Source organism: Podarcis erhardii, assembly GCF_964252035.2.
Source record: "Podarcis erhardii genome assembly, chromosome: 17".
Taxonomy (NCBI): domain Eukaryota; kingdom Metazoa; phylum Chordata; class Lepidosauria; order Squamata; family Lacertidae; genus Podarcis; species Podarcis erhardii.
Genome location: NC_138515.1, coordinates 2,767,044 through 3,024,870, shown reverse-complemented (window position 1 = coordinate 3,024,870; position 257,827 = coordinate 2,767,044). Strand labels below are relative to the sequence as shown.

Genomic DNA, 257,827 nt, shown 5'->3' with positions numbered 1-257,827 from the left:
CTGAGGGTCACCAAAAAAAGGCCTCAAGGGCTACACGTGGCCCTCGGGCCACACACTGGATCACCCTAGTCTAAAATATCTGGAGATTGGCAAAGTCTTCTTTAAATGAGGCAAAAAACCCTCTTCACCTCAACTCTTTGTGCGTGCCCTCCCCCACAAATATCCCGTGCTGCAGACTCATATGTGTCAGGCGGGCTTGTAGTCACTCAGCGATACAAGGCCCTTTGCACATGAGAAGCAGCAGAGTCATGGGACACCTTAAACGACTTTGGCTGCCGTCCTAAATAGAGTTACTGGCTGGCCCAAGGCTGTCTAAGGTGAAAGAAAAAAAAATATTTCCCCTTCTCTACACCTCGCAATTCCACATACAGAAGTCGACTAGACTGGAAGTTGAATCTTAGAATTATAGAATTGTGTAGAGTTGGAAGGGACCCCCAAAGGTCATCTAGTCCAACCCCCTGCAATGCAGGAATCTCAACTGAAGCATCCATGACAGATGGCCATCCAAGCTCTGCTTAAAAACCTCCTAGGAAGGAGAGTCTAACAGCTCTTACTGTCAGAAAGTTTTTTCTGACTTTTAGTTGGAATCTCCATTCTTGTAACTTGAAGCCATTGGTTTGATTCCTAGTCTCCAGAGCAGGAGAAAACAAGCTTGTTCCCTCTTCCATGTGACAGGCCTCGAGACATTTGAAGATGGCTATCATATCTCTTCTCACTCTCCTCTTTCTCAGGTTTAACATACCAGCTCCTTCAACTATTCCTCATAAGGCTTAGTTTCCAGTCCCTTGATCATCTTGGTTGGCCTCCTCTGCACACATTCCAGCTTGCCAGCATCCCTCTTAAATTGTGGTACCCAGAACTGGACACAGTACTTCAGCAATTACAATAGATCAGTGCCCTCCATTATAAGCAATGGGAGTCAGCTACCTTAGCAGACACAGGCTGGTTCTGATGTAGCGCACACAACTCTTGCCTTCTAACACTTTGGCAACACTCCTCAGTCAACCTGCATCAATCTCCTGAGGTAGCTGCTTCAGTCTGCTAATGAACATGTTGCTTCTGTTTGTTGGGGCGTAGCCCCCGGTGAACACAGTGAAATTAACTTCTGAGTAAACATGTGGAGTAGAACGAGTGTGGAGTATCATTGTCCTTCCAGATGTTGTTGAACCACAATCCCTAACCACCACAGGCCACTCAGGGGCAGACTTTGGTCATCTTTGGTAGTACAGTATGGCACCCTGAACTAGGCCAAAAGTTGGTGCCCCCCCCCTGAATCTTCTCAAGGATGGATCTTCTCAATTTTGCACCCCCTCAACTCGGCACCCTGTGCAGGGGAACCACCCACACCACCCAAAATCCAGCACTGGCCATTCTTACTGGGGCTGATGGGAGTGGTTATTTAGCAACATCTGGAGGGCCAAAGGTTCACCACACCTGATGTAGGGAATTACGTGCTTCACAAGTTATTGTTTTATAATATTTTATAGGCTAGAGCCTCCGTCAGATGCTCCCTTGTGGACTATGGCCCATGAATGCTTATTTCACAACAAACGTGTTTAGGGCACCACAAGGCTGTTTTGTTGTTTTTGTTGCAACATGATTTTGCCTCTGGACTTTGTACTTTCCTTTTTTGCCAGTTTCACTCCACGTATTTTAGACCTAAACCCAAGCTTTGAAAAAGGCTCAAGAGCTCCCTGTGCCTGTGGAGCCATTACTTGTCGTTGGGGCCACTAGACTTAGGCTAACAAGCCTGAACCCCTAGAGTGCACCATCATCATGGTTTGGAACTTTTTGACTGCTGTGAGAATGCAAACAAATGGTCTGTCCTGCCCCAGGTCTCCAGCCTTCAAGCAGCAGCTAACCAAAATATGGAGAGCAGCCAAAATGGCAAAATAAACTAAATGCATGCATTTGCTCTTTGCATTGGCAAGAAGGAGACATGATGAGACTCCTTTACTGATTTTCATTAACACTTAAAATTGGGCGTTAGTTTATATGGAAGTTTCCCTATGCCTTAATGAATGGTATGCATATATTTGACATTAATGTTTTAGTTGTATTTGTACTGTATTGTAATGGAGGGAGGGGGACAGAATAATTTGGGTCCGGGGTAAGCACCAGTGAGCCCTATTTCTCCCTCCAAGCCATACAAGCCCTCCCTCCTCACCTGCTAGCTCTCCAGTGGCTCCATTATTTGCAGGGTTTCAGGACTCATGTGACCTCTGAAGGCTACATTCTACCCTCCAAGATCATAGAATCATAGAATTGTAGAGTTGGAAGGGACCCCAAGGGTCATCCAGTCCAACCTCCTGCAACGCAGGAATCTCAACTAAAGCATCTATGACAGATGGCCAAAAGATGAGATGCTTCTGAACAGCAGTCCCTGGGGAATGACAGTGGGAGAGGACTATTGCCCTCGTGTCCTGCTTCCGGACTTCTCATAGAAAAACAGGATGATGAGCAAGAGAAGCCATTCATCTGATCCAGCATAGGACTCTCTTATACTCCTGCATTCACCTCACCAATTTCCTTCAGCAGTCATGCCTGTTCTTTCATCATGTCTTGGATCATCTGCAAGCAACCATAACTTTGCTTGGCTACCACAAAGCCCCATGATAATTCCTAAACCAGCTCCCTTGTGGTCAAGAGAATATACTATCCTTTAATGCAGAGATGGCTAAACTGTGGCCTTGCAGATGTTGCTGGACTGCAACCCCCATTGATCCAACCACGTCTGGAAGGCCACAGGTTTTCCCCACCACTTCTTTAGTACAAGGGGACCTTGGATTCTTGGAAATTAGGGAGTGCTTAACTTCTAAAATGCCAGGCGCTGGGGCTTAACCCTTCCTCAAATGACTGACCTAGACCCCTCATTCCAGCTGTGCCAAGACTGCTTGTCATAATGAATGCCCTGTGCATGCGCTCAAAGGTGCTCTGTGCTCCAAGTCCGTGTTCTGGCACTGAAAGGAGGTTCTTGGACCTGGTTCAAACTGAGTCCTGCAACAGGACTGGTCAAGACTCCCCTTTAGGGCAGGGGAAGCCAACCAGAGCCAGGGCTTTTTCGGCTGTGGCTCCGATCTGGTGGAACGTTCTGCCACAAGAGATTAGGGCCCTGCGGGACTTGACATCTTTCCGCAGGGCCTGCAAGACAGAGCTGTTCTGCCAAGCCTTTGGCCAGGGCACAGCCTGACTCCCTCCTTTGGCAATCTTCACAGAACTCTACCCAATGGTTGCCATCAATTTGATTTGAAGTAATTTTTTAATGAAATGATTTTAAAATGTTGTCTTATTTTATTGTTGTTAGCTGCCCTGAGCCCAGCTTCGGCTGGGGAGGGCGGGATATAAATAAAAAAATATTATTATTATTATTTATTATGGTGCCATCCACATGTGTCAGATGTCAACTCTCACCCACTGCAGGCAGCGTGGTAGATGACAAGGGACAGTGGGAGTTGTAGTCCAAAATGTCTGGAAGGCACTACATCTCCTATCCCTGCTTTAGAGTTCATATTGCTGCCTCTTTTCTCTACTGCAGGCCCTGAGACCTGTTGGGTTTCATTTCCTGAAACAGGGGAAGAAAGAAATTTCTTTGGACTGGATTGGATTGCCAACAGAGCAAAACAACAAATTGACCAGGCTTTGTGGCTTCTGGGGCAGTTGCCTATTGTTATTTTAATACAAAAGCCAGAATTTTGGGCTCACAGCCCACATTTTGCAAGTAACACTGGAAAGGTTTGGGGGCAGGGGAGTGTAACATCAGCGGCAACATTCTCATGCAATCTTTGAATCCACAATCATATTTGCTGTTTATTGTTCAGCCTTGTAACACACACACACACACACACACACACACACGAGCTAGGCTGATGACCTCAGCACCCCAGAGCATTTTCAAAGGCCCTGACTCTCTTGTGCCTAAGGGAGCAGAGTGCATGGTGAGTGATAGCCACACAACACCTTAGCTGAGGAATCTTTTAGAGATTGCCTTCACACTCACATTCCCTTCTTCATCCCACACTCGGATCAAAGCATGGTATCTGCCAGCAAAAAGCTTTTACTATTAGCTGTGCCTCTGCTAGTGTCTGCCAGGCTCTGCCTGTCCCTGGGTCTGATCCAGCATCTTCTCCCTGGCCTTCCATGTACCAGAATGTAGCAGGGAATCGAAAGCTGGCAACCTAAGTAAGAGCAGAAGAAGCCAGCAGTCAGGATTCCTGTTCTCTCTGCCTCCATTTCCTGGTGCAAAATGGAATGGCATTGTGTGCATGTGCATTTTGCCACATACACAAATTCACAATTACTGATTTGATTACTAATCTTTGATGGACTAAGAGCCTGAGTCAGTAGAAGATAACTTCCTGTGTTTCTATATTCCTGATTGGCAAATCTGTTGAATGTGTCTAATCTTTTTGTTAAGCTATCTAAATTAGAGGTCAGCACACTACCATAACCTCCAACATTTCTCCGATTAAAATAGGGACGTCACATTCCATAATGATAATTTTACTATTTATACCCCACCCATCTGACTGGGTTGTCCCAGCCTCTCTGGGTGGCTTCCAACATATATAAAAACACCATAAAACATTAAATATTTTAAAAAACTTCCCTATAAAGGATTGCCTTCAGATGGCTTGGGGTTTGGATAACTCCATACCATCCAATGTTTCTCCAATGAAAATAGGGACATCCTAAGGAAAAGCAGGATGTCTCGGGATGAAATCAGAAACGAGGACAGCTTCTCTAAATCAGGGATGTCCCTGGAAAATAGGGACACTTGGAAGGTCTACACTACATCTTGCCAGGGATGCTGTTGTTGCATCCCACACTGCAGAGCCGGCAGTGAGCAAGGGGTTCCAAACTACAAGAAAGAAGATTCCACCTAAACATTAGGAAGAACTTCCTGACAGTGAGAGCCGTTCGACAGTGGAATTTGCTGCCCAGGAGTGTGGTGGAGTCTCCTTCTTTGGAGGTCTTTAAGCAGAGGCTTGACAACCATATGTCAGGAGTGCTCTGATGGTGTTTCCTGCTTGGCAGGGGGTTGGACTCGATGGCCCTTGGGGTCTCTTCCAACTCTATGATTCTATGATTCTATGATTCTAAGAAGACCCAATGACCCCAAAGTTCCCTTCTAAGATTCTAACTGCCCCTTCCTCTCATTTGGTGAACCTGAGAGACGGAGATAAATCTAGCACTCCCCACCCCCAACAGCATTCATGTTTTTACAAACCTCAATCATGCATCCCTCCCATTCTAAACTAAAAAATGTCTGATGCTTCAGGCTTTCCTTGAAGAAGGTGCTCCAGTCTCTCCTGGTCACTTTGGCTGCCCTCTTCTGTACTTCATGCAATGGGAGGCCTTTGGTTTAAATAGCCCATTCAGCATTTCATTTGTTCATAACATGAGAAAGCTTTTGATCATTGAGATATCTGAATGGAATTTAGTATATGTGCTCAGAACACATTTCTGTCCTTCAGGTTCAAATGCCACCTCAGAGCCTGTCTTTTTTCCTCAAAAGGGAGGCAGAACATATTGAATATCATGCACTGTGCTATATACCAGAAAGATTCAGGCAGCAATCCAAAATGCGCTTTTTAGTGTGTAAGCCCCATTGGACAAAATGAGACTTAATTTCTGTGGAAGCAGGCATAAGATTGTGCTCTGAACCAGTGCAAACATTTGGGACCCTGTTGCAGAACTGAAGTTTGCTGCAGCTGTTTCCAAAGGTGCCAGGAAAGATTTAGAACCCACCACAGAGTGATAAATACTTGGAAGAATGAGACATTGCACTGAAAGCAGGTGCTCAGGAACCTCCCCCCCCCCCATTTAAAGTTTGAACTACAGCCAGCTTAACGCCTTACTCATTTTCAGAGGAGCCAGGAAATATGTAAACCATACTCTCCCTTGAGCGTGAGGTATTTCAGTGAAATTTGGTATGCATGTTTATGACATAATTCTGTGAATCCTGATCCCTACCTCCAAGTGTGTGTTTGGGGGGCGAGAGCGGGGAGTGGAATGGGGAGGAAAGCTGAAAAACATTGCTGTTCTAACTAGTATTCAGAGGTGGCTAAATCCATGCAAAGTCATCTTGATCACTGTCATTTTTGTCCCTTCATAATGTTGCATCTGTTGAAAAGGTGGGCTAAATGATGGAGTGTTAGGTCTCTTGTGTGAGAACGAGACCCAGGCATAGACGGTTCCTCTGCTCCCTTGCCTGGCACTCCTGGCCCTCTTCAGCATAAGATAATTTATGTCTCTAATCACTTTGCGTCCCCAGCATGCTGCATAAGCCACCAACCTCCTGAAATAAACAGGATTTGCCTCTTAACGCTGCCTGGGAGAGATCGCTTTAAAAAAAGAATCCAAGCTCAGGCACATGATGCCAGGGAAGGTTGCCAGCCTGGCAAGATCTGTCCCTTCCTGTCTCTTCCTAAGGTGGGGAAGCTTCTCCTTCATGGGGGGGGGGGAGGAGGTGTCTTTCCCACCTCCTCACCTCCTACCCACCGGGGAACAGGACAGACTATTCATGTACTGGCCGGGTTTAAAAAACTCCAGCACACATAGCTTGGTGGTTTGTTTGCTTTGCCTTTGGTTGCCAGAAAAACAGGAGGAAGGCTAAAGTTGTACATCAACTTAAACAGACAGGTTTTGTGCTGGACTCTGTCCCCAGCCCCCCTGAAAAAACCCCAACTGGGCTCTGTCCCCAAATTTACAAAATAAAAATACCCTTGGCACCTTTCTGGGCTCCACCTCCTCCCCAGAGCATGGCCAGCCTGAGACATTTTGGCACCTGAATTGAACCCCAAAATGAGGCACCTCTCCTTCCCACCAGGGAAGAAGGGGTGGGGGAAGCTCAACATCAGGAACAAGAGGTGGTGGAGCAAGATCAGCATGGGGATCTGCCGCCCCTGGGGAACTTGCTGCCTGAGGCAGTAGCCCCATTTTTGCCTCATGTGTGGGCCAGCCCTGCTCCAGAAAGATCTGCCTCTGTGAATTCAATAGTTCGCATCCTTTTTTATTGTTCATATCTACATCTACAATATGGGATGTGGGTGGCACTGTGGGTTAAACCACAGAGCCTTGGACTTGCCGATCAGAAGGTAGGCGGTTCGAATCCCCGTGATGGGGTGAGCTCCCGTTGCTCGGTCCCAGCTCCTGCCAACCTAGCAGTTCGAAAGCACCTCAAAGTGCAAGTAGATAAATAGATACCGCTCCGGCGGTAAGGTAAACGGTGTTTCCGTGCGCTGCTCTGGTTTCACCAGAAGCGGCTTAGTCATGCTGGCCACATGACATGGAAGCTGTACGCCGGCTCCCTCGGCCAATAAAGCGAGATGAGTGCCGCAATCCCAGAGTCGGTCATGACTGGACCTAATGGTCAGGGATCCCTTTACCTTACACCTACAATATTACAAAACATGAATTTTGTAAAGCACAATTCTATATACATGGTGCTGTATAAACCCTTCGTCATTAATGCTGCCTTCGGGGCGGGGCCCCCACTGAAGGGGCAACACCGAAAGGTGTCATCCCTTTAGGGGCAGCACTTTGGGGGTGGAACAGGGCATGGGGCAGCCCCTTTGTGCCAGTGCTCCACTCCAATGAGCTTCTCTCTGCTGGAAGCCAAGCCCAAGAGGGGCTGCTGCTCCTGGCCCTGCAAATGGACTGCCATGCACACCTGTGCTGGCTGCAGCAAAGCCTATGCCAAGAGCTCCCACCTGAAGGCTCATATAGCGTGAAAGAGAAGTCAGGATTAGAAACCCTGACAGATCTTACCACCTGGACGTGTGTTGCCTCCTGCCCTGAGCAGAGGAGAAGCCCCTTCCTCAGAGAGGATGTCATCTGTCACAGGGCTGGTGCTCAGCAGCTTCAAATCAAGTCAAAAATACAGTGTCCTACCCCCTCTCCCCACCCACCTCTCTTTCCCATACACAAACACATGCTCAGGTCCTGTTTGTGGGCTTCCCTTGGGGGCCTCTAGCTGGCCACTGTGAGGGAGGATGCTAGGCTAGATGGTCATGGGTCTGATCCAGCAAGGTTCTTCTGAGGTTCTTATCTAATAATAGGACTCTTTTCTACATTTGCTTGCCTCCTCCTCCTCCTCACCACTCCCTCTGTTCTCCCCTGCATTATCTACATTAAATTGCCAGAGAGGAACCTGCTGAGCTCCTAATGCAATCCCATAGAGGCACGCCGTGCTTCAATTGTATTGTATAAATAAATAATAATCAGGCCACTCCTTAAAAGGGAGAAGTCCAATATGACCCCATTTCTTGTCCCACTGAGACAAAAAACCCCAAAAGCCTCCTGCCCTCAGGCCTTCACCTGAAACTCTTAATGTCCCTGCCTCTTCCAGGCCTCATATCCCATTCCATATTGGTTCCCTTTACATTATGGGAGGAAAGTCATGGCCTTTCTGAAAATGTGTGTGTGTGAAGACATGTGTTTTTCAGCTGACACATTCCTTGTCACCTTTCCCAGATGGAGGAAAAGTCACCAGATGGTGAGTCTCGTTTCTTCTGCTGAAATTAAATGGGATGAGCAATTTTGCGAAAGGTGGGTGATGAGGGAAGAGGGGATTTCCGTGTTGCCCCAGAAGGTGATGAGATTTCCACTGCAATTCACACACAAAGCCTTCTGGGGTTTGGCTTTGGCCCACAGACCATCTGGGTTTGGCATGGAAATCTGGCAATGACCCACAGACCAGCTGATTCTTATACAGAGCAGCACAGAAACACTCCAGGGCTTTTCAGTAAAGGAAATGAATGGGAGGAATTGTGGGGGTAAGAAAGGTAAAGGCAGACACTCCAACTCTGCCGTTATATATACCTCACATGACCTTGGGCATGTCACTTGATCTCTCGGGACTTTGCCACCTTGCATGAGGTTTTAATCCTGTGAGTCACTGGTGTAGTGCAATGTATTTCTGATCAAGTTGCAGCCTACAGCGTAATTTAATAAAACCTATTGCTTCCCCCCTTTGCATCCTTGCTCTATTCTATCGTCTAAATTCAAAGCCTTTTGCAATACCTGGAAGTTGTCAAATGTTTCAGTGAGTGTCAATTCTCCTCCCCCAAAAAGGAGAACAGGGGAAAAGGAGGAACATCTTTTGGAGCAATGCCCATTAATAGCAGTATTTCTTGGTATTTCTTGTGCATCAACAAAAGTTGATAACATTGCTTCCAGAGGAGTTCAGTTCCATTCATTCATTCATATTATATTTATCTATTGCCCTTCGCATGGTGCTTTACAGTATAAAAGTATTACTGGGAAGGTTGCATATTTTTAAAAACCAAATCGGTATTGAATTGCATCTTTAACTAATTCCTACTGCAGGATTCTAGTTCTGATTTTGTCCCGAGTTTCTCAGGTTCTGCCCTGCAAATATTTCCATTGCCATCCTGTGGCAACGCGATCTGTCTTTATGATGGTCTTTAAAGTCAAGGAAGTTCTGGCTGAGAAAGCATTGCTGCCTACATGTGGAATGGACGTGGAGCCCCCTACTGTAACCAGGTGGAATTTCATGACTGTCCCATAAATGGTGATAGGGCTGCTCAGAACTGGAGACTTGGATGGTATCTTCAGACATCCTTTTTATTATACATGCATGATTACTTGTTCTCATGATGGCATTTCTACAAGCCATCCTTATGTTCCTATAACAATAATCTAGGAACTTCCATCACTTTGGAACTAACCTAAGTTTTACTGCCTGTGTTTTCTGAATGCTAGTTTATGCAAAAGCACATGAATCTGATCTTTGAAGAGTTTGTAAATATACCATTTTTAGCTTACCAAATGTGTGGTCATTTTCTACTCTAGGGGGAGAGAGAAATTTTGGGAGGGACTTAGAAGGACATACCATATTTTTCGCCCTATAGGACGCACTTTTCCCCCTCCAAAAATGAAGGGGAAATGTGTGTGCGTCCTATGGGGCGAATACAGGCTTTTGCTGAAGCCTGGAGAGCAAGAGGGGTCGGTGCACACCGACCCCTCTCGCTCTCCAGGCTTCAGGAAGCTCTGTGCAACCCTTGGGAGCCTGGCAACTCTCGAGGGTTGCGCAGAGCTGCCTGTGCTCCCGGGCTCTGCGCAGCTCTGCGCAGCTCCGCGCAACCCTCCAGAGCCCAGCGCGGCTCCGGCATCGCTCTGGCTCCCGTTCTGGGGGCTGGGGTCCAGGGAAGCTTGGGCTTCCCCTGCCCCAGCCCCGTGCCTGTGGGGGGGGGGATAAATTTCCCCCCTTTATCCCCCCCCCAATCTAGGTGCATCCTATGGGCCGGTGCGTCCTATAGGGCGAAAAATACGGTATTTTAAAGGTCTAACAGTCTATATTTCCATGCTTTGCTTTGCTGCATGTTTTGTGGTTTTAAATCTCTGCTGGGGTTCTCTCACCAAAAGCACTTGCCCCAAACCTGGATCCTGGCATCCAGGGAATTCTCCTTTTTATAACTAATTCTTCTTTGCCAACCAACAGACCAGTGGTGGAGCATAATCTAAAGGTGCTCTGGGTGGACACCTGGGGCGCACCCCTGACATAGGTGAGGCCTGTTGTGGCCAGGTGCCTTGCAAGCTGCAGCCTCCCTCCACTGCTGGGTCAGGCTTAACCTGGGAGTGGAGCTGCGGCTGGTGGCATTGGGCCACACAAGGAAGCTGTCTCTGCAGCTCCCGCACATGCCAGAGTTAGGCTCCAATGAGGGAGGCTGCTGTGGGGGTGCCTGGTTGTGCCCCCTAAAGGAAATGTGCCTGGGGCCACAGCAGCCACAGCACATCCACGCTGTGCCGCTGCAACAGACCACACAACAGGTCAGATTATTTGCCTGCCTAATTTAGTGATGGCTACACTGACTGGCAGGGGCTTGCCAGGATCTTTCCCAATACCCATTAACTGATCCACCCTGGTGATTCACCCTGAAGTGAGCTGTCCTAGTTAGCTGCTTATGACCCATTTGTACATTTGGTGGGATCATGAAATATACTTGGAGTCGAGTGTGAATTTAATGCTCTATATTCACCTCATAGTAGCAATGAATGAAACTTTCCCCCAAAATGTCTAGCTATATATACACAATGGGCCCTGTGTGATTGGCTAATTCCGGGCTGCTCCTGTAGGCCAATCAGGTTGCGGATTCACTTCCACCTGGAGCTGGATTGGGTGGCTCCTGTAGACCAATCAGACCGCTGCATTCTGGATCTTATTGATCTAGGATTCAGCTCAGTACCTAACAGATCAACTGTTAAAGCTTTTCCTGGATTCTACCACTTTAGGCTGCCAGTTTGAGGTTATGTGTTGGAATGACCCCCTTACAAAATAAAACTTAGGGATAAGGAAAGGCTGAATGTTTCTCCCTCAGCTGTGTGTATGTGTGTGTGTGTGCATAGTCCTTTTAGCATTCAAATATGCGATCCTCTACCTCAGTGGAGGTTGGTCTGTGCCTCTTTACCACAAGTCCGGGGGTACATGGCACTGTCTGCCTTCCATACGATCATGAATCTTGATGGTCTCCCATTCACACACAAAAAAACCCCCATCCTTATCAGTCTTTCCCAGCTTTGTGCCCTCAGGTGGTGTTGGACTGCAACTTCCATCAGCACCAGCCATCATGGTTCAGGAATGGTGGGAATTGTAGTCCAATAACTTTTGGGGGCCCGAGGTTGGGAAAGGCTGGCTTAAATTGTCTATTGCCTCAAACACAATGCTTTTCAACATACATGTGTACTGCCCACAACCATATGCTTGAGTGTGTTGTTGCCTTACTGAAGCAAACATGCCATCTAGTGTCCACGTGTTGCAAAACAGCTGACCAACACTGATCTTTCCCTAACTGTCCTTGGAAAGGAGGATGGTCCATAACTTGTGCCTAGAAGTTATCAGTTGCCCTCCACTCCTAGGTTGCCAGTCCCCCCACTCCCTCCCCTTCTAGACCATTGTGGACATGAGAGGAGAGGCCTATCCCAGGCCGGCCCTACCATTCAGCGATGTGGGGTGGATGCCTAATGCAGCTGGTTTTGGGTGTCATAGAAGGGCAGCCCATTTTTAGTTTCTTGAATTTATTATTGTTATATTTTTTTACTGTCATAGAGGGGCAGAGACACATGTGCCTGGGACTTTCTGCCTCAGGAGCCAAGATAATTTGAGTGGTTTGTTAGAATTGTGGGTGCCATTTGCCTCAGGCAGCAAAATACCTTGTCTATCAATAGACACTGGCCATGGCAAGGCAAGCGGAGCCTCTAATTAAGGCAGGTTATTTCTTTCCGTGATTTTTATCCCGCCTTTCAGCATACAAATCCTTCCAAGACAGCTCACTAGTAGAAACATCAAACCACATTAAAACACACACACATATGCACCAGAATCCTTCCCACAAGACAGTTGGTGTGGGGAGAGAAGGGAATAGTCTAGATGGAACATGTGCGATTGATGGGTGCTGAGGAGCATTGCTTTTGCACTTTCCCTGTTGACTGTGTCAGCATCTTTTGCCATAGAGCAGGAATGGGAAACCAGTGGACCTCTGGATCTCATCGTACTCCTGACTCCCAACAGCTTGCATTGCCAGTGCTCAGGGCCAAAGGGCGCTGTAGTCCATCAGTGTCTGGAAGGGCCATAGATTAAGAACAGAAGAAGAGTGCTGCTGCATCAGGCCAAAGGTGTACCTCCTCCAGCATCTGGTTCTCAAAGGGGCCAACCAGAGGCCTACAGCACCTATGATCAGGACTGGGCAAGATTAACGCTTGCAGTGGTGCCAACTTCAGGGGGCCTGGGCTACCTGGGCACCCACAATTTTTTTGCTGTGGGTGCCTGGCCTCTACCCCTCCCCTCCCCTGCCAGTCGCCACCTTACCTCTGCTACTCCAGCGCCATGGTGGCGACTTAGACGGAGCCTGCGTCTCCACCCCATGGGCCTGCCGCAACCAGAGGCACAGGCTCCGGCCCAGTAGCCACTGTGGCACCAGAGTATGTGCACCCCACGCCATGCTGTCATGACATTACATGGTGTCATGAGGTCATGCCACACAATGTTACAACAGCGCTGCATGCGTGCCGGGCACCCACAGTCTGGGGTCCAAGTCGGCACTGCTGAACTGTGATTCAGTTCTTCTATCTGTGTCATCTATAAGAGCCTTGCTGCATCAGAATTTGGGTCAATCTAGCAGGGCAGGCTCAAGACATTTTGGCACCTGAAGCGAACCACTTCCTGCTGAGGAAGAAGGGGTGAGTGAACATCTACATCTGGAACAAGGGGGGTGGCGGAGATCTACATCAGGGACAAGGGTGGGAAGAGACCAGCAGCATATCCCATTTAATAATAATATAAATAAATAAATAAATAAATAAATAAATATTATTCGTATCCCACCCTCCTTGGCCAGAGCCGGGCTCAGAGCGACTAACATCATATAAATAAAACAGTATACATTTTAAAACAGGCATCAATTAATTAAAATGCATCTTAAAATTAATTCAGACAAATTAAAATCTGGACAAATGGCAGTTATCAGGTTAAGATTGAGAGCGGTCAATACTTGCCAGGACCAACTGTTTTCACTGATCATATAAGGACCTGTGAACAGGCTGGGATAGTGCTAGTTGAAAGTCTGCAGAACTTCACATACATTATCTCAGTAATCCTTCGGAGTACCCTTCTAAGCGGAGTAGCATTATTATTCCCATATTGAAAATGGGTTGGGGTCATAAAATACTATTTTCAAAAAACTATGTTAGGAAAAAATGTGTTAGAAATTTGCCAAGAGGTTGCTGGGGGGGCGGGGGGAGGCGTGGGAGGCTGCCAAGGAGGCGGCAGATCCAGCCTCTGGGAAGCGCACCAAAGCTATTGCTGCCACCACAGTAGCAGCAGTGTTGGAAGCAGGCAATGCCTCCCTTGGAGGCTGGGTCTGTCACCACACCTTGTCTCCTGGGCCCTGTCATCTGGCACAGGATGCTCTGAACACCAGCGGCTTTGCATGTGCTTGTGGAGTGGCTTACAAGCAGGGCAACACAGGAACAGCCCTGCCTTGTTCTTTGCCCCAGAATCTGTAATAATAAGAACCACCACCAGATGCTGTTAGGAGGATGTTAGAGGAGCGAACAATCTGCTTACATGTGTCAACAAATAACTGAGCCACAGGCTTGCAGGGCTATTCACATGTAACATTTTAAGAGGGTTCAGTTTGCATACATAATTGAATGTGCAAATCACCGAGTGTACACACACTTGGCCCTGTGTAGAGACATACAGTTGTTGTTGTTTAGTTGTTTAGTCATTTAGTCGTGTCCGACTCTTTGTGACCCCCTGGACCAGAGCACGCCAGGCCCTCCTGTCTTCCACTGCCTCCGGCAGTTTGGTCAGACTCATGTTTGGAGCTTCGAGAACACTGTCCAACCATCTCGTCCTCTGTCGTCCCCTTCTCCTTGTGCCCTCCATCTTTCCCAGCATCAGGGTATTTTCCAGGGAGTCTTCTCTTCTCATGAGGTGGCCAAAGTATTGGAGCCTCAGCTTCAGGATCTGTCCTTCCAGTGAGCACTCGGGGCTGATTTCCTTCGGAATGGATACGTTTGCTGTGCTCAATACAAGGTGCCACGCGAACAAGCCTGTATTCAGAGTGTTTCACGTGTATGATCTGGTGCTTTTGACAACAATCGCGCAAGGGCAATGAGAATTGTTCTATGATATCTCTGAATTGCAGCTGGGGGTGGGGGGTGGGAGGGTAGCGCTGCAGCACAGGGGGACTTAGTCCCTTCATGTCAGACGCGATCTTCCAACAGAGGACTTCAGCTCCCTCTGCCAAGAGATACACTGCCGCCGCACGTGGAGGCTCTGCTTCGGAGATCGTGCCCGACTCCTGGACCGATCGTATGTCCTCTGATGGTCCCTCCTTCTCAGACAGTAGCAGCTCCGGAGTGACCACTCGTGTCCCCCTCCGGCGATTTCCAGCCTCTCCGGAGAGACCACGGCGCCGGCCAGTTATTTCCTTACAAGGCCGGGCCCGAGCGCTGCTTTAAGGGAGAAGGCGAGGAGGAGGGCGGAGGGAGCCGGCGCGCCAGGCGTGGAGGCGGGAGGCGGGCCGCTCGGCGTGGCTCCGGGGGCCGGGAAGGGGCTGCCGGGCTCGGGCATGGGCGGACTCCGCACGGCGCTCCCGCCTGGCTGCCAGCAGGTAGGATGGAGGGCAGCCATCCGGGGGGGGGGCAGGCTTGGCGGGGGGCAGGGCAGGGCGAAGCGGGGCTGGGGAGGGAGTGGGTTTGCGCGGCGCGCGGGAGTGGGCTGGGGGGGGGCTGCTTGTGCGCGCGCGCGCATCCCACTCCCGCCGCCCCCGCGAGGCGCACGCAGCGCCAGTCTGGGAAGCGCGCAGGACGCGGACGCCGAAGGAATGCAAACGACGGCGGATTGCGGCGGGAGAAGCGCGCGCGCTGCTGGTGGTTCTGGCAGCGGAGGATCGGGCGCGGGAGTGAAAGGCGGAGAGGTAGGGCAGGGCGGCGGGAAGCCGCGCAGGGCTCGCGGGGCAGGCGGGGGGGGGGTTGCGCGCACAGCCCTGCGGGTTGCCTCGCTCGCGCCCTGGTCGGGTCCCTCGCCGGCAGGGCGCTCTCTCGCGGCGAGGCGGGAGCCCAGTCCGGGGTCCTGCGGGTGGGGAGGGGGCGGCGGGCGCCCAAGAAGCCCCGGGCGGCGGGGCGGGTGCGCAAGGGACAGGGATCTGCCTAGGTGGGCACAAGGAGAGCGCCAGCCAAGAAAGTTTTATGCACCTATGTAGGCATCGGATCTAACCTAGAAGTCTGGCAAATGATGGGCATCTTAAATTTGCTGCAGGCAGTCGAGGGATATCGAATTTGTCGGGTCTGTTTTGGTCGGGTGAAGCTCCCCAAATCGTTCTTCTTTGCTGTGTCCCCAAACAGGAGGATCCACCATTTGCAGAATTGTTTGTGTGTCTGTGAATATGTAAGGTTTCACTGAGCTGTTTTTGTTGTTGCTGAACACATGCGAGACTTGCCTGTTGTGCTTCTGTAGTAGAGCTCCTGCTATGCTGTTTCTCTGCTTGCTGCACCAAGCTGGCTAGTCGTCCAAGCTTGTATTAGTCCACCAACAGGTTCTTTTCTGTCTCCCCACCCCTCGTCTGAACCCTTTTAATCCATCCATCAGTTTGTCCAGCCATTTTCTGGATTCTTTCAGCCCCCATATGCTCCCCTTCCCATGGCATGCTCAAGCGCTGCCTCCATAAAAATGCCTTTCCTCTTCAGCTAATGCTTCATCATTTTCAGTCTTCATCAATATTGTGTACCAACTCTCATCCCTCCATTCACATCTATGCACCACATCCAGATCCACCCTTTGCACACACTCCCCTCCCATGCCTCCATCCTTATCCATTCATGCCTATTTATATCACTTCATATCCATCTATGCAGCCTCAGGTCTGACTGCCACAAAATGAGACGGTACACATGCACATCCACATTTCAGCTGTATGCAAACACATGTTATTTACACCACAGATTCAAGTGTACCTCCAATGTACGTACATGCAGATTTTCAAAATCTCGTGTACTGCCATACATACATGCAATGATATTCATGCAGTGTTTGATAATGCATCTGCATCTCCCTTGTGTTGCAGTCTTCACATGCGGCCCCCTAGTGCTTTTTCCTGGGGGGCCGCAGGGGTGCGCATACCCCTAAACATTTTGTGAATCTAAGTTTGGCCTCATTGAGGGGCAGTATTTCAATATGAGTAGGGAAATGAGAGTACCTCCTAAACATTTTTTTTTAAAGAAAAAAAGCACTGCAGCCCCTAGTTCCACACACATCATTTGGGACTTCACACGCGCGTTGCTAGCTCATTGTGATCGTAATATGATGCACGATTTATGCAAACATTATGCTTTCCACTCAAATTTCCCAGTATGTTGGCAACATTCATTGCATGCCAAACATTACACTCCCCCAGCATATATCTTCATCATTCATTTAAAAAACAAGAGCAGTTGAATACACAGTCATCCCCCATCACAATCAGACACATTGGTCCTCCCATGTAGATCCAATGCACATTCAGTCCCAGACAGCTATATAACCAAGATGTAACTGAGTGTTTTATAACGACTGCAATACTCAGGTAAACAAGGGGAGAATGTGGTATAATTATGGACAGAATATCAGATGGAGTGGAAAGACCTGCTGTTAATCTCAATGCCTTGGGCAATTTATTTTCAGCATTTACTGAAAGTTAATCCTCACAGGCTTGTTGTGCAGATAAAAGGGGGTAAAGATCCCAGCTATGCTGCCCTAAGATCCTTGAAGGAAGATACAAATGTGACAGCTAAATAAGAACAGTTTGCTAACACACACATATGGGCAGACACACCCGCCTCCTTAAACACCCTGGTTGGCAACGCAGTCCCTGATTTAAACATACATTCTCTTCTGTACACACACTTCAGCATAATTGGTGTGTATGCACATGGCACCTGAGGCACAAAATCCACATCCTAATTCTGCCCCCCACAATATATTGTGTGTGTGTGTGTGTGTGTGTGTGTGTGTGTATATATATATATATATGGTTTTAGTAAAAGGCACCCATGCGGATTTGGTGGCAGCAGCAGTAGATTTTTAAAATAATAGTTAAGAACACTCTGTCCATTCTGGCTGGTGATAGGTGAGGGGTTGTGGAGGGGTGAGGGACTTCTGTGCCACAAAGACCTCTGGCAGGGGGAGCAGTGGCCTGAGGTCTTTGTGCCACAGGCCACCTTGCAGGCCACCTCCACCCCCTCCCTGGTCAGCATTAAGTTCTGCGAGAGAACCAGGATACCCATGGTTACGGGTGGAAGGCTAGCTTTGCCCCCCCCCAAGTGTGACACTTCCCCTCACTTCTATCAGTGGTATACTTGGGGATGTTGAGTGTTCCTTGCCTCTTAGTGACTCCAACCATGGAAGACTAAAGTAGATGAAATAGCAGCAGATTTGTGATCGGTACAGGCACTGCCCAAATCCCATCAGATTTCCTTATTGAAAATGCCTTAAACTTAGATTTCCTTATTGAAATTGCCGTATCTGCAGCTACAATTTGCCCCCCCCCCGCAATAAAACACATCCGGGCACCCTTGTGGTGTGACAGCCCCAGTCTGATTTTTATCCCCACTTGCAGAACTGCTGTTTTAAACCCCGAACAATCTCTGCCTATTAATAAAGAAAACATCTGTGCTGGCCCTGAGAATCAAGCTTACCCTTTGTTGCCTTAGCCCATCTAATTGGTTCTGTTTTTTGGTCAGGACAATGCCAGGTCTGGGGTTGGCTTTTTTTAAGCCCCAATTGTAATGTCAGCCTCCACACTCCTACGTTTTTTATTTCTTCAGTAAATTTTTCTGCCACCACTCAGGGCAACACTCTCTCAAAGTGGCTTATAAGCATAACTAAAATAATATTAGTTTAATAACAACAACAACAACAACAATAATAATCCAGTTATAAAACTAAAAGGCCAGCAAAACACCTTTTGTAAAACTCAAGATGGAAACAGATAATTTTTAAAGGATATTTAAAAGTCACACGGGTGTAGTATTTTATGTTCCTTTTGTCTTACTTTTTCTTCTTACTTCTTTGGTTTATTTTGTGGTTAAGTGTGTGTATCTTATTGTTTTGTTTGTTTGTTTGTTTGTAAGTATGCCTAAATAAAACGTTTAATTAAAAAATAAAAATAAAAGTTAACAAATGCTTCCTCTGAGAGATAGTTTCAGAGATATGGGGCCACCACGGAAAAGGCCCTATCTGTAGGCTGGGAAGTGGGGCCTCTGAGGCTTATCTTAAGGCTTGAGCAGGTTCATATGGACTGCTGGGGAAGTTAATGCTACTTTCTGCCATCCGCAACTCCAGTTTGGATGTTTGTTGGTTCAGTCAGGAAGGAAGTGTAGGCACAGTTACACTCCCACCCGAAGCCTGTCCTACCACCAAGCAGCCACCATAGGCAGTTGGATGTTTGGAGGAACTGAGGTTGGCGGAGTGAGAGACAGGCAGCTCAGATCCATGGGCCTCTTCATCTCAGTGCAACTTGCGCAGGCAAACTTCCCGCTGGATTGCAAATGAAGGGGAGGGTGGGGGCCCCCTGTCTTTTCAGTTGCCATCTTCGAACACCCCAGGTGTGTTGGGTTGGCCCTGACCATGTGCCTCCAAAATGTGCAGTGATTGTCTTTGGCAGAGGAAAGCGGCAACCCACATATTCTTCTTGGGATTTTTCAATGTTTTTAACCACATCTATGCCCCATATCCTTTCTGTTCCCAGGCATTGGGACAGACTACACAAATTAGAAAGCATCCTGAGGCCTAGCAGAGATGACACTTTTTAAAAATAAAAAAGTAGTAAAGGCAAAGGGAAAAGAGATATCCTGGATGTATATTTTATACATTACTGTTAACCACCTTGACCAAATTCTATCTTCTTGATAGCTCTTCTGTTCCTTAGGCAGGGGTCTGGGTGCTGGAAGTATATTTTGCCAGTCTGTCCCCATAAAAGTGGCCAGATTCTGTAACAAAGTTGACACCCTCTAGCAGCAACTGTTTCACAGTTAAGGGGGGGGGTGCGCTCCAGCAGAGCATCACACGCATGCACACACACACGCGCGCACGCACACACACACACACACACACACGTGTATAACATGCAGAGTCCTAAAAGTGAGCAGTGGTCTACAAGTGTGGAGATGGAACTTTGTTCACGTAGTAACATTTTCTCTGTCTCTTATCACTTAAGCAAAAATAACCTCTTGAAACAACAGGCCAACCACACATCTGGATTTATTTATTTATAGTTGGTGAACCTTTTAGCTGGCTGTGGCACAGCTCCCATTCATTTCAAACTCAACTTCTCTCATTCTGGAAATTAATAAAAGGAAACCATATTTCCAAATACTTACTGTACATAATTTTTGTCTGCCATTTCCTGTACATAATCTGTCTTCATCTTTTTGCATAGCTATTATTTTATTGTCAATTATCTTTTGCTGTTGCTGCCACATACTGCAACTAGTTGCTGCTATAATGTATGGCATTAATTTCTCATTTTCAACTTCTGCATAACCCTACATATTTATTAGAGGAGGGGGAAGCAATGGTCCTATATTTACAAAATGCTTGGTTTTTCTTTGTTCAGGTCTTTAGCCTAGGGTTTCCAGCTAGCCCCTGGAAGAAACAACGCCCAGCAGCCTGGCCTTGCTCCTCTGCAATTTAGCAGTCATGAGATCTGCAGAAATGAGCAAGCAATGTTTTTCACAGCATATTACTTGTTGATGTCTGCAGGAACTAATAGCACAGGTGCAAGGGCAAATAAAGAAGTAGTCAACCCTGTCTTTATGTGGCCTGTTGCTACACAGTGATGGGGGAGAAGAGACTACAAACTCTTCAGGATGAAATGGCTATTCTCTGTCCCCCCCCACTTTTGCTTATGTGACCATAACAGCAGTTGAATGGTCTCCTAAATAGTCAGGAGATGAATCCTAAACACAATCAGCATTCTTTTTGTGTTGGACAGTTACTCATTACGAAAGAAAGAAAGAAAGAAAGAAAGAAAGAAAGAAAGAAAGAAAGAAAGAAAGAACTTTGCATAAAAATGTGCACACCCTAATTTATATAAAAGGTAAAGGGACCCCTGACCATTAGGTCCAGTTGCGAACAACTCTGGGGTTGTGGTGCTCATCTCACTTTACTGGCCGAGGGAGCCGGCATACAGTTTCCGGGTCATGTGGCTAGCATGACTAAGTCGCTTCTAGTGAACCAAAGCAACACACGGAAATGCCATTTACCTTCCCGCCGGAGCAGTACCTATTTATCTACTTGCACTTTGTGCTTTTGAACTGCTAGGTTGGCAGGAGCAGGGACTGAGCAACGGGAGCTCACACCGTCACAGGGATTCAAACTGCTGACCTTTTGATCAGCAAGCCCTAGGCTCTGTGGTTTAGACAACTAATTTATATATGTACATGCAAATTTGGAAATAATGATGACAATAGAAATGAAAATATAATAAATCTCACCATAGTGGGGAAGACTTGTGGGCCTGCTCCGTCTGCTTTCCAGGTGCTGCAGATGGACAACCTCAAGGCCCTCTCCCTCCACTCTCTTCTAAGGGCTCTTTATCTTTAAACCACTCGGACCAGAAAGCTGTTCAAGTGGAGGACACCTTCAAATACAGAGGCATGTTCTCTGAAAGCTTTTCAAATAGGGGATGGTCTTCTGTAAAGTAAGACACATGAGCACCCTATTTATATACTCTGGCCTCCTAAACCAGCCCTAACCCCAACTGTCAGGAGTGAAGGAATATCAGGGATTACTTACGCAGACCCCTTACTTACCCCATAGATGCATACTGTGCTGTTGCTCTTCCGCTTGGACCCAAAACTGCTTGCACTCTTGAGGAGTGGGGTGTGTGTGTGTGTGTGTGAAAGAGAGAGACTCCGCTTCTGACATTTCCAGAAATTCTTCCCCATGTATCAACCTAGAGGGCCCCTCAAGGGTTAGACTAGATGGCCCTCGGGATCCCTTCCAACCCTACAGTTCTATGATTCCCCTGGTGGATTCCATGCCTGGCACCAGGTCAGGGCTAGGCATGATGGGACCCAGAAACTGCTGCTAATCAGGTTGGACCAAAACGTTTTTGTGAATGAGGCAAGGCAGCAAATGGCACACACACACCCATAAGCCAAGATGCATATAGGACCCAAGCAGCGGCAGCAAATGGCACACACACACCCATAAGCCAAGATGCATATAGGACCCAAGCAGCGGCGGAGCTAGCCACTCGGGCACCTGGAGTGGTGCATATGCCATGCACCTGGGGGCAGGGTGATCCACCCAGGGGGGATTTTGTCACACACACCCTGGGATGACACCCGGGGCATACTGCCCCCACCGCCCCCCTTCCTACACCCCTGGACCCAAGGCAAACTATTTTTGCACCTGAGGGAGAAAATCTCACAAGTGCCTGTTTCTTCCCTCGACAGTAGAAATACGTGAATCAATTAAATTAATTAGAACAAAATAACAATTTGCTGCCCTTTCATGATACCCCAAACCAGCTGCTTGAGATGGCTGCTTTGCTTTGTCTAATGGTAGGGCCAGCAGCAGATTTTGGGGACCATTCAGGATGGCAGAGTGGGAGGCAGCTGGCTCTCTTCCATGGATCCCAAGTGCCCAATGTCGCCCTGGGAAACCTCCCATCTCGTTCATTTCAGAAAAGCTTGAACAGAGAACTTCTGAGTGGATCATAGCCAAATTAATACATCTGTATGCAGAGCAGGGGAGCTGTTTGGATTTTCTGCCACAGGCATCAAAGTGTCTTGACCTGGCTCTGCACTGGGCCCTACATTCGACAAATGTTTTATATCTCATGACAGAGGAATGATCTCTGAAGTTTCCGGCCGAAGAAGCCGTGGGAATGAGCTGACCCCATTTCAGTGATCTGTTTTGTGTGCGTGTTCCTTCCGACATCTCTGGGCCTAGCTATTCCTGTGCTGCCCGTCTGTAGCTGTCTGCAATGCCGCTCGGGAAAGGCTGGAAGAAAAAGGTCGAGGACATCACCAGTGTCTACGACATCAAAGAGAAGCTGGGCACGTGAGTGAACTAACAACGGCTAATGGAAGACCTGTGTGGGACACTCTGTGCCATGTGGGTCCTGCCAACGACACCCAATTGGGAACTGAGGCTTCCTGTTGCTCATCATTCCTTGATTTTAAAGCCCCCTTTTGCTCCCCATGTTCTGAGCTGCCCCTTCTCTGCTGCCACAGCAGACTTCCTTAACCTGGTGCCCTCCAGAACTTTTGGACCACAAATCCCATCAGCCCCAGATGGCAAAGTAACGTCCTCTCTTCCTCCCACCCACCTTAACATCATTTTCTCCCTCTGCTCCCAGCCGAATCCCTGGCCAACTGATCTGAACCTACAGGGCTTCTCTCATGGGGATAAACTTTGGTTTTGTTCTGCCATTCCTCAAAGCCCTTCTCAAATCAGTACTCATTTTAAACGTTGTCAACATAAGCAAAATTAGCCTTTCCCATGGGTAGTGGTGCCCTTAGGTAATTTTAGATTTCAGACCTCATGGTCTTAAGGGTGGAGCTATTGGGATGGGTAAGGCAGACCACGTATTTCAGAATTTTTAAAGGCAGCTCTGCTGTGTTTGGGCACCCTCCTGTCATTCTGCTGAGCAGAGCCCCAAAATCCTGTTCTGATGGCACCACTGGGCAGGGAATGGTGATAGGGGTGGCTGTGATAGGGGTGATAGTGCTGGCAGCTCACACCTTACCTTCCTAGTTCCAAGCCCAACATGATGCCTCCCTCAATCTGCCACTCTCAACCTGCCCTTCTCTTAGCCCCCTGGTCCTGCCCCATCTCCTCTGCTGCTCCAGCAGTTGGGCACCTGTCCCCCACTGCAGGGTGTCTCTTTCTGCAGAGACACCTCAGGAATGGCGCAGCTTGATGCACTTCATTTGCATGCTGTCATCCTATTGGCTGAACTGGGGGGGGCGGCTCTCACACATGTCTGACGTGTATGGGACAATAATAGACCAAGAGTCCAGGGAATCAGAAGTGGGGGAGTGAGAGCAGACACAAAGTTAACTCTTCCCTAACTGAGTGTACAAATCTCTCCCCCCCCTTTTTGGGTTTTCAGTGCAGTAGAATGTGGAGTAGAATGGGGTAGAAATAGGTGCCATTTGTTTTTGTTTTGTTTTGTTTAGGTCAATGTGTCAATGTTGTGTTTTGTATTGTTTATATATTGTATTGTATTGTTTTTTCCCTTTCTTGTTTTTTTTTCCTTTTTGTCTTTTTTCTTCTCTTTCTTTTTTGTAAGTTTTAAAAGTAATAAATATTATTTTTAGAAAAACAGAAGGGGCATGTAATCACCACCACTCCACAAAAAACCACTTATTCTGCCTGAGCAGGGGAAGCCGCAGGCCTGGGTCCACACATGCAAACTCGTCAGCTGTTTTCTCTGTAGCATCCAGTGATTGCGAGTGAACTGGGATGTTGCTAGATGTCGGTTTAGAAACCCTTTCGCTGGAGGCAGCTCACACATTTATCTAAGGACCATCAGACCATGAAATGTCAAGCAGTAAACAGAGCTGTGCAAATCTGTTTCCCATGTGATGAAGAAGCAGGATCCCGCTGTGAGCACTTGCAGTAACTCTCAAAAAGTTATTCCTCTTGTGCATTTTGGTAACACTTGGGTCATTTGCCCTACTAAAAGGAACCCACATCTGATTTAATTTAGTAGTGAAATTCTTAACTGTTTTTCCTGTTGTTTCCAGCACCAGTACGATGCAAGCTGAGCAGTTTTTTTGGACTGGGAACAAACAAATGCTAAGGGCTTCCTGTGAGAAAGTGAGAGAGACAATCTGTGACATTTAAAAGCTGATTCGCTATTTTACATCTTTTAGGCTGGAATCCTGTAACCACTTACCTGGGAATAAGTCTCGCTGAGCCAACTCAGTGAAACTCACTTCTGGGTAAACATGCATATAGGATTGGGTTGTCAAGGGCTACTGCAGCTGTTTTGATTATCCCACCATCCCTGGCCAGACCATAATGGCTGCCTGCATCTTTACTGAAAATATTATAGCCAGTGGTGCAGTTAGGTAAATTTAGACTCTGGATTTTATGTTTTTATGAGGAACACCTTTTTAGGGTAAAGCGTGCCACATGGGAAAACAGCTCTGTGGCATTGAGGGAGGTGCACGTGTGTGTGTGTGTGTGTGTGTGTGCGCGCGCGCGTGCAGACAGGTGGGTTTATTCTGCCTCTCTCTGATCCTCCTGCTGCCCTTTTCTGACAGAGGGGCCTTTTCAGAGGTGGTCTTGGCACAGGAGCATGGATCCCAACGCCTTGTAGCTCTCAAATGTATTCCCAAGAAAGCTCTGCGGGGCAAGGAAGCAGCAGTGGAGAATGAAATTGCTGTTCTCAAAAAGTAAGTAACTGTGTGTGTGTGTGTAGAGATAGATACCTAGATATATTCATGTTCCTTCTGGAATATAAAATGCATCCTCAGAATCTGCTTTCATTACTGGGGTTCAACTCTGTTCAACCAATGGTGATAATGTTAGTTTTATTATGTGCCTCAAAGCATGTACAGAGAACCTTTCCCTGAGTGACTAAAATCTAGTCCCTACAGATCTGGGATTGGGGATCTAGGATCTCCCACTTTTGGGTCAGAGAATGTGGCTTTCAGTTAGACTTTTAACCACCACCCCCAAGCATTTTCTATACACTGGGTCTCTTGGTTTTTGAGCAACTAACCGCAGGTTCAACATCTTGCAATATTGTTTATAAATTGCATTTATTTCTTAACTTTCCTCCAAGGAGCTCAGGTTCTTTTCCCCCTCCATCCCAGGTGGGTTAGGCTGAGAGGCAGTGACTGGCCAAGGTCACCTCGCTCACTTTGTGGCTGATTGGGGATTTGAACTAGCTTGTCATGCAAGCTAAATCTGTTGAAATTCCCTCTTCTACACCCATGTTAAAGATTCAGAGGGAGCCCTTTCCTCTTTGGCATCTGAGACACCCTAATTTGAATTTGGGTCTCCCCAGTCCAAGTCCAGCTGGACTCACCACGGCACTCTCAAGCCTTGCATGTAGACCCTTGACTGTATTATGTTCTAGACACAAGCCTGTCTCACAGCCAGGGGAGAAGCCAGGGTTTTCTGACTCATGCCTACTCCTCCATCTCTTAGTTTCTGTTTAATCTCACTGGCACTGCAGGATTCAGCATGAGAACATTGTGGCTCTGGAGGACATTCATGAGAGCCCCACTCACCTGTACCTGACCATGCAGCTGTGAGTAGAAGTCCCTTGTGCTATTCAGGGGTGTCCCCAGGGTGTCTTGGAGATGGCTAGTCCTTTCTGAATTGGCTGGGAGTGGCAGGTGTGACACTGGGTTAGGTAGTTCAAGGGCTGATGGAGCACATGCAGCTACAGGTATTTAGTACTGCTGCAGATGAGAGCCAAGGGGCTTCGGCCAGGGTTTAATGCAGAAGCCGGCCTTTGAAGAGAGACCTGACGACGGGAGAGAGGAAGTGCTGTGTTGGAGGATCTCGGCCCATTAGGATCGCTTAAGCCAGGCATGTCCAAAGTCCATTTCGGGGGCCTAATCCGGCCCGCTGGTCAATTTAATCTGGCCCCCATGGCAGTAATCCAAAAAATAGCTAAAAAACTTTGGGATAAAATCCTTAAAAAAGCTCAACAACATTGGTCGGCCCTCATGCATGTTCACTTCATCAAATCTGGCTCTCTTTGAAAAAAGTTTGGGCACCCCTGGCTTAAGCGTCTCAGAATATACCAGTCTTGACTCTTGTTATTGGGGAAGGGCAGGCAAAATCTGCAAAAGAAAGTATTGCAGAAGGTAATTTTTGTAGGGGGAGTTAGATGATAGAACACCTGGATCTGGGCTGGCCCAAGACATTCTGTTGCTTTATATAAAAGACAAGATCACTTATCTCCCTCCCAATCCGTGCATTTCATTTATGGGAGTTAACTGGACCTGCAGTTTAATATTTGGGCACCATCTGCACTGCACATTTAAAGCCATATCACTACTTTGAGCAGTCATGGCTTCCCCCAAAGAATGATGGGAATTGTAGTTTGTTAAGGGTGCCAGGTGTTGTTAGGAGGCCCCCCATTTCCCACACAGAGCTATAATTCCCCATATGGCTTAACAATCAATCCCTCTTCCCAAGAAACTCAGGGAATTGCAGCTTTGTGAGGCGAACAGGGGCCTCCTGCTTGAAATGTAGATGGGGCCTGGAGGTAAGCCACCTGTCTCTGGTTTGCAGCGTGACAGGAGGAGAGCTCTTTGACCGCATCATTGAGCGGGGCTACTACACTGAAAAGGATGCCAGCCAGCTCATCCGGCAGGTGCTGGAGGCAGTGAACTACCTGCACGATCTGGGCATTGTTCATCGGGATCTCAAGGTGAGAGCACAGAGGGCCCTGGGATGGTCTGGGGCAGGAGTGGGGGTGCTATGCATGATGTCAGGTGTGGGGTTGGTGAGCATGTGGTCTCTTGGGTGCCAGACGAAGACATTTTAATCTTCTCAGGCTTTGAAACTGAATTTTTTAAATCTACTTAGTTTTAAACCTGTTGTGTATAGCTAGTGATGTTGTGTATTTTCTGTGTTGTTTTATTCTCTGCTGCTGATTTGTTTTCTGTCCTTTTGCTGTGTTTTAAAGTGTTATTGTTTGCAACCAGCCCAGAGAGCTTGGCTGTTGGGTGGAATTCAAGTGCTACTAATAAATGAATAAAGCAGGGAGGGAGGAAAGGCTATAGTCGCTGCTCACACTTCCATAGGAATTCATTTTCACTCCTGGGGGGCTTCCAGAACTTGTGAGCCACCAAGCCGAATGCAGCACATGAGCCACATAGGCCTGCCGGCCAGGTCACATTCCTCCCCACCGTTTTCTGCACCTGCGGGTGAACTGCAAAAATGGGAGGTTCATTGGAGAACTTGGATGGACTGCACTCGGCTTGATAGGCCTGCGCAAGTTGTGCATTTGGTGGGTTAGAGTAGCAGGTGGTGCGAGGGGCCTCTGTTATTTCTCAAGCTGATGGAGAAAGAAGTTGTGTGGGGACAGTCCTTGGTTCACATGCTAGTTGGGTTTAGTGGCAAAAACCAGACTTTGATGGGGGAGGTTCAAATCCCTCCTCACCCATGAAGCCCACTGGCTGAACTCTTGGTACAACTGCCTCATGTTTTTGCTTGAGGAATCTAATATTTGTAGATAGAATTGTAGAGTTGGAAGGGATCCCGAGGGTCATCTAGTCCAACCCCCTGCAATGCAGGAATCTCAACTAAAGCATCCATGACAGATGGCCATCCAACCTCTGCTTGAAAACCTCCTAGGAAGGGGAGCCCGCAACCTTCTGTTCCACTGTCAAAGAACTTTTGCCATCAGAAAGTTCTTCCTGGAATCTCCTTTCCTATAACTTGCATCCATTGGTTTGTGTCCTACCTTCTGGAGCAGGAGAAAGAAACTTGCAAATAATAATAATAATAATAATAATAATAATAATAATAATAATAATAAATTATTTGTACCCCACCCATCTGGCTGGGTTTCCCCAGCCACTCTGGGCGGCTTCCAACAAAGATTAAAAATACATTAAAATGTCACACATTAAAAACTTCCCTGAACAGGGCTGCCTTCAGATGTCTTCTAAATGTCAGGGAGTTGTTTATCTCTTTGACATCTGGTGGGAGGGCGTTCCACAGAGCAGGCGCCACTACCATGAAGGCCCTCAGCCTGGTTCCCTGTAGCTTTGCTTCTCGCAGTGAGGGAACTGCCAGAAGGCCCTTGGCGCTGGACCTCAGCATCTGGGCAGAACGATGGGGGTGGAGACGCTCCTTCAGGAGGAGCAGGCAAAGAGCCCCTTCAGGGACTGGCTGGCTACAGAGTTCATGGGGGATTCAATAATGCAGTGCAGCCCAGTGAGCTTGAAGGAAGTGCCTGTCAGCTGATGATGGGCACTGACTTCAAGCTATGGCTTTCTTTTCTGGGTTGGGGCTGGCTAGGGAACTTTGTAGTGAAACTGATCCCAGCTGGTTTGCTCTCACCAGCTGACTGGTGGTCACAAGAAGCCTCTCGTACAATTGGAAGTGCACTTTAAGGCTCCCAGTTGTGCACTGGGAGCCATGTCTCCAGTTGCCCCTCACCTGGCATCAGATGTTATGCCAGGTGTGCAGCCAGCCGCTGGCCATGGTTTGGGGGGAAAGGGCTCAGGCCAAAGTAGGCCAGTGGGATGGACAGTCAGCCATGTTTTACTATTTTGTTTGTCACCTTGGGCTCCTTTGAAAGGAAGGCATGTCTGCTAGTCCATCAGTTGGGTTGCTTAGGAGAAAGGAGAAATGGAACTAATATGCAGGTAACCCAATTTTGTGCTACACCCCAAACAGCCTGAAAACCTTCTCTATGCTACTCCGTTTGAAGATGCCAAGATTATGATTACAGACTTTGGGCTGTCCAAGATTGAGGCTGATGGGATCATGTCCACAGCTTGTGGTACCCCTGGCTACGTGGGTGAGTGTGGCATGGGGGAGGTGGGCATTGTAAGCTGAGTGGGAGCAGTGAGATGGAGGGTGCCTCTGCAAGTAAAAGGCGAAATTCATCTGCTTTTGCCTTTCTTCATTTAATTATGGCAAGCTGCAAAAATGGTCTGGCTGGCTGCTCTTTCTAGGGCAGATAATATACAGATGGATGCCTGAAGTATGGATGTTGTGGGGTTTGTGGAGGGATTGAGGTAACAAAGTATACATAAGCAAAACACTGTTCCATTGGCAGAGCTTCCAAAAATACTGCCCATGTGTATAGACATAATCTTGAGGTGAAGAATTCTCTATGCTAAAAAAAAATTAAAAAAATGCCATGATAACCTGAATTCTACAATCTATATAAAATTATGTAACCTTTTTTCTGCTGCTACTATTCACTGAGGATATTGCAAGCAACAATTACAGGGCACGGAGGCTGTACCCATGACCCCTGGCTAGTGGCGTAGTGTGTGCCCCTACCCATGCCCCGTCCCTGCCTGGCACATGAGTACCTGCCCAGAGGCAGTGGGGGCCAAGGTGCCTTCACTCTCCATGCCCTGGTCCTACACTTGTCTGCCACGCGTGCGCACGCACCCACCCTAGGCGCTGGCAAACAGTGCTACGCCACTGCCCCTGGCAATCTTACACCCATGGCTTTTGAATCTTTGCCAGTCATTAGGTTTACACTTCCATGCATGTTTTTCATAAGTATTCATGCTGCTGCCTTTTAATTAATTACCAGACAAAAGCTGAGGTTTCCAGGTGGCAAATTTGGAGGTGTTTCTGTGCCCCTACGGAATGTCAGCATACACACAACCCTGTTTTGTAATCCCTCAGATTCTCCCAACTGGAGTGATTCAGAAGTGGGTGGGTTGGGGGTGACCTAGCTAAGGCCGCTGGCCCTTAATTGTGCAGGGTCACAGTGCTACGTGAGCACACAGGGGTGAATTGTGAACAGGTACAGTCGACAACAGAGGCCCAGTATGACACTTGGCAGCAGGCAGGCAATGTTCTTGGATATTGCCTACAGGGTGAAAGGCTGCTCTGAATTCTGGAGAGATGCCTGGGCTCAGATCTGGGTGGGGTGGCAGGGAGAGCCCTGCTGTCTGTCACGGAAGGAAGCTCTGCCCCTTAATTCTAACTGTGTGGCGGTCAGGTTGCGTTTGCTCAGAGACACTAATTCCGTATGCACTCAGGGGTAACGTTATTTGTACAAAAGAGGGAGCGTAGTCACAAATGGGAGGGTTCTACTAAGTTAGAGGAAGCGGGGGCTGCAATAATAATAATAATAATAATAATAATAATAATAATAATAATAATAATAATTTATTATTTGTACCCTGCCCATCTGGCTGGGTTTCCCCAGCCACTCTAGGCGGTTTCCAACAAAGATTAAAAATACATCAGTGTGTCACACATTTAAAACCTCCCTGAGCAGGGCTGCCTTCAAATGTTTTCTAAATGTCAGGTAGTTGTTTATCTCTTTGACATCTGATGGGAGGGCGTTCCACAGGGTGGGCGTCACTACCGAGAAGGCCCTCTGCCTGGTTCCCTGTAGCAAGAGCAACAGCACCTTTCAAGAAACATTTTGTGGGAGGGGGGGCCCTGTGTGTGCTGCTACACTGTCAGGCAGGGATGCACAACCTGTAGCCCTCCAGATGTTGTTGGACTACACCTCCCATCATCCCTGATTACTGGCTATGCTGGCTGGGGCTGATGGCAGTTGTAGTCCAGAAACATCTGGAGGGCTGCAGGTTGTGCCCCCCTGCTAAAAGAGGTGGAATTGAAGATGGGGCACACACCATAGCAGCACCATGCCCTCCCCTCACTCTTGCCCATTGTGTCCTCTACAGCCCCTGAGATCCTGGAGCAGAAACCGTACGGAAAAGCCGTGGACTCCTGGGCGCTTGGCGTCATCTCCTACATCTTGTGCGTATCTTTCTCTGCCTTCTCACCTGGACAACCTCTTGCATCTTACCACGGGTAGCGGCCTCTGTGCAGGCCTTTGATTCAGTGCCCTTTGCTGCTCCTTGCAGGCTCTGCGGTTATCCCCCTTTCTATGATGAGAACGACTCTGAGCTTTTCAACCAGATCCTGAAAGCTGAGTATGAGTTTGATTCTCCATACTGGGATGATATCTCTGAGTCAGGTGAGTGGAAGCGGGAGGAGGGCCTGGGGGGGGGCATAGGGAGGGCCACCTATAGAGTCACTACTAATACGTAAGCAAAAAGAGAGAGAAAACATATCCTCCAAAAAGAGGACAAACACTCATTTATGAAAACTGAGAAATAATTAGCATAACTTACATAGAAATACAACAGAGCCAACCTGATCAGTCCAGGGAGGTATTGCCCGAAACCAGATGTTTTAATAACCATATGTTAATAACACAACAATCTTATATTGTTGTGAGGTTTACCAAAATAAATCAGTCCTTCATGTTTTAACTTCAGTCTTTGTGGGAAATTAGATACAAGACAGACAGAGGGCCATCTTGTAGGATCTCTCATTGGCGACACCACGGAGATGTATCTGAGCTGTTACTTCAAAGCTGCAAGAGTCCTGTGGGTGTTTCAGTCCAGACTATTTATATATTATGACAACACAGCAGCTAGTCAAAAAGCAGCAGCGTAAATCTTGGTGCTATTAAACTTGGAACCCCCAGGAGGCTTCAAAGAGGGCAGTAAGAAAATGAGGAGGAGGAAGATAGCATTGCATTGGTGAAGGGGTTTCCATGCCAAGCAAAAAAGCAAAGCCTCGCCGTGGATTTTGGGTTCATTGCAAGGCAGTGGCGGCTGGCAGATCTGGCCGTGGTGTGACAACTAGGCAGCACCAGTAGACAGCTGCAAGATGCCACACGGAACTGCTGAGAAACATGGAAAAACGAAGGCAGGAAAGAAATGGTTATGAAGGAAAAATAAAAGCGTGAGAAGGGAGTGGGGCAGTATGAAAATACTTTAAGCTGAGCAGAAAGTCACAGGGAATGTACTGACTGTGAGTGAAGTAGTCTGAGCACCCCAAACATTTGAAAGCAGGATGAACTATGACCCTACCTGCCCGTAGCCTTATGAGCACAATAAAAGGGGCAGCTGGAGGTAGAATGGTCCATATAATGGTGATCTACATAAAGGAAATGTCTCAGTGGATAACTCTTTTAGAGGAAGGCTTTCCACTTCAGGCAAGATCATAGACCATGAAAACCATCTTACTTTGGCCAGCCTTCCTCTGCATCCAGTTTAGGGAGTGTGATAATTTTTACTTCAATGAGTTTATTTTGTTAGAAACTTATTAGGAGACCCCAAATGGAAGAATTTTGTTGATTAGAGAGACATTGGATAGGAAACAGTATACATTTGCCTCACTGTATGCCCCAAATAGTAAACAAAAACAATTCATAATCAAAATGCTTAAGAAATTGATTAAGTTTTCAAAAGCAGAGGTAATGTTGGCCAGAAGCCTAAATCGAAGTTTATTATATGGTTAGAACAAATAAAAACAGAAATATTGTAAACAAATGAAACACTGAAAAAACCCCACCCAATTACAGTAATATAACTTGTTGGAGAAAAAGAGGTGGGTGGAATCTTTCTTCCTTAAGTGGTGGATTTCTGTGTGGAGTGAGAGGTTTGTATGGAAGAGTATTACAATAACTGTCTGAGGTGGTAAAAATGTAGATGCAGAGCTACTATGTCACTGAGAACTAGGGATCCATCTTAACAGTAAGCTTTTCAGATAACTGGCAATTGTTGTCCATTGCCAACAACAAAAGGGAACAGCATCACTACTGCTCCCTGCACTTTTCCTCAGCCTACCACATTAACCTGTAGCACGTGAAAGTAAAGTAGGTACCCACTTAGAGTGAACAAGGATCAGGCAGACACAGCCTTTTGGAGAAAGAGAAGGTGAGGTTTTATTGCTGAGCAATAAGGACCCAGTTGGAATCTTTTCCAAAAGGACTGGGACCCCGAGAAACACAAATCCTGAGGTCTTTATACCTGAGCAAATCACAGCAAATCACAGATCATGAGACAATCATGAGACAGTCACGAACGCCAGCGAAAATTAGCCAATTAGCGTGCTTCTTGCCATGCTCCCAGCTCCTGGTCAAGCGCAGAGTTCTACTCCTAACTTCTGCTTTCCGTTGTCTGCACAAATGATGCGCAATGATGCACAATCTGACCTTTCCCCCAGTTCTGACAGAACAGGGAGTTTTGGAGTTTTTGTGGTTTGGTCCTTTCTGTTCTGTGGATTATTTTAGCCTGCATTTGAGGGGGATTTTGTACCTGTGTCTCTGATTCATGTCTTCCCCTTTGTTCAGGGTACAAGGATGTTTCTAGGGGAAAGGTCGGTTCTAAAGTTGCTGTTCCAAGCAGTTTGCAGTTAGCTAAGGCAAAAGCTTTCCTTTGATTCAAAATGGATTATAAAAATACTGTAAGCCCTGATTATGTGTGAGCATATGTGAATATATTGATTACTGATAACTGATTATATGAATAGCATAAGGGTAGCCCTCTTTTCCTTGCCTCAAACCGACAAAATGGTGGTTCAGCAACCAAGAAAGTGAGTGCAGCCATGCCAAGGGCATGTGCCCCTTGGGTTGCCAGGGCGACACTTCAGGCAACAACCTTCTGATTAAATTGTGAGGCTTGCCCCTTTGTTTCCACACAGCCAAAGATTTTATCCGACACCTTCTAGAACGGGACACTGAGAAGCGATTCACCTGTGAGCAGGCCCTGCAGCACCCCTGGTAAGTCCCACCTGAGGGGGGGGGCGGTCTGCAAAGGTCTTGGTGGGAAGGGGAAGGAAATAATTTTGCCCACTGCTGGCATTTCTGTTGTGTGGTGAAGAAGAGTTTGGGAGATACGGTGGTACCTCGGGTTACATACGCTTCAGGTTACAGACTCCGCTAACTCAGAAATAGTGCTTCAGGTTAAGAGCTTTGCTTCAGGATGAGAACAGAAGCAGCAGTAGGCCCCATTAGCTAAAGTGGTGCTTCAGGTTAAGAACAGTTTCAGGTTAAGAATGGATCTCCGGAACAAATTAAGTACTTAACCCGAGGTACTACTGTATGACAAAGATACATACATAATACTGCATTAGAACAATACGGTGTTTTGTTTCATGAGCCAAGCTGCCCCCATTTTTGGTGTTCCCATATTATCAGCAATGGCCCTTTAGTGTGTATGTATGTGTAACACACACACACACACACACACACACACACACACACCTCTTTGGGAAAGGGAAAGATGGTGTGGAGAGCAGCAGTGAGGAAGGGGGCACTCTAACCCTTCCATGCTTGCTCTTTCTTCTCCCTAAATTCTCCGTTCTCGTGGCTTTTCTGCCAATGGACTAAAAATGCACTTTGGGTTGGGGAGGGGCCAGCTGGTGAGGGAATTTAAAGTGAAGAGCAGCGGGAAGAAGGTTAAGCACTTCCTCGTCCACTCAGAATATTCTTTACCAAGCTTTGCTTTTCTTCAAAACAGTGGTGAGGCTCCACTAGATCAATGTGATTGTAACAGGAAGGAAAACAATAGATTGCACTTCTGTAGCACACATGCTGGGTTCCGCCCAACTTTTGGGGGGCCAGAGGCATATGTGACGTCATGTGGCGGAGGAGGCTCACTGGGGCCTGTTGCAGCCATGGGGAGGCCCACTGGGGCCTTGACATTTTTGGGGGGCCTCGGCCCCGGCCCCAGATGGCACCCCTGTTCTGTAGTGTATTGCTTTGATTCCACAACCTTCTGTATTCTGTTGGAGCTTAGTCCCGCCTGCAGGCCTAGTACTGAGTACTTTAATTCAGTACCTTAAGTGGTCTCTGAAAATTGTTCTGTCTGGAATGAATAGGTAGCAAGATTGCACACCAAAGCCTCATGATAAATCCTGCTTTTCTCCTCTGCTCCACGTCTTTCACAGTTTATACGTGTACAGTACCACGTTAAACCATAGACACCAGGGCACCAAGATTTTCACACATGCGAATATGAAGTGGCCAGAAAGTGAGATGTGCATCAGTTGAGCTAGACCAGTCCCAGACCAGTGATGACACCAAGGCAAAATTATCTAACGAAAGATAATTACCCTGCCTGTTATGTATTTCAGGATCTCTGGGGACACGGCTTTGGAGAAAGACATTCATGGCTCTGTGTGTGAGCAGATCCAGAAAAACTTTGCTCGCAGTCAATGGAAGGTAAAGAGGAATGTTTAACTTAAACCCAAGGTGGAGAAGGGTTTGCAGTCTTTCTGCATTGCTTAATTTAAAGGAAGTGGTTCTAGGGTCCCTGCAAACCTCTGCTCCACACCTGATAGCAGGTGTAGGATGGGTTTTTGTGACATGGCCAGAATGTACTTGTGGGCCTCATTAAAAGCATGACCTGCAATAATAATAATAATAATAATAATAATAATAATAATAATAATAATAGTAGTAGTAGTAGTAGTAGTATTGTTATAACAGAATAAAACTTCAAACATTAAAAACTCCTGAAGGGCTGCCTTCAGATGTCTTCTAAAAGTTGTATAGTTATTTATCTCCTTGGCATCTGACGGGAGGGCTTTCCCCACTACCAAGTTTCCCACCACTGCAGAAGAGTTTCCCCTGCTAATTTCTGCAGACCAAGCTGCTGCTTCAGGCTGGGCAGTTTTCTGTTAAGCTGGCAACCTTTTTCACACTTCCATTCTTACAGCGAGCATTCAATGCCACATCCTTCTTGCGCCACATCACCAAGCATGGACCTGGTGCGGAGGGCGAGGAAATTGGAGAGACCACTTCTGGAGCGCATCATGGGAAATGGTGACCAGAGAGGTGCGTGTGATAGAAGAGCATTTTGCCAGCTGGGGGCTGGGGGGGGGCAGATCTCTCACTTCTTTCTGCTCACTGCCCCATACTCCTTACCAGTCGCTGGATATGCAGAAATTAAGCAAAGGTGGCTTCTCTTAGCGTGGAAGCTAAGCAAGCAAGGCCTTTCCTTTTATTTCTGCTTGTCAGTGTTATTTTAAAAGCACCAGGGCAGGAATGTAATTAAAAGCTATGCAGTTGTGGGGAGGGACTAAGCCTGAGAGCCATACTCACAAGACCACCCTTGCCGCTCTCTGCCTGCTTGGCCTGCGTTTTGCAATGAAGCGTCAGGGGGAGATGAGTTGAAGGGCATCCTGCAGAAGGGGGTGGACTCTCCTTCCTTGGATTTTTTTAAGGTGATGGTCAACTGTCAGGGCTTCTTTAGCTGCAATTCCCGTATTGCAGGGGGTTGGACTAGATGACCCTTGTGGTCCCTTCCAACTCTACAATTCTGTGAAAAAGCAGCCTTTCTCAACCCTGGGTCCCCAGATGTTTTTGGCCTACATCTCCCATCATCCCTGACCACTGGTCCTGTGAGCTAGGGATCATGGGAGTTGTAGGCCAGAAACATCTGGGGACCCAAGGTTGAGAACCACTGTAAGGGGTACATTGCCCCCATAGGTAGGTTTTTCTGCTTCCTGCTCATTGGTTTTGTGGCATGATTAGAGCCCGGGAGGGAGGAATGAGGTGGGGGGATGGCCGTGGCAGTGATGTGCAGGAGGGATCCACTAGGGCACGGCTAACTCAGCTGAATTGTGCACAGAGAGCGAGAGAGAGAGCGCAATTTGGTTCACTCTACAGGCTGCTCTCTGAGAGTGACTGCTTCTAGGGACTGCTAGCAACCCAGCCTAGTCCTGGCTGCCATGTTTCATTATTGCAAGCACAGTGCACAAGGAAACCTAGTAGCTGGGACTAAGGCATGGGCAGCATACAGAAATAGGCTGCAGGGCAAATAGCAATGGGAAGGAGGGGCAGTCTCAGTGGGCGCAAGAAGGTCTTATCCAGGACCAGGGCTCCAGAAGATGGGGCTGCTTTGTCCTGGGAGTCCTGGAAGGGCAGGGACTTATTATCACAGAAATGGCCTGTCTTTAACCCATTTCTTGCCACCCGCAGGTGCCTGGAGAGCCTGGGCCGCTGCCCTTTGCATGAGCTACCCTCCTGCATGCAGCTTCACAGCCATGACGCTGCGCCAGTACCCTCACCCAAGAGGTGGGCGTGCCCTTTCATTTCCTGCTCCCCCTTCTGGGGACATCTCTGCCCTGAGGGGCCCAGGAGTCACGTCAAGTCAGCCACTGTCCAGCCTGCTTTTAGCAGGGTTTGAAGTTGCCCTGCTGCCTGGGACCAAAGCCCGCCTCCCCCTTAAGGCTGGTGAAGCCCTCACAACCCTGCTGTGTTACTCACCACACTTCCTTCCATGTTGGCTGTAGAGCCCAGCGAGAGCCCTGGATGGCTTTGGGCGGGGGAGAGGATGCTGTGTTGGTGGAGGGGCTGAAAAAGACACCCTTCCCTATAACCCGTTAGGGGGATTCCAAGATGGATTTGAGACTCTTTCTTCTCCCTGTGAGAGTAACAACGTGGTAGCTGCCGAGCAGAGAAGATCCGGTGGAGCAGAGGGACCCCACAGTAGCTGTGTGGGAATAGTGGAACGGGAAATCGTAAAAAAGCAGCCGCCAGGAATCCTGAGACAGGGAGGTGCCATTTGATAGACATTGGGGGGACCTTGGGAGTTGGGCTCCAGGCGGTGAAGACAGATGTAACATTTTAAAGACGGGTGCTGGTGTTTTGTAGCAGCCTCACTGTCTCCAAACTAACTTATACTTTTCTGTCACGGGGTGCACATTTTGGGGTGGGGGGTGGGGATTCTGTAGGGTTTTTCTTAGCATGGTTCAGTTTGAACCAGGGAGAAGTCAGCTGTGATGAGCACCAATTTGCAAGTACCCAGAATATCTCCAACTTACACCTCCACATTCTGAAGCAGTTTTGTAGCCATTAAAAAACAACAACCGTTGAGGTTGTGTTTCCTTTTTTTAAGATGAAGGAAGGACACATCTAATCCTCAGCACATGGGCAGTGCTGCCACAAGTAACAAAACCATAAGAGGCGGACAGGTCTGCTTCACGTACAAGGCATGGGGCAAGGATGTGGGGTTGACACATTGCCTTGCAGTAGGAAGCCACTGGCCAATCCAGCATTTGACTTGTTGGCATGAGTTGCTTAGCTGGGGCTGCCCGGTGGGGCAAGAGCCTGCTCTGAGAATGCTACGTCTGTCTTTACCTCTTGCTGATTAGTGTTTTGTTTTTCAGTTGGGCCAGTTAGACAAGGTGCTGGTAGATTCTAGGGAAAGAGAGAGTCAGCTGGGACCAGCCAGGAGCAGCCAAGGCCTCCTGGATTCATCAGGTGCTCTGCTTTATCTTCACAGATCCGTCGCTACTTGCCCCTTTCCCCAGGGAAAAACTGGGCTCCCTAGCACAGTTGCAGCACCCAGTCCGAAATAAAGTTGCTTCTTTGGGTGCAGCTCAGGGGTGCCCCACACGGCGGGGGGATGGGCTATCCCCTAATGTTCCCTAAAAGATATTGGTGGGGAAAGCAGGGGGGGTCAGCAAGGTCAGTTGCCCTCCTCCTCTATTCCACACCCTCTACCACCTGCCCTTGTATTCCTCTAAGACTGAACATTTGCTTTGCCGTGTTGCTCAGAGCTGGAGATTGTTCTTGTGGTTCTTGTGGGGACTGGTGGGGGGTTGTTTCCGTCATGCTTCCCCTCCCCACACGTGTCAATAAATGAAAACTGTAACACCGTATGGTAATGGTCGTCCTTTCTGTGTGAAGCCGGGCCTCTTCTCCCCCATCTACAGGTTATAACAAGCAGAGATGCCAACCTAGAATGTTGCCCTGCCACAGAATCTGTGGCACTGCTTCACAGATCATTTCCCTGACTTGTTTCTACCAAATAATGAGAACAGTTCTCTTTCACACATTCAAACTGAACGCTGTCTCTCTCACTTCTAGTGAATTATTGTTAGGCTAGAAGCCCCCGTCTTTCTGCTACTGCTTCCCATGTCAGGGACTACTTCTACTGGGCTGGACAGTCACTTTGAGGGTACAGCAGAGAGCGGGTCAACCCTGTTCCCCTCCTCGTGCCCTGCTGGCTGCTGTTGATTAGTCCTGTGTCCACACCCACTGTCACTGCCAGCTAGACCCACAGTTCTGCCTCTTCACTGGTAAATGGTGGGAGTGGATTTGGCCCTGCACCTGCCACTTGATAACCCTTAGAAAGAAAGTCTATCCACATTGTGCTGGTGGATAGAACCCAGGTGTTCTGTCCTTCAACTTCTGCTTGGAGGAGGCAGTCACACTACACTTTGCATTGCTGTAGCACATTTTGCAATGCGTTATGCAAGAAGTCTTTACAAGAGCTCTGAAAGAAAGGTCAGAGTTGCCATCTTCCATGTTACAGATGAGGGACAAGCTAAGACAAGGAAAGCAGCTTGGCTCAGCTGATCCAGGAAGTTCATGGCCCAGGTGAGATATGAAGTGGAGACTTCTCTGTTTGCTTTGTTTGGCACTCGGGTTACATCAGCTCTATAATACAGCAACCTGTTAAGGAGCAGACCATTTGGAGGAATGGCTGAAGAATGCCTGCAAATTAGCAGCAGTGAGTAATCCTACCTAACACTCCAGCAGCTTCCTCCTACATAACCAGAAGAAGAGGGAGGATGTCAGAGAGGAGCAGAAGAATGATTCACAGCCCAATCTTATGCATGTTTACATGGAACTAAGCCCCACTGTTTTCAATGGAGCTGACCATGGGCGTAGCCAGGATTTTTTTTTGGGGGGGGCAGACTTTATGTTGGTGGGGGTGCAAAACTGAGTTAACTATGATGCAATTGGTCAGTTAAGTATTTTTATTTATTTACTTAATTTAGGGGGGACAGCTGCACCCCCCTGGCTATGCCCATGGAGCTGACTAGCAAGGGATTTAGGACTGCAGCCTCAGAATAAGCCACTGACCAACGAGTCCCTTGCTTTAGGACTAGGAATAGGCAAATCTCAATGCTGGTTTCTCATTTTTCCATTCTTAAATTCAGTTCTCCACATTTCCACATCAGTTTGCAATTATTTTTTGTTAAGCCCTTTTAAAAAATCTGCATTTTAGTGTGAATTTCTCCTAATGCACACATTGTTTGTAACACACATTTTTGTTATTTTCATTAAATATATGCATTTTTAGGAACACTAGCAATTGCATTTTTGTACACATTGCTTAACTAGATAACTACATTTCAAAATTCAAAGAAGAGCAACTATGGAAAGAAGGCTCTCAGTCAACAATTTGCACATTGTTGTGGAAAGTGTGATTTTTGTAAGTTTGCCTTTAAATGCAAAACTGACAAACTTCTCCCCTCCGCCTACTCAAGACCCAGCAAACCTCAGCAAGCCAAGTACCCTATTGCATAAACCAGAAATAACTTCACCAGGAGAGGGGGGGGGGCTACGTTGAACCAAAATATATGTGACAAATTTGAGAGTCATGTGACTCTTCTAAAAGTGCTATTCTTTCTGCTTAAAGCAAAGTTTTAAAAAAATAAAATTCTGTGTATATTATTGGAGGGAATATTTATCTTATAATTGACTCCAAAAGCAAAGCTGAAGCCTGTGGTTTACTTCGAGCAGATTCTCTGCTTTCAGCACAGTCATTTAGCTTTGGCTGCTTTCGGAGTACAGGAGACCAAGGCAGTTATATGGTGTCATCTTCCTACCACTGAATTGCAGAAAATTCAGACCACCCCTCCACCTGCCCACTAAGCAGCAGTTGGAGCTGGCACTGGAAACACTTCTGTTCCTGTGCAGAACTGGTGAAGAAATTCTGAATACAAGTTTTGAATGTACATTGCAAACTGATTTTTGAGCAAAAACTGAGCAAGAGCCAAACTCTACATTAAAAGAGACTCAGTGCTGCCGATCCCCTCCCTGTCAGAGATGCTGATGCCTCGCAGAGGTGGTAGACCTGCCTCTGTGTTGTACTACTTCAGACACAGGTAGGTAAGCATTTGGTCGCATGACCTTGCAAACCAAAACCCCTCACATAGAAAATGAGCAAGGTGGGGAGAAGGCTAAGCTAGAACCATATTTTTTTTTCTGACACCTGGGCTGTGTAGACAGCATGCATTTAAAGCATGTGACTTCTCCCAAAGAATCCTGTAATAAAAAAATTAAGGTCTTATATATATAATAAATGTTCATAAATGTACCAACCAGACACGTACATAGATATGTGGACCACATGTCTGGAGCAGCACAGGAAGACTGCCCTGAAACCATTTTGACTCCCAAACTGACCAAATGTTTTCTCTGCAAGGAGGCAGGGGGTGAGGGAATCTTTCCATTGTCTCAGGAATTGGGTAATCACCATCTCAAAGGTATGGGCAGACTACCAGGAAAGGCAATCAGATAAGGCATGATCAGATAACCTGGCAGACAGGAAAAACAACAACTTTCAAATTTCTGTTGTAGGCCGCCTCTTCTGTGATCTATGAATGATGTATGGAGGGGTGGTCTTGAGCTCCAGGGCAGGGAATTTAAAATGTCCTCCTCCTCCTGCGTGTGAGGGGAGCACCCTGTTGCAACAGTTCAATAAAGATCAGGCTTACTAGCTGCTTTGCATCTCAGTATTCTCTGGTTGGCCTCTGTTATTTTCTCCTACTGATGGAGAACCTACAAAGGACTCGATAAGGGCTCTTGTGTCCCCCATAAGGGAATAAAGGCAGATTTTGTTTACAACATCCTATTTTAAGGGTCCTGGGAATTGTAGCTTTGTGAGGGGTAAACTACAGTTTCCAGGATTCTTTGTGGGGAAATGCATGCTGTGTATACCACCCTAGTTCTCTGCATGGAGTTTTCTTCCCTTCTAAAATGGAGGAGCGATTTATCCTACAGGCTCCCACCTGCAATATGAGGTGATACTGCCCAGATGCAGCCAAGCCTTTGTCTCTTTAATAGTTAAGCCCTACACCTTATATGTGAAAATGCCCAGTTGTTAATATATAATGCAAAGTCGAAGGGAGGCATTTGTAATCTGAATGAGCACTCCTGGCCCCTTGTGGACTACTGCCCTTGCTACTTGAAACCACATGTGTGAAAATGCATCTTCCTGCTTGGACGAGCTCGCTGGTTATGTAAGCTCTGTTTGTGCTGCCCGAGAGCCGTAGATGTCTCTCTCTATCTCTCTCTTGCTGCAAGCGCTCTTCCCCCTGCCTGTTCTTCTGCCTTTATAGTATGTGGTTGCCAGGTTGCAACCTGGAGGGTCTCTCTGTGCCTTTACGCCATTCCTGACACCCTTGTGTGCTCTCCTCCCTGCTGTGCTCTGCACCTGGTGCCTTGCTTGCTAGACCAAGGGGAGATGGATGGAGGGCAAAAGGACAAGGGAAGGAACAGGCAAGAGAAGCCATGGCTCACTTCGTTGGTTGTTTTAAAAGCATGTAGCAAATTGACCTGGCAAACACCCACCCCTTTCCATTTGTGTTCTCTCTGCACTTTAAATAAATGCGAGTTTTAGACTGACATTTGCTTGCACAAATGTGGTCTTCAGTAACAGTAGGACAAGCAGAAATCAAAAAGGCGATGCTTTCCCCATCATCACTTCTTCATGCCAGGAAAAGCGTCGCTTCCTAAACTGGTGCATGGTGGGCTGCTTCTGAATACGCAAGGGTTGTGGTCATTTCTAAATGCTGGCAACTGGTTCTTGTCTCTCTAAAAACTCCGAAGTTAGGCAGCATTCAGGAAGCGCAGCCCCAATAGAATTTCCTCTGAATTTTGAAAGGAGCTTCAGCAATAGTGTTGCCAGCACAAGGCAGAAGTGTGGGGCACCACTAGGCAGAACAGGGAAGGTCCACAGTTCATTGGTAGAGCATCTGCTTTCCATGAAGAAGGTCCTGGGTTCAAGGCCCACTGGCATATCCACGTATGGTTGGGAGAGACCCCTGCCTGAAATCCTGGAGAGCAGCTGCCAGTCAGTGTGGACAATACTGAGCTAGATGGGCCAAGGGTCTGACTCAGTGGAAGGCAACTTCCCTCCTACAAATGAGTATGAGCCGCCGCCACCCCAGGCAGCAGGGTTGGCTTACCACAATTTGAAGCAAGTGAAATAATGCACAAATCACCAACTAAAGAGGTGGGAATAGGAGGTTCTGTAAGACCATTAAGTCCAGAGTGCAAAATTACCCACTGCCCCACTGAACGTGAGTCCTTTTTATATGTAATAAATTTTTGTTAGTTTTCAGTTATAGGCCAGTATAACAATACCAATAATAGCCTCAGTATAACAATACCAATTTATAATACAATTATTAATACTAATCATTCAAATACTGAATTAAATAATTTCGTTAATGTTACCCCCCCCCATGTGCTAGGTTTGATGATTTCATAATCTTTAATTCTGTGTTCCAAAATCTTATTAGTTTCCTAATAATAATCTCTTATACAACAACTACAATATTAATAACTTCTATTTGTGTTGACACATTGAATGATTTATAAATAATAATAATAATAATAATAATAATAATAATAATTAATAATACTAATAATAATAATAATAATAATAATAATAATAATAATAATAATAATAAAATTTACTTATACTCCACCCATCTGGCCGGGTCTCCACAGCCACTCTGGGTGGCTTCCAATAGAATATTAAAAACATGATAAAACATCAAACATTAAAAACTTCCCTAAACAGGGCTGCCTTCAGATGTCTTCTAAATGTCAGGTAGTTGTTTATTTCCTTGACATCTGATGGGAGGGCGTTCCACAAGGCGGGCGCCACTACTGAGAAGGCCCTCTGCCTGTAACCTCACTTCTCACAGGGAGGGAACTGCCAGAAGGCCCTGGGAGCTGGACCTCAACTCAAACTATATTCTTTCTCATCCTGTGTGTGGCAATTATTCTGTCCATGGTATTTCTTCCTGTCCTTGTAAGGTGTTATGTCTTTCTCTCAGTTGCTGTTATTCATCATGCCTTGGATGGAGCTGATATCCAGAAATTTCTCCATTGCTCTGGCTCATGTTTCATTGTTTTGCACGAAGAGCTTTAACAAGAAATGCAAAAGTTGCTCTGCCCCAGTAAATAAACTGTTTTCACCATTTTCCCTCTCAGCCTGGGAAGAAGAGTGGTCTGTTGAATTGCAGATGACTCAATAAAGAACTTTATCAATTCCTTGGCAGCTCACAGACTCCTTTTATCCTTCCTTCCAGCTGAAGATATATGGCCAGTTATCCTTCCAATTAAATTAAATTCCAAGCCCTCTTAGCGTTATTCAGTTCATTTCATAGATAATAAAGTTTCTAAGTTTCTAAGTGAGCCAGTGTGGTTTAGTGGTTAAGAGTGGTAGACTCGTAATCTGGTGAACCGGGTTCGCTTCCCCGCTCCTTCACATGCAGCTGCTGGGTGACCTTGGGCCAGTCACACTTCTCTGAAGTCTCTCAGCCCCACTCACCTCACAGAGTGTTTGTTGTGGGGGAGGAAGGGAAAGCAGATTGTTAACCACTTTGAGATTCCTTAGGGTAGTGATAAAGCGGGATATCAAATCCAAACTCTTCTTCTTTTCTTCTTCCATCGTAAACCTTTTGCAAAATATAGCTTCCCTCCCTTTTCCCTTATTTTTACACACACAGTTCTGTTTGATGTTATATTCCATCAAACATATTCCAGCCCGGCTTCGGCTGGGGAGGGCGGGATATAAATAAAATTTATTATTATTATTATTATTATAATCCAATTTCTTCCATCCTCACTTGTACAAATATAATTTGAACTAGCATTCAGTGGAGGGTTGCCAAATCCTAATTGTAGAGAAGGAAACTTTAAATAAAGAAATCGTAGGCTCCCCTCCCCCCATCTTTTGCACCGAATGAAGTCTTATCTCAAATTCAAACCTTAAAGTCTGCACTTGGTTTGTTCTGCAGTTTGTGAACTCATCTCTTCTAGCATGCACCTGTAAGGTAAAGTAAAGGTAAAGGGACCCCTGACCATTAGGTCCAGTCGTGACCGACTCTGGGGTTGCAGCGCTCATCTCGCTTTATTGGCCGAGGGAGCTGGCGTATAGTTTCCGAGTCATGTGGCCAGCATGACTAAGCCGCTTCTGCCGAACCAGAGCAGCGCACGGAAACGCCATTTACCTTCCCGCTGGAGTGGTACCTATTTATCTACTTGCGCTTCAACGTGCTTTTGAACTGCTAGGTTGGCAGGAGCAGGGACCGAGCAACGGGAGCTCACCCCGTCGCGGGGATTCAAACCGCCGACCTTCTGATCGGCGAGTCCTAGGCTCTGTGGTTTAACCCACAGCGCCACCCACGTGCCTACATGCACCTGTACTTTAGTCCAATTAAGCTCTAATTAGCAGGAGTAGCTCTGCTTCTTAATGGCAGCGTTGGAGTGTTTTTGCCAGGCAAAGGGCTTTTGCACTCAGCGCCTCCTTGCCCCCCGCATTCCATACAGGAGTGAGTGCCAGGTACCAAGACAAAATGCAAGTGAAGCCAGTTCCCACTGTCCCTGGGGTGGGGGGGTGGGAGGGATTTACAAGGATGGCTTACCCTCAATCATACTTGTTTTTCCTTCGCCTACGATCTCCCGCTGTCATGGGGGCTGCCTCCATTAAGGCAGTGCTGAACCAGAAGCCCCACTAAACATGAGTCTTGTCCCTTTTGGAATGTGGTCACTCTTAACTAGATGGGATATTCATTCAGCTACACTACACCTTGCTTCAAAGTGTGACAATAGGGAGCATGAGAGGGAATTTTAGCAGATGCAGCTTTTCCTCAGCCCTGCATGATGTGCTGCTCTTGCCTCAGTTCTGTCTTCTACACTACTAAATCGGCAAGAGCCCTATTGCTTCCTAACACCAGAGCTCGCTTCCTGCATTTTTACATAGAAGGTAAAAATCCCTGCCTGCTTCTTACATTCCTGCAGTCCTGGACGGGAAACATACTGGGCAAACCTTTCCCTTCTCTAGAGAGACAACATGGCAAAACCTGGCTCCTTGAAGGAGGCTGGGGTATGTCAGGCCCAGGGGCCACCTGCCCTCCTCTGAGCCTTACTCTCTGGCCCTTGGCACCTTCTGCAGGCCACATGCTCTCGGCTCCCACTCCACGTCCTCCTGGGCTGCTTCTGCCTGACTAGACTTTGATGAGCCTAGATACACGAGAAGGGGGCTCTGCGTGTGGCCTTTTGTGCAAAGAAAAGCCACGTCCTTGTGCCGCACGTGCCTTTTCCCTCTTGGAGCGTGGCCCATGGAAGGTTGTCCACAAGGGAGCGGGGCTCTTGGGCTGAAAAATGTTCCCCACCCCAAGATGCAAGGATGGAGAAGAGGCTCTTTTGCCCATGCAGTTCCCTTGACTCGCAGCAGATGGCAGGCACACCCCACCTCAGAGTCAGTTTGCCTCTTGGCATCCCATGCGAACTTGGTGGGTGTTTTGAGGTTGCTGCCAGGATTATGCAACCACCAATGACGAATCCCTCCTGCCTCCTGGCTGAATCACACCTCCCCACACACATCAACGCAGCCTCTCAGAGCCCTCCTCCTCATCCAAGTGCACAGCTGATCTCGGTGGCCCTTTTGTGCTGTGTGAGCGGGGATTGGGGGTTCTTGCCCCTGAAGATGCTGCTGCAACCCAGAGAGAACTGAGAGGGATTATGTAGCACAGGAAGGAGGAGGAAGAGGAGGAAGACTTAGCGGGAGCCATCCAGGGCCTCTTGCCATGGCTCCTTCCCTCCTCACCAGTGCTGCCAGCAGGACAGGGCTTGCAGTTTGGGGAGGGGGGAGATTTCCAGGGATCGAATGAGCAGTAGGGCTCCCAAACACAGAGCAGGTCTAGCTCACCACACATAAGAAAATAAGGAGAGTCCTTCTGGATCAGGCCCATGGCCAATCTCCTAGCATCCTGTTCTCACAGGGTGCCAATGAGAAAGCCACAAACAGGACCCTGGCCACCTGCAATTCCTGGCCACTGGTATCTGTAGCTGCACCAGTGTTCCTCTCCCTCTGCAGCGTTTTCATGGCAGAGGGGAAGCTGGTGCCATGAGCAAATCTGGGGGCAGGGTTGGCAGTTAAGCAGAATGGGGGCAGGGACAAAACAGGTGGGCCTGCTCTGGTGCCTGTAACAGCAGCATGATGCGCAGCAATGAGCATGTGAAGCCTTTCCCTGCCCACAGCTTGAAGGGTGAAGCATCACCATCACCTGCCACTAGCAGGCATGGCCAAACTTGGCCCTCCAGCTGTTTTGGGACTACAACTCCCATCACCCCTAGTTAACAGGACCAGTGGTCAGGGATGATGGGAATTGTAGTTCCAAAACAGCTGGATGGCCAAGTTTGGAGGGACGCCTGTGCCTTTAACAGTCCTGGGTCTTCCCCATGCACAGAGTGCTTTTCTCCCTTGCATGAAAAGCTGCCTCTGCTGTGGTTTCCTTTTCTATGCCAACGTAGCCCTGTCCTCCTTTGAACCTGGCCATCCCACCTGTTCACACCTTCAGATAAAGTGGCCATTAAAGGAAAGGAGGGGGGGGGAGGGAGTTATAAAGCGGGCAACATTGCCTGTGCTGAAGTCCCTGTTATCATGAGTCTGTGGCACAGGCCCTATGCATTCTGACACATGAAAACCTTCCTTCCGACTCTCCAAAGCACGTGTCTGGTAAAGTAGCCAATGGAACCTCATGCCTCAGTAAAAATGGTCAAGTTTTTAAGGTGTCACATTGCGATGGTTGACTTTAGTCAGATATATTTTTCTCCTCCTTTGTGTGATTTCTGAAATGTCGAAGGTTCAAATTACGCACCTTTGTAAACAATGAAGTGTGTGTGTGTGTGTGTGTGTGTGTGTGTGTGTGTGTGTAGGAGTCCACCCTGCCTTATAAATATGAAACCCTGTCCAGCAGAACTTTCCTATGAGCCTGTTTCATGTTGCCCCACCCTGTTTTTTGCCAGAGCTGAGAATGGCTTTCTTTCTTAGGAAGGGCAAGCGCTTCAGCGGAAGCTGCACTTCCCCTTCTCTCAAAGAAGGAAGCCAGATCTGGCTCCAAGATCAGGCTGGCAGGAAGGCCTGTTGGTCTGGGGCAAAAGCCATCATGAAAACAGAAACAGCATTTTTAGTGCAAGCAGTGGCATGTTTTGAGGATGATAATAGGTGGCACCAGAGGTGGGGGCATGGGGCTGTGCGCTCCCCGAGAGAGGAGCCTACCCTCCATTTCTGAACTTTTGTCATTCACACATGCTGTTATTTTTCTTTTTCGCCCACTTAGAAATATACTTTGCGTCCACATAATTTTTTTAATGGTGCTGCCACTGAGAAGGATCCTTACTATGCTATGGTTTAGTACAGAGTTTTCTAAACTCTGTGTTGGCTGCAGTGAGTAGATGTGTCGCGTGAACACTCCCTGCTCTCCTCTCAGGGCTGGAAAAGGGTTAGTTTAACCTCTGGTTTGCTAGTAAAACTAAATTGCTGTGTTGAAAAATGATGCAAGTCTAAAAAGTGTGTCACCAACATGAAAAGTATGGTAAGCTTTGGTTTACTCTCTGCATGCCTTTCCTTTCAAGGGTTGAGCACAGGGCAGCAGTGTTGCATAAGCTCACGGTGCCTGCAGCAGGCTTGTGGGGTGGGGCATGGAGGGTGAAGAAGACCACTGGGGCACCCCAGCCCACACCGCCGACCCCACTGGAGCGACCCCACCCCAGAGCCAAGCAGGGCTGCGCTGTGCCACCTGCCCACCCTTGCAGGGGGGAGTCTGGCCAGATGATGTGGCACTTGGTGGGTGCCAACCAGGCATTTCCATGCTGGCACCCCCAGTGTGGCCCAGCCCAGTGCTCCTCTACATGAGCAAAATCAAAGCTTTTGTGATAAGGAAAGTGACCTCAGCCACACTGTGCATTTAGCACATTCTTATACCCATTGAGTAATCATAGTTTCTTCCAAAGAATCCTGTAGAACTGTAGTTTGTTGGAGTGCTGTTAGGAGACACCTCACAGAGCTACAGTTCCTAGTAACCTAAAAAAACTACAGTTCCCAGGATTCTTTGGGAGAAACAGTGACTGTTAAAGTGGTTGTAAGAGTGCTTGAAATGTATGGTCTGCATGTGACCAATGCAAAACCTCCAAGTGTCCCTATTTTCCAGGGACATCCCTGATTTAGAGAAGCTGTCCTGCTTTCTGATTTCATCCCGAGATGTCCTGCTTTTCCTTAGGATGTCTCAATTTTCATTGGAGAAATGTTGGAAGGTATGGAGTTACCTGACCCCCGAGCAGTCTGAAGGTAATCCTGTATAGGGAAGTTTTTTAATATTTAATGTTTTGTTATGTTTTCATATATGTTTCATATATGTTGGAACCCGCCCAGTCAGATGTGTGGGGTATAAATAGTAAAATTATCTTTATGGAATGGGATGTGCCTTTTTTCATTGGGGAAATGTTGGCGGGTATGCCAGTGATGTGAAAATGCATAGAAAAGTGTGGGATAGCACTTGCTTGATGATGTTGTATAACCTCCCCACAAGCCAATCAGAATGAGTGCCTAAGAAACAACTGACGTCACTTAATGTCCCCGCAAACTTCATGCAAACCATTCAGGATGAATCAGCTGCCCTGGTTTCAGTTTCTCTCTGAGTCATGAGACACATTGGGTGACCTTAGACCAGAGACAATAAAAGACACTATGCTGCCGCCCGGACTCCCACCCAGCCTACTTCACAAGGTTGTTGTGAGGATAAAAAGTGCAGAGGCATCTTATTCCACCCTCTGTTCCTTGGAGGAAGAGCAGGGTGGAAGAGGGTGGGATATGATTTGGTCCTTGGTTCGACCAAGTGGGCTCTCTAGTCCACAAAAACTTTTGCCACAATATGTTCTTTCATCGTTCTGGTGCCACAGATTATCTCTTGTCATTTTCCCACTGTAGCAGGAAACCCCCCCCCCAATCATTCTGTTTGTACAAACTTCACACACACTCACACTCACACACTACATACGCTATGCTTCTGTTATAAATTCATAGAAAATCAACCATACATTGGATTTGCACTGTTCCACTTTTATTTTACTCCATGAAGGAAAGACTACAAAATGGGGCAGGTTTGTTACAGGGCAGCCATAATCCCTTCAGCATCCCAGCACATACACAGGTGCCCTGCCCAGTTGCTATGCCAACCCTGATGGTCCCAGACAGAAGACAATCAAGATCACAAAGAACTTGCATATGGGAGTGGATTCAGCAGTGGACTGAAACAAAGGGCACTGATCAGATCTTCCCTCAGGGGGTAGGAAACTGCAAACTCCCCTTTGTCTCCTGGAAGTGACTCATGGGGAGGGGGGAAAGGAGGAACCAGCCAGGTGACAAGACACTCAAGTTACCACAACTCCTCCCTCAACCCCTCCTTTCTGTAATGTATGCATGATGTTTCTGGGGGTGGGCTAGACCTAGAGGAGGGGAATTTCAAAAGTTTTTATAAGACCTTGCACACTATTATTCTGGGTCTTTCCTCTCACCTGCAAGTGAGGGGAGCACCCTGTCGCGACAGTCTTTCTTCAATAAAGACCAAGCCTACAGGCTGCTGATTTGCTCCAATTTACCCTGGTTGGTGTCTTTACTTTTTGTCCAAGGGAGCCCTCAGATTTTTCCGGTAACACCACCCACAAAGCATTTAACGTCCTGTCTTGTGGCGTTTTTTGTGTGTGGACACAATAAGGACTGTAAAGCACATAGCACAACACAATGAGGACAAGAATGACTGTTCAGGCGACAGCAATCTCCTCTGCATAGGAAGTTGCCCTTCCTGTCCTCTGACAGGAAGAAAACTGGGTGAAAATAATCCCTCGGAAACAGCTTGCAGGAAATGGCTGCAAACAGGGGAAGGGTGGTGGTGGGAACGGAAGCTCACAGAGAACCAAAACTGCGCCTGTGGAAGAGAGACCAAGACACACCGGGGCAGCTAGCTCTCCCTATAGGACTGTGACATATCCCCCCTCCCGTCCCTTTAACACAATGACAGAACTGTTTCCTGGCATGGAGAAAGCATTTTTATTTAGCAATAACCTCTTGCTCCACCACAAGGTGTGGAGAACCTTTGCCTGTCCCCCTGATGCTGCTGAACTATAACTCCCATCACTCCCGGCCATTGCTGGGGCTGATGGGAGATGTAGTTTAGCAACCTCTGCCCAACCAATGGTTCCCCAGACCAGCCATACAAGAAGCGCAAAGTCACACACGTGGTTTTCTCCACACAACCCTTCATCCCTACAACAACTCTTTCAGGTAGATTAGGCCGAGAAGGAGAGAGAATGGCTGGCAAGAGAGAATGTCATATCTGAGTGGGAGCTTGAACCCATCTCTCCAAGGAATAACATTATAACCCTTCCATCTCCATTCTCTTCTAAGGTAAACAAGGCTGAGAAAGAAATGAGTCGCTCCTCAAGACCACACCAGGATGCAATCCATGTCCACTAACCTACTCTGACTTTTAAATGGAGTATTTTTCCTTTCTTGAATGCCTGCCTTTGGGCAGCTTTTGAAGGCCCAGCCTATTGGGTGGTGTGGGGAAGATGAAAGCTGGATTAAAGTGGTAGAAAGAGTTTGTCACACGTGTATATATTTCTGTCTTCTCGTGTTGCAACCATTAATTTTTGTCCTCAGGTGCCTCCGTCCTTCAGGTCCAGAAATGATAGCAGGTCTGGGCCTCCCCACGGCTCAATCTGGCATTCGGATGATACTTGCCTGAGGGTGGGCCTGGTTGTGACGTCTAATTGGCAGGTTTCTCCCACACTCTTTTCTTTTTAAAAATGGGATAAATTTGTCCCTCTAAAATCTGGTGCGACTGTCAGCAGTGTGACATTCCCAGGAACCCTCTTATGTTGTGGATGCCAGTGACACAGGCCACGCATGTATTGCAGTGTGCCACACTGCCCCCTGGGGAAGTGAAAGTGTGTTTGTATGCACACACACACACCACACACCACACACACACACACACACACACACAGACAACTGGTAGAAGGGAAAGTCCAATATGGGCATCCCCCAGGATTACAGCTAGTTTCCCTCCCACTCCACCCTCTTCTCAGAACAGAAATGAGGCTGGTTACCAGGCAACGGAATAGAAGAGTTTTTAAAAAACACAACGAAATGAAAAGATACAAAACAGACACAGATGGGAAGAGTGCAGAGAGCGCCAAGGGAGGAATCTTGTACTAAAGCTGAACCAGCCACCATGCTGAAAAAGGGAACCACAAATTATATTTGAAGCATGAAACAGGCACATGCAGCCCAGTGCAAAAGGGCACGGATTTGCGGGTCAGCTGAAAAAAAGAAGTACCATTAGATGTGTGGAGATCTCCATCTGAGTTCTTTGCTGCCCATCATCAACACGGGCACCCCTGCCCCTTCTCCCACTCTAGCAAGGTGGCAGAAACTTCCTAGAGCAGCCAAGACCATATTGGATGTGACTGAAAGAGGCTGCCATGTGAGGAAGCAAATGTTGAGGATGCCACTGAGACACTAGCATTTTCCTTCCAGGCTGTGGAGTGCAGCTAGGCTTGTCAGGTTGTTTTGGCCTGAAATTCACCCAGTTATAGAACTAGCTTACAGAAAACTACGTATCTGCTTATGAGCAGCGATTCCTGCCCCGCAGAGTAACATCCAACTCTCCCCCTTTCGCTTGCTGGTCGTTTTCTTTTACATTTCTGAATTCTGAACCTATTTTTCATTCAGCTGCACTGCACGGCACTAAAATATTGACCAATGTCTTCCTGTAATGGTTGGGTTATAGCTGGAGTTGTGGCAGTATCTAGGCGAGCCTGGTAAAACATGGCCCGGGATGACGGAAGGATTTTAGTCCAGAAACAGAAGGAAGAGGACAGTGAGATGAGGAACAGGCACACATAAAAGGTTAGAATGAAATGTGGTTTAAATGCTTTGAGGGGTAAGTGACCTTAGGAGGACATTGTCCTAAAAGGCAGAATATAAGTATATAGGTATATTTGCAAGGCAATCATAAATAGCAATAGCAACTGTCTTTGGAACTGTGCATGTGCAGCCCCCAAATACATTGCGGGACATAAAAGGAAATGTGTGTGATGCAACACTTGGATGCTGTAAGTGGTCTAAACCACTGAGCCTCTTGGGCTTGCCGTTCAGAAGGTTGGCAGTTCAAATCCGTACAATGGAGTGAGCTCCTGTTGCTCTGTCCCAGCTCCTGTCTACCTAGCAGTTCAAATGCACACTAGTGTTTAAATAGATAAATAGGTATCACTATGGTGGGAAGGTAAACAGCGTTTCCGTGTGCTCTGGTTTCTGTCATGGTGTTCCGTTGCGCCAGAAGCGGTTTAGTCATGCTGGCCACATGACCCGGAAAGCTGTCTGTGGACAAATGCCAGCTCCCTTGGCCTAAAAGGGAGATGAGCGCTGCAACCCCATAGTCACCTTTGACTGGATTTAACCATCCAGGGGTCTTTTACCTGCTGTAAGTGGCCTAAAATATGAAACTCCTGGATTTGCCAGGTCTGGTTTAAATACTGTCAGGCTGGCCTACCAACCCTTCCTTCACTGGTCAATAGCATAGCCAAAGGGATGGGAACCTCCCAAAAGTTGCCGGACTACTACTCCCATCATCCATGGCCAGTGACCACACTAACTGGCTGGGGCTGACAGGAGTTGGTTCCCCACCTCTGCCATAGCCCATCATCACAAACTGTGTAACACCAGGCAATTTCGGTTACAATTAGTTTTGAAATAGTTGCCACTCTAGGCTTCAGGTCTCTGTTAGTGCTTCCCAGAATTCAGTTCTGTCCACTCGCAGAGCAATTTGGTTCCTATCATCATTGTATTTGGCAAGTGCTGCAGATCTGAAGATCTTTCTTTGCTTATGATCTGCTTTCACTTACACACATCCTCTGGAAGAAAGAGTAGCTGTTAATCAAAGACCCTCTGCTCCTCTTATAGCCAGTAATTAACCACAACCATCCTGGGATGCAGGGGGCCAGGAAAAGAGAAGTGTGTTGTACAGGGAAAACATGTTGCCCCCATCCATAGCTCAGTCCCAGGCATCTCCAGCCCTGGAAATCCAGTCACGGTCAGTGCAGACCAGGAATGGGCAACCCTTTTCTCCTATGTAGGGGCAGATTGACTCAGGAGTAAATTGTGGGGACAGAACAGAAGCAGTGAGCAGAGACAGAGTTGAAGATGGGTGAAGTGAGAGACAATGTCCTGAATTAATCATCTAGAATAAAGACCCTCATGCTTCAGTCTTCCTCAGATTAGAATGCCAATCCTGTGCAGGTCTTCTCAGAAGGAAAACCTATTGGGTTTGATGGGGTTACTCTCACCTAAGTAGCGGAAGGGTTTTGTTGTTGGTGATGTAGTACAGCAGACCAACACAGCTGCTGTTCTGCAAAGCAAGTGAAATTAACTCCCAATTTTAGTGCCACACACGGAGAACAGGTGCCTACCTAATTATTCTCAGATAGCTGGCATTTATGCCTCATTTTTCCAAGGCATAAAAGTGGGAGTTGGGGTAGAATCATGCAAAATACTGTACCAATTTTCCAGAACCTACACAAGAGGGAAGAAACTATTTTTAAAGCCTGGAAAATCGAGGAATTCAAGGAAACCTGGCAGCTAAGGAGGTAGAGGCTAAGGGGCTGCAGGTGTAGAGAATTCTGAGCGAGTGGTCTGACTCTGTGTAAGACAGCTCCTAAAATCACCTCATTTCAGGCTTCTTCTGCCTTTCTGGGAATATCTCTCCTCCCCTGAGCTGCAGTCAAAACCACAAATCTCTCCATTCCACCTCCCGGCCCCATCCAACCCTCCCATCCTAATCCATTTAACACAGATTACTCTGAAAGAGAAGCTGTTTGCTGACATTCTTTTTTTCTTACATTGGTTCCCCATATGTTGTTGGACTACTAGGACCCCATCACCCCCGAGCGCTGGCTAAGTAGCCTGGAGATGATGGGAGCTGCAGTCCATTAAAATTCCGGGACCCAAGACTGGCTCTGTGGTTCCTGCCACCACCCACCAGCTTTTGTTCTGACTTCTGATCAGCCACAGTGAAGGCCACTGGTGGAGAATAGCGCAGCTGGTTAGAGAATGGGGCAGATAATGCCAAGGTTGCAGGATTTCTCCCCATAAGGGACATCCGCACAGTCCTGCATTGCAGCGGGTTGGACGAAGGATCCTCAGGGTCTCCTCCAACTAATTCTGATTCTCTGTATCTAAGAAATGACAATATAAATGGTAAATTCTGCAGAGACCCACCTCTTTTGCTTCTCCCCACATACTTAGTGTCAGGGGAAGATTAAACAGTAAGTTGTCTTCTACTCAAAACATGAATGAGTGAGGTTTTTATTTATTTCTGAGTATGCCTATACAGCCACATTTTAAATTATACAGATGGTGTACACTATAAAACACCATTCTGTTTTTTATTTAAAAATCCAGATGATCTCAGTGATCATAGTCATTAGGGTTATGGCAGATGTGGGGAACCTTTTGCCCTCCAGATGTTGCTGAACTACAGCTCCCAACAGTCCGAGCAAGCTTGGCCAATAGCCAAGGAAGATGGGAGTTGTAGTTCAGCAAACAACTCCAGGGCCAGAGGTTCCTCGCAGCTGGGTTAGTGGCTTTCTTTGGACTGGTCTTGTGCATGTGAAGTGGTTCACCGTCAGCTGCTTTTCATCAGCACCAACACCAAACAAATCCACACTCCTTCGTATTGTTTAAAGGCCTGTTTTTATTGAAGTGACTGTGTTGCCCATGGCAGTGACAGTCCTTGCCTGTCTCTCCAGTTGGCTCCGGAGCCATATACATTCATTTGAAAAACAAAGAGACCAGGATGCCAACCATTATTATTATTATTATTAATTATTATTATTCTTAAAAAATGACCATCCTAAGGCAGTTCTCTTAGCTGCCACGAAGAAAAGAGGAAAAGAGAAAATGACGGACCTGCATTTTTCACATACAGGTACACAGGACTGAAGTCTACAGCCAAATAAAATTAAAGGTTGTGTCCAGGCAGTCCAAATTCCCCCCTGCCCAAAGCTGAATTCTGCAACCCACATGAATGGTACTAGATGAGCAAATTTGCGTAATTGCTTGTATTTTGCACAACCTAAGCTGCAGTCCTCTACACCTTTACCTAGGAATAAGTCTCATTGGACCTCATAGGACTTAATTCTATGCAGACACATGTAAGATTGCACTGTTACTCTGCAAATTTTTGTTTAAAACTCTGCATCCTTTATCTTGCTTTTGCTAATCATAAGGAGGTCCACTATGCAGGACCCTGAAGCCCACCCGCTTTGACCCCTGGAGCCCCTCATTCTGCAGCTGCTCGAGATTATTTCAGCAAGCTTTGCCTGCAAGCACTTTTAAGCATATCTTCATAGCCAAAAGGGCCAAGAAAGTTGCTTTAAAAAAAGATCAAGAAAGAAAGGTGGGATCAGGAGAGAGCCAATCCTGCAAAAATACCAACTTATGGAATTGCAGCAGAGACACAGCCCAGCAGATCCACAGTGAAGAAACCTAGGGAACTTATCATTAAGCAGGGGGCACCAGAATGCCCTGGACATAGTTTAGAACACACAGGCACAATCTGTTATCTGACTACACTCACTTACAGGCAATGGTTAAGTTAATTCATTTTTTAAAGGAAGTGCTGAGTGCATGCCTACTTAGTACAAGTCACATCCTTTTACCCAAGAACTGTAGCCTATTGCAGGGGAGCAGTCTGTGGCCAGCAGTCTGCCCATTTACCTACTACTTCTTTGATTGTTTTTCTGCCCATGCTCAGAGGTGCTCTCTTCTTTGTTACTACTTAACTTGTGCCTGGACGGAGCACCTGACACTGAAAGCAAGTTTCAGCCCTACGTTCTGGCCACAAATTAAGCCCTGCATGCAGGCTAAGCAGACGCTGTCTAGTACTCACATACACAGCTCTGGCTGCTTACAAGCAGGCATTCAGGCATACACACATTCAAACTTTGTACAAACACAGACATGAAATTCTGAGCTGCTCCACTTTCTCCACCTCTGTGCAGGAACTGATCACCATGCCCCCTACTATCTAGGTCTTCCAGCTGGCTCCCTGATGCAAATCTGCTCCAAAGTTTCGACCCCACACATTTTCCTTCTGCTTTTCCGAAATAGCTGGATTAATTCCAGAGTGGCTGGCCAGCCTGCTTTTGGGATGGGACGTTGTGGGGCAGATGATGGTTGAGGTATGATGAATGATACAGGCTTCTGAATCTGCATCCAAAGCTCGTAGGTTCTTGACCCAGAGATTCCTTAACTGTCCCAGTTCCAGAGCTGCAGTTCTTGCATCAGGCATGATAGGATTAATTCCTAGAACCAGAGGCCAAAGGCTTAAAAGGGTGTAGATTCTTTTGTTTGGTGTCTTGTACCATTCCTGGCAGGGGCTCCTTAAGGCAATTCTAGAGTCTCAGACTATACATGCTGTGACACCGCTTTGGATTCTGTGGTTCATGGTTCTAGAACCAAGAACAAGATAGAGAGTTGGGGAACCTTTCACCTTTGAGAAATAGGTTTCTAATCTGGATTATCCCTTTATTCATTACAGAACTGCCACAGGAGACTTCTTTCTCTCTTTCATATCCCCCCCCCCCAATTCCCCCCTTAAACTGAATGATGTAGCTTTAGAACCAGAAGTCCTGGGGAGAGAGGATTCTCATGGGAGCCGAAGGTCTGCAACCTAACCAGTTTCTAGATTATGGCTGTAGAATGGGAAACATCCTATATAAGATGGGCATTTTAGCAACCAGCAGGTTCCAGCCCTGAAAACGGCCCATTCCAAATCTTTTAAAATCTAACAGGGTGGTCTGGACCACACGGTCTGTGTGTCCAGAGGAGACACTCAACATTTGTCCAGGGATCTTGGGAGAATGGAGAGGCAGGTGGAAGGGTTGTGGGGGCAGGGAGGGTCTTTGGTTATGGATCTGGCCCCATCAGCTGAGCTGCATGTTTGGGAAGATGTGCAGCATCCACAGCAACAAAGGCAGCTGTAAGAGGTGCCTTCCTCTCTGGCGTGAGGTATTCAGTTGGTCCCCAAAGGGACTCTGCCACCAGGGCAGGCAGGTAACACTGAAGAGGAGGCGGCGGCCAACGGCGATGGCAAGAAGAGAGGCCACCACCCTCTTTTGGCCCTACGTGGGATCCAGCTCAAAGACGCTGTCGTCAGTTGGCGAGGTGAAGAAGCAGCTCTGGCCAGAGGGGGGGCGCCGGCTGGCCCTGCTGAGCCCCAGCGACTTCTCAAAGTCCAGCAGCTGTCCCATGAAGTTGAAGTTGGGCGAGATGTTGGACTTCTTCCGCTTCACCAGATCGTAGGCGTCGTTGAGGGACAGGTTGAGCTTCTGCATGAGGTAGGCTACAGTGACGGTCACCGAGCGGCTGATCCCCGCCAAGCAGTGCACCAGAATGCCACAGTTCCGGGACAGGGCTTCATCTGGGACAGAGAGGGAACGAGAAAGGGAAAGATCAGGTCGGGCGCGTGAATACGGCTGCACTGGGGTGGGGGGTGGGGAGCAGAGACATCACCTTGCCAACAAAGGTCCGTATAGTAAAAGCTATGGTTTTCCCAGTAGTGATGTATGGAAGTGAGAGCTGGACCATAAAGAAGGCTGATCACCAAAGAATTGATGCTTTTGAATTATGGTGCTGGAGGAGACTCTTGAGAGTCCCATGGACTGCAAGAAGATCAAACCTATCCATTCTTAAGGAAATCAGCCCTGAGTGCTCACTGGAAGGACAGATTCTGAAGCTGAGGCTCCAATACTTTGGCCACCTCATGAGAAGAGAAGACTCTCTGGAAAAGACCCTGATGTTTGGAAAGATGGAGGGTGCAAGGAGAAGAGGACGACAGAGGACAAGATGGTTGGACAGTGTTCTCAAAGCTACCAGCATGAGTTTGACCAAACTGCGGGAGGCAGTGGAAGACAGGAGTGCCTGGCGTGCTCTGGTCCAGGGGGTCATGAAGAGTCGGACACGACTAAACAACAACAAAACTGGGGCTGTAAGGGCTGGGGCAGAGAAAAAAGTGGGGATGAGGGAAGGGTGGCAGGACAAGGGAGGCAGGTGGGGAAGAACCCAAGGGTGTGTGTGAATGTTCAGGTTAAGAGCAGCGCTGAGGATATCCTGCAACTTCACTAGTGAAGAACTCAGCTTCCTAAGGATCCTATAGTAACTCTCTCTCTATATATATAATCAAAAAGCAAGTTTCTAGTCCTCAGGGCAGATTGTATATAGACAGTGACTGCTGAGTAAAGCTCCCAGTGATTCAATAGGAATTAAGTGCCCCACACACTGCCATGTTCCTCCAACTATATGAAGCAACTAAGAAAGATGTAGATATGCTTGGTCACATAATTTATAGGTAAAGGTACCCCTGCCCTTGCGGGGCAGTCGTGTCTGAGTCTGGGGTTGTGCGCTCATCTCACTTAAGAGGCCGGGAGCCAGCGCTGTCTGCAGACACTTCCGGGTCACATTGCCAGCGTGACGAAGCTGCTCTGGCGAGCCGGCACCAGAGTAGCGCACGGAAATGCCATTTACCTTCCCACCAGAGCGGTACCTATTTATCTACTTGCACTTAGGGGTGCTTTCGAACTGCTAGGTGGGCAGGAGCTGGGACCGAAAGACGGGAGCTCACCCCGCCGCGGGGATTCGAACCGCCGACCATGCGATCGGCAAGCCCTAGGCGCCGAGGTTTTACCCACATAATTTATACATGCCACTGAATTGCTTTGCTCCCCCCCCCCCCGAATAAAAGTGATCTTGCTTTGACTTTTCACACAGACAGACTTGCCTAAGGACCACCACAGCAGAGCAACAGCCCTTTACATCCTGCTGGGGAGAAGCCAGATGGAGACAACTTTGATAAAAGGTCCTTGGTGGGCGTCATCTCTCCCAAACTGTCCCAGAGACTATTCTTCCATCACTCTAATTCTTTTTTAAATGGAAGATTTTATGCTGAATTTTCCAAAGGAAAAGTCTGAGAATTGTATGTCCATGACTGCGTGCACTGCAGCAGCATATTTCAAACTGTGCCAAAGAAACACAAAATCTAGGTTTAGAAGAGAGTGTGCAAATTGTTCTCTTCTGGCTCCAGTTCCAGAAAGGCTTGCAAAGAATTTGGAAGTTTGGGGGCAAAAGGAAGTGGGCAGCAAAAGAGAGAATGAAACAATGAGGAAAAGGGCATTCGAGCTGACATTAGAGGATCAGGGGAGAAAGCTCAAAAAATAGTTGTGGCCCAGGATAAGGGACAAAGGTAGGGAGTTTGGGGGAGGGGCAGGCACCCCCTTCCTAACCACTGGAAGGGAGGGGAAGTGGAATGAAGTTGCTGGAATCCTGAACAGCAACACTCAACACAGCAACATTTTGTTGCAGGGCCCCGCTTGCAAGAAGCACTTTGTGAAAATTTGAGTGGCCAAGCAAAGTGATTAGAATGAGGATTAGAAGTCAGTTTATGAGAATGCATTAACTCTGTTGAACAGAGAGAGAAGCGAAAATGCCTCTCTTTGAAGATGGGAGTCTACATGCCACCAGTTTTGGAAACGTTTGGTTTAAAACTGTTAACTTTTAAAATAAGAATTATCTGTTTTATCAGAGGCACCTGAACAAAATATATTAAAATGATTAATCTGGCAAATTCATCAGTGAACCATTGCAGGCCTAGTTGGTGCCAAGGCATCATATTCTACAGATGATGCAGGAACAGAACCAATCTGAGGATGCACAGACCACAGACCTCACTGTGTGCACACACTGAAGCTGCTCAATGAGAAAGAAAAGGGGGAAACTGGCCAACAGCAAAGAATCAGTTTGGGAGTGTAGGAGACTTAAAGTCAGGGAAGATTGCAGGTCTGTAATGCAAAGGAAGAGTGAGGTCTCTAAAAGACAGGGGGTGCCTGGAGGGGTCAGTTAACCCAGCCCATGTAGTAGATACCTTGAGCAAGGGCTTATGCTCACAACCATCGGGGGCTAACTTGATGCTCTCAGCAGGTAAAGGACTCCTACTCTCCAGCAGTACAAAATTCAAAACAGATCAGTATGGGGCTGCTTGAAAACTGTGCCTGCTGAGAGTATCATGAGGACAAACCAGAATGGAATGGCACACCATTGTGTTGCCTTCTCCCCAGGATGCGGAATTACTGTACCTCAACACTAAAGATGTAGATCAACTGGGAGCCCCACAAGTTCTAAGGACTTTGCCTAGTAAGCTGCCTGAGGATCCATGAGCCTTATTCCTGTACAGCAGGTATGGGGAACTTTTGTTTCTCCAGATGTCACCAAACTACAACTCCCCTCAGTCCCAGCAAGCATGGCCAACGGCCAGGGATGATGGGAGCTGTAGTGCAGCAACATCTTGTGGGTGGGGGTGGAGGGCAAAGGTTCATCCACAGCTGATGCACAGGAAGCTCTGGCCCCACTGACTTTGGGCGAGGCCTTTGGATCACCCAAGCCAGGGATGAATACTGGAAGCCAGGCCTCCTGCCCTTCCTTGGTCCTACCTGACCTTAGTTCAACCACCAGCAACTCACTATGGGGACCCTGGCTTGGAAAACCACCCATTTTCAAGTGTATCTACCTGCCCACTGGCCCCGAAAACTAGATGCACTAGTGCAGGCATCCCCAAACTCAGCCCTCCAGATGTTTTGGGACTACAATTCCCATCATCCCTGACCCCTGGTCCTGTTAGCTAGGGATGATGGGAGTTGTAGTCCCAAAACATCTGGAGGGCCGAGTTTGGGGATGCCTGCACTAGTGGGACAATCTCTGGGGTGTTGGTTCCAGCTCCTTACTCACTTGCAAGCCCCAGGGTACTGAAAGTTCCTAAGTGGTATGTTACAAAAAACTGCAGTAGACACAGTGTTTCTAGGTTCTCCGCCCCCCTTATGAATCAATCGTGAACCACAGAATTGCAGAGTTGGAAGAGACCCCGAAGGTTCATTAAGTCTGTCCCCCCCCGCCCAACATGAAGACACAAAGGTGAGTGACGGGGCCCAACTAGTAGTCAGTCAGCTGTGAGCTGCAGTGAGAGCCAGTTGCCTCTCAATGGACTCGGATGACTGTCTCAGGGACACAAGCCATATTCCCTCAAATGCTTTGCAGGGGTCATGTGAATGGGTCCTCCGATGGCCAGCAGACAACGGCCACAGGAAAACGCAACCGGGAGGCCAAGGGTGGGGTTTTCTGCCTTTCTTTCCCTTCACTCACCAATGAACTCAATGGCCTCAGGGAAGAACTGAGAGAGGTTCTGGCTCCAGTGGTCTGAGATAGGGATCTGCTTGTAATGGAAGTCGCCGTTCTTCTCAAAGAGGTTGGGCAAGTTGGGGGTGACGTTGAGGATGTAGCGGATGCCCAGCTTGGCCAGGGTGTCCATGTTGGCAGAGTCACGGGCGCTGCCCAGGTAGAGGTTGGGTAGAATCTGCACGGGGAAGGAGGGGGGGCTCGCCCCTTCTGACTCCATCCCGCTGCTGAGGGGCCCCGACTCTGCATCGGAGCAGTCGGAGCTGAGGCTCAGGCCGCCCAGTCCCACCACAGGAGCTGCCGGGGGCACAGGTGAGCTACTGGCACTGGCTGTGTCCAGGTTGGTCTCACAGAGGTGCGGCCATTCAGCCTGAAATTTATGGAAGCCTCCTGCAAGGAAGGACAAAGCCAAGAGACGACTCAGCAGCAGCAGCACAGCCACAGTTGTTACATGCAGAATTAAAGCACTGACAGTGGAGGTTCCCCTGTCATATTGGGGACACTCTTTCCTATAATAATTATTAACAATAACATTTTTTTATTTGTACCCTGTCCTGAGTTGGACCAGCCACTCTGGACAGCTTCCAACAGAATATTAAAAACATAAGACATTAAACATTAAAAAAAATCAGTTCAGATGTCTCCTAAAGGTTATATAATTACTCATCTCCTTAAAATCTAATGGGAGGGCATTCCACAGGGTGGGCGCCACTACCAAGAAGGCCCTCTGCCTGATTCCCTGTAACCTTACTTCTTACAGCAAGGGAACTGCCAGAAGGCCCTCGGTGCTGGACAATGGGGGTGGAGATGCTCCTTCGGGTATACAGGACCGAGGACATTTAGGGCTTTAAAGGTCAGCACCAACACCTGGAATTGTGCTCAGAAACATACTGGGAGCCAGTGTAGGTCTTTCAGGACCGGTGTTATATGGTCCGGGCAGCCACTCCGAGTCACCAGTCTATCTGCTGCATTCTGGATTAGTTGTTTCCGGGTCACCTTCAAAGGTAGCCCCATGTAGAGTGCGTTGCAGTAGTCCAAGTTGGAGATAACTAGAGCATGCACCACTCTGGTGAGACAGTCTGCAAGCAGGCAGGGTCTCAGCCAATGTACCAGGTAGAACTGATAGACAGCCGCCCTGGACACAGAATTAACCTGGGCCTCCATGGGCAGCTGTGAGTCCTGCACATCTGGTCCTTTAGGGGCACAGTTACTTCATTCAGGACCAAGGAGGCCCCCACACCTGCCCCCCAGTTCTTTTGCTCTACCTATAGCCATGACTTTCTGTACTTGGCAGTACAGTTAAGAGGCAGTCAGGAGTTCCAAGTCCTGAATCCTTTCTGTTGGAGCCCAGACCTCTTGCCCCCACTTTAACACAGACGCTTACAGACGCTGCTACAAAGTGTTGTGCCAGGAGATTGTTTGTTTACAGACTGTTGCCTTGGTGATATTACCTTTTGATTGTAGAAATCTACAGGGCATGTTTATCAAAGATTACATAACAAAACGCTTTAACTGCTACCATTCCAGGCTTTTTACATTTTTTAAAAGAGCACAGAATCATAGAACTGCAGCGTTAAAGGGACCTTGAGGATCATCTAGCGCCAACCCCTTGCAATGGAGGAATGTGCAGCTGTCCCGAAACCTGCAATCCTGGCAGTCTTCAGTGTTGTGGGAGCAGGGGTGAGGAGAATTAGGGAGACCTGGTAAAAAAGGGCCGTGCTCCTGCACTATTAATAGTTGTGCACAAGAGAGAATTTCAGAGCAGCTTGCACTGTGTGGGGAAAAAAACCTGTGTTTTCAGCTTCCACCTAATCACTGTTTCCAAAGGACAAAGTGAGCAGCGAACTACATGTTAAATGCTGCTGGGTGTAGCTTTGCCTCAATATATTTTTAAGACCATCTCACATGAAAAGGTAGCCGCAGAGAGAGGTGCAATCTTGAGTGGAAGATCTGTGGGTGGGAAGGAGAAGCTTTGCCTACGTTGCTTTTGAGCTGAAAATCACTCACAACTACATTTCTCTCCATGGAGGGAAAAACACAGGTTCAAGAATATTTTCCCTGATGTGGAGAAAAACAGATGAAGGGGTGATTTTGAAGAGACAACCACTGCTGCTGGTGGAAAGGTTAAGCAGTCCCTCTACCCAACTCTGTTGAAAGGCTACAGTTCAAAAATAAATAAATAAAGAGTATCAGAGTTACACAGAACTGTGCACTGTGTTTGGCAATCCTACAAATAGTCAATAGGTGGACCCGGATTAAGGGTAGCCAACCTGATGCCCTCAAAATGTTAGAATCATAGAATCATAGAGTTGGAAGAGACCACAAGGGCCATCGAGTCCAACCCCCTGCCAAGCAGGAAACAAACTGTTGAACTACAACTCCCATCATCCCTGACCATGCTGACAGGGACTGATAGGCGTTGTAATCCATAATCTGGAGGGTGCCCCGTGGTCTAGCTAAGGGGTAGTCAAGGGTTGAATCACAGCAAAGCTCCATGCAGAGGAAGGCAAAGAGACAAAGTGGGAGCTTCATATACCCTGCTGTAGAAGCTAAAGTGGCATTCTCATAGTTTGGACTGCACTGGTGGCACACTTGCCAAAAGGCTTGCTGAGATTTGGAGTCGCAAACTGATGATGGGTGGGGGGTGGATTGGCAAGCTCTTTTGCATTTAGCAGCTACATGTTGTGCAGAAATCTGCAAGTGAAACTTTTCACAGCATTGCAAAGAATCACCATTTGCTAAGGGTCTGCAAATCAAACTTTTGTTAAAAGCACAGCTACAATGGCCAGTTGAAAAGCTGGCAGCCTTATTCACTGCTGTTCTTCTATTCTGGCTCCCGGCCCGGTTGCTCTGATGGGTCAGGCCTAGGGTGACACTTAACAGGCTTGGGCAGCGGCCAGGGAAGTTTCCCAGGGCAGGCCTGTACTGCGTTGCCATCCAACCCCCCACCTACCCACCCACCCCTCCTGGCAGTCCCTCTTTTACATTTAAGAGCTGGGTGATAAAGACGACCTTGAAAGCATGCAGATGTAGCCAGGGGAAAACACTTCACTTTCTGAGTTTCTGTACACTTTCTGAGTTTCTGTACTTCAGGACTTCCTTTTTTTAAAGTCACAATAACAAATGAACACAGTACCCCATCAGTTTAATAGGCCTGGGAGATGCTTTCGCCCGGCACCTAAAGATATGTAATGAAGGCACCGGGCGAACCTCCCTAGGAAGTGACTTAAAATCTCAGGCAGGTGTGAGGAACCAGTGGTACCTTCCAGATGTTCCTGGACTCCAGCTCCCACCATCCCCCAAGCCTTGGCCATGTTGGCTGGAGCCGATGGGAGTTGGAGACCACAAGAAGGACCCAGGTTCCTCCATCTCTGATACAGGATAATATTCCTGGCTAAGGTCACTAGGAAGGGATGTGTAACAAGACCAAGACTGTGTCCACACCCCAATTTACTGTGTCCTCACTGCACTTCCAGGGCTGGGTTTGTAATCCATGTTCCCACAGCATTATCCAAAATACATACGTATCCTGCACTTTGTTATCAGATGCTACCGTTTGAGGTGTTGTTTCTCAAACTAGCTTCACACTTGATTGGAGGCCTTAAGCCATTCTGTAATTCATCTCTAGCCAATGTGTTGCAGGGTGAAATCATCCGCTGCCTTGTCCCCCAACCCCAACCCATGAGTGTCCCCTGTGTGTTGCACAAACAAAAACAAACTGAACTCTATGGTGCTAATATGGACACACCCTTATGCCAAGTCAAACCCCAGGTCTAACCCTGATGGCAAAGTTCTGCCTCGGCTGTCAGAGGCAGCAATTCTCCTGAGTTCCAGTTGCTGGAAATCTGCTCTGCCCCGTTGCCACAGCTGAAAAACTGCTGATTAGAACAGCTGGGGGACGGGGGGACATGGCAGTACAGGGATGGTACAATTGTGGTTATCTGCTCTCCTGATTCAGCAGCAAATTTAAAAACAGAGGAAATCTCTGGCTTGAAATCTGGCAACAATATTCCTGAATCTGCCTTTTCCCTGCTCCACTGGAGAATGGACTGGTTAGGAGAAGGGCCACAGCTCACAGGTAGAGCACCTGCTTTGCATGCAGAAGGCCCCAGTTTCAATCCCCAGCATATTTGGGAAGGGTTGGGAGAGGACGCTGCCTCAAACCCTGACGAGAAGCTGCCAGTCAGTGCAGACAACACCAAGATGGACCAATGGCCTGGCTAAGGGAGCTTCCACATCTTTTAGGCAAGGGTCACAGCTCAAAGGTAGAACATCTGCTTTGCATGCAGAAGGTCCCAGGTCCAGTCACCAGTATTTTCAAGTAGGGCTGGGAATACCCGCCCCCCAAAACCCCAGAGAACCTTTGCCAGTCAGTGTGGCTTGTTCTGAGACTGATGAGGTTGACTCAACATAGGACAGCCCCCTAGGAAAGAGATAGGTTTCCATATGTCGGGTAGCCCTGCCCCATCTCAAAGTTACCTCCCACCTTCACAAATCCTTCTTTCCTCAGCACACCCACCTTGCAGGTAGTAGGCGGGGCAACCTTCCTCCCGCAGCTTCTGCAGAAGCGTCACCAGCACTGACCCTTCGTCCTCCTCCTGGCTCCCTGATGGGGGCAGCTGGAGCGTTCCCTCGTCATATAGGAGCACCGTGCTATCCCTGAGGGCCTGGGGAGGCCCCGGCAGCAAGGACCCGACTGAAAGATTCCCCTTCCGGAGACGACGAAGCAGCAGCCCCGGGAGGGCCACGCTCAGGGCCCGCTCCACGTGGGACGAGTCGTACAGCTCCCGGCTGCGGCAGTCCAGGATGTGGAGGCACGGAGACGGGGAGGCCAGCTCAGCCCGCAGCCACGACGTGGACTTTCCCAGGTCTTCCATGTGGCTACAAGCCACGGTCTGGAAGATGAGAATCTTCACGGTCAAGACTGCCCAAGCCAACCCTGCCAAAATCTCAGAGCACCGCCTGGATTCTCCCCACTCGCAATGAAGCTTGCCACTTCCAGGACCTGAAAAAGGGACTCTGCAGGGAAAGGTTTTGTCCAATTGGCAGATTGTTCCAAACTCAGGATCCAAAGTCCCAGGTGCCTTTGCCTGAAGGAATCGCTACATCATGTTGCCAGCACAGGTCTCACCCCATCCATCGCAATCCAAACAGCCTGGGCTAGCAAAGCAAGAGGAGGGTACAATGAGGGGTGCCTCCATGCATGGAAATCATCCTTCAGTCTCTTTTTTTGGAGGGGGGAGAAGGGAAAGGAATGGTATGGTGCCCAGCCTCTCAAGAGGTGAAAGTAGAAAAGGAGAGATGGGTCCCAGCGCTTTGTGACAGCCTGGAGGAGAAGAGGCTACAGAGGATTCTCGCATGGGGGGGAAAGTGGCTTCTTGGACACTCCACTCAGGATCCTGACCTGCCTTACCGCTGTGGTTTCCCTAGTGCTGCCACACAAGGGGAGATCTTCCAAATCAGGGTCAGCTGCAGCCAACCAAAATTAGGATCGCAAGTTGTGCCAGATTAGCCTCCCCTGTCTCTGCGTGTGAATCCAGCTAATATTGTTCCTCTGCCGTTGCTGCCCTGAGAGTTACCGGTAGATCTCTGCCAGTTGAGGAGAGCCACAACTTGTGTCCCAGCCTGAAGAAAAATCCCTTGATCCTCCTGCCAGCTGAAGTCTATCCAATGTCGCTGGAGAGGATATGCTGAAGCAGAGGCCAGGGAGGCGTGGGTCTGTGGTAAGCAGGCATCCAGGTAAGCGGGGGGGGGGGAGGTAGAAAATGAAGCGGGGAGAGAGGGAGAGAGAGAGAGATGCACACTCTGGGTACCAAAAACAGCACCTCAGGCTTCCCGAGAAGAAGGGGATGCTAGCACAGATCCTGGAGGAACCTGCAGTGGGAAAGCAAAATGGGAGAGTGAGGCTGGGGAGTGCGGGAGAGGGAGCACACAGGCAGCAGGATAAGGGAAACACGGGAAGTGCGTGTTCCCTTCCTGGCACCTTGCTGTCCCCTCCATCCTGGCCAGATGCTGACGAGAGACTTCCTGGCAACCAGAGGGAAGACAGCAGTAACTGCCAAGAGTCGGATGACAACATAGGCTGTGTACACACTGCAGGCACCCGGGGCTTTCATTCCTTAATTTCAAACCAGCCACATCTTGCACACCCAGGAAGCCTTTCACTCTGAATTCCAGATGTGTGGGGGGTGACTAAAGGTAGTCCGCGTGGGTGCAGGAGGGGAAGAGGCACTCCGCACGAGCTCAGAAGCACCCTCTGCTAAGGACCATAGCTCCAGTGGTAAGAGCACGTGCTTTGCGCCTGAGAAAAGGTCCCAGGTTCAACTCTTGGCTCATCCACCTAATGGGGCTGGGAAAGGCCTCCGTCTGAGACACAGGACAGTTACTGCCAGTGCTGAGACAAAGGGACCCAGGCTGACTCAGGACAGCAGCTTCTTGCGTTCCTTATACTTTAGGGTTTCAAAAGGAGGAAGTTGACAATTTCCTTATTCATGTTTTCCAAAACTATTGTGCAAATCTCTATGTCCAGTTACAGATTATGAATCAGTGGCACATATAATTAATTTATTGTGGTTTAATCAATCCGGAATAATCACCACCCTTGGCCCCATAATGCTCAGTCGTATTTAGGGTTGTCAACACCTAACCCCCCCCCCTAAAAAACCCTGCCCCATAACCTGGCCTGCTCTTTTCCCTTTAAGAGGTGATTGATCTGCAGAAAATCAGCAGAAAAAAAAAGCTTTTTGTGGCCTGGAAATAAACATCACAGGCTAATGCCCGCAGATCAAGTGCTTCTGGTAAACATGCAGGTGCAAGAGCTGGTTGAAAAGTTGGCCAACCTATAGCTGAGAAAGATTAAAGCCTCCACTCAGCAAAACAGAAAAGCACACATCTATTCTGAAATGCTTATATAATGAACACAAGCAGGAGAAATTAATCAGCATTTTACAAGTTCCTAGTATTATTATTATTATTATTATTATTATTATTATTAGCAGCAGCAGCAGCAGCAGCAGTAGTGACATTTATTAAATTTATATACAGGCAGCAGTGTTTTAGGCACATCCGATATGTGCGTGACCATGCTGAACTTGGAAGTAACCTGAAAATGTCAGAAAAAAGGGAGGGATGGGGCCGGAACGGGGTGTTTGGGGGCTTTTTCAATGGCGTTTCAAATATGCAATATTTCACTTGAACGTGCGGTGCCTTGGAATGTACCACCCATGTAAACTGGGAGTTGCCTATACTGACCTTCATCTAAAAATCACAGGGAGGCTTACAGCATAAAAATACAAAATGAGAACACAAAAATACATAACAAAAACAAACTAATCAATAACCCCTCTCCCACAAGCCCACTGAAAAGGCCACAGATCGTTTAAACAGTCAAAGGCTGGTTGTAGAGGAACATTTTCACCTGGCACCTAAAGACATATAATGAAGGCTCCAGGCAAGCCTTCCTGGGAAGAACATTTCCCAAGCGGGGAGCCACTGCAGAAAAGGCCCCTTCTCGTGTAGCCATCCTGAGGACCTCTCCTGGAGGGGGCACACAAAGAACCTCAGATAGTGTTAACAGACAACTCTTCCTCTTCTAAGATCTTGGATAAGTTTGGTGGGGCTTTCCTTTGAGTTAGGATGCATAGGTTTAGAAGCCCCCCCCCCCGGGCTTTTTTCTGCAGGTCGATTGTGCGACATGACATTCAGGCAATACTAGAGCACTTGTTGTGGATTTATAGTGGACCGTTTACACATCGTTCTGCTTTATGAGCTGTTCTGTGATGGTTTCCCCATGTTGCCACATTACTGGCATCTGGAGGGGCACCACTGCACTACAGTCAACACAAGCGGGACAAGACTCTTGTTCCAACAGGCTTTTGGGAATTGACTGCTTTTAATGAAAAGACTGGTGCTGTGCTTTTTATTGTAATTATTTGTATGTTTTAAACAAATTTTATATATGTACAGTCATACTTTGGGTTACAGACGCTTCAGGTTGCGTTTTTTTTGGTTGCGGGCCAGCGAAACCCAGAAGTACCGCAACGGGTTACTTCCGGGTTTCGGTGGTTGCGCATGCGCAGAAGCGCCAAATTGCAACCCGCGCATGCGCAGAGGCGGGTTGCGAACATGCATCCTGCACGGATCATGTTCGCAACCCGAGCGTCCACTGTATAGTTTTCATTCCATTAATGTTTAACTGGATTTAAAAGATTGTGGTCTCCGCCCCCCACGTTTTTAATGACTTGCTTTTATCTGTAAACTGCCTCGAGTCCCGTCAGGGAGGAAGATGGGGTATAAATAAATAAATAAAATAATAAAAAGCAAACATTTTATTCTGTAAAAACTTACAGCACTCCAGCAGGAGGTTATGGGGAATGTATCAACTGGAAAGAAAGCAGGATGCCCACCTGAAATCTTTAGCAGGCAGAAACAGTATGGAAAGCAGGGTCCCATATAACCACCCCAATAGTCTCACAAGCACAACTCATCACAAAATCCCCCCGAAAGGGTGTCTGGATGGGCACCCAATGTGGAGAGCATGCTGTGCTTGCTGGAGCCATGTCAATAGTGGCTGGTGAGGCTCTCCAAGTGGCTCTCCAACACCGCAGGTTGCTGCTGCTTTCCGAGAGGGTTGAGGTGCAGGGAGTATGGTGTGGCTTGCAGTGGAAAGAGCACTGGATCAGCTGCACTGCCATGCGCTATCCCGCCTAGTTCCCTGTGCCTCTCTTCCCTCCTTCCCAGTAACTCAGGAGAGCAAGGCAGTCCCACTCGCACCAGCCACAACTCAGACTAGTTACAGTTTATGATTTATTTGGAACATTTCATTCGGTAAGAATTTTGCAGGCTTCGTCTTCACAACACTGCTGCGAAGTAGGACACCGCTGAAACAGACAAAGTTCACATGCAGTTTGCCCATGGCAAGAGGTGACACAAGTCAAGGTTGCCTTAGATCAGGTGTGGGGAAACCTTGGGCCCTCCAAACATAACCAAACTACAACTCCCATCTACCCCAGCAAGCATGACTAATGGCCAGGGATGATGGGAGTTGTAGTTCAGCAACCTCTGGCGGGCAACAGGTTCCCCACACCTGCTTTAGATACAGTGAACTTTGGGAGGCATAAAAGGTAATGGAGCGGATGACTGGAGTTCTCCTGTGCAAGTCCTGGGCAGGCTGGAGAGATTGCGCCAGGTCAAGTACTGGGAGGGTAGTAGTGATGATGGTGCCATTTGGCTGTTCTGCCTCAGGCCTGTCTTGGGCCTGCTCCATCTATCCCTTTCATCAGTGCTCTTCAACGTTGAGTTCTCAAGATGTTGCTGAACTATAACTCCCACCAACTATAGCTCCCTGTGCTAAGGCAACCTCTTTCCTGCTGCAGCTGAAGCCAACCAAGACTAAACTTTGCATCAAAAAGTCTATTGTTTGAGTCTTGCCTCTGCCACGATCCACTTCACAGACAAGCCTCCACTCTCTTGATCTCACCCTAGCAATGAAGATATTAATAACGACCTTTCTTAAAGAGTGGAGGCAAGGATTGCAAGGTGTGTACAGAAAGGGCATTCTGAAGACCGCTAATATCCATCCCTAGGAGTGTCTAGTGGAATAACACCCTCCCCCTCAAAATAAAATAATAATAATAATAATATTCTGCTTTGCCTAGTAGCCCTTCTCTTAACCTCTAATGTGCACGGGAAGGCTGGCCGTGGTTCCTTAGTGATGGCACTTTACACATGCTCAAAAGCACCATTTACCTTGTACTCAGGGCCTGTAGCTCAAGCAAAAGTACTTCGCGCGTGCCCAGAAGCCCCGACTTCTCTTGAATCCGCCTCCCATCTTCTCAGGGCTGGAGTCAACCTGCCCGCCGTCCTGAGTTCGGGGCTTCAGGCTGGTGCCTTTAGGATTAGGACTTCCCACGAACTTTGCGCACAGAAAAGACGAGGTGGCGGGGCTGAGCCCGGGCCGCGTCAACGCTGCGTAAAAGCGGAGCCCAAGGCGCGCGTTCCTCTTACCCTGCGGCGCTCGCCGCGCTTTGCGGACGCCTCCCGGAGCGCGGCCATCCCGCCGGCGTCGGCGCCCAGGACGGGCCGCGGTTTTCGGAGCGAGCCCGACGCCGAGGCGCCCTCAGCGCGCCTCCTTCGGCCTCGGGAGAGGAGCGAAGCGGGCGGGGAGGACTCCTGCGCCAAGGCGGCTCTCGAGGCCAAGCGCTCCGCCGCCAGCTCGGCGGCTTCGCGGGGCTTCGGCTCAGGCGCCTGATGCGGCTCCGGCGCTTCCGTCGCCGCTCGAAAGGCGACTCGCCGCTGCGGCAGCGGGAGGAGCGACCGAGTCCTCGGCCGCCTCCATCGGCAGGGCGGCGGGGCGCGCGCCCAGGGAGCGATGCTGCAAGTTCCGCGCGGGACGGAGAGAGACCCCGGGGAGACACTGCTTTGGTAAGATGCCCGAGGGAAACAGGTCGGCGGGAGGGGAAGCGCGGCCGGGCCAGGCGGCCTCGAGGCACCGTCTCCAGCGCCGCGCGAGCGAGCGGCCGGCCACCCTCTCTCTCCGCCTCTCTCTCTCTCTCTCGGCCCGCTCGGCCAGGCGCGTCCCCACCCCGGCTCCACGTGGTGGCTGTGTACAGCCCGGAGCCCCGCCCCGCCCCGCCGCCGCGCCATGGGCCGGAGGCGCCGCCCCGGGAAGGCGGAGCCGCTCATCAAGGCGGCCGGGCGCGCACACGCGCGCGCGTCCATCCAGCCGGACAAGGACGGGGTCAGGTGGGCGCCTTGGGCCGGGGCTCTGCTCCCTCGGGCATTGAAGGGCAGCCGGGCGTCACTGGGGTTTTAATACCCTTGGTCCCCTCCCTGTGCCAGAACGGCGGCTGTCTGGGCTTTTGGCTGCGTCGGCATCATACTGTTACGGATATGAGGTAACAGAGCCTATTAGTGAATAGTAAGGAAAAGGTAAAGGGACCCCTGACCATTAGGGCCAATCGCGAACAACTCTGGGGTTGCGGCGCTCATCTCGCTTTACTGGCCGAGGGAGCCGGCCTACAGCTTCCAGGTGATGTGGCCAGCAGGACTAAGCCGCTTCTGGTGAACCAGAGCAGCGCACAGAAACGCCATTTACCTTCCTGCCGGAGCGGTACCTATTTATCTACTTGCACTTTGACGTGCTTTCGAACTGCTAGCTTGGCAGGAGCAGGGACCAAGCAACGCCCCGTCATGGGGATTCGAACCCCTGACCTTCTGATCGGCAAGTCCTAGGCTCTGTGGTTTAACCCACAACTCCACCCGCGTCCTGCCTATTAGTGAATAGTAGAAGGTAATAAATGGTAGGGTTTTGATTATCTGAGATATGAAGGGAAAATACCAGCTGCAGAGGGATTCCTTGGCTAGCCTAAGGAAGACGACCTGGCAAGGTACAGGGCCATTGAGGGCCTTTGGCAGTGCAGGAGAACTGTCCCCTGCCCTGAGATGTGAATAGAGACAGGGGATTCGGAAGGTTGCCAGGATAACGGGGTGAGTTGTCACAGGAAGAGTTGGGGGGCCTTTGGCCTTGGAGTAGCTGAGAACAAAGGGCAGAGCCATCTTGGCAGGCTGGCTGAAGGCAGGCTGGGAGAGATGCCGTGGGCTCCAGTGCTGCACTGCTGTGGGGAACAAGCCCCTCTTGAGGTGACCATACTGGACTTCCTCTGTGAAGACTAATGGTGTAAATATATGTAATTTAACCATAATTCTAAAAGGATGACAGTCTCTGCTGCGTCTTATTCTCACTGGGAGCATAGACTGTGGGTGAGCACCTGGAACCCCCTGGAATCTTGACACAGCTTGGCAGAGATTGGGGGTGGCGTCCAGCTTTTGTAACAATGCATTTTGTAACAATGCATTTAAAACACAGCCCCCCCCACCCCCAAATCCTGGGAACTGTAGCTTACTGTAACAAACTACAGTTCCCAGGATTCTTGTGGGGAGGGAGGGAGAGGTCCTTTAACTGTGGCATATATGCTTTAACAGCCATAGTTCTGTGGCTGTGGCAGATTAGGATATTCTGTGAGATTCTGTATAATGGGGGTGGCAGCTTTGGCAAGAAGGGGTTTCCTTACAAACAGGAATGGGGAACTTGTGGCCTTCCGGGTGCTGCTGTGCTCTGACTCCCAGCATCCCTGACCTATGACTGTGCTGGCCAGGGCTGATAGGAGTTGGAGTCCAACAGCATCTGGAAGACTGCAAGTACCCCATGTCTGGTGTAAAAGCATGCACAAGTGCTTTATACAACTGTGTCATATTTCAATGGAGACTGCAAAGGAGAATTCTCTCCAGGATAGTGCTCGTCTTTATTTAAAACATATTTGTACACCGCCTTTCATCAAAATTGAGTTCAAGATGCTATACAATATTTTTGTAAAAGTAGAAAATTATCATGTAGTAAACTGACAATAAAGAAACATTTGTCTGAGAGAGCTGTTTCAGTTTCTTGGGACAGGTATAATGTTATGTAATGCAGGTTATGGCATTGAAATAGAAAACAATTCAGTTGACATAGTCCTAATCCCTGCAGGAAAAACTCAAAAGTTTCATTGGCCATGACAGGTGCAGAGAGACATCACTCTGCACCTTGGTGAAAATTTATATAGCTTGCCTTGAAAGTTAGAATGAAAAACCAGTTTTCAATTTTAGGTCAGAGACAACAAAGATGATTTGTGGATTGCCTTTAAAGCAAAACAAAACAAAGTAAAAAGCACAAGAGGTCTGATAAGTGATGACAATGGATGAAATCTGTCTGCGCTAAGAATCTGAGGAACCCACTAGCAACAGAATCTGAGGAACCCACTAGCAACAGAAGCCCCCCTCCTTGACTGCTGCCACGACTACCTTTCCACTGTGGTATTGCCAGTGAGCAAGCAGCGGGGGCTTAGAAGAGACGAGGGTGAGCGGGCATTTGTAGGTGACTCGAGCAAGTGCGGCAGGTGCCACAAGGGTATCAGAGTCAGCCAGGATTCAGAGCTTCCTAATCTCCTCTTGAAGGGAGCTGCTGGAGCTGGAGGAAAAAAGTGGCAGTATTCTGCCCCCCTTCTCAAACCAGTTCCTGCAAAGTTATCCACCTCACCTCCCAGCCATTTCAAAATAGCTAACCCATAAATAGTTCTAGTTTTTTACCTTAGCAGAAGCCAGATGCTGGCCTTGCTTGCATGGCCTATTATCTGTTTGCTTGTTTGTTTGTTTGTCACTTTATTCATTTTGTGAGGTTTTTTTTAAAGTCTCAAAGCAACTTAAGAAGATAAAATAGAAAACAGATAAAATCAGTTAGAAGCATTTTTTTAAAAAGTGTACAATACAGTGGTATCTCGGGTTACATACGCTTCAGGTTACATACGCTTCAGGTTACAGACTCTGCTAACCCAGAAATAGTACCTTGGGTTAAGAACTTTGCTTCAGGATGAAAACAGAAATCATTCTACGGTGGCGCGGCAGCAGCAGGAGGCCCCATTAGCTAAAGTGGTCTTCAGGTTAAGAACAGTTTCAGTTTAAGAACAGACCTCCGGAAAGAATTAAGTACTTAACCCAAGGTACCACTGTACAAAATTTCTAGAATACTCATCCAGCAGCACAGTAGGAAGGACAGGGCCTAACCCAGCTCCCTAAAAGGTGATCAGCACAGCAGAGACCAGCTTCAATACATTTAAAGCACTTGCCTTCCGCCAGAGAATCCTGGGAACTGTAATTGACCTCTCACAGAACAACAGTTCCCAGCCCCCTTAACAAGCTGCAGCTCCCAGGATTCTTTGGGGAAAGTCATGCACTTTAAATGCATGGTGTGCACACAGATTTCATCAGAGACTCTGACTCAGAATCAATTCTGTCTCTGGATTGGCCCTCTTGCGGATCTGTCCCATTTCTGCACTGCCACTCTTCTGGGACTTGCTCCTTCAAGTCTGGCTCTTTACAGCCTTGCACTGACCAAGGTGATGGGCATAATATCCTTGCTTGGTGGCCCATGGAACTATTGTGACATGGATGCAATAAGCAGATTTTAAAGAACAATGCTAGATGGACGTGCTTTGCATTTTTCTATCCCATCTTTCCTAGTGTTCCTATTGCCCTTACTGTGCAGGTGAAAACACATGCCTACAGCCCTGTTTCAGTCGTGGAGAACTAGCTAAACACAGACCTAGGTAGAAGCTCTGTCAGTGATTCACAGTGAAGAAAGAATCTAGGCAAAGTAAATTTCCAAGAATAGTTTTATGAAACACACACACACGTGTCTGTGTTCTCCCCTCCTCCTCCAGTTCTAATCTCCTTAGCAACCTATCCATTTTCATCTTGTGGCGGGGGGGGGGGCATGGGGGGAGCTAAAACAAAAATGGATTTTCCAGTTTCTATGCTATGAGTGGGTGATTTTCTCTATTAATAATGATCCGTAAGTCTTGGTACATGGTAAGGTTTTTCTGTTCTTACATTAGCCAAGAGGGCTCATGGACACCACTTGATTTATCCCAAGCATTCCTAAAGCTTGCTTAAAAGCAAATGGCCGAGATGGTTGATGGGGGAGAGGGGGGAGGGTGGGGAAGCAAGCAGTGACCCTGCTTTCAGTGCAACATCCTTTGAAAAACTGGTTGTTGGCCACTGTCCAAGAGAGGAACCTGGTGCTGTGAGGTGCAGAGAGGGTGGCTGCCCCCAAATCCATACCTGAGTAGGCTCCAGCCTCAGAAACAGAAATCAGAGATTCCATACCTGGATTTTGGAATATTCACCAAAAAACAGTAAGCAGAAGGTACTTCTCTGCCCCTGCCATATATAGTAGAGCTTTCAGTCCATTTAACAGCTTTGCATCACCTTGCCTCCCTCCCTGTTCTTGATTACAATTCTTACTGCATTATAGAAAGCCTTATAGAAGTTGTTACCAGCACTTTAACAACGCAAGAGCCATGAATATACCACCCACCATTCAAAACTGGTGGGCACTGCAGTGTGGTGAAGTTCCACTGGGTGGTTGTTTCTTCATTTGATATTGGGTCAGAGGCGCCATCTTCTTATGGCCAAAATATTGTGAAATCTTAGAATATGAAGGTGAAAGGGTAAAGCTTCAGAGTTACGAAAAACTAAAGTCCAAAGTTCGAGATTGGCTGCATTATTATCAGATAAATGAGACATTTAAAGAGGATAGGAAAATAGGATTTCAGAAGGAGAGGTCAAAGTTAGAAACGGAACTGTTAGAACCCAATACTAAGAATCTGTCAAGAATGTATAATTTGCTGCTTAAATGGAATACACAGGAGGAAACGGTGAAATCAGCTATGATTAAATGGGCACAGGATATCGGTCATGACATTATGTTTGCTGACTGGGAACAGTTATGGACCACTGGTGTTAAGTTTACGGCATGTAATGCCTTAAAAGAAAATATAATGAAAATGATCTACAGGTGGTACATGACCCCAGTCAAGCTTGCAAAAATTTACCATTTGCCCAATAATAAATGTTGGAAATGTAATTAGAATGAAGGTACCTTTTATCACCTATGGTGGACCTGCCCGAGGGTGAAAGCATTCTGGGAAATGATCTATAATGAAATTAAGAAAGTCCTTAAATGGACATTTACTAAGAAACCAGAGGCTTTTCTCCTGGGCATGGTTGGCCAATTGGTGCCAAAGAAGGATAGGACTTTCTTTATGTATGCTACTACTGCAGCAAGAATTCTTCTGGCAAAGTATTGGAAGATGCAAGAACTACCTACTCTTGAAGAATGGCAGACAAAGGTGATTGACTTTATGGGACTGGCAGAGATGACCGGCAGAATTCGTGACCAGGGGAAAGAGGCAGTGGAAGAAGACTGGAAGAAATTTAAAATATATCTTAAAAACTGTTGTAAAATTGAGGAGTGTTAAGATGTCAAGGGGTAAGAAGTAGAGAACTACAGCTGTAATTAACAAATTTGTGGGAATTTAATGAAGGGAACTAAATGGATAAATTGACTAAAGGGTTGCTAAAAAATTTTAAAATAAGGATGCAGCGAAAGGGAGGTAAGGGGAAGTCGATTGAAAGAAGTTACAAGAAAATAAGATTATGAATTTATTTATGTTTGATTTGTTTATGTTTGTTTGTATTTTGTGATGTGTTTGTTTTTTAATTATGTGTTTTAAAAATTGAATAAAAATTATTATAAAAAAAAAAACAGAGGCGCCATCTTCTTAACAGGATTGAGGGGCCCTGTGCACGGAGCCAGGGGGCAGAAACTGTCTTGGGCCTTGGAGTTGGTGCTCCTGTGCTGGTGCCTCTCCTCACCTGCTCACCCTTACTGGCGCCCAGTTGCCTTTCAGCAGCCTTTTGTGGGCGAGTGCAGAGTTCTGGCTGGCTGGCCGTCTGGCAGCAGCAGCAGCCAAAAAAAGGCCACAGGGGATCCAGAGCTTCCCAGCCGGCCCCGCCTTGAATGCTCCTTGGAAGGTAGAGCTGCAGGTATGCAGCCCCACCAAGCCCCCACTGCACCTCACTCACCTCCCCGTTCAAATGGGCTCTGCTCCAGTCCTCCCCATCTGTGCTCCCAATTCTTGGCCCCAGGCTTGTGGAGCTCCCAGGAAAAGTGCCCTTGCAGTGCTGCAAGGAGTCTGGGGGCAGAGCTGAATGCCCTTTGAATATTGGGGGGGGGGTCCTCCGCCCCCTCAAAAATACTGGGAAGGGGCAGAAACTGCCTTGTCTCTTAGGAGTTGGCACACTTGTATCGGGTGGTGCTACTTAACCCTGCTGTGATGAACACTCTGGTTAGGGGATTGGCAAGAAAGCAGTCCCTAAAATGAAGGTAGCAAATAGGGGTGCTGGGCAGAGGTAGCCTTAGTCCATATTGTTCCATAGCTAAGCAACTGGTGGGTTTGTATCCATTGCCAAACTCTGCACAGATTACATAAAGGAAATCACTATATATTTCACGCATATGCACTTTCTAAATAATTCATCTTGCTTCCAAAAAGAGTGATGGAAAGCTTGTGGAGTCTGGGTGAAACTGATCAACAACAGCAGAAAATAATCACAGTCGTGGGAGAAAGATAATATTGTTTTTTAGGATACATTTTCAAGCTGCTCCTGGAAATCCTGAGGGCTAGGAAGTTAAGGACTCTGCTGATACAAAGGCTGGCACCAACCCAATCATAATTTTAGCAGGTTTGAAGGAGTCCCCTGCCCTAGTGATTGCCTCCCCTCGTTATGATTAAAACTGTAGAAAGGGTGCAAAGGCAAGCAGTTGTGTTGTATGGCAAATGCTTCCATCTGATTATTCCTGAAGCAAAGAGTGAAGGGCTGTTGGGAACTTTCCCTTAGGAAGTTTGTTCATTCCCAGAGGGCATTGTAGCATCAACCTCTCTTGACTCCCCTTGATGGCAATTCTCCCTCCTCAAATCACTCACTGTCTGCCTACACATCATCCCAACTGTCTCTTCCCTCGCACACAAGGAGCATTCCCATAGCCACACACACAATGCAGACTAAGCCTGCAGTCCTCACATACACTTACCTGGCAGCCAGCCCTGTGGAACTGAAGGCGAGTACACCCTCGCAGCCATACACACACCGCCATTTTCATTTTCATCCCACTAGTACATTTACCCCACAGATGTAAACAGCCGCAGCACTCGCCCTGTGGAGGTTCAGACACACACAAAAAGGAATGCTGCTTGCTCCCTCCCACGCACGCACACTTCAAAACACAACTGCAAGCGTGAACACAAACATCCTCTTTTCTCTCTCATGCAAATAAAGGCATCCATTCATCCCACTTGTGAAGCCCAATCATACCACTCATGGACTGGAGAGCCGTTTCTTTGGCCAATATGTGGAATGAATCTAGGCCCTCCCACCGTCTCTGAATGAGCTGGATTGGCTAGCACACTCTGGCCTGAGACTGATTCTACTTCCCCTCTCATCAAGGCAGGGCTATGGGATTCCTCGTACAGTATTTGTTTTCATTTCTAAAATTTATGAGTAGCTTCTTTGCCAGGCACTTCAGGTGACGTGGGGCTGTTTAAAACCAACACCCAGAGCGGATTTGCACACATTGCTAAGCCAAGCCATGATTTTCTTGTAGGTTGACATCATTATCATCCTTTGGTGCCAGCCAGGTTAAACTGTTTTCCTAGGCTTTTGGCGGATTATGACAAGGTGGTTGATGACCTATTGCAGTGGTTTTCAACCAGTGTGCCGTGGCACCCTGGGGTGCCTTGAATGATGGTCAGGGGTGCCGTGGGAAACACTGGCCTCTGCCCCTCTTTCCTTCCCTTCCTCCTCTGATGCCCTCTCATGTCTCTGCCTCCCCAAGGCTTGCATAGCTGTTCGTTGCAGCAGCCCTGGCTACAAGCTTTGCAGGCAAATGGTATGTCTGGGGCTGGCTAGGGGGAGCTTTCCCAGGCCCCTGTGGGGCAGTGTGAGGAGGCATCTCTCTATAGGGTGGGGGGGCAACTCAGAGACCAGGGGCGGCAGCAGTGGCTGCCCAGAGGACTCCCAAGGAGAGGGAAGAGAAGAGGCTGAGGGAACCCTCCACAAGGGAGACTGTTCGAAAAGGGGTGAGGGGCTGCTATCTCTGCAGGCAAGGGGTGACATAACTGGGTTCCTGAGCCCCACAGGGGTGCCGCAGAAAGTGTGTAGTTGGTCAAGGGAGCCATGGACTCAAAAAGGTTCAATGTGCCTATTGAATGAAATGTCCTTGCTTTTGCTGCAGGGTTTGTTTACGGGTTATTGGAATGGTTTTGTTGTTTTATATGGTGTACTTTTTTGGTCTGTCACCTTTCTGTAAGTGACTTAGAGACCTTTTTTTGGGGGGGGGAATAAGTCAAAATAATGGAAATGGTGATGTGTGCTCATTTTCCCCCACTAGTGGGACAAGCATCAGCTAGGTAGAGGACTGAATGCAATTGAGATTAGGAGAATAGCAGAGGGGAAAGGGTTAAGCACCCTTACCTCACTCTGCACCAGCCTAGATCCTCACTCCTATTCACTTTAAGTGTAAATAAATCCCTACTGTTTGGATGCAGTACTAAGCCTTAACCATGGTAGCATCTGCAGCTTAAGGGCTCCCACTTGGTCCCTTTCTTCCTCCAGGAAGGAAACAAGCCATGCAGGAGTTGACTTAGTTCTCTTCCCAAACTACTGATCATGATTTGTTTTGCTTTGAGAGAAACAAGCCATAAGCTTTGTTCAGGTGAAACATTAAAACCAGACATACATCTCATCCAGGATGTAAATTAAGGATAGGAGGCATATTATTGATGCCATGTGTGGCAAAGCAAGGCCTCTCACACATTCCAATATTTCAGATAATTAGTTTTAGATTTGTTTCTGTTTGTGTTCACACCAGGAGTGCTGACCAGGTCTGTGCTCAGTGTGTGTGTGTGTGTGTGTGTGTGTGCGCGCGCCTTACAGGCAGCACAATCCTAAACATGTCTACTCAGAGTAAGTCCCATTGAATTAAAGCCTAATATTATGAAATGTAATAAAAAAATTCCTTCCAGTAGCACCTTAGAGACGAACTAAGCTTGTTATTGGTATTAACTTTCGTGTGGTGTGCATGCACACAAAAGTTCATACCAATAACAAACTTAGTTCGTCTCTAAGGTGCTACTGGAAGGATTTTTTGTTTGTTTGTTTGTTTCAACTACGGCAGACCAACACAGCTACCTAACTGTAAGTAGAATTATGAAATATATGCTTTTAAAAATGTGTATATCACAAAATTCGTACAAATATGTGTATATTACGTGGAAATGTGCACCAAAATTCTGAGGAATTCTCATGAGGACTTTTTTCAAAAGAACTCACAAACTGGTGTGAAAATGACCTGTGAACCAAACTTTAGATTAGAGAAATAGGAAACCAAGAGAAACCGAAATGGACTTATTTACTGAGCTCACAGTGCTCACAGCAATACAGGAACAACCTACAGAACAAGAGAACAACCCGCATAACATCTTTATTAATGCCCTGTTTCCTTTTCTCTTTTACTTCCAAGATGCAGCAATAACTTATGAAATGTAGTGTGAAGGCCAAGGACTTAAGACAGTTTTAAAAGGGGATTACACAGATTCATGGAAGAAAAGGCTGTCAATGGCTTGTCATCACAATGGCTATGTATAATTCACCCAGAATTAGAGGCGGCATCTCTAAACCCCAGTCGCTAAGGAACCACAGAAGGAGAAGAAGGGTGCTGCCCTCATGTTCTGCCTGCAGACATCCCTTAGGCATCTGGCTGACCACTCAAGGAAACTGGATGCTGGACGAGGTAGGAAGTTGATCTGATCCAGCAGAGTTCTTATTATGTCTGCAACTCAACGCAAACACCTTGCTGAATGGTCAGTGGGCCAGCCATGACTCCACTGTTCCCCGCAGCTTTTACTTAGCTGAAATGCTGCTGGTCTCTTTGAGTGTATCTCTCAGATGGCACCATCTCTTTTGAAAGGGGGAGACATGCCAGGAGCACATCATCAGTCAGGCTCACACACAAAGGAGCAGAGAGACGGCAAGAATCATCCTGACAAACAAAGGGCTAGTTTCACAGGCCAGCGATCAGCCCTTAAAAGCCTCCCTCCCCTCCCCACTTTAATGGAAGAAGTAGTGAGTATAAACAGATGATCTCATCCCTTGGCTGGTTCATTCTGTTTCTCCATTACCCACTCAAGAGATGCCAGTGTGTGATTCCCGTACTCTCGGCAAAGCTGAGCCAGAGCAGAAAAGAAAGCACAATTTATGATATATGTCAGAGAAGTCGCATGTCCTTTATTAAATTTCTTTCTTTCTTTCTTTCGATCAGAAACAGTTGCCTAATGCTTCCCAGACTTCTGATATAAAAAGCACCTTTATTTTCTTCCTCAATTAAAATTGGAGTAGCACTTCCCTCTTACATACTCCTGGGAAGGATTACTTTTAACAGGTGAAAGACAGGCAGGCATTATGGAACAGGATGTGGAAACTGGTGGTTGTTTCCTTAAACAAACTTCAGCTGCGTTCTGATGAAGCACCTGTATTTGGGACACAAATGTTTAACCCAGCCTTTGCCAGACTGGTGCCCTCCAGCCAGATGTTTTGGACTACAGTTCCCATCAGCCCCAGGCTGATGAAGGCTGGGATAGCCATTTCTTCTACTTGCACTTTGCAATGCATGTCTAGCACTGGCCTGGTTCTCCCTGTAGATGCACAGAGGGAGGGCTGGACTAAGGCTCTGTCCACACAACAGCCTGTTTAAGGGACCCTGATTGCATAGGCTCCTGAAGATGCTTAGGGAGTCAGGGCAGCATCCTTCTGGCCTGAAGATGCTCTGCTGCTTCTGTCCATGGCCTCTTGCCTGGTGTGTTCACTGCACTCTTGGGCTGGTGAAGAAGTCTGGAAGGCCCTGAATTCCTAGGGCCCAAAGGAAGGTGCTGTGAAGGTCCTGGCTCTGATTTTATGGGCCATGGTCCAGTGGGAGCCAGTCTAGTCTGCACCAGCCTGCCAGCATCATGTTTCCTGAGTCCCTGATCAGCACCATCAGGCCCAGAGCCAGGAACCTGGTCCCCCTCCTCAGCTTGTGGCACCATGGCTTCCGACTTGGATTCTTGGTTGCTGCTGGACCATGAGGCCATGCACAAAGAACTGGGATGGGCAGAGGACAGCTCTGTTCAAGTCTGGTTTAATGATACAGGACCACAAGGAAGGAGAACAGGAGCGGCTCATCAACAGTTAGTGTGGAAAGCTGACTCAGCAGGCCGACAGGTCACTTGGTCATAAGACTTCCTTACTTTGGTGAGTTGTAACAATTTCTAAAATGGCACCTAGGCATATAAATTAGCATAGGTTAATAAATATGTGTTGCCCTTCAAAGTAAGTGTGTGTGTGTGTGTGCATGCCTGCTGCATTTCCTTTTCTTTTTTGGTTGATGCAGAAATGGCCATCCCAAGATCGAAAATGTTGCCGGAAAGGGGACAATTTGACAACTCTTCCTGGGCTCGGATAGTTCAGTTGGGCTGGAGGAACAGATAATTCTATCCATTGATTTTTAAATAAGGTTTAGCTCCCATCATAGAATAGCAATGACATCATCTTAAATTCAGGGTTGCATGAGTCATTCAAGAGACTATACCAAGGTGAAGAAAAGAAAGATAACATGACATAATATGGTCTGTGGAGAAACAATTGGTTTGTTGTATAGGCCTCTTCATGGGGGAGTGTTCAATCACGGGGCCTTATCTATAGCTTTTGCTTATGGCTGGATACAGCTGACATAGATAGATATAGATATAAATACAGATATAGATGATAGAGCTATAGCTATAGATATATGGATTCAACCTGCTGTGTGTTTTTCAGTCTCAGCATCCCTCGATACAACCTGAAAACCTACATCCAGGAGAATCTTATCCAATGCAGGGCATTCCCAGGCTGTCTCTGTTTTTAGGTGGGTTTCAATCACATGCCAGCAAATTCAGGTTGCACAGTTATGATTGATTTCAAACTCTTGCCCAATAACCCCTCTCCCAAAGTGGGCTTTTTGCAATCTGGGAAGTGACAGAATAAGTGTAGGATAACATTTGCTTGATGTGGCATTGTCTAACCTCCCTGCAAACAAATCAGAATGAATGTTCAATTAAGCAGGTCATCTGCAAGTGACAAAGCTTTTCATCTGTTTCTCAGAGGGTGCTTCAGACGGCTGCTATTTTCAGGTGGGATTCAGTCACATAGTCATAGTATGACTTTGCTTACATTGCATCCTGTAATTTCTAAAGGGCAAGCGGATGGTGCAGCGGAATTACAGGAGCAGTGCCCTTAAGCGCATAGCCACAGGCCCACAACCAGCCATGCTGCTCCTGCTCTCTGGTGACGGGGGTGGGATCAGTGTCGTGGGGATGGTACCTGAAAGAGGAGGGAGCTGTTGAGGAGGAAAGGTGTGCCTCAGAGCCATGCTAGCCACAAACAGGCCCTCATCCCTGGCATGTCGGTGGGTACGGGGAGCTGCCAGTTCTTTGACTCTTCCCACCGATGCTTCCCAGGAGTCTCCCTGCCCTCAAGCTAAGGGTCATTGTCACAGACACTTTGTCAGGATGCAATGATTTTAGCTTCGTATACTTGATTTTATAGTTTATACACTTAGCTGGAGTGCAGCCATCTTGGCTCTTGAGAGAACCTGTATGAATGTGGAGGTGGAACTGTCCATCTTATTTAAGATGATGGTGCTGATGGTGCCATCGTTGTGGCTGGTGCTCTTTCCTGCTGGCACTATAAGCTATGCTATCCTTGCACAGCCCAAATCTCTTCCCGGCCCCCTCCCAGCTGTCTGGCTTTGCTGCCTCCTTTCTCAGCCCTGTTTCTGCTGGAGCCGGTGACCGCTGAAAGAGATTTGACACTGAGTGAGGCTGCTATAAATAGAAAAAGGAGAAAAATCAATAACTAAGAGGCCAGACATAATGCAATTGTAAACCACACTGTATCCCATCCCATAGTGCTTGCTCCCCCCCCCTTGTGTCTTGGCTACCTTGCTTATATTCCTCCCCCTCTGCTCCCAATTGACATTTTAACCAAGATGGTGCTCTTCTTGAATACAGAGTATTTTCAGTGACAGGAAATGTACTTAAGAACAGCTCAACGTAGTTCCCTCCCCCCCTTTAATTCTATATGCACAACAGTTTCTAATTTCATATTTGGAAAAGTTCTCTTTCTGTTCTCATTCTCACATAGCATGTCCCCAAATAACCTCCAAAAATGGGATAGGCAGGGATTTTCATTTAAAAGTCTCAGTACTTCTGAATCACAGCTTATTAAATTTATTTTTCCTGGCAAGGGAAAGTCAATTCATAGTTTGAAAGCCTTTGAGGCTGGAAATAGTACATATCATAATGGCTGTGTAGACTCCTGTCCAGTTTTCAAAGTGCTGAGATGTCCTGGCCTGCAGTACATTCACCCGGTCTGGTTTCCTTGGGAAAGAGGTCACTGTACCAGAAGCGGTTTGAGAATTGTGCCACCAGTTTGGCCACACTGGGTGCTGTGCTGCAGGGGGCGCCACTACAGCGCTGCACAGTGGAGCATGAGAGGCAAAGTCTGCCACTGGCTGAACAATTACTGGCATTCTGTGGTATATGGTTTGTGTATGCATACATTCACATACAGGTTGAGCAGATCTCCAAGCCATGCAAAAAAGAAAAGAAAAGAAAAGGTCAAGCACGTGTGAATCAGCATCCTATTGCAGAGCCCACTGCATTATTATTCAGAGGTTCTGTTGTGAAATAAAGATAGTACAGTCTGTAAAAGGCTGCACTTATACCCATTTACCCACTCTGAAGTAAGCCACATTGAACTCAGATGTGCATAAGATGGTCCTGTAGACCTCTGGTCAGCAGCTAATTTTCCTGAAGGGTCATTTAGAAGGAGGGGGGCCACAGGCCAATACATCTGTCCTCTTCAGTGGCCTGTCAGAAAAGCTCCATTGCAAAGGAAGCCCATTTCTTCACACCTCCTTATCTTTTAAGAGCTAGGAACATCTCTCAGATTCAGCACCTCCAATAGTTGACCTATATTCTAAACCATTTGGACTTGTATATTTGGATGGGCAGCTATCTGCAAGGTCCACCCAAGACATTGTGCTGCCTGAGGTGAAAGACAAGGTGATATCTCCTCCCCATTCCAGATATAGAGGCTGACTGCGTTGGTGGTTGAATCTTGCTTCAACACTGGTGACCAGGCTGATGTCCTCCCTAGCACACAAGGGCAGCAGGCTAGCTTAGAAGTCACAGGGTAGACTGTGGCCCTCCACGCCTCTCTGTTTGGCCCTTGGAAGTGTCCCCAGGCCACACTTCCCACTTGCTGTGCTTCACAGCCCAAATATGTTGGTCTGACCAGAATGTATCCTTGCTTATTTGGATAAAGAAATGGATAGGAGCATGTGAGGACGGCTGTGTACACATTCCTGCTTACTCTGCGTCCAGCACGCTCCTACTGCTGCCTTGTGAGGCCGCAGACACACAACGTTAGCCGCAATACACGTCTGTTTTGCAGTTCCCACCAAACCAGGTCCAATCTGATTTGAAACAGTAAGTCAAATGGACACCTACTTCCCCTCTCTACCCCCTGGTGTAGTCAGACTGTGGGAAACTTGGAAATATATCCAACTATAAATGCTGCCCAAGGTGCTTTTCTCACTGTGCCTAATGGTAGGGATGGCCCTGCCTGGGTCAGGCAAGGAGGGCTCATCCATGGCCACCTGGACTGTTGTTTGACCCTGTTAAATTTGGACAAATGATCCTGAGATGGAAAGGAGGAGTACGTGGTGGTCTGAAAACATCTCTGCTTCCTTGCCTTCTCTTCCCCATGACCTGCAATGTCTTCTCTCTCCCTCCCCCCCAAACCCAATTTGCAGTTAGCATTCTGCCCACGGATCAGCGGTGACTTCAAGGAGATGTGATACCTGAGACTTTTAAAAGGCTTGCTACTTGACATACTCCTAATGGGTCTGATTGATTCTCAGGCTGTTCCCTGCCTACCCCACCCCCATGAAGGCTGCTGGAAATCAGCATAGATCCTAGCTAAACAGTAGCAAATAATAAGTTGTTCTCTCCATGTTCCCCCAGCCCAGGGAAAAAAAGTTTCCAGTCACAAACTGATGGCTCACATGTGAATGGAAACCACGGTAACGGGAAGTGGGGGGAGACTGTTTTAGCTTACCTCCCTATGATGGTGGTGGTGGTTGTTGTGTGTGCGCATACACACATAGCGCTGTGGTTCTTCAGACAGTGCATTACTTTGTGGCAAATGTAGCACATCAGAAAAAAGGGCTTGGTAGCTTTACCTGCAACGGCCAGATGGAATGAAGGTTGGGAATCATGAATGCAGAGCGAGTCTCACCAGGCTTAATACGTCTAGAACGGCTGCCGCCTACATCTCTCCTCTTACTGCTTCAGCTCTAGATGCCTTTTTGCATTTATAGGCAGCTTCCGCAACAACATGGAAGCGACCTTCTAGAGAACAAACACTAACAAGCTTTGGGATGCTACAGTGTTCTACCTCGTGCCAAACAGCGCCATGCACCTCAAAAGCTTTGTTTCTTTGATCAACCCAACATGGCTGACCATCCAAGGAGCTGTGACGCCACATGTGAGAGGGGCTGGATCCGTGTGAAACATGGCAGGCGAGGGGATGCCTCACCAGCCTCTGTCCACATGCCCCTTTTGTTCATTAGATTGCAAGCCCACCAACCTCTGCTTTACATGGGTCTCTCTCTCTGAATCTGCTCCACACTTGAACTGGGATCATTCTTCTTGCTTGGCTCAGAAAGAGGCACATGCAGCAAACACTCTGGCTTCCATGGGGTTGAAATGGAACCTGCAGTACAAAGGTGAGAGTCCCATCCATTGCTGCAGCTGCTCTTCTCTTTGGCCTTGGCTGCTATGGCAGTGTGGACCTCGGAAGGCTCTCCGTGAGGAAATGTGGCCTTTGGGCTGAAAAAGTTTCCTCACACTTGATATAAAGACGCAGTTCTGACACCGGCTTTCTTCAGTAGCACACGGCTCCATGTCCCTGCAGTAAAGGTGATATACAAACGTAATAAGAAAACCTTAGAACTAGAAACCAGCCTTACAAGGTGCTTTCCTCGGGGCTCTTTGCAAAGCTTTGCAGTTATTAATTGTTAAGTTGTGGGTGAACATATCAGACGACACAGCGATTCTTCAAACAGCTCTTCTTGAACTGAACTGAACTGAAGGGCTCAGTCAGCCTGCTTATATAGAGCTCCAGTACCATGTTACTGTAACAACTTTCTAAAACTATCCAATCACTGAACGTCACTTTCGAGCCTTCATTTGCATAACTATCTACAGTATCCATCCAATCACTGAATGTCATTTTCGAGCCTTCATTTGCATAACTATCTAGAGTATCCCCCTGCTGGCCCAGGGTGAGAACTTCAGTACATAACATTAATCTATTCCAGAGGCCAGAGGAGGTGAACATCTGGCCCACAGGCCAGTTTTGACCCTCTAGGCCTCCCCATTTGACTTGTAAGGCTGTTTCCCCTGCAGGCCCTGCCCTTGATGTCAAAGTGATGTCAGGCATGGGTCTGGATCAGCTGCACCCTGTGGAAAGCAGGATTGACCTTCCTACACATCAGCTGAGGGGCAGGGAGTTCAGTCTTTCTTTGTTCAGGTGCACGAGCAAGTTCCCTGTGGGAACTCAGATGATGTCAGATGACTGAGAGGTTGGGTGGTTCTGCCTATCTGTCAAAGTTGGCTCACAGGATAGGGGTTGATGAAGATCTGGCCCACTGGGCCAAAAAGGTTCCTCTTCAGTCAGTCATGCTCTTTTTGGGGGGAATAAAAGATAAAGGTAAAGGACCCCTGACAGTTAAGTCCAGTTGTGAATGACTCTGGGGTTGCAGTGATCACCTAGCTTTACTGGCCGAGGGAAGCCAATGTTTGTCTGCAGACAGTTTTTCCAGGTCATGTGGCCGGCATGACTAAGCCGCTTCTGGCGAACCAGAGCAGCGCATGGAAACGGCTTTTATCTTCCTGACGGAGCAGCATGTGTTTAGCTACTTGGACTTTGACGTGCTTTCAAACTGCTAGGTTGGCAGGAGCTGGGACAGAGCAACGGGAGCTCACCCCGTCGCGGGGATTCAAACCACTGACTTTCCAATCGGCAAGCCCTATGCTCAGTGGTTTAGACCACAGCACCACCCGCATCCCTTTGAGGGAATACTCCATTCCATTTCCCCCACAGCAGTCACCCAACATTCTGTGACCACTAAGAATGCTCAATCTTTGTTTTTTGGATTATTTTCTAAATATTTTGTTTCTGTTTCCAGAAACTGTGGGTTTCGCACGGATGGTGCCCCTTTGACTACATGAGCATTGGCACTGAAATGATGAATTTGTGTGCTCTCTCTCTCTCTAATAACATTATTGATACACTAAAAGCCTACCCCCCACCATCAGAGGGAAGGGGGCTGCCTTCTTCAGTAGCATGTGGCTCTGTTCCCCTCAATGAGTCACACAGATAATCTAGTAAAACAAATTCCTTGATCTGGAAATACATCTCTGTCGTAGAGTTAAAAGCTGAACCCCAGCTTTCTATTTTCTGCCTTTATTTAATTTAGAATAGTTTTGTTGCCACTTTATAATCCTGAGGGTCTCTCAAACTGCAAAAAAAAATCTCAATAAAAATCACATCCAGGTCTGTTATCAGGGACATTAATGCCAGAGTGTCTCTGTGGTGCCAGGATTAGTCAGCAAGCATTTCCTGCCTTGGTCTTCCTTTTGGCTGCCACGTGGCTTCTGCCTGGTAGGTAGCAGAGCCTCCTTCTAGGCACAGGACGGGTGCTGGACAGCTGGACCTTGCTCAGCTCATGATGGAGGTGCATCTTCCCTTTCTGGCAGTTGCCAGGCAACAGCTCCCTCTGAGGCAAGAGAGTAGGGCTGAGCATCTGGAACAATGTGGGAACCTCTGTTCAAAGGCAGCACTTAGGAAATTCATTACCACATGTGCCATGGCAGCTCCCATTGCCACAACCTCAAGGAAAGTCCAAAATCCAGGGAGCTGTGTTGATCCAGGAGACATGAATTTACATCCCTGATCATCCATGAGGCACAACTGTGGTTCTGGGCATAATTTCCAGGCAGTGAACTGCATTGAACTCAGTAGTGCTTACTTCTGAGTGCATAGATTCAACTTGCAAATCACACTGTACTTTAAGGCAAGACCCAGGAACACCTTCAGCCAACTGATATACAACATGTAGCTTAGAAAAGCAAACAACTTTGCAAAGTGGTGTTGTCATTTTAAATTGCGGGCATGAAGTAGGAACCCCAACAAAAGAAAGCCGTCTCCAGCCTCGCCTTGTTTATTCCCCATCCTTCTCCGACTTCCTTTATGTAATTTGCAAGAAACTTGAAATCTTCTTTACTACCTCATTCCATTGTCAAAGCAATGAAGGTTCATTAGCTACCCCCTGGTAAACAGATATGGCAGATTTGATCTTGTTTCAAAAGCATGCACAACTTGTTTGACCAGGGATTTGTTGTTGTTGGCATCCACCTGTCTTAAGAGACAATGGAGTCATACACTTCAGGGGGGGGGGGCGCGGGCGGTGAAGTAATACCACTGGAGAATCACAGCACCTGCTGTGGCTGCAGAGACCAGTAACTTGTAACTGCTACCGCCTGCATTGTTTTTGCTGTGTTAGCAACACCAAAGGAACCTCCCTGTGGTGCACGCTTGGGCAGAGTGTATGGGGGTCCTGGGCAGCCCAGACAACAAGACCCCCTCTCCTGGCCTCACTGATGTGGTCCAAAGGAAAGCAGAGCAATACATTTGGCACCAGCTTGGCTGCAAGAGTTTCCGGAAGGAGGCATACAAGAGACTACTGTGGAACAAAAGGAGTATGTGAGTAGCACACCACATGAGTGCGGTTCTCTCATGTTTTAAAAAACTATTGTCTGTCACTGGCCTAGAATTAAATATATTTCTGCTAAAATGCAAAAGTAGCTCCCACTATGTTTATCCTGATTTCTCAGCACTCAGCAAAACCCTCACGATGCATCTCTCTGAAGGGTCAATTCATTCTGTTGCTTGTGGCAGCAGTCCCGTGCTCAGAGTTTTCCCTGTGTTAAGTGCTCATGCTGCTCTTTCTCACTGAATTCAGACGGAGTTCAGCCTAGGAGATGGCCAGGTTGCAAGCAACGCCTCCCTCTGCTCTTCTGACCCAGGTAGTAGCTGGTGATGATGTGTATGAAACATTTCTGTCAAGGTTGTAGTGTTCTGCACACCAGCAGTGCAAGCTGCCGAGTATCAATTACTGATGGGAGTACAACAGTATGGAACAGTTGGCAGGTGCCAACTCATGGCTCCTTTGCACAACACTGCAGCTTGGCATGATGTGGCTTCTGGCAAGGGTGCTATAGAGAAGTTTTAATCTGCCCCCCCCACCCCCCGTGTTAATGAGATTCAAGCAGGATGTTCTAATGGGAGGAGGGGAGGTAAAGGGGATTTAAAAGAAGTTCACGAGCCCCACCCTTGACTCACCACCATTTCCCCTCTTCTAAAAGCAACCAAAGAAGCCGTCACAAAAGGCAAGGGAGACAGATCCCCTCTGCCCCCCCCTCCATATATCAAACACTGGTTTTCAGCTACTGCAAGTCTTAGATACTTTGAACATGTAATCTAAGACACAAAGCACAGGTTTTAATATAGTGGAAGATTTTCACATTCTTTATTGGAATAACTCAGGTGAATATAAACTGTTAACCATCAGGGCTGTGTGATATTGAGGAAAACACAGGAAAACCTGGGAATATGTTAGCCTTGTTAGAATTCACCTTTGAGGAAGCTTCATTTACTATAAACTAAATTAAGCTACTTTCTGCTCCTTGTGGTTTCAAAATTCTGTTCTGAGGTTCTAAACAACTTCAGCCTTTGAACGTTGTTGTTGTAATACTACTACTACTACAGTAGTAGTAGTATACTGTCCTTCAACCACAGATCATAGGACAGTTCACAACATAAAAATACACAAGAATACATCACAAAGCAAAACGAAGAATAACAAGCCAATAAACTTTCACTCTCCTTCAGGAGTCTCAAAGCGGCTCACATTCTCCTTTCCCTTCCTCCCCCACAACAAACACTCTGTGAGGTGAGGGGGGCTGAGAGACTTCAAAGAAGTGTGACTGGCCCAAGGCCACCCAGCAGCTGCATGTGGAGGAGCGGAGACGCGAACCCGGTTCCCCAGATTACGTGACTACCGCTCTTAACCACTACACCACAAGGCCAAGGCCACAGCATTATTTGCTGTGGCACACAGTATTCAAGCTCTGATGTTCCAGAAAATGTAGGTCATGTTTTGTTTGTGGCTTTTATCTTGCTATCTGAATGTGTTCCTTGCACTTCTGTTACCTTTAAATCTTGTTCACTGGGTTTTTTCTTCTGGTGTACCTCAGTGCTCAGGGTGCTCTTCCAATTTACTCTATGTAGCTGGTGAAAGTTAGGTTAGGCTTAATAAATTTGCATTTACATGTTAATAATTCGCACTTTGTGAAATCGACTCTTGACTATGGATTTGAAAGTGCATGTCACAATAAACTGCTTGATTTTTCAGATGCTGCAGGACTTTTTCACTGTGACAGAGACTTGAACCTTGGAGGCATGTTCCTCAACAGCCTTCTAACGAAAAGGATATCCTCCCAAATGTTGTTTCAGACCCCCAGTCACTGCAGTACAAATGCATAAATTGAAAATGTGCAACCAGCCATGAGTTGAGCAGTCTGCATGAATGCAGGGCATTTCCTTTTTTACCAGGCTTCATTGGAGAACTCCACTAGAGGCTGGATGGGGTTGGGGCTGGTGAGGCAGCCATGGGCTCTCCCATCCATTTTTTTCACCTGCCTCTATCATTTGCCTCAACTCCCACCTACCAGCCTGCTTGGCGAAGAAGTGTGTGAATGGCAGCACCGGATGGAAGAGAGGCAGGGAAAGCCCCATTCTCAGATTTAAGGGGGGAAACTCTGGGTTGCAAACTGACAACTGTGCTGAAACTGACCAGAAGCTTCCAATAGGGTAAACACCATGTGTTTTCCTGTAGAAACACCATGGTGCACAACTAGATGCCCTCGTCTGCCCCAGCTGCAACAAAATATGCCTCTCCTGCATTGGTCTCAACAGCCATAGCAGGAGCTGTAACTTTCCACGGGTTGACTTTGCCCCCCAATGGCACACTCTTCCTGAGACAGACAGATGCCATCAAGAAAACCAAGATCAGCTGGTTCTGATGTATATTATGGTATAGAAAAAATAGGGGGGTTGGCTTTTGCTGCCCAACTCCCCAAGGGACTGAGTTCCCTAAGTCCACGATCAGTCAGAGATGAATGGATGGAGGCAAGATCCATAGAAAGCAAGGCAGATCTTTATTTTTCTCTTGCAACAGAGTTCCCTCCCCTCCTTGCAAGGAGGTGGGAGAGACCCAGAACAATGGTGCGCAAGCCCCTATAAAGACTTTTGAAATTGCCCACCCTGTAACCCAAGACCACCCCCAAAACATACCTACATCACAGAAAGAGGTGGTCTTCAGCAGAAATTGGAGTGTGTTGCTTCTCTCCTGTCTGCCAGGATACCAGATAATGCCTTCCTTGATTGCATTTTCTGGGCAGCCTGGCCATTCTTTTGAGATGGTAAATAGTTACTGAACCTCTTACACATATTGATAGTTTGCTCAGCTTAACAGATACTTGCCAGACTGTTTTTGCAGTGAGGTGTAAGCCCCTACAGTCCAAAAACAATGGGAAAGCTTTACCCATTTCCTTCCTCCTTGCAGAGAAATACTTGGTCAAATTGGGAGAGTCAAAATGGCTTCAGGATTGCTCCTCTGTATTATTTCAGAGATGTGGTTTATGTATGTTTGCCTTGTACATTTATGAACATTGATTCTGTATTTGAGACCTGAGAATTCTTATAAAAATTGCCATTAATGTGCATGGTACTTTACAGTCTAATACTTATTTAGCCGTGGTTCCTGCATTGCAGGGGTTGGACTCGATGACACTTTGTGTCCCTTCCAAGTGTAGAGTTCTATGAATCATAGAACTGTAGAGTTGGAAAGAACCATGAGGAAACTTAGCCAGATGGGCGGGGTATAAATAATGAATAATAATTATTATTATTATTATTATTATTATTATTATTATTATTAGAGTGTCATCTAGTCCTACCCCCTGCAGTGTAGGAATATTTGTCCAATGTGGGGCTCAGACCCCAAACGCTGAGTAAGAGTCTCATGCTGTACGAACTGGACTATGATTTATATTATAAGATAAACAGCAAAGCAAGTGGAGGAGGCAGGGCAAAATGTTGCTTCAGTTGCATTGTTTAGGCTTAGGTCTAGTGTACGCTGCTGCTTAGCTATTTACTCAGAAGTAAATCCCGCGGTGCCCAATGGGAGGCTTCCTCCTTAGCGATGGGTAACTCCGGACTCATCCATCCGTCAGGCCATTTGGTTCCAGATGAATTTTGAACCGGCACCCTCTCGTGGGGAATCGTTGTAAAACACGCCACAGCTCTTTCCAGTTACAGCTAACTCGCATCTTAAAGCCTAGGATACTTGCACGACCACAGGTTTATGCGGGTGGCGGGAAAAGAAAGAAAGAAAGGAAGAAAGGAAGGGAGAGTTGGCGGGGGACCTGTCCATGGAAAGAGTTTTGGAGCTCTCTGCCTTGTTCCCGAAGCCTGGAAGGCTCCAAAAGCTCTTTCCGCGGTGTGTTCCCCCGTTTGTATTCTCCTGGTGCTCACGGAAAAACCTGCCCGGGCCAGAGCTTCAGGTCTCCGCTTCCCTTGCTTCCCGAGCCCAGGCGTGTTTCCCCGCGGAGCCCGGCCGGGGGGCAGCAGCCGGCCAACGCAGAGCTGCGCCTGGAAGGGGCTCCGGCACGTGGGAAAGAAGTCTCCGCCCAGGCCAGGAAGGGAAGGCCGGACGAGGGGCGGAGAGCAGGAAGAAGAGCGCGCGGAGGAAGACGGCGCCGCGCCCGAGAGGACGCCTCCGGCCCGGCTCCGCCTGGGGGCGACGCGCCAGGGAGCTGCGCGCCGGCTCGGCTGCCTCGGGGTCCGCGCGGAGGCGCCACGCAGCGGCTGCAGCGCGCGGCCGGCCGGGCTCCTCCTCCTCCCGCGCCGCCAGCTGCGCGCCTCGGCTCCCGCCAGTAGCAGGTCGGCGGCGGAGGCGAGCGAGTGCCCGGGGGGGCCCGGGGCGGGTCGGGGCCCCGGAGGGGGGCGAGGGCGGGGCTGCGCCCTCCTTTCCTTTGTGCGGAGGCAAACCGGGGAGGCTCGGGAGGGGGGCGAGTCCCGGGCGGGGGGGCGCGGGGGGCTCTGCAGGGCCGGCGCCATCCTTAGGGCAGCCGGGCAGCCGCCCAGGGCGCAGACCTCTCGAGGGGCGCAGTCTTATGCAGAAAGACCGTCGTTGCATCTTACAAAGTTCTGATAACATTTTACGTTTGTATTTTATATTTTGAAGCATGTTATAATTTGTACAAGACATGGGTTTTTTTGGACAAATGGAGGTGAGCAACTAAAAATATTGGGTGGAAGTACTTCGCCTTACCTAGGGTGCAAAATAGATTGGCACCAGCTGGGCCGAACTTTGCAGACTCTGGGTGCTGCTGCGTAGGCCCCAGCGCTCTGGAAGTCTGGTGCCCTGGCACTGTAATGCCAGAGGGACTTTCCTACCGTGGTTCGGGGCCGGGCATGGTGTGCCTTTCTTGCGCTCCTCCTTCCACTCCACTGACTGGAGAACCCATTCTTGGAGATAGAACGGGAGCTCACCCCGTCACGGGGATTTGAACCGCCGACCTTCTGATCGGCAAGTCCTAGGATCTGGACTCGCTCTGGACACAGCGCCACCCGCGTCCCCCCTGATCTCTTACTGTTGCTCAAACCGGCTGGGGCTTTTGGGCGTCCCAGCAGTACCACAGGTTCCTCCATCCCTGTCTTTAAACAGTCGTGGCATTAATGAATTGTGGGTTTCGCATTGGGGAATCTGGTCAGTCAAGGTGAGAACAGGATGCTGGGTTGGAAAGGCCATTGACATGATCCGGCAGAGCTCTTCTTCCCTCCTGATTCATGTTTGTTGATTCTGAGTGTTCATACTTCCTCTAGAGTAGAAAAGATAGCTGGAGGAGGAGAGTGGCTGCCAATATATATATCCACATATATGTGCATATATGCACATGCTCCCTCCCTTGCCTTCCAGAGCCATATTCTCTCGCAGGGGCTCCCCCACTTACGTAGAGAGAAAGACACATCACCCGCCCCCCCACACGAAGATGTATCATCAGGATGGGGAGGGAGGGCAGGTTTAACGCCCCCCCTCCAAATCCCACGCACACTGCTATTCGCTTTTCTTAACTCATTTTTATTGGATGGGGAAGTGAAGGCTTAAGACTCCCCCACCCCAGAAATCCTGAGGAACATCACCCACGAATCCTGCCTCTGCTGAACTGTGGGTGAGGTTTTCCCTGCTCTTCTGACATTTGAGGAGGAGGAGGAGGAGGTGTGTGGCCTTGGCAGAGGTGCCATGGGCCAGATCAGGCCTGTAGCCTAGTGGTTCTTCCTCACTGGCCTATACAGATACTTTAACAATGTCCTGCTGGGAACTCCTCTGATTTGTTTGCAGTGGGAGGAATATCAGTGTCGCACTCTTCCAGTTCGGCTTGCATGGCAGATTCATCTTCCCTCCTCCTCCCATGTGCTGTTCTGGGGCGTTCTCCAACACCCACCCACTCCCACCCGCACCGCTGATTCAGTGGAAGTAGGCCAGAGCTGCATCCCTTCTCTTAGTGTGTGCATATAAAGTGTTGCCTTACCATATGTTAGGAACAAGCACGTTCTTGTAATGCGGCATCAAAGGAGTACATTTTCTGGATGCTGTTTCCATTTAATCATGTCCTCCTTGCGCTACAACTTGCTATGAGCATGGGTGCTAGTATTGGGTGCTCCTCTTGACAGGAGTTATAAATAGTGCCCCCCATCTGTTTTAGATAATGTTTTGCTTTTAGGCAGAGATGGACTTCCCTCCATAAAAAGGTAAAGGTAAAGGACCCCTGACAGTTAAGTCCAGTCACAAACGACTCAGGGGTTGCTGTGCTCATCTCGCTTTATTGGCCAAGGGAGCCGACATTTGTCCGCAGACAGTTTTTCTGGGTCGTGTGGCCAGCATGACTAAGCCGCTTCTGGCGAAACTAGAGTAGTGCCTGGAAACGCCGTTTACCTTCCCGCCGAAGCAGTACCTATTTATCTACTTGCAATTTGACGTGCTTTTGAACTGCTAGGTTGGTAGAAGCTGGGACCGAACAACAGGAGCTCGCCCTGTCGCAGGGATTTGAACCGCCAACCTTCCAACCGGCAAGCCCAAGGTTCAGTGGTTTATACCACAGCGCCACCTGCGTCCCTTCCCTCCCTATCTCTCCTTAATTCAGTGCAGCCTGAGCATGCAACTCTTGCTAGACTGCCATGGCCTTAGGGAGTGGGGCAGGTGGTAGCAGCTGACTGTCAGTCAAAGGAATGGGACTCAAAGAGCAGCATCCTACTGGGAGCAAGGGGCTTTGCCTAGGCCGTTTCCTAGGGACGTTTCCTAAGGCAGTTTTGGGTTCTTTTTGTTTCTGCAGACTCTTTGGAACACACCAACATTCATGGATTCTGCTGGGTTGTCAGAGGCCGGTCAGGTATCTGCCGATGCCAGGACACACTTCAAAGTCTGCAGGTTCATCATGGAGGCAGGTGAGAGGGGTGCTGGGCTCTGTATTTTGTTGCAGCTGAGGAACGCTTGGTCAGTAGTGCCCCAATTCCTGTGAGAAAGGAGGGTTATGTTGGAAGGGGAAAGGTGATTTGAGGAGACACAGGACCAGGTGTGGCAATCTTTGTGGCTTGGAGGGTAGAGGGTCCTGCCTGTTTGGGTTGGAGGGAAGCCCAGAGCTGCGAAATGGAGGAATTGGTGGGCGTCATTGTTAGTCAGTGAGAAACAGGAAAACAATTCAAGCAGTATGCTCTTTTAAAATTAATGCTGTTTTCAGTTAACTGTAATAAATTGTTAAGCTCAATGACATTTTGTTTTTAAAAATAAATTACATAGTGTCGGTACTTTTGCACTCACAGGAAAACTGAAAGGTGGTGGAGGCAGGCTTGGGGTAAAAACATTGTCTGAATAATTTGTCTTATATCTCCAAAAGGAAAAGGCTGGTTGCTTCATTTTAGAACGGAAGCTAAAACGTCAAGGAAAATCAAGAAATATTGTTTAGGAGGAAATCTGCCCTGATTGAGGGAAGGGGGAGCCCATAGGAATCTCGAGGGTGGAAGCGACATTTAGGTGCCTACAGGCAGAAAATCTGAAAGCCCCTTCCTCCCAATGGTTAAAATGGGATGTAATCCACTGGAAAAAAATTATGAGTCTGCATCACTGAAAGGAATTGGATCTGCGCATGGTTTGGCACAGCTCCCATTCATTTTAGAGAGGTTTGTGCAGGAGAACTTCCCAGTGGATTTTCCCTCACCACAACCTTGTTAGTTTGCCCTCTCCCTCTTCTGCACTCTGCTTTGTGGCCAAGCCACCTGTGAGTCAAGGGGCCCTGCAGTTTGCTTCCCCCCTCAGTCCCCGGTCCTTGCCTTCCTGATTCTCTTTTCCATTGACAGGTGTGAAGCTGGGCTTGCGTTCTGTCCCCATTGCCACAGCATGCACCATTTACCACCGGTTCTTTATGGAGGTGCCTCTGGAACCTTATGATCCCTACTTAGTAGCTATGGCTGCCCTTTACCTGGCGGGGAAGGTAGAAGAGCAGCACCTGCGGACAAGGGACATCATCAATGTCAGCCACAGGTAATAGGGGCCGAGTGTGAGCGCTGGACTTAGCTGTATTAGGAGTATATATCTACATGGATGCAGAATAAGGCAAGCAGTTCAAATTTTTCTATTCCCTCCCCAACAGCCATTCCTTAGCCACTGAGTACGCTTTGTTCTCACTGGCTTTTTTTGGGGGGGGAGTCCCTTTCTAATTTACTTTTTTTGTACTTTTGCAGACCTTGGGGTTTCCCCAAGCCTGCTGATTCTGCCTTCTTGTGCATGAATAGTGGTGTTGTACCTACATAAGGAAGCATACTTGGAGAACTGAGTTTGCTCTTAGGATGTACAGAATGAGGGATTATACAGTTGTGCCCCTCCTCACTCATCTTGCCATTGTATCCTCTGCTTTCCACAGTGGGTGGGTGTTCTTGCAAGAGCAAGGAATAACAAAACTACCCCTCTTTTAATTTGGTTAAAGACATACACATCCCCACTTGCTTTTCTGAACTGCTTAAATCCAGTTATCCTCTTGACTGGCTTATGTCAAAGTTTATTCACAAGTGGCAGTGCAGACATTTGCCCTGTATAGTAAAATTTGTAGGTCAACCCTAATGTGAACAGCCCATGTGGCATAAACAAAAAACGACCCTTGCTGCAACCATCAGCCAGACTAAAGAGAAAACTGACTTAAAAAGTGAAATAAATGCTTTATCCATTAGGCTTTCTCCTTGTTGATTAAAAGTGCCCCCCCACCAATTAATCAACTAACAGCTGTAGTTGATAAATCTACTAGTTATGGGGAACAAAGGCTGTAGCCCCAGTCAGAATTCTAGGCAAGGGATTTGGCTTTCCACAAGATTTCCATAGAAGATTGTTAAGGCTTAGAAGGAACACCTCCCTCTGTAAGACATTTGCACGCAGCTTTCTTTGGGTGTTCAGAGAAAGAGAAAAATCAGTTTAATTTGTCACCTGCAAGAAGGAACCCCATAAACCCCCAGAATTTTTCCTCTTCTCCCCCACAGGTACTTGCACCCACGAAGTGACCCACTGGAACTGGACATGCATTTCTGGGAGCTGAGAGACAGCATTGTCCAGTGTGAGCTGCTCATGCTGCGGGTGCTGTGCTTCCGTGTCTCCTTCCAGCACCCCCATAAGGTGCGGGCTGCTCAGGGTGGGGGCTCAGGGTGCAAACGGGGTGCATGACTTGCTTGGGAGGCAAAGGGCTACACCTTCACGACTCTCCTCCCACCTGGAGGAACTGTTCCTTGCACCCCAAGCCTCTGGGTTCTGCTTCCACCTTCCAGATGGGAACAGACTGCAGAGGGTTAGACTAGGAGGAACAGATCAGAAGTCACAGTTCTGGCCAGAGAAGGGAAGGGAAGCCAGACATAGTAGCCGGGAGGAAAGATGGTACCCAGCAACACTCGTTCCCCTAGTGGTGGGGGAATGAACCCAGGCAGGCTGGGAGCCAGCACTCCTGACTTTGGAGCCCTTCTCCGTGGTTGAGAGCAGGTGCAGTAGGATTGGACGCTGGGGCAGCAGGATGTAGGAATGCAAAAGCCAGTGTGGTGGCATGAATAAAGTACTGAGCTTGCGGGAGAGACCTGAGTTCAAATCCCTCACAAGTCATGAAGCTGGCCAGTTTCATCTGTTTTCCAGGGTTATTGTGAGAATAAAAGTAGAGATTTTTCCACTACCAAGTGGCCAGGTGGTCTTCAGTGGGGCTGGGGAAGCTGTGGCATCCACCGTTCTCAATCATTAGTTGGGCTCAGGTTGTGCCTGATGGGAGTCCAGCAACACTGAGGGCCACAGTGTCAGTGTTGTTCAGGAGTCATCCAGGTTTTTTCCTAAACCAAGGTGACCTCCATGCTGGAGAGCCACACACATGTGAGGACAAAGTGGGGGAAAGTTGTGAGATTGTGTTGTTAGCTCCAAGGGACTGAATCATGGGACCAGAAGCCAGTGGGGCTGAAGCAAGGGACATGGCCTTTGAAGAGCATCTGCCATTGATTTGCCACAAGCTCTGATCCCTTTTTGAAAGGAAGAGCTTTTGTGAGAGATGCTGCTCACAAGCGGAGCCCCTGGGTTTTCAGCCATCGCTGACACTTGCTGTTCTCTTTCTGCAGTACCTTCTCCACTACTTGTTGTCCCTGAAGCACTGGATGAACCGGCACAGTTGGGATCGGACCCCAGTGGCCGTGGCAGCCTGGGCCTTGCTGCGGGACAGCTACCACGGGCCTCTGTGCCTGCAACACCCCCCTCAGCATATCGCTGCATCCGTCCTTTACCTGGCCCTGCAGTGTTACGGGGTGGAGGTGCCTGCTGAGGCTGAAGCAGAGAGGCCTTGGTGGCAGGTAAGGGTGCGGGAGTGAGAGGTGGGCAGGCCGCTGGCTGGGGGCAAACAGTCGGGTATCCCCTTTCAGCCCGACCTGGACCTGGACTCTTGTCTTGGAGCTGGCCCACGCAGTAGCCTCCTTTCTTCTTAATGGTCCGTTTTTATGCTGAATCAGAAGTACGGTGGTACCTCTAGATGTGAACGGGATCCATTCCGGAGCCCCGTTCGTGTCTAGAAGCAAACGTAACCCACGTCTGCGCGTGCGCGGGTCACGTTTTGGTGCTTCTGTGCATGCGAATGACGACATTTTGAGCGTCTGCGCATGGGCAAGCGGCGAAACCCGGAAGTAACACGCTCCATTACTTCTGGGTTGCCACGGAGTGCAACTCAAATGCGCTCATCCCGAAGCACATCCAACCCGAGGTATGACTGTACAGGAAATGCCAGCCATTGGCTACTGTGCCTCTGCAGTCCATGGACTCCATGCTTCACACCAGCCACTTCCCAGCCGTTATACAGTCATACCTCGTGTTGTGTTCCGCTCTTGTTACGGACTTTCAGCTTATGAACGTGGCAAACCCGGGAGTGTGCTGCCATAACCAAAGCTGCCGCCGCTTCTGCTGCCACTGGAGCAGACTGGGAGGGCACAGCAACCTGCCGGGAGCGGGGGCTTTGGACCCGGCAGGTTGGCCTCTCCAGGAGGCCCTTCGTATTTTGGCAGCGGCGGCAGCTGCTGTTAGGCGACTCCTCATCTTGCCCTTTGTCATCCTTCTCAGACTCCTTCCTCTTCCACACAGAACATTTTGCTTAGGCCCAACCGCCCCTGGCGCACAGGGAGGAGCAGCCCAGAAAAAAGGGAGCGAGGGAGAGCGCAACCAGCACAGCAGCCCGGAGAGCGTGCACACACTGCCGCCCACTCCTCCACTCCCTCCCTGCAGCTGCCACAGTTGTCACAGTGCCCCCTTCCCCTTTCTGCCATGGGGGAAGTGGGGAAGTAGCTGCTTTCTGTGGCTATGAAACACTTCCCTTCGTCACTATAGACGGCGGCAAGAGCAGCCACCAGGGTGCAGACTATAGAAATTTTGTAATTAAATATACCAAGAAAGAAGCACACCAAGAACTCAGGCCAATGTAAGTTTCAATAGTGTAGAGGAAGTGGGCCCTACTCGCAAATCAATAGTCAATAGTAACAAAAACTAATTCATTCAGAAGTATGTATTCTGACAAGGATTACAAACTCAAATAGAGATTATGAAACAGAGATTACAAACTCAAATTCATAAAAATATGTATAACACAATAATTCATTACAGAATTAGAGATAAGAGTTTATGAGTAGAGATAAGTTCACGTTAGTCCAGATTCGTCGTGGAAGTCTTAGTTTCAATCATTGAGCAGAAGTCAGAAGGCAATTATGGATTAGAAACCAGGACAGGGCTCTGTTTTGATGTATTCACCTTCATCAGCTAATTTTTAAAGGGTCATGTAAGTTTGAAGACTTTCGGATAAATATATCCTGTTATTTTCTACGTTTCTCAAGGATAACAAGTGTGGGTAGATCAATGTGTATCTTGAGCTTGAGTTTGTAATCTCTATTTGAGTTTGTAATCATTATCAGAATACATACTTTTGAATGAATTAGTTTTTGTTAAAGGTAAAGGTAAAGGTACCCCTGCCCGTATGGGCCAGTCGTGACCGACTCTAGGGTTGCACGCTCATCTCGCTCAAGAGGCCGGGAGCCGGCGCCGTCCGAAAACACTTCCGGGTCACATGGCCAGTGTGACGAAGCTGCAGCTGGTGAGCCAGCACCAGCGCAGCACACGGAAACGCCGTTTACCTTCCCGCTATATAGTGGTACCTATTTATCTACTTGCACTTAGGGGTGCTTTCGAACTGCTAGGTGGGCAGGAGCTGGGACCAAACGACGGGAGCTCACCCCGCCGCGGGGATTCGAACCGCCAACCTTACGATCAGCAAGTCCTAGGCACTGAGGTGTTACCCACAGCGCCATCCGCGTCCCATTAGTTTTTGTTACTATTGACTATTGATTTGCAATTAGGGACCACTCCCACTATTGAAAGTTACATTGGCCTGAGTTCTTGGTGTGTTTTTTTCTTGGACTATAGAAATCTGCCATCTTGAGCCTGCAGAAGCATTGTGGAGAGTGAGGGAGAGGAAGGGTTATTATGGGATTATTTCTGCTGGGAATGGTGGTATTATTGAAGGAAAAAACATTAAAAGTGGTTCTGGTATTAGACTAGTGCAATGTAGTGGAATAATTTTTGGGGGGGAGGAGGAGAGGTTCAGGTATGGTGTACTGGCAGAAAAAAGCACTGTCCCAACTCCTCCCTAGAACATCTTGCGGAGTGTAGTAGTGTGTTGAAGTCACAAATCCTGTATCTCGGTTTTCCTTGCGGGTGTGGGCAGCATTAGCTGTGGCAAATCGTCACTCTAACAGGGTCAGGACCTTCTGTTTTCTCTGCTTAGGATGAGATTTGCCGTAGCACTGGTGTAGCTGTGAGCATGAGAAGGGTACTCTCCACCTCACTTTTCAAAGACATGGTTTGCCACCTCTCAGACTTTTGGAGGAACTCCTACAGAGCCTCTGAGATAGGAGATGTTGGATCAAGACCTGGTGTTTTAACTTGAGTGATGTCATTAAGTCGCTCCTCTTGGAGGTAGAACTCCTGTCCAGGTACGGGAGTTTCTGTGAACTCAAGGGGATAGGTGAGAGAGGCAGGGTCCAGCGTGGTTGACAATTAAGGCTGGAGACAGAAAATAGCTAAAAAATAAATAAGCAGCTGAAGGTGACTAGAGAGAAGCTTCACTTCCATAGTGCATATGCACATTGCTTTTGTCTTCCTGTTCCCTCTAGTGAAACAGGTATCCAAACCTGTTGCAGAGTTGAAAATAGGCAGAGTAAACGTACCACAAGCAGCAATCTACCTTTCTAATCTCTGTAAACTGGAAAACCACCACCACTGCCTGTTTCCACCTTAGTGACTTCCCTTCTCTGCAGAACCTTTTCCTTCCTACCTGGTTCCTTATGAGGAACAGTTGAAGGAGCTCGGTATGTTTAGCCTGAAAAAGAGGAGACTGAGAGGTATAATAAAGGGTAAAGGGACCCCTGACCATTAGGTCCAGTCACAGCCAACTCTGGGGTTGCGGCGCTCATCTTGCCGGCGTACAGCTTCCGGGTCATGTGGCCAGCATGACTAAGCCGCTTCTGGAGAACCAGAGCAGCGCACGGAAACACCGTTTACCTTCCTGCCAGAGCGATACCTATTTATCTACTTGCACTTTGATGTGCTTTCGAACTGCTAGGTTTGCAGGAGCTGGGACCGAGCAATGGGAGCTCACCCCATTGCGGGGATTCGAACCTCCGACCTTCTGTTTGGCAAGCCCAAGAGGCTCAGTGGTTTAACCCACAGTGCCACCCACATCTCTGAGAGGTATAATAGCCACCTTCAAATATCTCAAGAGCTGTTGCTTGGAAGAGGGAACAAGCTTATTTTCTCCTGCTCTAAGGTAGGAGAATGGACTTGAGTTACAAGAAAGGAGATTCCGACTAAGTATCAGGAAGACCTTTCTGACAGCAAGAGCTGTTTGACAGCAGAGTGGTCTCGCTCGCTTGGGAGGTGGTGACCTCTAATTCCTTGCAGGTTTTTAAGCAGAGGTTAGATGGCCATCTGTCATGGATGCTTTAGCCGAGATTCCTTCCTTGCAGGGGGTTGGACTGGATGACCCTCAGGGTCCCTTCCAACTCTACAATTCTCTTCTGGTTTTCTCTCCTTCTAGGTGTTCAGCGAAGATCTCTCCAAGAATGCCATTGACCAGATTGTCTTGGGCTTAATCCAGATCTATACTCTGGATACAGAAATTTCTTAAGTACATCGGGCCGTAAGGAGAAGGCTTCAGCGTCCCAAGTCGACTGGTCACTTTAAGTGGGGTTGAGGTGATAGTGTTGCCCCCTGAAAACACACCAAATTTGTATCCTGTTTGTTTTGAGTGACCCAGTAGAACAGAACGGGCTGGATTGGTGTTTGTGCCTGGATAGACTGTGTTCTGTGGTGTCCCTGAATCCCTCTCCAGCCTGGAATTAGTCTGAAGCCTTTGATCCTCTACTCTCAACTTGGTGCCAGCTCAGAGTCCATGGGGAAAGAAGAACATGGAGAAGGAACCTGTTGCCTCCCTACTACAGGTGAAACATGTTGCCAGGATATTTCCCCCACCTGTTTCTGGAATGGTTCCCCAAAGCTTCAACGTACCAGTCATAGATCTTGGATGAAGTACCATGACTCCATGACATCTGACAAAGACTCCACTGCTGTGAATGCCTTAATTCCAGAGTAAGAAAAATTCATGGATGAACTATGGCTGCCAATGGATAGAAAAAATGGCACCACTCATTTCAAGCCTCCTCATACCCCCTGCAGTTCTTTCCTCCCAGTGTTAAAAACTCAGACATATAAACTAGGAGCCAATTGGCACCTTGAATCCAGGTTGCGGTTGCCCCAACAGAATGCCTCTTCGCCAGGGGGTTGGACTAGATGACCCGAGTTCCATCTGTCAAGCTGAAATTTTGGCACTGATTGAACAGTCAGAAGTTCAATCCTTGAGTTCTTCCCTTTGCTCTTTCAAAACTCTAGAACTCGAGTTTCATCCAGTTACACGGCAGTATCTTCAGGACATGCCAAACTCTGTATGTTGATAGCACAAAATAATTAACGTGAGATTTATTGCCATGGAATGTGATGGCTCTTAAAAAGGATTAGGCAGATTCATAAAGCCTTGGTCCGTCACTGCTATTAGCCTTGGTGGCTACTGGATGCCTTACAGGGAGTAATTCATAAATAAAATTAAAAATAATAAGTAACGTGTCCACAGACAGTATACCTTTTGAGTGCCGTTTCATTCTTACACCTTTGCCTGTCCCACTTGGGGTGGGGGTCAATTCTTCATGCTTCATAATGGCCAGATAACAATTGTTAGCCCATCCTAGTGTGGCAGAGAAAGCTCAGGGACGCTGCCTGCCTTTGGCAACTAGGCCAGTGTGGGCCAACTTTTAAGGACATGCTGCAAGTCAGGTCGAAATGATGAGCCACTGCTGCTGCCATGTGCACTACAGTCCCCACGCCCCCATTTGTGGTTTGGGGTGGTTTTGCCCCCACCCCACTGTGAATGAGCGGAAGCAGATGCCAGTAGAGCCCTTTCTAGGGCATAGCTCTTGCGCCAGAGCCCCCTGCTGCCTGTGCCACTGATGGCTGCCAGCTCACCACTTGTTAACTAGATCTATTCCAGATTGACCTCTCATTGCAGTACATTTGCAGCTCAGCTCCTGCATGTCTGCCATATTTCTACTTTAGTATATTTCTACTTTATATACTTTATATTTCTACTTTAGTGACACACATCCTGAACTTGTAGGAATGACTCTTCAGTCTTCAGTGGCCCATGGAAGCAAAAATGGCATTTCTTCATCTCTAGGATGAATGCCCTTTATACTTTGTATTAGAAGTCAGAATGGAAAACCAGTTTAGTTTTCAAATGGAAGTGAATGTAAGGACTGAGGATGTGTGTGCTTCTAGTCCCCCCCCCCCCACCTGTGGTGTGTCTTCCAAACCTGGCAACACCCTTAGCCAGCATACTCTTAAGAGACAATCAGGCATCAAGTGGAGAGGATGTTGGAAGTGGAGTTCTAACAAAGGAAGCATCTGCTACTGGTTAGAACAAGTTGGACTAGCCACATGGGGTTGCAGAGAGACGTGCTCCAGCTCTTGGTTCTAGCAAGCCAGCCACCCCTTCTCCCCACCACTGTCAGCATCTTGTGTCCCACACTGCATGCTTAGTTTTCATTGTTTTGGGACCCCCTTCCGCTTTTAGGGTTTTCTTCTACAGTTTTTTGGGACAGTGGATGGAGCTTACTATTAGTGTATACTCCTTAGGATGGAGGAGAGTGGGAAAAACGGTTTACCAAACTTACGCAAACTGTAGGTCCCTTATGGATGGTCCCCAGTGTGGTCCACTTGACAGTGATGATGGTAGCAGCCAAAGAAAGGAAATAAACTCTACATACTATTTATTACAGCCCATTGCATTTTGAGAAAAAGTCCTTTATCAAAGGCACTGTAAATGTACAAATAACAAGAAGGATAACTGGTACAAAATGCAATAGATTATCATAAATGCATGTTAAAATTTATCCAATACCCAAGTTCGGTGGTTTATATATTACTTGTACATTTACAATGCTCTTGATAATTTTTTTTTTCCAAAACAAATTGGGCTTACAAACAATATTTTGTAGCACTTGTAGTTTATTTCTCCCCCATTTTTGCTTGAAAGCGTTGCTATCCTGGGACTATGGCTGGTTTTCTGCTTTCGCTTTGGGTAGCAGCCTGGTCTTGTTTTAATAATCAAGTCATTAAAGCAATTTAGCAATCTTGGGGCTTTTAGCCTGATGGCTTTGTGATTTTTGGATGGCCTCTTCCATTTGGACAAATGTACAAGCGCCTTTTTTTTTTACTTATTTATTATTATTATTTATTATTATTTTTAAAAAACCTTTCACCCTCTCCCCCTTTTTACTATGATTTATGAAAAAAAATATCCCCAATGAAACGCAATCCCCCCCCTCCCTTAGAAGGAATGCCCTTACCCTCCCGCACTTGTGAAATAGCAGAAACTCACTGATAAACACCTGGCAAATTTGTACAGCAGCAAAGTGATCTCTTTTTTGTTCGGATGGGGTGTGTGTGTGCATATATAAGCCCAGACTGGGACTAAAGCTTTCCTTTGGTGGCCCATTCCGTTTACTTGAAAATTAAACACTTAAGATTTCCATTTTTATTTTTTTCCCCTTTAAACACTCAGATGAGGAAAAAGAAACTTTTTTTTTTGTTTTCGTTGTTTTTCTTGGAAAGAAAAGATGACGACAAAAAGATTTACAGATGGGTTTGGCATTTGCCCTTCCGAAGAAGGGATGGCTTTTCTGACAGTGCTGCAGCTGGTATTTTCAAGCAGGTTTGCCCTGGGAAAACGCAGAGTATGTTCCACAGTTTCTAAATATTACAGACTTTTAGCTACGTGTTTTTTATACGCGGAGAAAGCTGGGGCTGCAAGGGGTTGAGGGCGACTCATCTTTGCAGCGAAAGACAAAACAGTCTGGTCAGGGACAGCACCCATGAATCCTGACTCCTTCGCCATCTCCCCCTGGCTGCTGTAGGTGCAGCTCCTTTGTCACCGTGTGTGACAGAACTATGAATGGTTCTTTGGTGGCCTCTATGTAGCCCCACATTGCGGAACTGTATCAGTGCAGACCACGGCACCAGATACTTGTAAGAAACCCTCAGCATCATCCAAAGGGTGCTGGCCCTTCATTTAAGTTCAGTGGTTGCACTCTGCCCACATCCGTGCTTGCTGCCATGGAGAGCCAGTGGCAGTTTGGAGCTTTTCACAGGTTCTTTCTGGCAGGAATGTTGTATAACTGAGGTTAAGATAAGCTGGTTTGGTTTGGAAGATGAACGCAAGCTTAACCTGGTGGAAGCCAGTATTCTCTCTGGGCGATAAAGGCGTTTTTCTGACCTTATGACACCATCTGCTGCTGTGTCGTGAACCTCAACTTTTCTTTCTCTGCCCTCGCCTGCTAGACCAAAGGTTCTCTAAGCGAGAGCCAGTGCAGTGCATCCATCCAATAGCGCGTCAGAGTTAAACAAGGGAAATCACACCCAGCCATGGAAGCTACTTGGTGGCCTCTGATACGGCATGAGATTCTTGATCTCAGGGTCGTGCGTTTGATCCCACCTTGGGCAAAAGACTGCTGCAATTTTGGACTAGATGGTCCCTTTCAACCCTAGGATTCTATGAACTCATTCTCTAACTCTCTGTCCTGACAGGATTGTTGCAGGACTAACATAGAATAATGCGCTATAGGCTACCCTGAACCGAGAGGAAGAGTGGGATATAAACGAGCAAAGCAAACATTACCTCCTCACCACCACCTCACAGCACTTGTCTGTGCATAGGATCAAGGTAGCATGTGAGCCAGGAATACACACTGCTCAGCAGCAGGAATCTCTGCCACCTTCAAATGGTTGCCTTGTGATTTTGGCGTACGAGGCAGAAATGCGTACAAATGGTACGCATTCTCTACTGCTAACTAGTATGAGGCACAGCCCACCAGGCCATTCACCTCTACGGGCTGAACAGTAATGCATGGGAGCTGCAAGAAAAGGCAGCAGTGCTCTCTTGTATCTGTGTGGCAGACCAGCTTCCCAGTGAGTTGGGCCTCATGGACCTGTCTCCCACCTTGTCACTCCTAAGGGCACCCCAGTCCTCGCTGCCGTGGTACCTTTGGGATCGTGGCTCCCATGGTCCACAACTGTGTGAAGGAAAAAATAGTGAAGTAGAATGGAAATGCATGAAGTCTCCTTAAGGAAAAGTGGAATTCTCTTAATAACCTTGTTTCTCCCAGCCCAGCATTTGCAGGTACTGTCATCGGGTCTGGAGATATGCAGTCCTTGAAACCACTGTAAAAGGAAAAGCATTATAACATGACTAAACTCTGGAATAAAACTGAATATAAATCAGCATTATTAAGTAAAAATGAGTGGAAGCCAGAACTACTTGATGAGTAGTCATTAACTACTAAGGCCACTAAGCCTGCATGCATTCAAATGTCTTTCCACAACCATGAGGGCTAGAAACCTATTCCTTCATTTTGGGCACAAAATATAAGATTATCAGAAATACAGCTTCTTTGCCAGTCTGATCAATGCTTTGAATGAGAAATTTCTAATATCAAGAAAGTTGTTGCTTTCTTTCTTGGTAGATTAAAAAAAAAGTAGTTCAATCTTTATCTTTCCCCCCCTTCTAAACAGTCTCTTTTGCTCAGATATTTATTGGAAGCTGATCAAAATTACCAGCTTTAGGAAGCATTTGGATTGAGAGTACTTCCAGGGAGGGGGCTTGGGGGGCAGTACACCATTTCAGGGAGGCCTGCTTTGGGTCAGGTTCTGGATAACTGTCTGAAAAGGCCCAAATTTGTGCCAGTGCAACGACCCTTAATTTCCACCACTCTGCATCTGTGCAAGACCCAGCCCATCAGGGCTTCTGTTACTGTACTCAGCAACTGCCCCACAGTCAATTCCCACTCCCAAGAGGAAATAATCAATGTTCTTTCCCCGGCAAACCCTGATATAAAATACAAGCTACAGCAAGCAATGATCTTTTTAAAAAAGAAAAAAAAAAACAAAAACCAAAAACAGATTTGCCCTAGGCTGAAATTCCCTTGGGGGAGAGGGGAAAGGAGAAAAGAGGGTTTGATAACAGGCATGCGTTATGGTCAGAAGGTCCGTTAATACATCTGTTGGTTGGTATCATATATATATATTTAGGATAATAGATGTCTAGATTATTCCTCTTTTTTCCTTTTTCCTTTTTTTTGTTCTTTTCCCGGTGCAAATATAGTTCCTTTTTTAAACTTTTTTTTTGGGGGGAGGGGAAACCTGAAAAGAGGTCCCAGAAATAAATCAAAGCAACCCCCAAACGGGGGATTATCGTGGGTTCGGTGAGTGTGTTTTGTGTCCAAAGAGAAACGAAGAACAGACTAGAGAAATGGGTGGTTGTTTTTTTCCTGTACACCCTCCGGGACTCAGCCACAAACCCCTCATGGGTGATTCTGAAGAAAACTTTTCTCCCCCTTCACAGTTTGTCTATCGCTTTTCATTGCATCAGTTCAGTTTCTCGTCTTCATTTGCCTGAGCCAACCAGTGGCAGAAACCGTGTCCATTTCCACCCCGTTAAGAGAAAAAACCTCCAGTGTCAAGAGGAGAAACACCATCTCCTGCCCGGTTTCTTTCCTGACTCACTCAGCTAGTCCTTGTCTCCCAGGAGGAACTGAAGACCCCTGCTGTGCACAAAGTCATTTTGACTGGTTGCATGGTGGGGTTGTGTTAGAGGGAAGTTTCCATGCTGTGGAGCGGGCTAACAGGGCTGGACGAGGAGGTAGGTGTCTTGCTGGCATCCGTGCTTAGGTAGATGCCGCTGTCAATGGCGTTGTTGTTCTTGTTGGGGGATGGTGGGGGACTGGCCCGGAAGCGCCGTCTCGGGGGACCCTCGCTCTCCTCCACGTCTGTATCATCAATGAGGGGGATGTTGTGGATGTAGTCGTTGATCAAGAACTCGGGCGTTGTCATGAAGTTATGGATGGAGGTCTTCGTATCTGGCTTCTCCAGCCCTTCGTAGAGGGAACTACGGAACGCTTTCACTACGCGGATCTGCAGGGAAGGCCAAGAGGAAAGAGAAGAGAGAGAATGAGAGCTTGTCTCTTGAGAGCCGGAACTGACGCCAGGCCACATTGGTGGGACTTGCTAACTTTGTCCTTTGCCAAGCTGGCTTGGTCAAGGAGAAGGCTGAGGAGAAGGGATAGGACCTTGCAGTCCTAACACTTAACTTTCCTCCTCATTCCAGCCCCTGTCAGTGCATTGTCAGTGGTTCTCCAGGGTTTCATAAATATCTCAGGTGAATTTGTTTTCAGCCCTGCTAGCTAATTGAGGGCACTTCTATGATACAAAACAGCATATATCAGTTTTATACCAGTTTAACTGTCATGGCTTCCCTCAGCAAATTGTAGCACAGTGAGGGGGCTAAGAATTCTGTATGTCCCTAATTCCAATTAAAGAGTTACGATTTCATGGGAATGACTGTTAAGCCAGGATAATTCTGTGATGTTGTACATTTTAAGGTGATGGTAACTTGGACGTAAGCCATACAAATTTTGTGTGCTGCATAAGCTCTGCTCTGACCCACCTTCCATAGGCTATAAGCAGAAGCAAAGAAGCCAAAGACAGGCTTGTGCAGCTTTATACAGCTTTACACTGTTCTTGATATCACCTCCCGCTGCCCTGCTTCATTTTCTTTGGCTTCTAAGTCCCAAGGCCCGACTCAAAGCTGGTGGAAAGAGCGGTCGCCCATGCAGACAACCAGCCCCTCTGCTTTCTTAACTATAGCCCAGTTTTCGTGTGTTTTGTTGTTCTTTATTTTCCATTTCCTCGCCATACCTGGGATATTATTTATGATTCCTGGTGGACATTGATGGAAGGGGTGATTGGGGAGAAAGGTGAGGGGGACTAAAGGAGCCCTCATCAGCAGTGAAGAACTAAAAAAACTAAAAGGGATGAGAAGAAGAATCAATAGAAAAAATGGCAAGTGCGGATGGTTAGAACAGGAATGGGGGAGGGTGTTATGTGGCCAACATTTTTTCATTGGGTGAAACAATCTAGTGGCTTTGTAAGGGACAGACAGTGGAGGGTGGAAATGAATTTAATCTAAAGAAAGTGGGAGAACAGAAAAGAAATTGTGTGTGTGTGTAAAATCCTCTACACTCAGGAAAAATCCTGAACTTTTTGTTTTGGGTACAGCATTTCATACCTGCTCTGTTTCTTTGCTGCTTGTTTCTCCCCATCTTCTCACCCCTCAGTCTGGCAATTAACACAGGCGTTTAAAATTCAGTTGGGCTCCCCTTAATTTCCTCAGAGTTGAGAGCAGCTAATTTACCAAAGGTGACAGGGGAGTAGCATTTGATTTCCCAGCTTCAGAAAAAGCTTAAAATATTCTCAGCCTGTCTGGTTTCATGAACGGAACGAACCTGCTGCCTCTTTCAAGGAAGGGCTGGGGGGAAATGGCTCAAAAATAAACAAGCAGTGTGCTTACTGCCATGTCCATCTTAATTAGCCCTGCAGTGCTTTGTGGGTAAAAATCCTAAACCATTCTGCTCCTAGCTCAAAATTTCTGGTGCGTTTTGGTGTGGGAGAAGGGGGAACACTTTTTCTCCCATGAGAGAGGAGTGGCTCATCTTGATTAGTGCTTAGGAAGCTGGTGGTGGACAAGAGACGCATAATGTGGACTAGTCTGCATGCCCAGTGAGCAAAAGAAGTAGGACGGAAGCACAACATTCTAGGGCAGCACGTGCAGTTGGGTGCCTTCATGCCACATCATGCTTTAGGGGCCCAGAATCCAGTTCCTGTACCCAGGAGATGGAGTGGGAAGGATCAAGCTGAGGAGAAGGCCTAAAAGAGAAAGACAAAAAGCAACAAAGCAAAACCCAGAACCCCAGCACAATTCGGAAGCATGCAGGAAAGGCAGAAATACTGGGTCATATACTGAAAGGTAGCTAAGCAAGTAAGAATGGAGCTTAGAGAGAATATGGCATTTGAAGGTCTGAGGCTCCTAAATGCTCTTTCCTCCATTGGGAAGGGTGTGCGGCCATTTTAGGTTCTACAGTCAGCAATGAGAAAAATATGGTTCTGTTGCTGTTCATGGTAAAGCAAGGAGTCCTACAACCAACTTTCAGCTTTGCGCAGAAAGTGAAAAACAAAACTAGAACCCAACATTTTAATGTAGCTGCTCGGAGTAAACTTTTAGTGAATACACACGATTTTTTGCTGGGTGGTAAGATACTAGATGGTGCACACAACCATTTGGTAAGCCCATTGTTTCTATTGTTCTGCCAGGTTGTGAGGAAAATCTTCGTACTTATCAGAAACCCAGGAAATAAGGGGAGAGGTAAAATTTGTGTTAGCACATGATAAAACCATGCTGGCTTAACAAGTGGGTACATGTACACTGGTAAATTACCAGCTAGTAAATGGTCAGCTACATGAAGGGAAAGTTCCTATGCAATTGTGTAGTCATGAATATAGCAGGTGCTACATTCTACTTAGGCCTCTCTGGGACTGGGTGTGGAAAGATTTGTCTTAGCATCATATAATAAATCTAAAAGACTAGGAATATGTTCAGTTTACTCTGTTCCATGTTGGCAATGTCATTACTTTGCTCTTCAACTCTGGCCTCTGATTAGTCAAAGAAGGTACTTATATCACCCTGGGTTATATCATGTTTCAGTCCCAGGTATCTTGGTTGCTGCATTATGTGTTTAACTTAACATTATTGGTTGAGCCTCCCCCCCCCCCCGGGTAACACTGTGCCCCTGCCATGAGGTAAAGCGAGCTTGTTGCCTCGGGCAGATTTTGTGCACCATTAAGGGCAGCAGAGTTGGAGACCAATCCAATGCATGAAGCTCAATCCACCAGGATGTTCTCATGCACAAGTCCCACTAAAATGAACAACTGCTTCATAATGATACAGTGGTTCATTTCAAAAGAGTGTACATATGAGACATTTTCAAGGTTAGTTAGCAGGAGGGAGGCCATGTTGTTTTTCCATCTCATTATGTCTTTGGTCAGCCCTGTCTACCTTAAACAGTGCTCTCCTTTTTGGTTTCCTGGCTCTTTCTTGCTCCCTGAACTGTTGGCAGTTGACTATCTCAGACCAGTGACCTCTCAGCATATCGCCATCTACAGGGCAAGTTTTAAACGTTTCTGAGCACAGTTCAAAGTGTTGGTGCTGACCTTGAAAGCCCTAACCTGAAGGAGCGTCTCCACCTCCATCATTCTGCCCGGACACTGAGGTCCAGCGCCAAGGGCCTTCTGGCGGTTCGAGAAGCCAAGTTACAGGGAACCAGGCAGAGGGCCTTCTCGGTGGTGGCACCCGCCCTGTGGAACGCCCTCCCACCAGATGTCAAAGGGAAAAACAACTCCCTGACATTTAGAAGACATCTGAAGGCAGCCCTGTTCAGGGAAGCTTTTAATGTTTAATAGGTTATTGTATTTTAGTGTTCTGTTGGAAGCTGCCCAGAGTGGCTGGGGAAAACCCAGCCAGATGGATGGGGTATAAATATTATTATTATTATTATTATTATTATTATTATTATTATTATTTGATGATTGTTAGGGTTCCCCCTGTCAAAGAAGGTAGATTGCCAATCATCATACTGGAAAGACCTAAATCACTCTCAGAACTACATTTCTCACAAGAGGCAAAAAGCTTTTGGGGGGCTGGTGGGGGGGGTTCTTTTTAGTAGATAAAGACCTAAAGGGCAAAGGGTAAAAACCAAAAATAAAACAGCCCTCCATGCAGCATGTCTTCATGTGCAGTTTGTCTCTAAAACCTGAAGGTGAAGCAGGGAGGCATCACCTTTTCTCTGCCCGTTTCAAATTGTCATAAATGGGTATTGTAACCAGACTGTATGTAGCTCACAGGAGAGTTGAGAGGATGAATTAAATGAGACCTACATAATTTGTAATTCACCAAGCCAGCCCACGAGCTTCCTGTTTTTGGTATCTGCCTGTTGGTGTCAAGTATCTACCAACTGGTGGTATCTATACAGCTGGTGGGCTACATTCAATTTGCAGGGCCAAAGGCTGTGCAGAGCTGAATGAAATGGTCCCATAGTGCTTTTTCCCTCTTAAGAAGGGATGGAAACACAGGATTATTACTGGGACAGGAAGGGAATCGACTAAAACAATTTGAGATTTGAAATAGGGATATTGGTCGGGGGTTTTTGTTTAAAGGAAGCTGGTGATGCCATCAGACCACATTCCTAACCAAGCCATGGACCCACTTGGAGTGCTGCCCTCTTAGGAAAAGGTCGCAGTGTTGTGCTGTGCAGATGGGAAAGCAAGGTGGTGGATGGTTTGCAGCTGCTGGTACATGTAGCAACACGTCCCCCCCCCCCAATGCACCACTGGGAGAGTGCAAGTTTTGGATGGAGGAAGTGGAGATGAGGAAGGAGGGGTTGCTTTCATGCTGCAAGAAAACCAGGGCAGAAAACCCCAAACTATGACTTCAGAGAAGCAAAACAGCTCAGACAGACAGACAGACAGTGAAAGATGCCTCCAATCACAGCCTCAGGACACGAAGTGAAGAAAGACCCATGCATTGCTGCAACAGTACGGTAAACTTTCGAGTATTGAGGCCCATCCTTGCTGTTTTGGGGAGGAGACAAGGGAAGGGAGGATTTATGAGTTCATGCTGTGCCACTGGTGCCTCCGTCCATGCCCCACAGGCTACCCTCTTGCCCCTGCCCCAAAGCGGATGGTAAGACACAGAAAAGAAAGATGAGCCAGCAGGTTGAGGGAAAGTAGCAGGTGAGGGGGGCAGGATAGGACCCTTTTGGAACATAAGGGCTCAAGACACTGGGCATATAGTGGAAACACATGTGATTCAGCATTGGCTCTGCACTAACAGTTCAGGAAAGGTTACAAAACCCACTGCTAACACAACCCCCCCCCCCGCCATGTCTGAATTCCAGCCATAAACTGATCAAGTAGCAGTTCTGCTTCTGGGAAACTGCAGTTCTCTGACAGGAGCTATGCTTCTGTAATGGAGAATTCTCACCACCCTTACCAAACTACAATTCCCAGCGTTCCCAAGGGGAAACTGACCTGGGCCTGCCCCACTAACAGGCTGAAGTTTCAAGTGTTCCAGATTTAATAGAATTTACTTTGTACTCTCGAACTCAGATGAAACCACTGATTCCTGAAATTGCCTGCCATCCCTCAGCAGAGGCTGCCTCGAGGTTCCATATTGTGGTCATGTTAGAGAAGGGGTGGAGAACCTGGTACTCTCCAAATGTTGTTGAGCTCCAGCTCCCATCAGTCCCAACCCAGCATACCCAGTGGTCAAGGATGATGGGAATTGCAACATTTGGAGGGCTACAGGTTCCCCCAGCCTGTGTGACAGAACCACTGGCTTTTATAAGATGAAATTTAGATGCCAGATCTAAACTCCAGCCCTCTTGTGTCTCCAACCTTAGCGAACTCATTCAGCCAGGGGAGGACTTCGGTCCTTCAAATTTCAGCAGCACCCTATGCAAGGCAAAAATTTGGCACCTGACCCTTGCCTTCCTTTCTGCTCAATTCACTACTTCATAGTTGTGGTGCCCTGTGCTGCCCCCCCTAGGCTGAATGCCTGGTGCAGTGGAAATGGTTATGCTGCCCTAAACCCGCCTCTGATTGAGCTACTGTAGGCATCCCTTGCAAGAGAGCCTTCTTATATTAATGGGGGCTGGACAAGTAGAAGCTCCTCCCCTCCAAGAATGAATGACCCCGCTCACATACATGGGTGAAAGTAAAGGCATGTATTCAGGAATACCACATGGATAGGTGAATCCAGTGGGTCTTCTTCCTCTCAACACTGTTCTGGATTTTAGCATTTACTTTATTCTAACTTCTGATTGGGGATTTTCCAACTAGATCAATGTGGGGCCTCTGGATTTCAGATCTGCTTTCTCCTTCATTAAGAGGCCCAAATGCCTGGTGAGCCTCACTGTCAGCTTTCTAAAATGCCCTTTACACGGTCAGATAGAAACCGTATTCTAAAACTGATGTTGCTGGTTTAGCAGGCATCTCTCTCTTTGTTGATCCTAAAGAAGCAGCCACTATAGAAAATCTGGACCTTACATAGCTGAGGGCCATGCTAAAATAGATGAGGGTCTTCCTATCTTTTTCATTCTTTCTTCTTTTGGTGAGGTGGCAAGGGTACCTGGGAAGGCAGGCTGCATCTTATACCTGCATGTGATGACCCAAGTCCCCATGAGAAAGCAGAAAGCAGCAGTGATGAGATGAAGGTGGCAGGTGAAGAGAAAACGAGGAAAGGGAGTTGGGGGAGGGAGAAGGGAACACTTTGGCTGGTTTATTGTTTGGGGTTATTGTTTTTTGTGTCTATTTTTTCTTTTTTCTTTTTTTTACAAAAACACTACAGGAAATCCCCGGCTGATACTGAGGTGGTTTCATCCATGATATCTCGGCAGCTGCAAAGGGGAGAGAATAGGAAGGGAAAGTTTGTAAGGGAAAGGTGCAAGGGAGAAGGAAGAGGACAGGGGGTTCATGTCAGGCTCGTGAAAAAGGGTTCCAAAAATAGGTTCCAATAAAGTCCAATGCAGCCTTCCCTCACCTGCTTCCATTCACCTATTTTGGATTACTGCTCCCATCAGCCTTAGCTACTGAGTTCTGAGGTTGATGGGAGATGTTGTTACCCAAAACTCCTAGAGGGGACCAGGTTAGGGAAGTCTGGTCTAGTGAATATTGGGCAGCAGCCTGTGGGAGGCTGCAACCTTCTACTTAGGTATCCAATATATCGTAGACTTGGGTATCGAATACTGGGTTTTGTTTTTGTCATGCATATTGTGCTTTGTGTATGTAATATGAACTCAGCCTCCCTGGGAAGGTGTTAGCGGAACTGGGAGTGTCTCCCTAATATTTCCTATTGTCAACTACAACCAGTTATACCTTGATAACATTATTAGTACAGACTTCAACTACCACATTCTGGTTCCAGATTTACAAACATGAATCAGAGCCCAAGTCTTTACTAGCCCTTGTTATTACGACAGCAGGATGGCTATTAATGGGCAACAAAGTCTGTGTTATCTTATACATGCTTATCTGGGAGCAAGTCCCATTGAATTCAGCTTATTTCTGAGCAGAGAGGTTTAGGCTTGCAGTGAAAGTTGCAAGTTGTGATTCTGATTATGCACTCCTAGGATGCCTCACGTCATGGCTGAGCTGGCAAATTGTGTACAGATTATAGCTTTCCAGATCCATGGAGGTGGTATTGTAGAGGTCATACAATGCTTATAATACATGTACCCCATTTTGTGTGTATGTGCGACTGCCCTCACAGTATTGGCCAATTTGATTTTGCAATGTAACAAATTCCTGAATGTATGACCAGGACTGCTGTAGTAGATACTTTTACCTCAGCAGTGGAGCACTTGGGTAATTTTAGATTCTGACTAATGGTCTTATGTGTGAGAGACGTCTTTCGAATATCTGATTATTTCAATATGTAGCTAGCCAGTCCTTTTGAGTTTGGGGGCTCTCCTGATCATTCTGCTGAGTAGGACCTTGGACATCTGCCCCAGAATCCTGCCCTGACAGTGTCACTGCTGTTCATGATAAACACAGCTAATTTTGCCTTTCTAGCTTATGGTCAGGGAAAGTAACGCTATGATAAAAACATATAAGCAAACATTTAAATTGAATAAATTTTCTTAAAATAAATATAAAAACTCCGCCCCACTCTTATTTAAACACTAGCCCTAGCAAATAATGAAATGTACACCCACATCCAGATATGATTCTTACGTAGGGTCTACAATACCTGGCACATCTTTAAGAGTTCAGGTAACTCACAACTTACACACATTTAACTTGTGTGCATTCAGCTTTACATGCTTGGCAAAAAATGTGCTTTGACTATACGCAGAATGTAAGCCAGTGTAAGCTGAGAGTCGCCTGTATATCAAAACAGATGAGCACTTGAGCAGTCAAAGTTTTTCCAAGCAGGCAGCTGCAGCCTTGAAGGAACTTTCACTTGTCACCAATTTGGATGTCGGAGTCTGCTATGAATGGCACAGAAGTCTTGCCAATAACTGCTCAGCTCATGTGTATGAGATATGATGTTAAGAGCTCGTCCGCACTTCCACTTGTTCCACTGCTTTTCCACCGGGGAAACCTGCTGTTTACCGCTGAATCAGAACAAACCTGTTTTTCTGCAAATTGATGTTTGTCATAATTCACAGCAGTGGGTTTTCCCAGGGGAAAGTGGTGGGACAAGCGGAAGTGTGGACAAGCCCTAAGCTACAAGGGGAATTGCAATTGACTTTCCATGCTATCAAGAGGTATATGTGTAGTTTTCTGTGCAGGCATCCTGTTGTGTTCTATTCCAACCTGCTGTGGTTGAAGCAATCTGAAATTCACTCACCCATGCAGTGAGTGGCATTTATGACACCACTTTTTAAAAAAATCATTTTAAATTAGATCTGAAATGTTATTCCACCTTTATTTTCTTTAATGAAAGACAGTTATGCAACAGGAAAATGCTGTTAAGTGTCTTTCTGTATTAAGGTGTTATAGTGCTAAAACACTGTAAAATAATAATGCTAACTAGTAATTTGTTGCCACCCTGCCATGGCCCTGTCTAGGTAAGCTGCAGCAATGCTGGTGTCAAATAGGGGTGTTGGGTTTTTTTTACAGCTCTGCCTACTACCGATGATAATTCTTTATTTAAAAAAGATGTAATAAACTTTTGGGATGACATCCATTTTATCAACATGGTTAACGGCAGTGACCAAAAAGGGTTCTTGGTGTATAGGACTATACGCCTCTTTAAGTAAATACATCTACATTTGTGGAAATTGTGTCACTATTCTGTTCATGTCAATTTCACCCTAATCATTTAGTGTAGAAGCACTCTTAACACAGAAGCATTTGTGCCACCATGATAAGAGGAGGAAGGTTACATTGGAATCCATCAGGCTTTATTCCAAGAGGTGAGGTGAGATAGCTGCCTGTGGCAGTGATTTTAGGTGTCATTAACAGTTGCAGGACACAATCCACTGGGACGTTCTTGTGCAGCTGCCACTTTGAAATGAACTGTTACATGGGTTTATTCATTTCATTATGACTTGATCAGGGGAGCTGCTCAGTATTTTGTGCCATGTGCTAATTAGGGGCAGGGAAGAGGGACGGTGGAAAGTGCAGTTTGGATTTTCTGTTTCATGCACCGAAATGTTTCAGGTGGTCCCTGTTTATTCTGTGAGCCTGAAATGACAAACTCCCCTTTGGAAAAATTAGGGTGGAGAAACCCATTTGCCATCCACAACATGGTTCCTAAAAAAGAAACATAATCATCATCAAAACAAAATAAACCAAAATAACTGACACAGCACTTCCAAGATGCAAGAGGTGGGGGAAAGACCAAAGGCCATTAATGGATATCAATTTCCCAAGGAGCAACAGCAGTTCGCTGGAAGGGAGGAAGAGAGTTTAATATAAAGGCAGCATTTAAAGAGAAAAAGAGAGAGAGAGAGAGAGAGAAACAACTGCTGAAATTGCAGCAAAGATTACGAGGCCATACTCGAAGGTTTACATGGTAGGGTGCACACCCTTTGAAAAGCAAGGCCAGTACATGTCATACCAAAAGGTACCATGAAACTGCCACACCACAGCGCTGGCATGACCACCAGCATGGCTTAGATTGGTTAAAAGAAAAGAGAAGAGACTATTGAAATATTCTAAACAAACCAACTTGCTGAGAATACCTGAGACCTAATCCGAGAGCTGGAGTTCAGGGAGTGGAGAAGCTTACCTCTTTGGTTCTTTCACTGCCGTGCAAAAAATGAAAAATAAAGAGGGGTTTTGTGCCCTCCCTCCAAGAAAGCATTGGCATAGCATAGTTTCTGAAGAGGGAAGGATAGGCACAGGAAAGAGACTGAGGAGGGAAAAAGGAGCAAGGGAACCACTTTTTTCATTAACATGCAGAGGAACTGGTCCATGACACCCCTGTGGGTGCCTTCAAGAGGCATGTTCTCACCTTTTGCTTCTGAGCAAAGTGAAAGGCTCCCCTTTCCTGACACATCCCAGACCCCAGAGTTTCATTCCTTTCCATAAACATGCTTTTCACTCTTGTAATGCCTTGAGCCTTCAGAGCAAGGATTGTGGTTTTCTCACACATTCTCTTTCAAAGTATTTGTTTATTCAGAGGCTTTCTATAATAAATTCACTTTGAGTGGGGGGTGAACAAGAGCTGCTATGACATCTTCTCTGGACCCCATATGCTGTCTACCATGCATATTTAAACCAGTTTCAAACCTGCTGCGCTGCTTTGGCTCCCAGTCTAGGAACCAAGACAGGGCTGATCTAACATACAAATAAATGTAGTTTGCTGAGGATGCTGAGAATTCTGTTCGAGATCCTTGCCCTGCTCCTCCACACAAAACTGCAGTTCCCAGAGTTCCCAAGGAGGAAGGAGGAACTGTTAAATGTGCCTGGAATCATAGATTTATGATAGCTATCGTACAAAAAAGAAAAAAGAAAAAAGGACAAATCTACTCAACACCCTGGATTTTTGATGGGCAAGCCTGACACTAAACCTGTCCACACTGGTTTAAATGTGAAGTGTAGGTGGAAGATGATATTTGGAATCATGTAAGTGAAGATGTTTGCAGCTGCTGTTGAGCAAAGCCTCTTTATTCCAATGTGAATTGCACTACAGCTGTGATTATTAGTGGCCCGAATCAGCCTCATCTGGTGTTTAGAGGTAACAATACGAGTCTGACCTGCCAGCTCATTCTAGTGTCCTCTCCAATCAGGGGCATGAAGTCACGGTTAGAAGGAAGAACTTCTCCTGTGATGGTTGACTGGTTCTATGCAAAAAAACTGCACTTCTTTTTCTTTTTGGTACTGACTTCCTACAGATTTAATCTACACCAGAATTGCCTTGATCCTCACTATGGTCAGCAGATGACTTCATATTTATCCCAGGAATGGTGATGCTATAAGCTGTTATTGTCCAAAAGTTTCATGTTGTGGGGTCTGGTACCCGATCATTTGCTCTCCTCTATGCAACACCCACCCACCCCACCCCAGCAAAACTCTGACGTGCAACAGTGAGTGACACACACCAAACACCACAATAAACACCAATCACCATCAAGATGTGTGGCTAGGCCGAGAAATGAAGCTGGACCCCCAGCTGGTAGTGCTCTATGGTGCTTCAGTTCCTTTGACTGAAACACAACCCCCTGCCCATGCAGAGCCCTCCCTCCCTGCCCATGACCTCACCAGCTGGGGATCTGACTCCAGTCCATTAAAAACCAGCAGCCACTGATAGAGAAAGTGAAAGAGGTGAGCAAACGAAGGAGAAAAGGGGTGCAGGTGGCTAAAGAAGGAGGGGCAAAGCGCAGAAATTGTATGGCTTTATATAAGTTGTAAATCCGGCGTGACTGAGACCGGACAGAGAAAAAACTGAAATAAATAATATTGCAACAGTGATTGCAGCAACGAGGGGCCAAGGGGGTGGGTGGGTGGGGTGGATAGAAGAGAAGGGAGGGGATACTGGAGGAGGGCAGCAATAGGATGGGGGGTTTTTTGTCTTTGTTTGGTTTGGTTTTTTTAAAAAAATCACAAGCAGTAAGAGGAAATCAAGACTCACTCCCGGCACCGGCGCTGGCATTTGCGGCGGAGAGAATTACGTGAGTGGGGGTAGAAATATTGGTTACATCGTGCAGTTGGCTGAGGACGGAAGAGCGGCGTCGGACAGCCCCCTGAAAGGAGCCACTTCTCTTGAAGGTGCTAACTACCTCCATCTGCAGGAGAGAAAATGAGATAGAAAATTTGGATGGCAGCGGGCAGCGGCTGCAGTGGAACAGCGCATACCAGCCAGAATTGGCCATGCTGGGGGTTTGGCCTCCTGCCACAGTCTATGAAGCATTATGCACCAGAGGCCAGCTAGTGGGAGTTGGCACCACACTGATGTTCTTTTATGGAAAGAGCAAATTGCACCAGCAGAAGATCGAGGCAACTGGTCACACTTGAAGGCTCCATTTCTAAAGAGTTTACACAAAGTACAAACCCTTAGCAGCACATTATACCAGAATTGTTGGGGGGGAAATCCAGCAAGACACAAATGGCTGTAGCCAATCCATTAAGAACAGAGTGCAAGGCACAACTGACCTGAGGAACTCGTTGCTACAAGATGTTTGTGAAGACCAGTGTTACAGCTTCGTTGGGGGAAATAATAAAATAATTAAAAGACAAGAATCATGGACAATAGGTTCATCATTAGCCATCACCAAGGGGCAAAGAGTACAGCCTCAAACAAGAGGATGGTCATAAAACATTTGCACATTTCAAATTGCTATACAGTGGTACCTCAGGTTACATACGCTTCAGGTTACAGACTCCGCTAACCCAGAAATAGTACCTCAGGTTAAGAACTTTGCTTCAGGATGAGAACAGAAATTGTGCTCCGGCGGCGTGGCAGCAGCAGGAGGCTCCATTAGCTAAAGTGGTGCTTCAGGTTAAGAACAGTTTCAGGTTAAGAACGGACCTCCGGAACGAATTAAGTACTTAACCCGAGGTACCACTGTATAACTGAGCAGTAATACAAATCTCTCATTCAAGAAAAGTCTGTTCCTTCTCAACATATGGCCACATTCTAGCATGACCAAGGAACTGAACCCAAGATAGGATTTTACACATGAAGGGGTGGGGTTTTGTAGAACAGTTGGCTGGATCCTTGAGGACTGGGGTGACCAGTGATAGGGAGTAGGGTTACCTCCACTTATAATTGTGTCCCAGTGTATACCGTTTCACTTCCTCTTGTGCATGTGAACAGCTGGCATTAATTCCTAAGGGGAAAAGAAAAGCACTGCCCTTGAGGTCACGGTTGCTGTCAAGGCAAAATCTACTCCCTAGTGCCTGGCCTTCCTTGGCAGGATTCCGACAGAAGGAAGTGCAGTCTCTAAACGGTGCATTTTGCAGTTTCCCTGCTCTGAATCTTGGGGGATACTATGTATGTTTTGAGCAAGATTGTCCTGAACCCAAGCACAGTTGATTGCATGAGAAGTCGCTGTAAGAATACACCCAGCTCCATGAAACTTTCCACTCACGTGGAATCCCACCAGGAGCCATAAACAACTGAAACATAGTTGTAGGTCCCCTTATGTTATGTCAACCACTTTGAGATCTTCTTGTGGATAAGCAGCATATAAATATTTTCTAAATAAATCTGAGACAAATTATAAATATAAGGCTAATTCACACATTCATACAATGAGATTCTATTTCTTTTATACTGTTGAAGTTGCCAAAGAAAACCGATTCTCCACTTCTGATTTGTTGAAGCAACATGAACACAGTGGGCTTACTCAAAACAAAGTGCTATTTTGTTCTGTTGTTTTTATTTCCTGCTAACGCACTTAGACTTGCAGCCTAAATATTGTATATAAAAACCATCCCTATTTATTGTTGAAGGTTGATTATGAGTAGCTTTTCATTCTGTAGCCTATCTCATTGTTGGAGGCTGGCTAGGAACTTGTTTTGTTTGATCTTAGTTATGCAAATAAAAATTGTTGGCAAAATTAAGTATAAAATAAAATGTCTGGCAGCAGAGTGCTGGGGTGTGGCTGGTTTGTGCGCACTGGGCGCAGAGCCACAGGGGATGTCAGAACTATACTTCAGAAGGGAGGGGGGAAGGCACTGGATTTTGGCCTGCAAAGGGCGCCTGGGAAATTTGAGACCCCGAGGTCCCCCACTGCTGGCAGGGCTAGGGCAATATTAAGTCTGAGATGGAACAGCAAAGTAGCACCCCTGCCTTCCTGTTGCATACGCCTTATGGGGAAAAATTGAAGAGTGTGCTGTTGTGCAGCTAGCTAGATGAATGCTCCAGTGTTGGTCTGTATAGAAACGGAACACACTGCTGCCCAAGAGATAAATAAAAGAACAAAAAGAATAGTAAATTATCATTAAATTGCTAGGTCGTGTGTGAGCGAAGACGTTTGCTACCTACATTTGCCACTTTTTTGCTTTAAAATTGAGCTGCCCTACATTGAAGCATGCCGGGCCATGCCATATAAGTAATGAATCAAAGGACTAATATTAGAATATTACTGTGTAGAAAAGGCTATCTACCTGAACAAAAAAATCACAGAGCATCTACCTCCCAATCCTGCAAATTACCCTCCTTGAATTTTTCTTTGATGTAGTTACAGATAGGTAGCCGTGTTGGTCTGCCATAGTCAAAACAAAACAAATTCCTTCCAGTAGCACCTTAAAGACCAACTAAGTCAGTTCTTGGTATGAGCTTTCGTGTGCATGCACACTTCTTCAGATACACTGTGTATCTGAAGAAGTGTGCATGCACACGAAAGCTCATACCAAGAACTGACTTAGTTGGTCTTCTTTGATGTAGTTCACTACTATACCAGAGTGTGAAAGCAAACAGGCCAAGATGTTTATCGAAGACTCAAGCAAGCAAGTCATAGTCACATAGTTAGGAAGACACCCCCTCCCCAGATTTAACGGGGGGGAGGGGCATTTCCCCTGCCCAAATATAGCAGTTGTATTTGGTACTTCTGAAACACACATAGCTAATTCATGCAGCAGGGTTATGGGACCACTTTATACAGAACTGGGGTGGATAGTGGTGTCATCCATTTCTGTAAATGCCTGAGTGAGTATGCATTGCTCACATTATTTGTCCATTGAGAAAAAGGAGTGTAGGCATCCTATGGACAAGCCTGCTCCCATAGGCATTTATGTTTGTAGACCCTGGTTCAAAGTTTTTGACAGAGGTAAAAACACACCTGACTGCATGTGTCACCTGCATGCCAGGGTTCTGTTTAAGCCAGCCCTTAGCCACTAACCACCTCATCTCATCTCCTTCCCACCCAAAAAAGCATAATGAGGTATTAAAGCTATTGATAGATTCAGCAGAATTAACCAGTGAAGCTTTTCCTAGCACTTTGGGGAATGTTCCCCAGAAACAAACTTGCACAAGTAGAAAACTAGTATGTCAGGGAAAACATGCCTTGATATGCCATTTTTCTAAATGCAAGGATGTGTCATTTATTTTTATTTTTATTGTAGGAGGAATCATTCCAGTATGTAAACAACAACTGCAATAGGAAATGGTATAGTGATGGCCTTACCATTTGAATTGCACTGAATGTATGAACAAGGTGTGTCCCATGCACCCGACTGAGCAACTATGTCTACGGGGCTCAGTGACGCCACAGGGGAAAGGATGGTGGGAAGGGAAAGAGCCCTTCAGTGAACCATGCGTAAATAATTGAACCATAGAATATAGGAGTTGGACGGTATCCCAAGGATCACCTAATCCAACCCCCTGTAATACAGGAATCTCAACTAGAGCATCCATGACAGGTAGCCATCTGAAGTACCAGAATAAGAAACAACAATCTGACTGCTGTTAGCAGTTCTCAAATATAGGCAATTGTATGGAACATGTGATGAATTTCTTCTGTTGCAGAAATAATAATTCTCTCAATTCTCAGTCTTGTGGAGTATTTCAGTCACACTGCAAGCTCACCTTCATTGCACCTTCACTTTTTCATGACTACCAGCAACATGTGAGCAGTGGCGCAAAGCCAGTGTTGCTCTGCAGGGAAAATAAATTAAGTGTGAGAGTTTTAGCTCAGACTTGGACTCACTGAGGTGGCCTTTGGCAAGTCACTCTCTTGGCTGCACTTCCCCCCAGTTATGCAAAGGGGTACTTGTCCACACTAGGTTGCAGCAAAGGTTGTGTATATTGTTATAAAACCAAATGAACCCATCAGGGAATGGAGGGAAGGCCATGGACCAGTTGGGAATTCTTGATCTCCTGCTGGTGCAAATGGGATGAGCAGCTGGATGCAGGCGAGCCTCCATCGTTCTGAGGCCAGTCATCTTTTTATGCAAGGCATATTCTGAACCACAGGAAGCACTCTGCTCCCTTCTTCCTAGGCTGGCACCACAAAAAAAGCAAACGCATCAGCCAAAAAGGAGGACACAGATTGCATACAATTTGTATATGCTAGTTTATATGTATAGGTGCAAGTTTAGAAATAATTACTATAATTTAAGTCAAAATACAACAAATCTCACCATAGCATGGAAGAAGACCATGACTAGCTGAGCTCTGTGTGTCTGCACAGTCCATATGCTAACTATTGATGGGCAACTTCAACTTAAACAGGGCCTGGACCAGACAGACAGCCCTTCAGGTACAGGATTATCCCCTGCAGAGCAAGACACATGGTCATCCTACCTCTTTAACAGCTAGCCGGCCTCTTGGGAAATGCTTCCACCTTTCAAGTTGATGCAGATTGGTATTAACACCAGGTTGCTGCCATGCTTTGCCACCATCTCACAGGATAAAGCCAGTTTAGTGGGCTGGGGATAAGGCACAGTGCTTAAAAGTGAAAGAGCTGGGGCTTGGGCCTGCCTGGAAGCCCTACACTCCATTCTGGAAGCCCTGCTCCTTCATTCCTGTAGGGGAACGTCTTGTGAAGTTTACCGTATGGAGCAAAACCAGGATCCCTGGGTTGCACTGCATTGCTGACACATGCTGCAAATGAGTGTGTGTTGTTTTCTTCTTAGAAAAGGGAAATAAGAGGATGGGGACAGCTGAGCAGTCTCCCTCACTTTGGGATGCCTTGGAATCAGCCATATTTACATGGAATGGAGCTAGTGCAGGAGAAGAGTTGGGATTCCGGGTTCTATTCATTTCATTTCATCCATTAAGCAACAACTTTGCTATGCAACATGCCATTGGTCATTCCTCATCATGCTCCAGGCCTGAGAACTTCTGAGATCCCATGAGCATCAAGTCTTAAGGCAAGAACAAACCACCTTTTGTTTGACTTGCTAAAGGGAAAGAAAAATTGCCAGGCACATGTCCCACCCCCTCTTTAAGGCAGTTTGAGGAAGTGGGAAGGGAGGAGGGGGTGGGGAAGGGCTGCAATCAGAAAGCATGTTGTTAGAACATAGAAGCTAGACATGGTTGTCTTGAAATCGTTCCTCTCACATGGACCTAGTTTGAAGTATGTGGCACAGAAGCCCCACAATGGCTAGAGGTGGTACAACCTGCCCTCAGGTGGGTTTTGTGTCCGAGTATAATCTTGCATTCTTTTATTGCAGAGCTAAGACTGCGGTACTTGATCTTCAGTGCTGATGTCAAATACCAGATAATCCTAGCTTTGATTCGCCTTTTAGAAATAAGACACAAGTTTCTGGACCTCATGGCTGTTTACAAGCCTGATGAAGTAAAAGTGGTTGCCTGAGGGTGCTTCCAGACTGTAGGCTATTAGAGCTACCCAGACATTGCTCTTCTGCTTTAAACAACATGTGAAACTGAAATGGACTTCCCATACTTCACTCAGCATTGCACTTTTGGAGTATGTACATCTTATTCTGTTCTGTCCATATTAAAGGGCGTAACATAGCATTATGGGTAAGAAAGTAAGGCAGGTTATTGTGGACACTGGGCTTATCCACACTTGCATTTTGCCCCACTCTTTAGTGTGGATAAGCCCACTGTTCTGCTCATGCTTCCAAGTTTTTCACAGCATCCACACAACAACATCATCATCATCATCATCAAAAAGATGTCCCATACACCCCCCCATTTAATCCCTATTTATCATTTTCACAGGTTCCCTTTTGATGAAGACGACTTTGAGTGGGTGCTGCACAAAACTTGTATGTATGAGCAGCACCGAGGCTGCTACAATAAACTGCCACGTGGAAGCGGTGTAAAAATGCATTTCAGAAGCATGTTCATTTTATTTGTTAATTTTAACATTTGCAGTAGAATGCTTTTTCACTGAAGTGTTATTGTGTTGCTGCTCTTATTTTTTTGTTAATGTGACAAAGCATTTTAACACAAATCTAAAAGTAAAGCTTAAAAAATTCAACACACTGCTAAAATGGAGCCAGATGAATAGGTAATAATGAGTGTTCTAAGGTGAAAAGGTGTGGCAGATTAGGGCTCAGTTGCCCCAAATGTCACTGCACACATCAAAACCACATTTCTTAAAAAGATAAAAAGAAGGACAGAAGAGTAGAGTTAAGGTGCTTCTGCAGCAGTTCCATTCTATTCAAACAATGTCGGCATTTGTGGGCTCTCAAAATAAGTTGAAAAAAGTACAGGGAAAATATAGGGCAGCTGCACTTTAATGACAATGTCATATAGATGTCCCTTAAAAGAGTAAGTGGACAAAGAATGGCAGTTCCAGAATAAACCCCTAGTGTGGAAGCAGCCTGAGACTTGAAGGAGAGTTGCAAGGTTTCCAGTGACTATGGAAGGAGTTCTTTTCTGTGTGTCATAGTGCCTATTTTCTGTGAATACCTCTTTTCCTTATAACTGGGATAATGTCAGTGTCACTGGGTGGTATTCAACTAAGATTTACTCAGGATAGGCCTACTGAAATTAATGGATCTGACTTAGGGCTTATCCGTACTTCCTGTTGTCCTGTTGCTTTTCCCTGGGGAAAACTGCTCTTTAGCGCTCCATCAGAGCAAACAGCAATCAGGTTTTCTGTAGATTGTCATTTGTTCAGATTTACAGCTAAAGAGGGAATTTTCCCTGGGAAAGGAGCAAGGCAAGGGGGGAACTGCTTGGACCCATGCCTAGAAAGTGGGTTAAGCAGAAAACTGCTTTCTGGGCATGAGAAAAGTGGAAGTGTGGATGAGACCTTAGTCATGTTCATTAACTTATACAGGCCTACCCTGAGAAAAAACTTGGATGAAAACATGCACCGTGTCACTGTTGTAGGTGCCAAATGAAACTTGTGTCTAATAAATCACATTTGAATGATTTATGGGTGTGGTAGAAAACTAACTACCCAGTCAATTAAGCACATTTGCAGAATTTGATCTCCATATTTTATTCTTCTTGTGGCAAACTTGTAAAATCTGGCTATAAGGAAAGCAAGGACTGTCTTATAGAGGAAACAAGGCGCATATTCATACTTTGAGGCTCTAGATGCTACTCAGTGCAGTTGCCACCATATGGGGACTATAGACATCATTAATCTACAGGGAGGTATGTTCCTGCCACTAGTAAGATGAAGGGATATAAAACCCAAATGACTTGAAGGGCCAAATTCCTCATCACTCCACCACTGTAATGCCCATTCTCCTTCAATTTGACAAATATCATTTCCCCTAAACCTATATTCCATTTGTCCACCACCCACTGCAAGTGCTTCACTTTCTAAAATATATTCCAGGCAGGGAAGAAAAGAGGCTTTGAAAGAGGGTTCATAACAAAAGTCTGCTTCCTGGAATCTGCTTACTGCACCTCCCCAGTACAAGGAAGCGCACAGACATTTGCAAGCGTGTCTTAGGCACAGATACCAATTTAATGTCAATAGCTTGGGCTATTTCCAACAGTGGCTTGGTCTGAGAGTAAGTACACCAGCCTGTGGCTTTGTGGCCCTGCAAATGTTCAGATTGTGTAGACTATAGTAGGGTGAAAACACTGCAGGATCTTATGTTTGATGCCCCAGCTTTAATACCACACTGGGTTCCTGAAAAAAACAGGAGCAATGGAGCATGGAGCATAACATCTTGGGTGATTCAGACAGTGCATGTTCTGCTGGCCTTACTATGTCTGCCTTCTGCCCTTCAAATGGGGCAAGAGCACAGAATATGGGCTCAACTCAGGAAGCATGTGGCTTTGCAGGGATCCTTGCTACTATCAGAGAGGTCAGAACTGAGTCCGTCTTTAGCTACAGCCACACTGGATGGCCTTGGACAAGTCACCATCTCTTATCTTCCATTCCCTAAAAGTAATATGGGAATTCAAATGACCTACCTGATAACTATAGAAAGGACTACTCTATGACTGCTGTTACTACTGCTACTTCCACCACCAACATTTCTGCTGCTACCATCTCAGCCACAGATTTTGTTCTCATTTTTCTGGGCATTTCCAAACCACCCAGCAACTCGTCATCCCATTTCTGCTTCTATAGGCTGCCTCTGTTCATGCATCCAAGCACTGCATTCATTAGTTCTTTCTGCTGAAACAAGGCAGCGGGGAAATGAAATGCTTAGACCAGCATTGGAGGTCTCTCTCTCTCTCCCCCAGGCATGAGCATCAGGTGTCTTGGGATGGGGTAGGAGATAACCAGATGAAAGGTTTATCGTCAAGTCACTGCTAAAGCAAAGGAAGGGTTGGGCAAGGGTGAGGGAAGCCCTGGCGGGAGGCGCCTCCCCATTATCTCATACCTGGGTCTGGATACGGTTGAGGCCACGGAACCAAAGGATCTGGCCACGACGGAGTTCCCGCTCAGCATGGTCAATTTCCTCCTCATCCTCCGCCATTTCCTCATCAGTGATCTCATCCTTCCCGGGGCCATGCCCTGCCTCCTTCAAGCATTTCAGGTGGCTGGTGGGGATGGTGGCAATGACCTACAGAAGGGAGCAGATGTCGGTAGAACATTTCAACATTTTCTCAGTAGAATAGGAGCCCTTATGTGACTGCATAGCTTAAGCCAGGGGTCAGCAAACTTTAGGAGTGGGGAATTTGGAGAGAAGTATTAGTAGGGCAGAAAAGGGGCACTCAATCATTTACCATGTGATTTTCATCCCTATCAAGATGCCCAGAATCTGCCCAAACTCTCTAGCACCATCACCTCCAGAAGCAGTAAAACCAGGGTTTTTTTACAAGTATAAATTTGCTTGATTGCATGCATTCATGTGCAATGTTTGGTTACAATTCCCAAGATTCACAGCATTATTTTATTTATTTTACAAAAAGATTCTAGCTCTCCAGGTGAGGCCATGGGTTTCAAACAGTGGTGGATCACCTTGACCTCACAGCACTGGAGTTGCTGCAATTTACCCAGAGGATATGAGGGGCAAGGCCAGCATGCTGCAAACACATTGGTGGGAACACTACATAGACTCCCCAGCACCTTGCCCCCCTCTCAGTGACCCCTGCCAGAGGGGTCAGGTGAGAAGGCCCTCCACTCTGGTCTACCTACTGCCGACAGTAGGTAGGGCCTGAGGGCTTCATTGCCTTCTGGGGAGCCCACTGAGGATCATATACCAGTGCCCCAAAAGTGAACACCCCACAGCTCTAGTATGTCCAGTTAATGTTTCAGCTCATTAACTGGACATACTAGAGCTAAACAAGGGTGTTGATTGGTGCTTCCCCAGTTCCAAGAGAACGTGGCATGCCTGTCTTTAGTATCTGACTACAGTGGTGCCTCGCAAGACGAAAATAATCCGTTCCGCGATTCTCTTCGTCTAGCAGTTTTTCGTCTTGCGAAGCAAGCCCATTGACGGATTAGCGGATTAGCGCTATTAGCGGTTTAGCGGCTTATCGGCTTATCGGCTTAGCGGATAAGCGGATAAGCGGCTTAGAAAAGGGGGGGGGAGGAAAAACCCCCGCAGGAACTCGCAATACATTTTCGTTTTGCGAAGCACCTCCAAAACGGAAAACTCTTTCGTCTAGCGAGTTTTCCATCTTGCGAGGCATTCGTCTTGCGGGGCACCACTGTATATGGTGCACTCTGACAACTCACAATAAAAGAAGAGGTATAAAAAACTCGATCTTCTAATCGTACACGGTTGTTGTGCCAGTGGGCAGGATTCAGTGGCTTGCAATTTCTCAGGACAGCAAGAAAGAAGTACCTGCATATGCTGCCTCTGTGCACAGTCCTTCCTAAACATTAGTCCGCCAGATCAGCATTTTGTTCCCAAGCCAGGGCCGGCCCACTCATGAGGCAGTTGCCTCAGGCAGTGCACATGCCCAGCTGCCTGCCTCCTTTTACTCCTCAGGCTGCCTCAGGTGGCAGCACAGGCATGCAATGGCATTTCCCATTGCCCAGGGCAGTAAAACAACATAGGCCCAAGGTAGCCAAAATTCTGTGCATAGAAAAGCTAGAGTCTGTAACACATGTACATCATGCAAAGCAAGCATGTTTTCATATATATTCTGTTTCTCCAAGCCATAAAAAAGAGGTAGGATACAATCAGGACACTGAAACCATACTCATGGCTTCTGAGATTTTACTGTGCATTTTAATGCCATATTTGCAGCCACAAGGACTAGAAACTTGATATTTGTTTTAAAAAAGGAAAAGAAAGATTCTTAGGAAGCTGAGTTCTGCACTCTGCACCCAGAGGTTTTTCTGCACTTGTTTGGGATACTGCAGTGTTACAGCATGGCTGGGAAGTTTAAATGCTACACGAGTGTGGGAAATAATCTTGAGCCAAAATAATATTTCAAGTTTTGCTAGATAATCAAAGGTTAAAAGACACATGGAGTTCCTCTGTAAATTCCCAGAGCGGACACTCTGTGAGGTCTCATCTCCTGCTTGCCCCGGTGGGAAGTAACAAAGGAAAGGAATCCTCACTGCTTCCTCTCTCCTCAGAGTTCAGTCTCGTTTTGCCATGTAACTGGTGTTCTCCTGAGAGCAGATTTCATTTTTTTATCTCAACCATACATTTTATAGCACAGAAGTACAGTATATTCTGCCTGTCTTGTTTTCACTGCTGTATCCAAGTTTGGAACTTTATGTAAGCAAACAATATTTTTATCCTGACATGGCTTCTGTGTGATTCTTTGTTTAGAGGGATGAAAAGGGGGAAGGCCCAGCCTGCTAAATTATTATCTGTCCTGGATAATTATTAACAAGGTTAAGCAACCTTGTCCCAGAAGTTTCTCCATTTTATGCTGCACTCTGCTAACCAGACACTAAACTCACACAAGTGAGGAAGAGGAAGGATTAATAATAAATAATATCCTATCCTCCACTCCAAAACCATCCAATGATGAGCACAAATGAAGACGTCAGAAGAAGAGTCTTCTTACCTGTCCCCAGACAAGCTCCCCAAAGCCCACAAAGAGACACCAGAGCCATTGCTGTGCATTCAGTGGCGAACAGCTGAACGGTTTCCCCCCAAACTGCACAATGACGATCTGTGGGGGGAAGAGAGGCAGAGTGAGAGAAACTCCTGTAGAGGGAAGCCCACCCTCCATATCTATACGCACTGTTGGGAAAGGGTGGGCTCACGGGAGCTGGTGGCCAGGCAGGACTGCATATAGTCGAGAGGAGATAAAAGACTGGATCCAGGAAGATCAGAGTGGGCAATACTGACAATGGGAACGGAGAGCACACAACCAAGGGTGCTTAATACTCTCAATGGGTCATTGGCAACAAAGTTGTTGTCATTATATTGGATTTCCCCATAAAGGGCTTATCTAGATTAAGAGTCACCTTGGTTCCCAACTTGAGAGAAAGGTGGGATACAAATACATTAAATAAATAACTAAAAATATCGACTGGAATATTGATGACAATAACACTGTGCGGACACTGCAAAAAAACTTGTATGCATGAGAACCAATCCCACAACAAAAACATGTCTGGAAGCACCCCAAGTTGAAGGAAAGAGTCACAGATGTAACAGCAGGACAAGGAGAACCAGAGGTCTGAAGAGGACAACCACGAAGATACAAGGAGCCAGAGCTCGCTCTGAGGCAGAGCTATGGAATTTGCTCTTCTTGTGTTCTTAACCAAACTGCCCACAGTCTTGTCCTGACTTTTTGAAGGGCTGCTGGGATATGGGGCTAGAGCAACAGATGTTTATTCCAGCTGTGCCTCATTCCTCACCCCTCAAGAGAAAGTGAAGCCTAAATACATATATATGCAATTGCACACACCTGTCTCCTGTTAAGGATGCCTCCCCCTTTCCCTCCCTCTCTCATCTTCCTCACTTTCAACATTTATACAGCAAGCTCCTTGGGGCAGGGGCCTGTCTATTTCCCCTTTTGTTACTTGAGGCTGTGTATACATACCACACCTTTGAAGCATATTCAAAACACATACTTTCCCTCAAAGATTTCTGGACACTTGTTTACCTTTCATGGAGTTACAATGTTCAGCAACCAGGGCTTTTTTCCCCAGCTGGAACTCACCAGAGCTCAGTTCCGGCACTTCTCAGGTGGGTGGCCTTTCCATTCTAAGAGAACAATGGAGGCATTGAGTCCTGGCACCTCTTTTTCTAGAAAAATAGCACTGCCAGCAGCCCTCAACAAATAACAGCGCCCAGAATTCTTTGAAGTGGAAATGTGCTTCAGATATGCTTTAAAGGTTTAGTGTGTACACAACCTCAGTTAAGATGCTTGATATATTGATATAATAGCAACAACAGCCTATGGGGCCAGGGGCCTATGAAACCTTATAAGACACGAAGAGCACAAGCAACACTGTATGATAAAATTTATTATTAAAGCAAGAGTGTATGAAAAGCCCAGTTTCTTAAAAAAACAAAAACAACTAGCCAGCCACCAACACACATTTCCATCCATGTAGTCATCCATCCATCTTGTCTTTCCCACCCACCCCAGCTTAATTTGGTTCTTCACATTCATTTAGACGAGGCCTGTACCTGTATGCCAAAGGTTCCCAGCACAATACTGCAGAAAATGGGGTTGCCAAAAATGCCATCAAAGACATTGCGCTCGCCGTGAATTTTGCGGGCGTTGATCTCATTGAAGAGTTGCATCATGACAAAGGTGTTGAAGATGATGGTGTAGTGCTCTGAGGGCGGAGAGTGCAGGGGCGCATTGCGGCCACTGTCAATGTCAAAGAAAACCTCACCTGTGGGTGAGGAAGGTGGGGTATAAAGCAGTGCATCACAGAGAAGACACTACACCCAGCAAACCAAGCCTCTCCCTCCTCCCTCTCCGAACCATGGACCCAGACCCACCCCTACCCCTCCCAACTCCAGCTCAGTGTCCTAAGAACCCACCCACAAAGAGGAGGGTGAAGATGATAATAAGCTGGTAGACAGCATGGCCCAAAATATTCTTCATCATGGTGCGGGAAATGAGGGGTTTGTTCCGTCCGTACGGCTTGCGCAGCAGCAGGGCCTCTGTCGGGGGTTCGGTGGCCAGAGCCAGGGAAGCAAAAGTGTCCATAATCAGGTTAACCCACAGCATCTGCACTGCTTTGAGTGGAGAGTCCTGCAAGAAAAGTGGAGATGAAGGGGCATTGCGGCATTGGAACGTCAGGTATTTGATGGGCAGGGATGGCATTTTGATGGCAATGACATTGTACGGATGCTGTGAAAAAACATGCATACGTCAGTTCCACAGTAAATAAGCTCCTCTATCTGGAAGTATCCAGTGCCATCAGGAGAATGGGGTGGGAACTCCCATTTGTCTTGAAATAGGTAGTTCTGCCCTGAGGGTTTGGAGAGTCAGAGTAGTCATTGGCTCAGGAAGTCCTTAGACTAGATGGGCCAATGGTCTACGGGAGCCTCATATGCTTGCATTTATTTTGGTTCAATCCACTTTGCAAAGGTTTGTTAGGGCATGGAAAGCAATGAACTGGACCGGTATTAAATCATCTACAGGATTAGTTCAATCCAGAGAGAATTTACAGATCAAATTTGGAGGTGTTTCTTCACACTGTTCCTGTCTGCTGAAAACACCCCTGTTAAGGATGCTGGGGGGTTTTTATGTCTCTGAAATATTCCTGATTCAAAATCACAAAGCAGTGGTTCTGTTTACCTTTATCCTTCAAGACAAATGGGCCTTACCTCACAGATTATCTTTGGAGCCTGGTAAGCAACTACTCCTAAATGACCAATTTACTCAGCCCCAGAATTCTTCCCCACTTTCTCAACATTCTACTCAGAACATGGAGCTGGGCCTCAAATCTGCTTCCTGCCTGGCTCTCAAGTATGTTCTTATAGGAGAACTTGACTTGATATTCTCCAAGAGCCATGTATAATAGAGCAACTGTATTCAGCATTTCTCTCGTGTCAGCTTAACCTCGCTGCTCCTCAAACATTCATTTTCCATGCACCTTACCATGATTCTCCCCTTATGGCTACTCTTTCTCAGAAAGGCTATGAGATACACCTACAACTCCCAAATGTGTAATTTCCTAATTTTCGGGCAACATTAGCTATGTTCAGCAGGCATTTGCTTAAACGTGCAGTTGAACAGGGATGGGAACATACATACAAGGGACATACAAGCACCCCACCCACAATGTCCCAGGGCACACACGTCAGATCTCTATGCAGGTTGGTGAAGAGGGTTTACACATCTCAGAAATGGTCCCCACAATAAGGAAGCCTGATATGCATCACATCAAACACACTCAGAAATCCTCTCCCAGGGCTGGCTGAGGTCGGTGGGGCAAGTGTCCTCTTCCTCCTCATGGGCCAGCCTCCTCTGGGCCTTGCCACTACAGCACAGCAATGAAGCTTACCTGTGTGATGCAGGCGCCAGTGAAGGCCACAATGACTGCCACCACATTGACTGTGAGCTGGAACTGCAGGAATTTGGATATGCTGTCATAAACATTGCGCCCCCACATCACGGCCTTCACAATGCTGGAGAAGTTGTCGTCAGTCAAGATGATGTCAGAGGCCTCCTTTGCCACATCAGTGCCTGCTATGCCCTGGGAATGGCACAAAATGAGGGGTACTTTATTACAAGAATCCTCAACCGTCTCTCTCCCTTGGCCCGTGGGTCAACTTTATAATAGCACTTTAGCCTCACTGATGCACAAGGACCAAGCCAGCAATTCAGAGAAGGACTTCTTCTGCAGGAGCCTTCATCGTCTCTTGTCGGAAAAGATGAACCTGTTAAGTTTTTCTGCCAACAACACAACCACAAATTTCATGCCTTTCTCCACCACTTCCTTTCCTCTTGGATGTCAAGATTTACCTTGCCAGAAAACTCTGAACACTTTCAAAACTTGACTGCTGGGAATATAATACATTATGGGTGGTAACCAGGCAGGTACCGGTAAATTACAGTGGTACCTCGGGATGAGAACGGGATCTGTTCTGAAGCCCCGTTCGCATCCTGAACGGAACGTAAGATGCAACGGCACGTCTGCGTGTGTGCGGGTCGCATTTCACTGTTTCCACGCATGCGCGTGACATCATTTTGAGCATCTGCACACGCGCAAGCAGCGAAACCCGGAAGTAATGCGCTCCGTTACTTCCAGGTTGCCGTGGAATGCAACCCAAAAGCACTCAACCTGAAGCACATTCAACTCGAGTTATGGACTGTAGTTGCATTTCCCCCATAATTAATTGGATAGCGGTATTTGTGTTTCACCAGGTAGCTGCATTTCAATTGCATATTCAATATTAAGTCTTCATTTACATTTATCACACATCTGCAGGACATATCTGTAAACTGAAGGGATAGCAACGATGTTAACAAAGAATAACTGCTCACCTGGAGCTCTGGGTGGGCAACATCTGCCACATGGCATGGCTGTGGTGGGCCCAGAGAAGCTGCCATCTTCTTCCACGGCCAAGGGGAGGGGCTGGTCACCTGGTGCCACCCCACCTCTGGCTGTGACAGGCAATGCCCAAAAGGCCAATCAGGGGCAGGGGCTTGGGGGCTGCACCTAGCCCACTCCTAGCCTATTTAAAGGAGTGGCAAGGGGCAGGCTGGATTTCCCCAGCCACCCACCCTGTCTGTTAGGGCCTGATCAAGTGGGGAGCGGCCGTGTGGTGTATGGACCTTTCTATGGTTTACTCAGTTGCCATATTCAGGGCCAGGAACGAATTTTCTCCTGCAAGCAAATTGGCCGGCTTGCAGGTTTTTGCCTACCTCATAGCAACAGTAACAACTTTGGCGGATAAGGCATTGGGCTGGATCCTTAGTCACTGGAGTACCCCGTTAGAGGGGTCCAGGAGGGGTGACTCTGTCCAGCAGTCCACAGGGCGCCCAATGGGCCAATACACTTTTCCCCATGGTGGCCTGGGTGGGGTCATGGCACCCAATCCATGTTGGGGGCAACTCCCCAACACAGGCTGACCCCACCAGGTTCCTATACATGCCCAATGCCTGAGCCAAACCTACTCTTTCCTGTAATCAAAGTTGTGGCCTAATTCTACACAATACCAGTTTCCACTATGCGCCTGCACTGGCAAAGAAATGTCTATGGAACATATTTCAACTTCTCCTTTCTCCTGCCTAACCTAGAAGCCTAGAAGCCTGCCTAACCATCTCTCATTTCCCTCTACATCCCACATGTTTTGCTCATCTACATTATTCCCACAATACACTAGGCATGTGTATTATCTTAGTTTGATCGATTTTAAATTTAAATTTAAATTTAAAACAACATAAAAAACAAATGTTAAAATAAAGGGTGTGACACATTCTACCTAATGGGAGATATAAGAGAGCACTGCAATATTTCACCACCAAAGCATTCCAGAATGGTATTCATATTTTCCCCAAATTATCTGTCTTTAAAAAACCAACCAACCTATGTTTGCTGTTTTGTTCTTCTATCTATGACTGGTGTGGGATAACCAGCCTCATATAATCAACATGCTTAAGTCTAATTAATGCCTGGAGGGGTTAATACCATAGAGTAAGCTGTCCTGCCAGGCTTAGCTATGTCCACTTCCCTTACCTTGGGAGGAGTAGGTAATCAGGCCTATTGTTCTTCTCCAGAAGCTCAGGGTGCGAAGAGGTTTAAGCTGGTTGCTCCAGCTCAGACTGCACACCAAACCACTTATATTATACAAATAATTTAGAAACTTATACCACTTTGTAACTAAGCCAAGTTTTACTGCCTGTGCAACTTTTTCTGAATGCTGTATGGATAAAGCACATGAATCTGATCATGGGAGACTTTATAAGAACACCATTTTTAACTTACCAAATGTGTGGTATTTTTCTATGCTAGGGAAAAAGGGAAACTTCGGAACTCACTTTAATAGGGCACATCTTTAGGTTTTACAGTTTATATTTCCACACTTTACTTTGTTGCATATTTTGTGCATGCAAAATCTCTACAGTATTGGGGTTCTCTCACCAAAGAGTACTTGCCCCAAATTTGGATCCAGGAATTCTCATTTGTATATACTGATTTTTCCCCCTCGCACTAACAAATGGAATACGAATGGAATGGAATTTAGTGAATTTTCAGAGAAATTGTTTGGCAGTTACACAAGCTCTTCCAGGACAGGCTCCTTATGATTCACTCATTGTGCAAATTTCTGGGATATGACAAAATATTTGGCAAGTGTAAAGGTGAAATTGCTCATTGCACTGATAACCAATTTGTTATATAGAAATTATCCTCCGAAGGAGCAATGACTGAACATGTCCCACAACATGCGGACGAGAACCAGCCATTCCATCAGGTTGCAGCAGAAGGAGAGATGAGACTACAGGGCCACTCCATCAGCTCTGCTGGGAGACCAGCTCCATGTGGTTCCTCTCAACTGTTTCCACCTCAGCTGGTCATTATGAGAACTTTGCAACTTTAAGAACTGGTGCCTGAGTTTGCTTGTTGTCCTCTTCCCTCCTCATCCCTTTTCCCTTTTGCGTCCTGTCTTTTAGATTGAGGACACGGGCTGTCTTATCATTACTGAGTTTATGTAAGCTGCTCTGGGAGCCTTTTCAGCTGAAGAGCAGGGTAAAAAAAAGCTTCAAATAAATAATCAAAGAGTTGCCCCCAGCATTTTGCTTTTGTGTCTTCAGGAGAAACCTGCACTTGGGATTCACCTTTTTGTCAGTCTATATTGAGACCAGTAGGCTCTGAGACATCTTCTGCAGCACAAAAATGCACATGGCTATCTAGTGAGATTTCTTTGATATGTTTTTAGATTGGATACTTGGGTAGCCTGATTCCATATTTCTATAAAGGAAATATAAAGTGAATTCAGCATCAGAGTTTAAAATTTCGTAAACTAATATTGTACCTTTATTCTGAATGTTTGCTGTTTTCAGGATCATGCATATTTATGGAGCAGGTTCCTGGACCATAAAGATTAAATAAAAGTTGTATCAAGTGAATATATAGCCAGAATGCAAATATAGGGAATGCACATTTTTGTTGCAACTCCAGAAACGAAAGGATATTAGCTTCACGATTAATGTCATTGCACTGTTATACATACAGGATTCACAAACGCAGGTTTTTGTAGAAATTCCTAGATTCTGAGATATTTCCATATTGGAGCTAGAATATGTATAACTGGGACTATTCCTCTTTGCCAGTTTAAAAATCACAGGTGTTTCAATGTGCAAGATAGATTTGTGCTTTGCAGACAGTGCTGCTGGCCCTTCAAGCAGGGCTGTTACCACTGATCCAAATCTTATTCACTTCCTGTACAATTTGATGGAGTCCATTTCATTGGCTTTCAAAGCACTCCTATACATGTCCACTCAGAAGGAAGAGATTGAATTCAATAGGACTTACAGCCTGTGCTGTATGATAAATTTAAAGATTAACAAGGTGAAAATTAGGGATGTGCTGAATTTTCATGTTTGAACATTTTTGATGTAAAAATAGTGCTTTTAAGGGCTTGAATAACCACCAGCCTGAATCCTCAAACTCAGTTTTCACTTTTGTTTGAGGTCTGTTCACTTTTCAATCAGCTGTTTTTTCTGCATTATTTGCTTATTTTCAATAGTAGGGGCTGTGTTCAATGAACTTTTACTCTGACTAACTAACTAACTAACTAACTAACTAACTAACTAACTAACTTAAAACTACTGATTTCACCAGGTCTACTCTGAAGAAAGCTTAGCTGGATACAACACAAGGGCTTCTTCCTGGCTGTGAGATTCCAACTAATTGGAGATCAAAGAACTAGCATGACAGTGACAAAACATCAACATGTAGCCAATGGGATCTGGCTATGTGATGCCAATTCAGAGCGAGGGCAGGCAAACTGTCCTCACTCTACGTGGGCAAGCATTTCCCTCCCTGTCTGCAGACCCCACAGACAAAGGATATGTGACACGCTCTATTTTTATATTACATCCTGTTTCCCTGTGAAGGAAATGTCCCTGTGGACACAGGGAACTCAGTTCAGCATCTCTTACCATGGCAAAACCCACATCGGCCTTCTTGAGTGCTGGTCCATCATTCGTCCCATCACCAGTGACAGCAACCACCTGGCGCTGGTCCCCGATAGTGCTGTCGATTATGCCTTCAAGGGCAAGAATGTGGGTTAGCTAGTAGTGAGTGAGCTACACATCCAAATAAATACCAGTGACTTTACAGAGAAGTTTGCATCCATATATGGGTAAGACTTGCATAGATAACCTGGTCTGAATATCTGGAGTTCACCGACAGAAAATGACAACCAGACCCCATGACAGCCCTGACTCCCACCACCCCATGTTGCTCTCTCCTGCATTGACTAAGGGCAAAGAGACTGGCAATCTCTTACCTTTCACCAAGGTGTGTTTGTCGGTGGGTGACGATCGAGCCAGAACCCTCAGTTTTGGCCAGATTTTATCAAGGCGTTCTTGTTCTATCTGCAGGGCAGAGAGGCAGAGACAAGTAAGATATGGTTATAGATTTTTTCAATGAATCCGGGGATCCTTTTTTTTTTTTTTTGAAGCTGAGTAGCAACAGGTAGTGGGGATGGTGAGGCAAAAGACCCTGGGCCCAAGCACACATGAATATTGTATAAAGGTGCAAAGCCCTTCTTTTGCACCCTATAAAACATAAATGTGCGTGCCGCCTGCCAGTGACTCCCAAGCCTTCCCTGATCTCTTGCCCCTTCTCCCTTTGTTTTGACAGGTCGTGGGAAGCTTGGGAGTCGCAGGCGGCTGGCCGTTGCCCAGTTTTTTAAAAACTCTGCACATTTATGTTTCGCAGGGTGCAAAAGAAGGGCTTTGCACCTTGCCTGGCAGTGGCCAGCAGCCTGCAACTCCTGAGACTCCCCCGATTTGTCAAAACAAAGGGGGAAGGGGGCAGGAGATCTGTACCGCTGGACGTCCCTGGTTCACCTTTGGCAGTGGTGGCGGCAGCAGGGAGCTCCTGAAGCCAGCTAGAGCCAACTGTGCTACCAGACTGGCTCTGGGCTGCTGAGGCTGCCGCTGCCATGTTTCCCGGGGACAGATTTGCAACTCTAGGGACATTCCAGGATGGAATTTGTCCAGGGACAGATTTGCAAATCTGGGGACGTCTGGTAACCCTAAAGTAAGAACTACTCACTAATAAAGTGAAATGAGCTGCCTTCTATTGAGTCCATCGAGTTTGGTATTGATTGGACCAACTGACAGTGACCCTCCAGGGTTTCAGACAGGGTCTTCCCAGTCCTACCTGGAGTCACAAAAGATTGAACCCAGAACCCTTTTCATGCAAAGCACGTGCTCTGCTCCTGAGACCCTGGGCCTTCCCAGACACGGACCACACTTACACAGTTTCTCTCAAATGCTTCAGGACTAGTTCAAACAGGCATGGTAATCCTTTGATGGCTGGCAATGCAATCCAAACCTTGATGACTGACAGCACAATCAGAAACGACTGGATGGCCATCTGTCATGGATGCTTTAGTTGAGATTCCTGCATTGCAGGGGGTTGGACTAGATGACCCTCGGGATCCCTTCCAACTCTACAATTCTAGAGTCTATGAAAGTGGTGTTAGGACTGCAGCCTGGAATACACCTTCCCAGGCAGAACTTTCAATGCAGTCACTGCAACACTTGTTGCAGACTGAGGCAGAAATAAGGCAGTAGAGTGGGCTGCACTGTTGCATATTTCATTCATTAATAGAAGGATCTATACACCACCCTAAAGTATTACCTATCAGGGCAGCTAATAATATAACAAAACAATGTAAAAGTCTGTTGATTTCAGAAGAAGAATTCAATTCTTTTAAATGTTCCTCCCTGGGGGAAAGGAGGTGGCAGAGCTGGGAAAACTTCCCTGTGGTTTGTTCAAAACTGAAAAACGGAATGCAAAAGCTTCTGACTTCCTCTTCTGGTGTGCAAAAGAGGAGGAGAGAAAAAGGAACACAGGAAGCTGCCTCACTAAGTCTGACCATTGGTTTAGCTCAGTGCTGTCTGCACCAGGGAATAGAAGCCTCAGGTCTGGAGCAGTGGCGTAGCGTGGGGGGTGCAGGGGGGGCCAGCCGCACCGGGCGCAACATCTGGGGGTTAGGGTTAGGGGGCGCAAATCCATGGGTTAGGGGCCGCAAATTACTTGCCTTGCCCCGGGTGCTGACAACCCACGCTACGCCACTGGTCTGGAGCCCACCAAACTTCTGTACCTGACCCTCAAGACTCTCTCCAGGCCACATCCTTCACCAGCCCTCACTGAGTGTTTTTGCCTGGCTGCAATGTGTCCTTGAACTCTGACAATGCTACTTGCTTGCCTGGATGGAAGATAGTGAGGGGTGTGTGAGCATGAAGAAACTAGCATGCTGTGCAAAAGTAAAAGTCACAGTTAATACTTGCCCTACTTTTGCCTCTGGCCCTGCCCACCATTGGCATGTGGCCCTCATAAGGTTGACCAGGAGAGAATGTGAAAAAGGTCCTAGGGATCTTAGTGAACCACAAGCTTAACATGAGTCAACAGCAGCGAAGAAGAAGAAGAAGAAGAAGAAGAAGAAGAAGAAGAAGAAGAAGAAGAAGAAGAAGAAGAAGAAGTGCTATTCTAGGTGGCATCAAAACAGAAGTCTAGTGACCAGATCAAGGGAAATAATAGCACGATTTTATTCTGCCTTGGTCAGACCACACCTGGAATATTTTATTGCGTGTTTTAAAGTTATGTTTTATTATCACATTTTTGTATTGTATTGTATTGCATTGGATTGTTATAAGGTGTACATTCTTTGTTTCTTCAGCATGTAAGCCACCTGTAAACCGCTTGTAAAGATGGTATACAAAGTAAAAGTGATGATGATGGAATACTGTGTCCAATTCTGGGCACCACAATTTAGGAAGGTGGAACGTGTGCAATGGAGAGCAACTAAGATGATCAGTGGTCTAGAAATGAAGGCTCAAATCGGCTATCACTTTGCACTGCTATTGATAATCATAGAATCACCCTGGAATTTTAGGAGCAGCACCATTCCACACACTTAAAATAATTTATTCAGTCACCTCTCCCTTTTCATTGCGGATCCGCCGGTTGAACTCCTTTCCTTCTAGGCACAAGAAGTCCTCTCCTGGCTGGATGATGCCACACTTGGCGGCAATGGCCCGGGCTGTGTTTATGTTGTCTCCTGTCACCATGCGAACTGTGATGCCGGCACGTTGGCATTTGCGAATGGCATCTGGCACCTGCAAAGGAGGCACAGGGCTCACGTTGATTTTCTGCAATTCAACATGTTTGCTGAGCGATCACTTGCCCCCATATTGAAACTGCTAGCTGGTTTTGTTGTAATATACAGTTACTGACTCCCTCACATGCATGAAAGGGTTAACCTGAGCCCTGAGCTCAAGTTACCAGAGAGGATCAGTCTCTCCCCCACCCTCTTCTTGGTCCTTTCTCTTGGTGCTTCCTGGAACAAACAAGAAGCCATGTAAAGCTGACTTCTATATATTACTCAAATGAAGGAAATGGCACAAATTTTCTTACATTTGCAAGTTATTCTGCTAATTTTGCTAATCATGGGAATTCCTTCTCCAACTACTGGAAATCAGTTAGCCATTTCTCTGGCTTCTAAAATTTCAGTAGGCATTGCTAGTTATGCTTTTGCTGCCATGAGAGGTAGAAACATGATCCCCATTTTGCCTAAAAATATAAAAGCAGAAATTCTTAGGACGCTGAATTCTGCAACAAATTCAGGGTTGTTGTTGTTGTTGTTGTTGTTGTTGTGCCATTCAGCAGAACTGCAGCATTCGTGGAACATTAGCAAAGTTCTCCCTGGGTCCAAGTCCAACATACTATCTACTGTATCATGCAGGTGGTTGAAATCCATATTTTTGTCATTGTTATTAGTAGGGGTCCTGTGGTCCTGTCTGTCTGAGATCTTAGAACTGGAATCAATTCTCCTCACCCAGAAAACACTCAGGATGGGCTGTGAGTCCCAAGGGACAGACAGGGATTTATTCACAGAAAAGGCACCCTAGTTTAGCTGTTACCTCAGGCCGCACGGGATCCTCAATTCCCACCACAGCAATGCACGTCAAGTCTATTACAATATCGTTCTCACTGTCCCATTCGGGCTCCTTCCCTGCTGGGAAATCGCGGTAGGCTATGCAGATAGTCCTCAGTCCATCACATGCCATGGGCTCTATCACTTTCTTCACCATTTCATCTCGGTCACGGGGCCGGAAGGTGCGCAACTCCCCATTACTGTTGAGAATGTTTGTGCACCTGGAAAAGCGGTAAAGAGGAACAGTTTACAGACGATTATTTTCTCTGGAATATGCAGCTTTGCCACACATGATATGCAGCGGCTTGGTCCACCAGGCTCCTTATTACTTGCGCCTGAAGGAGTGCCGCAGGGTTCTGTCCTAGGCCTGCTGTTGTTCAACATCTTTTTTTTTTTTTAAAGATATTTATTAGAGTTTCCAATTTAATACAAAAAAGACAAAAAAACAAAAACAAATGATGGACAAAAAAATAACAAAAATACAAAAATACACAGTTAAAACAAAACAAAACAAATATAATTCCCGTTACTTATTTCCATTACCTTATATCCCGGACCTCCTCTCACCTCCCCCCTTTGTATTCCAGTTCAAATTCTTAATTCAGCAAATCCTTATTGTAACTTAATATAACTTAATTTTAGCTTGTTACTCAACCTTTGCATTACAGCTGGTAACCACTTAATTTCTGTCCAACATCATTCTAACATTCATTAATTTTACAATATTTCTGTAAGTAGTCTTTAAATTTCCTCCAATCCTCTTCCGCCGACTCTTTCCCCTGGTCTCGGATTCTGCCAGTCATTTCTGCCAATCCCATATAATCGATCATCTTCTGTTGTTCAACATCTTAATACACAGCTTGGATAGAGGAATTGAGGAGATGCTCCTCAAATTTGCAGATGACCTCCAACTGGGGGCGGGATAGCTAATGCCACCAAAGACAGCATCGGGATTCAAAACAACCTTAACAGACTGGAGAACTGGACCAAAACTAACAATATGAATTGCAATATAGGGCCAAATGTAAGGTTTTACACTTAGGCAGGAATAACCAGCTGCACAAATCTAAGATGGGGAACACTTCCACTGTGATTACTTTTGTTGGCATCCATCTGTTGCAATAGACAATGGAGTGCACCTCCAGGGGTGAAGTCAAGCCGCTGGAGAATCACAGCACCTGCTGTGGCTGCAGAGACCAGGCTCTGACTTCTGGACATTCTCAATGGTCTCACTGCCTTCTGAAGTAAGGCAACCTTCTCAGCACAGTACCGACATCCAGTAGTCCAAAAGTGCCCTGAAATTTCCTTTCCCCCATGTGAAGACCTTTTTATTTGCCTTGCTTCTTAAAATATAATTTGACACTGTTTTTTGTGTCCCCTAACATCACCGCCACTAGTGTTGTATACTTCTCTGCAGCTTTCTTGTTTTAGTGAAATTTGCTCTTTTCATTGGTTTTAAATTGTGAGCAAGTCTGAAAGCATTTTTGGAGTTGAAGAGCAGGGCAGAGATGCTGCCAAAGGACTGCATGATTCTGTGCATACATTATCGTGTATTCTCAAGTGTTGTTGTTATGCTGGTGCAAATTTCAGAGCTAGAATGAGCACTCAGCAGTAGCAACAACTTGTGTGGGCATCATTTAAACTCATACAAGGGAGCGCAGACTCACTTTTTAAGGACGATTTCAGAAGCGCCTTTGCTGAAGAGGCGGTAGCCGCCATCAGGCATGCAGATGACGGTGCTCATGGATTTGCGGACAGAATTAAAGGTGTAAACCTTGTAGAGCTTCTCCTCAGGGATCTGTTCACGCACAGGCTGGTAGTCACGCCGCAGGTCAAGCACAAAGCCCAGCAGTGAACACTCCGTCTTGTTGCCGACCTGGCGTGGCAAGCCCCCTTCTTTCTCTGGAGGCTGAAGGAAGCAGAGAATAAGAGAGGAGAACCTCATTCTTCAGTTCTGGAAACCTCATCCATTTCTTCCGCCAATGGGCTGAACTAAAAGTTTTGGGATCCCACAACCGCAGCCCTGCAACAGGCCTTGAATCTACAGGCATATATACACTATACAGTTATACTGTGGCTCCTCTCCGCATGGATTTTTGGGAACTGTAGTGGATTGCAACGTTCTGATCAGAAGTTCTTAGTGTCCTCAAACTACAATTCCCAGGGTAACTTGGGGAGCACAACAACAGAAATACAGCTATGTAACCAACATAAGTATGCAGAATGCAGGTGAGGAGAGTTGAATCCTTCCCAAATCCTCTGTCTATCTTCCTGCAGGCTCTCTTCCTTATTGTTTTATTTATGTTTATGATTATCGTTGCATTTATTCATTGCTTACTACATAAAATATCTCAAAGTTACTTACAATTATGAAAGCGTGTGTAATACAAAAGTAAAAACACATCAGAAAGATCAAAGAGCATTATTGCTCATCCTGCAATAACATAAAAAGGAAAAATCCTATGCCAATCTACTAGACACTTTTTATTCTAACTGGGTTTATATCCTGTACTGGAGCCTTGCTGGGGGGAAAAATGTTTGGGAAGCAGATTGCAAGGAGGTAAACCCAAGGAATCAGGAGGGTTCAGATCCTCTCTCACTCATGCCAGACCAGCTCTGAAAACTGATATTTCTCCCTTGCTTTATAAATGACAGGGGCAAAGTAACATTTACAGTGGATCAAGAGAATATGCCAGAGTCTTCCACAACATTTATGAGTTCCACCCCTCTGAGCTGCCCTAACATTCAAATGGCACCCGAAGGTAGTATTGCAGCATTGGCCTATCTGGCCTGAGGATGCAGTGGGGCATCCCTGGCCCCCACTCACTAGTATCTTGGTGGTGTAGGCACTGTTGATGGCGATGGCGTGCACAAGCAGATCCAGATTCTTGGGTGTAAGGTTGCTGGGGTCAGGGGTCTCCTTGTAGTGAGTGTCACCCATGTAGGACTGCACAACGGTCATGCGATTGGTGGTCAAGGTGCCTGTCTTGTCAGAGCAGATGGCAGTGGCATTGCCCATGGTCTCACAGGCATCCAGGTGTCGAACCAGGTTATTGTCCTTCATCATTTTCTGCAGTCAAAGAATGAGATCAGAAGTTTAGCTGCACCCTAGTGTCTTCCTCTAAGGTGCTGAGGGGTGTGTTGAACCAGGACCTCCCACAGTCAGCTACCATCTAGGCTGTCAGCTGACCCCACAGAAGACCCCAAAATATGCAGAGGCACCAGTCATTCCTTCGAAGCATGTCAAGTCATCTGAAAAATGCTTCCCTTCAGCCAGCAATGCAGACTCTCTCTTGCTTTGCCTAACATCATACTAGCCCTGAACCACCTCCCTTTACATCATATATCTAATGCAGTATTTGACCTCCAGCCTCTTCTGCTTCTGTGTCATGGTTCAGCCAACACAGACCTTGAACCTGATGAGGACCAAGGGGAGCAGGACCCTCCAACGATGTTCATACCACCAATGACCCCAACAAACCAACACATCTGGACATATTTGCCCCAGGACTGGAGATACCTCACACCAGTTGCCACTCTGCCCCTTATTTCTCACCCTAGGGTCAAGGAGCAATGGAGACAGAGAGCTGGGCAGGAACTTCAGAGATGCTGCTGAAATGCTTGCACATGAGGCTGTCCAGGGGACGGGGAAGTGCAGGGAGACAGCTGCTTGGACCAGGGCCTGTGGGCCTCCAGCTCCCATAAAAGCTTCCAGTTTGAGCTGCTGCATTGCTGAAGCAACAAGACCCATCTAAGCTGCAGCCTTCCTGACCTGGGGAAATGGACACTCCTATTTTCCTGACCTGTAGCTTGTTCATGACTATGCCTCCTGTCTAGCATGTCTATGGCCTTATCAAGGTCAGGCCCGGATTCTTTGGCACCTGCTGTAGGCTAGGCCCCAGGCCTGGCACTCTTCTTGACTGAATCTAACAGACATTGTACTGAGGGCAGAGCAGAAACAAAACATAGAAGGATCTAAAACACCATGCCTCTAACTCCCATTGAAGTCTACAGCATCAATGCTATACCTTAATTTGTAAGTGACGACTATCAGAGGGCACTACTTTTGCCAACCTGGTATTTCAGAGACAGTCTCTCACACGAGAAGGATACCAACCCTGTGATGTATGCCAGACACTGAAAATTTGATTCTTACCTTCACAGAATAGGCTAAGGAGATAGTGACGGCCAATGGGAGGCCTTCAGGGACGGCCACGACCAGGACAGTGACACCAATAATGAAGAACTTGACAAAGTATTGCACATAGACCGGGGTGCACTCAGCCAACCATGCCTTCCCATCGATTACAAATGTCTCAATAACAAAATACAGAACCAGGATGATGACAGTGATGGCTGACATCACCAGCCCTGGCAGGAGTAAGAGAAAGAAAGAGAAACGGACAATCAGGTATGACAATTAGACCTAAGCCTGAGTCCCTGTGATCACCCACCCAGCCCAGGTTCCACACTTTAAGAATATTCTGGCTCTAAAGCCAGAACACGAGGAATTGAAACTAAGGCTGTGTACACACAACATTATATTCAATGCTCACTGAGATCTTGTTTTTTCTATCTAGTCTACACACATTCAGGACATATTGCACACTTTATGCCCCTGAAAATAGCTTTTCACAATTCCAAAAATAAAGGCTCAATGCAAATTGATTTTGCAATACACCTCACCCCTCCCATGTCCATTTGAAAATGGACGGAGTCAGTCCCAGTAATGAGGGTGTATCCACACCTGCCTAACAATGTTGTGGGCATAACAAGGTCACAATTACCAATTCTTCATTCACCTGGGGCATGTGCAGGAAGGAAAAGGTGTGGATAACCTAACTGAGGGATTTCAAGCACATTATCAAGGAATCCCACCTACCCTTGTGGGCAGCAGGATCATTCTAGAATTTAAGTTGAGGATTAGCATGAATGATTCCATATTCAAAAAAACTACATTTTTGCACTACAGATAAGAAGTGTGTCCACATCCTAAGTCTCCTTTGCAAGGCCCGTTTGCACATTACTCATTCAGTCCCCAAAGCCACGTCAGGTATTTTCTGCTAAGACAAGGGTTGATAGGAGCAGGCTATCTAGAAAGGCAAAAGAATTAAAATGTTCAGAAACTTGCAAGGTGATGGGGTGGAAGAGAAAGAGGATCAATGGGTAACCTCTTTTATATTGTTTCATTTCTAAGTTGAGCAGTGAGAAATTGGGGGCAGCCTTCACAGTTTACAGATATTTTTGGAGAACTGAGCACTGGAGACTTGTTATTTACAAATATGCAAATTGATTTATGGAGGTGCCAGAGTAAGCAAACAGGTGATCAGTGTTGCCTCGCTGCAACAACTGAGTTTTTAACCACTTTTTTGCTACCCAAATTCAAACTAAAGACTATTCAGTTCTCTTTGTTCACAAAGTTCTTTTGACCTTCCTCAGATCAGAAAAAACTGATTTCCCACCTTCACCTTAGCAAGTTAGGTGTGATTTCCATTCTAGACAAGTGAGGCAGCCAAGTGCCCATTGTCTCCTCTCAATGACCAGACCAGGCAGATCTACTATGAAACTAATGCAGCTTAAGCTCCAGGGTCCCTAATCCCTGAGGGGCCCCAGAAGTGACTTTAGTCCAGATTGCTTTTTAAAAAATGGGTCTAGTACAACTCAAATTATTTTTTTGTTGTATATATTTCAAAAATCCCAAAGTTTGAGTCTATAGCACGGATGTTGCAAAGGTGGAGGATTGTGTTAAGTTGGCTGGTCTGCTGTGGTTAATGTAATTCTTTCCCCTTTTTAGCACAGGTCAAGACCGCTGAGATGAATAACAATGAGTTCGTGAAAGTACTTAAGCAGATACCAAAAATCACACTCACAGAAGATTTGTGGAGATCTGCCATAGAACAACCCCATTGAAGAAGATAGCAGTGGTTACCTTGTTGCTGGTTGTGAAGGCCCCCCCAATAGTTCAAGCTTCAGGGCCCCCAAAATGTAGGTCCACCACTGGACCAGACCATGCAAGGCTTAAGGAGAGACCCATTTCTCCGCAGAGCAGAGTGGGGACTGGGTCACACAACATTACTAATTGAAAGAGTTCTCCAAAATGGGGCAGGTCAATGATGCATTGGGCATCACCACCTCCAGTCCCTATGGGAAAAGGCTGCGTGTCAAATTCAGCTTCCTGAGAATCTCTGTTTCTAGTCCTTGTTATGGTTATGAGGATATGCCTCAAAGTGGTCAATGCCTGATGAAACCTCAGAAGATGGAGGGGAGACTGAATATGGTTTTCATTGCTTCTGGTTGGGGCTCCAATAACCAAGACATTTCATTTAATTGTCCCCCCCTAAACATTGATAAAACCTGAATGATCCAAAGTGTAAAAAACTTTAATAAATATTATTTTTAAAAAAAGTGTAAAAAGAGAGAAATAAATCGTTCAAAATAAAAGGAAATAAATCCATGCAGAACTTTTGTTCTTCTTCTTTTGTTTGGGGGGGGGGGGAGGAGAAGAGGAATTCATTTCTTTTTGTCATGAAGCACAAAGTTCTATCTACATCTTGTTTCTCATCCTCTAAGAAAGGCCACCCTCCTGCTATTTCTCAACATGGGTCGCTCTGCTTGGTCCTGTGAGACGGCATCCCAACATACCTGCTTTCCCGATCTGCACAGCCAGTTTGGTGAGCTTCCCTTGCAGAACAGATTTCTCTTTTTTGGGCACACTGGATTTCTTCTTCTCTCGCTCTTCCATCTCACCACCCTCTGCACTTTTCAGGGGTTGCATCTCCATGGCAACTGCCCCATCCTGCTTTTTGGCTGCAGAGAGAAAGGGGGAACAAAACACTGGTTCACCCATAATGGAAGAATATCTGTCCCACCCTACTGTCATATTAATCCTACAGTTAGGATTGACACAAAACAATACAAAAACAAACAAATAGAAAAGCCACCCTGCTCTTGTGCTGTTAAACAGCGTCCTGAGGCACTAGAAATAAGGTACTGAAGCAGGAGCTGGGCAGCCATCTGTCAGGGGTGCTGCCATTGCAAGATTCATGCATTGAGCAGAGGGTTGGATAAGATGATACAGGAAGCTGCCTTCTACCTTTGGTCCATGTAGCTCAATATTGTCTACACTGGCTGGCAGCAGCTCTCCAGGATTTCAGGCTGGAGTCTCTCTCAGCCCTACCTGGAGATGCCAGTGGGGACTGAACCTGGGACCTTCTTGCATGCTCTATCACTGAGCTACAGCCCTTCCCTTAGGGTACTCTAATGACTTCCAATGCCCTTTCCAACTCTAAATTCTATGGCAGATGAGGTTTTCCACATATCTCCCCCCCAAAAAAAACCCCACCAGCTGAATTTCTGTGTCACATGCTGATGTCAACAAGGGTCTGGGTCACAGAAAAAGTGGCAGCCCCATCCCCTGACTGCTCTAGTGGGGCTCCATTCCCTGCAGCACATCTGGTGCCATCAGAGATGGGGAAGCCTTCCCCTTCTGGGGGCCGCATCCTGGTGGTGATCGGGGCAAAGACAAAAGCCCATGGGGCAACAGGTGTGACTTTGTACAATATGCCACTTTCCAGCCATGCAAAAAAGAACAGCAACACCCACCCAGGAGTCCCCGCCTCTCTCTCATATCTTCCCCCAAGCAAGCAAGAGGCAAGCAAGAGTTCATGGACACATTCAAGCAGCCAAATGCACTTGAGGAGGAGGTGCAGTAGCGAGGAGTGTGGCCTGGGGAGAGTCCTGCTGAGGGCCAGACAGAGAGGAGTGGAAAGCTAGATTTGGCCCCTGGCCTGATATTCCATTCCCCTGTTCCAGATGCTTCCTTGGGGGAAATAGGAATTTGCCTCCTCCTAGGATAAAGTCAAGTGAGGAGCTGGTTTCTTAGAGGACCAGTTTCAGATCTGTCCGCAGAAGGCAGCACACACAGGCATCCACACTGTCTCTTGTTGCCTCTTTCACATTTTCTCTCAACCCACAATACACCCCAGCTGTGCAAAAATATATACAGCCACTCTAGTGCAGTCTTATCACAGGAATATCTCCCATGTAGAGAAAGTGGAACTAAATGTGGTTTAATTGTCATAGCTTCTCCCAGTGAACTCTGTGAATTGTGGTTCCCTGAATGAGATCTTTCTGACAAAAATCTCAGCACCTTCACACAAAACTACAATTTCTAGAGTTTTTTAGAGGAAAGTCCTTCTAGTGCACAATTCAGGTGAACAATTCTTTACATGGTAGGTTCAAAAAAGCTTGTGCTCAGATGGACAGCACTTTCTAATACTTAACATACGTGGCTATTGAACCAAGAGAAACACAGGCGTGCATGTGTGCACACACATGCACACCACTCCTATCCCTTGTGATTCTAAATACCCAACACTGTCTGACATTCCAACATGTATTTTGATAACACTCTCCCACTAGCCTTTGTACAAGATGCTTATTTCCTATGAACCATAGGAGTGTCAGGTCCAATACTGGAGTTCCAAAATTTCTGAGCAGCTCAATAACTGACAAATATATGCAATCTCTGCACTTTGGTACTGTAAACAGGGAATATTTTTATTCTTTTGCAACAACTACAGGAACTTTCCTGGTTGTGTTGGCTCTGCTTATTCTGAGCAGCACATGGCAGGCCAAGGACTCTCTTAGTGTGACCAGAGGCAGAAGGAGGAGATCAACCCTCTTGCTTTCATAATTGCACAGAAAGAAGAATGTGGAGACGTGCAGCTTGGCATGGAAAGGTTAGAAAAATTGTACCCGCTTGCCAACTGACCAGGATAAATACAGCTTGGCTACCTTTTATGATTTTTAGGCCAGTTGCCAGAAAAACAAGGGGCAAGATCACTCTACCCCTCAATCCTCATTCACATGTGTGTATTTTAAGCTGTACAGCTTGGGTGAATACAAAGATTTTGTGCTGGGTGCTACCAAGGGTTACCATCTGAAGACCTCCACAATCAGGAACCCACTGTGAAATTGTAAGAAAATAATGTATTACATGTGTTAGAACATTTTAACAGCACTTCATTTGAATATACCACCCTTGTAATGTACTAAATTGAAGTTGTTTTGTGCAGTTATGGTGCATGTCACAAATCAATGAGGTTTCCTGTTTGCCTTGAAATGAGAAAGTCTCAACCGCTAGACTTGTTCAGAATGTATGGGCTCTGCCCGCAACTCACCCAAACCTCACTGGGCTCTGCTCCTGTCTCCATTGCAGGCTGGCTCTGGGCTTTGCTCCCCAAGTTAGCAAGCTTAGTACCCAGCTCCACCTCTCATGTATTTCAAGAGATAACATCCCTAACAGGAGCTCTGCATGCTTTTGCCTCTGGTCACACGAGGTCTTGCTTTGCTTTGTTTAAACATGTCAGTTTTCTGAATGCAAATTACATATACGGCTAGGAAATCTAGAATCAGTCTGTTAAAGCCTAGTGATGACTAACTGTTTCCACTATGGATACTACTCTAGCTGAATGTAGAACTACAGGGGAGGCATTCAAAATGTGTTGGGGGAGTGTCCCGGGATTTTTACCTTTGTTCTGATTATTCTCCACTGCCCCATCCTGCTGCTTTCCTACAACAGAAGAAGGGAACGCAAACACAGGACGCTTGAGAACAGACAACACGGCACCAGCACAGAACACACAGTATGGAGACAGCATGGGCATTGACAAACAAGACATTCCACCCTTTCTCACTACGCCCCATGGAAGAAGCTGGCTAGGTGACTTTACAAGGACATATGGGCAGGCAGAGCATCTACTGAGAAAGAAAACGGACTTAATCTGGTGGGCTCCATTTCTGAGTCAGTCAGAAGATTTCCTGCTCCACCCACTACAAAACCAAGCACATAGCCCAGGCTGGGTGTGATAAAGAAGGATATCTTATTTGTTGTAGAAGTGCAGAGGGCAGGAGCTGGTTAAGGCTAACCATGATGCAGGTTACTGCTAGTGCACAGTGCTCAAGGTGAGAGAGAAAAGGAAGTGGGACAGTTTAGTGTCTGGTTAGGCTGGACTTGAACTGTATCCACTGAAAATAAATTGAATAGCTTCAGATCCCTCTGAAAAAGAGGGGGTAGCAACTGACTCTGTCTCAACCCATAGCAAGCCCTGGATGTACATGCAGAATACATGGATATAATGAAGTGTGCATTAATACAGCAACAGATATGCATATGTTTATTGGTTATTTAAAGTGAAATGCACTGAAAAACAGCATGTTTCCTACTATAGAGGATATTTCTTAGGGAAGCCCATTAAAATTGCCCTATGAGGACCTTTAGAAAGCTGGTAAAATGTTACTTATTTTGCGAGAGAATGAAATGTGCATATGTGAACTTTTGCTACTGGTTCTGTGGTTTGGCTGTTGGAATTGGTGCTGTTTTTGTGTGACCCAGTGTTTCCATGGAGACAGCCACGGTCCCCCCCCCCAATACAATTCTCTCAGAGAGTGACAGAAGGTCACCAGATACTGGTATTTTTAGGGAACTTGCTTTGTTCCACTGAAAGCAGCAGCAGCAGCAAGAAGTTCTGTCACATCAGCTGCTCCAGAATTCTTCTGCAGCTTTCTAAAGACGGGAGGGGCTTTTGGCAGAGGACCAAGGCAGGCATTGCTGAGCCCTCAGATTGGTAGGATTGTGAGTTCTAAAGTGGGCTCCGTGATCTGGTCATGATGATCCACTTGGCTCCCATCAGGTGAGATCCAAGCACTGCTGCTTCCTCCTCCATCCCTGCCCATATATTATAAACTGCTGCGGCTTTGACAGCATCAACTACATTCCCCGGGCTCTCCTGCCAGGCTTTCCTTTTTGGTTTTAATGGTGCTGCTTTAAAAAGGATTGATTGTGCTGCTGTCGCAGCGAGCCACCCTGGTGCGCCTCCAGCAAGTTGGATGGCAGGTAATGAACAAGCAAGCAAGCAAATAACCTAAATGGCAGCAGTGTGGGTTGTCTGTGCTGCAATCACAGCTGACAGGAGTGCCCCTTCAAGGGAGCTGTGGCCTAGTGTGTGCATCTCCATGTGTGTGGAGGAATTGCTGCCTTCTAAGAATGTGCAAGGATGAAGGGGAATGCTTAGAAATGCATGTTGTCAGTGTCACATAGTGAGGTGGCAGCAGCATGCCTCTGATTGACAGCTGCTAGGAGGGCAAAGAGGACGGTGGTGTTAGGGATGCTGTCCTCATGCCCTGCTTGTGAGCTTCTGAGGGGCATCTGGCTGGACATTGAGAGGAACAAGGTTGCTGAACTAGGTGGACCTCTGGCCTGAACCAGCCATGCTCCTCTAATGTTCTCACTGGTGGGGACATACATGTCATGGATGCATGTCTAGCATGCATGGTTGGCCTGTCTGGGAGCGTATGCATGTATTCTGGAGACGCAGATATATGCCCTTCTGCACATACCCCCCTTGTTCTCAGTTTCGGAAGTCTCTGCATTAGCGTCTAGGGGAAATGAATGAAAGAAGGGACCATGGGAAAGAGGAGGTTGGAGTGCAAGAGGAGGGGAAGTGCAACAGGGGTCAGACGTGGTGGGGATCAGGGAAAAGAAAAACAAAACATTAATAAATAAATTTTCAGGGTGAACTGACAGAACGCAGCTGCCAGGGGCCCAAAAGGCCCTCTCCCAATGCTCCTTTCTGGGCTTGGTCCTGAAGGCAGGTTCAGAACCAACGAAACACAGTGCTCCAAATTCCTCCTCCCCAGAGCTGATCCAGGAGGATATGAAAGCTGATGGTAGACCTGGGTGATATTTCAGTTCAATAACAGTCTGAAACTGGTATGAAGTTCAAATTGTGATACTGGCTTCCGAATTTTTGAGCTGGCAATACATTGTGGCTCCCTGGCTGCCACCAGCACAGGGCATTTTACTCCCTGTATGTTTGCCTTCGCCTGAGCAAGCTGGGTCGGTCAGGAGGAAAGAGGCAGCCTGCTCCGCTTGGCAAAGGCCAGCACACAGGTAGGCAGGCAGGCAGGCAGGCAGGCAGGTGGAGCACCTTCTCAGGCTCTCTCTGCTGAGGCTGGGTTGCAGAGGGAGGGAGGGAGCGCGGGGGCAGGATCTCCTTTGCCCAAGCAAGTGGACAGCCTCCTTCCCTTCCTCCTGGTTGCTCCTCTCTCCCTCCACAGCCCAGCTGCTTTTTCAGCCTTTCCCTGTGTTATTTCAGACACTGTGTTATTTCACTATATTGCAATGGTTAGCTGGTGATATATCACAATGTTGAAAACCAGATATTGCCCAGCCCTTGTTGATGGTATCAAATGCCAACAAGAGATCAGAAAGCAGAAGCAAGGACACACTCCAGCTATCCTGCTCTCTGCAGAGGTCATCCATCTGACAAAGGCCAACTCAGTTCCATGAGCAGGCCTGAACCCAAATTGGAACGGATCTATATACTACTACAGCGATACCTTGGTTCTCGAACTTAATCCATTCCGGGAGTCTGCTCAACTCCTGAAACCATTTCAAAACCAAGGCCTGGCTTCCAATTGGCTGGAGGAGCTTCCTGCATTCATGCAGAAGCAGCATCAGATGTTTGGCTTCCAAAAAACGTTTGCAAACCGGAACACTTGCGTGTGGGTTTGCGGCATTTGGGAGCCGATTTGTTCGGCCACTAAGCCGTTCGGGAACCAAGGTTCCACTGTACTAACAATAACAATAACAATGATGATTTTATTATGTGTACCTCGCCCATCTGACTGGATTGCCCCAGCCACTCTGGGCAGCGTCGAATAAAATACAAAAACACAGTAAAATATCAAACATTAAAAACTTCCCTCTACAGGGCTGCTTCCAGATGTCTTTTAAAAGTCAGATAGTTATTTATTTCCTTGACATCTGATGGGAGGGTGTTCCACACGGCGGGTGCCACTACTGATAAGGCCTTCTCCCTGGTTCCCTGTAGCTTAACTTCTCACAGTGAGGGAACCATCAGAAGACCCTTGGTGCTGGATCTCAGCATTTGAGCTGAATGATGGGGGTGGAGATGCTTCTTCAGGTATACAGGGTTGAGGCCATTTAGGGCTTTAAAGGTTAGCACAAGCACTCTTAAACATACTGGGAGCCAATGTAGGTCTTTGGGCCAGTGTTGTATGTTCCCATCGGCCACTCCCAGTCACCAGTCTAACATCCGCATTCTGGATTAATTGTAGTTTCTGAGTCATCTTCAAAGGTAGTTCCACATAGAACGCATTGCAGTTCAAGTGGGAGATAACCAGAACATGAACCATTCTGGTGAGACAGTCCACGGGCAGGTAGGGTCTCAGCAGGCATATTAAAAGGAGCTGGTAAGCAGCTGTCCGGAATGCAGAATTAATCTGGCCTCCATGGACAGCTGTGAGTCCAAAACGACTCCCAGGCAGTACACCTGGTTCTTTAGGGACACAGTTACCTCATTTAGGACCAGGGAGTCCCCCACACCTACTCACCCCCTCTCCCCCATAAAAAGTACTTGTCAGGATTCAACCTCAATACATTGACTGCCACCCATCTTCCAACTGCCTCCAGACAGGTACACAGGACATTCACTGCCTTCACTGGTTCCAATTTAACCAAGAGGTAGAGCTGGGTATCATCCACATATTGGTGAACACCCAGCCTCAGCCGCCTGATGATCTCTCCCAGTGGCTTTATATAAAACGCACAGCAGAGTGGACGGAGTCCTGAGTCACCCCACAAGTAAGCACCCAGAGTTCCAAACACTCACCCCAACACTACTTTCTGGACATGGCCCAGGAAGAAGGAGCAGAACCACTGCATAACAGTGTCCCCAGCTCCCAACCCTTCCATGGTTTTTGGGAATGATAGACCAGCAGAGTTGTTTAGCTTTTTTTGGGGGGGGCAACAAGGATCGACAAGGAATGGCCCGTGATCGACTGGTTGGACATTCCTGGATTAAGATATGTTTATAGAATTAGGCTGCCTGTTGGAAACAGCAGAAGGAGAAGACTGGGAGGAGTGAAAAGATTTCATCCTATAGAGCTACTTTCCTTGAAAACTGGGACCTTGTTGTGCTGGGAGTGATTGAGTGGAGTTACTTCAGTGTTTCTACACCTTATGTGGGTCTGAGGTAGTTAATGAGTTGAACCCTTCTTGTACTGAAGGCCCAACAATAAAGAGACAAACGCCGAAGGCTTTGAGTCATGACCAGTCTCTTTTCTGAATCAGACTCCAAAAATGATGAGCCATAATTCGGCAGATGAGTCAACAATGTTGAGCAAGAGTGCCGAGTCAAATGCAATTACACTGTGATGCCCTTTAGATGTTCTTCTGGCTGTGTGGGAGTCACTTATCCATGTGCAACTGAGAGAACATTTAAATGGCCCAATCACATGGGCCTTTCCCATGGAATCAGCAAACCCTCTCCTGCTCCAGGTGCAGCACCTTTTCTGTGCGAAGGACCCTCGTAGTTTACCTCTGTGCATGTGACTGGGCTATTTAAATGCTCCCAGTTGCATGAGGAGCTGCCTATGAATAAGCAGCTCCTATGTCGCTACAAGAACATTGAAAGGACACTTGTGCCAAAGGACAGCTGGATGGGACTGTTTTACGTCAGGGAAAAGAGGTGACCTGCACCTGGATCTGGATCTGGATCAATAGGGCAAAGGGATAATGGGAAAATTGAGAGGAGGGCTGGCAGTAGAGCTGGCTGGTCAAGCATTTCTGCTTCAATTTTTTATTTTTTATTTTTAAAAAACACAAGTTCTTGTGAAAGTTCATCAGTATTTTAGTGTGGATTTCTTCAAATATACACATTTTTGTATGCCATTTTGCCTAATATGTAGGAACTAGGTAAGCTGAAGAGAGGCACAGACTGCCAAGAAGTGAAGGATGTTAGACAAAAGCAGGAATGATGAGCAAGGTCTGTAACAACTGTGTCGGGTTTCACAGATGGAGAAGTCACAGGAAAAGGTAGTAGGGACTGAAAGAGGCAAGATCCAGTCCAGATAGGGAAGGTGGTAAAGTGAGGGACAGAGCCAGAAAAGCTGGTGGGCCCAGGAGATTTAATGAGCCCAACAGAGGTGCAGTTCTGTCTCAGCCCTCAAGTTTGAGTCTGCTCTCCACCACTGTAAGAAATCCCCTAAACTGCCATCCAGGAACAATAGGTCAACATCTACAGCCCACAAAATACTTATTTGGTATCCAGTGCTACTGAGCCCATACGAATGATGCTGAGTTATAGTATGTGGCAAACATGTTTAATAGTTAAACAGCCGATTCAGGTTAAGATCTGCGCAGCAATATAGTACTGTGTGAGATACTGACTCTGTCCACATTCTACCTTTGCAGCACTTTAGAATCACATTATTTCCCTCAAATAATTCTGGGCATTGTAGTTTGTTAAGGGCTGGAAATTGTTTGTGAAAGGTAAACGACAGTGCCCAGAATTCTTTAGGGAAGGAATGCCTGAAGGTACAGAACTGCTTGTATAACCAAGGACAGCAGGATGATGCTAAACTTGAGGGCACTTGAATGAATTTGATGACCTTGAAGGCAATATCTAAGTAGTGAGGTCCTATTATGTTGTAACCATGATTGTGTGCATTGACTTAATACTACACAGATGAGAGACATTGTGGACAAAAGCTGGCCAATTTTGAAAACATTGTTGAAAGACGGACCCGAGAGAGACTGATCATGTCACTCTTGCATTGGTAAACAAATGGCTGACCTGAATATGAAGACTTGAAATGTGTCACAAAGGCTACAGATATGTACTGGGGAATGGCTTACCTACGCCCGAGGGAATATCTTACCTTTTTTGTCTTTCTTTTCCTCCTCTTCTCCACCAGCACCCAGCAAAGTGAAGATAATCCCAGTCTGTGAGTTGACCCCAACGGCTGTAACAACCATTCGCCCAGAGCCTTCCATGACGTGGGTGCCTGGGAAAACAAAGGGAGAGTCAGTAGGGTATCAGAAGAAAGTTGGAAACCAAGCCAGGAGCAGAAGGCTCAGATCCCTTGGAGTCACTACAAGATCCCATAGTCCAGTGGCTATTCAACTGTGCCCTGGGGAACACTGTGGTTCCATGGAAGCTTAACAAGAATTTCTTGATGAGAAGACCAATAAAGGCAAACAACTCCCCTGAAAGCTAATTTGCCAGCCACTAACAATTTTCCTTCATGATCTGCAGCCACAGGAAAGTACTGGGTGATTTTTAGGTACATGATGTTTATGTGGGACATTGGTGAGCCTGAAAGTTCTGGCCAACACTCTGCATATGCACCCTAGACCACCCTCCAGGATCTTTTGTAAATGTTCACAAGTGTTTTGACAGACAAAATGAGGTGCAGAAGGTTTCCTGAAGGTGGAAATTTTGAAAACCATGCGATGGTAGCCTACTAAGTGTTGATCAGAGTAGACCAATTGAAATGAACAAACCTAACTTAGCAACAGTCATTCATTTCAGTGGGTCTGTTCTGAGTAAAACTTAGTTGAATACCATCCCACAGTTGAGTAAATGATCACTTGAGTAGCCCCACTTCTCCCAGCTTCTGCCCCTTGTTGTACAGGAATTATGGGACTTGGGTGCCAACTGTAGTAGATGGATGAGGAGGAAGATTGTCAGGGTCCTCAAGCAGTGTGAGGTGCCTCCAGCCCCTGAAAGGAGGTGGCAAAAATGCAATTTAGTAGACTAGTAAAAATAATGGGCCTTGGTGCTAGCTTGGTGCTTGCAAGGTGCTAGCTTGCAAGGGTGATTGGGGGCCCTTATGTCATGTGTGTGATGTTGTGATGTCCCAGTGTTGCACATGTGACGTCAAGATGTTGGGAGGAGCCAGAGATGGGTGGGCTTTGGGAAGGTGGTGGGAAGGCTCTTGGACCTTGTTGGAGCATTGCGCCTCCCTCCCTAAGATGGGCAGAAGCTTCCTGGGCTTTGGGAAGGGGGCGTCAGGCCTGTGACAGGATGCTGGAGCCCTCCTTCCTCCTTCCCAAAGCTCTGTGCTTTTGGGACTTCGGGGTGGGGATGGCAGTGGCTTCTTTCTCCTCCATGTGTCCTTCTCCCTCCCTTTCACTGTGCTAGGCTTTAGTCTCTCTGCTCTCTCTCCAAATTTCAACTCTCCTTAGAATCTTCTCTAGCTCTCTCCCAGCCTCTTCAGAATCTCCTCCAAACCCTCCAGGCTCCTGTAGTAGCTCCTGCAACAGCTCCCAACGTGCTTCAGATGTGCTACTGCAAGCTAAATGGTGTTAAGATCAGCAGAGAGAGCCTTCTAAGCTACTGAATAGCAACAATAATAATTTTTTTATTGGTACCCTGCCATCTGACTGGGTTGCTCCAGTTACTCTGGGTGGCTTCCAACAAATAGAAAAGCATAAGAAAACATCCCTTCTAACAGAGGTCCATGCATCTGGTCCCTTCATTGTATAGCTTTTGCCATACACTGCAGACCGCACCCTATTATTTCAATAATAAAATGTTTTAACTTATTTTAATATTGTGTTTTTCAATTGTTGTAACACACCCTTATGGTGAAGGCCGAGTAATAAATCTAATAAATAATAATAATAAGTTGCATTTTGCAGTTGCACTTTGTTTTAAAATATTGTTGCAAGGGTGACTTATTGTGAATGGAGTATGGTTTTGCAACAGGAGCTGGAACTGATGGCAGGCAATAGGAGAACTGGCCCAGTCGCCGAGGCAATAGGGGCGCACTGCTGCTCCTGACACCCATTCCGACATCCTTCGGCATATGCCAAAGTCACCATGGGTGCCATAGCAGCATTCGCAAGCTCTCCTACAGCAGAGGTTTTCAAGTTGTGATCCAGGGAGCTCCGAGGGAAGTTTATCCGGGGCTTTGCAAGGAGAAGATCAGCAGTGGTGACAGCAGCTGCAGGTGAAGTGGTGGGTGGTAATTTAAGACTCAGCTCATGTGAGCCAAGTATGCCCCCAGCTCCTTAAACCAAAGGGGGCTCTATGGCAGCCACACTCATTCCTTGCAGATGCACCACAGTGGAAAGGGTTTCCTGAAACCAGAGAATTTGGAGGCTACTGTCAGGGGCGGAGGAAGGGGTGTGTGGTGGGGGCGGTGTGCCCCAGGTGTCATCTCTGAGGGGGGGCATTTCCCCCTTCCTCCTTCATTTTGACAGCTTGGGGGAGGCTTGGGAGTCACGGGTGGGTGGCGTGCCATTGTCCCCCACTCCCGGGCTGCTTCCTGGGGGAGGGAAGCCTCCCCCGAGCTGTCAAAAGGAACAGGGAAGGGAGGAAGGCTACTGACAAAGCAGCGTGGCTCTCCCCCCCCCCCCCGCCCAGGAAACAGCCCGCCATGGGTGGCTCACTCGGCCCCATGGGCGTCTCGCTACTGTCTGGCTACTGTCAGTGCACAGCAACCAAATCAGCACATGATCCTTCTGGCTTTCCTAAACTGCATCCCTTTCTTTCTTGTACCACTCACCTGACAGCAGCATGGGATCCTTGTCCACTGATTTGCGCACGTGATCTGACTCCCCCGTCAAGGAGCTCTCATCAATCTTGAGATCGTTCCCCTGGATAAGCACCCCATCTGCAGGAAGCAAGTCACCTGGAGAAAGAAGCAGGTCAGAGTCATGGTCTCAAAGAACAACTCTGCTTAGGCTGCAATCCTATAAACACTTACCTAAGAGGAGTAATTCCCACAGGACTCAGTGCATCTCAGGAGACATGCACAGGATAGTGCTGTTCATCTCCAAATACCACCTTCTGTTCCCTATCCCATCTCAGTTTCTTAGCGCTAGCCGGGGTGCCCATTTAATTACCCAATCCATATACTATGTTTGGAAAATGTGGTCTGCTAGAAGGATGTTCTCAATGTTTGTTCTACCACTGCAAAGCTTTCTGAACCTGGAATTATGAGGATGCCCTCTCCCCCATGCGCCACACCTGCAAGGGAACTTCACATAGAGGTAGGCGTTTAGTAACTGCTCCACAGCTATAGATAGGTAGCCGTGTTGATCTGCTATAGTCAAAACAAAATAAAAAAATTCCTTCCAGTAGCACCTTAAAGACCAACTAAGTTAGTTCTAGGTATGAGCTTTCATACCTAGAACTAACTTAGTTGGTCTTTAAGGTGCTACTGGAAGGAATTTTTTTATTTTGTTTTGCTCCACAGCTGTGAACCAGCCCCATCTGATGCCACAGGCACCCTTCATGCAACAAGGATCTCAAGGATTCCTCAGCAGATGTTAGATCTCAGGACTGTCACAGATCAAATCCCAAAAGTTTATCTTGATATCATTACCCAGGCTCTCCCTGTAACAGTCACGCCTTCAGCAGGCCCCCAGTAATAAATCCAGCCCAGCCCGCCAGCCCCTTCCTTGTCCCTTACCATATTTGATTTGAGCAATGTCCCCGGCAACCAGTTCAGCCACAGGGATCTGGACCTGTTGCCCATTGCGGATGACGGCAAACTTCTGCTCCTGCTCTATGCGGCTCTGCAGACCTCGGAACTGCTTCTCCTTACTCCAGTCATTGAAGGCTGTGACCAACACTACACAGATCACCGAGAGCAGGATGGCAGCACCCTCAATCCAACCAGCTTCTGACTCACCCTCATCCTCTGCGCTGGCTGCCACGTTCCCGCAGACTAGGAAAATGGGGGAGAAAAAGAAGGTGTTGGAGAGGGAGGAGGCTCCTATCCTTATGACCACATCATTCTTCAGTCAGGGATGACGAACCAAGGTACCTCCAGAAGACACTGGATGACAACTCCCATCATTCTTAGCCACGGAGTGGGGATGGTGGGAGTTGGAGTACAACAGTCTCTAGAATGCGGTAACTGTGCCCCTGAAGGACCAGGTGCGCAGCCTGGGAGTCATTTTGGACTCACAGCTGTCCATGGAGGCACAGGTCAAATCTGTGTCCAGGGCAGCTGTTTACCAGCTCCATCTGGTACGTAGGCTGAGACCCTATCTGCCTGCGGACTGTCTCGCCAGAGTGGTACATGCTCTGGTTATCTCCCGCTTGGACTACTGCAATGCGCTCTACGTGGGGCTACCTTTGAAGGTGACCTGGAAACTACAACTAATACAGAATGCGGCAGCTAGACTGGTGACTGGGAGCGGCCGCCGAGACCATATAACACCGGTCTTGAAAGACCTACATTGGCTCCCAGTACGTTTCCGAGCACAATTCAAAGTGTTGGTGCTGACCTTTAAAGCCCTAAATGGCCTCGGTCCAGTATATCTGAAGGAGCGTCTCCTCCCCCATCGTTCTGCCCGGACACTGAGGTCCAGCTCCGAGGGCCTTCTGGCGGTTCCCTCACTGCGAGAGGCCAAGTTGCAGGGAACCAGGCAGAGGGCCTTCTCGGTGGTGGCGCCCGCCCTGTGGAATGCCCTCCCATCGGATGTCAAGGCGATGGACAACTACCTGACATTCAGAAGACATCTGAAGGCAGCCCTGTTCAGGGAAGTTTTTAATATGTGACATTTTAGTGTATTTTTTATCTCTGTTGGAAGCCGCCCAGAGTGGCTGGGGAAACCCAGCCAGATGGGCGGGGTACAAATAATAAATTATTATTATTATATTATTATATAGAAGGCCACCATTTCCCCATTCCTGCCTTAAGTCTTTGAGGTTTTTTCTTACAATCAAGTGGTGCAGAATTTTTATTAAAGGCAGAGGTCTGGGGCCCTGCTCAGCAGATCACTTTGCCATCTAAAGCAGGGGTGGGGGCTAGACATTAAGATCATGAAGTCCAGAGTCTGAAATTACCTAAATCACATAGCCCTAGTCCTTCTTCCAGATTGTCAGTTCCCATTCTGTAAATGAGGCAACTTAATTTTCTGGTGTGCATATGTCCTGAACATCTCACAACCTTCAAGTATGTTCCATAAATATAAATTTATCTTGGTGAATTTGCTTGTTGTTAACTACCAACCACAACTACATGGATCTGGATGATTGCCAAAGACTACCCTAAATGGGTCATTGCATGGGTACGCTTGGAGTGTAAAGCCCATTTCAGACATGGAATTGTGCAGGAGGACAAGCAGTCCTCTACCTCAGAGGGTTGTTATGCAGCTGAAGGAAGTAGAGAATCACATAATACTCTTTGTACATTAAAAGTACTTCATAGGAACAGGAAAACGAATGAATCAGCAGGGTAGATAAATGGAGCAGTCAGTGGAAAGTGATGGAGAACTCGATAAATTTCAGAAGACTGGAAAGCAGAAATAGTTGTTGATTCGATAGATGTTTCAAGAAGGCACATTGATCTTCTGTTGAAAGACAGATCTTAGTTTTGACCTCAGCATCGTGAAGCCAAAGGCAGTCTGTGTGGGCCTGGGATCAGGCCTGGGATCCCCAACATATGAAGCTCACCTTGCTTCTACAAGATAGAAGGGCATTCAAGTCTGTTAGCACCTAGGCTGTGGGACACCTTGCCTTGTAATATTAAGCAAGCACTTCAGCACTTTGCTTCAAATACCTGCTTAAGACCTTATATTGTTGTTTAATGAATGCTAGCTGTCCCGGGCTCTTATCTTCAGGTGGGACATAAGGTGACCAGCTGGCTAGCTAATGGGGAAACCTATGGCCCTTCAGGTGTTGTTGGACTTCCAGCTCCCATCAGCCCAGGCCCTCACAGCCAATGGTCAAGGATGATGCAGCTCAACATCTTCTGGAGGGCCACAGGCTACCAGCCCTGCTGCAGGGTCTTATGGGAAAGGCAATATCCTAGATAGGTTGGCTCAGAGCCCGCCTTCTTCCTTTAATTCCAAGACTAGCAGGCCATGACCTCCTTGAGAAGGGAGTTCTGCTCTCCAGCAGATCTAATCACTCTATAAGGAGCACATCTCACCTTCGCTTTCTTCGCCTGGTGGAGCATAAAAAGACAACCCCAGGGAGATTATGGCAGCAATTTCAAGAATGATCAGTGTCACATCTTGGAGGGCCTCCCATACTAACTGCAGGAAGGTCTTAGGCTTCTTTGGGGGGATGAAGTTCTGTCCGTAGATCTGCCTTCTCTTTTCCAGGTCAGCTGTGTTGTCCGAGAGGCCTGCGGGGGTGGAGTGGGGAAGAAGAGAGAGCAGATGACATCAAGCTGTACAAGTTGTAATTCCAAAACTAGGTGATTTATGGAGGGCTGTTGCCTGCTCTTCCATACAAATGCTCCAAGTGGTGTGTAAAGTTCAAACGTACTAGGAAAAAAATACATTAAAAAAACAAAGAGTGGATTTCCTGAATTGGTGAGGGGTTGGGTAGATGGCTTTTGAGGGCCTCTTCCATCTCTAGTGTCTCTTTGTGTAATTTCCAGTTCCCAACATTCTTTCTCCCTGTGGCCTAGGCTTAAATACATGCCCTTGATATGCTACTCTTCCATAGGCAAGCTATTTTCTTTTAGTGTGGAGGAGCATCCAGTTATGTGAACCCATCCCCTTGCACTTTGAAATGGTATAGCCCAGACACAGGCTAACTATCCCAGTGAGAAATCCCTGACTCCAGGTGCCTAGACCTGGGATGGGGAACCTGTGGCCCTCAGATCTTGTTGGACTCCATCTTTCCTGATCATTAGCCATGCTGACTGGGACTTGAGTCCAGCAGGTTCGCCACGCATGACCTAGACTATGAAATGTCATGGATGGAATCAGGAGTTCCCTGTTGCTGTTGTTTTGGTTTAAGAGAGACAGGGAGCACCTCCAGTCTATTGCCATTTTGGAGTGGGATTCAATCATATACAGTGGTACCTCGGGTTATAGACGCTTTGGGTTACAAATTCCATTAATCAGGAAGTGGTTGCTCCAGGTTAAGAACTTTGCCCCAGGATAAGAATGGCTCCTTGTTTGTGGAACATGCTCCCCAAGGAGGCCTGCTTGGTGCCTTTGTTACATATCTTTAAGTGTCAGGGACAAACTTTCCTCTTCTCCCAGGTCTTTGGCTAATTAAACAATGGGGGGTGTTATTGTTTTTGTTTATTACTGTGGTGTGTATTTTTGTGTTTTTATATTGTAAACTGCCCTGAAATCCTCAGATGAAGGGCGGAATATAAATTAAATAAATAAATACAGAATTAAAAAATACCCCCAATACTCTCCAACCTTATCTGTTTAGTACTCCCTCTTCTTACACTGGTGGGGAACTATTAGGAGGATCAGGTACATATCTGAGTGGGGGCAGATGCATCTGGACTGTGGTGCACACGGATGCCAACCAGTGTTAGAAACTCGGATATATAAACCAGGCGCTAAATGCAACAAAGGTTGCAGTCACCAAAACAGGATGTCTAGTTGCCATTTTGGGGCAAGACGGCTCTAAAGTCTTATTTTCCAAATGAGGGACTGACTGTGATTGATTCTCAGTTAAACATCTGGCTAGCCGAGATGACAACCTTGAGCTAGGCTAAGAATTTTGAGAAGAAGTTCTTCTCAAAACAGAAAAGTCCCTTGATCCAGGGACAGTCCACATACTGTATATATTGGCCTATTCCTCCTTCTTTTTCTTAATGGTGACTGCTCCTGCTCAGGCTGCACAGAAAAAGCCTTTTGGTTCCTGAAATTCATTCTGACTGTGTAGATAAAATATAACTAATAGAATTCTATAGGATGTGGTGTTAGTGTGTGAAAACAGTCAAGATCCAATGGTCCCCATACATGCAGCTCCAGATGGTGGAGATCTCAGGTGCCAGCCTGTTGCCCAGGCATCTTCACTTGGCTGCAAGTGATTGACAGCCAGGTGCAAAAAGCGCCTGGCTCCTGGTTTATTTCGAACACTGACATGAACGTGCACATATTGGCCACAAAATGCCAGTGTGTGGCAACCCTTGCTCTATACTCTCCTATATTCAAAGGACAGAATGCTCTGAATGTGTTTGAACTCACAGCTGATCTCTCACCTGATCTGCTGCGATATCAAACATTCAGTGAAAACATTCTAAAGTATTACCACATTTTTCCATATATAAGACGCCCCCTATTTTTTTGAACCCTAAATTAAGAAATGGAGGCAGTGAGAGATTTTACTTTCTTGGGCTCTATGATCACTGCAGATGGTGACAGCAGCCACAAAATTAAGAGACGCCTGCTTCTTGGGAGGAAAGCAATGACAAACCTAGACAGCATCTTAAAAAGTAGAGACATCACCTTGCCGACAAAGGTCCATATAGTAAAAGCTATGGTTTTCCCAGTAGTGATGTATGGAAGTGAGAGCTGGACCATAAAGAAAGCTGATCACTGAAGAATTGATGCTTTTGAATTATGGTGCTGGAGGAGACTCTTGAGAGTCCCATGGACTGCAAGAAGATCAAACCTATCCATTCTTAAGGAAATCAGCCCTGAGTGCTCACTGGAAGGACAGATCGTGAAGCTGAGGCTCCAATACTTTGGCCACCTCATGAGAAGAGAAGACTCCCTGGAAAAGACCCTGATGTTGGGAAAGATGGAGGGCGCAAGGAGAAGGGGACGACAGAGGACAAGATGGTTGGATGGTGTTCTCGAAGCTACCAGCATGAGTCTGACCAAACTGCGGGAGGGAGTGGAAGACAGAAGTGCCTGGTGTGCTCTGGTCCATGGGGTCACGAAGAGTCGGACATGACTAAACGACTAAACAACAACAACAACAAATTAAGAAATCAATATTTTAAACATCAGGCAGAACAACTTTGATATTTTATTAAATATTCAAAGCACCGGTGTAACAACTCCCGGTGGCTCCTGGGGTGGTGGGGGTGCTCGCTCATGGGCAGCAGCACAGCCTGCCCCCCAACACCTGAGATCACCCAAAGTTGTTGCGCTTTTCAGGGGGAGATCAGCCAAGCCAAGCACCTGGGAAGGTCAGTGGCAGCTTCTTCATGGCAGCCGCAGGAAAGTACCATAAGTAGTGTTTTCTTTTTAACCCCTGTGCATTCACTATCCGTGTATAAGACGACCCCCAAATTTTGTCTAAACCCTTTTAGCAAAAAGCATTGTATTCTACAAGGAAAAATACAGTATTTTCTTTTGTTTCAAGTAAATGGTTATCGGCTGTATACACACCATACATTTAAAGCACATTGAGAGCCACACTTCAAAGAATTCTGGAAACTGTAGTTTACCCTCCAGCGAGCTACAATTCGCAGCACCGTTAACAAATTACAGCTCCCAGGATTCTTGGGGGTGGGGAAATGTGCTTTAAATGCCTGGTGTGCATGCAGCCATGATGGCCAGTTTAAATTCATAGAGCAAGCAGGGAAGAGACTTTAGCAATGTGCAGTCAAGACAGCGATCCTTTCTCATGCTAATAAGAATTTATCACACAAGAGTGTTACTATTTTCAACTGCAAAATGCTGGAAAGCCTGGGCATCCCAAGTATTCTCAAGAAACAGACAACAATGCTGAAAGCACTGTTGTCACACAGCAAAATTTGTCCTGAACTGCTGTACACCTGTATTATAGACATTTCAAAGAGTTAACACCTGTGGCGATGGAGGAGGCCTTCGCCCCAGGCCCGGATCCCACTCCTGTGAGATGAAAGAGCCCCAGGGTAGCACTGCAGTCATTCTCTCTTTCTTTGCTTAGCCTTGGACTCAGGGTGGGAGGGCTTTGTGAAATATTAAAAATGTCAGAGACCCAGGCAGCCAGCAGGAACCACAACTCAGGGTCTGTTGTCAGATCCCCTCCACAGCTGGCCATGAAAGAGACCAGCCAGCAGATCACAGAAACCCTGAGTCCCTCTGACTAGGTGTGACTACCTTCCCAAAGCCAGGACTTCAGATTCCACTGACACTGCCTCCCAATCTGCTCCTTCTCCCTCTGACCCAGGGGTGAAATAAGGCTTTATTTCACCCAGGTCAAATACCCAGTTTGGCATCACCAGCACACAAACACACACATCTCTGCTCTGACCACTCATTGTCGTCCCACCACCAATCCTCTGACTCGGAGCCCTCTTCTCTGGGGGTTCCCGACTGGTGCCTCCCACCGCTCCTCTGGGGAAAGGGTTAAACCTGCACCTCCCCCCCACCTCAAACAAATAAGAATGATTGCTGAATAAACAGCCAACACCAGGAGCTTCCAGACAACCTAGTTACTGAGCAATTCATCCTGATTTGTTGGCAGGGAGATTAGACAACATTGGCTATTTAATATGCATGTTTGTTTGTTTGTTTGTTTGCAGGGATATTAGATGCTGTTGCGTTCCAGTGCATTTTTCAACCTTTGGAGAATGTGGGCTTGTGAGAGGCTTCCCAGCCGTGCCAGAATTTGCTGCTTTGTGATTGAATCCCATCAAAATATAGTGACAGTCAGGAAGCGGCCGTCATGTAACCTCTCTACAAACTTTGTGCAAACATATCGAGATGAACACTTAATAAACAGGTTGTCCAGAAGTGCCCCTCTGCCCACAGGTGGAAAACAAAGACCAGTCTTTCCCTCTTATATTAGAAAACAAAATGCCACAAACCTTGATGGTGCTACATAATAAAGCTGCAATTCTAAATGCATTTGCTAAGGTGTAAGCTCTCCTGAACACAGTGGGACTTGTTTGGGTAAGCATGCAGGGGAATTGTGCCCAAAGTATTTTGGGGGTGATTGTAATAAAGAGAGTCTATAAAGATCAAGGAGAGAGTTGCTGTTTGATGGACAAGATGGCACAGATGCCTGAGAAGTTTGAGGCCAAGAAGGGATCTACTGACATTTTCCTGTCTCTGATGCTATTGCTTCTCTCCCCCTGAACATTCAACTTGGATTTTGTAGTGCTGCAGGCAGATCTGAGCCGCTATCACTCCCTCCAATCAAATTGTTTGCTCCCTCTCACACATTGAGAAACTCCAAGTATGGGATGGGGACTTCCCCCTAGTGAAAAAGGACGACTTTTTTCAGTTACACTTGATGCTTAGAGCAATCCTACCTTCAGCCCATATTATATTCCACTTGTGGCCGTGAACAGGGCTGGCCCTACTATTAGGCAGAGTGAGGAAACTATCTCACACAGCTGATTTTGAAAGTCACAGCAGGACAGCACCATGTGACTCTTAAATTTATTATTATTATTATTATTTTGCTCCCAGGGAGAAGCGCTTGTAAGATGTTGTGCCTCAGCTGCCAACAGCAATTGACCAGCCTAGGTATAAGGCATTTTGACTTGGGTTGCGTTTGCAGCAAAATGTCCGGAGCTGGTCCTGGCAGTGAGGCCTCTAACACAGAGTGGCTGAGCTGGGATAACACTTAACCACTTGGCCTTTGGGTCTCTTTTGACTTTGCTGTTCTGTTTAATCTGGAGGATTTTGTGTGTGCGCGCGCACAGTACTTCGATTTACAACATGCAAAGTTTCCAAAGCACTGTACACACATTATTATCAGGAATTCTTAAACTAGCACCCTGTGATGTAGGATGGTATAGCACCTCTTATAAATGAGACTGAAGCCTCGTTTATAAAAACACCAATCAGAGGTGACATGCAATGCCCACAAACAGTTCCCTGAACTGGACCCCTGCTTGCTCCCTGAAATCCAGCCTCAAGGGGTGGGCAAGTGACTTTGACTGGAGAAGCAGTTTGGGGAAGGAGGGAAAGAAGTGTGTGTGTGTGTGTGTGTGTGTGTGTGTGTGTGTGTGTTTAACCCTTTCCCCTCAGACCATTTTCCTGACCAATATCCCCCCTCCCTGAGCTGCACTCCTACCTCCTATTTTTTCTTCTTGTGGAAATAGCAGCCTGGGTGTGTGTGGCTTTTGGTCAGAAAAACAGTGCAGTGGCCAGAGGCGGGGGTGGGGGGGTGGCACTTCTAGAAGACCTGCTTGTTGAGTGCTCAGCCTGATTTGTCTGCAGGAAGATTAGATGGTGCTGACTATTTACTGACTGTTCATTCTGACTGGTTTGTGGGGAGGCAGGAAGACAGATGCATCAAGGCAAGTGTTGTCCCACACTCCGTAGTGCATTTTCCCACCACTTTCCTCATGCAAGAAGCCTGATATTTTTGAAGAAGTGGGTTTACTGAGCAAGTTTCCCCAATCAGCTGCAAATGCACATCCTGGGGGCTTATCCATACTCCCCTTTAGCCCTCCTCTTTCCAAGCACAGCTTTAAAGCTCCATGTCTGAGCATCCCTTTTTTTTTTTTTTTGCCACAGAGCTTTCCCTGTGAAAACCTGCTTTTTAAAGCTGACACACAACAAATGGCAATTTGGGTTTTCTGCTGGAGAGCGCAGAGGAAATGTACGGTAAGTGTGGAGAAGTGCTGAATTTGCCAGTGTGTGACTGAATCCCACCCCAAAATAGTGACAGGCTGGAAGTGCCTAGAGACAGGACTCCTGTTATCAGTGATGGAAGGAAGGAAGAGGAAATATCAGCAGGTGTGGCTTGCTGTGTGGGGTGGAGGGGTGGGGAGTGACACCATCCAAATCTGGACCTATGAAGTAGAAGTGCAGGAGCCCTGGAGCCTTCTTTGCACCCCCTCATGCAGACAACCTGCCAGCAACCATTGCATTTGGAATGCTCCCTGGGTTCACCTGTTTCTCTCCCCACAGCCTTGCTCAGACAGCTCCCGCTCCCTCCCCTGCTCCTCCTCAGTTGCAGGCACCTGCTGCCCTCCTCATTTGCCTGATTTCTCCTTCCCTTCCCCTCTCTGTGTGATGGGGAAAGAAGCCTTTAGCTCCCTGCAGCAGAGAGACAGTACCGGCTGCTGCTGCTGCTGCTGCTGCTGCCGCAACCTCAAGGACAATTCAAGGGGAAACCGGCAAAGGGAGAGAGGCAGGAAGGCGGCTGGACCAGTCTGCCATGAATCTTCTGGCAGTTTCCGAAGGTCTCCTCATCAGGCACCATTGCCCTCAGAGGAAGGAGCCTTACAGGGGGCTAAGAGGGGACCGCCTGAGCAGAGCAAGCCCCCACCGCCTCCCCACACACAGACAAAGGGAAGAGGGATGCAAACATGGGCATGCCAAGATTTGAACCTATACCAGATGCTGGCCATTAACCATGGTCAGGGGCAGGTCTTTAAAAACAAACCATCCCCACACCTCAGAGAAATGCCTTTGATGTCCTGCCCCTAAACTCAGAAGTGTGAGGGCTGTCTTTGGTCACTCACCAGATGCTAAATGAAATTTATTCTGCATGTGTTCTGAGGCACTCTTTCTTTTCACACTCTTCACTATGCTGAGGGGCTGACCAACAGGCAGATTAAGCACAAGATTAAGGTAAAGGTAAAGGACCCCTGACAGTTAAGTGCACCCGCAAACGACTCTGGGGTTGCAGTGCTCATCTCGCTTTACAGGCCGAGGGAGCCGGCGTTTGTCCACAGACAGTTTTTCTGGGTCATGTGGCCAGCAGGACTAAGCCGCTTCTGGTGCAACGGAACACCAAAACCACAGCAGCGAACGGAAACGCCGTTTACGTTCCCTTTGGGCGTGCTTTCGAACTGCTAGGTTGGCAGGAGCTGGGACCAAGCAACAGAAGCTCACCCCGTCGCGGGGTGATCGACAAGCCCAAGAGGCTCAGTGGTTTAGACCATAGCGCCACCCGCATCCCCAAGCACATGATTAGGGCATCAGTAAAGCAGAGGCAAAAAACAAACCACCTAATTTTTAGGTTTTTTGTGGGGGGTAGATCTAAGTAGCCACCTGGAAAACCTAGAAAGAATCTATTTCCACTTCAGCATACCTGTAAATTTGGTGTCATTTTGAGAACTTTGCCCTGCAGCATCTTGCATTACCCTAGTGGGCTCAGCTTCCACATTAGAAAGGTAATGTGAGGAATGACCCATGATCTTTTATTCTCTTTTTTTAAGTACATCAGAGGTGAGGAATCTTTTCAGCCTGTGGGCTGCAGATTATTAAATGCATAGTCTGCATTTCTAGATTACTACCTAGGATTCCATTCAGAACACATACAGTGTAGCCTTCATTTCAAAACAGCTGCATTGGTCACCGCTCATCTCCAGGCCCAATTCAAGCTGTTGAAAGTCCATTAGTGTTTAAAGTCTTAAATGCCCCATGCCCCAAATATCTGAGAGACCACTTCCTTCCCTACAGGCCCTCTCAGGAGTTAAGATCAGCTGGGGGGAGGGGTTGTCTTGGTAGTTCTGCTACTGTTAGAATCTGGGCGGAGGAAGGGGTGGCAGCCCAAGAGGGGGTATTATCTGCAGCAGCCCCTAAATTGTGGAACTCCCTCATCAAAGAGCTGCACCTGGCACCACCAAGATGCGGTTTGGGATGCATGCTGAGGATGCACTTCTTCACCCTGGCCTTTAACTCCCCATTATTTATTTCTGATTGCAATTTGTTTTAAATGTTGTGTTTTAAATTGTAACCTCCTCTGGGAACTCAGGACGAAGGGTGGGTAATAAATTAAAATAATAATGATAGCACACATCCACACCCACCCATACACAATTATACACATGCATTCATACATAGCTGTTAATTCAGACATACACTGACCCACCCATTCACTCATCTGCTATCTTACTTACATCTGCTCAGAGTGATTTAAGTCACGACCCCACCCTCTTAGCTTTAACAATGCAGCTGGGCCATGTCTCCTCTGACTATTCTCTTCTTCCACCTTTCAGTGACCCGGGTTTTATGAAAATCTTCAACCCAGACAGAAATAGCCAGTGAATGAGTCACAAATGCCAAAGGTCCTAATAGTGTTAGAGCTGCCTATGTCTAGTCTAGTGCTCTATCTAGCAACTGGATGCATCTTGGAGAGTGTTCAAATGGGTTGTAGTAGGGGGAAAGGGGGCTTTTAATGAAATTGCAAATTATTTACCCCCATTGTTAGCCAAATCATGCCCCTTAATCTTCTCAGACAGGAGCCAAGTTGCTGTCTGAAAAGGTAGGGCACTGGCCTCTGTTTTCCCTCCCCACCCCCCACCCCCCATAAATTGAACACTGCTCTGGAAAACTCACAAATGAAGAAGACAGTCAGGGGCAATTCTTTGTTGTTTCCCCCCAACATTTGGTAACTGGAGGTACAGTTCCTTTAGATATGGGAGACAGTACTTGGAATCACAGCAGAGACTGCAATGCCAAGGTGGGGTAGGAGGGGAACGCAATGTGGGGGTCTTCAGGTATAAGAGTCTTCTCAACCCACGCTCCAATTCTGCAGATCAGAATTGGTAGCTAAATCTTCCCTTCTGCCTCTGGAACCACACACACTGACCAACCCACATGGTCGCCCGTGTAAGTCACAGTGGTAAGGAGAGGAGAAGTGTGAACATGGGTCTGAAAACTTGTTGCAAAACAACTGGATGAGATGGGATCAGGGAGGAATCAGTGTCCTCAGGGAGCCCTGGCTAGTTCTTTGAGTACCATGGTTTTATTGAAGAGTGAGTGAAGTTTCTTTTCCACTTTCTCACCATAAACTTACTGTCAAGTCTTGGGAACATAGAATTCCATTTTATATGGAGTCAGGCCATTGGTCCACCTAGTCAGTATTGTCTACACTGGCTGGCAGCAGCTCTCAAGAGTTTCTGGCAGGGGTTTCCCCTGGGGCCTTCTGCATGCACAACAGATACTCTGCCCCTTCTCTCTTCCCTTGCCACAAAGTCAGAACTGAACAGATGATGAAGCAGGAGGGGATCCATTTCTGACACCAGAGCTTTTAAATGTCAATGCTGAATGGCACAGAGGATCAAAAAGGAAAGGCAGAGCTCACTTTCTCCCTTTGATGAACCGTGGCCTAGGCAAAGACACTGGTTTATGCAACCGTCGAAGAAGGATAGCAAGCTTGGGGTCAAGCTGCCCACAGGAGGGGTGAGCTACTTTCTTTTCATGGACTGCCAAATCAAACCCAGTTGGCTATTAGTGCCTGTCTGTATTAACCTTTGATGACCAACCAGCCCAGTTCCCTTGCTGTGCCAAGGGAAGCAGAAGCCGGAAGCTAAAGGTAGCACAGCTCCACTTCTATCCATTTATACTGGGAGTGAAACTGCACCAGCTTTGCTCAGCCTTTGCCTTCACTCCCTTAACACATCCTAAACACATTTACTAGGAAGAAAGTCCCGTCTGCTCAAAAGCTTAAGGGGGTATGGACCATTCTGCTGCCTGGGGACGGGTCCTAGCTTAGCATGCAGAAGGTCCCAGGTCCAGTCCCTGACATCTCCAGGTAGGACTGGTTGATACTGAAGCAAGGTGGACCAATGGCCTGACTCAGTGTAAGACAACTTTCTATGCTGCTATGTTTTCATGGCTCAGCTGATTCATCCTCACCTCATCCTTGTGTCCATAGACCAAACCTCAGATTGCATTCAACTGGACTTATTTCCAAGCGTTTGCAGAGGACGACTAATGCTTGCTTTTTAGCAGTACCTTGGCCCTGACCCTATTATCTCTGAAGGAAACAACACTTCCAAAGTCTGAATTGGAAGTCTGCAAAACACGAATCAATTTTTAGCGTTTATGCCTCCAGCAATCCATCAGCCAATTTTGCTTCTGAGTCGCAAACGCAGCAGCAGAATTGACTAAACAGATGAACATCGGTTAGATTATAAATAACAATAACAATAATAGTAATAATCATGCCAAAGTGATTCACTATACTTAAACCTAGAAATTGCCGTGAAGATATGCCTGTCAGTCTAAGACTAAAACAAACTGTAATAAACAGCTGGTCTTGTTCCACAACTGAGAAGTAGCTGCATCTCAGCCTCATAAGAAGAGGGATCAGACCAAAGGAGCCAACTGCATGGCTATGGGAAGCTCAGGCACATGAGGCCAATAGCCTTTTCCTGGTGCTGGTATTCATGAGGCAGACTGCCCCTGCGGTAATATAAAGCCATCATGGCAAAGAACCATAGAGGGCCTTGTCTTCCAAGTATCTGTCTAATTTCATTCCACATCTCAGGACATTTCGTTGTTTTAACTATGGTACAGAAGTCCTCTTTGCCTGCTCTAAATTTCTCATAGTTCAGCTTCATTGGGTGACCCAGGGATCAAGTACTGTGAGAGATAGAGAAAAAACTTCCCCCATGCCATGCATGCTTTTTGCACTCCAAGGTGCAAGTGGACCTCATTCCATGCACATAGCATAGTTTAATCCTGCCTGTTTTGGGGATTCCAAGTCCCACCAGCCCCAGCCAGCAGGGACCAATGCCAAGGGGACAGGAAGTTGCATTCCAGCAACATCCAACGTTCCCCACCTTTAGACTATGGCACTCTAGGAGCCAGGATCATTGGCTCCTATTAATTCTGGGATAAAAATAAGATTTGCTGGTGATAATAAAAGTATTATTATCAACAACAACACCATTGTTATTAATAAATTAATTAAATTTATATCCTTCTCTTCCACCCAAAGGAGACCAGAGTGGCAAACACAAAAGGATCAAAAATAAAATAAAAGCACATTTAACACATTTCAAAACATGTAAAATTAGGTTGAGATGGGACCGACTGGACCCTTCCACTCCTCTAATGAAAGTACGATAATGAGAAAGCAGCAAGTGGAGTTTGAAAAAGACACTGGAGGCAAATATTATCACTTGCTTGTTTGTCGCAGAGCTGCCACTAAAGGTCAGAAGCAGGAGCATGTTAAAAAGCTGGCAGCCTCCAAAATTGGCAAGTTTAAGAGCCAGTGCTCCTGGGTCCTGTTCTCACAGAGCAGGATGATATGGAGGCTCTTAGGTTGTGTCCCCAGCTCTACAGATCGGGGGCAATTTGGGTGGTGAGATACAGGTTTCTTAACAAGTAAGAGAACAGACATTTTGCGATCTGGGGTTTAAGTTTAAACTGCATGAGTCACGAAGCAAAGAAAGCTAAATGTGGGTAGCCCAATAACTGTAGTTTATCCCTACAAACCCCCATCATCCTTCACAAACTACAGTTCCCAAGATTGGGAGAAATCATGCACTTTAAATGCACTTTAAAGGCATGGGGTGTGTGCAGCCTAAATAAAAAGGCTAAAAGCAATAAATAAAACAAAACTACAAAGCCCAAAATTCAAGGAAGTGGCCTGCTGAAACATTCTGAATTGGGCCAGAAGTTTTCAAGCTTTCACTATAGGTGCAGCTTTGGACTGGTGTGTAAGGGTTGTGCGAACAAATGTCATAAATGTCAGAGGTAGTAAAAAAAACAAAAAACAAAAAACCAGAGACATCACCTTGCCGACAAAGGTCCATATAAAGCTATGGTTTTCCCAGTATGGAAGTGAGAGCTGGACCATAAAGAAGGCTGATCGCTGAAGAATTGATGCTTTTGAATTATGGTGCTGGAGGAGACTCTTGAGAGTCCCATGGACTGCAAGAAGATCAAACCTATCCATTCTTAAGGAAATCAGCCCTGAGTGCTCACTGGAAGGACAGATCGTGAAGCTGAGGCTCCAATACTTTGGCCACCTCATGAGAAGAGAAGACTCCCTGGAAAAGACCCTGATGTTGGGAAAGATGGAGGGCACAAGGAGAAGGGGACAACAGAGGGCGAGATGGTGGGATGGTGTTCTTGAAGCTAAGAACATGAGGGAGGCAGTGGAAGACAGGAGTGCCTGGCGTGCTCTGGTCCATGGGGTCACGAAGAGTTGGACATGACTAAATGACTAACAACAACAACAGTAATGCTTCTGAATACCAGTTCCTGGAAACCATAGAAAGAGTGAGAGCTCTTGTGCTTGGGTCCTGCGTGCCAGATTCGCACACGAATCTGGTTGGCCACTGTGAGAACAGGATCCCGGATTCGATTCCCTGAGCCAGCAGGCTCTCTCCTTCTGTTCTTAAGCATGGGAGATGTGGGGACTGCCTGCCTATTCTGCCCACCCAGCCCTATCCAAAGCCTGGTACCTTCAGTGGGGGAGGTCTTGAGTCTCCTGCAGAGCCCATTGACATCGGTGTAGGTCTCCTGGACTTTCTGGATCGCCTCGGCCCCACGCAGCTCCATGAGGGAGCGCAACTCTGCCAGGGTGCAGCCAAAGCCGCCCGCATGGTTCAACTCTCGCCGTTGGCTTTTGGGGTAGAAATCCACGGAGCTGTTGGCCATGTCTCCCATGGTGGAGGTGAAGCTGCAGCTGAGCTGAGCTACGCTGGGCAAAGGTGTGGGGAAAGGGGGCAGGGGGTGAAGAGTTGCCTTGGGCTAGGTCAGCCTGGTAGACAGAAGGAGAAACCTGTGGGGATGGAACAGGAAAAGCCATTCATTGGAAGAAAAGGAAGTAATTCCAGGAAATAACTTTGATCCCACCCCATGTCCCACCTGCTCAGCTTCCCTGCTTACCTGCTCAGTCACAGTGGTGTCCTCTGTTCATCCTACAGAGCCCCAGATGGAGGGGCCACAAAGTGTTATAGAGGCCAGCCAGGGGACCAAGCCATGGAAGAGGCGGAGGAGAAGTCCTTGTCAGAGTGTGGCGCCACAGGTCTCCCCACTGCAGAAAGAGAACCTGTCAGAAAGGCAACATGGGTGTGAGCAGAAAATGAAAAAGACAACCTTGCCACATATATACATCTGCGCAAACATAACCTGGATGTTTCTCTCCCCCACCCCCGCAGCCCCTTTCATTTATTAATCCCTTGTTTGTTTGCTTGCTTATTTCCAGTATGGCCCGCTACATCCCAAGGTGTAGAGTCCTGGGTTCGAATCTCCTCATGACCATGAAGCTCATTGGACCAGTCACAGTCTCTCAGCCTGAAGTACATCACAGAATTGTTGTGAGAATAAAACGGGGAGGAAGGGGACCATGCATGCCACTTTGAGCACCTTGGAGGAAAGGTGGGATAAAAATGTGATAAGTAAATATACAAATAACAGTTTAATAAACAAAAGCTACTACTTGTTTATAGAAGGAATGGCCATCTTTAATATTTTCTCCCATTTCCTGTAATACACCTGAGATACTTTCTCTCTCTCTCATGCACTGATCTTGCTAGGTCAATTCATCACCAGTGGCCAGTAGTTGACAGTAGGTCACATCCATGTTCATAACAACTTATATTCATTTGAGTCAATTCTGTGATCCTTTACACTGTAACACACTTGCCTGCTATCTCTTGCTCTGCTTGGTAAAACACACACACACACACACACACACACACACACACACACACACACACATTTTCTCCTTCTCTTTCCATTCATGATAAACCCACTCACTTGAGATTCACTTCATTCACTTCATGCATCTGACAAACTGAACTGTGGCCTGCAAGGTTTCTGCCAGAAAAAGTTAGTCTTTACAGTATTATTCCTTCTAAAAATATTACAAAACTCTTTGTTCTAAAACCTTTTCCTTGATATGCTATTTCTCTGCATGCAGAGTGTTTTTTGAGGGCACGCATAAACATGAACACACACCTGTAGCTGAAGTGACGTGCTCCAATGAAATTATCACTCAATTCAATGGAAATCCATTGAATGCATGAACTTGCCCTCATTAGACCTCAAATGTAAACCAAACTGGCCCCAGAGAGTGTTCTTTCCCCATAAACAGGTGGGGACTACATGCTCATTCCTGATTCTGAGGGAGGATTCCTTTACATAGTGTTTAGAGCAGGATGGGGAACAACTGCTGGGGTCCAGGTCATGACTTTGACCCCAGCTCAGACAGCAAGCCTCATGGGGAGTCTGTAGGTTTGTGTAAGTGCTGCCTGGGGCTGAGTAACAAGGAGACATCTCCAGTCCAGCCCCCCCCCATGCTTTAAGATGTAAGCACAATATTAAACTTTAATTGTTATGTATTGATTAAGGAATATACTGCATGAATGCTTGCTGAATGCATGTATGAATGCATATTTTAACAGCTGGGTAACTGACACTCCTAAATTAAAGCTTTGAGATAGCAAACAATCAATGTACCCACCAGTGTCTAAGGCTATAAACAAGATGTACACTGTCTGGGGCCTCCCAATCCAATGCTGCTCACAGGATGTGATAGCAAAATAAAATACATCTGCATTTATTAATATATTTTACTTTATTTACTTCACCTCCAAGATCCTGAATGAGTATGGCACAATAAGCTGTTGGAAAGGCTGAAGAGCTGTCCAGGGTCCTGAAGCAGGCTCCTCAGCCCAAAGCTGTGCTTGGTGCTGATTCGGAGGAATTGAGACAATCTTTTATGGTGACTGTACTAGTATTCCCACAATGGAACTTCTGTGTGACTATTACTTATGTAAATATAGTAACATGTCACAGACAAGAAGTGAAATCGCAGCTCATCTCCTCCTGAAATTCCTCTGAAATATGGGGTGTTTTGGACATATACTGCTTGCCTATTAACACATTGGCTAACCTCTGCTTTAAGAATGTTCTCTTTGAAAAAGTTTTGAGAACCCAGATCTACAGCAAAGATCTATCTTTCTTTGTCTTAAACACTTTAATCACTTCAGTTTTTGAATGTGCAGGGAGTTCCCATCCCCGCCCCAAGATAGGACCAAACATGCTATTTCTCTTCTGTAAGATACAGTCCAGGAAATGTTTACCCCTGAATCTGCTGACACTATAAACTGTATCTCATCTGTCACTGTTCATAAACCTGGCATCTCCACTGGTTCTACCATTACTGCCTAGCCCTGTTTTCATGACCTTGTCTCATTTCATAATCTTGTCTCATTTTAGCAAGGAGAACCCCCTGAACTCAGCTATAATCTGTTAGAATGCTCTGCATGTGTTAATTTCTGTTCTGCAAGATCTGATGCATGAAGACATTCCCTTTTGTAGGAGATGAGGAGTCAACAATGGCACTGTAACTATGCAAAATTATAAAATGCTCTGAAGACCATAAGACAAACCAATCCTTCCTAAAATGAATTGTGCTTGAGGGAAGCATGTTGCTGGATGTCTTCTGCCAAGTGATTCAGTTGTGTGTGTTTTCCCAGAAGAGACACGTTCCCATCCACCTGACCCCCCGTCCCCCGTCCCCACTAGAATCAACCTTATCTCTGCTCTTGTAATTGTAATCATCAGCCAAGAGTTAAGTAACTGGGTGTTGTGTTATGCACACTCAACAGGGCTTTGGGCTTGGGGTTGTTGAACAAGCATTGCCATCAGAAGAATGCCACAAAGCAAACTGCTTAAAAACCGAAGGGAATTGCAAAAGCAGCTTGTGACATTGGACAGGAGGAAATCTCCACTGTTCAAGGTGGGGGGGGGGGAGTGAAAACCCTCACATGGTATGTCCAAACACTCAAATTTACAAAAATATATAGCAATTACTTTGATCCAATACTTAAGCTGGGGTAAACCTAATCCCTTCCTATTTCCCCAAAATTCATGGAAACTGAGCTGTCTTCACATACTCAACCAGGCATGTGGGAGCTCATTTGTTAAGGTGTGCCCCCCCCCACAGGTGTGCTATTTGTGCAAACTCCAGGAATCACTTGGGCAAGGCCAGTCGCATGGGTTGCCTGCATGACTGGATGAGTGTCTGAAGGAGGCCTAATTCAGGGGACAGATTCCAAAGCCATGGCCAGGACTGTAGGAACACTGCTATTCTGCATAATGAGAGGAACTGTGCAGAGCTGGCTATTGGATACCAATTGGAGTGGCTGATAGAGCTCTTTAGTGGTCAGTGGGTGGCGCTTCAGTCTCCTTTGCATATCTTTTTGCTCCTTCCCAGTAGCAGCCAGTATGGTGGGGAGGGGCAACCCTCCTGCCACCAGCATTATTGCAGTTCACATGGGCAGGGCTGGGGCGGGGTGGTGGTGAGGTTGCAGCTGTGTGGATGCACTGACAGGGGTGCTGGTTTGGTTCTGCTGGTGCATCTGCACAGCCCAGACCTCACCACAATGCTGCTCCACCAGAGCCCAATTCAGTGACGCTGCACCGATGCTGGTGATGGGATGGCTGTTCTGTAGTCCTCTCCCACCACACAGGTTGCTATCACTCTTCCCCGTCACTTCCAGAAGTAGATATACAAATGACACAAAATAAAAGAAACCATGTAAAGGTGCTTAATTTACACAGATTGCAGATATCAGCTTTTCTTGGCACAGAACTGGGGTTACCTGGATGCAGAATTTTGCTTATTTTAGCACACACATCCCTGGTCATGCTTGCACTTGGATCTCCTCCCTCCTCTTGCTTCTGGTTGGTGGAGTTGACTGAATGGGAATTCGAATCTTTAAACAAAGTCCTTTGCAGCTGCCTAGTAACTGGATGACATGCTCCTTAACCACTTCCAGATCAGCCCCAAATGGGTGGGAGTGCATCCTGCCGTTGCTAAGAAACCATACAAGGCTTCTCCCCTAGTGTGGCAGTTTCTGCCAGAGATAGAAAAACAGGAATTGCTCATTGGCATGTATGCAGATCTCCTCATACCCTAGTAATGAGCCAAGGCTCAGTAACTAATCAACCAGGTATCAAAAGATGCTTAAATTGGGAGCCTCTAGACCTGCACTGGACTACAATTCCCATAATCCCTGACCATTGGCCATGCTGGCTAGGGATGATGGGAGTTGGAGTCCAACAACATCTGGAGGACCACAGATTTACCATCCCAACCAAAAGCATACACATTGATCAGTTTGTAACAAATTTAGCATAAAGTCATCTACCTTACCATTACACGTACATCATTTTGTTAATTGCTTTCTATTTGTTATTGCTCAGGTTTTTTAAGAACCCAATTATATTATAAGGTGCATATTTCTTTTCTGAGAGTGGGTGATACACATTTCAGCTGCTGAGCTCCGAAAATACTACCAATAGATATAAAGGGATTAAACAGCTGGACATTTCTGTAATAATACCTAAGAAATTATTTCAATAGTACATATTTAATACTGCAAATACTAATGAAACAGTCTTTTCCTTCATTACAACCTCAAAAGCTATGTAGCAATTTCTAGCATATTTTATTGATCTTATATGGGCTCAACCACTATTGATAATGGATTTCAAAGACACCTTTTAAAAAGCCCAAACAACTGATGAGGAACAATATTCCAGATGGTAGCCTGCCAAGGTGGTTTAGAGAAAGAGGGTGCTGAATTCAGTACTGGGGGAAATTGTTTCCAAATCTTAACCAGGAATCTCACTCAGTGACTTTGGATCAGTCATTATCCTCTCCATCTACCCTGCCCTGAAGGATTGTTAAGAGCATTACAGCCAGCCCAACACATTTTTCTACCTGGGGCAGAACAGCAAACAGTACCTACTCCCCAAGTCCAGGTGTATAGGACCCTAGACTGGCCAAGTTATTTTGGCACCCACGGCAGAGAGTCCCATAAGTGCCATTCATCCCATGGGAGTAAAAATAGAGCAATAAATGAAAAAGTAACATTGGCTAGTTTTTCATGGCACCCAGACTTGTGGGAATGTTCAGGGGTGCAGGAGAGGATATATTGTGAGATCATATCCTAATCCAACTTATGCTAACAAGTTCCCAAAATATCAGCAGAGTTTATGACATTCCCCTTTTAGTTCGCAACGGTAACGTCTGCACAGGTTCGCTAGAACCACTATAATAATTACTCTGGTAATTTCCCCTTTTGTTCCCTCTTAAAATACAAGACACGACACAGTCTTTATAAAAGTATAAAAGAGTTTACTCACGTTCTGTTCACAATATGATCCCAGAAGGCAGACAGCTTAAAAAAGGTAAAATACACTCAGAATCTATCTTATAGGAAGATAGTACTGTCCTCTCTTGGCTGAGAGCCAAGAGGGCATGTTGCTCCTTCAGAAGATGAAGATGAGAGAGAGAGATATGGCTGCCTGCCCTGTGCTTTTATCATTTACCTGCACAGGTGAGGCCACACCCACCTCTGGTCACATGCGGAGGAAGTCCGTCCCCAGGAAGTTTACCTACTTGCTAGACAGACATCCCTCCCCATGTTCTAACACGTACACTCTAGGAATGTTGTCATTGACTGCTCCTGTGTTTACATCCCACAAGACTCTGCTGCCTAAGGCAGCTGCTGAACTCCGCCAAACAGTAGGGAATGAAATGGAGAAAATAGCGATCCAGCTGCCCTGAACTCCTTGGAGAAACAGATAAAAATGTGGTGAATGAATAAACAACACTACTATTCCATGTTCCATGTTCCAAAAGTAGGGGAACTTATGTAACTAGGAAGAGAGTTGAGGAGAGCTTCCCCACTTTTGTTGCTATCTTTCAGTCCCTAATGAAGGCTGGGCCATAAATGCCTAAAATAAAATACATCGGTATCAACTGAAGGTATGAATGGACTAGTAACTTTTTTGCAAACCTATTTACAAGGCTGAGCTAAATAAAGAATGTGCAGTAGGCAGCTGGGAGCAATGAGGGATACAGGGAATGTGGACTTTTAAGGCCTGCAGCTCATGCCGGAATCTGTTACAAGGACAAACATTAAATCCTAAAGTGCCCCCTAAAGGTACAGTATATAGAGATGTTCTCTCACTTCTGTTTGTTGAGTGCCCAACTGCTTCTGGATTCAGTCCCATCATATAACATTCACAAAGCATCCTCTTGAAAACAGCCACACCTGAGTAATCCTGAATTTTTAGCATCCATTTACAAACAACTAAATTTTTGCTGCTGCACTAGTACCAGGAAATCCTGAATTCCTGGACAGGTGTAACTTGAATACAGAGCTAACTCATGCTCTGGCAATTTATGCACACACCTGCCCCCCACATTACTTGCTCTTTGTGGGGCTGCCCTTGAAAATGGCCTTGAAACTTCAACTGGTACAGTAGGCGGCTGCCAGACTGCTAACCAGCTCTGGCAGCTGGAATCATTCTGGAATACTTGTACTGGTTACCTATACACTTCTAGGCCAAATTCAAGGTGTTAGTGATGACTTATAAAGCCCTGAATGACTCGGGACCTGGATAGCGAAAGGAGCGCCCCTCCCAGAACTAGACTTCCCGTGTTTAAGATCTTTATACTGTGGTGTGGGAAGGGGCCTTCTCTGTGGTGATGCCCTGTTTATGTCACACACTGAGGGACAGTTGTTGCTGACTCTGCCTTTGTTTGTTCTAACTTAAGATGTAGCTGTATACCAAGGCTTTAAAAAGATGTTAGTTCAGACAGGATTACGGCAGAAGGAAGGAAATATTCTGCACAGCAAGGATGGGGAACCTTTGGCTCTCCAGATGTTGCAGGGCTACAATTCCCATAATCCCCACTGGCTGAGGCTGATGGGAGTTTGAGTCCAGCAGCATCCCGAAGGCCACAGGATCCCCACTCCTGTCCTACAGTCTTAAAGGCAATAACTGCTGTTATTATTAATATTTTATCTGCTCTGCCATTCTGGGTAGTGCATTCTTGTTTGTATTAAACCTTTGTGGTTTTTAAAAAATCCAGTTTCAGTACATGTTAAACATAAATTTAAATTTTACCACAAAACAGGTATTGAAATGTGTAATTCGTGTCAATATTTGAATTTCCAAATGTGTTTTATGCTAAATTGTGTATCTTTTTAATGCATTTTGATCCATTATTTGAGATGGGAATTGTATATCACAAAATTCAGAGAAGTGCAAAATGTGAAAGGCAAATATGTTCCAGTCCATCATATGCAAATGGGCTCAGTTCACTTAAAATTCTCCCTTATTCCTGGACACAAAGAGGCTGCTACTTCCTAACCATGTCTGTAGCTAGGATATCCAGCCTAGATTTCTGTTTCACATGAGCTTCTGCTTTTCTGCTTAAGAGAAAACTCTTTGCCGTCACCAAGGGTCATTCTTACACTCGTGAAAATGGCCATATGCAGTCAGACCAGTGGCCTAGTTAACCCTGTTGTCTGTTGACAGGGACCACACAGAGATGACAGGCGGACTCTCAAGCAAGGCAAGGTTCTCAAATTGGACCCCTTCCCTGTTATTAGTCTCTGCTCCCTGGTATTCAGAGGCATACTATCTCTGAATACCTTTCATAAACCTATCTTCAATTTGTTTAAAAGCCATCACAATGCCATGTGGGCCTGAGTTCCTCAGGACAAATTAAGCACTGCATGATGAAGCATTTAGCCATCTTTGAAACTGTTGTTTTTACTTTGAAAAATGATGTGACATATATGTGCTATGAAATAATAACAAACTATTTAAAGTTTTACTAGTGGCAATCATTTGTTCCTATTATTATTATTATTATCAGCAGCAGCAGCAGCAGCAGCAACAGCAGTAAGGCAGATTAGAAGGCACATCCATAAAGTGAATGCAGCGCGTCACGGCTCACTGTCAAACTGCAGAGACACACAACGGGTAACCTGATACCTTTTATTGGACCAACTTTCACACACATACACCAAAAGAAGTTTGTCCAGCAAAACAAATCTCTTTCCTCATCTCTTTCCTTGGAACCAATAGATCAATAATCTCTGCAACTTGCTGGGAGGAGGTAACATTCAGCATTCCACTAGAATGGCACCATTTGGTAATGACTTGAGTGAAGGAAACTCATCTGATCTTTCAGATAATTAAAACATATAAATGTTGCTAGTTGCAACGACAGCAGAGGATGTGATTTTAAATCTAAAATGATTTTGGTTTATTTGAGTACCAGGCTGGAAGCAATAAAATTAAATTGAGCACATTCAAACCATTACATATGAGAAATAAAAACAAAATGAGCAACAGTTATCTTGGCTTAGGAGCTGTTGTGGAATATCATATGTAAGCTACAAGGAAATATGAGCACCATTTAGGGCTTAGCTGGACTATTGCATCTGTTTTGGTCAACATAATTTAAGGAGCAAACAAGCAAATTTGAGATTATTTGTGTTAGCAGCAAGGATTAGAAATGGTTTGAACATGAGACTAGTGAAATATTATTTATTTTATTTCATAAAATTTATATACCACTTGACTGTAAAAAACCCAAAAAACCCTAACCCTCAAAGCACTTTATAACAAGAAAAATAAACAATGACATTATCGGTAAAAACCATTAAAACAACTATTTTAAGCATTCAAATTTCCCCAACCCCATATTCAGGTGAATTGTTCTACAGGGATTCACAGGGGCTCTCTAGGGTAGTCTGGTTGGCAAAGGTTGCTCTGGGGTTTCAGTGAGAAGGGGGGGGGGGAGATGCTGCTCAGGATGCAGGGCCGGCCCACCCATGAGACAAGGTGAGACAACTGCCTCAGGTGACAGGATCCACAGGGGCAGCAGATCCCAATGCAGCTCTTTCTTTCCCCTCTTGCTCCTGATGTAGACCTTCACTCCCCACTTCTTCTCTAGCAGGGAGAGCGGAGGCATTTTGTTGTTTGCCTCACGTGCCAAAATGTCTCAGAGAATGTTGGGCAAAGGGGTATTGAGAAGCTTTTGTTGGGGTGTTATTTTTGCTGTCATTTGAATTATGTTTTTGTATTGTTAAGGTTTACTATGAATGATGAGAGATTTGTTTGATTTTATTATATGATTCTCAATGAGAATGTTTTCATTAACATATTATTTGAATATTTAAATGTTGCCATATTTTGTAATTGCAAATCATGTAATCCCCCCTCCCCTTGTTGTAAACCACCTTAAGCATGGGAAAGCAACATGCAAATAAATGGGGATGTTTCTTGGAGATGCTGGGGGTCAATCCTGGGACCTTTTGCATGCAACCTGCTATGGCCTGCCACTCAGCTGTGGCTCTTGCTAGGTTGCAGCCTGCAGGATTTTTCCATAGAACAAAAGGTATGTAGGTATCTGCACAGGTGTGTATTGATGCGCAGGTGGGCATGCAAATGAATAGATTTGATACCGATCAATGTCTGCTTTGTGCATCACCTTGAGGAGCCTTATGGCCAAAGAGCAGACCCAAAATGTTATAGATAAATAAATATTGTGTGGCCAGATCTTCTGGGCACCTCAGTGGAGGAATCTGGTCATTGGTGTGGGCTGTCACAGCAGCCCTGTGGGGCCCCCTCCCCTGTCAGGAAGGGGCGCTATTAGAGTTGTGAGTGGAGCACCCAGAAGATGGAGAGAGTGGGCAAGAGTTGCAGGAGGAAGAAAAAGGGAGGGAGGGAGGGAAGGAGGGAGGGAGGGAGGCAGACAGATGGACCAACAGAGGAGGAGCAGCAACTGACCTCAATGGCCACGTAAGAAGTTACTGGCAGAGTGTGAAAAGTGACAAAAAGCAAACTTTTTGAGTTTCTGGTCCATGGTCTCTCCCAGCTTTAGAGGCTCCGATACACCTCCTTGCCAAGGGCGCAAGGGAGCCCAATACACTTCTGTTGCTGTTTGATCCATCTGAGCGCTAAAGAGCAGTTTCCCTGGGGAAAACAGTGGGATGAGAGAAAATGTGAAAAAGCCCTAAGTCTAAGGCAGCTTCCCAGGCTCGTAATGGCATAAGAATTGGCCAGGCTGTTCTCTCCCTCACCCCCTTCTGGTCAACTGGCTACCCTATTTATATCCAGCAACATTGATGGTGGTTCCCATGGCCTCCCCTCCCCCTTTATAGCCACACAACAACCCTGCGAAGCAGGTGAATCGGAGAGGTCGGGACTGCTCAGGCGGACCCAACAAGCTTTATGGCGGAGCAGACATGCATGAATCAGGGCCTCAGAGCTGACTCACTACCATACGCTACTCCACACTGGCTCAGAATTCACTGCTTCTGCTGGGGGCTTTTCAAAATTAAATCTGGCAATCTTGGCTAAATATATCTATTATACTGCTTTCTGCCTGATTTCAATCCACACCAAGGTCTGAGTGACCACTCAGACTTCCCCCTGTTTCTGAAGTCCAGAGGTGAGAGTGTAGGTCCTTCATTGGGGTTGGCACCCAACCTGTGTAAGACAGAATTGTCCCTTATTCCAATGTAAAATGCTATGTCATGTATTGATTCAATACAGGATGCAGTTTATATTTCCCCTACTTCCTCTGCACTCCCTCTTCCTCCCTCCCCTCCCCCGCTCTCGCTTCTTTTCTTTTTTCTCCTTGCTCCCTCTCCTCATCCCGCAAGGAGGAGGAGGGCAAGGCTTTCTTGTTGCCCCTTCCAGTTCTTGCTGCTTTGCCTGGGCTAAAGAGACCACCCACAGAGCTGCAGCCTGGAAGTGCTGGGCCCAGTCCTTCAGAGAGCAACAGGTTCTGAGTCTCTAGAAACAAACGGTTTTGTGTCACTGTAGCTCCAAAGCATGATATTTGAGAGAGGAGGAGCGAGGGCGAGAAGTCACTCCCCACAAGGCATGTGCCCCCCCCGCCCTTAATGTTTTTGTTTTTTTTGGTAAAGCGCCACAACCCACATGTTGGGAGGCTCCTCCAACTAGCCTGTCAGGGAGAAGGGAATATATTTGTATGAAAAAGCCCTCCATTGTGAGAACCTGCAGTCTGAAGTGACAAAAGTCCAGATGCAGGTACCGTATATCCTTCAACTATCATGAGGCAGCTGTTTCCAGAACGGGGACTTAGCTTGGCTTCCATGCCTTCTCCTTCCACACCACAGGGCTTGCACATCCAGCTCCCTTAGGCAACTGTCCATACCACTAGCAGAGCCATTAACAGACCATTAACACTTTAAGGGATGCTTCTTCCACAAGCCTTAAAGGAGAGAAAGTAAACATGGTGCTCTCCAGCTGTCCTGGACTTCAGCTCCCATCATCCTTGACAGACTGGCCAAGCTGATGAGAGATATAGTTCAGCAACCTCTGCAGACCCCGGGTGAGGAGAAGCACCCCATTCTTACAGTAACAACACCAGGTTTATTTAAGGATTCCAGTTACGGTAACTCCTGTTCTTATTCAAACTGCAATATCTTATTCAATGCAATAGCTTAAATTGGACAGTACTAAATTGCATTCATGGGCATCATGTGAGTATTTCTTTTAATTATTATTGTATGATTGCTAAACCATTCTGCTGTAAGGAATAGTTTTAGTGAAAGACATTGCAACCCCTAAACTGGTAAAGGGGTAGTTGGAAGGGCATAATGCCCTAGGAAGGCCTGTGAGCAATTTGGCAGGGTTCACTCATGTCTCGCCCTCATTTATCCTCAGGTTTAGTTAACACAGTCAACTGAAAGAGGCAGAAAAACTTTTTCCAGAAGTCTACCAATTTAGATTATGGGTGGGGTGGGGTGGAGGATAAGAAGGATGTTAAATGTTTGAATGGCACTCTGCCATGGAGCAAAGCAGCACTGCTGCAGCTGGCAATGACTAACACCACCTCAGATTCCCAGAGAATGGCCTAGAATTGAATCCCATGGTGCAGCCTTCCAGCTCACTATTTCTCTCTCTGAGCCAAACTGCACATTGGCTCCACATTTTTCTGCCATCCCTGCTGCCTACCTCAAGGGCTAAAGAGACAAACTCCAATGGGTGTTACATTCCAAAAACTGGAGAGAGGTTCTTAGTTATCAGGAACGCATCTCCTGCAGTTCGCTTTCACTGATGAAAAATGATCATTAGTAAGTAATAAAGGATGGTCAGCCAACATCCCCACAGCACCTTCCGGACTGCAAAAGTTGCCAGAGCTGGGATCTGTGTGAGCTCCCTGTTCACCCTGTGGTTGCTTCCTTTGTTCTCAGACCACAGCCAGGTACGACCATCTGCCAGGCCAAATGTGGAGATATACTTTAGCTTGCTTAGCTTGCTCTGAACACCAGCTACACCTGGCGAATAAGAAGGTGTGCATTCACTAAGCTTTTAAAGTACTCCTGCAGGTTTAAGAACAACATATAGTTTATTTCTTCGGAGTGCTGCTAGTTCTGGAAACTCACTAGTTGTGCACACACCGACGCATGGGAACAATTAAATGGGAATATGCACTAGGCATGCATGCAAACAGAGGCACACCTGGGCCCCCTTGGCAAGGAGCTGTATTGGTACCTCACCCCCATCCCTTCTGCCCTTGGCAAGGAGCAGCCTGGGAAGTGTGCAGATAGCATACTCCTAGCCCCTCTGGAGAGGTGCGATTTTTGCACCGGCTCTGGGCCTGCGCCCTTGGCAGGTACCCCCCTGCATGCAAAAGACACATATCCCTCTTCTTGACTACAATGTACAAATAACATTGCTGCCTACCTATCTCCCTGTTTATCTGCCCAGCATCTACTGTATATATTAACACACTACACACTGTTAAAATATTATTTGCCATTTGTTCTTGAATATATACAAGAAAGGGCCTTTAAACTTGGTTGAAAATCTCACCACTGCTTTTAAAATCTCACCTTTGCTTACAAATGAAATCTAAAATGGCAGATTTGCAAGTAGGTATTCCAATGAAAGATGCTCACACAGTTATTTGGTAACCATGGTGAGCAGCCTGAAACAGAGTCAAAGGAAAGGCTGAAGGGGGGCGGGGGCGAGATTGAGAAAAAGCTGAAGCAGGCCAGCAAGTCAGGTATGGCCCAACATTGATGGTGGACCACCAATGATTTGCAGCCCTGACTTTTAGCCTATTCTGTCAAGCATAGATTCCCCCACAACCCCGAGAGCTGTTTATACAACACACTCTCTTAGTCTCTGTTATTTATTTTAACTGTCCTTCTTAATAACTGTTAATATTGCTGCATTTGTTAGGTTTGATTTTTAGATTATTATAACCCATGGCTCTTCCAGACTGTTTTCAGGTGGGATTCAATCACATAATGACAAATGCAGGTTGTACACTTGTATCTGACTGTGAACCCCCTTCTCCCAAACACAGGACTTTTTGCAATCCGGAAAATGACAGAGAAACTTGTTGGAAAGTGTGAGCTAAGACTGGCTTTGATGCAGCACCATTTAACCTTCTCACAAACAGATCAGAATGAACATTCATTAAATAACCAACATTGCCTGATCTCCCTGTACACAAATCAAGATAAAAGCTCATTAAACAGGTTGTCTGGAAGTGCCCCGTCCCAAATATGACATGATCTACAGCAAAATATGCCTCAGTGGGAATCACAAAATTACATATGCTTTGAGACTACAGATCCTGTGGCTGAGTATGACTTAGGGTGAAAAATATACGTATGTGAGGATATGCAGCCTCAAGAATACAACCCCATGTACATCACTACATTACGCATATAAGAGACTTATGTGGGAGGCAAAAAAACCCAAACAAATGATTGCAAGTGGAGAGCAAGAATTGCCTCCAGGGACCCTCGTTCTGTTTCTTTTAGGCTATAGAACACCAGCAATGCTCATTGAAAGGAAATTCCAGGAGAGCCCTTTATAGTGTCCTTGGAAAGAAGAAGAGTGCTGCAGATTTCTAGTGCTTTTGCCACATCATCTGAAAAGCATGCTCAGCATTTTGTGACGTTTTAGTCAGTCCTAAAAAAGGCATAACACACTATAGATCTTGAAAGTTTTCTTATGGACCAACATGGCTGCTTTGATTCTTGTAACAACAACAACAACAACAACAACAACAACAACAACAACAACAACAACAACAACAACAACTCCTATTATTCAGTCAATAAAAAGTCTCCAAGTGACCCCCTATCTGGTTTACATTCTGGAAGAAGCAGGCAGAGAACAAGACAGAAAGTTATAGTTGTTAAAGGAACATCATCTCCCCAAAAGTAACACCACTTAAGAGACAGTACTGGTATTTAGCAGTATCTAAACATATGAAGAAAGAAAGAAAGAAAGAAAGAAAGAAAGAAAGAAAGAAAGAAAGAAAGAAAGAAAGAATATACACCATGCCTTCTCTCCTCTACCACCACTACACCAAACAACCTTGCTTGGTAGCCAGATGCTAGATGCTGTTCAACTACAACTTTGATCAGCCTCGGTCAGAATGGCCACTAGGCAGGGATGATGGAAGTTGTAGTCTGGTAACACCCAGAGGGCTACCCCTCATCTGACCTGGTGTAAATGTAAGCGCTTCTTCCAATCTCATTCGCCTGAGCTGCAAGATCTGCAGACAGTGGAGTCCTGTACAGCTTGCAATATTGTTTTGTGGCATTTCGGCTGGTCTAAGAAAGACAGTGTGTATATCTGTGTTGTGTATTATAATGTTTTAATTATAGGTGATATAATATGTTTTTTGAAGATCTGTCTGTTTTATGTTTGTTTTTGGCTATAGCCTGTATTTCGTTGACAAATAAAATCTGATGCTGATGAATTGCCCTAATGCAGATTTCTTTTGGAATCTTTCTTCCGGACCGAGGCCTTTACATTTGACTTCACACTTTACGGCTCTCCTAGATTCTGAGGCAGGGGGGTAAAGGTGTCCCTAGGAGGGCTGTTGGCTAAATGGGCTTCAGATGAGGGCAGTGAGGGCACTTGGCACTCCATTCCCTGCTGGGGCCTCCTGTTCCACAACCCCTGTACTCCCAGGGAGCTCTTGCTATAATTAACTTCAGCCAGCTGGAAATTCCGCTCATCTGTTCCTATGAGCTCTATTTCCTTGGCCACCTTCTCAGAAGCTTGTAAAAATAATTATGCAAAGGGAAAAAACCTCAAGAATCAAGCAGTGGATGGAGGACTCCCAAGGGTGTGTGAATGCGAAAGTGTGTGGGGGGGTATTCTCTAGAATATTGCTTTTCTGAATTAAAAGGCTAGCTAGCACAAGTTTCCAAACAGGCACAGCTTGGAATCTGTCATGCTGGAATGTCACTACGACTCTGACCAGGAAGGATGCCACCATGTCAGATATAGCTCAGCCGAGGAAGCCCTGAAACAAAGCAAGGGGGAGGGGAGGGGAGTGAAGTTGGGGGCACATTCGTTGATTTATTAAATTTAAATCCCAACTTTTCCTCCATGGAGATTAAGCGGGCAGACATGGTTCCTGCCTTCTGATCCTCTCAACAATCCTGTATAGCAGTAAGGAGGGCAAAACATGGATTTATTCTGGAAATCCTTGTCAAGATTCTGTGGAACTGTAGTAAGCTCCCATTTGGATTTTATGAACATGCAAATACATATGTGGAACAGAAACTACCAAATATTTGGACTCTATGCATGAACTGATCTATTGGGACTTCTGTTTACGGTACTTTGTTGTACTTTATGTGTTTATGTGCGAGAGAAATATTTGATACTGTGATAAATACAGAAGAGCATTGTTTATGTGAATGCAAAACAAAACAAAACAATCCTGTATAGCGGGATGACCCATAGTTGCCTTTGACTGTACTTAACCATCCCAGGGTCCTTTGCCTGACCTTTAGGTTAGGCTGAGACTTATGTCCCTGGCACATGGTCACCCAGTGAGCTTTGTAGCCGAGGGAGGACTGAATCCAGTCCTAGTCCAGCACTCTGCTCACTATACCAGAGATTAGAAACATGTGGCTATCTAGATATTATTCAGTTCCAACTCCCATCAGCCTAAGCCAGGATGGTCAATGATCAAGGATTCACGGGGAAAGCTTCACCTATGGGATTTCTACCTGGCAGGCAGGTATTTCTCCCCATTAAACTGGGGTGCCTGACCTGTAGCCCTCTATATGTTGCTGAACTACAACTCCCATCCTCAGTGGCCATTGGCCATGCTGGCTGGGCTGATAGCTGTGGTTCAGCAACATCTGGAGGGCCACAGAATCTCTGCAAGAAATACAGGTGGCAACTTTACTGAGCCTTATCATTTGAAATAGGTTCTGGAGCTGAGATGTGGCAAGCTCTGGTTCAAGCAAGCATTGCTGCTCCGCCACCAGGGCCACAGCCACTCACTGTGGCCTCCCATCTCTGCCCATTTGAGTCTCTGTGTTTGTTGCCTTGCCTTTCTTCCTAAAGTCCGTGGGCTGGGGGAGAGATGGAAATAACCCCGGGACAACGCTGTTCCCTGCCAAAGACGCCCCATCCCAAAGTACACTGTCCAATCGGATTAACGTAGGGAAATCAAGAGAGTGCACTGCTGTTGTGCCTTATTTTATTTACATGACTCATTCACATCAGATTTGGATTTCTCAGTAGATGATTGAAGGGTTTTTATGCAAATAGTTATCAGATATATATTAGCAAGTGTTCGAGAAATCTCTGAACATGTCTTTGACAGTTTTTCCATAATAAAATATATTGTCATGGGTGACCTTGGTCTCATAAACAAGGGCAATTCAGGTAACAGGGGTGGGGGTCCAGAACAAGCAACACTGCATCATGCTGAATAATGTCTCAGCATCCCTGAGACAATCCTGGCAAGCTGAGCACATAAAACAGAGCAGGAATTCACTTGGAGAAGGCGCTCGGAGCAGAAATGACTGGACGTTTCTCCTGCAGCTTCCCCCGCCCTCCAGCGCTTGAAATAAATAGGGCATGCAGAAGATTCCTGTGCTGGTGCCACTCACCCTCTCCCTCCCCCACCCCACCCGCCACCCCATATCTCTATATTTGCAGAAGGGTGTTTCCCAAAGTGGGACATCTGGCTTCCTATGACAAGTGGAGCAGCCCAGTAGGTAGGAGCAGATATCGACTCAGGGAAACTGCCGGTTGAGGAGTCTTTCCGCAGCACAGGGAGGCTGCAGGGTTGCAGAGGAGACCTGCTGGGATGGAAGACTGCAGAGCTTTGTCTGTCCTGTCTGGCAAGGCAAAGTCCCTGGCCAGGCAAAGGGGTGACTTTTCATTCCATGCCCTGGCGAATAGAAGCTGGTGGGAGGCTCACTTCCCAGACATTACAATCATGATTATTTCGATTTATAGCTTGCCCTTCCTCCCCAAGGAGCCCAGGGCAGCAGACACAGCAATAACAAACTTTGTTAAAAATTCTGAAAACAGTTAAAGGCATTTTGAAGAGAGTTTAAAAAACATTATAAGGACATAAAAAACATTCTTTAATTTTCAGTTGCAAAAATACATACAACACTATAGCTTCATATTGTAAGTAAAACAGTTAATTCAGATTTGCCAGGAACAGCACCTTTTGGTAACCAATGCCTAGGTAAACAGGAACATTTAAAAATTTATCCTGACAATAGTGAAGGTGGCAGACACACCTCACTTTTGAAGGTCCCAAACTTGGAACCACTATCAGAAGGCCTGAGCTGGTTGACATTGGGGGAGGCCTGCTTTTAGGTACTGGGTCCCAATATATGCTAGTGCTAGCACCTTGAATTTGGCCCAGTAGCTCCTTGTCAGCCAACACAGTACATTCCAGACACAGGGTCCCACCAGGCAACAGTGCTTACTAGCACTCACATTCTGCACTAGCGGCAGCCTGCAGACTGTCTACAAGGGCAGCCCCACATGCAGTGCATGGGAGGAAGTCACCAGGGCATGGACAGCTGAGACCACTCTATCCCAATATAGGAATGGCCATGGCTGGTGAACCAGTTTAAGCTGGGCATAAGCCCTCCTAGCCACATTTGACTCCTGTGACTAGTTGGAATCCAGACCATGAACCTGTTCCTTCAGCGGGAGGGCAGTCCCTCACAGAAGAAGTGGTGCACCTAATTCCCAGACATGGGAACCATCGACCAACAACACTTCTGTCAGACTCAGTATTTATTGGCTACCATCCAGTCCACCAGTGCCTCTAGACACCTGCCCAACACCTTCACAGCTTCTCCTGATTCCAGAGACAAGGAGAGACCAATGTCACTGTACTTCCAAAGCCCAGGGCTGGATCTAGACACATAAAAACAAGTGTTTCAGAAAAACACGTTGCAAACCTCAAAGCGGGAAATCACGTTGGTGAAAGGTGGAACTCCACAGCACCATCTGGTGCCACAGTGTTATAATACATATTTATTTACTAATGCAGCTGAGTCCCAGGATGAGAGTTCCCAAGATTTTCATATGGATATTAAATATCATAGGAGACAGAATGGACCTTTGGGGGAAACCCACAGCCCCCAAAGCCAAGGAAGTGAGCAATGTTCTCCAAGTGCTACTTTCTGGTAGTGATTCTGCAAGTAGGAGTACAACAACTTTAATACAGTCCTCCCAACTTCTATCTGAGAGGTTCCAGAACACCAATAGTGTCAAAAGCTGCTGAGAGGCTCATCCACCCATCCATCCACCCCCCTACATGCCTCTCCTGATGGCTCACAGAATCAAGAGTATGCCCCACCTAGCCCCACACAGAGGTCAGATTAACCTTGAGCCTAATTTGCTTAAACCCACTCTGAGCCTCAGTCGGCCCAAACCAGCAGGCTTTACCATTCTTATGAAATTTCATCAAGGTTGGACTGAATCTGCAGTGGGAAGGAGTATCTCAAACAGAGAACAGCCACCACCAAGATCCAGTCTATTCCTGCTCTCTGAAGCTAGCAAGTGGTCTGTCTCATTAAGGCTCCAAGGGTGTAATATTTTTCTCAGTTTTAAAAAGCAACCGTAAGGCAGCCCCAGGTGGAGAAAAACAACAGGAGAGGGTGGGAAATTCAAGAGGAAAAACACACAGCAGGTTAAGTACTCCTCTTACAGCTTCTGACCAGTCACTCCTCGCTCAAGATTGCAGCCTCTGAGGCCGCTTTGCATTAAGAAAATTAAAGTCAGAAGAATGTGACATGTATCTGTGAGTAATCTCTCTAGTCGTCTGATCTTTTGCAGATTTCAGAGCGCCATCATCATGTGCGGTGGGTGGGTGGGTGGGTGGGGGGACTTGATGGAAAGCTGTCTGTAAGGGAAGCTGTTTCTCCTGGGTTTTCCAGATTCAAATGACCCAGTTGAGTTTTCCAGGCCCTGCAGTTCAGTAGCCCTGGGCTCCTCTGTTTCCTTTACAGCTAGGACAAAGTGAGATGCTGAGAGAGAAGATGACACAGCTGACCTTTGTCTGACGGTGACAAAGCCAACTTTGACTGAGGTGCTTTTAATCTTGAACCATGCTATTATTAGCCAAACACCTTGTGAGAGTGAAAGAGAATGAATGAACAGCATCTCCTTTCCCAGGAGAACATTCAGGTTGGCCATCAAACAAAATGGGGAGTGCAACAGGGAAGTTAGCAGTAGAAATAACCTTAACTCTGCCCCTGTGCTTCAGTCAGAGAATGGGTTTGTCCCGTCCCGTCCCCACCCCGTCCCCCTGCCCCGTGAGACACAAGACTCATTCTGATGGTGGTGGTTTAGAAAAACAAAATGCTGCCGTGCTGCTGAGTACTCCTGTTCCACATTCCAGTGAGCCAGCCAGCCAAGCTCCCCTTCCAAGCTATACCATTGCATGTGGCTATACTTCAGGGTCTATTCCATTCCACCTCCCTCTTCCCTGGCCCCCTAACACAACAGTCAGCATTCTGTGGGCACTGAGCATGCCCAGTCCATGCTGGATCATATAGGGTTTTTATTTCCTTTTCTAAAGATACTTCAGCAAACCATGTAAACTCTCCTTGCCTGTTGATGACACTGTTTTGGCTGCATGACACGCAGACAAGAACTTGTAAATCTGTCTGTGCTTTGCTACCTAGAGCTTAAAGAGATGACCTTTCACACCCCTGCAGTACTGTACAGAAATGCATGCAGGCCAGGGCAAAATAAACAAATAAAGAGTGGGGGCATATTATGATGAAGGAACTAGCTTGTTCCACATATTAAATTTCTGAAGGAGAGAAAAAACTGACTTGGGAGGGGTCAGGAGAACCCTAAGAACTGCGTACAGGTGAAGGAGAAGGAGGGCGTCTGTCAAGCTGCAGTGCTTGCGCAGGAAGAATGCTTGTCATAGCGTGACATTGAATCCCCCCAATATAATTAATCAGACCCTTCAACTGTCCCTATTTTCCAGGGACAGTCCCGGATTTACAGGAGCCATCCTGGTTCTGATTTGATCCGTGGAATGTCCCACTTTTCCTTAGGATGTCCCTGTTTTCATTGAAGAAATGTTGGAGGGTATAGAGCTATATGACCCCAGAGCCAAGGAGATAAGTAGCTAAACAATCTTTAGAAGACATCTGAAGGCAGCCCTGTATAGGGAAGTTTTTAATTACAGATGGGTAGCCGTGTTGGTCTGCCATAGTCAAAACAAAATAAAAAAATTCCTTCCAGTAGCACCTTAAAGACCAACTAAGTTAGTTCTAGGTATGAGCTTTTGTGTCTGAAGAAGTGTGCATGCACACGAAAGCTCATACCTAGAACTAACTTAGTTGGTCTTTAAGGTGCTACTGGAAGTTTTAAATGTTTTTATTTTGTTTTATTCTGTTTTATTTTATTCTTGTTTTATTCAGTTTTATTCTGTTTTTATATATTTTGGAAGCCGCCCAGAGTGGCTGGGGCAACACAGTCAGATGAGTGAGGTATAACAACAACAACAACAACAACAACAACAACAACAACAATTGAATGGGACATCTCTATTTTCATCGGAGAAATGTTGGAGGGTATGAATTAATGGGATGAACAGACCTACAGTAGAATGAACTTCTATAACCCAGGTTCAGTCAGCTGGTGATTACAGAAGCATAGCATAATAGAATTGTACAGTTGGAAGGGACCCTGAGGATCATCTAGTCCAACCCCCTGCAATGCAGGAATATGCGGCTGTCGCATACAGGGGTAGAACCTGCAACCTTGGCATTATCAGCACCATGCTATAACCAACTGAGTTATCCATCAGCCCCAGCCAGCAATGGCCAACAGTCAGGGTGATGGGAATTGTAGTTCAGCATCATCTGGGGGGCCTCAGGTTCTCCATCCCTGCCGTAAAGCAAGAAGAAATGGTCCTTCTCTTCCCAGAGGAAGAGAGGATGCTCAGGCGCAATGGGTCAGCAAGCTTTTTCAGCAGGGGGCCGGTCCACTGTCCCTCAGACCTTGTGGGGGGCTGGACTATATTTTGAAAGAAAAAAAATGAACGAATTCCTATGCCCCACCAATAACCCAGAGGTGCATTTTAAATAAAAGGACACATTCTACTCATGTAAAAACATGCCGATTCCCGGACCGTCTATGGGCTGGATTTAGGTGATTGGGCCGGATCCGGCCCCCGGGCCTTAGTTTGCCTACCCATGGTGTACATCATCACTGCTCTAGTCCACTGAAACCCCTCAGTGTTATTCAGGCTCCGAGCCCTGCATTCTCTTTGCCGTGTTCCAAAATTTGCAGGATTTTTGGGGCTTCTGATTGTTCTGCACTCTCTCTCTCTCTCTCTCTCTCTCTCTCTCTCTCTCCTCCCCATCTAGTGCCAGGACTGGAGCAGTGAGTGGAAGCTGCAGTGATGCTGCCTGTGAAATATTAATGAGAATCTCTCTCTCTCTCTCTCTCTCTCCACCCCCAGCTAGTTCCAAAGCAGCAACAACAACAACCCCACAAGTTAGGTGAGGGTGACTTGCCCTATGGGAGCGCCATAGCTGAGCAAGGTTTTGGGTGACCCACGTCTCCTTGTTTCAAGTGTAGCCCGGCCCTGCTGGCAGTGCTGGCCCACCATCTCCATAAACAGCAGAGTTATATGTAGTTAGGCCATCGAGATGCACACTTCATGTGCTGTTGGCAGCAGGAGCTCCCCAGGGTTCCCAGGAAAAGGCCTTTCCCAGCTCTGTTACCTGATGGCTCTTAACTAGAAACAGCAGCAGCAGCAGCAACAACCACCACCTTTGAGGCTAATTACAGCAAAAGCTTTCATGGACTAGAGAACGCTTTCACCAGTTGCAGATGGACCAGATTATGATGCCATAATCAATTTGCTAGTCTAGCCTTCAAGACCTGTGGTGCAGTAAGGCAATTTTAGACTCTGTATTACCTCACAGGCTTCACAATGCAGCAAGCCACTTCTGCTGCCTCGAGAGGCCCTCTTGCTCAGTGGGGCCTGGATTTGTCCCTCAAAGTCTTTCCCACCCACGTGGCATTTTGCTACAGCGGACCAGCACAGCCCAGCCTGTCCTCTAGTTAAAAGTAACAGTCAGGTGTGGACTGAACCAGGAACCTTCTGCCTCCAAAGTGTGCACTGCTGCACCAAAGGGCTTTGGTGCTTCCCCACAATCCTCTCACAGGTCAAAGGCCCTCATAGCGGAATGCAGCTATCCTTCAACGTTTGCGCTTCTCTGAACAAATGCATATATTAGGGAACAGCCACACCAGGATGCATTGTATTAAAAGAAATCACTTGCAGTAATGTGTGTATCACGTACAATTTGAAACCAAAATATGTACCTTGGGTTACATATGCTTCAGGTTACAGACTCCACTAACCCAGAAATAGTACCTCGGGTTAAGAACTTTGCCCCAGGATGAGAAAAGAAATTGCGTGCTGGTGGAGCGGCAGCAGCGGGAGGCCCTATTAGCTAAAGTGGTACCTCAGGTTAAGAACAGTTTCAGGTTAAGAACAGACCTCTGGAACGAATTAAGTTCTTAACCCGAGGTACCACTGTATATTAGAAGTGACCACGAAATGCGTACAAATTATTGTATTGGCATTTTAGGGGGCAGGGAGCAAGATTGCAAACTGATGTGGAAATGGGGTGAACTCAACTTAAAGTTTGAAAATTAAGAAACAGAGGGCCATTGAAATTGACAGATTTCTTCACTCCTATTCTACATAAAATTGTAGAACTGGAAGGGACCCTGAGGGTCATCTAGTCCAACCCCTGCGATGCAGGAATCTCAGTTTAAAGCATGCATGACAGATGGCCAGCCAATTGGCTTAAAAAACCCCAAAGGAAGGAGAGTCCACCATCTTCCCAGAAAGGCTCTACTGTCAAACAGCTCTTACTGTCATAAAGTTTTTCTGATGTTTAGTCAGAATTCCTTTCTTGCAACTTGAAGCCATTGATCTGAGTCCCACCATCCAGAGCAGGAGAAAACAAGTTGCTCCATCTTTCATCTTCCAGAAAGCAAATGAGGGAGATGTCTGCAGCACTAATCCTTTTTGCTCTGAAATGCTAACTTACTACATGCAGGGAGCTTTTTATTTTATGCCTTTTTATATATCCTTTGCAAGATTTCTTACAAATCAGTAAAAATTTAGAATTTACAATCAGAATTAACATTTACATTTTAAAAAAGCAACCCACACCACATTATAATACAGATCATGTTATTAAAAAGAAGAATGTGTTCATAGATGAGAAGGCTGATGAGGAAAATTAAAAGGTTAACAATTCTTTTTTTGTAATTCCCTTATATGTATATAAAACTCTACAAGGATGGAGGCTGTGGAGGAATGTCCTGGTTCTCAGGAAACTGTATGAAGAGATGCTAGATTTCTAAGCAATAGAAATCTTGCTCTTGCTCTGCTCTGAGGTGATTTGATCTGATGGATCATTTTTTCCATATTGAAAACATCCCATAGGGCTTTTCCATGTTAGAAACAGCAGCGCATGGCTCCTCCCACCTGCAGTCTGAAGTGGTACAGTCCAGAGTCCTACCAGCTCTTCCTCTATACATAATGTACCCACTGACTCTTAGCTTTTTGTGTAGGAGAAATGTTGTGTGCATAAGATGCAGCCCAGGCACCTATGGAAATGAAGGAGAGAAAAGCAGAAGGGAAAGAGGCACAGACATGGTGGGCTGATTGTCCAGAGGGCCAGATATTTCTCCCAAGCAACCCAGCAAAGGAAAATTTAAATACAGTGGAGGTGGAAACCTTCTTTCCTGAGGCAACAATCTCTGGGGAAAACAGCAAGTTTTGTCCATCTCAGCTCTGGCTGGTATTCTGATCTTGCCCACATCAGAACCCAAAACTTCTCACTCAGCCCACCAAGCCAAGTCATTTGCTGAGTCCCCAACGGGATGTGATGCCTGCAGCAGGGACAAGCAGCTTCCAGGAGCATCAATAGCAGGAGCCCCCTGGAAAGGGCATCCCTGCCCCCACCGAGTAAGACAAGGGCAAGACTGTGCAAGCAGGAGACAACTTCCAAATGTCTCCGTTTCCTAGGGGCAGGGCCATGTTTTCTGGTGCTCATCCTTGGCAAACCACTGCCCTGTTGTAGCTTTTGGAGAATACTTTTTTTAAAAAAATAAATACAGTGGTACCTCAGGTTAAGTACTTAATTCGTTCCGGAGGTCTGTTCTTAACCTGAAACTGTTCTTAACCTGAAGCACCACTTTCGCTAATGGGGCTTCCAGCTGCTGCCGCGCCGCTGGAGCACGATTTCTGTTCTCATCCTGAAGCAAAGTTCTTAACCTGAAGCACTATGTTTGGGTCAGCGGAGTCTGTAACCTGAAGTGTATGTAACCCGAGGTACCACTGTAAATAGAATTTTGCGCTTCCTTCGCTTCTGCTGCACTAGTACAGCAGCCACAAACAGGAAACTGTGAGGCCTGCTTTTTTTAGCAAGCCGTGTGCCAGAAGCCAGTGCAAAAGGCAGACTACTCGCGGAGTAAAACAACTAACCTACACCTAGGATTGCCAACACTTCCTCCTGCGTGTTTAACAGCAGCTTGATCTGCACCAGTGAGCAGGTGATGACATTTCTCTCCATGCTGCAAAAAGGCTTTTCCTGTTGCCAACCCGACTACACCTACAGCACACAGAGCACGTGGGCCTTCAGCAATTTGCCATGACAGAAGAGGTGAATCATAGAACTGTGGAGTTGGAAGGAACCCCGAGGATCGTTCTAGTCCAAGCCCCTGCAATGCAGGAATATGCAGCTGTCCCATACGGGGATTGAACCTGCAACCTTGGCATTATCAGACCAACTGAGCTATCTAGGTTGAAGGGCCACTGCTCGGTGGCAGGCACAGGCTCTGCATGCAGAAGGTCCTGGGTTCAATCCTCAGCATTTCCAGGTAGGGCAGCCAGAGACTACTGCCTGAAACCCTGGATTGCTGCTGCCATTCAGTGTTGGCAATGCTGAGCTAGGTGGACAAGTGGCCTGGCAAAATGATACTGGGTGTGAGGACGGGGTGGTACACTGTTGCAGTGGCCCTATTCTCAGCTGTGAGATGACCTTGTGCTGGGTCCACCCAACCCAGTTGGCAGTCCCTCTCCAGTGGCATCTTTCTCGCCCCTAATACTCAGCATAAGAAGAGCCCTCCTGGGTCAGAGCAAGGACCATCAACATCCCCTTCCCACAATGGCCCTGACAGTGGAGGAGGGACACAGCCATTGTGGCTGGCAGCCGCTGGTAGCTTCATCCTCTGTTCTTGTGCTCTGTCACTCTTGCCCTGCCCCTATCTGCTTCCAACCACTGGCCCCTAATCTTAGGAATCACTGCTCAACCTCTTTTCTCCCACTGGGGTCCCATTCCTCTTGCCTGGCCCTTCCTTGCCCCATTGGCATAGTGTTGAACCATCAGCCTGCCTGCTGCCGTCCCTGTGTAGCATTGAGGGCAGTGCCATGCTGGGGGAGGGGAAAACGCCTTTGATCTCCAGCTGCTGAGCAGGTGCTCCAGGTGTCTGCCTAGTGGCAGAGTTGCCCCTGCCTCTTGGTGCTGCAGTGCCAGGCAGCCTATTCCGCTTGAGGCTTGTCTCTCCACCGGCCTCTCATTTCCAAGCCACAGATTCCTCCTAGCTCAACCCACCAGCCACTCTCAGCCCAATTACCACGTCAGAGCCGAGATATATACCGTTGCTATATTGACCAATGCAGCCGTCTCTGTGTCTGGCCAAGGGAGATTGAAGGGGTGAGGTCGGGGGAGTGACTCAAACTTCTCTTCCCCATTTAGGTCATTACTCAGGCCCTGAGCAGTTCCAGCAGGTGCTGGGAAGGACGATGTGAACTCCAGGCCCGGCTTCTAATGGAGCCATTAGCTGCTTGTTAGGCAGAGAGCAGATCTTTGGTGGAAGGCCAAAGCAGCTTAATGCACTGGCTCTGGTGCCCGAAAGAGGGTCCCCAAGGGCAAGGCAGGGGAGGGGAAGAGAGGGAGAAAGTGGGAAATGGTGGGTGAGACATTCAAATTCAGACCAAAGTAACTCATTGGGATTTATCACCATTTAAACTGGGCCCATTTATGCATCCAATCTGGCTATTGACACCCCCCCCCCTTGCCTGACCCACTACTTGGGGTCAGGAAGGTCTCCTCAACCCCAGGTCAGATTGGCTAATAATTCTAAAGAGTGTTTTTCTTTTTTAGCTTTCCCTATTACACGTGATTTAAGACCACTTGCTGAAATAATCTGAAAACAAGACTGTACTTGGGGGTGGGGTGTATGCGGTGCAAGGGTAGGGGGTCATATCTCTGGTGGGCTTGGGCCCCAAAAAGGGCACCAGTGCTGTTAACACAGTGGTTTGGCTTGCACCTCAGGGAGGTCGCTTCGGTGCTGCTAGGGCAGCAGTTTGACTTCAACCCCCCCCAAGGTGTACTCCATTGTCTCTCAAGGCAGACGGACGCCAACAACAACAAAAACATACTTGGCACCAGTGGTGGCTGGTGCCAATAGGGTCTGGTGGGGCCCAAGGCAGGGCACCCTGCCGTTGGTTGGAGCCAGAGCCAATGACGAGTGGAATGGACCGAGTCTAGTTTTGCTCCATCGCCCTCCCTGCTAAGTTCCACAAGGAGCAACACTGAGACTAAGGAGATGAAACCTGGCAGGCAGCACTGCCATCCCCAACACAATGGTTGGAAGGGAGAAGGCAGGCAGGTGGAGACTGGCTAAGGGCAGACTGGGGTTGTTGGGTCAGTGCCCCATTCCCCTAATGGACCAGCCTCCATTGCTCAGCACTAATATTTATACAGGGCTGGATTCTGTAACCTATATAAAATTGTGCAAATTGAGCACATTTGCACATTTCTTTTTTCTTTCTTTGCATAATGCATTTTGCAATTTTGGTTACTATTTTTGCCAAAGTCTTGTTGCGCTAATCACAAGTGCGGGAGGCAGGGATGGCAAGGGAATGAGCTACGCAGAGTGCTGAAAACCTCCCCACCCCTCAGTCCTCTGAAAATCTATTTTGGCCACCCCTCTCACTTCCCAGATTTCAGCAAGTGTTTCACCCACACACTTTCAGGCACAGCTTCACAGCCATAAGGGCTAGAAACACTCTCTCTCTCTCTCTCTCTCTCTCTCTCTCTCTCTCTCTCTCTGTGTGTGTGTGTGTGTGTGTAGGCTGGGGTTCTCTTGAAACCACATTCATAGCTTAATAGCAATTTATCCTCTTTTTCTGTACACCAGTGGAGATCTCGGCATGCATGCAGCCCTGTCTAAAGCTACCGGTTCTGCCAGCATTTGACTGCAGTACATCTGCATGCACACCACTGTTTCCAATGTTCAGGCTGTGAGTGCCATGGATTAGGGTGGCAAAACATAATGACCCATGCTGAAGAGGGAGATATCAAGAGGCTTTGGTGATGGTATGCAGTGCTCTGGAACACAAGGTCTTGGCTACAGTTGTCTGCTAACTTATTGAATTATTGTGGGGACAGGGCACATTTTAGGAGACAGCATGTGGTTGGAGGCTGACCTAGCACCCAACTCTCCTCTGAGTAGGGCAGGGGGTGGGAGGATCATTCCTTGTTCAGCAGCATCACATCCCTTCTTGCACCAAATCAGCTCATTGGCCCATTGTAGCTCATTATAGTCTACAATGATGGCCAGTGCTTCTGCAGGGTTTCAGACAGGTGACTTTCTCAGCCCTCCCTGGGGATGCCATTGGGGACTGAACCTGAGTCTGTCTGCATGCAAGGCTTCAGGATACTTGTTCAGGTAGTGGGGAGACTGTGGCTTCCCCTTATGCCTAAACCAGGTTGAAGCCTCCAGTCACTTTGCACTCCTATCAGTGTGGGTGGGTGGGTGTGGGTGTGGGTGTGTTTTCAGGAGAACCTCTCCAAATCCCCCTAATGACTGTCGTCTGGGCAAGCCCTAGAAGAAGAAAAGCTACTAACTAGAATGGAATTTTTAAAGCAGCATTTCCAACAGCAGTCTCTCTTGGAGATGCCTGGGATTGGACCTGGAACCCTCTCCTTGCAAAGCAAGTGCTCTGCCCCTGAGCAACAGCCCTTCCCCAACTCTAGAAAAGGGGCTCCCTTGTGGGGCACTGGACACCTGGAAGAGAGGGTGCAAAATTCCAGGGAAAAGGTCTGGGCTTGAGCCTTCCAACCCTTATCAGCCAAGACTATGGTGGGAAGATCTGAGGTCAAAAGGTTTAAGAAAGTCTGCATAGCAGCATGCTGAGCTTGCCCCAGAGACTATCTCTTTGCCCCAGGCCTGTCACTGAGTGCCTGGTCCTGGTCCTCTAAGACTGCAGCATCAGTACAGCCAAATTCTTCCAAAGCCTGTGCTATTTTTACCATCTGTTGCCAAGCAATGGGAGGTGGAGCCGCCTGTTTCCAGCTTTGCCACGTTCCCTAACTTGGCACAAGCCCTTTGCAGGGAATAAGAGTTGGGAAGCCAATGGAAGGGAGCTTAGGGGCTGCGGTAAGTATTCCCAGGAACATCAGCATTGTCTTGCTGATCAGGTCAGCCTCACACAGCAGCTGGGCAGGGGCCACTGGAAGCACGATGGAGATGGCCACCCCTGTTTAGCTCTAGCATTCCGAGGTATGCTGTCTTTGGATACAGAGGCTCCATTTTTAGATCTTTCCTTCATAATCCCCCATCTTTTTGGAAAGCCATATATGTGTGTGGCTGTAACACATCTTGAGGCAAACAACTACCAGACTTTTAGAAGACATCTGAAGGCAGCCCTGTTTAGGAAAGCTTTTAATATCTGAAGGACTATTGTATTTTAATATTGTGTTGGAAGCTGCCCAGAGTGGCTGGGGAAACCCAGCCAGATGGGTGGGGTATAAATATATTGTTGTTGTTGTTGCTGCTGCTGTTGTTGCTGTTGTTATTATTATTATTATTGTTGTTGTTGTTGTTGTTGTTGTTGTTGTTGTTGTTATTGTTATTGTTATTGTTATTGTTATTGTTATCATCATCATCATCCCAGGGCCGGCCCACCCACAACATACATTGCGAGAACTGCCTCGGGCAGCAGGATCCACAAAGGCAGCAGATTGCAATGCAGAGCTTTATTTCCTCCTGCCTTGTTCCTGATATAGAACTTCACTCATCCCTTTTTCCCTCGAGGGAAGGGGGCCATTTTGTGGTTCACCTCAGGTGCCAGAATGCCTTGGGCTCACCCTGCTTTCTCCCATCTTTCGGCAACCCAGTGTCCTCCTGATGTTTTGAGCTACAACTCCTGTCTGCCCAGCTAGCTGGGATTGGCGATGTCTGCTCCATCCCTTTCCTCACTGCTTCAGATGCCTCTTCAACACCTTGGCTGTATGATCCCCATTTTGAGGCGGCCTGAAGAGCATTGCCTACAGCATCCCAAACAGATTGATATAACAGCAGCATTTTATTTTCAAAGCCTTGTTGGCGGAGAGGGAAGGTGGCGGAGGAAGTGGGAGGAAATTCAGGCTTCTGCTCCTAGTCCTGTCAGGGTCATTCAGTCCTGATCCACAAGCTAGCCCAACCCGGCACTGAGCTGGGCGCAGCCCCAATCCACATTCCTTCCATGAGCTCTGCTTCGGGCAGTCAGGAAGTGCTAGATTTGACTGAAGCCTGTAAGCAAGGGAAATGGGATCAAGGGGTCATTGATCAATGAAACCAAAGATTTCAGGTTCCCATTTGAAATTCAGGGCAACCAGTGGGTAGGAGCGAGTAGGAGATTTACAAAGCACCACAGTAGTTTCTCCCTTTTCCATGAGCTCCTTTCTTACAGATGGTTTAAATAAGTGGAATTCTTATATGTCTTGCTACTTTTGGAATGATTGAAATATTTGTCCATCCTAAATGACCAAGTGCATGTCTCATTTTTATCTTACAAAAAGGTGAATTGTGAAAAATTGTGAAAAATGCATTTAAAAATCGTGGTGATTGGAAGAACATTTAGTTGTTGACAGGAGAAGAACAAATGATGTCTCACCTCAGTGGACTACTTCCCACCTGAAAACTTGCCACTTGATAACCACAGCATCAAAGAGGGACTTGCTTGTGTGAAAGAGCCATCAGCACCATGGAGGGAATGTCCACCTTCTCTCAATGGCAGACAAGGCTTGTCAGTGGCTTCAGTTCACACATGAAGCATTGTGCAACCAAGTGAAGAGAAATCAAAGAGGCAGATAGAAGTATGTGTGAATCATCCTGTAGATTTCAGTCTCCATGTGAGCTCAAATGGTAGCCTTAGAGAAAGACACAATCTTTTGCCTCCCCCATTGGCTAAGAGGACAAACAGATTCAAAATGTGAAATGGCCTGCATGTTGCTATGTACTACCCACCCCTCGCCTAGTTGGTGTTGGGTGGCCTGGTAATATGTTTTTGGAACTTGGGTCTCATGGGCTGGTCCATGCATGCATGTTACTATCAATTACTGCCACGTGAAGGGATTACCAACATGTATGAATGGACTATTGCATATCTAGCACCACAGAAAGAAACAATGTAAATATATGTGTGAACTAGGCTTAGGTGGAGGAGAATAGAAATAGGTGGAAAAGATGGGCTACAACTTCTGATTGGACCCAGTAATGGGAGGTAGATATAGAGATGGATGATGATAGATAGATGATAGATAGATATAGATAGATAGATAGATAGATAGATAGATAGATAGATAGATAGATATAGATAGATAGATATAGATAGATAGATGATAGATGATAGATGATAGATAGATATAGATAGATATAGATAGATAGATAGATAGATAGATAGATAGATAGATAGATAGATAGATAGATATAGATAGATAGATAGATAGATAGATAGATAGATAGATAGATGATAGATGATAGATGATAGATAGATATAGATAGATAGATAGATAGATAGATAGATAGATATAGATAGATATAGATAGATAGATGATAGATAGATAGATAGATAGATAGATGATAGATGACAGATGATAGAGATAGATAGATAGATAGATAGATAGATAATAGAGATAGAGATAGATAGATAGATAGATAGATGATAGATAGATAGATAGATAGATAGATAGATAGATAGATAGATAGATATAGATAGATAGAGATAGATAGATAGATAGATAGATAGATAGATAGATAGATAGATAATAGATAGATAGATGATAGACAGATTGACAGAGGTGTGGGTGGGTGGGTGTATTTAGTAAGTATAAAGATAAGATAAAGACATGAAAATTAACCAGCAGTTCTGACTATCAGGCCTTCCACTGTTCCCTTTAAGGCTTCTAAGGAAGGCAGAACATCCAAGTTAATGGCTGGCAACCTTAGAAAATGAAGAAATTCAGATTCAGGCCTCAGCTGTGACCCACCTCCCTAGTCAGATGGGTAGCCAGATGGCAACCAGATGGCACATCCTTCAAAACCTGACATAGGAAAACAATTGCATTTATTTTATATATGAGAACATTTGGATTCAGCAAGCCAAATGAGTGTACCATTTTTGTAGAGTGTGATCTTGGATGCCATGTCCTGCAAAAGCAACTGTGAAAAATAAAATTTGGGGTTTACATTTCCCTACGACTCGATAAACACATTTTCACTTTACGTTGTTATAAAATTGAAAGGGGACTTTAAAAAGAAAGTGTTTGTGTTCTACTGCAAACACACCTTCTTCTCCAAATGCTTAAATCTGCCAGAAATTCGGTGTGTTAGTAAAGTTGTGAAATTCAGTTTCCAAGTAACTCAGATGCTATTGTGCCAAACCACACTGAGGCAAATGGAATGATTACGACAGCACATAATCCTTTCCAGTGAGGCTTACAGAAGGGGGAAAGCCCCCAGTGAGATGCACCAATATGTATAAGGGAGATTATTAATTTAAGAAAACTGACAGCATATCAGGGGCATGTAAGAGACTGCAGAAGAATAGCAGAAAGCTGGGAACCAACAGTAACATATATTCACAACTATAATATGATTCTTGTTGGGCTGTATGGAGTGTTAGGGGAGGGGTAGTACCTCCAGTGTAGGACATGTCATGCTTCTTCTGGGGTTGTTTGCCCACCTTTGGTCCCAACCCTGCACTCAGCTCTCACCTGTGGCTCCTAGAAGCTGTCAGCATGCAGCAGTGGCCACACCCTGGGAAATAGCTTCGACTGGCCAGATAAACCAGGTGAAGGGAGCTGATGGGTCTCAAGCCCTCGGTGAGTTAGAGACTTCACCTGCATGCAAAGGGGGGGGGGGTGTAGTGATGTTGGGAAATCTTAGCAGGCTAAAACTTTGGCTCATGTTAAAGAAGAGCATTGTGGGAGAGCCAGGTGCTGCAGAATCCTGGGAATGTGTATCTGTTTCTTTAAATACAGACTTTCTGTCTTTAAGAGTGTGAGTAAGTTATCTTCTCCATCTGTAGGAAAGGGAGTTTCTAGCTGATTTGTGGTTCTTGACACCTGGCTGTCCTGGACAGACATGGATTCAGTGTGAATGTGCTATCTTGTTAATTTACAACTCAAAGAATCTGGTTGTCTGTGGGAATGCTTTAATCTTCAAGGTCTTGGGACAAACAGGATTCAGCTGCCAATTCTGAACATCAGTTCTGAAAGACCTACATCGGCTCCCAGTACATTTCCAAGCACAATTCAAAGTGTTGGTGCTGACCTTTAAAGCCCTACATGGCCTCAGTCCAGTATATCTGAAGGTGCATCTCCACCCCCATCATTCTACCTGGACACTGAGGTCCAGCACCGAGGGCCTTCTGGCAGTTCCCTCACTGTGAGAAGCAAAGCTACAGGGAACCAGGCAGAGGGCTTTCTTGGTAGTGGCGCCTGCCCTGTGGAACGCCCTCCCATCAGATGTCAAAGAGATAAACAACTACCTGACATTTGGAAGACATGTGAAGGCAGCCCTGTTCAGGGAAGTTTTTAATGTGTGACATTTTAATGTATTTTTGATCTTTGTTGGAAGCCACCCAGAGTGGCTGGGGTACAAATATGTTGTTGTTGTTGTTGTTGTTGTTGTTGTTGTTTCTTTGACTTTTGACAGCTGGAGCACAGAGTGGTGGTTGTTAAAACTGGAGGGACACATCATCCTATGAACAACAACAACAACAACAACAACAACAACAACAACAACAACAACTACATATTATTTCAATCAGTTTGTGGAACAATGGGTGGGTATCCTCCAGAAACTGGAGGGTAGCAGCCCAGTGCCTCGTGTCTCTGGAGTTTCCCACCCTGCTGTTTGCTTAGTCGCTTCAGGGTCCAGAGAGATGGAGCAGTGCTCTCTGGGCACCAGTGGTGCTTCTGGGGTTCCCCTGCACCTGTCAGGGGCTGGAGGCCAGGCTGCATCTGGGAATCCCAGAGTGTCCTTGCTGCTTTCTTCAAGATGATGTTAATGCCCAAAGACTGGCACCGAGGGAAGACTGTCAATAATGCAAAAGGACTCCCTACCCCCAGAACTGATGGCTGTATCCAACTTGATGACCTGACTTTTCAAGGTGCAAAAATCTGTGCCTCTGACGGTAACATCAGTGTGCGCCAACATACAGTTAGGGAATCAATGCTCCCAAGGTTCAGCACCTTGGACAGCGTTTCCTTGCATTGCCTTTCTTTGGAATAGGCATGTCATCTTCTCGTTTGAGAGGCCACTACTACTACTTCTTACTTACTTCTCTCCATCACCACCCACTGTGGGAAATGCTAAAGTCCCACCCACTATGGAAAATGCTAGAATATAAGAGCAAGGAAAATCATATCCACTGCAGCAAGTTCACAACACATTATTGATTAATTAGTGAAATTTATATCCTGCCGTCCTTCCATGGAATTCAAGGAGGCAAGCATCCTAAGTGATCTCCCATCCAGATACGGACCAGACCCGAACTTGCTCAGCTTCAATGAGATTGCTGCATAGAGTGCCTTCAGGCTAAAACAAAGCAAAATATCATGAAGGAGGAGGAAATCTACAACCTCAGCTTTACCACTAGAATCCTGCCTTAAGGCACCACCAGAGCTCTGCAAGGCAAATACTCTGCAAAATATCTGAGCTGCCACTAATCCAGAATCAAAGCCAACACAATTCTAGTGCTCTCCAAAGACCTGGTCTGCTATCAAGTATTTTTGTAAAGAAATCAGAAATCAGAACATGCAATTAAATTACTGTTATTTGAGATAGCTTTCCTTACTTATGAGTAAGCCGCACTGGATGCAGAAATAATACAAGCATCACACTTCACTCTTAACTCTCATTATGTGTATAATAAAAAAGGTAAAAGTAAAGGACCCTTTGATAGTTAAGTTCAGTCAAAGGCAACTATAAGGTTGTGGTGCTCATCTCCCTTTCAGACCAAAGGAGCCGGCATTTGTCCACAGACAGCTTTCCAGGTCATGTGGCCAGCATGACTAAACTACTTCTGGCACAAAGGAACACCTTTATGGAAACCAAAGGGCACAGAAATGTCATTTCAATAATAGGAATAGGATAGGAATAGGAATAGGAATAGGAATAGGAATAGGAATAGGAATAGGAATAGGAATAATAAGCTCCACTGAAAACACTGGGACTATATCAGAGGAAATATTCATAGGATCAGGCTGTTAACAATAAGAATATTTTTGTTTGTGTTACAATGGTACCTCGAGTTAAGAACTTAATTTGTTCTGGAGATCTGTTCTTAACCTGAAACTGTTCTTAACCTGAGGTACCACTTTAGCTAATGGGGCCTTCTGCTGCCGCCACGCCACCGCCTCATGATTTCTGTTCTCATCCTGAAGCAAAGTTCTTAACCCGAGGTACTATTTCTGGGTTAGCAGAGTCTGTAACCCGAGGTACCACTGTATTATCAAATACTATAGTGATGTTTTCTCTTGCAAAAGAAAATATACTGTATAGTTCTGTGTATAAGACTAGATTTTTTCCCTAAAAAATAATGTCAAAAATTAGGGGGTGTCATACATGGATATATCTCCCCCCATTTTCTTAAATCTGAGTCCCCCAAAATAGAGGGCATCTTATACATGGGGACATCCTATAGATGGAAAAATACAGTATATCTTCTGCAGAACTGTGTTAAAATTCTGACTTTTCTCCAACTGAGTTAACAGCAGCATTTTATTTATTTTATTAATATTCCTGTGTATTTCAGCACCAAAGGTGTTTTCACACTCAAAGCTAAAAGCCAAGTGTACAAACTGTATTACATCTGGTTTAAAAATGACTCCTGCCAGCTTTCCATCATGCATTCACATTTGCATGTGAGCAAGAATGTGCAAGGAGGGTTGGAATTCGTTTTGGTAGTGGTGGGCTTTGATTTTTGTTTTTTAAGTCCATACTCCCTCAGGATCCCAGATAATTACATGTCTCTCCAAAATCATGCCAGATACCAAAAGGGTAGGATAACCTTCCTGGGTTAACATTAGGAACCAACGCTGGTCCAAATGAAAAAGTGTCATAGCATTTCTGGAAAATGTTCAGATTCTGTCCATGCTTGGTGAAGTGCGCCATAATTGTGCAGCTGCTTTAGAGAATTATTACCTATAGCACCACATGGATTTGCCACATTGTGGGAGCAGTTAGAGGAGTGGAGCCTGCAGAGATTGTGATGGGGGCCTGGAACAAAAGGTAGCCTTCGATAGAGCATGATGAGGCCAAGCAAACTGAGGGCTTCAGGAAACTCATCATCTTGAATTCTGCCCAGAAAGCAAGGGAAAGGCCCTGGAGCACTGGATTAATGTGCACCTGAAAATCTCCAGAGGAACATGAAACGTTTTCTTATAACCAGTTCAGAGCCCTTCCAGTCATCCTTTTATTGTGCCTTCATAATGATCTGTGCTCACGATGCTATCAGAGCAGTTATACACAAGGCCACTTTCAATATTGTAAGTTTAGGGGTGGACATTCTGCTTCATTTCCAATCAGTCCATGCCCTGTAGCTTCCTGTTGAAATATGGCAGCTGGTCATACCACAAGGCCCTGACTGATGCTCTTTGCATTAGATGCAGCAACGTTTGTCCTCTGCTTTCCTGGCCTGTATCTTGAGTGTTGTTGTTTTATTTTACCACATCACTTTCCCCAGAGAAACATGCTTGTTACTGCTTAATCAGAGCAATGGGCAATTCAGCTTTTCTACGGATTGCCATTTGCTCCAATTTGGCGGTAAAGGGCAGGTTTTTGCAGAGAAAGCAGTGGAGAGAAAAAAACCATGCTTGGACACAGAGCTTTAAAGAATGGACCAGTGCCTGGAAAGAGTGTACGCAAGCCCTCAGTGTAAGAGCATTCTTGTATTTAGGTATTCTGCAGCTTCTCATTAAGATACAGGTCCCACCCATTTCCTTTTGCAGTACTTGAAATATGTGAAAAGGCAGCAGATCAGACAAGGAAAAGAACAGGCCACAACTATGCTCAAGGGAGGGAGTCAGATTACAAGTTGCCTCACATGGAATAAAAACCAAGATTCCACCTAGAACAGGCGTCTTATCCTGAGCCCTAGAGGGGCTGCCACTTTTCAAGGAGGACGAGGTGCGTCCGGCACAGTTAACAGTTGTGCAGAAGACGTTCCACTCAAGAGGCTGAAATTCCTTCTACACAACCATTAAAAAGGCAGGAAGAGCCTGTCCTCTTTTCCATCTGACCCCTCAAATCCTGACTGCAAGTCTCAAGCTGGAGCCTCACCCAAATTGCAAGTGCAGATTCTTGAAGTTAGGTTGCTATGGATAATTGGTGTGGGAGCACTTTCATCAGCCCCTCCACCTTTTATTTTTATTGAGCAAAGGTCCAGGGCTGGGGCTGGGATTCTGGATTTTTCTCAATACAGTGGTGCCTCGCAAGACGAAATTAATTCGTTCCGCGAGTTTTTTCGTCTTGCGATTTTTTCGTCTTGCAAAGCACAGACTTTGGAAAGCTTCAAAAATCACCAAAGTCTTCAAAAACCTCAAAAAAGGCTACCACACCGCGTGCTATGAGCTGCTCCTCGAAGTGAATGCACGGTTTTAAGAAAAGGAAACAAACTTGCAAGACAAAGGAAACAAACTTGCAAGACGTTTCCGTCTTGCGAAGCAAGCCCATAGGGAAATCCGTCTTGCGAAGCAACTCAAAAAATGAAAAACTCTTTCGTTTTGCGAGTTTTTCGTCTTTCGAGGCATTTGTCTTGCGAGGTACCACTGTAATGTTTTTTAAAAGTTAAATTAAATTAAATTAATTTTGGAAATGCAGTAAAATATTATAAAAATAAGGAATCACAGAAAGGGGGGAGTTGAAATTAGAGAGAGAGAGAGAGAGTTTGGTTTTTAGGGGTTTTTTTCATGCTGTAAAACTAATTTTATAAATAAAAATTTTAAAAATGTTTTTAAAAACAGCACCCCAAAAACCCCTATTGCCAATACTCTTGCATAAGAACCTTCCTCACTGTCTTCTGTTTCAGCCACTCTCATTTAGCTGTACTGCCTTCCATCTGCAACCCTGGCGCTATTTTAATGAAAGATGCTAAACAAAGTAAAAAGTGCTACAGGCCAAACATGTCTGAACATGTGCAGCAAGGTACCTCTTATTTACCACTCAAGCAGCTTCCCCACCCTGAGCAGCCCACCTCCCAGATGCTGCTAGATGACAGTTTCCATCATCCCTGTCCATTGGGGCTGATGGGCATTCGGAGTCAAATATCTGGAGGGCACCAGGTTGGGAAACGCTGCACAAAAGCAATTGCAACCTGTCACCTGCTCACTTAGAGTTATTTATCAGAGCTTCCTTCCAGGTCAAATGGCAGGGTTGCCATCTCTGCCTGAACCCTAATCTCTCTCTCTAAAAGAAATGAAACTGATATGACAATATGGACTTCAAATCAGTTTGCGATGATACATTGATGTATCACCCAGCCTTACTAATCAGCATGGCCAGAGGACAGGAATGATGGGTACTGTAGTCTGTTAACTTCCAGAGGAACATTACTGTTCTAGGTTATGTGCTCTCAAAACACTGCTAAATCTTATACCTGTGTACACCACCCTTGAGTTCTTTTTCACTCTATAAGTTTTTTCATATATGACTAAATCTTCAATCCAATGCCCATTTATCTTGAATAAACCCCATTCAACTCTGTGGTGTGCACTTGAAAATGTCAAGGCTGGATGTGACAAAAGAAGTGTGTTGAGGGTATGCTGGACTGCTGGCCAACCAGAGCGTGTTGCCATGTATTATGGTGAATGGCTGGGTGCCTGTTCACATTTGCCACAGATTTCTTGCAGTGTGCCCCTGAATTTCTAGTCTACCTAACAGGGCAAGCAACAAACAGAAGGGGAAAAAATGTGACGTAAACTGAGTGCTCACAGCAGACCCCTCCGCTGTAGGATCAGCTCCAGCTTATTCCCAAGTTCCTAACTGAAATGACAGACAGGCAAGTCCACAGACCAAAATGATGGCTCAGTAGTGCTGTCCCTCTCACCCACTGAAACAAGTGGTTTCCCCTTTTATTTTCACAAGCGCTATGTGAACATTCTTGCACTTATCTGTTAATTTGTTGTGTTATTAATTTTTTATTTTAAAGAAATCCAAGTCTTGTCATTGGAGTTTTCCCCCAAGCATTTCACTGATGTAAAGGCTGTGGGCCACTCAGCACCCTGAACCAGCCTCTGCCTCCAACCTTGCAGAACCAGTATTCACCCCCCCACCCCCCAGCAGCTTTGCATCCATCTTCACCCATAAATTCTTCCTGCAGTGTTTCTGAGGCAGGAGCTACACTCCATTGTCTGATTGAAATGGGTACTGGCTGCCTAAATAATGTATAAGCTGTTGATAGCAGAGAGGCCTGGCTGGCTGCGTTCGGCCAAAGGGGTAGGAGACCAAGGCTGATCAGTAATGCACTGACCCCTGGCAAGTGCCAAGCAGGAGAAATGAGACACAGACACACACAGAGAGGCAGGCAGGCTTCAGTTGAAATGGATGGTTCACAGTGTTTTAAGGGAAGTATCTGTAAGGATGGATTGAGAAACCTGGATGAAAAGAGGAGGAAGGAGCTTGAGTAGGAGGTCAGCATCCACCTGCTGGGACTCAAACCAGGAGTCTCCTTGGTTTGTGGGCTAGTAGGGCCCCCATCCACTTGAGATCACAGAGGGGGAAAGGGAAAATGAATTCGACGTAAGTGAAACATAGCTTGGTAGAGCATGAGACTCTTAACTTCAGATTCATGGGTTTGAGCCCCCATTGGCAGGGGCATAGGAAGGGGGTGTGTGGCCCACCCCGGGTGTCATCCTTGAGGGGGGTGACAAAAGATTCCTCCATTGCAGGAGGTTGGACTAGATCAACTTCATGGTCCCTTCCAACTCCACACTTCTCTGATTCCATTCTCTCCCTGCCCTGCAACTCCAGGCTTAGCATAGCTCCATCAAAGGCAACCCCTTGCTCCCATCTAATCAGATCTGCATTTAAACACATTAGAATCTCTTCCTGACTTTGGCCTTGCTTGTATGGCTCGCCAGATCTCTGCCTGCCTATTCTTTCCCATTTCCCTGCTGCTTGATTCTGGCCTTCATTTCAGCCCTCCTTCAGGTGAGCTTAGCAGAGCTCAAATCCTGGCATACCATTAGCTCAGCTTCCAGGTTGGCTGGCCTGTGGATCTGCTCCAGGATGCCAGCAAACTTTGGTCCTAATCCTGCCAGGGCTCCTACTTTGACTCCATGTCCTTCACTGCCTGTGGCCCAGTGGGTCACAGATGCGTTGGACAAAGGAGCCATCAAATTCAAGGCATAATCATAAGATTATGACCACCATAATCTTGGTGAATCTCAAATGGTGAAGACCATGCTGAAGCCCCCCTGCATACCAAGCAGAGCCATTTGCTATGATGAGGGCTGTACACATGTTGATTCTTTGAAAGTGAAGGAAGGTGAACCAATACTGGGCACAGTATTCAGTTTCCTTTAATGTATGAAAAGCAAGTTCCTTTACCTAATGGAAACAAAGCTATGTTGAGGGCTAAGTCTAGCAAAGTTTTCTTGGAAATCAGAAAAACTGCTGAATCATCTTTCATTTGGGCAGATTTCTTAACCTTCTGGTTAAAGAAAAGCAGCAAAAATTATGCAAAATAATATTTTGCATATTTTATACAGGTAACAGAATTCTGCTGCTTGAGGATTTGAGATTTTTTGTCCCTGAACCCAGTGCTATTTTTCTAGAAAAAGAAGTGCTGGAACTCACCATGAACACCTCCCTTGTTATCTTAGAATGGTAATGGTGCCACCTGAGAGGCTGAGAGCTGAAAAAAGCCCTGCCTGAACCACAAATCATCATGTTCAGTTAAAAAAAAAAAATCCCTTCCCAAAGATAATCAGTCAGTCAAATCATGAGCACTCATGATCATAAGAGCCACATTCCAACGTATACCAAAATTTTCTCATTTATATAATAATATACAGAGAGTGGGCTACTAGTGGGTTTCTTGGCCTAGTAAAAATATTTGGCATCTTTGTGAGGTATTAATATGATTGTTTTCACTTATTGTTACAGAATGAAGGCCTTTCAAAATGCAACTTCTGCCAGTGGCCAGGTTTGTGGGCCTCTCAATATCCCACCAGTGGATTAACGCACAGATGGATAGAAAACATGTAATCGGATGACAAATGAAAGAGAATGAATGAGTAGCAGAAAATCAATGCATTGTGGCAGCCTTGGGCACCCTGGCACCCTCCAGATGTTTTGGACAACCAGCTCCAGCCAATTATAGTCTGAAACATCTGGAGGGCACCAGGTTGGCAAAGGCTGGATTAGGGCCTGGATGGAGCTATGGGTGGAAGTGTCTGAATCCAAACCTGGCATTGATCTCTTGCCTGAAATGAACTTCCAAGGACTAGGAAAACTACTTCTCAATTTCCCCCTGAAAACGCCCCCTTCCCCCAGGCCATTGTACATTGTATTCCCCCAGCCAGGTTCAGAAATTGGAAATAAGCTCATCTGGAGGAGGTGGGGGGGCAGAGACACACTAGGAGAAATAAATTGAATAAATTGAAGGCAGGGGATTAAACATCATTTTCTTCTATGCATTCTCCTCTGCAGTTGCCCCTACACACACACAGGAATTGTGCATTATCTTGGCAGACAAAGGTTTGGAAAAAACAGACACTCAGTGGTTTTAGCAGGAGCCCCAGAGCTCACCTTCCTAGTATTTCCATCAGATCTGGCCAATCCAGAGGCTTCATACTGCCTTCCAATCACAGCAGGTGGTGTTGTGCTATGAAATTCCCTGCTACACCTGAAGTCCCTTTCCTAGGCTAGATCCCAAACTTGAATATTCATTAAGTTTCTGGTTTAAGCATCTGATATCCTAATAAGGTACATTAAATATGTATCTGTAGAGATATTTCATAGAAGATGTGGAAAGCCAAAGCAAGGTGCGGAAAATGCCCCAAGAAGAATTTCTGGGGTTGAATTATCCACAAAATACTAGTGCACACATCTCTCTCCTCCACCCACAATTGTTTACATAATAGACTCTGGACAAGACAGATCATACAGAGCAAATAACAAATACAGACAAAGAACATACTATGCTAAATAAAGCTAGGAGAATTTGCTATCAATGGAGATACAACCATTCAATCAGAGGTGTCATTCATGGGCCAGGGCATCCTGTTGTGTTTATCGCCCTTATTACTTCTTATCTCCATGATAGAACTCTGCATATTGAAAGCCTGTTGTTACGAACATACAAATGGACTAATTTACATAGTATGCATACCAAAAGCACAAATCCCTTTACTTTTATTTTTAAAGGATAAATAACAACTTACAAATATTTTCTAAAAGTTTTACAGAGATTAAAAGGCAGCACAGAAAGAAACCACAGAGAATGCTCTTGAAATGTCCCTTCCCACACTTCTGTTCTTTACAAAAGCAAGTGAAAAATATCACTCTTCTTCCCAGCCCCCAAATCTGAAAATGACACCCCAGTTGTTGTTACAGAAAAGCTGTAGCCTTCTCTAAGGGGGGAGGGGAGAAGTTTGTCTGGCTGGTCTGGGACCAGAGATGGGGCAGGGTGGGGAGTGGCGGAGACATGACAAGGGCGACCTCAAGAAGGGGAAACACTTGAGTAGGTTACTTAATACAGGATTATACAAGCAGAGAGGGGGGGGGGTGTAGGTGGATGCTTAGTTACTGGAGCTAACCATGGTTCTTGTGGAGAAAGCTAAAGAGAAAGCTAAATTATGGAGGAAGCTGAGGAGAAAACTAAATTTCCAAGGCTGGAAATTTCCTGGAGGTCATTAATCTCTCCCTTAAAACAGCGTCCATCATAAGCACAAGGTCTAACTAGAGAAGATAGGTTTCCCCACATTTAGCTGTGAAGAGCTATGGGGTCCCTGCAGATCTGAAGGAGATTCCACACACCATATAATTTGCTGTGTTGAAGATAGATGTGCTTAGAAAATAACAAGCATGAGGAACATTCAAGATGGCTGGATGAATGAGCCCAGGCACAGCTCTGTGGGCACCACAGACCCATGTGAGCAGGTGAGGGGAAATAGATGGGTCGGCTAAGAGCTGTGTAAATATAATAGACTTGTGAAGTGTGGGTATGTGGTTGGATAAGCAGAATTTCTAAAAATAAGTTGTACACAGTGTCAATGACAGAAGCAAAGAAGAAGATATATATATATATAGTAAGGAGGAGAAAGGGAGCGAATAGAGCCTGACTTGCACGCTGAGTGAACTGACGGAGGAGACTCCAGCCCACAAAAGCTGCTGCCACATTAAATTTCTCAGCCTCCCAGAGGCCATCTGACTCTCTGCTGTCTTTGCTGCCGCAAACTCAGTTACCTCTCTGGAAGTTGTCACCAGGCATGAAATTTGTGTGTGGGGTATTCATATGTCCCATTTGTTTGAGGGTGTTATTCGTGCATTGTGAGAGTTGGGTCTCCCCCTGGAACACCCAACATGTGTGGGGTCGAGGGGACCCTGCTCTTTCCCACCAGACAAGAAGGAATGCCTGCCTGGGAAGGGCATGAACCAAGGGAGAGGAAGGCAAGGCCCCTTTTAGGCCGCAGTGGACATCACCCTTCCAAAGTCCAGGTCTCACTTTTAAGCTGCGGCTTGGGATCCATGATTTTTATCTCACATAGTTAGGGTACCGTAACCTTTTACTTGCTCACTTTATCCAGGCCGGATATTTTCTCGCTTCCCTTCTTTTGTCCTATTTCTCTGCCAGGCTTTCTCCTTCTCTTGATCTCTGCTCTCTCTTTCCCTTTCTCTCTCATGCTTTACTCTTTCCCTCCTCCCCTCCTCGTCTCCAAGAGATGGTTGCGGCACTATCTTGCCCGAGCCTCCTCTTTCCCACAGTGGCCATACAGACGCCTCGGGGACGCAGAGCACAGGCGACCCTTGGATCCTTCGCTGCTTGTTCTCACGACATATGGTACCCAAAGGTATTCTGCTTTTGAACGTGGAGGCTCCAGTCTGGCTACAAGCCACTGGGAGGCCTCTCGTCCAATCCCCTTCTGCAGCCACCAGACATCTTGTGCGGGCAGCGAATTCCACCAGTTCATTCTGCACAGAGCGCAGAAGTGCCCGTCACTCCGTTCCACCGAGGGGTCGTGAAGTTCTGGCAGCAGCAGAGGCAGAGTGGGGGGGGGGGAGAGAAATGGATGAACCTCAAAGGGAAGGGGTTCCCTCCACACCCCGGGAAGGAAAGGCAAAGGCCGGGGGGCCTGCGGGGGGGCATCCCGGTCTTGCCAACCTTCCTGCCGCCCCCGCCCCCATTTGCCACCTGCTGCCGGGCCCAGAGATTCCTACGCTTCCGCCCCCCGCGTGGGAGCCCACAGTCCAGCCCCCTCCCCGCCAAGGCCCCCTCGTCCTGCCCGCCCCGCCTCCGCCAGACTCTTCCCCACCGCCCCCCCACGCGCTGTCAATCAGGCCTGCTCGGCCAATCAGGAACAGAGAAAGCCAGCCCCGGCAGCCTGTGGAGCCCGCCCCCTCCCCTGCAGTTGCCTGGAAAAAAGCAAGCGCCGGAGCGCGCCCGCCCGCCCGCCCGCCTTGCCATCCCGAGCAATGCGCCAAAGGAGAGCGCGGAGAAGGCGCTCGCTCGGTGCCCTTGGCGAGCTGCCGGCGGACTCGGCGGCCGCGCAGGCAGGCTCTCCTCCCCCGCCCTCGGCGCCGGCCGCCTGGTCTCCTCCACCGCCCCGTCTCCTTCCCAAGACGTCCTTCTCCGGAGCCGTCCGCCCTCGCAACGAGCTGAGGTCGCCATGAGGCCCGTTCGATGTCCCGGGGCGGAGCGGGCGGCGAGAAGGCCAGGAAAGACAGGGAGGCTGCAGGACACGAAGCAGCGCATCTCGAGGGGAGAAACCCCAAAGGGAGGCTCACATCCCCTCGCCTCCTTCCAGCGCCGCTTTTGCGCTCCCGTGGGGCGTCTGGCTAGGCTAGCCTCTCCCGGGACCGAAGGGAGATTTGGAGCTGAGCGAGATCAGCCGGGCTCTGAGATGGAACACCCCGCAGAATACGCCCCCCCCATTCATCCTCCTGCTGTCTCGGGCCTTTCTCGACCCATCTCCGCGTACTTCAGCCCTTTGCCCTCGGTTGTGTCTCTCGCCATCCCGCCAAGTGATACAGCGATCATCTCGTCTCCTCTCTTCGTCCGCAGTCTCCCTAGCCAATCCCTCGGCCTCTCCGTTTCCTTTCATTATCCAGCCCAAGCCACTGAAAGAAGCTGCCCCCAAAGGATCCCGAGAGATTCGTCCCCACATTCACATGTTCTTCCATCAGCCAAGACATTTTGGGGAGGGAGAAGGAGCAGGAGGAGGAGTGTTCCCCTCCCCCCCCCACATACGACAGCAGGGATGGGGGAGGCTTGGAGCTGTCAGAAGCTTAAGTGGCTGCTGCCCCCTCCTCCTCCTGCCCTCCGTTTAATGCAGGTACATCGCTGCAGTGGGTGGGTGGGTGGGTGGGAGATCCCTATTGGGCTTGAAGTACGCCCCCACCCACACCCCCTTTGCTGATCTGGCCAGGTACGTCACCGGCGCTGCCTCCTCTCTCGCGCTCCCTTTTCGCTCCGTGTGTGTGTGCGCGCGCAGCGCTCTCTCTCACGCGCGCGCGCGCGCGCACACACACACACACACACACGGTCACCACAGGAACATGTCGCTGTCACCTTGAGATGCAGGCAGGCATTGCAAGGTGCACCGGCGGAGAAATAGACGCCAAGGCGAAAATGATGGGAAGGGGCAGTAGAGGAGGTGGGAGCGGGGCCACGCGCGAGACACGGGACGCTCTCCCCCCTCCCCTGCCCTCCCCATGCACATTTTGCCACTTCTCCCTCCCTAAAGCTGGAGCCGCTTTCGAATTCTGCCTCCTCCTCCTCCTCCTCCTCCTCCTCCAGGTCTTCTGCTCAACGCCTCTCCTCTCTTCCCTCTTCCCCAAATAAAAGGTTGTAGGGAAAGTCTAGTAAGGTGTTTTTGTTTTTTTTTTAAAAAAAAAAATCCCACCCGACCCCCCCAGCCTTCTTTTCTGCAGTGACTTGTCCGCACGCCATCCCGACCGCATTGCCCTCCCTCCCCGCGCACCCACCCCCAGCTCCGCGCATCTCTGCGTTACAGATGACGGAGGCTGCCCGGATTCCCCTCCGCAAGAGGAGGAAAGGGGCGTCTTTCATCCATATCCCCCCTCCGGAAAAAACCCCAGGCTCTTTTATTTTTATGTTTTGACCGACAGTCTTTTCCATCTCTCTTTATTCCCTCAACTCCCCTCCAAAATAGAAAGTCTCCTCAAGAGGAGCTACTTACCAGGCCATGCTAGAACCCAGGAGAGACTGAGGTGGGGAGGAGGGAGGCAGGTGAGGGAATCCGCTGCGGGGAGAAGATGAAGCGTGGGGTGGAACTGCGGGTCCCTCTCTCTCTCTCTCTCTTGGCCCGGATCCAGTCGAGAGGAGAAGGAGGGGGAGCTTCCTCGGCCTGATTTGCCCCCCTCAGGAGGGGATCGGAGGGAAGGGGAGGGTCAGGGCAAGGGTGGGGGGAGCCGGTTGTCTACAGCCCCGGGGATGCTGCGGCTGGCATCGCAGCGGCTACATCCTGCAAGGATGGAGAGAGCTCGCTGAGCGCTGGTCCAGCGGCAAATCTCAGCAGAGCGGGGAGGGGGGGACGATGGGAGGTGGGGAACTGTGGTGCAAGCGGGGGGGGGAGGGAGATGTGACTGGAGGCCGAGAACCAATCGCAGATCTCAGCCTCCTGCACCCCCTCCCCCACTTCACGCAGCCAGGTCCATCCCCCCAACTCCTCCTTGTTCTCCACACCTCCCCAAATCAAGAGACACCCATAGATGTATTGCTGGAACTCACAGATGGCTGCTTCCTCCCCCCACTCCAGTCCCGGTGATGGTACGTTCCAAGCAGCCTATCCGTCACTGATGGAAAGGATGCAGGGATGCAGCGATGGAAGGACCATCTGCTTGGTGCAGATCGTACCTGCCCCTGTAGCATCCCAGCCACAGCCACAGAGTCCTTGGCCAAGTGGGCAGCTCCGGATGCCTGAGTGGTGCTGCTGGTGGTGGATGGGCTGAGAGGGAGTGCCTTTCCCAAGGCCATCCACGGAGCTTCATAGCCAAGTGGTGATTTGAACCACTGCCCAGCCAAGCATCAAACTCTTATCCATTGCATTCTAGCGACGCAGACACAGAGTGGCGGGACCCAGCTAAGGGTGCCACACACAACAGAACAGAGGGCTTTTTCAGCCATTTCAGCAGGGTGCTGTGGAGAGTCAGGAAAACTGCCCTTGCCACCATGTCACCCAACATCACTACTATGATGGAGAGTAAAAAGGAGGAGCCCTTTACCCCTTTCCTCTACTCAGAGCCTATTGCACTTGCACCTGGTGCTTATGCTGGATCCTGCAGCTACTGAACAGAAAGACACCTGGGTGAATTTGGATCAATCTAGCTGATCTCCTGTGCCTATCTTCTTTCTGTCCTCTTGTTTGTGCAGTGCTATAATCCTTGCCAGGTTTGGGGTCGTTACAACTGTCTGTGATCTCTCTTGCAGTCAACTATTCTCATTTTTTTTCTCCTTTTGACTGCTGAAAACTTCATGAACAGGGCCACAATCCACCTCAGCGCTTGGTTACACATGTTCAATCCCATCTAAATAATGAAGTGGCTGAAAACAAACATTCCTGATGTTCAGCTACCTTTCCATACTGCCTGATGAAGCATTCTGTAACTTGAAGCTTGCATTCTCTGATGACAGAATAAACTAGTCAGTCAGATTACATCTGTCACCAAAACTAATCTGTGTTAGAAGTGAACAGAAATGTATCCCATCCTTTTCTCTCACCGTCCCCTAGAAAAAGTAGGCCACTTTGCAGGATTGTTTCCAAATATTCTCCAGTCTCTCTCTCTCTCTCTCTCTGTGTGATGCCACTGCACCCTCCTCAATGCCCTGGAAGGACTCCAAGTCTGTGTATTGAGAAGGATGCAAAAGAGTGACCAGGTACACAGTTGCTGCTGTTGCCACTTGCAAGAGCTACAATAACTAATCACAGGGTTGGGGGGGATAAACTATGCTACTTGTAATAAGTCTCACCTCTGAGAAACTGCAATAAAATTTCACCCCAACTAGGAAGAATTTAGTGAAATGGTCTTCAGCTTCCACCTCCAATTTCTTTGTCCACAAATAAGAGGTGATTCACTTCACCAGGCACACAGATTTGCCCCCAAAATTGACACTGAGCAGCTATCTTCTGCAAAACAAAAATCTAAGAGATCAGCATTTGCTACCATAGAAATATTATTGTCCTTCGTATTGTACAGGTTTATGTTGCCACATCTAGTGTGTTATGACCCATTGAGATGAACACAGGTCTTCCAGATGCTTGAGAAACAGGTCCCTATCCTGTGTGTTGCTGTTACAATTTATGGAGCAGTTTGCAGTTCTAGGCTGGCAATGAAAACAGGAGGTTTATCAAGTTCTTCTTCATGGACACTCATACAAAGCAATTGGTTTGGTGGGTGTGGTGGTGTAAACATTGCACTTACCAAGGGTTGCTGTGGAGCTATTGATGAAGGCTGCAACTGATGCAATTCATAGTGGTCTGACAGAGGTTACCAAGTGCAGAGTGGAGGCCCCGGTGTCACTGCTTTTTCATTGCCTACAATCAGTGCCATTAACTACGAACCCCCCAAAATGGGGTCCCCTTCAAACCAGTTGATTTGCAGCATCTTGCAGAGATAACCAGTGCTTTTTTCTGGGGGTACACAGGGGTACGCATACCCCTAAACATTTTGTGAATGTTTGTACTTTTGTCCATTTACTGTATTTATTTTTCCGGATTTGAACTATAAAATGGTGATTTTCTTGAGTCAAAATGAGAGTACCCCAAACATATTTTTTTTAAAAAAGCACTGGAGATAACCCTGCACTTTTCAGCACCCCACAAACTGAGCAATTGATACACCAAACATGGGGTTTGTACTTAACATGGACTATGAACCCTAAAATTTGGGGTCCCCTCCAAACCTTCCTACAAACTGTTGCCTGATGATGGCGTTGGCATCTAAATACCGAAAGAGCCCAGATCTTCATTTCTTTGAGACAACCAGTGGTCTCAGGCTGACATCATGAGAGCCTTTCTAGCCACACACCCAAGGAAAGTCCAAAAATGCAGGCAGATATGTTGATCTACGTATTTGGATCAGGTTCAGAATCTATCATACTCCAGAATCCTGTTCCCACTGTGACCAGCCAGATGCCAGTGGGAAGTTTGCAAGCAGACCAGAGTACAACAGCGCTCTTTGCACTTCTGCTACCCAGCAGCTGCTGTTCAGAGGTATGCTCAAACCCCTTCATCATCTTGGTTACTCTTTTCTTATCCCCCCCCCCCAGCTTTCTGAGAACCTTATTGAGATGAGGCACCCAGAACTGTACACAGTGCTCAGGTGCAGTCTCACCACAGATTTGTATTATGACATTATAATATTGGCACTTTTATTTTCAATGCCTTTCCTAGGGATTCCTAACATGGAATTTGCTTTTTTCACAACTGTCACACACTGAGCCATAGCTGTCAATGTTTTCCCTTTTTTAAGGAAAATTTCCTTATTCCGAATAGGATTCCTTGCAAGAAAAGGGAAAAGTTGCCAGCTATGCACTGAGCTGACACCTTCATCAAGGCCAAGGTCTCATTCCTGCTCAGTCACTGTCAGTTCAGACCCCTAGCTATGGGAAGCTATATTTTTTTGCCCTGATGTACTTTACTTTTAACTTGTTTACACTGAATTCCATCTGTCATATTACTGTCTGGTGGGATAAGTCCCACGACTGGAATGTAATAATGGAGGGAAGCAATCTATTTCAGAGAAACAGACCAGACAAGAAAGGAGGAGGAGTGGCGTTATATGTCAGGGATGTGTATACCTGTGAAGAGATCCAAGATTTAGAACCTCAAAGCCAAAGTGAGAGCATTTGGGTCAAAATTAAGGGAGAGAAGAATAACAGGGACCTCATTGTGGGAGTTTACTATAGATCCCCAAGCCAAACGGAGGACATAGCTGATGCCTTCCTGGAACAGATGGCCAAGCATGCAAAAGGAAGGGAGATAGTAGTAATGGGGGACTTCAATTACCCGGATATTTGCTGGATGTCAAACTCAGCCAAGAGCATAAGGTCAAACAGATTCCTCACTGGCCTTGCAGACAACTTCGTTGTCCAGAAAGTGGGAGAAGCAACAAGAGGAACAGCCATTTTAGATCTGGTCCTAACCAATGTTGATGACCTGGTTACTGGGGTAGAAGTGGAAGGATCATTAGGCGCGAGTGATCATGCTCTTCTGAAGTTTACTATACAGCGGAAAGGAGCAGCCAAGCATACTAGGACTCAATTTCTTGACTTTAAGAAAGCCGACTTGATAAAACTTAGGGAAGTGCTGGGTGAGATCCCATGGACAGTAATACTAAAAGGAAAGGGAGTTCATGATGGCTGGGAGTTTGTTAAGAGGGAGATAGTAAAAGCACAACTTCAGGCAATACCAATGAGACGGAAACATGGAAGGTGCCTAAAGAAGCCAGGGTGGCTATCTAAAGAACTTTTAACTGAGTTAAGATTAAAAAAGGATGTGTACAAAAAATGGAAAAGGGGGGAAACCACCAAAGAGGAATTCAAACAAATAGCCAGCATGTGTAGACACAAAGTCAGAAAAGCTAAAGCACAGAATGAACTCAGGCTTGCTAGAGAGGTTAAGAGCAACAAAAAAGGCTTTTATGGGTATGTTCGTAGCAAAAGGAAGAACAAAGAAACAGTGGGGTCACTCAGAGGAGAAGATGGTGAAATGCAAACAGGGGACACAGAAAGGGCTGAACTCCTCAATGCCTTCTTTGCCTCAGTCTTCTCCAATAAAGAAAACAATGCCCGACCTGAAGAATTTGGAGCAAATGATTCAGCAGAGGAAACTCAGCCCAGAATAACTAAGGACATAGTACAAAAATACTTGGCTAGTTTAGATGTATTCAAGTCTCCAGGGCCAGATGAACTGCATCCAAGAGTATTAAAAGAACTGGCAGATGTGATCTCAGAACCACTGGCAGTCATCTTTGAGAATTCCTGGAGAACAGGCGAAGTCCCGGCAGACTGGAGGAGGGCAAATGTTGTCCCTATTTTCAAAAAGGGGAAAAGAGAGGACCCAAATAATTACCGCCCAGTCAGTCTGACATCAATACCAGGGAAGATTCTGGAGCAGATCCTTAAGCAAACAGTCTGTGAGCACCTAGAAAGGAATACTGTGATCACCAATAGTCAGCATGGATTTCTGAAAAATAAGTCATGTCAGACTAACCTGATCTTGTTTTTTGACAGAATTACAAGCCTGGTAGATGAAGGGAACGCAGTGGATGTAGCCTACCTTGATTTCAGCAAGGCATTTGACAAGGTGCCCCATGATATTCTTGTAAAGAAGCTGGTAAAATGCGGCCTTGACTATGCTACCACTCAGTGAATTTGTAATTGGCTGACTGACCGAACCCAAAGGGTGCTCATCAATGGTTCCTCTTCATTCTGGAGAAGAGTGACTAGTGGGGTGCCACAGGGTTCTGTCTTGGGCCCGGTCTTATTCAACATCTTTATCAACGACTTGGATGATGGACTCAAGGGCATCCTGATCAAATTTGCAGATGACACCAAACTGGGAGGGGTGGCTAACACCCCAGAGGACAGGATCACACTTCAAAACGACCTTGACAGATTAGAGAACTGGGCCAAAACAAACAAGATGAATTTTAACAGGGAGAAATGTAAAGTATTGCACTTGGGCAAAAAAAACGAGAGGCACAAATACAAGATGGGTGACACCTGGCTTGAGAGCAGTAAATGTGAAAAGGATCTAGGAGTCTTGGTTGACCGCAAACTTGACATGAGCCAACAGTGTGACGCGGCAGCTAAAAAAGCCAATGCAATTCTGGGCTGCATCAATAGGAGTATAGCATCTAGATCAAGGGAAGTAATAGTGCCACTGTATTCTGCTCTGGTCAGACCTCACCTGGAGTACTGTGTCCAGTTCTGGGCACCACAGTTCAAGAAGGACACTGACAAACTGGAACGTGTCCAGAGGAGGGCAACCAAAATGGTCAAAGGCCTAAAAACAATGCCTTATGGGGAACGGCTAAGGGAGCTGGGCATGTTTAGCCTGGAGAAGAGGAGGTTAAGGGGTGATATGATAGCCATGTTCAAATATATAAAAGGATGTCACATAGAGGAGGGAGAAAGGTGGTTTTCTGCTGCTCCAGAGAAGCGGACACGGAGCAATGGTTCCAAACTACAAGAAAAAAGATTCCACCTAACATTAGGAAGAACTTCCTGACAGTAAGAGCTGTTCGACAGTGGAATTTGCTGCCAAGGAGTGTGGTGGAGTCTCCTTCTTTGGAGGTCTTTAAGCAGAGGCTTGACAACCATATGTCAGGAGTGCTCTGATGGTGTTTCCTGCTTGGCAGGGGGTTGGACTCGATGGCCCTTGGGGTCTCTTCCAACTCTATGATTCTATGATTCTATGATTCTATACTGTCTATTTACCCAATTTGGAGAGATCCTTTTGGAGATATTCACAACCCCCCTTTGTTTTATCCACCCTGCAGAGGTTGGTATCATCTGCAAACTTTTCTATCTCACTGGTTACCTCCAAATCTAGATAATTAATGAACAACTTAAAAATTGCTGGTCCCTAGCACTGATCCTTGGTGCACTCTGCTTCCCACAACCCTTTGAAATACTGTCCATTTCTCCTCTCTGCTTCCTGTTTCTTAACCAGGACCTCTTCTCCTCTTCTCCCATGACTGTTAAGCTTAATCTGGAGTCTTCAGTGAGGTACTTTATTAAAAGTGTTTTGAAAGCTGAAGTATACATTGTCAGCTGGATTGGTTGTGTGGATGCCATTCAGACCCAGTAATTTGACAATCTTCAATTCTCAATGAGGCCTAGAAATTCATCACTTGTCACTATTAGTCTCTATTATAATCAAGCAGCAGTACAGAGCACAGAACTCAATTTATTAGACCTAGCATTAGCGCAATCGTAAGCACAGTTTCCTGGGACTCACAGCTGTCCATGGAGGCACAGGTCAATTCTGTATCCAGGGCAGCTGTCTACCAACTCCACCTGGTACGCAGGCTGAGACCCTACCTGCCCGCGGACTGTCTCGCCAGAGTGGTGCATGCTCTAGTTATCTCCCGCTTGGACTACTGCAATGCGCTCTACGTGGGGCTACCTTTGAAGGTGACTCGGAAACTACAACTAATCCAGAATGCGGCAGCCAGACTGGTGACTGGGGGCGGCCGCCGAGACCACATAACACCGGTCTTGAAAGACCTACATTGGCTCCCAGTACGTTTCCGAGCACAATTCAAAGTGCTGGTGTTGACCTTTAAAGCCCTAAACGGCCTCGGTCCAGTAAACCTGAAGGAGCGTCTCCATCCCCATCGTTCTGCCCGGACGCTGAGGTCCAGCGCCGAGGGCCTTTTGGCGGTTCCCTCATTGCGAGAAGCAAAGCTACAGGGAACCAGGCAGAGGGCCTTCTCGGTAGTGGCGCCCGCCCTGTGGAACGCCCTCCCATCAGATGTCCAAGTGATAAATAACTACCTGACATTCAGAAGACATCTTAAGGCAGCCCCGTTCAGGGAAGTTTTTAATCTGTGATATTTTAGTGTATTTTTGGTTTCTATGGAAGCCGCCCAGAGTGGCTAGGGAAACCCAGCCAGATGGGCGGGGTACAAATAATAAATTATTATAATATTATTATTATTACTGGGAGTAACTGCATTGAACTCAGTGGTGTTCAGTGGTGCTTCCTTCAGACTACAAAGGTTCAACTTTCAAAGCATATAGAGCTTTCTTTACCGAAGGATCTTCAGTGAGTTGAAATGCAACCTTTTGCTTTTAATTCAAAAGGCAAGCAATCTCGTAAAGAAGTGTTACCTTTAAAATTGCCTCAAAGGAAAGGAAAGAAGTATCCAGCCTCTGCTTTATTTATTTTCCTGATTATCTGACTTCTTCTGTGCTAATCTTTTACAAACAAACTGGAAAGACTCATTATCCTCTCATTCAAGACTTGCCAGAGCCAAGAAAGGTTCGACAGTTATCCCTTCACTCTGCAAAGAAGTTGCCTTTCCCTCCCTCCCTCCCTCCCTCCCTCCCTCCACACCAGTTAATAATTTTTCTGCAATTCCATTGTGATGCCTATGGGCTCTTGAGAGAGCTCTGTGTGTGTTAGCAAGGCCAAAGGAAGGTGCATTCCAGGTGCTATTTCCCCAAACTAAAAAGCCCCCTGCTATGGAGATCCACCCAATGCCTGAGCCCCCTCCCCACCGGTAATGCAAATGTAATAAGAGCAAGTCATCCTGAGCATGAAAATTAAATTGTTATTTTGTCCTAAAAGGTGGCCTAAAAATGTCTAAATAAACGTATAATTAAAATAATATATTAATGTACATCCCATGTTTCAGCTTAAAAATTGCCCCCAAAGGTGACTAACAAACCATTAAAGACATTAGCCTGGATTATCAAGTAGACATTCATACCATGTGTCTGAAACACATTGAAAAAGCCAGGAAACTGTGCTTTCTTATGGGTGCTGGGAATTGTAGCTTTGTGAGGGGGTAAACTACAGTTCCCATGATTTTTTTGGGTAGGTGCAATGCGCTTTAAATGTTGCATGTGTCTCACAGGGGAGGTCATTCTTTAACACAGCGGCCACCACAAGCAAACTTCCGCAAACTGTGGCACGCAAGTTGTTTGTTAGATGACTGTGGGGAAAGGCAATCTCTCTTTTAAAAAAATCATAAACAAATTTATTACAAAGAAGAACTAGGAAACTAATCAGGAAGCAATAATTTAAAGAAAATGGACACTGTATTGAGAATATGGAAATAGCATTGATGAAATAGCATTGATACAGGTTTAGGTACGTAAATGGAAGAAGGCAGCCAGCAGTCTCTAGCTTACCTGTGTGTCATCTGATTTAAGCACCTGCCCTAACAAACAATATGTGCTAGATAGATAGATGATAGATAGATACTTTGGGCAGCTCCACACGCCCTCCCTCAAAGCAGGCTGGCAAATGCTCAAGCAGGAGTGCTTCCCCCAGTCCCCAAAGCATAATGATTTATTAATTTTTTGCCTTGCCAAGCAGGTTGTTTTGAGCAAAGCTATCAGCTAATGGGCACTGCTGGCCAGCTGGCAAGGCAAGCATGATCCCCACTCCAAGAGCCCACTGTCAGCAGCACTTACTTGCACCATGAATTATGGATGCACCCTTGGTTTCCGCTCTTTGGCGTTCCCAACCGGCAGAGACCACGCTTGTCTTCGCCAGCCTTCTCCAACCTGGTGCCCTCCAGATGTTTTGAACTACAACTGCTGCCAGCCCCACCCGGCACAGCCAGCAGTTGGTGATGATGGGAGTTGTGCTCCAACAACGTTTGGGGGCACCACGTTGGGAAAGGCTTGACTCAGAATACTTTTCCAGCAGCAGAGCAGAGACAAAGCAGCTGAAGAGAGGGAAATGAGACTGTCAGCATTGGTGGGGGGGGGGCACTGTAATGGATGGGGGTATTTGCTGGAAGCTCAGAAAATGGCACCTGTCAGGCAATGCCTCAGGATGGCACAAGGCAGGCCTATAGCTAAGTAGGGAGTGGGGTGGGTAACTGCCTTCCTGGGTACATTTAATTCCCACCCCCATGTAAAAATAAGGTGTTCATGATTCTGCCTGCTCACGTTTCTTAGTTTGAGGTTTTTGTGGTTGCGTGGAAACTCTCAAGGAGTAGTACAATGTCTGTCAAATATGTATCTTGCTTTTTCTTCGATTAAGGAAAAAAGCACTTTAGAAAAGCCTTTTGATTGAGTAGAGGTTGTTTTTTTTTTTCCAAGTGCCTATGAAGACAAATACAGTTGTGCCCCTTATTACCAGCCCGCTCTGCCTCCCCCTTGCTGATATCCTAGCAACGGCCCTGACACAAGTTACTGGTAGGGAGCAGTGTGGAACTTCAGTGTGAGATGTGTGTGTGTTTCAATTTAGTCTTGAAACATATACAAGAGCAGGCCTTTAACCTTTGCTGTGAAGCTCAGCCCCGAGATCACCTTTTCCTATCCCCCCCCCAATAAATTGGACCATAAACTGGGTTGCTACCTGTGTGGTTTCACCTGCTCCAAATGGTTAAAATCTGGGAATTGCCTCATCACCAGGCACCTTCTCTAACACATAAACACCGCAAGTCCTGTGCTCTTGAGGGCCTGGGAGATGACAGAGAGGTGGCTCAGGAAGAAGGGAATAGATTGGTTTGGGTTCTCCCTGCCTTCTGCCATCAGTTGGCTAATTTTTATGCTGTTGCACATGGGAGTTTAGATCACATCCACATCATACTCTTAAAGAGCACTTTAAAGAAACCTGGAAACCGTAGTTTTTGAGGGTGCTGTGAATTGTACAGTAGCTCTGTGGGTGGGTAAACTATATACTGTATCCAAGGGCTGTTTGGAGAGAGCCTTGCCTGTTAAGGTGTGCGGTAGATGTGACCTTAGATCTGTTGAGAGCAAGGAAAAGATGAGCCATGCCAGCGCAAACCCTGTGACTCAAGTCACACCCACACCAAACATTTAAAGCACTCTTATGCTACTTTAACAGTCAAAGAATCCTGAGAACCGTAGTCTGCCAAGGATGCTGAGAGCTGGTGAGAGACTCCCCCACAGAGCTGCAGTTTCAGCACCCTTAACAAACTACAGTTCCCAGGATTCTTTGGGGGAAATCGTGACTCTTAAAGAGGTCTTTAAATAGCAAGTGACAACAGAGGAGGATGGAGCATTCCCCAGACAAGTCTATCTCTTCTCCAGGATTGGTGGAAGGTTAACAACAAGGAAATAAGGTGAGTCTTGTTGGGTCAGGCCAAGGAGCCACCTAGACATGGGCGTAGCCAAGGGGGGGGGAGCTGCCCCCCATAATCAATAAAAAGCAATACAAATCTGACGTTCTGCTCCCCCAGCAAAAGCCCGCCCCCCTAACAAGAATCCTGGCTATGCCCATGCATTTTGACCAGCACCCTGTTTCCTATAGCAGCCAACCCAGTGACTCTTGGAAGGCCACAAGCAGGGCCTGAAAGTTACAGCCCTCCCTGTTGATGGACCTGCCCTCTTGAACTGTGTCTAAGTCTTAAAATAAAAACTTGTTGGATTGTTATGGATCCCTGAGCAAGTGAGCATCATGCCCCCTCCTTGCTATGCACAACCTTTGTCCGGAAGAAAGAACACCAGCACCCTCATCCCTGTGGGAATGTTCAGGGAGGCAGGAGAGGATATATTGTTTAATAATATCCTTTCCAACTTGTGGTAGCAAGTTCTATAATTTAGCAGAGTAACATTCCCTTTTAAACTTACACAGTGGATAACTTGTTGCCAGGCTTGCATAAGCCTCCTGGTAATTCGCCTTTATTCCCTCCTGAAAAAGAATAGACACGACAAAAAGTATAAAAAAGTATAAAAAAGTATAAAATAGTTTACTCACACATTCTGGATCCCAGAAGGCAGACTTAAGTTACAAAATATATACACTTGGAATCTATCCCATAAGGAGATATAGTGGTACCTCAGGTTAAGTACTTAATTTGTTCCGGAGGTCGAAACTGTTCTTAACCTGAAGCACCACTTTAGCTAATGGGGCCTCCCGCTGCCGCTGCACCACCGGAGCACAATTTCTGTTCTCATCCTGAAGCAAAGTTCTTAACCCGAGGTACTATTTCTGGGTTAGTGGAGTCTGTAACCTGAAGCGTATGTAACACAAGGTACCACTGTAGTTCCTTTGTCCTCTCACGGGTTCTCAGGATTGTTCTGGTGTTTGGTGATGACATTGATGTGCTAAAAGCAGCAGAGACTCAGTACAAGTTGCATCCTGACAAGACTGGCAGTAACTTTCTTGAGCACGGAAGCCAGGATTACTTGGGGCAGCTTTCTCAAATACACACACAATATGTGTATGCATTCAAATACAAATGCTATGGAACAAAGACTGGGAAATGACTGGGAAACTTGACATTTACTTACTTACTTACTTACTTACTTACTTACTTACTTACTTGGTATTTTTTTAAAGACCATCCTCCAGATGACTGGAGGAAAATACCGGTAAATTGCGAGTGAAGGTATAGGAAGAAAGGTAGCTGGAAGGAAAATTGATTACCAGGACAGGACAACTCCCTCCTCTGCCTCTCCACAGCACCCAGCTGTCACTCAGCATGCAGCTCCCATTCACCCAGCCTGTTTTCTGCTGGTCTTCTTGTGCTTGACCAAAGTTGTGCGCTGAAGGGAGGAGGAGGGTGTCTTCCCGCATTAGCTAATCCCATGGCTTTGCAACATTCTCCCTTCACCCGCAGCCACCCCTTCACCCCTGGCTTCTGCACCCTGCTGCTACCCCTGGGAGAAGGGAAGGTGGCTCTTGAAATTGGTTCTGTGCCTACACTTGTTTTTATTTTAAATGCACGACACCACAGTCGACTCTGGGCATGCTTTTGAAAGGTATTTGCATGTGACCAGTCGTGCCATATATAACATGTGGATGGGGACCGACTTCTGGTATATGCATGCAGAAATGCATGTCCTATTTAAAAAACGCAGTGCAGGCATGCAGCATCTGCACTTGGGTGCACATCCAGGTTTTATGCTCATGTCTCCTGATCAAGCAGAAAGACCACTTAGATGCATTGATTGGGGTGGATGGCTGGGAAGGCCTGGCCACAAATACATGTACAGTGGTACCTCAGGTTACAAACGCTTCAGGTTACAGACTCCACTAACCCGGAAGTAGTACCTCAGGTTAAGAACAGTTTCAGGTTCAGAACAGACCTCCAGAATGAATTAAGTTCTTAACCAGAGGTACCACTGTACATGCAGTGTTTGAAAAATATATGAATGTGTCATTATAGAGATTTAAGGTAGCACCCAAAAATGAAGCTTATCTTGGGAGTGGGGAAGCTCCACTGCTGTTGCTGTTAAAATCGTTGAACCCGGAATGGTGCAGATCTGTGTTCAAATCCACACACAGCCACAAAGCTCCCTGGATAATGTGATCTTGGGTGACTCACAAGTCACTTGGGCTAATGTACCTCCCGAGGTTGTTCCAATAAAAAATGGGATAAGCCCACATAAGTCCAGCAGGAGTTCCTTGGAGGAAGGTCAAGATAATAATAAAAAGTGATAAATAAATTATGATTATCAAGTGCTTAAAATGCTACTAAGTGTTGTACAGAGACAGGTCCCTGCCAGGATGGGGGATGATTTATTACCATTATTCTAATGGCAGTGAGACACATTTTATGCTCAGTCTAAAAAACTGTGCAATGTGAAATATGCTTTTGTGCAGTTGACTATATGGGCAGTGGCGTAGCGTGGGGGGTGCAGGGGGGGGGCCCGGCCGCACCGTGCGCAACATCTGGGGGTTAGGGGTAGGGGTAGGGTTAGGGGGTGCAAATCCACGGGTTAGGGGGCGCAAATTACTTGCCTTGCCCCGGGTGCTGACAACCCACGTTACGCCACTGTATATGGGATTTAATAAAGAACTAGGTACATTCTAAAAAAGAAATAGATGAGAAATGATAAAAAGAAATAGAAAATGAAGATGAATACAACTTCATTTCTAAACTTCATAACCATTTATATTATGGGACTGATTACTTGATTAGTCAAATGCATTTATTGACTTATATTGAACTCTACTTAAACAGTGTGTGTAAGTGTACAATTGTCACATATCAGTACAAAGAAACACAGAACAGACTATCGCACAGTTGTGCAATTGTACCTCCTCTCACATTATGATGTGCACGTTCACATTTCTTCTACAGTGGTACCTCGGGTTAAGTACTTAATTCGTTCCAGAGGTCCGTTCTTAACCTGAAACTGTTCTTAACCTGAAGCACCACTTTAGCTAATGGAGCCTCCTGCTGCTGCCGTGCCGCCACCACGTGATTTCTGTTCTCATCCTGAAGCAAAGTTCTTAACCTGAGGGACTATTTCTGGGTTAACAAAGTCTGTAACCTGAAGCGTATGTAACCTGAAGAGTCTGTAACCCAAGGTACCACTGTATTTCAAAATGGTCAGATTGCCATCATCTGGGTCTGGGTGTTATGAGCAGTTTTGCTTGCAAGCCTTTGGAGGGGGGAACCCCTTAAACCACATCTGCTCTCTTAACTGTGTCTTTGGTTTTGTGCTCTTGGGTTTTGTCATTTTTTAATTGAAACTTTTTAATATATTAAAACTTTTCAACATACAAGGCAATAAAAAAACAAAGAAATCTAAATAAAAAATAAGAAAAAAGAAAACAAAAGAGAAAGAGGAGGGGAAAAGAAAAGAAAAGAAAAAAATACAAAGCCCTCCATCAGAGGTAATCTTAACTCTTGTCTCACACAAAAGCGGTTAAACCTTCTCATCTCTCACCTGAGAGCTTCCCTTTCTTCTCCTAGCCTCCAACCCTGGAAGATCTTCCCTGCCTCTCACACAGGGTCCTTCAGCAACCATCCATCACCTTCCTGTGCTTACCCTCATTAAAGCAGAACAGAGAACATCAAAAAACAAAACATAGGCAAGAGTAAAGTGAATAGAAGAAGAAAGAAAAAGAGGGAAACAGGAAATAAAGATAATATTAAAAAGGGGGGACTTATGTATACTGTATAAAGATTATTCAAAATATTCAGTGTTCACTCTTGGGTGGTATCCAGCTATATTCCAGGGCAATAGTCTGCTGTTCCTCAAAATGCTAAGTGGTGTTTTCCCAATCTTCAACCCCAGATATCTCAAGGGTTTTGTTCCTTTCCACACAAAATGTCCAAAAGGGGCTCTTCAATTGTTATTACCACTATATGTCAAGAATAGTTTTTCTCTGGTCTGGTATAGCAACTTTATCTCCAAGGAATTCCAACATCCATTATTAGAATAATAATCCATAATGTTTACTTGGTGTATATTCATTAATTCATACCCAGCTCCATATCTTATGATCCCATTTCCTGATGGCCATGATTTTCCACCCTAATTTAGAAAGAAAGTTTCTTCCATTTCTGCTTCTTACAGTCTTTCCCCAGAAGAACCACTAGGGGCTTGGTGGCTTTTCATAGAATCATAGAATCGTAGAATCGTAGAATCGTAGAATCATAGAATTGGAAGAGACCACAAGGGCCATCGAGTCCAACCCCCTGCCAAGCAGGAACACCATCAGAGCACTCCTGACATATGGTTGTCAAGCCTCTGCTTAAAGACCTTCAAAGAAGGAGACTCCACCACACTCCTTGGCAGCAAATTCCACTGTCGAACAGCTCTTACTGTCAGGAAGTTCTTCCTAATGTTTAGGTGGAATCTTTTTTCTTGTAGTTTGGAACCATTGCTCCGTGTCCGCTTCTCTGGAGCAGCAGAAAACCACCTTTCTCCCTCCTCTATGTGACATCCTTTTATATATTTGAACATGGCTATCATATCACCCCTTAACCTCCTCTTCTCCAGGCTAAACATGCCCAGCTCCCTTAGCCGTTCCTCATAAGGCATTGTTTTTAGGCCTTTGACCATTTTGGTTGCCCTCTTCTGGACACGTTCCAGTTTGTCAGTGTCCTTCTTGAACTGTGGTGCCCAGAACTGGACACAGTACTCCAGGTGAGGTCTGACCAGAGCAGAATACAGTGGCACTATTACTTCCCTTGATCTAGATGCTATACTCCTATTGATGCAGCCCAGAATTGCATTGGCTTTTTTAGCTGCCGCGTCACACTGTTGGCTCTGAATTCACTCCAACTTGTACACAGGATCATTTATCTCTCACCTCCATCTCTGCCATCTCAAAATGTTTCTTAATGTCTCTATCAGTGGTTTCTTTCCACTCCTCCAACATCACAGCTCCATTGTTTGTCTGTTTCACTCCTCCAGGCACCTGTGTGGAGGTCCTCTCCATTCCATCATCTGTTACCTCCTGCTTTACTGTTCCATTCTCATATTCAGGCAGATCTTGATGAGTATTTCCCCACAAAGTTCCTGTGTATTCTTTGGTTTGATCTTTCTTTGATCCATTTTTATTCACCATTTTAGGTATCTCAATTCTGAGCTCTTTTAATTGCTCATCTAGTAATTGCTGCACAATACCAACAGTCAGTGGGGGTGTTCAGCAGCACCTTTGCCATATTGGGTTCTGTTAGTCTCCCCCTTAACAGTCTCTGCCTTGAGTAAGTCTGTCCCTTTAAGAAAAAAGTGCATTCCTTTCCCATTTTCATTTTAAAGCCAGCACTTCACAAGCAGGGTGGAGAGTTAAAAGTAATATAAAATGAAGATTCTTAACAACCATAGTGCCCTTATCCATGTATAACCTTTCTTAATCACAATAAATTAAGATACACTTTTTGCTTTATTCTTAGGTCTGTTAGTTAATGCTTCTTCTGATGCCAGCAGTCAATTTGCATTCTAGGTGAAAATTAATTGGCAGACAGAGCACATAAATTGTAATTCCTCCCAATCTTATAAGTAATTAAAATAAGGGAGGTTTAGCTGACCTGATGTCCTGAGGGCAAACCTTCAGGGCTATTATGTGGGCATGATGGCAGTTCCTCACTCCAAGATTCCCCTCTGGCATGAAGAGCATTTGAGATTAATTCCTTGATCTTTCTGTCTTCAAAAAGAGAGTGTAACAACCAAGATTTACATCTTGGCTATCATTAATCACCACATAATTATCTCTGTTGATGGAGTTTCAGCAGGCAATGATTATCCAACCATCTTTCCTTCCAGAAGTTTTGTGCTCTCATTTTTTTAAAAAAAAATCATTGATGCCTTAGAATTCTGTTCAATGCATAGTGATAGTTATATATGTATTTATTTTCTGAATCAACTTAGAGTCTGTTTCTGTTAACTGACTTCACGGTGATGCTTGTGCTGATGGGGCTTAGCTGCCAGAAGACAACCATACACTTTGTGACTTTTCTGTATGCATCAGATAATGCAAGGAAGTAAACCAAAAGGGGTGATATCATTTTGTGAAGATCACTAATGTTGTCAAGCTGAAGTATCTCCCTGTTATCTCCCTCTGGCCTCTACTGGATCTCCAGACCAGGACCTGCCAGCAGCTGTGCTAGTAGGGCAAGGGCCAGAACCCTGGACAGGCAGGCAGCATTGGAAACAGGAGCTACCCAGCCAGGCATGCACCAGTTGCTGGGGCAGCTCTATAAAGCCTGCCTGCCCTAAGGGTGGGATCTTCCCTTTGGGAGGGGTACTCTGGGGGTGGAACAAGGATGTGGGCCATCCCCCTTGTGCTAAAATTATGGTTTTAATGGGGATGGGATTTTAACTTGGGTGGGTGTTGCTTCTTTGTGAGGTGTGTGGGGTTGTTTTAAATTGTTCTTAAGTGTCATATGTCAATTTGTATTTTGTATTTGTATCCTCGGCTTTATAAGGCTGATTAATCTTTTACAGCCTTTTAAATGTGTTTGTGGGAGGGAGTTATTGTTTTGTTGTTTTTGTTTTAACCATTTACTTGTATTTTTACCTTGTATTTTTATCCTGTGAACCACCCTGAGATCTTGTGATGAAGTGCAGTATACAATTCTAATTGATAATAATAATTTAATATAATCTAGAGAAAGTCTAGATTAAGGTCTGCATCTAGCACCTTGTGAACCTCTTCCAGATTTACTGAAGTTTGCAAAGTGGCAAAAGGCTTCATGCTGAACAACAGTTCAGCATCAACTTCAAAACAGTTCAGTCAACCACTTCATTACAGGCAACGCCAACACCTCTCCTTTCAGATGCCTACAGGTGGTGTTCCTTGCATTAGTTTGTTTGGCTTCTCAGGAGCTGAATTCCTTGAAGCATTGAACATTTTCTCATGAGCTTCATCCTTGAAAGCATTGATCCAGCAGCTGTTCTTTCAGTGCTGAGAGGTTTGATTTTACTGGTGTAGCTTCTCTGTGTCAAGGATGGTGATTCCATCTCCTTGTAGATGCTTCTGGTACCTACTAAAGATCACATCATGCAGAAAAGACCTAAGTTCGAGATTTTCCTAATGCCTTTGACTGGACTTAACCGTCCAGGGGTCCTTTACCTAATCAAGGACGAATGCAAGAAGCCCACTTGCTACCTCCTCCTCAGACTTCTTTAAGAATGAGAAAATGCCCAAGCTCCAGTACTGAACTCACTAGAGAGAAGGAAACCTCCACCCACCTGACCTCAAAAAGCTTGGGGAATACAATGAGAGGGTAGTCGCTGGCTTCTGCAATGTCTTGACGGTCTCTGGAGCTCAGGGCTGATGTGCTCAGCCCTACAAGCTGCTGGAGCATGTACTCAGCTTCCCTGACTGAGTTATGTGTTCATCTCTATGTAAGTGTGCTGGCCCCGGGGGGAAGGTACCGTGATCATAGTCAGAGTTCACAAGATGAGAAGCGAGGTCCGAAACTGGGAGCCGGGCGGGAACAGGAACGCTGGAAGGTCAGAAGCAGGAGGCCGGGCAGGGAACAGGAATGCTGGAAGGTCAGGAGCAGGAGGCCGGGCAGGGAACAGGAACACTGGAAGATCTGAAGCCAACAACGACGTTGCTCCCGCAACCTGGGACCGGGCTGACTGGCCTTTATCTTCTTCTAAGGCCAGGGGCGGTCCCGGTCCCCAGGAGCCCCGCCTCCTCTGGCCTTAAGGCGAGCACTCCTCCTGGGAGCAACCAGTTCCCTTCGCCTCTCTGCCCTAAGCCTCTGTAGTTCAGGAGAGGCCGAAGGGTTACTGGGCCCCGGAGGAGGCTCACCTGTAGCCACTGAGTCCTCAAGCACCTCTGGGGCCAGAAGGGTTTCACCTGGTGCCTGCTCCTGAGGATCTGACACAGGTGCAGGCTCCTCAGAATCTAGGCCTTGCCCCAGTTCAGCCGGCCCTGGAGGCGGGGACTCCTGTGCAGGCTGGGATTCCTCTGGTTCAGCCTCTGAATCGGAATCCCAGGCCATCACAGTAAGATTCGATCTGTGGACTCCACATCAGATTGTCAGCAGGGGGACAGAAAATTATTGATCATCACCCCTGATTTTGGAGTGGAAGATAACCCTCACCTGACTTTTCTCCCGCATTGATGGATGCTCTGTCTGTGACCAAGCAGGATGCATGCATGAAGATAGGCCAGCTACTGCAGTTCCAACTGTCTTGCTGCAGGGATCTTTGGCCGCCCCCAGGATTCATTTTGCACCATGGATGCAGGGTTCTTTGGCACATAGAAAGTACAGCTTCTCACCATCAGAGTTTGTGATGAATTTTGCCGTTACATAAATTGTATAATTTCTGGTTTGCTCCACACTATCACATCTCATGGACAATGCCAAAGTGCCAGCAATTAAGTGCACTGCATAAATTCTTTGTGGGCAGCTGGAGTCAAGTACTGAAAGTCCATCTTGGGCCCACAAACTGATTGTGTGCTGTTTAAAGAAAAATAATATGCTGCTTTATTCAAAACCACGATTGCAGGAAATGAGCAGGCACTCACAGTCCGCTTCTTTGCATCTGCATGCAGCAGGAGGCTGTGAACTTTGCACAGTTTTCATTTGCCTTGGATATTGCTTTTCCCATAGAAGAAGTCAGCAGTTTCTACAGTTTGTCAGTCAAAGTTCTCTAGTACTTTCCTAGCATCACAGAATCATAAAATTGCAATGTTGGAAGGGACTCCAAGAGTCCCTAGTCCAAGCCTCTGCAATGCAGGAATCTCAACTTAAAGTACTGTATTTCACCACATAATGGTCGCCACTGCATAATAGTTGCACCCCTTTTCTTTGATCCCTAAAATCAGTCCCAAAGCATTCACCACAAAGTAGTCGCAGGGAATTCTCTGTACCAGATGGATGGCCAGACAACCTCTGCTTAAAAACCGCCAAGGAAGGAGAGTCCACCACCTTCTGAGGGAATCCGTTCAACTGCAAACAGCTCAGAAGGTTCTTCCTGATGTTTAGTTGGAATCTCCTTTCTTGTAATTTGAAGCCATGGGTTCCAGTCTTACCTTCCAGAGCAGGAGAAAACAAGCTTGCTCCATTTCCCATGTGACAGCCCCTTAGATATTGGAAGATGGCTATCATATCTCCTCTCAGTTAACTCCCTCAGTTGTTCTTCATCAGGCTTGGTTTCCAGACCCTTGATCATATTGGTTGCCCTCCTCTGCACATGTTTCAGCTTGTCAATATCCTTCTTAAATTGTGGTGCCCAGAACTGGACACAGTATTTCAGGTGTACAATAGAGTGGGACACTATACTAATGCTGATGTAGCCTAGAACAGCTTTAGCATTTTTATCCCCCCCACCCCACATCACAATGTTGGCGCATGTTCAGCTTGTGGGCTACTAAGACCTATCTAGATCCTTTTCATATGTGCTAATGGCAAGCCAAGTGTCCCCCCATCTTATATTTGTGCAGCTGCCTGTTCTTCCTGCCTATTTGCAGAATCTTACATTTGACCAATTGAAATCCATTTTGTTCTCCAAAGCCAGTGTGGTGTAGTGGTTAAGAGTGGTAGACTCGTAATCTGGTGAACCGGGTTCGCATCTCCTCTTCTCCACATGCAGCTGCTGGGTGACCTTGGCCCAGTCACACTTCTTTAAGTCTCTCAGCCCTACTCACCTTACAGAGTGTTTGTTGTGGGAGAGCAAGGGAAAGGAGAATGTTAGCCGCTTTGAGACTCCTTGGGGTAGTGATAAAGCGGGATATCAAATCCAAACTCTTAAGGTCATTTTGTTGTTTTGTTTTTTTAATGAATATTTATTAGCATTTTCAAAAAAACACACAAAAACAAATTTAAACAAAAAACAACAGAAATACAAAAATCCAAAACTTAAAAAAAAATTAAAAAAAGAAACACATAAAATTTCAATTACTTATTTTCATTTAACTTGATTCTCAGACCTCCTCTCACCTCCCCTTCTTGTATTCCAATTTGAATCATTAATTCAGCAAATCCTTATTACCTTATTTTCATTTAATTTAAACCATTTTAAAAACCAATTTTAACTTATCCAAATTTAAACATCGGTATTTATACATTGTTACTCATTCTTAAACATTTTCCCTAAAGTCGACCGAAATTTCCCTTCCACAGCTTTCCCCAATTCCATACAAATAGCAAAACAAAATAACAACAAAGCAAGTTATAGTTATATACCCTTTGGATTCCCAAACTCCACCCACCCCTTTCCCGGTTTCAGTCCCCAACAAGTGTTCATCAGTTCAATATATTGTTTAGCCTGGAGATCTTACGTCCGAGGCTCTTAAATCTCTTTCAATTCCTCTCTGCCGGCCTTTTTGATAGTCCTTAATCTTAAACCTCAAATCTCGGGGAGACTTCGGCCCAACAGGATCCATATTTTTTCCAGCCAGCCCTCCATACTTAAAAATAGAGCCTATGGGGTACTCCAAATCTTGTTTCATACTCCTTTCAAGTCCAAGTGTCCCCAAAGCTCCAACTTCCACCTTAATCAAATTTTTAATCCTTCAGTCTTCAGATCTCCACATGAGGAGATCTCTCAATTTTAGGCTCTCCAATTCAGGCCAGGCTTTCCACATCAAGTTTTTATTCTCCTTTGTTGCCTTCATGTCAGGCCACCAATTACAACTCTCCTTTAACATCTGCAAAATTACAGCTCCTCCTTCCTTTTCTTCAGGGGCAACATATGTCTCCTTCTCCATATTCTCATGACTCTCAAATTTCTCTATTTCCCCAATTGTATGGGCTTCCTGCTTCAAGTCCTTATCAGCTTCAACAATGTTGTTTGCTGCTAAGACCAAAGTTGTGACGCTTGTAGCCAAAACATCAATTTCACCTTGTAACTTTCCCAAGATAACAAATGTTCTATCCAATTCAGTCTGGATTTTCCCTCCTCCAGCCATTCTTGTAATGTCCTAAACCCCCTCTAGGTGGATTTTAGTTCCTTAATGTCTTTCAGCTAAAATCCAATAGTCAAGTTAATGTGTATCAGCCCTTCCTTATTTTCAACAAATTTGTAACAAATATAACCAGCAAAAGCGATGAAAACAAAGTTCTCTTTTTCCTGCTGACAGCCAATTTGACAGCTGTCAAACTCTTCAATAGCTCATTCTCAGGCTCTCTCGCAGGACGCTCCCGGGTCCGGGGGGGTGAAACTTCAACTCTCAAAATTAATCTTTTATCTTCCAGTAAAGTTTCTTATAGTGCCAAACTGTGAAGGTTGAAGTCTTTTAAAAAAGAAAGAAAGGATTCTCTCGACTTTAGATAGCAGGTTCTTTGCTTTAGATTATCTACAAAGAGGGGGGGCGGACTTCCTTTTTAACCCTTCCCCGCTCGTTCCTAATTCAACAAAGGTTTTCCTTTAAATTCCAAATTCCATATTACTCACGGGTTGTTACTTTAAAGTCCAATTGTTCCAAGGAAAAAGTCAGCGCTCTCCGACAATGGCTTGTGGCTTCGCTCCGCAGAAGGAGCAGTCTACTCACAGCACCGCGCCGCACCCCGTCCCCGTTCCGAAGCCTTTAAAAAGGCTCCCTCGCGGTTTGGGGGGCGCAAATGGTGCCCGCCGAGTCACCACGTTCGCAGGCATCCGCGCCTGTGATTTTTAAGGGTCCCCGCGTCGCCGCCGCGGACAATTCACGATCCTGCGGAGCCGATTCCCTCTGGAGCTCGGAGGGAATCCGCCATTAGTCAATGGCGCCAACCTGGAAGTCCCCTCTTAAGGTCATTTTGAATCCTGATTCTGTCTTCTGCAGCATTAGCTACCCGTCCCAGTTTTGTATCATCTGCAAAATTGATGAGCACCCCCTCAATACCTTCATCCAAGTCATTTATAAAGACATTGAACGACAACAGGCCCAGGACAGTACCTGATGGCACCCCACTTGTCACTTTTTCCCAGGATGACAAGGAACCAGCTACAAATCCACCCAACAACTACCTCATCCAGCCCCTATTTCACCAGCTTCTCTTCAACAATATAATGGGGGACTTTGTCAAAAGTCTTACTGAAATCAAGATACACTATGTCCACAGCATCCGACCTGATCCACCAAGCTTGTAATGCTATAAAAAAAAAAAGAGATCAAAGTTTTCTAGCATGACTTGTTTTTGAGAAACCTATGTAACCACATAGGTAACCACAGCATCCTTTTCTAAGTGCTCACAGACTGACTAAGTATCTGTTCTAGGACCTTTCCTGGTATCAATGTCAAGCTGAGTGGTTGGTAGTTGCCTGGATCTTCTTCTCCCCCCCCCCTTTGAAGTTGGAGACATCTGCCCACCTCCAGTCTGCAAGGACCTCACCTGTTCTTCAAGAATTCTCAAATATTATAGACAGAGGCTCTGAGTACATCCACAAGCTCCATTAGTCCCCTTGGGTGCAGCTCATCAGGCCCTGGAGATTTGAATTCATTTAAAGTAGCTAAGTGATCCTTTACCAACTGTTTTTCTATCTTGGGCTGCAGCTTGCTCCTTGCATCATTTATTCTATTATCACAAGGCTGGGCATTGAAGGCAGAGGCAAAGGAGATGTTGAGTAGTTCCCCCAATCGCACGTCTACAGTGAAAGGATTGCTCCAAATGCTTCTCATTTGGCTTTTTCCAGTAAATAGTTCTACGTTCTTTTGCCGTAGGGGGCACTTTAGTAATAGCTGAAAATATCCTGGAAACATAAAACATGCTCTACGTTTAACATATTGTCAGCCATTTTGATGAAAATGTTCTAAGTCATTGTCATTTGGGTCATGGTTTATGAACGTGGAAGAAAGTTTCATAAAGTCCTCATGTCCTGATGTTCTACAAGATGTGGTTGACTTGGACATAGTGTTTTCAGTGTCTTCAACTTCCTCCTGATTGCTGATGGGGGAAGACTCATATTTGATCATTAGTGGTGCAACAACAGTGTTACAGCAGTAGATTCTTTAGCAGCTGCAGATGATAACATAGCTGCCAATATTGTGTTGGCAGATAGTACATTATATACATTGGTGAGCACAACCACTGTCGGCGGTGGTAGTGAATTAGAATCATAGAATCATAGATTTGTTGGATGCTACTAGCCAGTGCTGCAGGAGAGTTGGCAAAGTGAACTTTTAGGTTGAAATGATTTACAAAAGACACAGAGACACCAGCACTGGTGTACACAGTCTTTGCCTAGCCAGCCCGCTGGAAAGGAGTGTCTGTTTGCTCACCCAGTCCGGAGACTTTAGGTAGGCAACCTAAGGCCCATGGTCCGCCTTCTCAATCTAGCCCGCGGATGGTCCGGGAATCAGCGTGTTTTTACATGAGTAGAATGTGTCCTTTTATTTAAAATGCATCTCTGGGTTATTTGTGGGGCATAGGAATTCATTCACCCCCCCAAAAAAAAATCTAGTCCAGTCCACCACATGCTCTGAGGGACAGTGGACCGGCCCACAGATGAAAAAGGTTGCTGACCCCTGCTTTAGCTACTTGCCGCACTAAATGCTATGCCCAACCCATGCTTCAAAAGGAAGGTGCATGGAGGGAAGGCTTTGGTTCTTAACTGGTACCTAGCCATGCCTTTGACCTCTCATGTAACTGCTGATCCTTGCAACCTGTGACTTGTCTTATGTACCATTCCAATCTGACAGACAATAAAAGCCTTTGGCAAAACTGGAGTCATGAGTTCTACTTCCTCACTGGACAGGGAGAGCCTGGACACAATGGGATCCAGAACCACGGGTGTACAACATGACCAGACATTTTAAGCTGTGTGGTGAAGGGTAGTATACTTCTTGTTAATGAATTGCCTCCCAGGAGAAATACGCATATGTCCGTGATGCTGTCCAGGAGTTCCTAATGTGCCAATTGCCTAATGTTGGACCACATGCCTTTGCCCACAGTTGTGACTTTGAAGGGCACTTGTGAGATGGCTCAGATTTAGCACTGTTTTAATTCTGCACCAATATCTGTGCACTCTGTGAGAGATCCTGTGAGCCATGACCTCTATACTCTTTATTTTAGCATGTGTCAGCTTTGCTCAAGTTTTAAGTCTTGTTTCATTTGTGTGTGTGTGTGTGTGTGTGTGTGTGTGTGTGTGTGTGTAATTTGGGATATTGTTCTGGCAAATAATGGGATGGTAACAGGAAAGGCAATAGTGTCAAATGATGAGTAGTAGAGTTGTGTGCACTTGGATTCATATCCTGGGGCCACAAGGAAGAGACTGGTAGTTATAGGGACCCATAAATGTCTCTGTCTGAACACTGAAGCCTTTTCTTGACACTATTAGCATTTTAGCTTTAAATGGCCTCCCCATCAAATAAGAGGGCCAGCAAGTTTATACCCCCCACTGGATATAAAATATGATACACATGCAATTTAAAGTCTGAAGAATCAATGTTTTGTACTAGGTATATTGTTCCACATAACTTCTGCACGAATTGCATTGCACACAGACTCACAGGTGAAGAGAAGGCCATTCTGTCCACATATCACTGGTGTGCAAGAGTTGCCAATGATCCAGAAAACAATAGCATGCCCTGCTCTTGTGCTTTTAGACAGCAGCGTGAAGTGCAGAAAGCAGCAAGCAACCCTTTTCACATCATGAAGAGGAACACCTCTTGCTAATGTCTGCAGCTTCTGTCAGAGGCCCAGTTACAGAAGAAATAGGGACATGGGAATGTGTCGTATTGCTTTATCGTTCCACCTTGCTCAGTGTTGCCTGCCACAGTGGTTGCCTCTCCAGGGTTTTAGGAGAGGGTCTTTCTCAGCCCTACCTAGAGATGCTCGGGATTGAACCTTGGACCTTTTCCATGTGAAGCTGATGCTCTGCCCTTGAGCTACAGCCGTTCCTTCTTAGGGTCGTTGCCCTACCCTTCTCAGTAGCAAAGGCACATGCAGCCGCCCCAGCAGAACCCGGCCTCTCATGTTTGCTCTGCTTGCTGCACTGTGTCAGAGGGGGCAGGCAAGCAGGGAGACACGCACATCTAAATTTAAAACAGCTCCTAAGGCAGATGGAGACTTGAGTAGTTGGGTCACGTTGCCATGGCAACAAAAGTTTTCTAGTTTGGGATGGTGGGATGGACTGGAGAGATAAGGGATAAAGAGAGAAAGACAGGAAGGAGGCTGATTTGGCACCAAGGAACTTTATCACAAACTATCACCAGAGCTGTGTGGATGCTGTGATTCTGTGAGAGGCTCAGATTTCCTTTCTTTGTCAGATGGGGAAGATGATAAAATTGCTGCACGTCAAATGGTTCTTAAAAGCATAGCTAAGAACATTATTTGTATAGCCATCACTAGACTTTGCATACTGAGAGATTATTGTAAGAGGTGTTTACACGCTTATAGATACAGTTTCATTAATAAAGTAAGTAGCTGGTCCTATGTCGATAGCAGCGCTTCAGTTTTTATATTATTTATTTATTTGTTACCATCCTAAATTTGTCTTTTTGCAATTAACCTATCTTGAATGTGGACGCAGACCTTTGAACCTTGCTGAGTGTCTTGCTCTGACCCCCTTAATGTGCAGCGTGAAGAAGCACTTTCTTTGGTCTGTCCCAAATCTCCTGCCAACCACCCTCAGGGATGACAACACAAGCATCTCTCTAGCCACTTTACTCAGTCCATGCCTTGTTTAATACACACCACATACACACTGACTCCCCCTCCCCCTCCCCAATACAATAACCAAAACACTGTATCCTTCCTAATAGGGTGATTGCTCCCAGTCTTTTTACATTTTGGTTGCCCTGTCTCCCTTCTCACTTGCCAGGTGGCCTGGAGAAAAAGGTGTATGGTGTTACCTGCAGCACTTAGACTTCCCAGACAGCCTTCTTTCCAGGGACCTGCCTGGATTGCCAGATCAGGCAGGATGGGGTCCACTCAGAGCTGCAGGTGCTGGAGAATGGACCTCCTCCTGTCACAAAGGTCAGTGGACCAAGTCACACCCCTTGACCTTGACCTTTATATTTGCCTGCCTCTAGGGAACTCGTGATGCCCTTCTTAAAGCTCCCAAAATCAAAACGAATTCTGGAACAGGTGTTCTTGGGGGGAAATAATGTGCTTTTACTGTTTGGTATGAATGCAGCCTAAGTCCTCCTATCTCCAAAGAAAGGGTGGAGAATCTTTTGCGCTCTAGATGTTGTTGGAGACCAACTCACATTAGCCCCAGCAAACATGTCCAATGGTCAGGAATGATGGGAGTTGTAGTTCAGCAACTTCTGGAGGGCCACATGGCCTCCCCCCATGATGTAAGGCCCCACAATACCACCATCTTTCTTTGCTCTTCATCCTGTAAGTGGGCAAATCAACACTTACCTTTCCTCTGCATGTTACAGGGACAGCCTGCACTTTAAAGCACCCTTTTATTTTGCTCCCAAAATGTTGTTCAAAGAGCAGGTTTTCTGGGACAAAAAGAGTGCTCAGACACGAAGCTTTAAAGCATGGATCCAATGCCAGATTTTGGGAGTGACGGTGGTTCGCTTGCACAGGATGCTGAGCTGAGGGGGTAGCCATAATTGGGAAGATCCATTTTGGGGCAGCAATTTTTGGCCTTGCTCAGGGTGCCACACTACCAAAGATTACCAAAGGCTGTCCCTGGAAAGAGCGGAGCAAAAGGTAAGTGTGAATTAGTGGCTCGGGAATTGCCAAAATAACCTTGATGCTTCTTCTTAATGCCCTTGGGGAGTTTCCTGCAGAGGTAGAGCCTGAGGGCTTATCCCCCCCACTTCCTCTTCTCCTGATGTGCTCAATCAGAGCAAGTGGGAACTGGGTTTTCTGCTGTCTGTTTTTAGGAGACTGCTTCCTCGTGTATTTGAAAATTATAAAGGCACCATGATTAAATAACTACAAGTCCTCTCTCTCTCTCTCTCCCCCCCCCCCCATATCCAAACTGTAGCCTTGTCCCTGGAACACCTCACTGCTCAGAGAAGTGGGCAGTGTGTACTGATATTCTGTGATGCCCTTTGAAAACTGAGATGCTGCAGTGATAATAAGTCCTGCAGCTTGGCTGCCCCCTCTCCTCCGCACAGAATTCACACAAGGCATCAGAGGTCCTGTCCCACACCCTTGCTGTAATTATACAACCCCCCCACCCTCCAGAATGGCCTCCTGGACCCACATTCCTCCCACCGCTTCATGTCAACATCATCACTTACTGCTGCTGCTATCTTTCTTGGTGATGCTGTTGGAGCCGGTCTGAGTCCAGGGAGGGGGAGGGGAGAAAACAATTATCCTCTCTCTATCCTAGAATGGACTGCTCCCAACAATGCTTTTCCCTTTGGCAGGCAATAAAAATCCCCTTCCTCAGCCCTGTGAAGGCATTGGCTCAACTCCTTCCACTTGCTTCTGTCTAAAAAGCACCCTGGAAGGCATTAGCTACATGCTTTAAATTATAGACTCCTCTTCTTGTAAAAGGGAATGTTGGACCAAGTGGACTCACACTGGCAAATTCAGGTTGCACAATTCTAGTTGACTGTAAAGACTTCAGATATTTCTTGTGTGTAAATGTATCTTCAGTCTCTGAGTCTGCCCCCTTGTGACAGACACTACCCAAGCTTTTTGTCTCTTAGGGCCTGAGCCCCAGGATACTAGGCAATAACCCAAGCCATATCCCATCCTAGTCTAGCTAATTTCCCTATCACAGCTGACATAGTAGAGGCTTTCCTGTCTGGAGCAAGAAAGAGCCAACCTATAGGGCCTGCTGGCACATTCTCCTGCACAAACTCCACTGGAACAAAAGAGGAGCTGAGCTGATCAAGGGCCCTGCTGTGGACTATGGTCTTTGAGAATGCCAGGGCTGGCCCAAGACATTTTGAGGCAAAATGGTATCTTCCTCCCTGCCAGGGAAGAAGGGGTGAGCATACCCTCCAACATTTATTCAATGAAAGTAGGGATATCCAATTACATAATGATAATTTTTCTATTTATACCCCACACACCTTACTGGGTTGCCCCAGCCACTCTAGGCAGCTTCTAACATATATAAAACATAATAAAACATTTTTTTAAAAAAACTTCCCTTCAGATGGCTCAGATAACTCCATACCCTCCAACATTTCTCCAATGAAAATAGGGACATCCTAAGGAAAAGTGGGACATTCGAGGATCAAATCAGAAACTGAGACGGCTTCTCTAAATCAGGGATTTCTTTGGAAAATAGGGACACTTGGAAGGGCTGAGTGGGTGAAGATCTACATCAGGAACAAGGTGGGAGTAAATATCTACAATGGGACCTGCTGCCCCTGCGGATCCTGCCACCTGAGGCGGTTGCCTTACCTTGCCTCATGGGTGGGCTGGCCCTGGCTCAAGCATATCGAAGAGGCAACCTCAGAATTCAGTTTATGAGAAGCTCTTTCACCCATCATTACATGCTGAGCAGGCAAAGTGAACCAGCCTATCCTAACATATCCACATTCAGAATTTTGGTTCCAGGTCCAGATAAGGGCAGAACTCCTATTATGTCTTCAAAACTATGCACACGATATGTATAGGCAGAATGTATCAAACACAGATTTCATATATATTTATAGCAAGGATAATATTTTCATAATCATGATAGAAGAATTGGGTTCCAAGAAAGCAATAATTAATTTGATATGGGAACAGGTGTAAATCATAAAGTTAACTGGGATGATATGTCCATCATAACAGTAAGGGAGAAAATGAAGAAATGAAATTTGACACACGCACATGCTGGTCCCACTTACTGAACACAGTGCGCTCCCTGGAAGCATAGGAGCCAACTCCTAGGGGCTTGAGGGGTCTTCAGCCCCGCCCCCCACAAAATATTTGAGGGGGCTGTCCTCCGAAAGTTGATGGGCATTGCCATTCAAATAGTGTGTGTGCGCGCACTGTGTCATATGATTGATTATGCAGGGCAGGGCTTACCTGCCACCCTCGCCTCCAATATTTTATTCAGCTTGGCACCCCTGCCTGGAAATCATTTGTTAGGCAATTGTTCACATAACAAGTTGACAATTTCACATAACAATTTCCATTAATTCCTATGGGGAAATTTCTAATGCATTTCTGACTGGGGCATTTTGTCCCTGAAAAGTCTTCCCAACCCAAGAAAACTTATGGAAAAAAATGCTCATTATTTCCAATCCCTCCCTCCATTCCTCGACCAACCAGCAAAAAGCAAATAAGAAATAAAAATAATGCTCTCTGTTTGGATATCTGAATCTATGGTTAGTACCCTGAGGTTTGGGTACTAATTCTTCATCTTTGGATAAGTGAATTTTTGCATAGAAAAAGTTTGTAAAGAGGGACCTGTATGTATATAAGAAGCAGGTGTAACAGATTTGCTTCTAATAAGG

At 46.6% G+C, this 257,827-nt stretch overlaps 4 protein-coding genes and 1 long non-coding RNA gene across 14 annotated transcripts; 3 read left to right on the top strand and 2 right to left on the bottom strand.

The window, feature by feature from the left end:
* Positions 1-22,437: 22,437 nt before the first annotated feature.
* PNCK (pregnancy up-regulated nonubiquitous CaM kinase) lies at positions 22,438-38,668 on the top strand. Its single transcript, XM_081844555.1, has 11 exons — positions 22,438-22,576; positions 24,790-24,921; positions 25,710-25,784; positions 26,780-26,918; positions 28,898-29,021; positions 30,886-30,961; positions 31,069-31,181; positions 33,701-33,779; positions 35,135-35,222; positions 35,719-35,837; positions 36,984-38,668. The coding sequence occupies exons 1-10, from the start codon at positions 22,500-22,502 to the stop codon at positions 35,827-35,829; spliced, it is 1,014 nt and encodes a 337-aa protein (XP_081700681.1). The 5' UTR covers positions 22,438-22,499; the 3' UTR covers positions 35,830-35,837; positions 36,984-38,668.
* Positions 38,669-55,613: 16,945 nt separating this feature from the next.
* DUSP9 (dual specificity phosphatase 9) lies at positions 55,614-79,705 on the bottom strand. 2 transcript variants are annotated; one of them, XM_081844553.1, is made up of 4 exons: positions 79,634-79,705; positions 66,683-68,037; positions 62,131-62,553; positions 55,614-58,363 (listed from the first exon to the last, which is right to left on the bottom strand). In XM_081844553.1, exons 2-4 carry the CDS (start codon positions 67,038-67,040, stop codon positions 58,065-58,067), a joined length of 1,080 nt encoding a protein of 359 aa, XP_081700679.1. In that variant the 5' UTR covers positions 67,041-68,037; positions 79,634-79,705; the 3' UTR covers positions 55,614-58,064. The 2 variants fall into 2 exon arrangements, with proteins under 2 accessions (XP_081700679.1, XP_081700678.1); XM_081844552.1 differs by lacking the exon at positions 79,634-79,705 and adding an exon at positions 72,169-72,247.
* On the top strand, positions 57,523-64,413 carry LOC309331979. The gene is made up of 4 exons (XR_014152027.1): positions 57,523-57,604; positions 59,710-59,797; positions 60,301-60,371; positions 64,193-64,413. It is a non-coding gene; the product is annotated as an uncharacterized lncRNA (long non-coding RNA).
* Positions 79,706-82,363: 2,658 nt separating the features above from the next.
* CCNQ (cyclin Q) lies at positions 82,364-106,637 on the top strand. 2 transcript variants are annotated; one of them, XM_081844558.1, is made up of 6 exons: positions 82,364-82,390; positions 98,262-98,373; positions 99,283-99,466; positions 100,453-100,585; positions 101,557-101,784; positions 105,564-106,637. In XM_081844558.1, the coding sequence occupies exons 1-6, from the start codon at positions 82,379-82,381 to the stop codon at positions 105,651-105,653; spliced, it is 759 nt and encodes a 252-aa protein (XP_081700684.1). In that variant the 5' UTR covers positions 82,364-82,378; the 3' UTR covers positions 105,654-106,637. The 2 variants fall into 2 exon arrangements, with proteins under 2 accessions (XP_081700684.1, XP_081700685.1); XM_081844559.1 differs by lacking the exon at positions 82,364-82,390 and adding an exon at positions 95,660-95,808.
* A 4,372-nt stretch (positions 106,638-111,009) lies between these two features.
* Positions 111,010-228,204, bottom strand: ATP2B3 (ATPase plasma membrane Ca2+ transporting 3). 8 transcript variants are annotated; one of them, XM_081844525.1, is made up of 24 exons: positions 227,858-228,204; positions 181,878-182,040; positions 181,451-181,770; positions 168,575-168,772; positions 166,103-166,360; positions 165,194-165,319; positions 162,560-162,685; positions 158,213-158,251; positions 156,345-156,386; positions 153,455-153,619; positions 150,969-151,183; positions 149,640-149,882; positions 148,480-148,721; positions 146,799-147,033; positions 145,815-145,994; positions 143,150-143,237; positions 142,800-142,906; positions 138,196-138,387; positions 136,724-136,937; positions 136,361-136,572; positions 134,781-134,888; positions 132,188-132,370; positions 123,670-123,756; positions 111,010-112,042 (listed from the first exon to the last, which is right to left on the bottom strand). In XM_081844525.1, the coding sequence occupies exons 3-24, from the start codon at positions 181,653-181,655 to the stop codon at positions 111,719-111,721; spliced, it is 3,789 nt and encodes a 1,262-aa protein (XP_081700651.1). In that variant the 5' UTR covers positions 181,656-181,770; positions 181,878-182,040; positions 227,858-228,204; the 3' UTR covers positions 111,010-111,718. The 8 variants fall into 8 exon arrangements, with proteins under 8 accessions (XP_081700651.1, XP_081700645.1, XP_081700644.1 ...); XM_081844519.1 differs by lacking the exon at positions 123,670-123,756 and adding an exon at positions 185,603-185,857 and having other exon boundaries at positions 227,858-228,202; XM_081844522.1 differs by having other exon boundaries at positions 111,902-112,042; positions 123,603-123,756; positions 227,858-228,203.
* Positions 228,205-257,827: the final 29,623 nt, after the last annotated feature.

Excerpts from the sequence above, each read along its gene's own strand:
- DUSP9 (XM_081844553.1), bottom strand. The coding sequence starts at position 67,040 with ATGGAAGACCTGGGAAAGTCCACGTCGTGGCTGCGGGCTGAGCTGGCC. Across the intron at positions 62,554-66,682 it reads CCCCGCCTACTACCTGCAAG|GAGGCTTCCATAAATTTCAG; the intron begins GTGGGTGTGCTG and ends CCTTCCTTGCAG. Across the intron at positions 58,364-62,130 it reads TGAGGCCATTGAGTTCATTG|ATGAAGCCCTGTCCCGGAAC; the intron begins GTGAGTGAAGGG and ends TCTCTGTCCCAG.
- PNCK (XM_081844555.1), top strand. The coding sequence starts at position 22,500 with ATGCCGCTCGGGAAAGGCTGGAAGAAAAAGGTCGAGGACATCACCAGT. Across the intron at positions 29,022-30,885 it reads TGGTACCCCTGGCTACGTGG|CCCCTGAGATCCTGGAGCAG; the intron begins GTGAGTGTGGCA and ends TGTCCTCTACAG. Across the intron at positions 30,962-31,068 it reads GGCGTCATCTCCTACATCTT|GCTCTGCGGTTATCCCCCTT; the intron begins GTGCGTATCTTT and ends TGCTCCTTGCAG.
- ATP2B3 (XM_081844525.1), bottom strand. The coding sequence starts at position 181,655 with ATGGGAGACATGGCCAACAGCTCCGTGGATTTCTACCCCAAAAGCCAA. Across the intron at positions 156,387-158,212 it reads CGAAACTGAGAACAAGGGGG|GAAAGCAGCAGGATGGGGCA; the intron begins GTATGTGCAGAA and ends CTTCTGTTGTAG. Across the intron at positions 151,184-153,454 it reads TGTGCAGATCGGGAAAGCAG|GGCTGGTGATGTCAGCCATC; the intron begins GTATGTTGGGAT and ends TACTCCTGCCAG.
- CCNQ (XM_081844558.1), top strand. Across the intron at positions 98,374-99,282 it reads CAGGTTCATCATGGAGGCAG|GTGTGAAGCTGGGCTTGCGT; the intron begins GTGAGAGGGGTG and ends TTCCATTGACAG. Across the intron at positions 100,586-101,556 it reads CCTTCCAGCACCCCCATAAG|TACCTTCTCCACTACTTGTT; the intron begins GTGCGGGCTGCT and ends CTCTTTCTGCAG.